General features: G+C 40.8%; 3 protein-coding genes across 3 annotated transcripts in view; 2 read left to right on the forward strand and 1 right to left on the reverse strand.

Annotated features, from left to right (window-relative positions):
- LOC126235055 (uncharacterized) overlaps positions 1–15,847 on the forward strand; it is a 671,255-nt gene extending 655,408 nt beyond the window's left edge. Inside the window, exon 16 of the mRNA XM_049943791.1 lies at positions 13,661–15,847. Coding sequence (XP_049799748.1) covers positions 13,661–14,376 — 716 coding nt within the window. The 3' untranslated portion in view covers positions 14,377–15,847. The remainder of the gene's footprint in view (positions 1–13,660) is intronic.
- Positions 15,848–51,607: 35,760 nt separating this feature from the next.
- Positions 51,608–128,128, reverse strand: LOC126236263 (WD repeat-containing protein 13-like). The gene is made up of 10 exons (XM_049945415.1): positions 128,033–128,128; positions 127,768–127,823; positions 114,521–114,637; positions 114,252–114,416; positions 114,016–114,169; positions 113,756–113,922; positions 86,918–87,061; positions 85,124–85,302; positions 54,163–54,281; positions 51,608–52,097 (listed from the first exon to the last, which is right to left on the reverse strand). The coding sequence occupies exons 1-10, from the start codon at positions 128,112–128,114 to the stop codon at positions 51,880–51,882; spliced, it is 1,401 nt and encodes a 466-aa protein (XP_049801372.1). The 5' UTR covers positions 128,115–128,128; the 3' UTR covers positions 51,608–51,879.
- A 181-nt stretch (positions 128,129–128,309) lies between these two features.
- On the forward strand, positions 128,310–234,353 carry LOC126236264 (ras-related protein Rac1). Its single transcript, XM_049945416.1, has 6 exons — positions 128,310–128,427; positions 215,392–215,463; positions 215,547–215,664; positions 228,585–228,647; positions 229,614–229,748; positions 231,810–234,353. The coding sequence occupies exons 1-6, from the start codon at positions 128,393–128,395 to the stop codon at positions 231,963–231,965; spliced, it is 579 nt and encodes a 192-aa protein (XP_049801373.1). The 5' UTR covers positions 128,310–128,392; the 3' UTR covers positions 231,966–234,353.
- The last annotated feature ends 48,052 nt before the right edge of the window (positions 234,354–282,405 follow it).

Below are 282,405 nucleotides of genomic sequence, written 5' to 3' on the forward strand. Positions count from 1 at the left end.
AAGTCACAGGTGGTCTTGCCTATGCAGCTTTCAGCATAGTGTTGGGTTCGTTCTCTTGCCGCGTTCCCTCATTTTGTTTTTTTTACCAATGACAACGTGACTGCCCTTTTACGTTTTTCCCTTTTTCCGTTTTATTGTTCTGACTTTTCTGAGATGTCCCATTAGCAGAATGGAGTATATTTGAAACAAGGGACTGATGACCTTGCTGTTTGGTCCCTTAAACCTCAAACAAACAACCAACCAACCAACCAACCAACCAACCGTTTCTCAATGGCTTTTGGCTCATTGTCATTGATGCCTATTCCCGATTCCCATATGTGGTTCGCTGCTCCTCAACCACTTCAGAAGTTGCAATCCAGGCAATAGCAAAAATCTTTTCTGTGGAAGGTCTGCCAATCACCCTGGTCTCGGACAATGGACTGCAGTTTATTTCGCAGACCTTCCAGGATTATTGTAGGCGCTTCGGTATTCGGCACGTTTGCTCTCCCCCCTTCCATCCCCAATCAAATGGGGAAGCCGAGCACATGGTGCGCACAATTAAGACGCAGATGAAAAAGTATGTGCACAAATTTCCTGCGGAGGAGGCATTGACGTTTTTCCTGACGGCATACCGGACCACACCAATGGGCGAAGGCAGCCCCGCAGAGCTCCTCCATGGGCGCCAACCTAGGACTCTGCTGCACCTCCTCCGGCCTGGTCCTTGCCAGTCTTCGCAAAACGGAGTACCTGGCTTTCCACTGGGTATGTCGATCTGGGCACGTGGGTTTGGTCGCAATCCACGTTGGATACCGGCGGTGGCCCTGCGCCGAAATGGCCGCCGGCTCTATACCTTGCAGGCAGGGGACCGGGTGGTACGTCATCACCAAAATCAGCTATGTCCACGTTTGGGCACCCACCATCCGACCTCTCGGACACCGGCTTCCCATTGCCGGCACCCATGGTGCTTTCTCCGGGGACGTTACCGCCTCTCCCTGCTGTGACTCTGCTGCACTGCGATGGTTCTCAGCCTTGGCAGCCTCCAGTACCTTCAGCACCGGCATCGCCATCGTTCGAGATGCCCCAGCGAGAGCCGGCCCCCCTTGCAGGCCCGGTTTCTCAGGAGGCTGGTTCACCTGTGGTCGTCCCTTCCCCATTGTCCCTGCCACTGGGTCTTGCCCCTCCCGAGGTGGCATAGGATCCGGAGTTCGACAGCTTGTCGCCCGTTCTGTCCCGAGCTCCGGTGGTGGGACGACGGGGGCCTCTTCGTGTGGGTCACTTCCAGCCGTATTCGAAGGTTCCAGCTCGAGGATTGGCAGATCCCCTCGACTCCGGCCTTCCAATGGATGTGGAGGTCATCGCTCCTGCCCGACGCTCCACCTTCCGATGCAGTGGATCACAGTGGCTTCGCCCCCCGAAGGAGGAGGAGTGCAGTAGCCACCAGAAAGATCGCGGGAGGCGCACATCAGCACGGCGCATCACGGACGGTAGTTGCCGCAAATAGAGTCCCGTCCACCAGAGGGCACGCGAGAATTCGGACGCGACCTCTGCCGGCGTAACAACAACAACAACAACAACTCAGGCAGCACGGGCCGTGCCCAGTCAGTTAACATCGAGCATGCCTAGGGCACAGTCCCGGTCTACGCCAAGTGAAGTGCGACGTAAACGTGAACAGTGTTAGTACAAATAGCATCGTGAATAAATATTGATTTAAAATTTAGAACCACATAGGCTCACTTGCAAAACTGGAAAGTTGATAAAAGATTGTAAACTACAAGAGGTAGAAGATTTGGCATATCTGATCTAAGCAATGAGTGCTGATCTATGTGATCAGGGAATAGGTACACTACAATCAGCCTGACAGTTAAGAAATATTATGCCAGTGAAATGATTTTTATTGGTTCAAAACAGTATTTAAATTGAGGATTGGCATCAATTCACTGGCTAAATTTTAGATATTGGACAACATCTCTACATGTATAGTGAGCAAAGTTGCTGTGGAAAAAAGATACAGCTGTATTGTGAAGAAGAGCGATTCTAGTAACTGCGACAGAGAAATACCAAAGCTTTCTGTGTGTATATTAAGCTTGCAGCAATTGGTGAATGTTCCACCAAATGATTTCATTGTTTGTACTATGGGTACAAATGATAGGAGTCAGAAGCTTGTCTGGGATCTCGACAGAATTTTTTAAAGAATTAATGAATCTAAAAACACTATAATCACATAGTTTTAATCAAACGAAACTATGTGGCTCCAGAGACCTTTTCAAGTCTCAAACACCTATACTGTACACCAAATTTTATGGAGTATACAGTGTTAAGGACTTTAAGATGCACCTTAATTTTTTAGCAATTTTTTAAAAAAATAACATTTTTACCAGTTTTATTAGATTGGAAAGCCAGACTAAAAAAAATTTCTTAGTCTATAAAACTGAACTGACCTTTAAAATCCCTGAAAATCATCTGAACTTCCTCCTCCTCCTCCTCCTCCTCCTCCTCTTCATCATTGTTGTCCTCTTCATATATAAGATGGTCTTTACTGCCATTGAGACCATTACTTATGCCACATATCTTGAAAGATTTAACAATAATGTGTTCTTTCACTCTAGACTGTGACTGTTTTATCCACTGACACACTTTTTTGATTATAGATCATTTTAAAGTTTCCTTCAGTGTGAATACATGTTGGGTCTCATCCATCAACCATTTGTTCCATTCCTCTCTCATGTACACTTTAGATGGTTTATTTGTCGAGACTTCAAGAGGTTGCAGTTGTGAAGCAAGCCTTCCCATAGAAACAGCAAGCACTGTATTTCCCAGTCTCAATTTCTCTTTCACAGATGTTTTCAAATGACTGCCTAACTGATCTATCACAAGAAGAGAACTCTTTCTTCAATAAAGCACTTTTCTTCGTCTTCGACACAGTGTTAACCCATAATTTCATACCAATCTTGTCCATCCAATCCTTGTCATGTATGTAAACAACACCACCCAGTGGTATTTCAGAAGGTTTTGGCATTGTTTTACAGTTGAAAATAATCCTTGGATTAAGTTTAGTACAGTCAGCACAATGTGAAAGAACAACAGTGTAGTGCATTTTTTCGTATCCACTTCTTTTTATAGTTATAGTTTTAGGACCTTTCATGGCAATAGTTCTGTTACTTGGCATATCAGATGTCAGAGAAGTTTTGTCCATATTCACCATTTGGCTTAGATCCACACTGGTTTTCTTTCGATGTTGAATAATAAAGCAATGGAAAGATAATATTTTCTGTTTATACTCTTGTGGAATTTTCTGAGATATTCTGGTTTTGGTTCACATGTGAAGCCCATGATGCTTCATAAGCCTGTAGCACCAACCAAGTCCAGCCTTAAAGTCTGTTAATTCCATTAAAGTGCTATATTACGAACATATATTTGCATAATTTGTGTATTAATTCCAGTGTCATTTTGGTGGTGTCCTTGAATCCATTTCAGTACATCATCTAGTTTTGGCCATTTTGCATTTGATCCTGTGTTTTCGCATTTAGTCACCCTCATTTTTTTTCAGTTCTTCTTTCCCAGCCTGCCAACTGTGAATGGTTTTTTCTGTTAGTGGAGGTCCAACATGCTGTTGCCCAGCTGCCCTGTTTCCATGCTCCATATGCTATTACTTTCAATGTATAGCCTGCATCATATGAATACCTTTTATTTTTTTCCATTATGAAACTAGCTACTAACAGAAATATTCTAATGTTACCAAAAACACAAATCACATTTAGTTCAAGTTCACTGGCACCGTAGACTGCAATGACGTATCATAACCTAGGCAGTGTTCTGAGTTCGTGCTGGTAGGGAGGGAGGGAGACAGTATCAGCCAGCTTGTGAAGCCCTGCAACTTTTGTTCATCACTTTGGTGCACTGCTGCTGCCAGGTAAATCCAGTGTTGCCAGATAGAGGTTTCCTGCAGCATCGAGTATATGGCGATTTTTAAGACTGGTGGGAATTTTAGATCAAACACTGGACATTTTTTTATTAATTTTGAGTGTAAGATGCACCTAAATGTTTGAGGAAATTTTTTGAAGAAAAAAGTCCACAAAATATGGTATACGCAGACTGAAGTGATGAATGAAAATATGTACAAAGGCCGGGATTTGAACCCAGGTCACCTGCTCCTGGGTAGATGGCTAACCACCATGCCACTCTGGCACAGTGGCTTTGCACAACTGCACAGTCTACCCTAGCATGCTACCCTCCCCAGTGCTGTTCGAGCTTAGGGGAAATACCAATGGGCTGAGGTGTGAATGGGAATTTAGATTGAGGAGGAGGTGTGCCATGGTAGTCCATGCAGTTATTCAAAGCCTCTGTGTGAGGATGGTGTAGTGGTTAGCGCATCTCCCTAGTGAGCTGGAGACCTAGGTTCGAATCTCAGCTTTTGTACAAATTTTCATTCACAGCTTCAGTCTGCATGTATAAATCTCTCAGTTTTAACATTTCAGGAAGTTGCACATCAGTGCACACTCTGCTGTTGCGTGGATATTTCATTCTGGAATACTATACTCATTACAATATCCTTTAGACATAATTTAATTCACATCTCTTGCATAAATAAAGATATTGGAAATACAGACATTAAATCTAGGAAGCTGTTTTCACAGTATGCAAATTGCAATGTATTAAATGTAAGTGATTTCAGCAGAAAACACACTAGCCATGGAATGCACCTCAATAATGAAGAGTAGTAGTATGTATGTAACACAATCAATGAGATAATTAAATACAGACTCTAACTGACTAAAACGTTTGATGTTAACTATTGCATTTTCAACAATGAAAATACAGTTCCTGTTTTTGGGAAAACTATAAAGGATAAATGTATCTTTGTGACTGATGTCCCTCCACAGGGAAAATAGTAAAGAGGACCAGCTTCCATGGAATTTTTTCTACAAGTAGTGAATCTTTGAAAGACTGTATACCATATTGAATTTCGGATCCCTGCAAATACCATAGCCCAACTAAATGTTTTTACACATTTCAGTTTATAAAAATAACTCTTTTGGATCATTATGTGCACAAAATCAATGTAAAGAGTTTTTATCTGTTCTCAATTATTATAACAACCCTGCAAAATGTGCAAATAACATCTGTATTTATTATCAGATTATTCAGTATGTAAGAGAGAAATTCCTGAATTAGAAGTGTTTTGCTCAACTGTTATTGATGGTGTAGACCTGATGAATTTCACAGAGCACTGCCTGAAGGATGAAGGACTGTTAATTTTACAGTTGACAGTAGCTATTGTCAGTTATGTATTGGTGGCTATGGCTGCCTGATTCTTGTGAGAAAAGGGTTGATTTTTGTAAACAAAACCAATCATTTTAATGATGATAAACATTTTGAACACTTTGTTCTTGAAGTTCTTCCTAATAAAGTAACCATTATTTGTGCATGCATATTGCCTACCAGCATTTTTAAAAGTTTTTTAGAAAACCTGGAATGTGTGATCGATGTGTATAGTTCAAAAGGAAAGAAAATTATCTTATATGGTGACTTAAATGTTAATTTCTCCAGTCTATCACTAAATTCACTCAAAGAAAGCAACCTTATGACTATATTTAATATGGCAAATATGTTCAGTAATTCCACTAGAATAACTGCTATTTCTAGCAGCACTATTGATGCAATTTTGGTAAGTAGTCTTACACTCCATTATTAAATGTTGAAAGTATATCAAATGGCTTCTCTGATAACCAGGGGATCTTGATGAAATTGGAGCTGTCATGCTGTATTACCTCTTATAAGCCAGTATTTACCTACAGGTGTTTAAATAAAGATCCCCAAAATTAAGATTTATGCTGTATCATGAAGTCTGGAAGGTTGTGTTCAGTGAGGATGATACAGATAATAAGCAAAAATATTTCTTGACCTTGTGGCCCATTATTTTAATATTGTCTTTCCTGTTGAAAGTCTAGCAACTCATAGCACAAATAATACATTTTTAAGGGGTGGATTGCAAAGAAAATAATCGCCTCCTGTGTTACAAAGAGAGAAGTATATGCAGAAAGTAAAGCAAGAAATGATCAGTTTTCATATATTTTTTAAAAAGTACGAAGATACTTAGACGGGTCATAAGTATGGCTAAGAAAATCACCAACAATAATTATAAAAAACCTCTAACAACATAAGTAAGGCAATTTGGGATGTCATCAGAGCCACCCTTGGAACTAGAGATTTTGAAGATTGTGTTCATCTAATACATAATGGAACTAAAATATCAAATGCAAAGGAGATAAGTGAAGCTTTTAACAAGCATTTTTCAAGTATTGCTTCTGCTCTTTCATCAGAGATTACTTCACCTACATTGTCTTTTTCTCATTAGGTTTATAAAATCAGGCAAACCACAATTTCTAACACTAGTAATTCAAGGGGAGATGTTAAAAACTACAAGCAGAAGTAGCAGTTCATATTCATTTAGTATTGCTGTCCGTTTTCTTTTATTAAAAATATTGCTCTAGAAATTATATTCCACATTGTGATGTAATTAACAGTTCCCTAATTGCAGGCTGTTTTCTACATGTTTTAAGAATTGCTAAAGTTATTCATCTGTTTGGAAAAGGAGACGTAAATGATACCAAAAATTTCTGTGTAATTTCATTCCTTGATAGATGTTCCATGCTTGCAAAATATCAGTTTCATTCTCTCAGAAATGGATCCATAAATGAAGCTTTTCTTTTACTGATCAAGTTCTGAGTGATTTCAGTCTTTTCATAGACCTGACTAAAGCTTTTGACTTAGTCAGTCACTCTCTGCTATGTGAAAAACTAGTTACTTCATACTAGAGACACTTGCAAAATTTGGTTTCAGTGTTTGTCACACCTTACTAACAGGAGACAGGTAGTAAAGTTCTCAAAGAACAAAGGAAAATCCAGGATGGAATGTAACAGTATTATGAAATATGTACTGTATTTACTCGAATCTAAGCCGCACCTGAAACATGGGACTCGAAATCAAGGAAAAAAAAATTCCTGAATCTAAGCCACACCTGAAATTAGAGACTCAAAATTCAAGGGGAGAGAAAAGTTTTAGACCGCGCCCCCAATTCGAAACAAAGTTGGTCCATTGTAACATGAGACACAATGTAGGTAGAATGGGCGAATATACAGCTACAGTAGTTTGGTTCGAGTTGTAAACTTAGCAGTTAAGCATTACCAGGTAGCCATTGCTATGCGTCAGGTGCTCCGTTCGTATTTATACGGGTACCATTCCTTTTTCACATGCTTCGTCTGGTTTGAATAGATTGCTTATTTTGCTATGATCTGATAAGTGCCGTTCTCTTTGTTATAGGTGTTTACGTCGCTCTAAGCGGAAAATGTATTATTGTACTGTCATGCATTGTTTGTCACATTCTGATAATGAGTGTTTACGACCTGTTGCAGCTCTAGGCATGGCTTGATTTTGTGCCCGCTACCGCCGCTTACAATAAAAATAAAAAAAATAAAAAATAAAAAAAGAATTGTCTCAATAGCGAAACAACGGGAAGAGACTGCTATTTGCTGTTACTTACACTGCTGCTTTCTTTGATAATGATCAACAAGAACCAAATAATAAATTGCATATGATATTTGATATTCTGAATGAGAGCTTAGCGAAAATGCGTATGATAAATGATGTTCTGAATGAGAGTTTAGCGAAAATTTTTCTCCGTTTGAAAATCTTTGCAGACGCCTCTTTAGTACATTACATTCTGCGCAGAAATTAGTCAACTTAGATTTAAAAATCTAGTCAGTTGCCTTGCTTCATTTCTGACTGTATCACTATTCAGTATAAGAATAACATGAATATAAACATGACATGATATGTATATTCTTCTGCGTTTGCTGTTGCCTCACTGTAGTTTCGTAATTTATTAGGCAGACAGGGTTTAAATGAGATAGCAGCTAACATGAAAGAGTACATGGCATAGTGTTTACATTCATATTATTCTTATGGTGAAGAGAATACTGCATGTCATTCACAATTCATAAAAGTTCCTATTAGCAACCATCTCTTGTCACAGGTAGGAAAAAATTCAGAACATTGAGTTGGCCATATTGACATACATCCCAAACAGTCTTGCTAGTTGTATTTTCGTAGTAGATTTTTAGTGATGACTTCAAATGCAGAGTGTGTTGTTGTTGTTGTTCTTGTTGTCTCCAGTCTGTAGACTGGTTTGATGCAGCTCTGCTTTTCTATCCTGTGCAATGCAGAGTAGCAACACTTATAAAATAAGAATGAAAATAACTTAAAAATTAAATGCTGAAATTTTATTAGGTTTGTAATACATCTTATATGAAATGTTTACAATATCAGTCATGATTCTGGATCACTATCACTCGATTCTTTGTTTCTCATTTCTTCATACAGAACATCGTCCTCCATACCATCTAGTGCATTGGATATCAAGCATTTTTTAAATGCTTGTTGCACAGTCTGATTTGGAACACACTTCCATGCATCATAAATCCATTGGCACACTTGCGACAAATTTGCGCGTTTTACACATCCTGTTGGTGTCAGTTGTCTGTCGCTTTTTGAAAGTCAGTCTTTGTACATGCGTTTAAGCTTGTCCTTAAATAGTTTATTCAAACAGATGTCAAGTGGTTGCAGAATTGATGTCATCCTGCCTGGAATTACTGCCAAGTCTGTTTTGCTTTCCTCTAATTTTCATTTTACTGCAGGTGTTGTATGGCCTGCGTAGGCATCCAATACCAACTAACAGCAGAAACCGAGCATTGCGCCAGGATGAAGATTCCACACACGCCTAATCCATTCCAGCACCATGTCCTCCGAAAACTACCCAGTTTTATTTGCTCATACAATTACAGTTTTTGGAAACACTTCCAATTTCGGTAAAGTCTTTCGCTTGAACACTATGAATGGGGGTAATTTATGTCCACCGGCTGTGCAAGCAAGCATGACGGACATCTGCTATTTTTCACCGCCTGATGTAAGAACACTTATGTCTTTCTTTCCTTTGGTGTCAATCATATAATTTGATCACATGTCAGAATATATGGGAGTTTGGTCAGCATTTCCTCTATGACCAAGAAGGTATTATTGCTTTTCTGTGCGCCGCCTAATTATGAGGCGCTGAAATTCCACAAGTTTTTCTTCATAATTTTTCAGCAGCTTCTGTGCAACTGAAGTTTGCCGCTGAAGTGAAAAACCCCAGTGCTTCATAAACAGATCAATCCAGTTGCAACCAGCCTTAATATTTTCGATTTTTTGCTCTCTAGCAGTTTCATGTGCAGGAATTTCTGACACCGCTCCTTATCAAATTTATTTAAAGTCACATCTAGTGCACAATATCGGTCACACTTTGGCTCATTTAAATGCTTTCCTGCTACTTGAACATTCAAATAATTTGTCTCTCTGCAGTTGCCATTGCCGGATGTTGCTCTCATCAATCCTGTATTGCAGACCTGCAGCACGATTATAACTTTGTTCCACAAAAGAAATAACTCCCTTCTTGAATTGGGAACTATAATGAAAGTGCTTCATTATGGTTCACTAACACCAACAAGCACTTCACAAAATTCCACGAAGCAATAGGTGCTGCTACGTGAAATCTTATTGAGCCCAGCGTATCAACTCATGCAACAATCCTAAAGCCTTGTGAATTGTTGGTATTTTTGTGTAAAGAAATTTATTTTTGTTGCTATGAATAATTGAAATGCTGCTACATTTGAAGATGAACAGTACGGAGTTTCTATTTACTTCTTTGGATAATGTATGAAAATGCAGTGGTTGACACTTGGGGCAGAGAAAAAAAGCTCATCTTCTACCCTTTTTTTTTTTTTAATTTATTTACTGACGCAGAGGCTTTGGCGCTATTATTTATCTTTGTGCCTGCAAAGCATGCCTGTGTAGCGCTACATATATTCGATGGGAGAAGTTAGTTGTGGCGCCACCTACCAACATTTTTCAGAACTTCCGCTTACTTTGCTCTCGGTTATAAGCTGCAGGCTGTTTTTTGAATTACAAAAACTGGAAAAAAAGTGTGGCTTAGATTCGAGTAAATACAGTAGTTGCTACTCACCATATAGCAGAGATGCTGAGTTGCACAACAGAAGGACTGTCAGAAAGTGAGGTTTCAGCCAACAAGGTCATCATTGGAAATAGACAACATACACACATACATTCACAAAAACTCAACTCTTGCACACATGACTACAGTTTTTAGCTGCTGAGGCCAGACTATGAGCAGCAGCGCATGAAGGGAGAGGCAACTGGGTGTTGGGGGTATGGAAGACGCTGGGATGGTGAGGGGGAGGGATAGTGGGGTACGGGTGGGGAACTGTAAAGTACTGCTTGTGAGAACATCAGGAATGAAGTGGAGAGAGGGTAGGGCAGCTAGGTGCAGATGGGAGGTTAGACGAAGGGCAGGATGGATAGCAGAAGAGGACGGAGAAGCTGTCATTGAAATGAAGAACGTTATGTTGGGTGGTGCGCTCAGCAACAGGATGGTCCAGCTGTTTCTTGGCCACAGTTTGTTTGTGGTAATTCATGTGGACAGACAGCTAGTTGGTTGTCGTACCCATGTAGAATGCAGCACAATGGTTGCAGCTTAGCTTGTAGATCACATGACTGGTTTCGCAGGTAGCCCTGCCTTTGATGGGATAGTTGATTCTAGTGACTAGACTGGAGTAGGTAGTGGTGGTGGTGGTGGTGGTGGTGGTGGGAGGATGTATGTGACAGGTTTTGCATCTAGATACATTACAGGAATATGAGCCATGAGGCAAGGGGTTGGGAGCAGGGGTTGTTTAGGGATGGATGAGGCCATTGCGTAGGTTTGTTGGGCAGTGGAAAACCACTATGGGAAGGGTAGGAAGGATAGTGGGTAGGACATTCCTTATTTCAGGGCACGACGAGAGGTACTTGAAACCCTGGTGAAGAATTGATTCAGTTGCTCCAGTCCTAGGTGGTACTGAATCACGGGGGTAATGCTCCTCTATGGTCGAATGGTGGGACTTTGGGAGGTAGTGGGTGAGTGGAAAGATAAGGCATCAGAGATTCAATTTTGTACAGGGTTGGGAGGATATTTACAGTCTGGGAAGGCCTCAGTAAGACCTTTGTTGAGTATGACTGGTAGGGTTGGTGGTGAAGCAGTGTTTCCACTTTATGGACTGGGAGAAGGAGAGAAGGTCTTTAACAAGTCCTGCATGATTGAATTTAGAAGTGGGACATATGGTGAGGCCTATGGAAAGGACGGATGCTTCTGTGGGTATAAGGCTTTTGGATTGAAGGTTCATGACTGTGTTTCGGGTCTGTTTAGGTTCTGAATTCTGTACGGTGGTGGGAGGGAGTGTTTTAGGGTGGGGTAAATGTAGTAGGTCTGTGAGACGGGGTTTGTGAGCTGTGAGGGAATGTGGGGGAGGTTTGGAGGTTGTTGTAAAGGTGGTTGATAGTGGTAGTCCAAGGCAGGAGGGGGAAGAGAACAGGGTAGAGAGTTTTTGAGGTGGCGTTGTGCACATTGCTCTAGTTTCTGAAGGGCAAGAGTTTCATTTTGTGATATGGGATCCAGGAATTTGAGATTGCATAACAGTAGAATTTTGAGGGTGGAGAGGAGGTATTGAAAATGTTTGGGGCTGACTGACATAGTTTTGCTGGAGACTGCAGCTAGAGACTGTGGTCGTGGCTGTGTGAGTTGCATTTGTGTGTGTGTGTGTGTGTGTGTGTGTGTGTGTGTGTGTTGCCTTTTGCCTGTTTCCAACAAAGGCCTTGTTGGCCAAAAGCTAACTTTCTGACCATCTTTTTGTTGTGCCTTTCTGTGTCTCAGCATCTCCACTATTTGGTGAGTAGAACTATCATTTCCATTATGTTGTTACATTCCTTCCTGGATTTCCCATTGGCTGACAACACTTTACGTCTATTGTTGCAGATGACAGAAATCTCCTTTTTTTAAAATCCATCTCTTCACGTTGTTGAGGATGTAGTAACAGATTCTATAAACAGGCTAATTATCTGTACACACAGAAACAAACTATTATCAAACAAAATCAAAATTGCCTGCATTCTTTTCTCAGTACCTCCAAGAATCATCCTACCTTCATGGAGCCCATGCAAATTAATGATGAAACAGTAGATCAAGTCAGTGGGATTCAGTAGAGTGTGAGCAGGAAGTAACGTAATATGGAGAATTCATAGAGAAAAAACTGCTAAAGACATTTGAGCAGTCTGTGCTATGTTTTTCAGATTCTTAGTAAGTCCTATGATATATAAGAACTAGAAACAGTTTATTTTGCTTTAGTACACTTGATTCTCACTTATGAAATCCCACTTTGGGGGTCAGTGTTTGGTAAATTTTTTGTGATTCAGAATAGGGTCTTAAAGATAATGAAGCAAGTTCTCTCCATACTTCCACTAAGCGTATTTTCCAGTTATTGAAAATATTGCCTTTTCCCTGCATTTATAACTGAAAACTGTGACCTTTCTTAATAAGAACCAATAAATCTATTCATGATCATAATACTCATTCTAGTGCAGACATTTGCCTTATCATTCAAAGACTGACCAAAATTTTGCTTCATGTTAGAAATGTGGGCATTGTGCTGTACAATTAATTACCTGTATCAGTAGAGAAAATAGAAACGCATTTGGGAATAAAGTGAAAAATATATTTCTTAGACATTCTTTTTATTCTATTGTTGACTGCTTAAAATCAAATTTGTTCTAACAATTCTTGTAATCTTAGTGAACCGAGTTTATGGAATAGTATATAACTGGCCTGAGTTTCTTATTATGAATTTATTTTTGTTTTAATTTTTAATGTCGCTAATTTGCAGTTAATTAAGTTTTAAATGTAAATCTAGTCTGATGAAGTGTGTTGTTCTCAGTTATGAGTGTATCATCTCACATAATCTTATCTGTTTAGCAATGCCATATAATTTATAGTTTAAAATTTGTATCACATACTGAAAAGTGAATTTTGTTCAAAAACTTCAAGTTTGTCCAGAATCTTTGTATGTCTTTGTACATGTAGGATCTAGTGGAACAAATTATAGTAATAATAATAATAATAATAATAATAATAAAGATGCATATTTCACAAATTGAACTCATACAGCCTGTCATGCATTTAGCAATCACCAGTCATGCTTCAGAGTTACAGATATTCTCTGCCATTTATAGTATAAATTGTGCTTTTCTGCAGCAGATATGGAACTTAAGATGGCTATATACTCAACTGTTATGTAAATATGTGACATGTTATCCAAAATGTTATTAAACACAGCTAGTCCTTCAGTTCATTACTCCAGTCAATTCACAACTGAGAAGAAGCAGTCATCTGTGTTAATGTATGCTTTTGCCACCAGTGGTAAAGACTGAAGAACAGGTTATTTCTATCACTTGAATATGAACAACAAATAGAAACTACATCCCCAGCAGTTTCATTCAAACATTTGAAGCTCGTTAGCTATTCAAAATAAACCACCTGTTGATTAAACTTTTTTCTTCACACATTGACTATATATCCCAAAGCGTTGCGCATTATATCTAAGACATCTACTTTTACTTAATCACAATAAAAATATGCAGCAATTTAAATATTAGTTTTCACATAGTCTAACTTAAAAACATGTTGTTTGTGCTTTAAGCTTTGTGCTTATATTAATGAACATTGAAATCCATAACAGTAAAAAGAATTTTTTTTTTTTTTTTCTAGGTGCTGTTCCCGAAGACAGAGAATTTTTTATCAGTAGTACAGCACGTCCATTCCAGTTCAATCCATCAAGTACAGACTCACTTGTTGGAAGCAATGTTAGTCAGTTCTTCCCTGGTAAAGAGTCCATGTTAAGCAGTGTAAAAAGTTCGGATTGTACAAATTTGGAGATACTGCCAGTTCCAAGTGTTTGTGATAGTGAGGCTGACCACACAGATACAGTGAATAATGGTACCTGTGTGGCAGAGACTAGTCCCCAAAAGATTCAGACACAAGGTGTTACAGGTAGCCCAACAAAGTTGGAATTCAAGGACAAGAAATTTCCATGGAATGCATCAAGAATTGAGTCGAAAGATAGACTGGCTACCGACTCTCCTACATTAAGGCCCAAACAGGGGACACCTTTGACAGTTGATAGGGTAGCAAGGCCTGATGATAGGGACTCTCCCCCTGAACTGCTATCGCCGTCATCTCCTTTATCCCCTTCAGGCCTTGGTGAACTGAGACATACTCGTGATCGCCTGAAGCTTGACTTACCGCCTAGTGGATCTCCCTTCCTCCTTGACCCTCCAAGTGGTGCTAAACGCAGATCTCTGGTGGAAGCTGTTAAAGGAGAAGCGTCGCTGCTTGACAGTGGAGAAGAGACTGAAGACAGTGGGATTGAGTCCAGCAATGGCCATCGCGGTGGAGATGTGATTGAGGGATCTGGTCACATATAAACTGTAGTGACACTTCCTGAGAACGTTGAGTGGAAGAAAATTTTATATCAGTTGCTGGGAAGCTGGCATTCCCAAGGAGATATAAATTTTTGAAGGCTGTGACCATTGTTAGTTAACAACAGAGCACCTTACAAGAAAAGGTGCAGTCATGAGACTGTAGTTTGTTAACAGAATTTTCATTTTAAAATTTAATCAGGTTGAAGGTGATTGGTTTGACAAGAGAGACCAGTGCACTGGGGCATGAAGGGCTTACAAAGGCTCTGTTCTCATTGGGGTGTTCCTTCCCCAGGGGTGCTTTTTCAGCACGAGTTTAATAAATGTTATATATGTTTTGGCTCAGGGGTTAATTTTTGTTTAACCCATGTGTAGGGTCATATAAACAGTCTCTGTACACTGTGTGTGCATGTTCGTTACTTTAGATGAAAAATTGTGCAGCAAAGGTGAAGCTGAATTCAAGTGACTCTCCCTTCTAGTTAGGCACGACAACAATTTTCTCTACCACTGATTCAGTCTTCATTGGACTGAGTATTTGTTCTGTTAAAGAACTTAAATTAGAAATGGTATTGTAAAGTAGTGCATCAAAAAATAAAAGAACTTATTGATTAGTTTACTGAAGTTTGCTAACAGAGAAGTTGTGTTAGCAACTTGTTTACCTCTAGAAAGGACAATTCTTACGCAGTGTCTTAGTTAATTTTGTCACTATCATTTCTGGAAAAGCACAGTGAACCTATCTTTAAACATATTCGTGGAATTACAAAGCTGTACCAGCTCTCTATCAGGACATCCTGTAAATTTCAAAATATAAAAATGACAGCTAAACAGTTTGTGATTATGTGACTCTGACTGTACCTGTGTATCTTACACAGTTATATCAGACAGTAGTGAATATGATGTAAATGTTCAGTCTGTTTGTGTTTACCAAGAATTTATGATTTATAGAACACAATGCTGTTTTACTGAAGAAATGTTACACTGAAGGCAAAAAGTAACTTTTGTTATCTAGATATTTTTGGTAAATTAAATGGTGTTCCTAAACAAAGTAGTTTTATAAGATATACAGTTCACTTGTTAGAGAATAAATCTTTTTTATTTATAATCTGCATATTGTTTTTCCTGTTCTTTCAGTTTAGAGTTTCTCTTTATTGAAGCATATGCACTACCACTGCTGCTGCTGCTCCTTGAACAAGCTTAAGTTTAAAGAACAGCTTGTATGTACTCCAAGCTGAGATTCATTTTATTATAATGCTCATGTTAGCTAAAACTGAAGCCGTCCAATTAGTAGGTGCTGGATGAAATATTGACATGAACAGTCGAATTTTAAAGGCAACACTGTAAAACTGTAATTATGGGGAAGATTTTCACATTTTAGGCTATGGTGTAATCTTTTCCGTGCATCATCAGATATAAAGATATTACAAATTGGTGATCATGATTAAAGCTGAGTGAAGTGAATAAATATTGTTTTAATGTATTTAGTTTTTCATATTCACAGAACCTGCAGAACATTACCCTCTAAGGAGCAATAATTGGTATACTGAGAACAGTGCACTCATATTCAGATAACACTTCAGTATTGTTAATTTAATTCACTGAATAGTCTTTGCACAGATATCAGTGAACATATTTTTTATACCATGTAATGTGTGTTTTTCAGTTTAAACTGTCTCTGTCATTTAACAATGCTGTAATAAAAACACAAGACTTTGGACTTATATGGATAAACAGTTAGTGTTGCAGAATTTCTCCTTTTACTATTAGACTACTAGAAAAAAATATTTGCACTTTATCTTTGGTTAATTAAAATAAAAGGCATGTCATATGAAGTATGATACTCAAGTGAAATTGTGTGTATTGAATCTCTGGAAATGGGAGCTGGAAATGTGTATAAATTATGTCCAGATATGATATTCAGCTATCAGTGTATGACACACTTCTTACCATATTTTTAGACAGTACATTTACTGAGTGTAGTGTAAAGTAATTTTCACTTTTTTTAAGACTGAAACTAAGCATGGCCTTGAGTCATTGCAGCTCCCTTTGCAGTTATAATAACCATTGTTTTTCTTCCGAAGTGATGATATCGGTATTGAATTAAAGCTCATGTGTTTGACTGACCTTCTATTCTAATACATTGCCATAGAATTTGCTCACATCTTTTAGTTCTAATACAGTTTATTCCCAGGAACCATTTAGGGCATAAGCTGTTGACTCCTCATGGATACTGGCTGTTGAGTTTTCCTTTGTTCCTTAACTTGCAGTATAGTGGGTCACATATACATGTAACTCTCTCTCTCTCTCTGTCTCTCTCTCTGTCTCTCTCTCTCTCTCTCTCTCTCTCTGTGTGTGTGTGTGTGTGTGTGTGTGTGTGTGTGTGTGTGTGTGTGTGTGTGAAGTGGTTTGTTCATTCATTCTCTATACAGCATGACCAAACTGAATTGTCAACTCGTTGATGGTACTTCACCATTCCTTATGTTTGTGTGGTTTGTAACTAGGCCTATTTAAATAACAAGAATTCGGCACCACATGCTGTCATTTGCATGATGTACCTAGCTGTAACTTCCAAAATACTTCTTAAAGTATCAGACTTTTGTAACAGTTTCTTGAAGGATGTGAAAGGTACCCCACAATACTAGGATAATAACTGTACTTTAATTCCTTTTTATTATCTAATAGAATATGTGAAGCAGCAATGTTGCCGATCTTGTTCTTTCAGTGGGAACTATTAATCTAAAGAGAATATATTTATTTAACACTGCAATTAAAATAATAGAAGTTTCAGTGTTAGGCCCAAAGTATCTGGTAATTGCCTTTGCCACAAATGTTTTTTTTCTTTTTTTTTTTTTTTTAATAAGTAAAAATTTAGCCTTTTACTAAGTTGTGTCTTAAGTAGCACACACATCTCATATGAAGATGGATATACATCCATAATGTTTTGCAATGAATATCAGGAATGTGCCAAACATAGCAGATTTGTTATGTTTTCAAAAGCAACACAGAAGATTTGTGGCAATTGTATTGTAAATATCTACCACAAAAAACTTGCTGCATTGCATTGATACGTTGCTAATTTTCATACTTTATACTTCAGGGATAATTTAAAATGAAGATAACAAAGTCATAACTCTTCAACACAATGTGAGGAATTCTCAACTGTTATATTCATTTTTAACACTTTATAAATAACATACAAATATTACTTAATTAAATAACAGTATTTTTGTAAAATTTTATTTTTAGAAACTGAGTAGATAGATTCATAACAGGAACAATGTAGGTTACAGCTAGGAAAAAGTTTACATAGCTGCTAAACATATTTAATACCAAGAGCAATAATTATAGCATGACCGTCGAGTTCTCTCAAAATACACAATTGCAATGTCAGTAGAAGCTCTGACATATTATTGAAAGCTCTAAAAAAGCTAAATGAATGGTTTGTATCCGTATCTCGTTCTCAGAAAAAAGTGAGAGAAATGTATATCTCCAGAGTGTTACAATCACCACCTGCAATGCCTCACCCATTCTTGTAGAATGAATGACACATCCTTTTCTGTTGGTATCATATCCTATCTATTGCTATGCTAAAAGTTGACTGTAACTTGGGGTGTCCATTCCTCCCATTGTTCTTTGAGTAATCTCATTTTTTCCCCAGAATGTTCCGCTTTTTTTGTGATTCTGCTTTCTTTGTGATTCCATGTGGCTAAAGTATTTTACTGTGTAAGTATATATGTTAGAAAGCACCGTTCGTACATCTTGCTCAAAAATCTTAGTTTATTTATAGTTAGTATTTTGCACTATTTGTTGTACTGATTCATATTAAGTTTTATTCTTGATTGGTTTACATAGCACAAATTGTGGTAAGCAATGTTAAGATGTGATAGTGGCTACCTGACAATTTTAAATCAATGCAATCACTGTTTCATGATGCCAAAACGAAAGTGTAATTTTACCAGCAACCAGAATCTAAAAACATAAGTTTCTTTTTATCACCGGTAGTGGAGAAACTGTGAAATGTACATGTGTTTTCCTTAGTGAACTCTTCATCATCAGATGAAAAAGAAAAATAAATAAATAAATAAATAAAATAAAATTGAAACAGTGAAGACCCCACTCATCATCAAAACACGTTTGAGTTGTGGTATCGTGTGCTTACTTTTATGACAAAATGCCAAAAGAAAATGCTACTTTTGGTAAAATACAAAAAAAAAGTGAAAAGTATAATGACACCGCAGGAAAGTAATTGAAAAATTGATTTGATATCAACTGAGTGTGTGATGTGAAGGCTGACTTCTATGTCTATTAAATTTTGTGAATACATTTTGTGTCCTGTTTTTTTCCTTAAAATTGGCCCAGTTTCTTTTCTAAACTTTTTAAATGTCCCACTTTTTAATAGGAATGAACACCCTACTGTGGCTGGTAGTACTTGCCTTGCCATAATTTATGCATTTGTCTAGAAATGGTAAGCATTGCAGATTTCATATATGAATACTCAGAAAAAAGCCTGCACATCATAAGTCAAGGTAAAAAAAAAAACGGGCATTTAGACTACGGATCAATTGTATAAAACAGCTGATCTTAGATTAGCACAAAAAATGAACTTGGATCAAGCAGAACTCTGAAATCATGTTGTATAAATGTTTGCCTGAGACACTTTCATCATGAACTAGGATCAACTCTGAGTAGCAAAATTTCATAGATCAAGTCAAATGCAATCATCTGTTCAGAACATAGTGACACTAAAAAAGAATGGATTTTTTTATGTGCAAATAAAAGTTGAAAAGTAGTTGTTATCAACATCTGCACACTGCTGAATTTTTAATAACTTTTTCAATGTGTAAGGCTAGATTGAGGATAATACTGGTGACATACATAACAAGTGCAGATAATAATTACTCCCATAAGGATAATTGGAAACAACTTATAATTAATGAAAAAAGTTTGAAAGCAATCCATAGACACTTAGCAGTACAGTAAGAAAGAGAAATTCGAACTAATTGCTGTAAAGTTCAATATGGAGTTCAATAACAACAAATAATGATTTAACATCTCTTACAAAAATACTCTCTAGGCTTGAAAAGTAGTAAATATACAATTCACATTAAATTTTTAGCTGGCAAATAGGTGCTTAAACTGCTATGAGAACTGAGAACTGTCCATGCATTTATCAATAGAAATAGTCAGAACAATTGATAGTAATTAGCCAACCAGTTGCCAGAAGTTTATTTCTTTAAACTTGACCTACGTTTTGATACTACTATGAGTATCTTCTTCAGGAGAGATCAATTGAAGGTACTCACGGTTGCTATTAACAGACATGTTAAAGATTGTGAATATGAAGAATATGTAAGTCAATTAGCAAAGTCATATTGATCAACTAATAACAAATTGAAACTATATCTCAGGGGCTCAATGATTGCAGGCACTCACTCCCCTGGCTAAGTCCACATTCAGCCATAGGCCTCCATATATCTGGAAGAGCAAGTCTGTTCAAAAGTCTGAGGAAGGAGAGATTGGTGGTTAAACCAAGCTTCGGGTTAATGACAGCCCTGCATATACAGACAATGCAAATGCACATTTCTGTTCCTCTCCACATCAATAGCTTCTTAGCGTTGCATAACAATAGTTTAGAACCTGTGAACTATTGGAACTTTGTCCACATAGAAAGCTGTCTAAATCCACGGTCAACGATCTTTTGTATTTGTTTTCTTCATGTTCACTGAACTTTGGAAGTCTGTCATGGTGCCATGGTTGTCTACAGCATGTATTCAAAGCCAAATATGCTGCGCCAATTAATAGCCAACAACAGGTGGCGATGAATCTTGGCTGCATAATAATGTATTCTGGATGATATTAATTATGAACATATATGACAACACTGTTTTGAAACCACACCTACTGGATACTAGCTGCTGTGGTGGGCAGCAGACTGTGTTCCTGAGGCTTAAGAGCTGGGGAATTATACTTCAGTGTTTTTCAGCAATGGAGAAGTTTTTGAAGAAGAATGAGAAGTTTCTATTGGATATTTTGCTCCATGTTTACAATATGTATCCTTCAATAATAAATACTGTGTACCTCCTATGTGCAATTATTATCTGTGGTGAAAGTGTGATAATTGTGTTGGATGGCAGTGTTGCCAAGTCTATCTCATGGTAATTCAGATCAATGTTGAATTCTGTTGAGTAGATCCGAGTTTAGGTCATACAACATCACGAACTTGTGAACTGGGTTCATTTTATGAACTAAGATCAAAATTGAACTCTAGTCAGAGACTTTTATACAACCAGGCCTATGTCTGACACAAGGAGCAGTGAGATTCGACAGTTTGCATTTTTTACAAATACTATTAATAATCTGGGTTTTATACCAATTCCAGGAATTCAATAAAATATAGAATCTCCATTTGTGGTGGAAACTAGTGATAGGTGATTACCAAATATTTATACGTGATTGAAAACCACATTAATTGCACAAATATCTGAAAATGTCCATCAGATAGCAGCAGAATTACTTAATACATCATCAGTACCCATGAAAATCCTTCACCTGTTGCATTAGGTCCTCCCCCTGCTCTCTCTCTCTCTCTCTCTCTCTCTCTCTCTCTCTCTCTCTCTCTCTCTCTGCACTACAAGGTAGTTTAATAATACCTAAATAAAAGAAAAACTTAGACCGTTTGGGGAGGACAGCTATGTTACATCCTGCTTAGTAAGTAATACTGTTTGCTACTGTTGCTACTCCTTTTTAAGTGATTTGATGGAGCCTCAGTATAGGTAAATATAATATCCCTACATAAATACAGTGATCAAATAAACGGGATGGGCTATACATATCTAGAAGAGGTATTGAACTAACAGAGTTGTATATACAAATGGTTGATTAGATGCTGAGCTTTGACACAAAATCCTGTTTTGGATCTAAGAATCATACAAAGTTCTGTTACATGACACCCATTTGTTCTCATGGTGCTATTAGCTAAAAGTGTGTTAGAAAAAGAAAAAAAAAATGTAGTGATGATGAGAGTGAGTGTTGATCTGTTTTGTGGACAACAGTTTCACTTTGGGAATGGAATATAGAAATTTGGCATCGAGAAGTAAGAGTATCTTTGGAGGGATTGTATGTTGTTGGTTGATGCTTATGCATGGGAGACATGCTTTTGCAGATTTGGTCGGTGTGGGTTACAGAGTGGGATTACAGCCAAACATGTGTGTTTCAATGGTCAAGCCATAACTTTGGGAGGGGTGGGGTTGGGCTGGAAAGAGCTGTAAATAGGTAGGATTTAATTTTGATTAGGGAGGTAGAACATGTGAGCTACAGGAATGGAGCAAAGGGTGAAAAGTGAAACAGGGACTTGCAAAGCAATGGAGTTACACGATATTTGATGATTGGCTTAAACAACAAAAACAAAAGTAAAGTCAAGAAAAGAGTGAAGAGGACAGAATTAAAATGAAAGTGGTGAAGATAATGAATAAATGAACTATGAAATAAGGATAACAACAAAATTAAAAATAATAAATATAGATAGAATAGAACAGAAATTGAAGTAAGAAAATATCTTGTGAAACAGGTTAAGAAATGACATTCATAAACAATAAGACAGCCACCAAAGAAAGAGACAGGTTGTTAGTCATAAGTGTACTGGGCATCTGGTAACCAAAGGTTAGCTACAAATATCAGATCACCACTCATTCTCATCAGCAGTCATGGTCAAGCTGTGAAAATGCAGCAAGAAGTGGTACTAGGGACAAAAGTTATGACATCTCAGGGATTTTAAAGGGGGGATTAGGACATGATACTGCTAAACCCTAAAGTCCAATGTTTCTACAGATGACCTAGAATGAATCACATGGATCACCCAAGGACTACTGCCACAGACTGCCCCAGGATACATGTGCAAGAGATGGGAGACAAGAAAATAATTCAGAAAAAGAGAATGGGCAGAAAATGATAAAGGTAACTGTAATAGAGGCTCAGTAGCTTAAATTGTTTTTTCCTTCTAGTATTATATTTGTGGCTGTTACTGTTGTTTCCAAACTGTGCTTGATCACTGACAACAAAGTTCATAAGCATATGGAGACTCCTTCCATTCACCGCTACCTGTAGCAGCAGACGATGAGTTGCACTAACCGAAAACCAGTGGTCAGCGAAGCGCCTGCTGGCCGAATACCATCGCAGCTCCCCAGCACTCTTTCTAGTCACTTCTGCCCCAGGTAGAGCTTAGACTGCCATGCTTTCTGGGGGCAATGCACACTGAACCATCAATTGACCAGCCTCTGCTCCCGCTTCCATGAGGCAACATCTCCCAGCCATTCTCTTGGCAGCTCATCCCTTGCAACGCCATGCGGCTCATGTCGTCAGCTGTCACGTCTCACCAGAGTTTGCACTAACAGCAGGATTTCATACCCACGTCCAGTTTCCGTGTTTTTCCGTACTATGGTTAATGTGGGAAGTGCTATTGTGTCTTCTGCACCACATTGCCGAGCTTTGTTTCCTTGAGGGGCCTTCCTTGACTGCAGTTATACAAAGTCTGATGCTAGATGCCCGGTTCGTCCCACCTGGTATCAGCACATGGATTACTGTGTGTAGCATCATGTACTTTAGTGCAGTGAAAACAAGAGTTAACAAGACCTGTGCTTCAGTATACAAAGAAGCAGGTTGTATGCTACTACAGTATGCCAGTGACAGACTGCTTCCGAACGAATCTCCACGCAGAAGAGAATCAATGATAACTGGTGAGGTTGTACATTGTGACTGACTAATATAAATACTTTGAAAAAAAAAAAAGCATTCAAGCTTATTTATTTAAGCTAAATCTTCCATTATGTAGTAACATTACATGTTTTCAGTTTTCTTTTGGTAAAACACACCAATTACAAATTAAATACAAAGTTTATTAACTCAGTCGCAGCATGTTACAGTACCCATAAACGAATGTTAATGAATACAGAAACAATGTGCATTATAATAGTGTGCACACATTGTTGTAAATGCTGACCAGGTAATGTTATAGTTTGCTTTGTACACAATTCTCTGCATTACCAGTTGTTAAATTGTTAGTATGACAGTATTGGGAAAACCAGTGTTATTGAAGCTAGTATAGTGAAATCTCCATTTTGAGACATAAGACAATGTATTCCAAAACAAAAAGTGGAAACATTTTGAACAACTTCTCCAAACCACCATGACTAAAAGAAACTCTGTCCTCTTATTCTGGGAAAATGGATGATCCACCAGTTGCCACTGCTGCTGTTTTCAAACAATAGTAGCATTATTGCTAATTCATAATCACCTTTGTTGGGTCCTGTAGCAAAATCGACATCTTTCATTGACACATCAAGCTCTGACAATCCACCACCAGGCTGTAAGTATGACATAAAGTGATTGTTTGCTATTAAACAACGAAAAATTGATGACCACCTGAAGCTACAACATTTTCAAACCTTCTTATGTCTAAAACCACTTACAAATTTCCCCTCACTTTGCAAAGTGGCCAATATTTTAAGTTCAACCTAAGTTGGATGAATATTTTTGGTTAGTATACTCACCCAAAGAGGAAGGTGCCTTCTGTAAGTACTGTGCGTTTTTCACTAAGGCGAGTTCAGGTAAAGGTAGTCATCAAAATGTTGGAGTTCTGGTAACCTCAAAGTTTTCGTGGAAGTATGCTCTTGAATATTTCAACATCCACACGAGCAGTGCTTACGATAAGGCTGCTGTTATCGATGGTGGCAATTTTGTCCACTTGATGGCAATTTTGTCCACTTGATGACGAACAAGACAATAGGTATAAAACGTTGCCTGGACCAAGACTTGGTAGAGCAGGTGAGAAAAAATTGAAAATGCGCAGTTCCTATCATTGAGGCAATGATTCTCAATGGATGTTGGGAAATTGCGTTAAGGGTACAAAGAGGCTTTAGACCTGTTGAAATTGAGAAGAACGTGGATAACTTTTGTGCCATTCTAAAATACAGTGTGAAAGGTGACAAAAACTTACGAGCAAGTTTAGAAGGAACTGGTAAATGTGACAAGTGCATTAGTGGCCTAGTCCAAAATCAGATCATCAGTTGCATCAATAACCAACTCCTGGGAAGGAGTGTTCAGTGTGTTAATGATATTTTCCACAGTTCTTGCAAATGAAACTGCTGATGTTGCTGGAATAGAGCAACTCTCTCTGTGCCCATTATATTTCCCCAGATCTCAAGATTCATGAAGATTTCCTGCAATTTGTTCCAGTGTTTGATGTGACTGGCAAAGAATTAACTGGATATGTAACAGAAAACTTTGTAAAATTTAGTATTGATGCATTATTTTTACGAGGACAGGGCTATGACAGTGTTGCATCCATGTCAGGAAAAGCCCATGCATTCATACAAAAGGACTACCCTTTAGCTGTCTGTATATTTTCATTGTGCAGCTCATAATTTCAATTTGGGAGTCACCAACACTAGCAGCATTCCACTTATCAGGACTTCTCTAGAAACACTGGAAATGATACATAATTTCTTTGGGCCACCCAACATGTAGGCAAATTTTAAATGATGCCCAGACCGATGTTTGAATCATGAGTTTGAAATGTACCATACTCGCTAGATGGATTGAGTGTCTTTGCAGTGCACAAGACTTCGTGGAAATGTATGGTTGTATGAATGCATGGTGTCTGTTCTTCCAGACATGTCCAAAAGAACAGACTCTATGGTTTCATATAATCTGATGGGCCTACTTGGGGAACGGACCCACCTTCTTCAGTGCGGATTCACAAATACATCTAACTTCCTGTGGGAATCTCAGAGAGTGAACATGGAGAAAATGGACAGGGACTGTGGATAAGTGGTGCTCAATGGGAGTGTGAATTGGCCGTGAGGCATGCCGAGATAGTCCGCGCAGTTGCGATAATGCTGTGTCCCCGATGGTGCTGTGGTTAAAGCACCTGCCTAGTGCGCAGAAGATCCTGGGTTCCAGTCCCAGTCTAGTACACATTTTCACTCGTCCTCACCTGATGCCATGTAATATCCAATTGTAGCTGACAGCAGTGATCGCCTCCCTTTCCTTTCCTTTCCTTCCCCCCCCCCCCCCCTCCACCCTCAACTTACATATAATATACAGTTGTGATGTTTCACTTCTGAGGAAGATTCAAAAATTTGACAATAAGACCACATTCTACAGTGTCATAATTCTGTTAGTGACCATCATCCAGAGAGATTCTGTTGTCTGATCAAGATATAGATTTGCAGATTTAGTCAACATTGTGAGGGATCTGAAAAGGGAACTGCTGGCAGTGAGAGAAAATGTTAATGATACTTTCAGGAGGCTTTTCTTTGAAGCCAAGGAATTAGCTTCATCCAATGGAGTTGAAATCGAGCAACCACGCACTTCCACCAAGCAAGTACATCATGCAAATCAGGATATCAGTGTTAATTTACAAGATTACTACAAAGTGTCATTGTTCATACCCTTACTGGATGTCTTCATTAGTTCACAGCAGGGTCAGTTATTGACACATTCTGATCTTTTTAACAGCTTTAATTGTCTTCTACCTTGATAAACTGAAGACATAGATATCATTGCTGGAGTTTCAAAACTCCATTTCGATTTAATAATGACAAAGGCTGAGCTGAAACTCTTTCATCAGTGTTTGAGTCAACTGGAGCAGTTGCCTCAAAATGCAATGAAAGCTTTGTCTGTCAGATCTGTTCTAATGTGTTTCGGTTTCTGCAACTCTTGGCAACTTGACCAGTGACAACAACCATGAATACGTGCAGTTTCTCCAACCTTAAGAGAATCAAAACGTATTTACAGAATACTACTAGTGAGGCATGTCCAAATGTGTTTGCCATGATGACATTTTATCGAGAAGAAAGGACTGATGTCGAAATCATGATAAGTGATGTGGCAAAACAGAGAGGCTTCAGTCTTCCTTTTGTACTTTAAATTTCTAGTAAATGGTTTAATCATTTGTTCTATTTATCTGTATTAAAGTATCAGACAATGCATATTTTAAATAGTTAAAAGTAAATTAACATGCGGCTAGACTGTAAAAAATAGATAATTAACAAAATCAGCACAGAAAAGTCTCTTAGCAATTAGATTATGTTTTATTAAAATTATTCAAACTTCATACTCGTATAAAACTGATTTCATGATGTACCGTAATTAATAACTCAATAAATTCTTCTGATAATGTCATTAGTGTTCTAAATAAACAAATGATACACTTTATTTGTATAATTTTGGAAATTTTTATGGATCAATAAAGTTAAATTTCAATTTGAGTTGTTGTAAAATGAAAGGCATAGTCCCCTCCTCGAACAAAATTGTAAATACGCCATTGCTTTTGTGCAACACACACTTTTTTTCCTCAATGACTAATTACCACAGGATCTGATACCATAGGATATTAGGGAATGAAAATGAAAAAAAATAGTCAACTTTTTGACACATTCCTCTCCAAAATCTATATTATCTGACACAGTCAACATGAGTTCAGAAAACATCACTCTTGTGAAACACAACACGAAGTGTTGAGTGCTATTAACAAGGGATTTCAAATTAATTCTGTATTTCTAGATTTCCGGAAGGCTTTTGACACAGTACCACAAAAGTGTCTTGTAGTGAAATTGCATGCTTAGTATGGTGAGATAATTGGTAATTAACTCTAAATATCGAAAAGTGTGAGGTCATCCACGAGTGCTAAAAGGAATCTTTTTAACTTTGGTTACACAATAAATCAGTCAAATCTAAAGGCTATAAATACCTAGGAATTACAATTATGAATAACTTAAATTGAAAAGAACACACAGAAAATGTTGTGGGGAAGGCTAATCAAAGACTGTGTTTGATTGGCAGGACACTTAGAAAATGTAACAGATCTACTAAAGAGATTGTCTACACTACACTTTTCTGTCCTCTTTTAGTATACTGCTGCACGGTGTGGAATCCTTACCAGATAGAATTGACGGAGTACATCAAAAGAGTTCAAAGAAGGGCAGCACGTTTTATATTATCCGGAAATAGGGGAGTGAGTGTCACTGAAATGATACAGGGTTTGGGGTGGATATCATTAAGACAAAGGTATTTTTTGTTGTGACAGAATCTTCTCATGAAATTCCAACCACCAACTTTCTCTCTGAATGTGAAAATATTTTGTTGACACTGTGACCTACATAGGGAGAAACAATCACCATAATAAAATAAGGGAAATCAGAGCTTGCACAGAAAGATATAGGCATTCATTTTTTCTGCGCACTATACGAGATTGGAATAATAGAGAATTGTGAAGGTGGTTCAATGAGCCCTCTGTCAGGCACTTAAATGTGATTTGCAGAGTATCCATGTAGATGTAGATGTAGAACACAGAAGTTCAGTGATTAAGACCCTATTTAACCGTATACCTAAGATGTACACTTTTTCAGCAATGCCCAAGCATACAGGTTTGGAACTGCAGACTGCTTCACTTCACTCGACTACACAAACCTATATTCATAGTGTGAACCCATGCATGCTCACTGGACAGTAATAACTCATGAAACTGGAAGAGGAATGCCTAATTTCTTGCAAAGTTGTCAGTCAAATTAATAATTTTGAGAACTCCGGGTTCCTATTGGTGAAATAAATGTTGTTCTCTGTGACAGCTACCACAGAATTATGTTATTACTGTTCCTAAACCAGTTGCATGAAATGACAAGCTGTAATCGCATGAAATTGCTATGGCATTTAGACCATATGATGAGCTCAATTCACAAATGCATGCTTCACTATATCAATGCATGGACTTCAATTCCTAGCTAATAGATAGCTCTGAAATGTGTTCTGAAACACAGCACAGTTCACATGTGCCATTTGGTAACTGGAAGACAGATATCTGCTACTCCAACTTCAGAACCAACACTGCACAGCTACTGCTAGAGAGTGTGCAGCTACTGAGTACTCTGATTACAGGTGACTATCAGTGAGGGCCATCACTGATGACTTTAGAGTAAATCATTTCTTGGTGCAAGTGGCGCTAAAAGGAAAAAAAAACTGTCAAAAAGGTTTGTTAAGTGCTACTCGTATCTGAGTTAGAACTTTCCATTGTTCATTTTTCTAATTGAGTGGTTATTTTAAACGATTTCCTACCCAGTATTTTCACTTGACTTATGTGTTTTTCCCCTGTTTGGTGTATATCCACATTAATTATATGCACCTATCGGAATTTTAATGACACATTGTCATCCACGTGATAATGAAATGTTTGTATGTCTGGTACTTTTTTAATCCATACCTCTTTCTACTTATTTATGATTGTAATTTTACTGTTATTTTAAATACCTTTTATATATCCAGAGTGAAGTTTTTCACTTGAACCCTACATAGGTCCTTTACACAGTGTTTCTTAATTCTGAGTTCACTCTCATACGACATACCATCACATTCGTTATCATTTTGATACAGAATCTTCTTGGGTTGCACACATAAACACATCACTACATGCAACTTTCCGGCAGATTAAAACTGTGTTGCAGACCAAGACTTGAACTCAGGACCTTTGCCTTTCGAGGGCAAGTGCTCTACCTCTTGCCCGTGAAAGGCAAAGGTCCCGATTTCGAGTCTCAGTCCGGCACACAGTTTTAATCTGCCAGGAAGTTTCATATCAGCGCACACTCTGCTGCAGAGTGAAAAGTGACTTTCATAGGATTCATCAATTTAGAAAAAGTGTTCGCAATGTACAATGGTGCAAGGTGTTTGAGATTCTCAGGAAGATGGGTGTAAGATATATGGATAGATGAGTTATATACAATACGTAAATGAACCAAGGGGGAAAAATAAGAATGGAAGACCATGAATGAAGTGATCAGACTACAATGGGAGAAAATAGGGATTCAGTGCGTCATCTCTATTAATCAATCTATATATAGAAGAAACAATAACAGCAATTTAAAAGTAAGGTTCATGGGTGAGATTAAAATTCAGGGTGAAAGGCTATCAATGACAAGTTTCACTGGCGACATTGATACTTTCAGGAAAAGTTAAAGATAATTACAGGACCTGTTGAAAGGAATGAACAGTTTATTTAGCACAGGATATGAATTGAGAGTACATCAAAGAATGACAAAAGTGTTGAGGAGTAGCAGAAATGAGATTAGTGATAAAATTAACATCTAAATAGGGACAAACAAAGTAAACAAGAAATTTAGCTATTTTGGAAGGAAAATGACACTTCACGGATAAAGCAAGGAGGATATATGAAGCAGACTAGCACAGACAAAGAGAGCACTCCTCATCAGAAGTACCATACATTGGTGTGAATCTGGAAGAAAAAATCTGAGAATGTACATCTAGTACACAGTACTGTATCATAGTCAATTTTGGACTGTGGGAAAATCAGAAAAGAAGGGAACTGAAGTGTTTTGCCATGTCATCTACAAAAGAATTCTGAAAATTATATGGACTGATAACAAATGAGGAGGTTCTTCACAGAATCAACATCAAAAAGAAAATGTATGGCACACTGATTAGAAGCAGGGACAGGATGATACGATATGTGTTAATACATCAGAGAAAACATTTGAAGCTATTTGAGGAGGGGGGGGGGGAGGTGTTGTGCAGTGGCCAAGAATTGTCAGGAAGGACAGAGACTGGAATATATCTATCAAATAATTGAGGACATGAGGACACTGGGTGTAACTGTGGATACTCTGAAATAGGAGAGATCGTGAGCACCATCAAACCAGTCAGAAGATTGGGAGGCACTAACTTTTTGGCTTTTATGCTATACTGCTTCTTCTTTCAATACTTCAAACAAAAATGCCGTTATTTTCTGACTCAGCTATACCTCTGTCTATAATCGGGCTAAGACCATTATGTTAAATGAAATCCTTTTGAGTCACTGTCATTTAATAACTGTTCTGTGTAAAGCAACTCTTGATCCACTGATTGAAAGCAACAGCTGTAATGATAGAAGGAACATGGCCTCAGCTGCTACTGACAGCCTTCTCGGCAAATCCAACCTATTCAACCTTATCTAGCAGATGATACTGTGCTCACAGTGCATTTAGGTATTTTTAAACAAAAGCAGATGTAACACATGAAATTAAATACCTCAGAAATGTTACTTCCATCCTGGACTCCCACTATCCACCACTTCTACAACAGTCTCCAAACCTTCCCTATATCTCCTCATAACTAAACCCTGCCTCACAGACCTTACTACATTTACTACACCCTCATCACCATACAGAATCCAGAACCTAAACAGATCCAAAACACAGTCACGAACCTTTCCTCCAAATGCCTTAGTCCCACAAAAGTATCAGTCCTTTCCAGAGGCCATACCTTTTACTCCACTACCAGATTCATCATCCTTCTCCCGGTCCCTACAATGGATACACTTTTTCACCACCAACTCTACTAATTGGACTCAACCCAAAACTAATGTTGAATTCTGTCTGAGTCAATTCACTCCTCCATCCAACTGTGATCCCTTCCTCATTGTTGACCTCCACCTCAAAGATGGCTACATCAGTAGTTTCATCCATATCAAATGTACCAACCACCAGCAATACCTCCACTTTGACAGCTGCTACCCATTCCATACCACTACACCCCTTCCAAACAGTCTAATCGCCTATGGCCATCATGTCTGTAGTGACGAGTAGTCCCTCTCAAAATATCCAGGTGTCTCACTACATCTACATCTACATCTACATCCACACACCGCAAGCCACCTGACGGTGTGTGGTGGAGGGTACCCTGAGTACCTCTATCGGTTCTCCCTTCTATTCCAGTCTCGTATTGTTCGTGGAAAGAAGGATTGTCTGTATGCTTCTTTGTGGGCTCTAATCTCTCTGATTTTATCCTCATGGTCTCTTCGCGAGATATACGTAGGAGGGAGCAATATACTGCTGGACTCTTTGGTGAAGGTATGTTCTCGAAACTTTAACAAAAGCCCGTACCGAGCTACTGAGCGTCTCTCCTGCAGAGTCTTCCACTGGAGTTTATCTGTCATCTCCGTAACGCTTTCGCGATTACTAAATGATCCTGTAACGAAGCGCGCTGCTCTCCGTTGGATCTTCTCTATCTCTTCTATCAATCCTATCTGGTACGGATACCACACCACTGAGCAGTATTCAAGCAGTGGGTGAACAAGCATACTGTAACCTACTTCCTTTGTTTTCGGATTCCATTTCCTTAGGATTCTTCCAATGAATCTCAGTCTGGCATCTGCTTTACCGACGATCAACTTTATATGATCATTTCATTTTAAATCACTCCTAATGCGTACTCCCAGATAATTTATGAAATTAACTGCTTCCAGTTGCTGACCTGCTATTTTGTAGCTAAATGATAAGGGATCTATCTTTCTATGTATTCGCAGCACATTACACTTGTCTACATTGAGATTCAATTGCCATTCCCTGCACCATGCGTCAATTCGCTGCAGATCCTCCTGCATTTCAGTACAATTTTCCATTGTTACAACCTCTCGATACACCACAGCATCATCTGAAAAAAGCCTCAGTGAACTTCCGATGTCATCCACCAGGTCATTTATGTATATTGTGAACAGCAACAGTCCCATGACACTCCCCTGTGGCACACCTGAAATCACTCTTACTTCGGAAGACTTCTCTCCATTGAGAAAGACATGCTGCATTCTGTTATCTAGGAACTCCTCAATCCAATCACACAATTGGTCTGATAGTCCATATGCTCATTAAACGACTGTGGGGAACTGTATCGAACGCCTTGCAGAAGTCAAGAAACACGGCGTCTACCTGTGTACCCGTGTCTATGGCCCTCTGAGTCTCGTGGACGAATAGCACGAGCTGGGTTTCACATGACCGTCTTTTTCGAAACCCATGCTGATTCCTACAGAGTAGATTTCTAGTCTCCAGGAAAGTCATTATACTCGAACATAATATGTGTTCCAAAATTCTACAACTGATCGACGTTAGAGATATAGGTCTATAGTTCTGCACATCTGTTTAATGTCCCTTCTTGAAAACGGGGATAACCTGTGCCCTTTTCCAATCCTTTGGAACACTACGCTCTTCTAGAGACCTACGGTACACCGCTGCAAGAAGGGGGGCAAGTTCCTTCGCGTACCCTGTGTAAAATAGAACTGGTATCCCATCAGGTCTAGCGGCCTTTCCTCTTTTGAGCGATTTGAATTGTTTCTGTATCCCTCTGTCGTCTATTTTGATATCTACCATTTTTTCATCTGTGCGACAATCTAGAGAAGGAACTACAGTGCAGTCTTCCTCTGTGAAACAGCTTTGGAAAAAGACATTTAGTATTTCAGCCTTTAGTCTGTCATCCTCTGTTTCAGTACCATTTTGGTCACAGAGTGTCTGGACATTTTGTTTTGATCCACCCACCGCTTTGACATAAGACCAGAATTTCTTAGAATTTTCTGCCAAGTCAGTACATAGAACTTTACTTTCGAATTCATTGAACGCCTCTCGCATAGCCCTCCTCACACTACATTTCGCTTCGCGTAATTTTTGTTTGTCTGCAAGGCTTTGGCTACGTTTATGTTTGCTGTGAAGTTCCCTTTGCTTCCGCAGCAGTTTTCTAACTCGGTTGGTGTACCACGGTGGCTCTTTTCCATCTCTTACGATCTTGCTTGGCACATACTCATCTAACGCATATTGTATGATGGTTTTAAACTTTGTCCACTGATCCTCAACACTATCTGTACTTGAGACAAAACTTTTGTGTTGAGCCGTCAGGTACTCTGTAATCTGCTTTTTGTCACTTTTGCTAAACAGAAAAATCTTCCTACCTTTTTTAATATTTCTATTTACGGCTGAAATCATCGATGCCGTAACCGCTTTATGATCGCTGATTCCCTGTTCTGTGTTAACTGTTTCAAATAGTTCGGGCCTGTTTGTCACCAGAAGGTCTAATATGTTATCGCCACGAGTCGGTTCTCTGTTTAACTGCTCAAGGTAGTTTTCAGATAAAGCACTTAAAAAAGTTTTACTGGATTATTTGTCCCTGCCACCCGTTATGAACGTTTGAGTCTCCCAGTCTATATCTGGCAAATTAAAATCTCCACCCAGAACTCCACAGACTGAAATTATCCTTCCGCCAGCAATACCTCCACTTTGACAGCTGCTACCCATTCCATACCAATACGTCCCTTCCATACAGTCTAATCCCCTATGGCCATCATGTCTGTAGTGACGAGTAGTCCCTCTCCAAATATCTAGGTGTCTCACTAAGGCCCTCACAGACTGAAATTATCCTTCCAACCTTGTACAGAAACAGATCTTCCCTGCTTTATCCCTCTAATCTCTCACCATTCCCTGGAGTCCCGCCATCTCCTAGCTACAAAGGAGCATTCCCTCGTGACTCAGTACCACCCATGACTGGAGCAACTGAATCACATTCTCCGCCAGGGTTTCAGCTACATCTTGTTGTGTCCTGAAATGAGGCATACCCTACCCACTATCCTTCCCACCCTTCCGGCACCCACCGAACCTACACAATATCCTAATCCATCCCTCCTCCACACCTGCTCCTAACCCCTTGCCTCATGGCTTGTATCCCTAAAATAGACCTAGATGCAAGATTTATCTCATACATCCTCTCACCACCAACTAATCCAGTCTGGTTATAAGCATCACGCATCCTGTCAGAGGCACGGATACTTGAGAAACCAGCCATGTGATCTACAAACTAAACAGCAACCACAGTGCTGTGTTCTACATGGGTATGACAGCCTACAAACTGTCTGTCCGCATGAATGGCCACCTACAAACTGTGGCCAAAAGACAGCTGGACCACACAGTTGCTGAGCATGCTGCCCAACACAATGTTCTTTGCTTCAATGACTGCTTCACAACCTGTGCCATATGGATCCTTCCTACCAACAGCAACTTTTCTGAATTGTGCAGATGGGAACTCTCCTGAAATATACCCCCGTCCCTGTACGTCCATCCGTGTGGTTAATGGTCTGTAGGACAGCTGTTCACTTAAGTAATTGATTTTTGACTCATTTCTTTGGACGTTCTATTTTGAATGTTTCTCCAGACAGCTGGTAGTTGTTTGTTGCAGCCACAACATTGTTTTTACCACATTCTCCGGAAGCCAGTTCATAGATGTAGGCCACTGATAGGATCATTCATATGATTGGAGTTCACTCCTGCAGTATCAGTTAAAGCCTGAAGATGGTGAACTGAGTCACCGAAACTGGTTGCTATACAATAAAATAACTGCAAAATGATGGCTGTAAATATCTCATTTGATTATGTTCATTATTCCCTGTTATTCACCAGCCTATCCCCTTCCCTGCAACCACTCCAGCGCTGCACAACCTTCTGCTCCACCAATGCAATCACAGTCTTTTTTCCCTCTCCTCTGCTTCTGTCCTCTTGTACTCCCCCTCCCATGTCTGAAGGTGGTTCGATGAACCCTCTGCCAGGCACTTAAATCTACAACTACATCTACATCCATACTCTGCAAGCAACCTGACGGTGTGTGGCAGAGGGTATCTTGAATACCTCTATCGGTTCTCCCTTCTATTCCAGTCTCGTATTGTTCGCGGAAAGAAAGATTGTCGGTATGCCTCTGTGTGGGCTCTAATCTCTCTGATTTTATCCTCATGGTCTCTTCGCGAGATGTACATAGGAGGGAGCAATATACTGCTTGACTCCTCAGTGAAGGTATGTTCTTGAAACTTCAACAAAAGCCCATACCGAGCTACTGAGCGTCTCTCCTGCAGAGTCTTCCACTGGAGTTTATCCGTCATCTCCGTAACACTTTTGTGATTACTAGATGATCCCGTAACGAAGCGCGCTGCTCTCTGTTGGATATTCTCTCTCTCTTCTATCAACCCTATCTGGTACGGATCCCACACTGGTGAGCAATACTCAAGCAGTGGGTGAACAAGTGTACTGTAACCTACTTTCTTTGTTTTCGGACTGCATTTCCTTAGGATTCTTTAAATGAATCTCAGTCTGGCATCTGCTTTACTGACGATCAACTTTATATAATCATTCCATTTTAAATCACTCCTAATGCCTACTCCCAGATAATTTATGGAATTAACTGCTTCCAGTTGCTGACCTGCTATATTGTAGCTAAATGATAAGGGATCTTTCTTTCTATGTGTTCGCACCACATTACACTTGTCTACATTGACATTCAATTGCCATTCCCTGCACCATGCGTTAATTCGCTGCAGATCCTCCTGCATTTCAGTACAATTTTCCATTGTTACAAACTCTCGATATACCACAGCATCATCCGCAAAAAGCCTCAGTGAACTTCCGATGTTATCCACAAGGTCATTTAACCAACGGTCCTACGACACTCCCCTGCGGCACACCTGAAATCACTCTTACTTCGGAAGACTTCTCTCCATTGAGAATGACATGCTGTGTTCTGTTATCTAGGAACTCTTCAATCCAATCACACAATTGGTCTGATAGTCCATATGCTCTTACTTTGTTCATTAAACGACTGTGGGGAACTGTATCGAACACTTTGCGGAAGTCAAGGAACATGGCATGTACCTGGGTACACGTGTCTATGGCCCTCTGAGTCTCGTGGACGAATAGCACGAGCTGGGTTTCACACGATCGTCTTTTTTGAAACCCATGCTGATTCCTACAGAGTAGATTTCTAGTCTCCAGGAAAGTCATTATACTCGAACATAATATGTGTTCCAAAATTCTACAACTGATCGACGTTAGAGATATAGGTCTATAGTTCTGCACATCTGTTCGACGTCCCTTCTTGAAAACGGGGATGACCTGTGCCCTTTTCCAATACTTTGGAACGCTACGCTCTTCTAGAGACCTACGGTACACCGCTGCAAGAAGGGGGCCAAGTTCCGTTGCGTACTCTGTGTAAAATAGAACTGGTATCCCATCAGGTCCAGCGGCCATTCCTCTTTTGCGTGATTTTAATTGTTTCTCTATCCCGCTTTCGTCTATTTCAATATCTACCATTATGTTATCTGTGCGACAAACTAGAGGAGGAACTACAGTGCAGTCTTCCTCTGTGAAACAGCTTTAGAAAAAGTCTGTCATCCTCTGTTTCAGTACCATTTTGGCCACAGAGTGTCTGGACATTTTGTTTTGATCCACCTACTGCTTTGACATAAGACCAAAATTTCTTAGGATTTTCTGCCAAGTCAGTACATAGAACTTTACTTTCGAATTCATTGAACGCCTCTCGCATAGCCCTCCTCACACTACATTTTGCTTCGCATAAGTTTTGTTTGTCTGCAAGTCTTTGGCTATGTTTATATTTGCTGTGAAGTTCCCTTTGCTTCTGCAGCAGTTTTCTAACTCGGTTGTTGTACTGCGGTGGCTCTTTTCCATCTCTTACGATCTTGCTTGGCACATACTCATCTAATGCATATTGTATGATGGTTTTGAACTTTGTCCACTGGTCCTCAACACTATCTGTACTCGAGACAAAACTTTCATGTTGAGCCGTCAAGTACTCTGAAATCTGCTTTTTGTCACTTCTGCTAAACAGAAAAATCTTCCTACCTTTTTTAATATTTCTATTTACGGCTGAAATTATCGAAGCAGTAACCGCTTTATGATCACTGATTCCCTGTTCTGTGTTAACTGTTTCAAATAGTTCAGGTCTGTTTGTCACCAGAAGGTCTAATATGTTATCGCCACGAGTCGGTTCTTGGTTTAACTGCTCAAGGTAGTTTTCAGATAATGCACTTAAAAAAATTTCACTGGATTCTTTGTCCCTGCCACCTGTTATAAGCATTTGAGTCTCCCAGTCTATATCCGGCAAATTAAAATCTCCACCCAGAACTTTAACATGGTGGGGAAATCTACTTGAAATATTTTCCAAATTTTCCTTCACGTGCTCTGCCACAACAAAAATGGCTCTGAGCACTATGGGACTCAACTGCTTTGGTCATAAGTCCCCTAGAACTTAGAACTACTTAAACCTAACTAACCTAAGGACAGCACACAACACCCAGCCATCACGAGGCAGAGAAAATCCCTGACCCCGCCGGGAATCGAACCCGGGAACCCGGGCGTGGGAAGCGAGAACGCTACCGCACGACCACGAGATGCGGGCTCTGCCACAACAGCTGCTGAGTCAGGGGGCCTATAGAGACATCCAATTACCATGTTTGAGCCTGCTTTAACCGTGACCTTCACCCAAATTATTTCACATTTTGGATCTCCATCAATTTCCTTCGATACTATTGCACTTTTTATCGCTATAAACACACCTCCCCCCTCACTGTCCAGTCTGTCTCTGCGGTATATATTCCAATCTGAGTTTAGAATTTCATTACTGTTTACATCTGGTTTCAGCCAACTTTCTGTCCCTAGTACTATGTGGGCATTGTGACAGTTTATTAATGAGAGCAGTTCTGGGACCTTCCTATAGACGCTCCTACAGTTAACTATTACCACATTAATATTGTTATTCCCTGTTGCGTTTTGCCTATTGCTACCGTGTCGCGTCTCGGGCCTAGGGAGGGAATTCTCTAACCTAAAAAACCCACATGTGCACTCCACATGTACTCCGCTACCCTTGTACACTGTGTAAACTTTTAGATGGCAGACCTCTCCCTAGTCCTGAAACGGTAGAAGTCGGTAAACGTCGGGAGGCTTCGATAGGCACGCAGTTTCGACTGCTGCCAACATTACGTAGCTGACTGTGCTGTACAAGGTAGCCATTGTCGTCTGCTTCGTTATTGTTTTGTGCTGTACTGTTCTGCATGTTTTTATTGTGCAGTTGTGCTAAACATTATCAAAATGAGTGAAGAGGCAGTTGCTGGCCCATCTCGGAAGTCGCCAACAATCCGTACCGGTAGGCCTACGGTTATGAAGGAAACTAGTATTACGTAGCGATGCTCGCAAAATTATATTGCGTGTGATTGAATGCTGCGAAAGGGAAAGGGAGTAGAAAAAATTGCTTCACCCCATTTACAAATCTTCAGTGAGAGCTGTTACATATACAGGACAAAGCATGTGTAGCATGTACATGACGATTTCAGTTTCGTTTACGATCAACATTTAAAGCAAGTTTTACTTCCAAGCCTTTCGTCTGCTTTCGTAAGCATGACGCGCAATTTGTAGTGCCAGCACTGCAACTGGTAGGCGGTGCCTCCCCCCGCCCCCCCCCCCTCCCCAACGGCTTCTCTCCCCTCGCCAGCCAGCCAATGCTTGCTTCCTCCTCTCCCTGCACTCCCCACACAACTCTGCCGTCTTATAGTTAACACACTGTAGCCACTTCCTGTGTGTAGTGCACGCCTGACCTATTCAGGGGGACCCTACATTTCTCCACCCAATAGCGGAGGTCGAGAAATTTGCACCCCAGATCTCCGCAGAATTGTCTGAGCCTCTGGTTTAAGCCTTCCACTTGGCTCCAAACCAGAGGACCGCGATCGGTTCTGGGAATGATACTACAAATAGTTAGCTCAGATTCCACCCCACGCGAGGCTTTCCGCCTTCACCAACTCTGCCAATCGCCTGCATGAAATGAGGATGACCTCTGAACCCAGACGGCAGGAGTCATTGGTGCCAACATGAGCAACAATTTGCAGCCGGGTGCAACCAGTGCTCTCTATCGCCACTGGCAGGGCCTCCCCCACATCTCGGGTGAGACCCCCCGGCAAGCAGACAGAGTGAACACTGGCCTTCTTCCCCGACCTTTCCGCTGTTTCCCTAAGGAGCTCCATCACCCGCCTACCATTACCGTTGGAGCTCCCAATCACTAATAAGCCCCTACCCCCGTGTGCCTGCTCGGACCTTGCTGAAGGAGCGGCCACATGTCCACTCACAGGCAGAGCGGGCGACGCCACATGGCCAGCCTCCACATTGACCTTCCGCCTCATGCGCCACGAATGCCACTGAACCCACCACTCCCCTTGGGGAGAGGGTGGCCCAGCCACGCCTGGTACCCGCGAAGATGTCTTGACAGCAGGGACCGTGGGTGAAGCATGTAACACCTGAGGTGTACCATGCGACGCACCAGACTCCCCACTGCTGCTGCACTCCAAGGAAGCAGCCTGAAGACGGCTGACCGTGGCCATCAACACGTTCAGCTGTTGGCGAACAGTGGCCAGCTCCTCCTGCATCTGTACACAGCAGTCACACATCGTATCCATCCTAAGAAATCAATTTACTGTAGAGAGTTAATCAACTTTTAACTAGACTGCTAATTCACTAAAGGCAGCTGATAGCTGACTAAACTGTGGTTACTAGACACTTCTTGTTGAAAACAATGAAAATAAGCACTACCTGTCTCTGGACAGTTAAACAGAGAACCGACTCGTGGAGATAACATCTTGGACCTACTGATAACAAACAGACCCGAACTTTTCGACTCTGTAAGTGCAGAACAGGGAATCAGTGATCATAAGGCTGTTGTAGCATCCCTGAATATGGAAGTTAATAGGAATATAAAAAAAGGGAGGAAGGTTTATCTGTTTAGCAAGAGTAATAGAAGGCAGATTTCAGACTACCTAACAGATCAAAACGAAAATTTCTGTTCCGGCACTGACAATGTTGAGTGTTTATGGAAAAAGTTCAAGGCAAACGTAAAATGCGTTTTAGACAGGTACGTGCCGAGTAAAACTGTGAGGGACGGGAAAAACACACCGTGGTACAACAACAAAGTTAGGAAACTACTGCGAAAGCAAAGAGAGCTTCACTCCAAGTTTAAATGCAGCCAAAACCTCTCAGACAAACAGAAGCTAAGCGATGTCAAAGTTAGCGTAAGGAGGGCTATGCGAGAAGCGTTCAGTGAATTCGAAAGTAAAATTCTATGTACAGACTTGACAGAAAATCCTAGGAAGTTCTGGTCTTACGTTAAATCAGTAAGTGGCTCGAAACAGCATATCCAGACACTCCGGGATGATGATGGCATTGAAACAGAGGATGACACGCGTAAAGCTGAAATACTAAACACCTTTTTCCAAAGCTGTTTCACAGAGGAAGACCGCACTGCAGTTCCTTCTCTAAATCCTCGCACAAACGAAAAAATGGCTGACATCGAAATAAGTGTCCAAGGAATAGAAAAGCAACTGGAATCACTCAACAGAGGAAAGTCCACTGGACCTGACGGGATACCAATTCGATTCTACACAGAGTACGCGAAAGAACTTGCCCCCCTTCTAACAGCCGTGTACCGCAAGTCTCTAGAGGAATGGAGGGTTCCAAATGATTGGAAAAGAGCACAGGTAGTCCCAGTCTTCAAGAAGGGTCGTCGAGCAGATGCGCAAAACTATAGACCTATATCTCTGACGTCGATCTGTTGTAGAATTTTAGAACATGTTTTTTGCTCGAGTATCATGTCGTTTTTGGAAACCCAGAATCTACTATGTAGGAATCAACATGGATTCCGGAAACAGCGATCGTGTGAGACCCAACTCGCGTTATTTGTTCATGAGACCCAGAAAATATTAGATACAGGCTCCCAGGTAGATGCTATTTTTCTTGACTTCCGGAAGGCGTTCGATACAGTTCCGCACTGTCGCCTGATAAACAAAGTAAGAGCCTATGGAATATCAGACCAGCTGTGTGGCTGGATTGAAGATTTTTTAGCAAACAGAACACAGCATGTTGTTATCAATGGAGAGACGTCTACAGACGTTAAGGTAACCTCTGGCGTGCCACAGGGGAGTGTTATGGGACCATTGCTTTTCACAATATATATAAATGACCTAGTAGATAGTGTCGGAAGTTCCATGCGGCTTTTCGCGGATGATGCTGTAGTATACAGAGAAGTTGCAGCATTAGAAAATTGTAGCGAAATGCAGGAAGATCTGCAGCGGATAGGCACTTGGTGCAGGGAGTGGCAACTGTCCCTTAACATAGACAAATGTAATGTATTGCGAATACATAGAAAGAAGGATCCTTTATTGTATGATTATATGATAGCGGAACAAACACTGGTAGCAGTTACTTCTGTAAAATATCTGGGAGTATGCGTGCGGAACGATTTGAAGTGGAATGATCATATAAAATTAATTGTTGGTAAGGCGGGTACCGGGTTGAGATTCATTGGGAGAGTGCTTAGAAAATGTAGTCCAGCAACAAAGGAGGTGGCTTACAAAACACTCGTTCGACCTATACTTGAGTATTGCTCATCAGTGTGGGATCCGTACCAGATCGGGTTGACGGAGGAGATAGAGAAGATCCAAAGAAGAGCGGCGCGTTTCATCACAGGGTTATTTGGTAACCGTGATAGCGTTACGGAGATGGTTAATAAACTCAAGTGGCAGACTCTGCAAGAGAGGCGCTCTGCATCGCGGTGTAGCTTGCTCGCCAGGTTTCGAGAGGGTGCGTTTCTGGATGAGGTATCGAGTATATTGTTTCCCCCTACTTATACCTCCCGAGGAGATCACGAATGTAAAATTAGAGAGATTAGAGCGCGCACGGAGGCTTTCAGACAGTCGTTCTTCCCGCGAACCATACGCGACTGGAACAGGAAAGGGAGGTAATGACAGTGGCACGTAAAGTGCCCTCCGCCACACACCGTTGGGTGGCTTGCGGAGTATGAATGTAGATGTAGATGTAGATGTAGATGTAGATGTATTCAGAAGAAACACTAGCACTACCAGCACTACAATCGACTAAAGGGACTCTCTCTGACTATTCAAAACAAACACGAAATCTATGGAACACTATTACTAGCACTCGAAAATTAAAGCTTCCTAAAAGCAAAAACACATGGAACAAGAAGTGACAAGTAAGAAAAACACAGTTAATACTTAAATTGACGCAGCTCGCTGCACAGCAGATGTGATGCAGATGGCAGTTACTTAACTGTGTCACTTAAATGTGATCTGCAGAGTATCCATGTAGGTGTAGATTACTTCCCGACTGTATCTAGCTGCCCTACTCTGTCCCCAACATGTCCCTGCAAGCTTCCAACCCTACCCTGTTTCCCTTCCCCGCCCTACCCCAGCCTCCACCCTCCTCTCACCACGCACATTGCTTTTCCATTGTGCGCAATGGCTCTCAGTTCGGCCTCAGTGGCCAGACATGGTGTTTGCGGGCGCGCGCGCGCGCGCGTGTGTGTGTGTGTGTGTGTGTGTGTGTGTGTGTGTGTGTCTAGTTTAAAGAGAAGACATTTTGCCAAAAGCTCACATTTAGCGGTCTTTTCATTGTGCCTGTCTGCGACTAAACTTATCCTTTTCATAATATTGTAATTATATGTAACTGAGTATCACATAAATTTAAATTTACTGAGTCAAACATTGGAACGTTCAGAATGGAATAACAATGAACAATTATAACCTTCTTTTTCATTGTGCCAGTCTGCAACTCATTGCCTCCTCTATTGGTGAATAACAATCTATCCCTTCCTTATTGGTTAAATAATGACGATTCTCTTGGACCTTGGATTATAGTACCGAAGTGAAGTTTGGTAGCGGCCAGAAACAACTATGCCAAGAGTCTTCTTACAGTGAATATTTGACATATGTCAGCAACATACTAATTTATTTCAGCAGCATATAAACTTGGTTCTTGAGAAAGAACAGACTCCATATCTGACTCAAAGTCATGTATGCTATACAGGGTAGTCAAAAACAGTCTGAAACGCTTATGGGGATGTTGCAGGGGAGTTTATGTTAAGAAAAAAATTCAATATGTTGCACCATTTCTGAGTTATTTAGCATTGAAGTTAACCAATCAGATCACTGTGTGCAAATGCAAGCAGCCTGCCAGAGGCAGAGCTGTCAAACATGTTCTTCAGTTGGTTTCCTCAAACTGAACAAACATGTCTTCTGCTCACATAGCTTAAATTTATCGCTTCCGATAAAGAGACATTTTAACTGGTAATGAGCATTTCAACAAGTGGTAACTCATGGACTCACAGACGTCTGAATTACTGCATTTTAGTGTGTGCAAGTGCTTGAATTTTCGAGAGAAAAAAACAGATTGGCTAACTTCAGTGCTAAATAAGTAGGAAAAGATGCAAACCAATCGAATTTTTTCCTAACAATTATTTCTCAGCACAACCTCTCCTTCAGATATTTTTGAAATACTCTTACAGGCATTAAGCCAAAGTGTAGAACAAAAAATAAACAAGGACAGAAATAAAAATTTATGTTGCTGGGGCTGTGCCATCATAAATATGTTGGTTGGTTGGTTGATTTGGGGGAGGGGACCAAACAGTGAGGTCATCGGATTAGGGAAGGATGGTGAAGGAAGTCAGCTGTGCCTTTTCAAAGGAACCATCCTGGTATTTACCTGAAGTGATTTAGTGAAATTGTGGAAAACCTTGGGATGGCCAAATGCGGGTTTGAACTGTCATCCTTGTATGTGCTAACCATTGCGCCACCTTGCTCAGTCATAAATGTGTAATTATTATGCTTCCATGGAAAGCAAGAGCAGGTAGGTATGAAAATTACTGCAAAATAAGTGTAGTATAACATGCACCAAACATATTCACTTGAATACTTTATCAAAAAATGAAAGGGAAAACTGAAAGTAAATTAAGAGCAAACCAACTTGGTTGTAGGAGGAGTAGTGTCACAAAAGAAACAATTTGGTTCTGCTGTCAACAAGAGGGGCAGATTTAGGAAAAATATGGAAGTGTACATTGTATTTGGAGAACGCTTTTGATAATATAGAATGGAATATGATGTTCTCTATTCTTATGCAGCTTGTTACCAATTACACAGATATGAAAGTACTCAGTTCTCTTTATGCCAAGCAGACTTGAATGTACAGAACAATTTCAATGTAGGCATTGTTTGTTATGGACAGAAAATCAATGTGATAAGTTTCGCTGATGTTGATGACTTGTAAGTAGTAACTGACAGTGAATGGAAATAGATTTGGGTGCTTAGTGAAATGGAATGAGTGCAAATGATGGCTATGATATGCACATAAACAAAAATAAAACTAAGGTGATGGTATACACATCAGGTGGACATGCTAAATGTTAAAGTCAGACAAAATACTTTTGAAGAGGTGGATAAATTTTGCTATCTCAGAAAGTAAAGCAGATAAAGAAGAAAACTTACAAAAAAATACAGTAACAAGAAATGCACAAGACAAAAGGACTTTCTATAAAAAGAAACAGCTTGAAACAACAAAACAATTAATGAAAAGTTGGTTTACAGCACAGCTTTGTATGAGTGTGAAATTTGGGGAATACTAAAATAAAACTTTTTTATGTGGTGTTACAGGGGATTGTTGGAAGATCAGATGAATAGATTGAGTAGAGAATGAAGATTTCCTGCAACTAGCCAATGAGACAAAAATGTGAAATAACATAAAGAACTTCGGGAAATAGAATGTTTGGGTGTATATTAAATGAGTTTTTATTGAAAACTGTAACTGAAGGGAAGTGGAAGGGCAGACATGCTGGGAGAATCCTAGTTAAGAGAATATAATGCAGATTGTTGACAATGTAGAAGGCCATAGTTATGCTCAAATGAAGAGAAGACTTTGCAATGGACAAGAATGAAGTACTGTGTCAGGCCAATCTTAGTTTTGATGATCGAAATGTGTTGTGTAAAGCTTAACTCTTGGCTGCCTACCCATGGGTGCACATAAATTCTGCTATAACAGAAAACAAAATTTTGTGATAGGCTTTCTCTGTAGGAATCAACATTGATTCTGCAAACAATGATTCTATGAAATCAAGCTCCGTCTCCTCGTTCAAAAGACCCACAATCAGTAGGTTCTGGCATGCCGGTTGATGCAGTGAAATCCACAAAGCAGTAGGTACTGGCACCCAGGTTAATGCCTATTTCCTTGACTTTCAGAAAACGTTAAATATAGTTCCACACTGCTACTAATTGAACAAAAGAAAAGCATAAGGAATATCAAAACAGCTGTGTGATTGGATTGAAGAGTTCCTAGTGTACTGATTGGATTGAAGAGTTCCTAGTGCACCAGCTGTAACCCACAGAAAACTTTAGATGTGAAAGTAATTTAAAGCATACCTAAGGGAGTTTTATAGGATCACAACATATATACATGAGCTACTGGATAACACTGGAAATTCCCTGAGGCTTTTCGCAGTTGATGCTGTTGCATACAGAGAGATTGCAACATTAGAAAGTTGGTGTGGAAAGCAGGAAGACCTGCAAAGGATCGACACTTGCTGCAGGGATTGCAGTTGACTCAACAAAAATGAAGGTAACATATTGTATGTAAACAGAGAGAAATACACATTATTGTATGATTAGATGATTACAGAACAATCATTGAAACAGTCATATCCATTAAATATCTGGGAGTATGCGTACAGAGTGATTTAAATGGAACAGGCACATAAAACTCATCACAATAAAGACAGATGCCAGACTGAGATTCATTGGAAGAATACTCAGGGTGTGTAGTCCACCTATTAATGACGTAGCTTACAAAACTCGTTTGACCTGAACTTAAATACTGCTTGTCAGCCTGATATCTGTTTCAGATAGGACTGATGTGGTAAATGGACAAGGTTCAAATAAAAGTAGCACATTTTGGTACATGCTCATTTAGTATATGTGGGAGTATCATGAAGATGCTCAGTCAATTCCAGTTGCAGACACCGCAAGAGAGGTATTCTGCAGCACAGTGTGGCTTACTATTAAAATTACGAAGCCTATGTTCTTAGAAGATCCAACCAAATATAATACTTCCTCCTACGTACATCTTTCAAAAAGACCATGAAGGTAAAATTAGAGAGATTAGAGCTCATAAGGAGGCACATCAACAATCATTCTTAATCCAGATCATTCCCAACTGGAACAGGAAGAAAAAGGGAGGGGAGGGGGAATGATAGTGATATACAAAGTACCTTCTACCACATACCATAAGTTGGCTTGAGGAGTATACACATAGAAGTAGAAACAATACTGAGTCAGCATCACCATTATTTACTACACGCTGTATCTCAGCTGTAGCCGACATCTGTCGATGTTTATTTCCGATGTACTCATTATATTCCTTAATATTCTTTTCTTATAACAGGTCTGTTCAATGTCATTTCTTCTTATAACTTGTTGTACCAGATGATCAAGGGTGAAAAGCTCAAAGCTTCTATTTTGTAAAGTGGGCAATAACTGTGCAATTATGTCAACTACCATATTGACCCACATATAAGATGACCCTTATCATAAGACGATTTCCTTTTTTCAAGAGGCTTTTTGAAAAAATATTATTTTTAACATATTTCGACTAATCATCCTGACAAAGTATCTGCCTAAAAAGTTAATTTACACCTATTCTAAATTTATGCCATTTATTGTTTTTCTACATTTTGATAATACAAGCAGAACTAAAATAAACAAAAATAAATGGTTGACATTAATTTGAGGAACATTTTCTTTTCCACATTTTCACTTGCTGGCCCTGTCATCATCCTAATAGTACAGCTGTGAAATTTATTCCTTTGTTGTCACAAATATTTGACTGTTTCTTCTGAACATGTGATTTCTGAGGTTGTGGGACCTGAGAACACAGTTGTTTTTATCTGAATACATATCAGATTTCACTTCTATTCTGTTGTGAGAATTTTACAATGTCTCTTGCTTCCAAACATGTTGTCTACCCACCACACTTTCACTGACTGTTTAGAAGCAGCAGCTGACTCACCCCCTTTCGTTCCCATCATGTGTCACGGTAAGTGTCAACAACATTGCAGCACCAAACACATGAGCATGCAACTGGTGACTATCTAGACTATTGTTGATTATTTGCCCAATTTTAAAGTCAGTTCAATTTTAACTATGAAAGTATTAAGGCAAACTGCAGTTTAAACATGGTAGATGTCCCAAAGAAACCAAAGTATCTGGTATAGATTCCCATAGTTCACAATATGATGTAATTCATGCCCAATCACTACTCCTCTGTCTGCACTTGTCTAGTTCTCAGCAAAGCTGGTATAACTGTTCCCCCTCCAGAGTGCTGTGCTTGAGAAACAGTGAAACACAGATAACAAATATCTCCCTTGTGCAAGCCATATGCAACTAATACATAAATTAAAGATAACAATCACGGTTCAGTCTAATTCTCAAACTTTCATTCCTCCTGCAATCTACTGAAATCTTTTGGTACTATCTCCATAATGGATCTTTTAGTTTATTCTTGTGACAATAGTTAGTTTAATTTGATTTATGGATTAATTTTTCTTCTTGTTTCATCTGAATGTCGCCATCGAGTTCTAAAGCTGATTAAAGCCGGTACTGTAACATTTTTACCTGGTATTCTAATATATGAACAGTGACTGAATTTCTCATTTGGAACCCACATAGTAAATCATTACATTATCCCAAAATCAAATACAATACAGACCTGGGTTCTGAAACAAGTAATGTTTTTTGAAGGTCAATATTTCTGCTTTTGGATGTTACCTTTACTTAAAAAACCTGTTCAAGTACAACAAGTGTTTGTAAGATGACAGAATTTAGTGTTGTTTCCTCCTGCATTTCACAAAATTTTCGGATTTTAAGCACAACAATAGACTGTTGTAGTGGCTAGTTCATAGTTTCTCGCATATCCCTTGCACTAGTTCCATGCGTATCGAGCGCTTCAGCATATCCGGAAATCTTGAGCCTCTTGGAATATATTGTTTGCCATTCCCAGCCCTTTTAAATTCTTCACATTAAATCTGCATGTGACGTCAATAGCCATGGCTTTATCGGTAAATGTAAGATAACCCCTATATAGTCTATTAAACAATGTCAAAATGTTAACCTCAGCCGCAATAGTTTAATTCATGAATGTAAGATGACACTGTATTTTTCTAATGACAAGTTTGGGGTAAAAACCTCGCCTTATCATCGGGTAAATATAGTCTCAGATGGTCTATGATTCATCTGCCTTTTCTACATAAAAGGTGACATAATCAAGCTGACAGCGTGTACACCTCCAGGCCTCCTGTCTTATAGTGCTAATGTTAGAGGCATTTACTGAATTACAAATCACATCAAGCTTCATTATTATATGTCTTTTCTTAAAATAAATTACATTGGGGACATACATATTTTTTACAAAGGATGTCGTTTCTCTTTTGCTTTATAGATTATTATATTTTAATGAACCATGGACCTTGCCGTTGGTGGGGAGGCTTGCATACCTCAGTGATACAGATAGCTGTACTGTAGGTGCAACCACAACAGAGGGGTATCTGTTGAGAGGCCAGACAAATGTGTGGTTCCTGAAGAGGGGCAGCAGCCTTTTTGTACTTGCAGGGGCAACAGTCTGGATGATTGACTGATCTGGCCTTGTAACACTAACCAAAACGGCCTTGCTGTGCTGGTACTGCAAACGGCTGAAAGCAAGGGGAAACTACAGCCGTAATTTTTACCCGAGGGCAAGCAGCTTTACTGTATGGTTAAATGGTGATGGCATCCTCTTGGGTAAAATATTCCGGAGGTAAAATAGCCCCCCATTCGGATCTCTGGGCAGGGACTACTCAGGAGGACGTTGTTATCAGGAGAAAGAAAACTGGCGCTCTAAGGATCGGAGTGGGGAATGTCAGATCCCTTAATCGGGCAGGTAGGTTGGAAAATTTAAAAATGGAAATGGATAGGTTAAAGTTAGATATAGTGGGAATTAGCGATGTTCGGTGGCAGGAGGAACAAGACTTTTGGTCAGGTGAATACAGGGTTATAAATACAAAATCAAATAGGGGCAATGCAGGTGTACGTTTAATAATGAATAAAAAAATAGGAGTGCGGGTAAGCTACTACAAACAGCATAGTGAACGCAATATTGTGGCGAAGATAGATACGAAGCCCACGCCTACCATAATAGTACAAATTTATATGCCAACTAGCTCAGCAGATGACGAAGAGATTGATGAAATGTATGATGAGATAAAAGAAATTATTCAGGTAGTGAAGGGAGACGAAAATTTAGTAGTCATGGGTGACTGGAACTTGATAGCAGGAAAAGGAAGAGAAGGAAACATAGTAGGTGAATATGGAATGGGAGGAAGGAATGAAAGAGGAAGCCGCCTGGTAGAATTTTGCACAGAGCGTAACTTAATCATAGTTAACACTTGGTTCAAGAATCATAAAAGGATGTTGTGTACATGGAAGAAGCCTGGCGATACTGGAAGGTCTCAGATAGATTATATAATGGTAAGACAGAGATTCAGGAACCAGGTTTTAAATCGTAAGAAATTCACAGGGGCAGATGTGGACTCTGACCACAATCTATTGGTTATGAACTGTAGATTAAAACTGAAGAAACTCCAAAAATATAGGAATTTGAGGAGATGCGACCTGGATAAACTGAAAGAACCAGAGGTTGTAGAGAGCTTCAGGGAGAGCATTAGGGAACAATTGACAAGAATGGGGGAAAGAAATACAGTAGAAGAAGAATGGGTAGCTTTTTGAGAGATGAAATAATGAAGGTAGCAGAGGATCAAATAGGTAAAAAGATGAGGGCTAATAGAAATCATTGGGTAACAGAAGAGATGTTGAATTAAATTTATGAAAGGAGAAACTATAAAAATGAAGCAGGCAAAAAGGGATACAAATGTCTCAAAAATGAGATCGACAGGAAGTGCAAAATGGCTATGCAGGGATGGCTAGAGGACAAATGTAAGGATGTAGAGGCGCATATCACTAGGGGTAAGATAGATACTGACTACAGGAAAATTAAAGAGACCTTTGGAGAAAAGAGAACCACTTGCATGAATATCAAGAGCTCAGATGTAAACCCAGTTCCAAGCAAAGAAGGGAAAGCAGAAAGGTGGAAGGAATATATAGAGGGTCTATACAAGGGCGATTTTCTTGAGGACAATATTATAGAAATGGAGGAGAATGTAGATGAAGATGAAATAGGAGATATGATACTGCGTGAAGAGTTTGACAGAGCACTGAAAGACCTAAGTCGAAACAAGGCCCCGGGAGTAGACAACATTCCCTTAGAACTACTGACAGCCTTGGGAGAGCCAGGCCTAACAAAACTCTACCATCTGGTGAGGAAGATGTATGAGACAGGCGAAATACCCTCAGACTTCAAGAAGAATATAATAATTCCAATCCCAAAGAAAGCAGGTGTTGACAGATGTGAAAATTACTGAACTATCAGTTTAATAAGCCACGGCTGCAAAATACTAACGTGAATTCTTTACAGACGAATGGAAAAACTGGTAGAAGCCGACCTCGGGGAAGATCAGTTTGGATTCTGTAGAAATGTTGGAACACGTGAGGCAATACTGACCCTATGACTTATCTTAGAAAATAGATTAAGGAAAGGCAAACCTACGTTTCTAGAATTCTAGACTTAGAGAAAGTTTTTGACAATGTTGACTGGAATACTCTCTTTCAAATTCTGGAGGTGGCAGGGGTAAAATACAGGGAGCGAAAGGCTATTTACAATTTGTATAGAAAGCAGATGGCAGTTATAAGAGTTGAGGGACATGAAAGGGAAGCAGTGGTTGGGAAGGGAGTGAGACAGGGTTGTAGCCTCTCCCCGATGCTATTCAATCTGTATATTGAGTAAACACTAAAGAAAACAAAATAAAAATTCGGAGTAGGAATTAAAATCCATGGATAAGAAATAAAAACTTTGAGGTTCGCCGATGACATTGTAATTCTGTCAGAGACAGCAAAGGACTTGGAAGAGCAGCTGAACGTAATGGACAGTGTCTTGAAAGGAGGGTATAAGATGAACATCAACAAAAACAAAATGAGGAGAGTGTACTGTTGCCGAATTAAATCGGCTGATGCTGCGGGAATTAGATTAGGAAATGAGACACTTAAAGTAGTAAATGAGTTTTGCTCTTTGGGGAGCAAAATAACTGATGATGGTCGAATAGAGAGGATATAAAATGTAGACTGGCAATGGCAAGGAAAGCATTTCTGAAGAAGAGAAATTTGTTAACATTGAGTATAGATTTAAGTGGCAGGAAGTCGTCTCTGAAAGTATTTGTATGGAGTGTAGCCATGTATGGAAATGAAACGTGGATGATAAATAGTTTAGACAAGAAGAGAATAGAAGCTTTTGAAATGTGGTGCTACAGAAGAATGCTGAAGATTAGATGGGTAGATCACATAACTAATGAGGAGGTATTGAATGGAATTGGAGGGAAGAGAAATTTGTGGTGCATCTTGACTAGAAGAAGGGATTGGTTGGTAGGGCATATTCTGAGGCATCAAGGGATCACCAATTTAATATTGGAGGGCAGCGTGGAGGGTAAAAATCGTAGAGGAAGACCAAGAGATGAATACACCAAACATATTCAGAAGGATGTAGGTTGCAGTAAGTACAGGGAGATGAAGAAGCTTGCACAGGATAGAGTAGCATGGAGAGCTGCATCAAAAAAGTCTCCGGATTGAAGATCACAACAACAACAATTCAGAGAATACAATGTGTTTTATTGTCCTCATGTAACAAACATGTAATTACAGTGTGCCCACCAAAGTTCTTAAGAACATTAACATCAAAAACTCCACTAGGAGTCTCATAATAAATAGTAACAATCAACATTTTTTCCAAATAAATTAGTAAATAAAGTAGTAACAATACACAACAAAAAATGATAAGACACTGCAGAATCTGAACATAGATGCTGTAAATAAAATATTGCATTTCATAAATTATTTGTTAAATAGTGAGCTATAGTATATCAGCTAGGATTTCCCCGACATTTCTCACTTCCGGGTCGTTTTTCTCTCTCCCATATTATAACAAGACCTTGATAATCACTTGTTGCTAATAGGGACTCATCATAGTTGAAGCTAACACCCAGTACAGGAGAAGCATGTCCTTGCAACTTGTTGACACAAGCCTTCCCATCGCGTTCAATGTCAAAGAAGTACACACAGGAGTCTTCACTTCCAGTAACTGTGAAGAAAGGAAAAGAAAAAAATATTATTTAACTCTTCATGTTGAAATTGATATCTAAATTGAAAATTACTAGAATTGTCAATTATGAAAGGAAAGCTATAAGTTAATATAAACATATTTTTAACTTCATGAAATAGAGAGATCTTATTTTCAAAAGTTCATCTACGTCTCCAATTGCGCCTGTTACATAATGATAAGTTTGCCATGTAAGCACTAAGGAAAAGGGTCTCAGAAACTGATAACAATTTTAATAGACCATTTCAGAACTTTGATGGAATTTTCATCTGTGGGAGGAATGGCATCTTGCTCTAAATGTGAATAGGTGTAAGGTAAGTGGATGGATAGGAAAGACATTCCTGTAATATTTGATTACAGTGTTAATGGTACACTTCTCAACTCAGTTATGGCAATTACACACATCTAGGTATAACACTGAGAAATAATGTGATACAGAAAAAGGACGTAAAGCCAGTTATAGAGAAGGCAAATGGTTGACTATGGTTTACGGGGAGAGTTATGGGAAAGTGTAGCAAACTACGTACAGAAGACTTGTGTAACCCATTCTTGAGTACTGTTCAAATGTTTAGGATCCTCACCAGTCTAGATTAAAGGAAGAAATGTAAGTAAATCAGAGGAATTCTGCTACATTTGTTACTGGTTAAATCAGTATGAAATGCTACATGAGCTTAAATGGGAATCCCTGGAGAGCAGGCAAATGCCAATGAGCATGTTTAGAGAATCAGCATTTGCAACAAACTGCAGAACAATTCTACTGCCTCCAGTATTCATATCACATAAGTTCTAAATAAGGGAGATTAGGGCTCATATGGAGCCACAAGGCAAACATTTTCCCCTCATTCCATTATGAGCAGAAAGGGAATGGTAAGCAATGGTAGCAATTACCCTCCACCATGAACTGTACAGTGGCTTGCAAAGTGTGTATATTACTATATGTAGGTGTTGAAGGTTGCTTTTTAAAAATGGTTCAAATGGCTCTAAGCACTATGGGACTTAACATCTATGGTCATCAGTCCCCTAGAACTTAGAACTACTTAAACCTAACTAACCTAAGGACAGCACACAACACCCAGCCATCACGAGGCAGAGAAAATCCCTGACCCCGCCGGGAATCGAACCCGGGAACCCAGGCGTGGGAAGCGAGAACGCTACCGCACGACCACGAGATGCGGGCAGTTGCTTTTTAAAGTTCACAATATTAAATACAAATAATTGTCCCCTAAAGTGTTGTTAAACATAGTAAACATTAAGATAGTCTGCACGAAGTACTGCTGAGAACTGTAACAGTAAACTACTTACAGGTTACATTACAAAATCCTGAAATAAAAAATAGCATAAAATTTTTTGTAAGGCTATGCGACCTCCTTTTTTTCCTTGTTTTTGTCCTTACAAATACATAGTTTCTAGAAGGTCATGGACAATACACAGCACTAAAGGCATTTATAGTGCACAATATGTATTAAGGACATCATATCAATCATGTTTACAAAACTAACAATTACAAAGCTTGAATGAAAAACAAAAGGTTAAACTAGAATTAAATGTTATGGTACACTGAGGTTGTTACACAATTTAAAATCTTACTCTGTAGATTTCATCTGAAAATTATTGCCTACAGTTCAATATGAGTCTGCTATATTGTACTCAGATAAAATGAGAGGGAACTGAGCAGCAAGGATCTGTGTTGTCACCATCAGCATAAATAAATTTACAATTTTTGACAGCAGTTAACATATTTCACATGCACTCTATAGCATTTCATGGTCCATTACCAACAAAATTTTCACATGTTCTTGCTGCAAAGGGATAGAAGAAGAAAATATAGCACACTTACTCACAAAATTAAACTTCTGAAAAACTGTGTTTGTTAATCACCAAATATTCAAGTGCTACTACTTCATAATAGATACTTACTAGCCACAATTGCTTGGCTAAGAGAGTGTAGGACAAATAAATATACAAATAAGTTTGACAATCTCATTGCCATCAACACTGAATCATACATTTATGAGAGAGAGAGAGAGAGAGAGAGAGGAAAACTCACCAACACATGCTCCCTGCCGGAAGGACATGATAGGGCAGAAAGTGGATCGCACTAAGTAATTCTTGTGCCTGATAGAGAACTTGCGCCTCAGCTGCAGACTTCCTTCCTTATCTACAACCCTAAAATTTAATGAAAATTAACATTGTGGGTCACATATAATTTTATCAATAATTAATAATAGTCAATAACTAAAACAGCAAGCTATTAATGTATAATTGCAAGAAAACAGAGATCCAAAAATATTTTTGTCACAGAATATGTCAATGCAAAAAAGGGGAAAACCAAATACTAGCTTTTAGAACCACGAGTTTCTTCGTCTAGTAAAGGGTTGGTGGGAATAGGACTCTATTCAGGAATTCATTATGAAAATAAATTAGGACTTCAGGTTACGAAAAATGGCCAGGCACAAATAGAAGGCCTACACCTGCTGCTGCAGATGACCTTACTTGATTGTACTCTTTTTATACAGTTCTTTTGTCTTACAGATGTAAACATTTAATATGTTTAAAATCGCTTCCCTTGGGCAGAAGTTCAAAAAGTTATAATGTGGCAGATATTTACTAAATTAGTTTTGGCAACACTGATGAAAACAAAATTACATTTGAGTTACTTTGTTTGTTTCTACAGATAATATTATCATTTTATGAATGAAGGTAATTACAACAGGATCAAACATAACAATATGTGTTCTAAAAGGAAACTTGTTTTATGCAGCTCTCCATGCCAGTCTCTTCATCTCTGCAGAACTACTGCAACCTGCATCTATTTGAACCTGCTTACTATAGAGGAGTCTCAACCTCCCTCTACCATTCTACCCGACCACCATTATCATTACCAAATTAACAATACCTTGATGCCTCAGGTTGTGTCATATCCCTTTCCTTAGTCAAGCTGTGCCAGAAAGACCTGACTTGATTTAGTACCTCTTCAACAGTAATTCCATCTACTCACCTAATCTTCAGAATTCTTCTGCAAGGCCAAGTTTCAGAAGCTTCTACATTCTTCTTGCCTCTAATGTTTATCATCCACGTTTCACTTCCATATATGGCTAATCCCAGACATTTAGTTTCAGAAAAGCCTTCCTGCGATTTAGATTTATGTTTTATATTAACGCATTTCTCTCTTTCAGAAAATCTTTCCTTGTTATTGGAAAAGGTTAATTACATGAATGTTGCAAAAAGAAGATAGCATATGGGAGAGGAGAAAGAATGTAGCAGAACGCCAGACAACATGCACATGAGAAGAAGTCTGGAATTCACATAGATCATCATAGAAATGTAGACAAGAGCCTATATAGCAGTGTTATGTAATATTGCCCTTTACTGTGGAGAAACCATTTTGACACTTTCCTGAAGAGATTTACGAAACCAGCAGAGAACATAAATGATTATCGCAGGGCTGGAATTCGAGCCTACATTGCAGACTATGGGCTAAGTACTTTCTTCTTGTACTTTACTCCTCAATCAGACTTAGTATACATTGCCACAAACTGTGGTGCATGCTGTAAGGTGCAGCAGTTAGTGTCACTGGCTGATGTGCTGCATGTCACCATTTCAAACCTTACCACCAGAAATTATTTGTTGTTTAGTATTTATCACTTCTGGAAGGTTCTCAAAAGTCTTACGTATGTATCATTTGTATATTCTGGAATATTCAATGTTTGTATAAATAGCAGCACTCTCTGTACAGGAGTTCAGCACTATTGTGGTTATATGTTTGTGCTCGTAACAAACGTGCTCTCAGTGCTAGTTAGTTAGTTACTTTCATGTTCCATGGATCATTTTGCATGAAAAATCGTCATGATGTGGAACGAGTCATTTTACATTCATATTGAAAATTAATTTGTACATCTATCTGTACTCTAAACATCACCATATAATTTTTTTCCCTCCGAAATGAAAACAAGATACACAGATTGAGTTAGCAATTCCTACCCAACACCTTTTACGCATTACAAACATAGCAATTCTTCTACGAAATACGAGGAGTTGTCAAGGAGAAACTTTTTCAATTTATTTTCAAATTTTACCTTGCTGTCTGTTAGACATTTTATATCACTGGGTAAGTGTTCAAAAAATTTTGTTGCAGCATTGTGCACCCATTTCTGTGCTAAAGACAACCTTAATGTTGAGTAAAGAATGTCATTTTTTCTTTTAGTACTGTAATTATGTACCTCATTGTTCCTATTGAATTGTAGTGGATTATTTACAACTAACTTCATACGGGAATAAATATACTGTGAAGCAGCAGTCAGAATGTCCAATTCCTTAAACAGGATCTACAAGATGATCGCGAGTGAGCACCACATATTATTCTTACAGAAAGTTTTTGGGCAAAGAAGACCTTCTTTCTTAGAGATGAGTTACCCCAGAATATTATTCCATATGACATTACCGAATGAAAGTAAGCAAAATATGTCAACTTACTGATTTCAGCATTAATTCACAAGCAAACACTTTATGTGCTGATCACTACAAAATCTACTTGTGTCAATGCTTTTGAACTTGTTTTCTGCCTTAATATATGCAACAATACCTCCTTTTCCCATATTAGTTCTGCATGAGTAAGCTGTTTAGAATTATGTATCACCGATGAGCCTATTTTTGGATTTGAGGTTGTTCAAATGGCTCTAAGCACTATGGGACTTAACATCTGAGGTCATCAGTCCCCTTGACTTAGAACTACTTAAACCTAAGTAACCTTAGGAAATCACACACATCCACGCCCAAGGCAGGATTCGAACCTATGACCGTAGCAGCAGAGCAGTTCCTGACTGAAGCGCCTAGAACTGTTCGGCCACAGCGACCGGCTTTTAAGGTTGTTAAGATGTGCAACTGTTTGGAGGAGATCCCACATACTTCAAAACATATATTTCACTGTGGCTCCTAGTATGCAACAAAAAAGTTGTCACCTACAGTGACGGTACCAGAATACAAGTAGTACATTGTTCCTAACATTTGTATATTCAGAAAACAAAAGGACTTCAAAATAGCAACCAGTCACCTGCAGATCAGGCATCCATCAGTGTTTTCTGGAGACACTGGTCAGGATCCGATGAAATGGCTGAAATGATTTGACCAAGTCACCATATACAGCAGGTGGCAAAGTTTCGTGACGTAGTGGTAAATACGTAATTTTACTTCTACATCTACATGGATACTCTGCAAATCACATTTAAGTGCCTGGCAGAGGGTTCATCGAACCACATTCACAATTCTCTATTACTCCAATTTCGTATAGCGCGCGGAAAGAATGAACACCTATATCTTTCTGTATGAGCTCTAATTTCCCTTATTTTATTGTGGTGATCATTTCTCCCTAAGTAGGTCAGCGCCAACAAAATATTTTCGCATTCGGAGGAGAAAGTTGGTGATTGGAATTTCGTGAGAAGATTCCGTCGCAACGAAATACGCCTTTCTTTTAATGATTTCCAGCCCAAATCCTGTTTCATTTCAGTGATACTCTCTCTCATATTTCACAATAATATAAAACATGCTGCCCTTATTCAAACTTCTTCAATGTACTCAGTCAGTCCTGGTACGGATCCCACACTGCACAGCAGTATTCTAAAAGATTACTGACAAGCATAATGCAGGCAGTGTCCTTAGTAGATCTGTTACATTTTCTAAGTGTCCTGCCAATAAAACGCAGTCTTTGGGTAGGCTTTGTTCTTCTGATGACTTTATTAGTCGATAAATGACAGCGTCATCTGCAAACAACCTAAGACGGCTGCTCAGATTGTCTCCCAAATCATTTATATATAGAAGGAAAAGCAAAGGGCCTATAACGCTACCTTGGGGAATGTCAGAAATAACTTCTGTTTTACTCTATGACTTTCTGTCACTTACTACGAATTGTGACCTCTCTGACAGGAAGTCACAAATCCAGTCACACAATTAAGACGATATTCCATAAGCACGCAACTTCATTGTAAGCTGCTTGTGTGGTACAGTGTCACAAGCCTTCTGGAAATCCAGAAATACGGAATCTATTTGAAACCCCCTTTTCAATAGCACTCAACACTTCATGTAAATAAAGAGCTAGTTGTGTTTCACAAGAACGATGTTTTCTAAACCCATGTTGACTTTGTGTCAATAGACCATTTTCTTCAAGGTAATTCATAATGTTTGAACACAATATATATTCTAAAATCCTGCAGCATATCGATGTTAACGATATGGGCCTGTAACTTAGTGGATTACTCCTACTACCTTTCTTGAATGTTGGTGTGACCTGTGCAACTTTCCAGTGTTTGGGTACGGATCTTTCATTGAGCGAACAGTTGTATATGATTGTCAAGTATAGAGCTAATGCATCAGCATACTCTGAAAGGAACCTAATTGGTATACAGTCTGGACCAGAAGTCTTGCTTTTATTAAGTGATTTAAGTTGCTTCACTACTCTGAGGATGTTTACTTCTACATTACTCATGTTGGCAGCTGTTCTTGATTCGAATTCTGGAATATTTACTTTGTCTTCTTTTATGAAGGCATTTTGGAAGGCTGTGTTTAGTAACTCTGCTTTGGTAGCACTGTCTTCAATGGTATCTCCATTGCTATTGCACAGAGAAGGCATAGATTGTTTCTTGCTGCTAACAAACTTCACATATGACCAGAATCTCTTCGGATTTTCTGCCAGGTTTCGAGATAGCACAGTCCTGGAACAATGAAGAGAAGCTCTGGGGTGAATTCCATGTTGAATTGAAGGAAACGTTTGGTAACAATCGGCAGTAAGTCTACTTAGCAGAAGAGAAGGGGGCCCATCATGGGAAATGACACAGTCCCACATACAGAATGTTTTGGCCCTATGACAGAAGCCGACAAAATCTCACACTTGATGAAAGGGGTCCCAAAAGACACGTACCAAGCTCTTCTGGCGAACAATGTCACAACAACCAATGAATTCATTAAGAGGTGCCAGTGTATCAAGGAAATGCAACACAAAAGAGTGGATGAAAGAAGTATAACCAACTCCTGAATGTGGTCACAATGACAGCTGCTGAAGACCACCATGCCTTTCTCTCTCACACATTTCTATTAGTGAGAGAAGAGATACAGCAATCTATAGTAACCAGAACTATTGGACCAAGTAAGCAGGAGATGCCTGCCATAAATATCAACCCGATACATCGGGAGGTACTAAACAATGTTGAAAAAGAGGTGTTTCAATCTTTTAGCATCAATCTCCACCACCAGTTCAATGTGCCAGGAAAAATGGACTCCGCCAACTCTGGCGCCAAGTATAATACCTGCAGAAGAACAGAAACTTGGTGGACAGAGGATAACATTCCTGTGTGTTTCCACTGTGGATGCCTTGCACATATATGCTGCTGCAAAGAAAGAAGGTGAGTTTTTAACGACTACCTTGCTACCAGTTGATAGCTATCACTACAGTTCTATTGATGCCAATCAAGTGCAGACAATTATAGCTGAGCTGCAGGATGACGCCCTTTGCCAATTGTTGGATGAGGTCACTGTCCATCTCACCCTAGCCGTTCCCTATTGCCATATGGAAGTATCAATTACTGCCTTGCCATCAAATTTACGAAAACTAAGTGAGGAAACCACCTATGGACATGAGGCTGTCAGATATGAAAATCCTTCATGGACGACAATCTCCAAGATGTCAGGAAATCTCATCGCCAGCTGACTTATTGGGGCAGTAGTCAATTCAGGGGCTTCCTTTTCTGTAATGTTGAGTAGTTATAGTCATCAGCTAAAGATGGCTATGTTCTGTGATGCAAAATCAATTGTACTGAAAGTAACAAATGGGAAATATGTTCAGCTGACAGCAACATGTATTGCAAGAATAACTACCAATGTTAGAACACAGCCCTTCTAGTTTGTTGTTGTAATGTTATTCTCAGAACGAACTTTTTGCAGGCATCACAAGCAGATCAAGATCAAAGCTCCAGATTCATGAAGCTGTTTCAAAAAGTGCACGTAACAAAGATTGCTTTGGACAGGTGTTTGCTCCTGAAGACATTATTATCCTGCCATCATCAACAAGCAAGTTCTAGTCATAAATGAAGATGCTCAGTTGAACTGTGAAGCTTTTGTCAGTTCCAAAAGACCATTCAGGTTCAAAAAGGTATCTAAAAGCCATTGAGGATCATAAGCATTGCAGGTGGTCATGGAAAACTTTGGATCACTTAACTGTTACTGACAGCTACAACTCATCCATAAAGGTATCTGCATAGGCACAGCTGAATTGGTCCAGGAAGGGAAGCTTAGTGCCATCAATGAAGAATTGTGCTCCCTTACCGCTATTAACAAAACAGAGCAGCAAGCTACTATCAAACTGCCAATAGGATACGATTGACAAAGGAACAAAGTTAGTGAGTGCCAGCCATTCTGCACCAATTTTTGGATGTTTTAAAATCCAGAGTCGAGAAAAGACAGACCAGACCAACATTGTATCGCCACTGAGGATTATCCACCAATTAGTCAGCACTTGTACAGGGTGTCACTGGCTGAATGACGGATAATCCAGGTGGAAGTGGAGAAGAAGCTGCAAGATGACACCACTGAACTTTCAGATAGCCTTTGGTTCTCTCCTGTGGTCTTCCCCTGTGGTTCTTGTGAAACAGGATGATGGCATTTTTATGTTGACTACCAATGACTGAATAAAGTTACAAAGAAAGATTCCTATCCATTGCGGTGCACTGATGACCCCCTAAAATAGACTGACTGAAAGAAGCAAAGTATTTCTCAACAATGGACATGCAGACAGGCTACTAGTAAACTGAGGTTGACAAGATTGACCACGAAAAGACTGTCTTCATAACCCCTGATGGCCTCTATGAATTCAAAGTTAAGTCATATGGACTATGTAACACTCCAGCCATCTTTGAGCATATGATGAGCAACCTGCTTTGATAACTTAAATGGACATTGTGTCTTTGTCATCCAGATGACAGTCTATTTTTTAAGGACAAGTACGGCACCTGAAAAATGTGTTGAAGTGTGTTCAGACTGCAGGTACCAATCAGAATGTGAAAAAGTGCCTTTTTGTCAGCAAAGAAATGATGATCTTGGGGCACATAGGGTGAAGGAGTGCATCTCTATCAACAGAAAAGAAGAGCATCTGCAGATTTGCCAACTCCTCAGCCCATTCGTGAAGTGAAATGTTTTCTCAGAATGCGCTCATGCTACTGGAAATTCATTTGGGATTTTTATACCACAGCATGTCCTGCATGGAGACACCAAATTTTCCTGGAATAAGGTGCAAGAAAGATCTTTCATTGTCTTTAAGAAGATGATAACATCTTCTAGAGTCCTAGTTGTTGTATGATGAGAATTCCCAGAGATAGCTTCACACCAACATTAGGAGTTGTGGGATAGGTGCAGTTACAGTGAAAATTCAGGAAGGTGCTGAAAATGTGATAGCATATGATTCCAGAACACTCTCCAAGTCAAAGACGAACTACTCTACAACTGAGAAAGAATGCCTTGCAGTCATTTGGGCCATCAACATGTTCTGGCTGTAAGTATTTGGCAAACCATTCACTGCTGTGATGGACCAACATTCTCTGTGCTGGTTGACTAACCAGAAGGATCCACCAGATTGAATGGTAAGATAGACACTGAGGATTCAGGAGTACATCACAGCAGTACACAAAAGGACGTAAACACAAGGATGCCAACTGCCTTTCGAGGAACCCTTTGGCAGAACACAGCAGCATGGATGAATCTCAATCAGTCCTGCATTAAATTACAATTAATAAACAGAGTATCATATAAGAGGAACTATGATCCAACAGGGTGGAAATACTTGCTCATCATTCCAGATTATCTGTGGCCAGGTGCCTGAAGTAGTTCCCCAATACACAAACATCTGTTTACCTCAGATTCGTGAAGACTCTAGGTAGAATCAGACACAGGTATCATTGTACAGGTCTCTATTGACCCATTAAGACAGTATGTGTGAGCCACATCAAGGAATCAAACAATGGAAAATCCAGGATAGAATGTAACAATATTATGAAAAGGAAAGTTGCTACAGTTGCTACTCACCATATAACAGAGATACTGAATTGCAGATAGGCACAACAAACAGACTGTCACAAATAAAGCTTTCGGCCAGTAATGCCTTCGTCAGCTATAGACAATGACACACACACACGCACGCACGCACGCACGCAAACACAACTTACACACACGACTGAAGTCTCAGGCAACTGAAACCATATTGCGAGTGTCACCACCAGTGTATGATGGGAGAGGAGACAGGGTGGGGATAAGGAGGAAGCTGGGGTGGAGAGGGTGGGGGGGATGGTATGATAGGGGTGGCAGACAGTGAAGTGCTGCAGGTTAGATGGAGGGCAAGGTGGAGATGGTGATGGGGAGGGGAGGGGGGAGGGGAGGGGGAGGGGAATAGTGTAAAAGGAGAGAAGTAAAAAGACAGGGTGTGGTGCTGGAATGTCCTGCCCACTATCCTTCCCACCCCTCCCATAGTGGTATTCCACTGTCCACTGAACCTACACAATATACTCAACCAACCCTAAAAAGCCCCTGCTCCCAACCCCTTACCTCATGGTTCATATCCCTGCAATAGATCTAGATGCAAGACCTGTCCTATACATCCTCCCACCACCACCACCACCACCACCACCACCACCCACTCCAGTCCAGTCACAAAAATCACCTACCCCTTTAAAGGCATGGTTACATGTGAAACCAGTCATGTGATCTACAAGTTAAGCTGCAACAACTGTGCTGCATTCTAAGTGGGCATGACAACCGAGAAGCTATCTGTCCACATGAATGGCCCCTGACAAACTGTGGACCACCCTGTTGCTGAACACGCTGCCAAACATGACATCCTTCATTTCAATGACTGCTTCACAGCCTGTGGCATATGGGTCCTTCCCACGAACACCAGCTTTTATGAATTGCGCAGGTGGGAACTTTCTCTGCAATACATCCTACATTCCCTTAATCCTCCTGGCCTCAATCTTCATTAGCCACTGTCCTCACCCATCCAGCCCTTTCCCTGTTCCCATTCCAGCACTACACAGCCATCATTCCACCATCACACCTGGTCTTTTTACTACTCTCCCCCTGCCCTCCTCCTAAACTGCAGCACTTCACTGTCCGCCACCCCTACCATACTATCCCTCCCTCTCTGCCTCCCCAACCCAGCCTCCTTCTTACCCCCACCCAGTCGCCTCTCCCACCATGCACAGGTGCTGCTGTTTGCAGTGTGGTTTCAGTTGCCTGAGACTGCAGTTGTGTGTGTGTGTGTGTGTGTGTGTGTGTGTGAGAGAGAGAGAGAGAGAGAGAGAGAGAGAGAGAGAGAGAGAGAGATCGTCTATAGTTGACGAAGGCCTTACTGGCCGAAAGCTTTATTTGTGACAGTCTTTTTGTTGTGCCTATCTGCGACTGAGCATCTCCACAGCAAGGAATGTCACAGTTACCTCCAGGGCATCTGGTATCATTTCCACCTGCAGCAGCACCATTTCACGAAACTGGAATTGGTCTCTTGATGAGATTCTTAGAGTGAACAAATGTGAATCTATTAATAAGAATGTGGACTGAGTACTTCACTCCCTACACTGCTACCAAAGCTGTGCCAACTGCTGAAGCTCCAGAAATTGTGAAGCTCATTGTGGAAAACATCATTTTGAAGCACAATGCACTCTGTGTGATGATATCTGAGTAAGTTTTCCAGTCAACGCTAGTATCGTAGGTAAATTAAGGTGACCAAACATCCCATTACTTTGGGTGACGTGATGTACCATTTTTAATGGAACTCTCCTTTTTTTCATTCTGTGCCCTGTTGTTCCACAAAATTTTCAACAGGATGCCCAACGTCCCATTTTAATAAGCAGTAACCTCATTTATTTGCTTCATTTTGTGTTTTTTTATTTGCTTCATTTTGTGTTTTTATTTATTTTTACATCAAAGTAGTGTCACATAGTTTTTTGACATTTTCTTGAGTCTTGCTTTGTCTTCAGTGCAAAGACAAAATAAAAGAAGCATTATTTTTGTCACGAGATGAGGTGAGGTGTGAACAGAAGATTTTCCGCCATCATGCTCAGTGCCAGTGACTTATGCATGATCTTTGCGATTCGTATCCATTATTTGCTATTGCAGAAATGACAGACAGATGTAATGAGTTTTTGTTAAAGAATGTCATATGGCTATCAATATTCAATTTATTTGTAGTTACAAATTATCTGTTCACTGTTAGATGACATAAATATGCAGTGGATGCAACTGACATGATGTCTTCGGACTGTTACAGGCAACAATGAGAATTAAGCAACTGTTTCAACACTGGGTTCAGCAAGCTTGCTTTAGTGTGCTCCAATGTCTGTCATTTGCTGTGTGTAGAACTAACTCGTGCCCGTTAATATGGGGAAAAGAAAGAGTTCTTTTATGAAAACCATTAAAGATGAGTTCCCTTTCTTAATGGAAACTATGAGAACGAAGGTAGAATATACATTGTGCCACTAATTTTCCTCCACTGAACATGGAGGATGTACTGATATAATGCAGCACACGAAGATAAAGAAGCACCTGTTGCCAGTTTCTGTGAAAATTTCTAGCAGCATAACTTCCTTTGTAAGTACGAATAAACTGCAAACAGAGGAAGATGAACATATCGCTGCAGAAGGTTTGCGTTCCATACCGCAAAACCTAATCATTCTTTCCCTTCAACGTACCTCATGGTTCTTCTCATCAGACCTGTTTGGGAAGAAATTCACATGTTATAGGACAAAATGTGAGTTGATTTTAGTGAATGTATTTATCACCATACGCAATGCATGAAGTTCAGTCAGAACTTAAAGATGCTAAGTATATGTCTTTGATGGTGGAGGCATCAAATCACAAAAGCTTAAAGCTAGTGCTGATTCTAGCTGGCTATTTCATTCCTACCAAAGGTGTTGAGTGCAAAGTAACTGCCTTCAGAACACTGGTGGAGAAATGGAAGAATTATTAGCTAGTCATATTCTGGATATATTACAAAATCAAAATATAGTTGACAAGAGTGTCGTGTTTTATACAGATAATTGTAATACCAATTTTGGTGGGTACAAGAGGGTAGGAACAAACAATGTTTATTCCAAACTGAACAGCATTCTCAAGATGAACATTCATGGCATCAGTTTTGCATCCCATGTGGTACACAATGGACTTCACACAAGTGCAGACACTCCTCTCATTAACATAAAAACCTTAGTGAATAAAATTTTTCAATATTTTCACATTTACACTGTGCATGCGGAGGAATTGAAATCATTAAGTGATTTCATTGATACTGAATACAAGCAAGTTCTAAGTAGTATTAAAACTAGATGGTTGTCATTGTTGCCAGAAGTTACAAGAGTTACTGATATGTACGAACCTTTGAAATCTTATTTTCTGTCTCAGGATAGGCATCCTACATTGATGAAACAGTTTTTTGAGAACCCACAGTCACTGAAGCCAATGTGCACTTGGTATGTTTGTCAGGTGCCTGACCTGAAATGTGGAGGTGGCCTTGCCTGTGGCTGTCAATCGTACAGGGTGCAGTCATCTGCAACTTGTGGCTCACGTCGGCACCAATGACGCCTGTCGCATGGGTTCTGAGGCCATCCTCAGTTCTTACAGGCGGCTGATGGAGGTAGTGAAGACTGCTGGCCTCGCACGGGAGATGCAAGCAGAGCTCGCAATTTGCAACTTTGTTCCCAGAGCTGATCGAGGTTCTAAGTGGAGGGTCTCAACCAAAGGCTTTGTTGTCTCTGTGTTGGTCTTGTCTGCAGATTTCTGGACCTGCATTATGAGGTGGGGATTTGTAGGACTCCCCTTGACAGGTCAGGGGTGTACTACACAAAGGAAGCAGCTACGCAGGTAGCAGTGTACTTGTGGAGTGCTTATGGGAGTTTTCAGGCTAGGCTGTAGTTTGAAGTACTCTCATGAACACTCGCCAGTGGATACGCATGTAGGGAAAACAGACTGCGTTCAGAGTAAAGACAGTTCTACTGGACAAAATTTATCAGTAAATTGTCGAAGTATTCAGAACAAATTCCCGAACTTACTGCCCTCCAGGAAAGTCCTGAACTTCAAATTATTCTTGGGACTGAGAGCTGGCTACAACCCAAAGTAAAAAGCTCTGAGAGATTTAGATAATCTTGGAATGTTTATCAAAGGAGACAGATTAGATGCCTTAGGAGGAGGAGTGTTCACTGCAGTCAACAAAAATATTGTCTCTACTAAGAATGAAACTGAGTGAAGTTATCTGGTCACACATAACAGGTCTAGGTAAAACCAAGTTCATTGTTGGATGTTTTTACCAACCACCTGACTCCACTGTGACAGTTCTAGAGTCATTCAAAGAAAGTCTATGGTCAGTTGTGCATAAATACCCGGATTATGCAATACTAGTTGGTGGTGACTTTAACCTACCAAGTACCGTATTTACTCGAATCTAAGCCGCACTTTTTTTCTGGTTTTTGTAATCCAAAAAACCGCCTGCGGCTTAGAATCGAGTGCAAAGCAAGCGGAAGTTCTGAAAAATGTTAGTGGGTGCCGCCACAACTAACTCCTGCCGTCGAATATATGTAGCGCTACACAGGCATGCTTTGTAGGCACAAAGATAAATACTGGCACCAAATCCTCTGCGTCAGTAAATAAATTAAAAAAAAAAGTTGGAAGACGAGCTCTTGTTCTCCGCCCTGAGTTTCGACACTGTATTTTCATACATTATCCAACGAAGTAAATACAAATTCCGTATTGTTAATCTTCGAATGTAGCAGCATTTCAATGTACTACGAAAATCCGACTGGCAAGACTGACTGGGATGTTTGTCCATATGGCCAACTCTATGTTCTAAAATAAAATAAATAAATAGGAACTTCTATGAATTGTGAATCACATGCAGTATTCTCTTCACCATACGAATAATACGAATATAAACATTTTGCCATGTATTGTTTCATGTTTGCCGCTATCTCATTTAAATCGTGTCTGCCTAATAAACTACGAAACTAGAGTGAGACAACAGCAAATGTGGAAGAATATACATATCATGTCATGTTTATATTCGTATTATTCTTATGCCTAATAGTGATACAGTCATAAATGAAGCACAGCAATTGACTAGATTTTTAAATCTAAGATGACTCTAATTTCTGTGCAGAATGGAATGTACTGAAGAGGCGCCTGCAAAGATTTTCAAACGGAGAAAAATTTTCGCTAAACTGTCGTTCAGAACATCTTCTATCATACGCAGTGTATTATTTGGTTCTTGTTGACCGTTATCAAAGAAAGCAGCAGTGTAAGTAACAACAAATAGCAGTCTCTTGCCATTGTTTCGCTAATGAGACGATTCCTCTCTCCCTCTCTCTCTCTTTTTTTTAAAAAGCCTCAGTAGTGGGCACAAAAGCAAGCCATGCCGCGAGCGATGACAGGCGATAAACACGTACAATCAGAATGCGACAAACAATGCATGACACAGTACAGTATGCATTTTAAGCTTAGACTGTCGTAAACACCTATAACAAAGAAAACGGCGCGTATCAGATCAAAGAAAAATAAGCAATCAATTCAAACCAGACGAAGCATGTGAAAAAGTAAGGGTACCCGTATAAATACGGATGAAGCACCTGACGCATAGCAATGGCTACTTGGTAAAGCTTAACTGCTAAGGTTACGACTTGAACCAAACTACTGTAACTGTATCGTCATTCATTCGACCTAAATTGTGTCTCATATTACAATGGACCAACTTTGTTTCGATTTGGAGATGCGGCCTAAAACTTTTCTCTCCCCTTGAATTTTGAGTCTCAAATTTCAGGTGCGGCTTAGATTCGGGAAAATTTTTTTTCCTTGATTTTGAGTCTCATTTTTCAGGTGCGGCTTAGATTCGAGTGCGGCTTAGATTCGAGTAAATACGGTATACACTGGGATGCATATAAATTCATTGCAGGGGGTGCAGACAGTCTTGTGAAGTACTTTTGAACACATTTTCTGAATACTATCTTGAGCAGCTAGTTCAGCAGCCAACACACAATGGAAGTATCTTGGACCTTGTAGCTACAAACAGGCTAGACCTCATCAATGGCATCAGTACAGAGACGATTAATGACCATGATCTTATCATAGTGACTATGGTTATGTAACTTAATAAAACAGTCAAGAGGGCTAAGAGAGTGTATCTGCTAGAAAGAACACATAAGCAGTTGTTAGCATCTTACTTAGACAATGAACTGCAATCACACAGTTCCAAAATGATGGCCACAGAGGAATTATGGGCAAGTTTAAAGAGATTTAAATCGAACTTGGGACAAGTATGTACCTAGTAAGTGGATTAAGGACGGTTGGTTGGTTTAAAAGAGGGGGGGGGGGGGGGTTCCAAACTGCTAGGTCCAACTGATTCCCTGCAAGAGGACTGCATGGAAGATTTCCACACATTTGTAGTGTCCTTAATGACATGAAGTTTGTTGTGCATACTGTTACACCATTCCGTCTCCCAAAGCCAAAAAACTGCAGCGTAAGACAGAATTCAGGTCAATTTCAGAGATGCCCATCTCCAGAAGCAGTTTCCGCTTAGCCTGTTTGGCCAGCCTATCGGCAAGTTCGTTGCCTGGGGTTCCGACGTTTCCTGGGGTCCACAAAAACACCACTGAATGACGGGACTGTTACAGGGCATAGATGGACTCCTGAATGGATGCTACCAAAGGATGGTGGGGTAGCACTGGTCGATAGCTTGTAGGCTGCTCAAGGTGTCAGTACACAGGAGAAATGACTCACCAGTGCATGAGTGGATGTGCTCAAGAGCACAAGATATGGCCGCCAGCTCTGCATTGAAAACACTGCAGCTATCTGCCAAGGAGTGCTGTTCAATATGTCCTCCATGAACATACGCAAAGTCTATATGACTATCAGCCATCGAGCCGTCAGTGTAAACCATTTCATAGCCCTGGTATATGTCGAGAATCGAGAGGAAGTGGTATAGGAGAGCTGCAGGATTAATGGAGTCCTTAGGCCATGCAAAAGGTCCAGAAGAATCTGTGGCCTAGGTGTACACCATGGAGGTGTAAGTGAATGGACCTCGAGGAGAGGTGGTAATGGGAAGGACTCCAGTTCAGACAGAAGGGACTGGACGCGAACTGCAATTCTAAGCCTGACCTGGGCCGCCAATGCAGGAGATTAACCAACGTGGTTGGGAAAAGGAGACGGTAATTCAGATGTGCAGGAGAACTATGAATGTGTGCAACGTAACTGGCGAGCCGTTGTGCACACCTAACCTTCACTGGAGAGACTCTGGCCTCCACCAAGACACTGGTCACCGGTCTCATTCTAAATGCTCCCATCACTAGGCGAACGCCACAGTGGCGCACACTGCGTTGAGTAAACACAAAGCTGAGGGTGATGCCGAATCGTAAACCTGACTCCCATAGTCAAGGTGGGATTGAACAAGGGCTCTGTAGAGCTGCAGCAGTGTAGAGCGATCTGCACCACAGTTGGTGTTGCTCTGGCAGTGGAGGACACTGTGGTGCTGCCAGCACTTCTGCTTAAGCTGACGAAGGTGAGGTAGCCAAGTCAATCAGGCATTGAAATCCGGTCCTAAGAATGGATATGTCTCCACTACAGTTAGTGGATCATCATTAAGGTAAAGTTCTGGTTCTGGATGAATGGTGCGACGCCGCCAGAAATGCATGACAAACGAATTTGTGGCTGAAAATTGGAATACATGGGCTAGACCCCATGACTATGTCTTCTGAATGGCTCCCTGTAGGCGCCGCTCAGCAACACCAGTACTGGAGGAGCAGTATGAAATTCAGAAGTCATCCGCATACAGAGAAGGTGAGACCGATGGCCCAACAGCTGCTGCTAGACTGTTAATGGTCACTAAAAATGAAGAGACACTCAATACAGAGCCCTACAGGACCTCTTTTTCTCCTGGATATGGATGAAACTAACGGAGGCACCAACTTGGACAAGGAAAGTACGGAGCGACAGGAAGTTTTGGATAAAAATCAGGAGCGAGCCCCAGAGACCCCACTCATACAATGTGGCAAGGATGTGATGTCACCAGGTTGTGTTGTATGCTTTACATAAATCAAAAAAGATGGCAATCAGATGTTGGCATCTGGAAAAGGCTGTTCGGATGGCAGACTCAAATTCTCAGTGGTAGAGCAACCCTAGTGGAAGCCGCCGACATGGAGCCAGTAGGCCAAGTTACTCCAGGACCCAACCCAACCACAGACACACCATACGTTCCAGCAGCTTACAAAGCCAAGTTGGTGAGGCTGATGCGCCAGTAGCTATCCACATGAAGCGGGTTCTGACTGGGTTTGAGCACCTGAATGATGGTGCTCCCCCGCCATTGCAATGGAAAGATGCCACCGTGCCAGATCCGGTTGAAAATGACGGTGAGATGTCGCTCGCAGTCATCTGACTGTGGATCTGATCCAGCCCAGGACCTGTGTTGGGGCAATGTGCAAGGGTGCTGAGAAGCTCCCACTCTGTAAATGGGGCGTTATAGGGTTCACTGTGGCATGTAGTGAATGAGAGGACTTTCCTTTCCATCCACCATTTGAGGGTGCGACAGGCTGGGGGGTAGAGGCTCGAGCATAGTGCTCAGCAATCTCATTTGCATCGGTAGATAACACCTCCTTGATGTTAATGCCAGGGACACCTGTTGGGCTCTGGTACCCAAAAAGATGTCTGATCTTTGTCCAGACTTGGGAAGGTGACGTATGGCACCCAATGGTCGACACGTACGTCTCCCAACACTCCTGTTTCCATCGTTTTATAAGCTGGCAAACGCAGGCATGGAACTCCTTAAAGGCAATTAGGTGCTCTGGGAAAGGGTGCCACTTGTCACTGTAGTGCTTGCCAATGCTCTTAATTGCCTCAGTGACTTCCAGCAACCATCAAGGGACTGTCTTTCACTAGGGGCACACTAAAGAACGAGGGATAGTGTTTTCCGCTGCAGAAATGATTGTTGTAGTGACCTGCTTAACGACAACATCGATGGCACCGTGTGGGGGAGATTCAGCTGTGACAGCAGAGGTGAAGGCTTCCCAGTCTGCCTAGTTTAAAGCCCATCTAGGGAGGCATTCGTGGGTATGACACCAGGGGAGTGAAAGGGAGATGGGGAAGTGGTCACTACCACACAGATCATCATGTTCTCTCCAGTGGATAGATGGGAGAAGGCCAGGGCCGAAAACTGAGAGATCAATGGCTGAATATGTGCCATGTGCCACACTGGAATGTGTGGGGACACCCGTATTTAAGAGGCAGAGGTCGACCTCCCTACCTTGGCCAGTAAGCAGTGCATTAAAATCTCCCAAAAGTAGGAAAGGTTTAGCGAGTTGATCAATCAGTGCAGCCAATACTTTCAGGGGTACTGCACCATCTGGAGGAAGATATTAATTGCAGACAGTTATTTTCTGTGTCATCCTTATCCTGACAGCCATAGCTTCAAGAGGGGTTTGAAGGGGCACAGGTTCACTACATACTGAGTTCAGGACATAGATGCAAACTCCACCTGACACACTATTATAGTCGCTATGGTTCTTCGGAGTATTTTTCTTTTTAGGTTTCTCTCACTGCTCCTTAGGTTTGTCCAGCTGGGAGGGTTTCACTGATTCACTCTCAGGGACTGAGGAGGACTGTGAAGCCCTATGACCAGCTACCTGTGGTTGCTTCAGCCACTGGCGGGTGTCAGCTTTGCCACTAGTAGGAACCTGGGAAGGGAGAAGGGAGTGACCTAGGGGATCCCTTCCTGACGAGAGGAGCCGAAGAAGACTGACGCTTCTCGGCTGAGACGTGGGGACTGATGTCCCTGATGGTTGGGGGGGGGGGGGGGGGCGTTGCTCCTGAAGTATGTGGAACAAGAGCAACAGGGAGGGAAGTGCCCCCACCATTAAGGAGGCAGGTGGAGTGTGAGGGCTCTGTGAGCCAACTGTACAAGGTGAAACAGAAGATGATAGAAGTGTTGTTGTAGCGACAGCAGAGGTTGATGTCATATGCACAGTGTAGGTCAGACAGTCCTGGGTTTTGTATTCCATTATTTTTCTTTCTTTCTGGAGAATCCTGCAGTCTGGAGAGCAAGGCGAATGGTGCTCTCCACAGTTGACACAGATGGGAGACGGTGCATGGGGAGTACTGAGATGTGAAGGACGTCCACAACCCCGACACATGCCGGTGGAAATAAAGCGGGAAGACATATGGCTGAACTTCCAGCACTTAAAGCACCACATTAGGGGAGGGATATATGGCTTTACATCACAGCAGTAGACCATCACCTTCACCTTCTTGGGTAATGTCTCACCCTCGAAGGCCAAGATGAAGGCACCGGTGGCAACCTGATTACCCCTTGGACCCCCGTGGACTCGTCGGACAAAATGGACACATCACCGCTCTAAATTACCGCGCAGCTCATCGTCAGACTGCAAAAGAAGGTCCCTGTGAAATATGATACGCTGGAACATATTGAAGCTCTTATGGGGTGTGATGGCTACAGAAACATCCCACAGCTTGTCACAGGTAAGTAGTGCCTGTGACTGGGCAGAGGATGCTGTTTTTATCAAGCCCTCCACTTCCCCAAACTTGTCCTCCAAATGCTCCACAAAAACTGAGGCTTCTTGGACACGAAAAATTCCCCATCAACTCTCGTACATACGAGGTACTGGGTTGAACAAGCTTCGCTGCCATCCTTAGCCTAGCATTCCTCCCATTGTGTGACCGGACAGGGGAGGGGAGGGTGGGGGTGGGGGGTGTAGGACAATTTGGGGGCATATTTCTTAGCATTGAAGTTAGACTTCGACCACGGTGTTTGACCACCAGCAAGAGATGACAAACTACGCTTCCTGGCATGTCATCCATCCTGATGCCACACACACTGACCAGGGGCCCTACCCATGGGTGCCACCCAGCCGCAGCAAAGGTCACCTAGCAGGATGGCCACTGCTGGGAGTCCCAATGCCCCAGGGCGATGGGCATCTACTCCTTGGGGGAGTTAATGGCACAGGCATCAGCAGAGTGATCCCTGTGTTGCCTGGGGGCTATAACCAACAGGGTACATGGCAGCCCGACCACAACGGACTGGCTACCATGCTGGGTATCAGGTGCAAACGAGCTAAGAAGTCCATTAATCGTCGACAGCATGGAAAGCAATACTGCACAGAGGATGGAGGAAAATGCACCCAGGAGGGTGACCTCGCCCAACAGCTGGAGAATCACCAGAAGTGCAGATCTAAGTCGACGAAGGATGCAAGAGGTCTCAGCACATGGACACTAAGCAACCTTGTAAGGCACCCTTTCCCAATTGGCTCACTCTTTGGGAAAATTTTGAAAAACAGAGGTCAAACCCAACAGGGGACCATCACATAAAGGACAAAACATGAGAGACTCCTTTTAGTCACCTCTTACGACAGGCAGGAATACCTCGAGCCTATTCTAACCCTCGGACCTGCAGGGGGAGATTCAGGACGGAAAATACCCACCATAGTTTAATAACAAAATCCGGAAAATTCTGAGGAAGCAAAGACTGTTGCACACTCAGTCCAAAAGAGGGCATGCAAATGACGACAGGCAAAGATTAGTAGAGTTTTGAGCACCTGTGAAAAGCTACCACCATCTTGGCTGAAGATCTGGTGGAGAACCTGAAAGAAATTCTGGTCCTATGTAAAATCACTAAGCAGGTCTAAGGCTTCAATTCAGTCACTCGTTGACCAGTCTGCTTTGGCAGTAGAATATAGCAAAAGGGATGCCACAGTTTTAAATTCCACATTTAAGAAATTGTTCACACTGAAGAATCATACAAATGTACCATTGTTTGACCATCACACAGGTCCTGTATGAAAGACATAGTAATAAGCATCCTTGGCATAGAGAAACAACTGAAAGAGTTGAAAACAAGTAAGTCGCCAGGTCCAGATGGAATCCCAATTCGGTTTTACAAAGAGTACTCTGTGTCATTGACCCCTTACTTTGTTTGCATTTATTGTGAATCTCTTGACAAGCACAAAGTGTCAAGCGACTGGAAAAAGGTGCAGATGACTCCTGTATATAAGACGGATAAAAGAATGGACCTGCAAAATTACAGACTAATATCCTTAACATCTGTTTGCTGCATATTCTGAGTTTGAATATAATAAATTTCCTAGAGGTCAAAAAGCTCATGTCCACGAATCAGCATGGCTCAAGAACATCGCTTGAGCGAAACCCAACTTGCTCTTTTCTCAGATGATAATCTGCAAACTATGGATGACGGCAACAGACTGATTCCATACTTCTAGATTTCCAAAAAGCAATTCGACACGGTACCCCACTGCAGATTGTTAAGAAAGGTATATGCATACGGAATGAACTCCCAGATATGAGACTGTTTGAAGACTTCATAAGTAATAAAACCGAGTATGTTGTCCTCGACGGCAAGTGTTCACTGGAGGTGGGGGTAACATCATGAGTGCCCCAGGAAAATGTGATAGGACTGTTGCTATTTTATTCATACATAAATGGTCTCACAGACAGGATGGGCAGCAATCTGCAGTTGTTCACGATAATCTGATAAGTGGCAGCTTGCTCTTAATGTAGAAAACTGCAATTTAAGGAGATGAATAGGAAAAACAAATCCATAATGTTCGGATACAGCATTACTAGTGTTCTGCTTGACACAGTCATGTCATTTAAATATCTGGGTGTAATGTTGTGAAGTGATATGAAATGGAAAGAGCATGTGAGGATTGTGGTAGGGAAGGTGAATGGTCGACTTCGGTTTATTGAGAGAATTTTAGGAAAGTGTGGTACATCTGTAAAGGAGACTGCATAAAGGATACTAGTGTGTCTTATTCTTAAGTACTGCTCGAGTGTTTGGGGTATGGACCAGGTCAGATTGAAAGAAGACATCAAAACAATTCAGGGGTGAGCTGCTAGATTTGTTACCAGTAGGTTCGATCAGCATGCAAGTGTTATGGATATGCTTTGGGAGCTCAAGTGGGAATCCCTGGAGGGAAGAAGACATTATTTCGAAGAACACTACTGAGAAAGTTTAGAGAAACAGCATTTGAAGCTAACTGCAGACAATTCTACTGCCACCAAAATACATTTCACATAGGAACCACAAAGATAAGATAGGAGAAATTAAACAATGAAAAATCCAGGATGGAATGTAACAATATTATGAGAAGGAAAGCCGCAGGTAGGAACAACAAAAAGACTCTCACAATTATAGCTTTCGGCAATTAAGGCCTTCATCAACAACAGACACACATACATGTGCGCGCACGCCCGTGCACACACAGACACAGACACACACACACACACAAACGACTGCATTCTCAGGCAACTCAAACCACACTGCCAAGTGTGTGTGAATGTGTGTGTGTATGTGCATGTATTATTGATGAAGGCCTTAATGGCCGAAAGCTATAACTGAGAGAGTCTTTTTGTTGTGCCTACCTGCAACTTAGCATCTCCACTATATAATGAGTAGCAACTTTCCTTCTCATATGAGAAATTAGGACTCATAGGGAGGCATATAGACAGTCGTTTTTCCCTAACTCTACCTGTGAGTGGAACAGGAAAGGAAACGATTAGTTGTAGTACATGGTACCCTCCACAACACATTGTGTGGTAGCTTGCAGGGTATTGATGTAAATGTAGACTTCTTTGGCATTGTTTCACACAAAGACAATTGAAAATGTTTTCAAATTCAATCCAAAAGTTGGAAAGACCATGATATCAGCTACAGAATCAGCTGAAGAGTTAGAGCTACTTAAAGAAAAAATCAGTATCAGGAAATTTACTAAATTTTAAAATGTTAGTTATTTCTCCAATTTTAATTAATTTGGAAAAGGATGGTGTTTTCACTCAGTCAAAATACAAGATGATTACCAATTTATTTTATGACACTTCTGCAACTTATTTAGAAACGTGGACTTCTCCATTTCAACCTCTGAAATCATTTCATTGGATAACACTGTTTCTTGGGCTGAACTTTTAAACTGTCTGAAAATTCTTAAGACAGTAGATTCAGGTGCAACATTACAAACAGATGAAGATGTATTGTTTGGTGATGTAGGATGCATGAACAACATTATAAACAAGAAACTTGAGAAATGGGAAAAAGCTAATTTGGAAACAAATAAGAGATAGTGTGATGTATTCCATACACTTAAAAGCGCACGTACTTCATATAAAAGTATATGAGATGCTCGTGAGTTTTACACAAGCCTTGTGGAAAGGGTATTTTCAACTGTTAATTCCCTTTGGATTGATGAGAAAAACTGTTTTACCACAAAAACTATTGAAGCAATTGTAATAGTTAAGACTCATTATCAAGAAATTATCTGCAAGGAGTTCTACAACCTGCTGTTAACCAATTCAAAGTTTTTGAAAGATTTTAGGTCTTCTGATAAATACAAAGTTAATGGCAGTGTTCCTGATAGAGTAGTTAAATGGCCTATGGATTTTTGATACCTACATTGGTGTTCATTTGTTAGAAATCATTCTATTAATTTCTCAACACTTTGAATTATAATCAGTTCTTGGAAAAACGATGAATTATCATATGATACAGTGCCATTACAAGCATGTTTTGAAGTGTCTTGTTAAAATATATGCCTTTTTATGAGTATAAACTGAAGTTTTCATTTATTTTAGTAAAGCAATGTAGCCATATATGTACAATATTTTCTTTCTGTCAAGTGCCTGTTTTTTCCGCATGCCCCGTTTTTCACAAGAAAAATCTGGTCATCCTCAGGTAATTTCATGTTCTGGCATCACCCACAGGATGTCAGCCACCTATCACCCACAGTCAAATGACATCACAGAATGCTTTAATAAGATGTTGACAGATATGCTCTTGATGTATGTTGCTGAACAGAGATTGGGATACAATATTGCCCACCACGACATTTGTATACAATCTAATGAAGTGGGACACTAAAGGCTTCACATCATTCTCTTTGTTCTATGGTCACGAGAATTAAAGGGCAATGTATACATTGTTCCTGTTTCAACCAGATGATACTCGGGATGACTACATGAAACGACTCATCATCAGGATTGAAAGAGGATGACAGTTGCTTATGAAACCTGGACACCCAGGAGAAAGACTGAGAGCACTGTCACACCAAGCACCAATCAGTTAGATACAGCTTGGGAGACACGGTATGGATTACTACAGCTGAGCACAAAGTGGGACAATCAGAAAAGTTACTAAAGTGATACTCTGGGCTATTCACATCCTATGTTGCCTGTTGAAAGTAGAGGATTACGACCCTTCACGAATAAGTGTAGAGATGTCATACATGTCATCCTTATGCAGCCCTACTATAGCTCTGAAGCACAGACAGATAGTGGGAGCTTTTCATTCAAGCCATCTGAAGACCTGGTCAATGACAGGGAAGCTTCGATGGGAAGGGCTACCTTTGGTAATCATCACTGGGGAAAGGATATAATAACATGATCAGAAAGTGAGGATCCAATAACACTGCCATGCAGAGGACCACTGACAAGCTTTAGATCCATGGTGCTCTAGTAAGCTCCAATGAGAACTTAGGAAACAACAAGTCACTGTTTCTCCACAAAATGGAGCAATACTTCAAGCTGTAGTGCATGCAGTGGTTAGGCCCACTGGCTGATATACTGTGGGTCACCAGTTCAAGTCTGACCATTCGTAATTATCTGTTATTAGTTTTTATGATTCCTAGAAGGTTCTCGAAATTTCTTATCTTTGTGTTGTTTGTACATTCTGGAATATTCAATGTCTGTGTAAATGGCAGCATTTCCCATCAAGGAGCTCATTTCTGTCCTGACCGTACATTGGTGCTCGTAATAAATGTACTTTCAGTGCTTACTTCAGTTTTGCATGTCTCTCATGACCTTGCTTTCGGATTTGGGCTTGATTGTGGTTACAATGTGACAATATAACTAATGTGCTCATACTTTTCACATGAGTTTAATTAACTTATTGAACACTTCCAGTGGACAGAAAACATATATACATCTATAGTTTGTTCATTCACAGTGGATATTTGTGTCTGTAGCATTCTTCAACTTCTAGCTACTGGGAGCAATAAATTACAGGCCTGATGATCTTACATTACTGTCAGTTAATACTTACTTCACTAGGCTGTAGTGATCATCAGTTAGCACAATGTATTCAAAACAGCCAGAGTCCTTGGAAGACGTGGTATAAGACCTATTTTCCAACCTCTTAAGAAGATAAAGCAGACACTGCATCTTGTATCCTTTAGATTTATAACAACTCTTGTGGGTGCAGAAGCAATTACATTGGTCAGTCCCTCATACCATTTCTGACTGCTGTGCAGAACATCAATGGCATATTAAAAAATCGATAACTGGAGAAATCTGCAGTTGTTGAGCACAATTGCACAAACAAACAAAAGATATTGTTTGACAAAATGAAAGCTGTTTCCCAGGCTCCTATATACCTGGATTCTGTAATTAAAGAGGCTATAGAAATAATGTGAATGTGTGAGAAGAACTTCAACCATGACAGCGAACTCTCCATGTGACACCATCTGTGACAGAGCAGTATATAATTACTGACCAGTCACAATCTATTTATGGATTACATATGACCAACACAGCAACAGTTAGTCGTTCTTGACAAAGACAATGGAGATAATCATTGAAAGCTTGAGGTTTTTATCCTGTATTTATGTGGAAAGTAGTCTGAGAATGTTTTATATAACAGTGGTGTTATGAAAGAAGATATTCCTCTGGCAGCAAGAGCAAACATGTGGCTACAGCAGGATGGAGCTCCACCACATTACGCCACCACAACAGGAAGTTACTTAAAGCAGGTGTATCCAGATACGTGCATTGGGTGACATGGACCAATTTGCTGGCCAGCAAGATCCCTATACTTAAACCCACTAGATTTTGTCACATGGAGGAGCTAAGTTTACAGCTCACCTCCCAAATGGAACTTATAGCCCACATAGCTGTTGCCACTGCAGACATCCAAAACATGGAGAGTATTTTTTGAGAATAAGCTTGAAGAGATGATTGAGAAATGCAATACTTGCATTCAAGCAAACAGTACAAATTTCAAACACCTTTTTTAAATGTGATTGTTGTCAACATAAGAGTTACAAAATTATTGTCCTCCCTATAACCAAGCAAAAGCTTTTCTTATTTTGTGTTTCTTCCCATTTGTTCCTTCTTTTTTTGTTTACAATATTATTTAGTACAGAAATCTTAAGTTACTTACTAGTAATGACGCAATTTAGAAGCTTATACTCATTTATTTGTAACGTGATATGGTAGGGTTTGTTGTACTGTACTTGCAATAAACCACCGTAGACTACACAACCAGTAAATAATATAGTAAAATTTTACCTCAATGTAAACACCCAATTGTCTAAACACAATGATAAAATACTACCAGCCAGATGTAAGACTCAAACCCTGAGCCCCAAACACTAAAGTAGCGCGCATAGCCCCAGAGTCTTGTCAACCAGAACATTTGACTTCGGTTGGGATGATCAGGTGTGACAGACCAATAGGCTCAACCACCGCACGTGTGGCAAGGTATGTCATCCGATGACGTCACATGCTCAACATTTGTCATGCACGCCTGGAGTATTTCCCGACATTTACGAACCCATGTGTCATATTAAATTACTTGCCTCAGCATCATCTATGTCACTCTGTTTTTTTTTTAATGTTAATAAAAATCACCCTGTATATTGTTGATAAAATACAATTGCAATAAAGATGTCAAAATCATCAGCACACTCCATGACAATTTATTTGTTTAAATCGATTATAAGAATGGCGCCATGCAAAAGACAAGTCATCATAGGTACGCCATACAGGAAGATGGACTAAAATATCCTACAAGAGCTTTTTCCGCCTTTTCTTGGATGTTGCATGTTTCAATGCATATGTTCTCTGTAAAAAATTTGGTGATGGAAAAAACAAAATGGAATTCACGATTAGTCTCCGTGAAAAATAAACTCTCTCTTTGCATTGCAAGATCATTTGTTGGGCGTCCATCTTAAATACCATCAGTGACTTGTGTTATAATATTCTACCAGATATTTCACCAAGCACAACAAAGGTTTCCTGTTAGCCATTTCTGACAGATCCAACTACTGCAGAGTCAGCTTCATAGCTCCCAGTTGGTTGCATAACTCAAAATGATTTGTGGATATAGAATTAAAAATAAACTTCACATGGACATCTTAATGTTTTTAAAGAAAAGTAAACCCATCCACAGACCCCGGCAGATGTATCAGTACCAACTGATCACCTTATCACACACTGCCAGTGAAATCACTGGATACAGTACAGAGTGATGTAAGGTTCAGAACACTGCTCTTCTGGCAGTTGTCAGTTTTAGTGACCTGGAGTCATTACTACTCAGTCAAGAAGCTCCTCAACTGGCATCACAAGGTGAAGTGCACACAATCCCAGCCCTCCCACCAAAGAAAAATCCCTGGCAGTAGTGCAAATAAAATCCAGGTCCTTTGAATGGCAGTCAGTGCTCTCACACCTAAGCTATCAAAGTTGACATCTTAATTATGTAAGACACATACCGTATTTACTCGAATCTAAGCCGCACTTTTTTTCCTCTTTGTAATCCAAAAAACCGCCTGCAGCTTAGAATCGAGGGCAAACTAAGTGGAAGTTCTGAAAAATGTTGGTAGGTGCTGCCACAACTAACTTCTGCCGTCGAATATATGTAGCGCTACATAGGCATGCTTTGCAGGAACAAAGATAAATACTGGCGCCAAAACCTCTGCGTCAGTAAATACATTAATAAAAGGTGGAAGACGAGATTTTTTTCTCCGCCCCGAGTTTCGACCACTGCATTTTCATACATTATCCAACGAAGTAAATACAAATTCCGTATTGTTCACCTTCGAATGTAGCAGCATTTCAATGTACTACGAAAATCCGACTGGCAAGGCTGTTTGGGATGTTTGTCAATATGGCCAACTCTACGTTCTGAATTTTTTCCTATCTATGAGAAGAGATGGTTGCTATTAGGAACTTTTATGAATTGTGAATCACATGCACTATTCTCTTCATCATAAGAATAATACGAATATAAACAGTTTACCATGTATTCTTTCGTGTTTGCTGATATCTCATTTAAATCCTGTCTGCCTAATAAACTACGAAACTAGAGTGAGACAACAGTAAACGCAGAAGAATATACATATCATGTCAATTTCATATTCGTATTATTCTTATGCCTAATAGTGATACAGTCAGAAATGAAGCACGGCAATTGACTAGATTTTTAAATCTAAGATGACTAATTTCTGTGCAGAATGTAATGTACTAAAGAGGCGTCTGCAATAATTTTCAAACGGAGAAAAATTTTCACTAAACTCTCGTTCAGAACATCTTCTATCATACGCAGTGTATTATTTGGTTCTTGTTGATCATTATCAAAGAAAGCAGCAGTGTACGTAACAACAAATAGCAGTCTCTTGCCATTGTTTTGCTAATGAGTCAATTCCTCTCTTTTTTTTAACTGTTAGCTGCGGTAGCGTGCACAAAAGCAAGTCATGGCGCCGGCGACAGGTCGTAAACACTCATTATCAGAATGTGACAAACAATGCATGATACAGTACAGTATGCATTTTCAGCTTAGAGTGACATAAACACCTATAACAAAGAAAACGGCACTTATCAAATCAAAGAAAAATAAGCAATCAATTCAAACCAGACGAAGCACGTGAAAAAGCAAGGGTACCCGTATAAATACGGACGAAGTGCCTGACGCATTACAATGGATGGCTACCTGGTAAAGCTTAAGGGGCTCCGGAAAGGCTCAAAGTCATGAAAAGTTCAATTTTTACTTTTTTGCGTTTTCTGAATCTGCGGACTATTACCTTTTAATAGATATATAATTTATTCAATTCCGAAGACTACAACTATTTTTAATTTTTTTTTGAAATGTGTTCTACATGGGCGTGATCCACTGTGGCGCTGTTAAACTGCTGTCAAATGGTGTTATTATTAACGTCCGTGTTCATCAGGTACATTTTAGTGATGTGAGATAAAGTATGTGTTGTGGCTAACCTGTGATGGTTCAATATATATCGCTGGTGTGATTGTCGATTGTTTCATGTTTATTTACTCTGTCGTTATCTCGAAAATATTCGTAATTAATTCTGTTTCTTGAGTCTCTGTTTTGTTGAAGTATAATAATGAGTAAAAGTAAAGTTATTAGAAATCCTCTGAAGGCTTTTAAGAAAAGGAGAAATGTTGGAAAGCCAAAGGTATATGTTATTACTGTAAACAATAAAGACGATGAAAATCCCCAACATAGCTTGTGTCCCAAAGAAGAAGACAGTTGGTGTAAATATAACAAAGGATTGCTAACTGGTGAAGTGTACACTCATAAGCATAGTCTGCCTCATGCAATAATGGAGGTGATAAAACCTATTTTCAGAGACTTAGCAGCACCTGAACTGTTGAAAAAATGTATTCACGGAAAAACTGAAAACCCCAATGAAAGTGTAAATAGTGTTATATGGTCGAGAATCCCCAAGACTGTATTTGTTGGAATAGAAACACTTCACTTTGGTGTGTATGATGATGTTGCGACTTTCAATGATGGCAACATTGTAAGGTGCAAGGTATTTAGAAATATGGGAATGAAGATAGGTTCTAACATGGTACGAGCGATGCTTGCTTTAGACAAGGAACGCCTTCGGGCTGCAGACAGGGCTGTAAAGAGTCTAGAAATACAAGCAAGAGTAAACAGGAGGAGGAACAAGAGGAAGCTGGAGGAGGAGTTTGCAGAGGATGAAGATAATCTATCCTATCGACCTGGAATGCACTAAAAAGTTAATCCAATCTTTGTCACTCGATTCCAAAACTTTTATTTTCTCATACTAATTACATGTTTTCTAAGGATCTTCCAAACATATTTGTTTCAAACTTTCAGTAAATGTTACACAGTACCTTCTGCATAATTTAACACAGCCTTTTTCCAAAAAACTGTATATTTTTGAATATATAAATAAAAAATTGCAAAAAAATGTTGTGAATTTTCATTACAATTGAAAAAAAAATCATCTTTCATAACTGAACTAAAATTTTGTAAAATCCCTGTGTTAAGTTGTAGCCGATATTCCAATAAATAATCTGTAAAAAGTTCAACTTCCTACCTCAAATACTTTGTGAGGAAAGATGTAATTTATAAGCGTTATTTTAACATTGCAAGTATAGGGCGTTCCGGAGCCCCTTAACTGCTAAGCTTACGACTCGAACCAAACTACTGTAGCTGTATCATCATTCAATTGACCTAAATTGTGTCTCATATTACAATGGACCAACTTTGTTTCGATTCGGATGTGCGGCCTAAAACTTTTCTTTCTCCTTGAATTTCGAGTCTCAAATTTCAGGTGTGGCTTAGATTCAGGAAAAAATTTTTTCCTTTATTTCGAGTCTCATTTTTCAGGTGCGGCTTAGCTTTGAGTGCGGCTTACATTCGAGTAAATACGGTAGTTCTTTTATGTGCTGTACCATCTTTTAAAATATTCACAAAGAAAATGGTCTGCAAGTATGTGAAAATACAATACAATCTGCTGCATTAGTACATTTTATTCATTCCTAATATGTTTTAATTTCAATTTATAGATAAAAATCTACACATAACTGCTTTTGTGAAAGAACAAGGCATGTGGTGCAAGGGTGCCAGCCTCTACAGGGGAAAACTACCTAGTCAGGCTTAGGCACTCACACGTAAAATGTCTACTTGAGAGTTTAGGTGAAACCAACAGGCAATGAAATAATTCTTCCGGTTTTGAGGTAAACAATCTAGCTTACTTCCCAACAAAACCCTTTTGGATAAATGAGAGAACTCAGAGGAATATCAATTAACAGTTCTGCTGATTCTATTGCGTACCTACCATAGAAACTATGACAGTGAGGTGAAAGATTAGTGTATATAATATAGGAACAGAACAAAAAGTCACTAATATTAATGTGAAGTACCTGTCCCTCCTTCATGTGATGAACAATGTCTAGATTGTCAGAGACTGCCTGAAGACACTAAGAAGAGCCCAGATCCAAATATCACCAGCCAGAGTTTACACCAATAACCACCTTCAGTTATTGGATGCTGTACTGCTTGAAACTTCAACTTTTTTTTTTATTAGGTATTTTCAAACACTGGAAAATCCAGGATGGAATAATGATTATATTATAGATTCCTGCTAACCATATAGCACATTTGTGGAGTCACAGATAGGCACAAGAGAAAGACTATTAGAGATGTTTGCTTTTTGCCAGAAGGATTTCTTCTGAAAAACACACACACACACACACACACACACACACACACACACACAGAGAGAGAGAGAGAGAGAGAGAGAGAGAGAGAGAGACATATTCACACAAATGCAGCTCACACACACTAGATCACTGTCTCTGGCTGCTGAGGTCAGAATTTTTTGTGATGTTTATAAGCAATTCTAGTAAGTGTGTCACTGCACATTGATAAAACACTGTTCCATACATTTTAGTAACAACAAACAATGTACTTAACCTGGCAGCAATTGCAAGTGATAGAAAGCATTTACTGGGCTCAAGTAGACTAGATCATACTAGTTTCTAGACATCTTTGATGTTTGAGAATCATTATTTGTTCAAACCAAAACTGCAATTAATGATTTTTGCAAAAAAGTTATTTTTTTTCATTTTTAACTAACTGTTAGCTTACTGAGTTCATTATGGTGCTCTGAGTGCTCATAACTATTAGCATGGTAGGTTTTATTTACTTTTATCCATTATGGCACTGTAAAATGAACAATAGTGACTGTAAAAACAACTATGAAATAAATAGAATTTTAATAAAAATGGCTTCGTTATTTTATCAGTGAAATGAGAACGTTTCTCTGAGAAGGATATGTACATAAGTGCTAGTGACAATCAATTTTTAAGTGTATATTCTGATTGTATGCAGAAGAGAAGCTATTCAAGAAGTTATCAATCTCATAATTAAAACTGTATGCAAATACCTGAAAAGGCAAACAACATTTGCAGCACAGTTGACAAGAAGTGTTGGATCTCTCGCTTCCCGACTGATCCATGCTCGCCATGAAATGCAAGTTATAGGGCAATTCTCTGCTACTACAATACGACGACATTTACTCAAACGACCAGTAGCCAGTTCAAACAAGAAAGATACTATCACACCCTGTGAAAGCACACACCAACATAAATTTGCAATACAATGTTACATAAAGCTATAATACACGTAATAAATGGTTTAATAAAGTTACACTCACAAGACAGAAGCAAAACTATAATATGATTACAATTACACTTGAAAATAAATAATAATGCTCATTATGTAGAGGTTAAGAAATGGTTAATTATTAGACACTCACTGTAGAAAGGGGGAAACGAAAGACATTATGAGAGGAGGATGGAACACTCAGATATGAGACTGGAAAGGGGGGGGGGAGAAAGAGGGGGGGGGGGTGTCGCTCACCAACAAACAAGGGAATATAAATAAAGGGAATGGCAATATTTGAATTTCTGAAATGAGAATGCTTAATGCTAGTTAACAGATTTCTAAACAACACCAAATAAGAGATATCTGACCACAGAGGCACAGAGGAGACAAGGAATATGGGCATTAAAAAATTATTCTCATCATTGTATTACAGACTTCTCTAGTTAGAATACAAAGCAATGAACACAATAAAACTTACGTTATGATACAAAGCCAATCCAAAAACAAAGGCCAAAACAAAGAATAGTATAGGTGGGCAGAAAATACAGAAAAGCCTTGTTAGAGTAGGGAAGGACATCTTGTACAGTTGATGTTTGTCAGCTTTTGCATACTGCAAATTATATTACAGCATTATCGCCATCTACAGAACACAGATTTGTACAACTGTGGACTGTTTATGTTATCCACAGTACAAGATGACAAACCTTCAATAACATATAAATCTTTACTTATCCTTTCCACCTGACATAGGAACTAGTTTTGAAGTTCTGAAAGTTAGAGGTTTTTTGTCTGTTCCCCCCACACTACTGATTACATTTGTGTCTATTGGCCAAGCTGTAATTGCTCCATTTTGGCAGTTGGTATGTATGTGTTCCTCTTGAAATTTTAGATTCTGAAACAACAGGTACAGAAAACAACAAATGATAACGTAAGGTGGTTGATAGAAAAGATTAGGACTCTAGGATCAAACACACAATTTATGTAAAAGTGGCCTAACAGTTTAGGAATATTTTTGCTAGTAATATGCTGTCTTTAGTCAAAATATAGTTTCCTGTTTAAGTCTAATGCATTTTGGAGCTACCACTCCATTGTCAGGGACTACATCAACGTTTTTGGACATTATGACTGCTCCATCTTATCACAAGCACTAAACCGAAACAGATGTAATGCAAAAAAATTCCTTTAATAAAACTGCGTTGTCGTTCCAAAACTCATTGAACTTATATAGGAGAATAAAATATTGTGACTGAAGCTGATATATTAGTGGGAAAAAAATCTGCAACTATAACCTACATTCACAGACAGCCCTTGAAGAAACGTCTTTACAAAATGTTGCCTTATAACTGTAACAGAGATTGCTAACAGAACACAAGTGGCACAGAATCCACTGCTCAACAGGGCAAGCAAACTACATCGCATAATATGCTGAATGTACTTAGATTGTGAATGGCATGGGTAAGGATTGCATACTGAAATTACATGAGGAGAGTGAAGCTCATGGAAGGTAATAAAGCAGGTAAGGATCAAAGGATATACTTTGTAAATTGAACATTAAGAGCATTTATTAGTATACCTTATCATTTCCTGCCCAAAGCATCTGTCCACTGGAATCAAATGCCAATCCTAAGACTTTGCCTCCTAGCTTGCTGCTACCACCTCTTGGATAGATGCCTGTTGATACATTCAGTACCTCCATCATACCTCGTGAATTACCAGCCTAAAGATTTTATTAAGAAAAATTTCTGTATGTCACTGCTTGAATGAATGCTCCAGCACGCACTCACACACACACACACACACACACACACACACACACACACACAATATAATGATGAGCAATCCACAGCCATGAAATAATGGACAAATATATATAAGAAATTGCTGGATTTGCAAATTTTTAAATCTAATTAAAGATATCATGTCTTTGTCTGAATCAGAATACAGCTTCTCTTCCAACTTTCTGATGATTCACTTTTAATCACAGTAAACAGTGTTCAGAAATGAAAAACTGCAGTATCCCTAGAACCAATTCTATCAATTTTCAATCATCAGTAACTGAAAATCCTCCCAAGAATTTCAAAATTATTTTGATTCCTTTGATCGTACTAATTCCCTAAGCCCTAATACAGTATATGGTACATTGGGAAGTGCTACCTGCCAAGCACTTCACACTGCTTGTAGAGTATGGCTGCAGATGTAGCTGAAATCCAATTGGTAAATGTCCTAGAGTGATGAAAATGCTTGAGAACTGGTCAAACAAGGATCTTTGTCCTCTTCTGTATGTGAATTACATATCTGTAGGATGCCTCCAATAAATATGAGTCTAGCAATGGCCTTCCCATGGCGAGATTTAAGAGGTTGTTCCACCTTAAATTGCTTGGACACTTTGACATTTTAAGGTTGTGACTGATACTTCTGAAACTAACCATGATGTTAAATGATATAAGATTGTTTTGTCTATGTACACACATATTACCAATAAAGGAAAATACAAATTGCTGCTTACCATAAAGAAGACATGTCAAGTTGAAGACAGGCACAATTAACAGACACTTACATACAGCTTTCAGCCACAGTCTTCATCAGTAAAAGAGAGACACACACCATTCACACACACAAGCAAGCACACCTCAAGCACATATGACAGCCAACTGCAGCATCTCGGGCCAGAATGCAGCATCATGTGGGATGCAAACAGCAATCTAGAGGATCTGGGGAAGAGGAAGGGTAATGGGAGGGAGAGGGGGAAGGGGAAGGGATGATCTACGGGTGGGGAGAGAGACGAATGCTGTCTGGTGGAGTGTACAGGGCCTGGAATGTCAACAGACACAGCATCGAGAGGTTTTGGGCGGGTGGTGGTGGTTAGTGTTTAACGTCCCGTCGACAACGAGGTCATTAGAGACGGAGCGCAAGCTCGGGTTAGGGAAGGATTGGGAAGAAAATCGGCCATGCCCTTTCAAAGGAACCATCCCGGCATTTGCCTTAAATGATTTAGGGAAATCACGGAAAACCTAAATCAGGATGGCTGGAGACAGGATTGAACCGTCGTCCTCCCGAATGCGAGTCCAGTGTGCTAACCACTGCGCCACCTCGCTCAGTGGTTGTGGGGCATGGAGGTGGGGAGAAAAAGGGCAAAAAAAGGAGAGGAGCAGGAATAGATGAGCAGATGCATTGGCAGAGGGCTGCAAATTAACAGGGTGGATGAGAAAGGGGGTAGAGGGGGGGGGGGTGGGGGGTGGACACTATTCGGTAAAGGGTGTGAGGACAGTAAGTTACAATAAGTTAAGGCTGCTGCTGCTTTGTTTTAGGCACTTGAGTAGGGTTGTTTTGAGGGAGGAGACCAAACAGCGAGGTCATCGGTCTCACGGGATTAGGGAAGGACGGGGAAGGAAGTCGGCCGTGCCCTTTCAAAGGAACCATCACAGCATTTGCCTGCAGCGATTTAGCGAAATCACGGGAAACCTAAATCAGGATGGCCGGACGCGGTATTGAACCGTCGTCCTCCCGAATGCGAGTCCAGTGTGCTAACCACTGCGCCACCTCGCTTGGTGTAAGTTAAGGCCGGGATAATTACGGGAGGGGAGAATGTGTTGTAAGGATAACTCCCATCTGTGTAGATCAGAAAAGTTGGTGACGGAGGGAAGGATCAAGATGGCTTGGGTAGTGAAGCAGTCATTGAAATCAAGTGTGTTGTGTTCAGCTGTATGTTGTGCCATAGGGTGGTCTACTTTGCTCTTGGCCACAGTTTGGCGGTGGCAGTTCATCCTGGTGGACAGTTGGTCAGTAGTCATACCGATATAAAGAGCTGTGAAGTGATTGCAGCAGAGCTGATAAATGATGTGGCTTCTTTCACAGGTAGCCTGGGCCCTGATGAAGTAGGAAAACCTGTGACAGGGCTGGAGTAGGAACTGCTAGGTGGGTGCCTTGGGCACATTTTGCACCTGGGTCTTCCACAAGGATATGATCCTTGTGGCAAGGGTCTGGATTGAGAATGGCATAGGGGTCGACTAAGATGTTGTGGAGGTTAGGTGGGTGATGGAACAGCACTTTAGGAGGGACAGGAAGTATCTTAGATAGGATGTCCCTCATTTCAGGACATCATGATAGGTAATCAAAGCCCTGGAAAGGATGTGGTTCAGTTGTTCCAGACCACACTCTCTTGCGGCTGGTTCTTGGAGATCTCACCAAGGCCTTTACAGACAGGCACTATGCCCCAGACTTCCTCTGCAAACAGATCTTATGTGCCATTTCCCCTTTCGCCCCAAATCCTCCCACCACCTCAAGAACCAGACACAGGAATGTCCCCAGTACCACCCTGGACTGGAACAATTGAACTACAGCCTTCGCCATGGCTTTAATTACCTATGATGATGCCCTGAAATGAGGGACACCCTACCCGAGATATTTCCATCTCTCCTAAAGTGCTGTTCCATTACCCGTGTGGTGGCAGACAAGTGTGGTGTCTCTTTAGTAGACCTGTTGCACCTTTTAAGTGTTCTGCCAGTGAATCACAGTCTTTGGTTTGAACTACCCACAACACTATCTACGTGATCGTTCAGATTTAGGTTATTCGTAATTGTAATCCCTAAATATTTAGTTCAATTTACAGCCTTCACGTTTGTGTGGCTTATGACGTAATCAACATTTAGCAGATTTCTTTTAATACTCACATGAATAACTTCGCACTTTTCTTTATTCAGAGTCAATTGCCACTTTTCACACCATACAGATATTGTATCTAAATCATTTTAAAATTCATTTTGGTCATCTGATGACTTTACAAGATGGTAAATGACAGCATCATCTGCAAACAGTCTAAGACAGCTACTCAGAATGTCTCCTATGTTGTTAATATACATCAGGAACAATAGAGGCCCTGTAACTTCCTTGGCGAACGCCAGATATTACTTCTGTTTTACTTGATGACTTTCTGACAGGAAATCATGAATCTAGTCATGCGGCTGAGGCGATATTCCATAGGCACGCAGTTTGGTTAGAAGACGCTTGTGACGAACAGTGTCAAATGCCTTCTGGAAACTTAAAAATATCGAATCAATTTAACATCTCCTGCCGATAGCACTCACTACTTCATGAGTATAAAGAGGGTTGGGTTGTATGGGGAAGGAGACCAGACAGCGAGGTCATCGGTCTCATCGGATTAGGGAAGGAAAGGGAAGGATGTCGGCCGTGCCCTTTCAAAGGAATCATCCTGGTATTTGCCTGGAGCGATTTAGGGAAATCACGGAAAACCTAAATCAGGATGGCCAGACACGGGATTGAACCGTCATCCTCCCAAATGCGAGTCCAGTGTGCTAACCACTGCGCCACCTCGCTCGGTGAGTATAAAGAGCTAGTTGTGTTTCACAAGAATGATATTTTCTGTATCCATGCTGACTGTGTGTCAACAAATCATTTTCTTCGAGATAATTCATAATGTTCGAACACAGTATATGTTCCAAAACCCTACTGCAAATTGATGTTAGTGATATGGACCTGTAATTCAGCAGATTACTCCTATTTACCTTTTTGGGTATTGGTGTGACTTGAGCAATTTTCCAGCCTTTCGGTGCGGATCTTTCTGTGAGCGAGCAGTTGCATATAATTGCTAAATATGGAGCTATTGTATCAGCATACACTGAAAGGAACTTGACTGGTATACAATCTGGACTGGAGGTCTTGCCTTTATTAAGTGATTTAAGCTGCTTTGCTACACCGAGGATACCTATTTCTGTTTCTCGTCTTGGCAGTTGTTGTTGATTGGAATTCAAGAATATTTACTTCATATTCTTTGATGAAGGAGTTTTGGAAAACCACATTTAATAATTCTGCTTTTGTGACACTGTCATCAGTGACTTCACCGATATTATCGCGCAGTGAAGGTATTGTTTGTGTCTTGCCAATGGTGTGGTTTATGAATGACCACAATCTCTTTGGGTTTTTGGCCAGATTATGTGACCGAGTTTCATTGTGGAAATTATTATAAGCATCTCACACTGAAGTATGTGCTATCTTTCGAACTGCTGCAAAACTCTGCCAATCCTGGGGATTTGCATTCTTTTAAATCTGGCATGCTTTTTTTGTTTCTTCTACAACAGCGATCTGACATGTTTTGTGTACCATGGGGGATCAGTACCATCACTTATTAATTTATGTGGTATATATATCTCAGTTGCTGTTGATACTATCTCTCTGAAATCATTCCACATCTTTTCTACTTTTACATGATCAGAACAGAAGGAGTGGAGACTGTCTCTTAAAAATGTGTTAAGACATTTTTATCAGCTTTTTTAAAAAGATGTACCTTGTGTTTCTTTTTGATGGTTGAGGGTGTTACGGTATTGAGCCTAGCAGCAATTACCTTGTGGTCGCTAACCCCTGTAACCATCATGGTACTCCCTATTTGTACCGAGCGAGGTAGCGCAGTGGTTAGACACTGGACTTGCATTCGGGAGGACGACGGTTCAATCCCGCGTCCAACCATACTGATTTAGGTTTTTCGTGATTTCCCTAAATCTCTCCAGGCAAATGCCAGGATGGTTCCTTTCAAAGGGCACGGCCGACTTCCTTCCCAGTCCTTCCCTAATCCGATGAGACCGATGACCTCGCTGTCTGGTCTCCTTCCCCAAAACAACCCAACCCCAACTCCCTATTTGTCCAGGTTTATTTGTTGTCAAGAAGTCAAGTATGCTTTCACAACCATTTACGCTTCGAGTGGGGTCATATACTAATTGTTCAAAATAATTTTCTGAGAAAGCATTCAGTATAATTTTGGATGACGATTTATGCCTGTCGCCGGCTTTAAATGTATAATTTTTCCAGTATAGTGAGAGTAGATTGAAGTCACCACCAACTACAATTGTATGACTGGGGTACCTATTTGAAACGAGATTCAAGTTTTCTTTGAACTGTTCAGCAACTATATCTTCTGAGTTGGGGGATCAGTAAAATGATCAAATTAATAGTTTAGTCTGATTGTCAAGTATAACCTCTATCCATACTATTTCGCAGGAACTATCTACTTCAATTTTGCTGCAAGGTAAACAACTTCTGACAGCAATAAATACTCCTCCACCAACTGTATTCAATCTATCCTTTCTGAACACTGTTACGTCATCTGAAAAAATTTCGGCTGAACTCATTTCAAGCTTTAGCCAGCTTTCTGTACCTGTAACTATTTGAGCTTCAGTGCTTTCTATTATGGTTGGAGCTTTGGTTCTTTCCCAACACAGCTATGACAATTTGCAACTACAATACCAATCATTTCTGCAGCTACCTTACGGTGTTTTACCTGCCCCCTTTTAGACAAACACCCTTTCCATGATTTCCTGAGACCCTCTAACCTAAAAAAAAACTGCCCAGTCCCTTCCACACAGCCTCCGCCACCCGTGTAGCCACTTCCTGTGTGTAGTGGGCAGGTTTATCCTACCTCATCAGGGGGCGGGCCTCCTGTAAAGCAGCCACGTCATTTACCAGCTCTCCTGTAATCATTACACAGATTTTTATATTAGTATGACCACCAACCAACTGTCCACCATGATGAACAGCCACTGCCAAACTGTGGCCAAGAGCAAAGTAGATTACCTTGTGGCACAACATACAACTCAACACAACACACTTGATATCAGTGGCTGCTTCACTACCCGAGCCATCTTGATCCTTCCCTCCACAACCAGCTTTTCTGAACTGCACAGATGGAAGTTTTCCTTACAACACATTCTCCGTTCCAGTAATTATCCCAGCCTCAAACTACAGTAACATACTGCCCCCACACCCTCCACCCAACAGTTTCCACCCCACTCTATTCCTATTCTCATCTCCCACCCTGTTTATTTGCAACCCTCTGCCAATGCATCCGCCCATCTTTCCCCACTCCTCTCCTTTTTTGCCTCTTTTTTCCTCACCTCCCTTCCCCACAACCTTCTGACGCTGCACCTGCTGACGTTCTAGTCCCTGTACACTACACCAGAGAGCATCCATCTCTCTCCCCACCTGTACACCATCCCTTCCCCTTCCCCAGCCCCTCCAAATTGCTGCTTGGATCCCACACAATGCTGCACTCCAGCCTGATATTCTGGAGTTGGCAATCGTGTGTGTGTGTGTGTGTGTGTGTGTGTGTGTGTGTGTGTGTGTGTGTGTGTGCGCATGCGTGCGTGTGTGAGTTGTGCTTCCTTGTGTGTGAGAATGGTGTACGTATCTCTTTCATTGATGAAGGCTGTTGCTGAAAGCTATATATGTAAGTGTCTTTTAATTGTGCTTGTCTGCAACTTGATGTATCTTCTTTACAGTAAATAGCAATCTGTCTTTTCCTACATTGTTGATATTCCTACCTGGAGTTTCCATTGTTTGATTTTTACACACCTATTACATTACACTTACTTACACTTACACCCACCCTCTGCAAACCACTGTGAAGTGCTTGGTAGAGGATACTTCATTTTCTACAGATTACTAGGGCTTCTGTCCATTCTATTCACGTATCAGTTGTGTTTAAATGACTGTGACTGGTTAAGGGGAGTTGAATGCTCTATCCCGACACTGTTAAATTTAGTGACTACGCTTCCCTGTATTTCAGGAACCACTGTAGCCATTGACATGAAACTTTTACAGGACATTAAACTGTATGTTTTGAGTCTACTGAACTACAATAATTGCATTCAGCCACTGCTTTCAGAAATAGAATTTTTCAATTACACGGTTAAAATTATGTGTACTTTTCTTGTACATTATCCTAATTTTAATTATACATAACATCATGTTCTTCTTTTAGTGCAGTTGACTCAGGATATGTATGTTATTACCCCCTGAAAATTTGAATACCCTACTCAAAGTGGTTTCTGAGATTTAGGGAAAAATGCAACAGAAAATGTAAATTTTCAGGAACGGCTTCTAAAGTTTCAAAAGACTGTAACTCACTTAAAATATGCTTCAATTTTATTTTTAGTCACTCAGTAGCATCCTGCACCATACTGTATGTCATCCTCTTGATCTTTTCCAAGTTATTTCCTCTTTTCTTCTTTCTGGACTCCTTAGTGGCCAACTGTGCTTTATCAATGCGAACCTTGTCCATCCATTCAAGTTCTCTGATACAGTTTACTCCAGGACTAATTCCCATATGCTGTAGCACTTTCACCCTATCAAAGTTGTCATCATTAAAAGCAATAACAGTATTGCTGACTCCCCCCCCCCCCCCTCCCCACTTTAGTGTCTTCATACCAACAAAAACAATTTTTTGGTAAGCGAGTCCATATAAGATTACTGAATGACTCATTGGGATTCTGAGTCTGACCATGCAGACACTTCTTCAGTAATTCAGGATTTGGCAGGTCTCTGTAAAAAAGTTTTATGATATCCTTGACTGCTGCTGGGATTGGATGTTTATGGCTGTATGAACTGTTTGAGTACTGTGAATTGTGGTAATTGCACCATGAATCAGGTCCAGGAGGGCAAAGGTGGTGTGATGGTTTTTCATCAGTTGACACTCTGAGGAACAAGGTAGCCCATACTGCCTGCTTCATTTTCAATAAATCCTCCATATTATTTCTAATGTCCATCCCACAATACTGCTGTAGTTCATCAGTCATTTTATCTCTCAGTCTGCCTCTTATGGCTTTACAATCGAAAAGTTTCTTGTCTCTCAAACTTTGTTTCAACTTCCTCAACCTGGTGCCCATCCTCTTCTGGACATGACCAACACATTCCAGTTTAAAACACAGCAATCCACAGCCTTCTATACAAAAAATTACTGATTTTATTAGATTTCTAAGTAATGCACATAAAAATTTTAACATTTCCAACTGGTGTAGATTATATTTAAAAAAATAAAATACTTCCAATGTGAGTTTATAAGTGATATATATATATATATACACTCCTGGAAATGGAAAAAAGAACACATTGACACCGGTGTGTCAGACCCACCATACTTGCTCCGGACACTGCGAGAGGGCTGTACAAGCAATGATCACACGCACGGCACAGCGGACACACCAGGAACCGCGGTGTTGACCGTCGAATGGCGCTAGCTGCGCAGCATTTGTGCACCGCTGCCGTCAGTGTCAGCCAGTTTGCCGTGGCATACGGAGCTCCATCGCAGTCTTTAACACTGGTAGCATGCCGCGACAGCGTGGACGTGAACCGTATGTGCAGTTGACGGACTTTGAGCGAGGGCGTATAGTGGGCATGCGGGAGGCCGGATGGACGTACCGCCGAATTGCTCAACACGTGGGGCGTGAGGTCTCCACAGTACATCGATGTTGTCGCCAGTGATCGGCGGAAGGTGCACGTGCCCGTCGACCTGGGACCGGACCGCAGCGACGCACGGATGCACGCCAAGACCGTAGTATCCTACGCAGTGCCGTAGGGGACCGCACCGCCACTTCCCAGCAAATTAGGGACACTGTTGCTCCTGGGGTATCGGCGAGGACCATTCGCAACCATCTCCATGAAGCTGGGCTACGGTCCCGCACACCGTTAGGCCGTCTTCCGCTCACGCCCCAACATCGTGCAGCCCGCCTCCAGTGGTGTCGCGACAGGCGTGAATGGAGGGACGAATGGAGACGTGTCGTCTTCAGCGATGAGAGTCGCTTCTGCCTTGATGCCAATGATGGTCGTATGCGTGTTTGGCGCCGTGCAGGTGAGCGCCACAATCAGGACTGCATACGACCGAGGCACACAGGGCCAACACCCGGCATCATGGTGTGGGGAGCGATCTCCTACACTGGCCGTACACCACTGGTGATCGTCGAGGGGACACTGAATAGTGCACGGTACATCCAAACTGTCATCGAACCCATCGTTCTACCATTCCTAGACCGGCAAGGGAACTTGCTGTTCCAACAGGACAATGCACGTCCGCATGTATCCCGTGCCACCCAACGTGCTCTAGAAGGTGTAAGTCAACTACCCTGGCCAGCAAGATCTCCGGATCTGTCCCCCATTGAGCATGTTTGGGACTGGATGAAGCGTCGTCTCACGCGGTCTGCACGTCCAGCACGAACGCTGGTCCAACTGAGGCGCCAGGTGGAAATGGCATAGCAAGCCGTTCCACAGGACTACATCCAGCATGTCTACGATCGTCTCCATGGGAGAATAGCAGCCTGCATTGCTGCAAAAGGTGGATATACACTGTACTAGTGCCGACATTGTGCATGCTCTGTTGCCTGTGTCTATGTGCCTGTGGTTCTGTCAGTGTGATCATGTGATGTATCTGACCCCAGGAATGTGTCAATAAAGTTTCCCCTTCCTGGGACAATGAATTCACGGTGTTCTTATTTCAATTTCCAGGAGTGTATATATAACAGAGGGAAACATTCCACGTGGAAAAAATATATCTAAAAAGAAAGATGATGAGACTTACCAAACAAAAGCGCTGGCAGGTCGATAGACACACAAACAAACACAAATATACACACAAAATTCAAGCTTTCGCAACAAACTGTTGCCTCATCAGGAAAGAGGGAAGGAGAGGGAAAGACGAAAGGATGTGGGTTTTAAGGGAGAGGGTAAGGAGTCATTCCAATCCCGGGAGCGGAAAGACTTACCTTAGGGGGAAAAAAGGACAGGTATACACTCGCACACACACACATATCCATCCACACATACAGACACAAGCAGACATATGGTCTTTAAATATGTCTGCTTGTGTCTGTATGTGTGGATGGATATGTGTGTGTGTGCGAGTGTATACCTGTCCTTTTTTCCCCCTAAGGTAAGTCTTTCCGCTCCCGGGATTGGAATGACTCCTTACCCTCTCCCTTAAAACCCACATCCTTTCGTTTTTCCCTCTCCTTCCCTCTTTCCTGATGAGGCAACAGTTTGTTGCGAAAGCTTGAATTTTGTGTGTATATTTGTGTTTGTTTGTGTGTCTATCAACCTGCCAGCGCTTTTGTTTGGTAAGTCTCATCATCTTTCTTTATATATATATATATATATATATATATATATATATATATATATATATATATATATATATATATTATTCAGAAAATTGAAAATTTTATGAGAGAAAAAATCCAAAAATGTGAAAAACCATTTTTTTTCTGTTCTAACTCCCCTTAAATGCCTCTGTGAGCACTGTAAAAGAAAAAATTTCCTAACAATCCCTAAAGAAGTGATACATATATTGTTGTTGTATATTTCTAGCATCATCATTTAATACCAGTTCTTAAAACTTTGTAAGTGGGCTATCTCAAGAAAGTTTGCATCTATCTGTAGTTTTTTCCACATGTCTGTGACACTCTCCCACGAGTCAAACAAACCTGAGACCCTTCATGCTGCCCTTCTCTGTATACATTCTGTATTTTCCATTAGTCCTAGTTGGTATGGGTCACACATACTTCAGCAATATTCTAGGATGGGTTGCATGAGTAATTTGTAAGCAATCTCCTTTGTAGACTGATAGAGTTTCCCTAGCATTCAGCCAATGAGCCAAGTCTGCCACCTGCTGTATGTACAACTGAGTCTAAGTGGGTGTTCCATTTCATATTCATAGGTTACCTAGGTTACACCTAAGTATTTGTATGACGTGACCAATTCCAAACATGATTTGTTGCTACTGTATTCATAGGACACTAAGTTTTTTGTTGTCTAAATTGCACAATTACATATTTTTGAGCATTTAAAGCAAGCTGTCATGCTTTGCACCACTTTGAAATCTTATCAAGGTCTGGCTGCGTATTTATGCAGCTTTTTCGGACTTCATGATAGATAACTGCATCATATGCGAAAAGTCTGAGGTTATTAGTAATACTATGTGCAAAGTCATTAATATACAATATGAATGACAGAGGTCCAACACACATCCCTGGGGCATGCTCAAAATTACTTCTAATCTGTCAATGACCCTTCACCCAAAATAACATGCTGTGTCCTCTTTCCCAGAAAATCCTCAACCCAGACACTAATTTTGATTGATTCCCAATACGACTGCATTTTTTCTAATAAGCATAGATGTGGCACTGAGTCAATGGCTTTTTGGAAATGAAGAAATACTGCATGTACTTGATTACCTTGATCAATGTTTTCAGGATGTCATGAGAAAAGTGCAAGTTGGATTTCACATGATCGATGTTTTCAGAATCCATGCTGGGTGGCATGGATGATCTCATTCTGTTCGAGATACCTCATTTTGTCTGAGCCGAAAATACATTCTGAGATTTTACAAGAAATTGATATCAAGGACATTAAATGATAGTTCCGTGGATCACTTCTGCTACCCTTCTTGTACGCAGGTGTGACCCATGCTTCCTTCCAAATACTGGACACATTTCTTTATTCAATGTGACTGACATTAATAACTATTTCACTTATCTTTTTGATGGTATGTGAATTAAACTGGAGCAATAATCCTGCTTTTTCCTTTGTAAAAAACATTTGAAATTGGAATTAAGCATTTCTGATTTGGCTTTGCTACTATCCTCAGTTTTAGTTCCTGCTGTCCATAAGTGGTTGGGTCCTAACTTTAGTGCCATCAATTGCATTTACATACAATCAGAATTTCTTTGGGTTTTGTGAAAGATATTTCAATAACATTCTCCTATAGTAGTCACTGAAGGCTTCACACATTTAATTCAGCATTCAGTATCTCATTATCTCTAGCCCAATACTTTGTTTTACACCTATTATGCGCCAGTCTCTGTCTCTTTAGAAGTTTTTTCACAGTGATGTACCACAGAGTGTTCTTCTCATTATCACCTGTTCTATTAGGTACATATCTAGCAAATGCATGGTCAACTACTCTTCTTAACACCCGAACCACAATTATTCTGGTGGCCACGGTGGCCGAGCGGTTCTAGGCGTTTCAGTACCGTATCGCGCTGCTGCTACGGTCGCAGGTTCGAATCCTGCCCCGGGCATGGATGTGTGTGATGTCCATAGTTTAGTTAGGTTTAAGTAGTTCTAAGTCTAGGGGACTGATGACCTCAGATGTTAAGTCCCATAGTGCTTAAAGCCATTTGAACAATTATTCTACACTACTGGCCATTAAAATTGCTACACCAAGAAGAAATGCAGGTGATAAATGGGTATTCATTGGACAAATATATTATACTAGAACTGAGATGTGATTACATTTTCACGCAATTTGGGTGCATAGATCCTGAGAAAATAGTACCCAGAACAACCACCTCTGGCCATAATAACGGCATTGATACGCCTGGGCATTGAGTCAAACGGAGCTTGGATGGCATGTACAGTTACAACTGGCCATGCAGCTTCAACACGATACCACAGTTCATCAAGAGTAGTGACTGGCGTATTGTGACGAGCCAGTTGCTCAGCCACCATTGACCAGATGTTTTCAATTGGTGAGAGATCTGGAGAATGTGCTGGCCAGGACAGCAGTCGAACATTTTCTGTATCCAGAAAGGCCCGTACAGGACCTGCAACATGCGGTCGTGCATTACCCTGCTGAAATGTAGGGTTTCGCAGGGATCGAATGAAGGGTAGAACCACGAGTCGTAACACACCTGAAATGTAACATCCACTGCTCAAAGTGCCGTCAATGCAAACAAGAGGTGACCGAGATGTGTAACCAATGGTACTCCATACCATCACGCTGGGTGATACACCAGTATGGCGATGACGAATACACGTTTTCAGTGTGCATTCACCGTGATGTCGCCAAATATGCATGTGACCATCATGATGCTGTAAACAGAACCTGGATTCACATAAAAAAAAAAAAAAAAAAATAAAAAAATAAAAAAAAAAAAAAAAAAATTTGCCATTCGTGCACCCAGGTTCGTTGTTGAGTACACCATTGCAGGCGCTCCTGTCTGAGATGCAGCGTCAAGGGTAACCGCAGCCATGGTCCCCGAGCTGATAGTCCATGCTGCTGCAAATGTCATCGAACTGTTCGTGCAGATGGTTGTTGTCTTGCAAACGTCCCCATCTGTTGACTCAGGGATCAAGACATGGCTGCACGATCTGTTACAGCCATGCGGATAAGATGCCTGTCATCTCAACTGCTAGTGATACGAGGCCATTGGGATGCAGCACAGCGTTCTGTATTACCCTCCTGAACCCACCGATTCCATATTCTGCTAACAGTCATTGGATCTCGACTAACACGAGCAACAATGTCATGATATGATAAACCACAATCGCAATAGACTACAATCCGACCTTTATCAAAGTCAGAAATGTGATAGTAGCATTTCTCCTCCTTACACGAGGCATCACAAAAACGTTTCACCAGGCAACGCCAGTCAACTGCTGTATGTGTATGAGAAATTGGTTGGAAACTTTCCTCATGTCAGCACGTTGTAGGTGTTGCCACCGGTGCCAACTTTGTGTGAATGCTCTGAAAAGCTTGTCATTTGCATATCACAGCATCTTCTTCCTGTCGGTTAAATTTCGCATCTGTAGCACGTCATCTTCAAGGTGTAGCAATTTTAATGGCCAGTAGTGTATACAGTCCTGTTCAGAGACAAATTGAGATACAACAGCATTGTCTCCTCCTCTGGTTTGCAAAAATATAAATGTTTCTAACTGTTTTAGATGCCCTTTGTATTTTAGCAATCACTGTAGCTACAACTGCCTTATGGTCACTGATACCAGTTTCCGTGTGGACAACCTCAAATAAATCAGGTTTGTTTGATGTGTTTCCATCATGAGAGTGCTTCCTATCAATCTGGTCTTGCCTAGTTCTTGCAGAGTGCACTCAGTAATGTTTCGCAGGATGTCTAGTAACATTTACCACTTAAAAATTGTGATTTTCCCAATTGACAATACCATACAAAGGTTAGATCGCTACTCACCACTACTCACCATATAGTGCAAATGTTGAGCCACAGACAGGAGCAACAAAAAGCCTGCTAAACATGTAAGCTTTGGGCCAGAAAATCTTCTGAATTAGACAAAACACACACACACACACACACACACACACACACACACACTATATTCACCAGCCAGGGATAGTGGACGTGTGTGTGTGTGTTGCCTAATTCAGAATAAGGCTTTCTGGCTGAAAGCTTACTTGCTGAACAGTCTTTTTGTTGTGCCTGTCTGTGACTCAACATTTCCACTAAATGGTGAGTAGCAATCTATCCTTTTCATAACACTGTCAGTATTCCATCCTGGATTTTCCATTGCTTAATTTTCTCTGTTGATTGTTGTGTAATTAAAGTTTCCTCCAATGATGAAAATATGATTTGGAAACTTCTGTACTAGTGAACTTAGTTTTTCTCTAGAGGTTTCAGCTACATATGGAGGTGGAGGTGAGTCTGATGGCTGATAGAAAGATCCCATTATAAGATTATGCCCATCCTTGGTACTGAGTCTTGCCTAGCGAATCTGGCATGCAGTTTCAATTTCTATTCCAGTGGATTTGTTTTTCCTGTCTACTGTATCAAATATAACACCTCAATTTACTGTTAGCCTATCTTTTCAATATACTATTAAATTTTCCCCAAATATTTCACTGCTATCAATTTTGGGTTTTAACCAGTCATCTCTACCATGTATAATGGGAGATCCACAGCTTTTTTAATGAGAATTTCAAATTCTGACACTTTTTCCTGAATGGTTCAAAAGATAACCAATAGGATTTTAACTCTCTTGCTTGTGGGGGGCAATTATTTGGATTTCATTGTGATTCTTCTGTGGGCCCTTCATCTATTTTTATCTAGACTGAAAAGAGACTTGCCCAGTCTATAAAATAAAATTAAAAAAAGGAAACATCTTGTGCTCACTCCACATACAGTCTGCTACCTTGGTAGTGATCTCTGATGTTCAGTGTACACCTGACTCATTTAGGGGGATCCTAAAGTTCTCAAGCATATAGCACAAGTCCAGGAGCGTACAGTCTAGTTGTCACCGAACTTTCAAAGTTCCTGGCTCAGTTCTTCCACTCAACTCAGAATCACAGGCCACACTCAGTTCTGGGCACAATGCCATAAGTTGTGAGCTTCATTGAAACTTCATGTGTAAGGCTGGTCTTCTCAAACTTCTCTCCCAGTCATTGGGATGACCCAGGTATGCCCACAGAGCCTACACAATAGGCATCATTTCAAATGTGTGCCACAATCTGCTGTTGGTTACCAGGTCCCTCAATGGCTGCTGGAATACCCTCTTCAAACATGTTGAATTGGGCCCCCAGTGAATGCACCTGGTGTTTCTTCCCACTGCTTGCACCATGTTTGCCAGCAGGTGAAGTGAGTCTCACTGGGTCAGTTTCAGAGAAAGAAAGCACCTCAAACTTGTATGTTAGAAAGATTAGTTTAAAATCTTGAGTTCTCCCTGGTCCCTGTCTACCCCCTCCAGGGAAACATACTCTACCACTGACATGCAGCTCCCAGTCAAGAGAATGGATAGTAATGGATTCTTGTAGAGGACATAGGATCCACAGTAGAGAACAGTACTTGAGTTATATTTGGTGTATATGGTTTACGACTCTTGAGCTCTCGCAACATACACATTTGCAGCCACTTCCAATCATTTGACAATAGTCAGTGTGATTCCCAGGTGCTTACGACTTTCAACTACGTCACCTCATGATAGAGAACTGCATTCACAGTGGGGCTGCATTGTGGTAATGTTTTACAGACTGGTAAACAGCTTCAAAATAGGCTGCTAGTTCTCTTTGAATTTCTGTATCTGTTAAGTTTAAAGTATTACTAATTCCCTTTAAGAACTGGAGCAGTTAGTACACAATACAAGAGTTCTAATATGGCAACAGAAAAACCTGAGATTTATGTTTAGGGTGAGCTACCAATTTTAGCTCCAGGTTCTGATCATCAGCAAGTCCCCCTCATTCTGTAACAAATTTCTAAAGATTGTTGTCAACCTGTAAAGAGCATTGTCATCTGTGATATATGTGGTCATTGTACTTTATTTGCTTCTGGCAATGCTGTCTCATTAAGGATAACATACTGATTTCTGTCAACTGGGAAGTCTTCGGTTAAAGTGTATGTTCTGCATACATGTTTTGTGTTTACCAAGCAATTCTCTGGAACTATGTCAAATGTTTTCTGAACGCCAAGAAATACAGTATTAATGTGAGCTCCACTTTCTATTATCTTCCGAATCTCATGAATGAACAGAATAAACTGGGTGCTGTGGAAACCATATTGTTCATTTGATGATAAAATCTTCTCAGGTTGACACCTGAGTCAATGCATCGTTCTCTGGCAATGTTCCAGCAAGTTTCTTACTTGCCATTTTCAGGCAAAGCTGAGGTTTTCTCAATGCGATTTGCCGAGAAAGCCTGCATTCTCATACATGTTGTTTCCTATGTAGCAGATGTTCAGTATCCAGAAAAGTAAGGAAGGAAGATTAGTGTTTGTGTGTCCCATCCATGACAAGCTCATCAGAGATGGAGAAGTTTCAATTGGGAAGGATACCAGCTGTACCCTATCAAAGGAATCATCCCAGCATTTGCCTTAAGTGACAGAGATTGCAGAAAATCTAAATCTGTATGTCAGGACATGGATTTTGATAGTTTACAATATGGACACCTGCATTTTGTTTGAGCGGACCTATAATTTCAGTGTGTAAATGAAGGTTCTGAGTTACGTGGACAGGTATCCCAAGCGATGCAAATGGCCACCAGGGAACTCCTGAGTGTGGGTTTTACTGTGTTACTGAATTATGATGAGGAATGCTGAACATGGAGCACTTAACATAATGAATTTTAAGTCATGAACTGACAGCACAACTTATAAAACTTCAGTGGCAATTGTTTTGTTTCTTTAGAAATATTGCAGGACAGGATGTGTGCGTATGTGGCAGGGGGGAGGGGGGGGGGAGCAAATGGGTGCACTCTGGTATTACATTTGGATTGGTCAACATATTTAGGGGCTGGAGCAGGTACATTACATGTTAGCCAGTGGGTGCCGATGTGTCTTCACTGGTGTACGGGCAGAACTATGCATGTTGACTCCTACAGAGAAGACAACAGCAACAAGCCACTTTTTACAATGCTATTTATTTATTTAAGTAGCACTGTTACCAGTTTCAAACAGAAAGGTTCATCTCCATATGGCTAGTTCATGTTAAGATATATTTTACACTAGTTTTCACTATAAAAAAAAGGAAAAAAATGTAATGTCCACTGCTGTAATCTATGTCCATCCATTCTGAATCATATACTTTGCTTCTGATGTATGCCATAATATTTACATAATATGTCCGCAGTTGTAATGTTTATTTACATACATCTACCACTTATCAGTTACTTTGGTTCTAATGTATACCATAATATGTCACTGCTGTATTACTTTATAAGAAATCGGCTTCCTTATTTCTTTATCTTAATTTTAATCAGTCTCTTTTAATATAAATAGTAAGTAATGGAACATCAGTAATTTGTAAATTCCTACTGTCACATACATATGTATACATCTAAATATCTCTGTACATCACCATCCCAAGGAAATTTCATCATTTGGGAAAACAAGAGTGAAAGCTAATGTAAAATGTATCTTAACGTGAACTAGCCATCTGAAGATGAACTTTTCGTTTCAAAACCAGTTACGGCGCTATTTAAATAAATAGCATTGTAAAAGGTGTCTGGTTGCTATTGTCTTCTCTGTAAGAGTCAACCTATATTTTGTACACAGTCACGGGCTCAGAATGTCAGTTTTCGACAAAATAGCAGAACTTCATTATTTTGCAAGTCCAGTTCACTTCGTGACAGAATTTTTCTGTGATTGAGACCAGAGACAAACTTCAGGTTTTTCATAAGTTTGTGTGCTGAAACACATTTTGGAATTAACAATTTGATCAATTACTTGTGACCTGCGAGGGACATCTTGAGTATAACAGAATTATATTTTAATGAATAAACTACTGAATTTCAAGGTATTCCTTGTGTCTCCAAGCTCATCTGATATAATCAGTTCCAGCTACATTCATTTTACTTATATTGTAACTAACAAGTCTGCAAATAATTCACAAACTAGCATTTTTTTTTAAAGAAAATGTTTTGCGGCAGTCTATAAGCCTTTAGACTACAACTGATGGCCCAAAATAATTCAGGTGAATCAAACTGTGCATTTATGTTCTCTCTCAAAATACGTTTATCAAAACAGTGGCAGCTATCAATTTGAACTACCGTTTTCCCAAACATGAGTTCAGTCTCCAGAAAAGTCATCACATATGAGCACAATACACATTCCATAATTCTACAAGAAATTGACACCAAATTTATAAGTCTACAGTTTTGGCTTTCATCTTGCAACCCTTCTTATAGATTGGAACAACCTGTGGCAATTTCCTGTCACATGGCCTGCTATTTTGTTCCAGTTATTTACTCTGAACTATAACAGGTGAGGGGGCAGTTCCTTTCGATATTCAATATAGAACCTCACAGGTGCCTCATCAGTTCCTGTGGTCTTTTTTCTATCAAGTGATTTTAACTGTTTTTAAATTCTGCACCTACTTTTTCCTGTATCTGCCATTTTTGCATCTGTGGGTCAGTCAAACATGGAAAGTGCTTTCTAATCTTCTTTGGTGAAAGACAGAGTTTCGTATCTTGGGAAATTCTTTGATCATCTTCCATTCCAGTGTTGTCATGATATACGAGTATCTGGGAAAAAAGATTTGTTCTATGAACTGATGTTCTGAAGGACCAAAAAGGGTTCTTTGATGACTCAGCAGGTAAGATTTTGCTTCCAATATCACTGAATACTTCAAGCACAGCTGTACTTATGCTTCTTTGGACTTTGCCGGCAAAGGTTATGCTTTGTTTGAACTTCTATACAGTTCTCTTTGCTTTCATATTTGCTTCCTAATATTGATAGTGAACCATGGTGGGTCCTTCCCATCCGCCACTGTCTTCCATGGGACCAACTTATCTAGTACGTGGCCTACAACAAGCCTGAATTTCTGCCACAGATCTTCTTCATTCTCCTTTCCAGAGCTAAACATTTGCTGCTGACTGCTCGAGTAATTTCTAATCATTTCACTTCTATACTTTTTAAGCAGCAATATCTTTCCACCTTCCTCAAATTTTTGTTTGACTAATCAAGGATGCAACAATAACTGATTCCTGTCTCTATAGCCACTGAATTGAAAAGTTTGGGCCTGTTCATTGCCAGAAGAGCCAGTACATTTTCCTTAGACATGGAGTGTCTCGCCAGTTGCTCTAAATAATTTCCAGAAAATATGTTTAGTATAGTGTCACAAGATTTTTTGTCCCTGAATCCCATTCTAAATGTATAGAAAACAGATTGAAATCTTTTCCTATCGCAACAGCATGATTGTGGAATTTACACACAGTATCTACACTCCTGGAAATGGAAAAAAGAACACATTGACACCAGTGTGTCAGACCCACCATACTTGCTCCGGACACTGCAAGAGGGCTGTACAAGCAATGATCACACGCACGGCACAGCGGACACACCAGGAACCGCGGTGTTGGCCGTCGAATGGCGCTAGCTGCGCAGCATTTGTCCACCGCCGCCGTCAGTGTCAGCCAGTTTGCCGTGGCATACGGAGCTCCATCGCAGTCTTTAACACTGGTAGCATGCCGCGACAGCGTGGACGTGAACCGTATGTGCAGTTGACGGACTTTGAGCGAGGGCATATAGTGGGCATGCGGGAGGCCGGGTGGACGTACCGCCGAATTGCTCAACACGTGGGGCGTGAGGTCTCCACAGTACATCGATGTTGTCGCCAGTGGTCGGCGGAAGGTGCACGTGCCCGTCGACCTGGGACCGGATCGCAGCGACGCACGGATGCACGCCAAGACCGTAGGATCCTACGCAGTGCCGTAGGGGACCGCACCGCCACTTCCCAGCAAATTAGGGACACTGTTGCTCCTGGGGTATCGGCGAGGACCATTCGCAACCGTCCCGCACACCGTTAGGCCGTCTTCCGCTCACGCCCCAACATCGTGCAGCCCGCCTCCAGTGGTGTCGCGACAGGCGTGAATGGAGGGACGAATGGAGACGTGTCGTCTTCAGCGATGAGAGTCGCTTCTGCCTTGGTGCCAATGATGGTCGTATGCATGTTTGGCGCCGTGCAGGTGAGCGCCACAATCAGGACTGCATACGACCGAGGCACACAGGGCCAACACCCGGCATCATGGTGTGGGGAGCGATCTCCTACACTGGCCGTACACCACTGGTGATCGTCGAGGGGACACTGAATAGTGCACGGTACATCCAAACTGTCATCGAACCCATCGTTCTACCATTCCTAGACTGGCAAGGGAACTTGCTGTTCCAAGAGGACAATGCACGTCCGCATGTATCCCGTGCCACCCAACGTGCTCTAGAAGGTGTAAGTCAACTACCCTGGCAGGCAAGATCTCCGGATCTGTCCCCCATTGAGCATGTTTGGGACTGGATGAAGCGTCGTCTCACGCGGTCTGCACGTCCAGCACGAACGCTGGTCCAACTGAGGCGCCAGGTGGAAATGGCATGGCAAGCCGTTCCACAGGACTACATCCAGCATCTCTACGATTGTCTCCATGGGAGAATAGCAGCCTGCATTGCTGCGAAAGGTGGATATACACTGTACTAGTGCCGACATTGTGCATGCTCTGTTGCCTGTGTCTATGTGCCTGTGGTTCTGTCAGTGTGATCATGTGATGTATCTGACCCCAGGAATGTGTCAATAAAGTTTCCCCTTCCTGGGACAATGAATTCACGGTGTTCTTATTTCAATTTCCAGGAGTGTATTTTCCATGCTTCCTCTGAGGTGATACACACTATGTTACTGGATATGAGAGGCCAGTAGAAACATCAGATTATTACTTCACATCCAAGTTCACTCCTTATCTCCACCCAGATTACCTGGCACGTTAAAAGTGCATATCTCAGTATATATTATGAATATAACAGAGGGAAACATTCCACGTGGGAAAAATATATCTAAAAACAAAGATGATGTGACTTACCAAACGAAAGCGCTGGCATGTCGATAGACACACAAACAAACACAAACATACACACAAAATTCAAGCTTTCGCAACCGGTTGCTTCATCAGGAAAGAGGGAAGGAGAGGGAAAGACGAAAGGATGTGGGTTTTAAGGGAGAGGGTAAGGAGTCATTCCAATCCCGGGAGTGGAAAGACTTACCTTAGAGGGGAAAAAGGACAGGTACACACACACACACACACACACACACACACACACACACACACACAAGTAGACATTTGTACAGGCAAAGAGTTTGGGCAGAGATGTCACTCGAGGCGGAAGTACAGAGGCAAAGATGTTGTTGAATGACAGGTGAGGTATGAGCGGCGGCAACTTGAAATTAGCGGAGGTTGAGGCCTGGTGGGTAATGAGAAGAGAGGATATACTGAAGGGCAAGTTCCCATCTCCGGAGTTCTGACAGGTTGGTGTTAGTGGGAAGTATCCAGATAACCCGGACAGTGTAACATTGTGCCAAGATGTGCTGGCCATGCACCAAGGCATGTTTAGCCACAGGGTGATCCTTATTACCAACAAACACTGTCTGCCTGTGTCCATTCATGCGAATGGACAGTTTGTTGCTGGTCATTCCCATATAGAAAGCTTCACAGTGTAGGCAGGTCAGTTGGTAAATCACGTGGGTGCTTTCACACGTGGCTCTGCCTTTGATCGTGTACACCTTCCGGGTTACAGGACTGGAGTAGGTGGTGGTGGGAGGGTGCATGAGACAGGTTTTACACCGGGGGCGGTTACAAGGGTAGGAGCCAGAGGGTAGGGAAGGTGGTTTGGGGATTTCATAGGGATGAACCAAGAGGTTACGAAGGTTAGGTGGACGGCAGAAAGACACTCTTGGTGGAGTGGGGAGGATTTCATGAAGGATGGATCTCATTTCAGGGCAGGATTTGAGGAAGATGTATCCCTGCTGGAGAACCACATTCAGAGTCTGATCCAGTCCCGGAAAGTATCCTGTCACAAGTGGGGCACTTTTGGGGTTCTTCTGTGGGAGGTTCTGGGTTTGAGGGGATGAGGAAGTGGCTCTGGTAATTTGCTTCTGTACCAGGTCGGGAGGGTAGTTGCGGGATGCGAAAGCTGCTTTCAGGTTGTTGGTGTAATGGTTCAGGGATTCCGGAGTGGAGCAGATTCGTTTGCCACGAAGACCTAGGCTGTAGGGAAGGGACCGTTTGATGTGGAATGGGCGGCAGCTGTCATAATGGAGGTACTGTTGCTTGTTGGTGGGTTTGACGTGGACGGACGTGTGAAGCTGGCCATTGGACAGATGGAGGTCAATGTCAAGGAAAGTGGCATGGGTGTATGTATATATATAATGAAGTTTTTTTACAGTGATAAATACACTGCCATCAATAGTGTCAAACCTATCCCCTCTGCACATATTCCATTGTTAGTTTCACTGCTACTTATTTTTGGTTTCAACCAACTTTTGGTTCCAAGAGTATGCCAGGAGCTGAAACATGTAACATGAAATAATATGAATGTATCAAGAGCTGACACATATAATATGATAGAAAAGTCTTATATGACACAATCATAATTATTAATTAAGTTCATTATGATTACAAACTCATATCAAGAATTTATTTTCTTTATATTTGGATGCATTATTAACTGCCCTTTCCCATGGCCTTCTGAGGGTCCAATCCTGCAATATGTATGAACTTAAGTCTCTATGCTCTCATAACATATGTAAACTAAATTAATGCAGTAATACAAAACGTAAGCACAAAATGGATTTGAATTTAATGCTACTGTCCTTCAGCTAAGTTTCCAACTGTCAACTAGCTCAGTGAGCTATCAAGACATTATGCTAATCAACACAAGACTCCTGTATTTGATGCTACTGTTGTCTTCTTGGCTGCACGTCCCCACTGCAAGTGCCTTTTTCAGGTCTGCAGTGCTAAGAATCTATTGGCGAAGAACTTTATGTGAAGTGTCACAAATAATTCCTTCAAATCACTAATACAATTACAAACACTCTATGCTATTATAAGCAGTTCTGATGATATGACTGGCTCCTGATTAACATGCCTGGAAGTTTAGATATCAGCTCCAGATAATGCTACTGTCTGGTGTACATTCTACTATCATAACTGTCACAATTACAAATGGGACAAGACAAAATATAACAGTCCGGTCTAGCAGTACCTAGAGAAACAAAAAATTTAAAGACCAAAAACTTCAATACTTTCATAAGTGCAAAGTAATAAATTTGCTTGATAAGTTCATTATTTCTTCTTCTTCTTCTTCTTCTTATGGTGTTATAACCTTGCATGTATCTTAATCTCTTCAACACATTTCCTCCATTCTACCCTCTCAGGACAGTTCTCAGCCATCTTCTGACGCAGAGATTTTATATCTTCTTCCACATCAACTATTCACTACTTTATGGCCTTCCTCTCTGCCTTCTTTCAGCGGGTTTCCATTCAAAAACATTTTTAGTTGTTCGTCCAGTACCCATCCTAAGGACATTTCCAAGCCAGGATATTCTCCTACTTTTTACTGTTCTCACAATGTCAACTCTTTGTGTGAGGCAATCCAGCTCAGTGTTTGTTCTAGATCTCTTATGACCATTGTTATCCTAAACTGCCCCATAGATCTTGAGCAGAACCTTTCTTTCATATATCCTGAGCTGCTGCTCATCAGTACTTGTTAGTGTCCATGTTTCACAACTGTAGGTTACAACTGGCCTGATCATGACCTTATAAATTTCAAATTTCAGCTGGCTATTTAATTACCTAGAGGCCAATAATTTCTTAAATATGTGGAAGCATCTATTTGCCATTTAAGATGTGCTGTTTTATTTCAGTTGACATGGAATTTGTCCTTTTAGGTCATAAACAAAGTTCTGCACATGTTGAAAATTGAAACCAGCTGCAGATATAACTCTTCAGGCTTCTCCGGTAATCTAATGACATCTTGGATTGTCAGGTGTTCTGCTGAATACCAGTGTCGTATTTGCACGATATTTTGGTAACGTAGCTCGTAACCTTCATCGGGTGCAACCTGAGACTGTTCCTCAAGTGGATCTGATCCAGTATTTGTGTCTGTGGCCTTCCTCCTCCACTGGCGGTTGCAGGCATTCCCTCTGCAGTCCGTGCCCACTCGCTGTGATCTTCTGGGATGTTGTCATTCTGTTTTCCATATGCTTTCATTCTGAGTGTTCCCTCTGTGGTCTGCAGCCACCAGACCTGCTCCTGGGTGTTCCATCTTTGGTCTGCTGTGTTTGGAATTCTGTCTGAGGTGCCAGGCATTCCCCCTGTGGTTCACTCCTGCTCACTGCAATCTACCGAAGCGTTGGCATTCCGTTTTTGGTCCGCTGCATTCCATTTGTTGTTCTTGTGTATTTTAGGCAGATCGTATAGTCCAGGTGGCACTGGTGCTTGTGCTTGTAGTTGTCTGTTGATCGTATCAGGCATCTCTGTTTTCTCCCGGGGAGCCCTGGTCTTCTCGTCCACTATGTTAGTGGGATCACTCTCCACTGATAATACTTTATCCGCTGATGGTTTATCAAAGTTATTATTTTCCTTCCTCCTGAAATTCATGTACTTAGTCTTAATTTCATTAATAGCAAAACCTCTAGGAAGTGTGGCCTCTGTCCAGTCACTTATTGTTGTCTCTAGTGACTCTCTTCTTCTGCTAATATTTGCTATATCATTAGCACACGGACATATCTGGGTTGACTTTCTGCCTTTGTAACCAGACATTTGAAGCTTTTTCAAGACTCAGATTAGAAAGCACTGTACAGATGGGTCCCTTGTCCAACTCTTTTACTAATGCTAAACCAGTTTCCCCTTCTACAAGTTCTCCTTAACAAGTTCTTTACAACACAAAAAGTCATGAAAATTCTACCTTTATATTTAGTGTCTACTCCAGCCTTGTCCTAAAGTCTGTCAATATACTGTTTTTACAGTATACTGAATGTGACTCTATGACTAAGTGAATAACTGCCCGACTACAAATCCAGCGGACTCGAGTTCAATGCTCTGTTGAGCCTATGTCTTTTTGACACTTACTTTTTCATCAATTCTGGCAATGATTTATTAATCTGAAAATTGTCAAGTTGAATCATGTTCTGGAGTCAACATTAAACTGTAGCTCTCCCTATAATTAGGCCTACCTTTCGCTCAGTATTAGCTTGGACAGTTCTGGTTTTTAGTGCTCTCCGGGCTTACAAAAATGTCTGTTGTTTGAAAATTTTACCACTGGCAAGAAGTTTTTCTAATTTTATTAATTTTTTTAAAACTTTAGTCCTATATGTTTGAGTTCACATTTTTAAACATTCTCTTACACTGTGCCTCTCTGAGCCGACCTTGGAGCAAGCATTGATGGCAATGGGAAGGGTGGCAAACTGTTCTACCAGTTTTCACTTAGTCATTTGGCAATACTGCAGGGGCGCTGTATTTATGTTGTTTTTATGTGTGAAGCAACTTGTCTACATGTTTTTGATAATTTATCTCTATTCATTTTTTTGTCTTATCATTTAGCAATGGGTAAAAAGAAAGTGTGTATTTAATGTAAACATGCAACACAAATATGAATTTTTGAAATTGTACACTATGAACTGGGGAATTTTCTGTTGCACATAAAGAAAAGGGTGATACTAAAGACTATGTGAACAGCTAAATATACGAGTGCTATTGATACTACTGCTTCACCAAATATAAGAGATTTTCTTAATGCCAAAAATGGGAATAACAGTGATCTGGAGGGTGCTGCTAAAGAGGCTACTCTTTCATACCACAGTGCTAGACATGAATTAAGTTGTTAGAACTAAAACTGAGGCAGTTATTGTTATATCTAGTGGAGTGTACAACTGAATAAATGAAGTTAATGTTTCAGGACCCAAAAAAGATAGTAAGCCTACTTACAACTGGCTGGATAAGTCAGTTCAAAAGTCAGAGGAAGGCAACGGTATACCAACAGGACTGTGCACTGTAAAGAACTTTAGTGTTCAAACCTACCTTTAGTGTGAGGACAGCTTTACTTACTTAAATATATATTATTAGCTCTTCTAATAATATCAGTTCATTAGTCAGAATCCATTATGAGCTGAATATTTTGTTTATCCATCACCAATAGAATTGAAATCTAGTCAAAACACACACATTTTTCAAGAATTTACTTAACAATTTCAGAGTGATTTCTCAAGTGGCAGTCAGTTATATAACATTCATTAGTTCAGATTTAGTAACAAGGGAAACATAAGTGATCTTAAGTTTCTGGTATCACCTAAAAGAAAAGGTACAAGCACAAATAGTTTGAAGAAAATACACATTAATTCTGTAAGGGAAGATAAGGAGTGCCAACTTATTAACTGCTGAAACTATTATTACATCAGCTGGTAAATAGACTCACGTATTCTGCTACTAATAAGAAATACTTCGAAACACCAAGTTCACGTAAACGTACATACAGGAGAGAGGAGGGTGACAGGGAGGGATGGAACAGAATAAAAATCTATAGTCCAAAATAATACTAAATGCTATTAAGTCTGATATCCTTTTACAATGAATGTGTCAAAAGGATACAACAACCATATTATTATTTGCTGGCTGAAAGAGGCAGGAAAGCATTTCTGAACCCATCTGGTCTTTAACAACTCTTAAACATTTCTGTGTTGCCACATGCCACAAGCACAGTGTCCCATCCAGTGAACAGCTTACCATTAGATCATTTGAAACAGACCAATCACAATCTGCAAATTAATTGTTCTTATTTTAATTTTCATGTCACAATTATAAACAGTAGTGGAAAAAGTATAGCTCAATATTTTATGTAACTGACACACCTGTAACAGCTTTCTTATGACCTCTCAAAATAACTTCAACACATGGAGGAGTTGCTGTCACATTGCATATGGAAACAGTTCCATCAAAAGATGCACAACATAAATGAGAACGATCATTATTTGCAAATTTCAATACTGTGACAGCAGCTGTGTGCTGAAAATGCAAGAGAACACTATTGCAAGAAACACATCATAGGATAAAGATTTATTCCTCCAAATATCACATTAATGAATACCTGATCAAATATATGATGCACTCCAACAAAAGCATAGTTCTCAGCGATTGTTGTGCCACCCACAATAGCTCGTGATGCCTCTGCCTGTTTTGTAGGTACCACTATTCCTTGCTCACTCATAATACTTTCCTGTTGTAGTCTTGAGCTCTCAGGAGATTCACTGATCTACCCTGGCATAAATTACATCAACTGAAACAATTCTCCATTTTTATGGATAGCGCAATAATTTACATAAGGCTTGACATTCTTTGGAACAGTTTCTTTCTTACCCGACTGCTACTCCTCGCACTCCTGCTACGGAGACTGCTCTGATCAAATGATAGGCCATACCTCTGTTGCAGGAGTTGGCTTCTTATTTTGATATACTGCTTTCGCAACACTGTATCCTGTAAGCAAATAACAACCTCACATAATTTGACCCACATGTACAATACTTCTTATAGTCAGTACTTTTGTACTGCTCTACACCTAAATAAACCAAAGGGGGGAAAGACAACATTGCCTACAGCTGCTTTGTGCATGGTGCATAGTCACATGTGACAGTACAGAGAGTTTACTAGAGTTTCAATTAGTGTTCATTTGAGTGTCTCTGTAGTTGTGTGTGTACTTAAACTAGAAAAAGGTGAGGTGTCTCAAAAGCTAGTAAAGTTTCTGTACTATTACATGTGTCTGTATACCATACACAATCTAAACTAATTTATCAATTAGCTACATGTGAGTCATTGCCATTCCTCATTTTTTTTTAATTATTGGTTGGTTGATTTGGGGGAGGTGATTAAACATCAAAGTCATTGGTCCCATCAGATTAGGAAATGATGGGGGGAGGAAATCGGCAACGCCCTTTCAAAGGAACCATCCTGGCATTTGCCTAAAGTGATTTAGGCAAATCACAGAAAATCTAAATCACGATGGCCGGACATGGGTTTGAACCACTGTCCTCGTGAATGCCTGCCCAGTGTGCTAACCACTGCACTACCTCACTCGGTTTTTAATTATTATTTCTGTCATTATTGTGAGATGCATACAAATAATTTATTGAACAGATAAACTATAAAAATTCAAAACTATTCTTCATGACAAGTAGACTTAGTTTGGTAATGTCAATTAAAAAAAAAAAAAAAGAAAATTTTCAGCTAGATGAAGTTAATAGAAATGAAAGAAGGCAAAACTGACACAGGTTTATGAATGATGATGATAGCAACACGCAGAAAATAGTAAAAACAATGTACATTTCATATTAAGCAGTTCTTGTCGAAATAAGTTCATTTTGAAAGTCAAAATGACTGCATATTTGACAAGGGTACTCTATTAGCTCCTAGACCTTTATCTCAATATAATAGCATTGATCTGTCTTACCAATTTATTTATCTAACAGGCTCTGTGGGACCATGTGAAACTAGCTACTTGGTCACAAAATAAAGTCAGCACATAGTTTACAGAAAGTTGGTTACAAAACTCATAAACAAAGGAATTAATGAAACACAGCAAAATTACAAGGGAGTATTTGAATAAATAACACATTACAGAGAAAAGTTCTCAACGTCTGTGAGGAACTACTGTACAGAACAGTAATAGTGTGCCACAAGGAAACCTTTCAACTTGGATTTGAATATTTGGAATTTGACACTCAATTTTTTTTAGTTATGTTGAAAGCCAACTGTAAACAAAACCTACCGAATAGTGCACATCTCAATGTACAATGCTCAAGGAACAAAAGAAGACTAGGGTTTAACGTTCCATTGAGTCATTAGAGACAGAGCACAAGCTCACACTGTTTCAAGGCTGGGAAAGAAATTGGCCGTGTCCTTTAAAAAGAATCACTCCCAGAATTTGCCTGAAGCAATTTAGGGAAATCATGGTAACCTAAATCTGGATGACCAGAGGGGGATTTGAACTGTCATCATCCTGAATGCAAGTCCAGTGTGCTAACCACTGCACCATATTACTCAGTTAATGCCTAAGGAAGTGTTATCCAAGTTTATATTGTTTATCTTTCTAGTGTACACTGAATGAATGTTGCAGTTTCTTTTGAATGACTCAACATGGACAACCAAAAATCCCATTAAATACACAGATAGAAAAAAAAAATCCCAAAACCAAAAAATAATTAATGTAGAGTGATGAGATAAGGGGATTACATTTGTCTAGGTAAAATATTTAAGTGATTAATATTGGAGGATTACAAGTTAATGCTGTTACATTAATAAATAATGTAACTCATAGAATGTTGAATGCAAGCATTCAAATATGCATGCAATGTGTTGTACAGGTGCCAGATGTCAGTTTGTGGGATGGACTTCTATCCTGTTGCACTTGGTCCATCAATACAAGGACGGATGGTTAATGCTGGTTGTAGATGATGCTGGAGTTGCCATCTGATGATGTCCCCTACATGCTTCACTGGAGAGAGGTCTGGTGACCAAGCAGGCCAAGGCAACATGTTGACACTCTACAGAGCATCTTAGGTTACAACAATGGTATGTGAGCAAGCCTTGTCCAGCTAGAAAACACCCTGTGAAATGCTTTTTATGAATGGCAGCACTACAGGTTGAATCACCAGACTGATGTACAAATTCGCAGTCAGGGTGTGTGGGACAACCAAGAGAGTGCTCCTGCTGTCATACGAAACTGCACCCCAGACCATAACTCCAGGCATTGATACAGTATGCGTAACACACAGAAAGGTTGGTTGCAGGCTCTCAACTGGCCTCCTCCTAACATATATATGGTCATCACTGGCACTGAGGCAGATAATACAACAGACCTCCACCCTGCCCTCCAGTGAACTCTCGCCTGTCACTACTGAACTCGCAAATGACAGTTTTGGGGTCAATGGAATGCATGCTACAGGGTGCTGGGCTCAGAGCTGTCCATGAAGTTTCTGATTTGTAGCAATTTGTTGGGTCACTGTGGTGTGAACTGCTGCTCAAATTACTGATGTGACACAGTCATACACTGTCGGTAGTGTCGTGTGGTCATCCAGAGACCTGACTTCTTGTGACTTTACATTATGGTGACCACTGTTGCCAGCCATCAAGTACAGTGGCTGCACCCTGTCTAGTTTTTCTGCAGTAGCACAGAGGGAACATCCAGCTTCTTGTAGCTCTGTTACACGACCTTGTTCAAACATGGTGTTGTGCTGATACTGGCATCTTTGTCACCTTAATGGCATTCTTGATAACCTCAACTCGCCACATCCAATCTCAAAGATAACTAACTCACGACTGTTACAGCGTATATTCAAAGGAAACCTGTTTTTCATCCTCACAGTGGCACTACTAGCGCCACTCTTATGCGAATGGCATGAAATTTGTATAGAAATCATATTCCAGATGTAGAATCATGCCTACTAACTTTCATTTGTGCTGCCCCACTCCTTCTTGATGCTGCATTTTTTTTTGTGTGTGTGTGTGTGTGTGTGTGTGTGTGTGTGTGTGTGTGTGTGTGTGTGTGTGTGTATACAAGGATGGCAAAGTTAGAATTCTGTAATAACTGAACAATAGGCTACATGAAGTTTGCAAACGACACTGCCCTTTTCTAAGCTAAGAATATTCTTGCCAAGTGCACAGAATTGCCCCAAAATGTAATACCACAAAAGACAGTAGAGTGAAAGTAAGCAAAATAAACAAACCTCTGGATTTCAATGTCAGAGATGGTGGACATCATTTCTATAGTAAAGACAGCAGCATTCAGTTTCTACAGATCTTGAACGTGATACTTTGAAGTTAGTCTTCCATTCACCCTCAGTCCTAAGAATTTAAAATGATCAATTCCACTAACCCTTTAATCAGACTGGGACAATAAAATTTTGCTTTTACAAGAGTTCCATGTCAGAAACTGTATGCATTATATTCCATGCCTTTCACAATAACACTTGTGTTATCTGTAAAGAGAATAGAAGAAAAGCAATGGACACAGAACGGAACTCTGTGACACCCCTCACTTTGTATGACTCCAGTCAGATTCAGACCTTTCCTCTATTTATCGATGCTGGAGGATAATCTGCTTCGTACTCTTCAAATATGAAGTGACCATTGTTGAGCATTTTCCATAATGCCATAATATGCCAACATATGCAGAAGTATTGCATGATCCACACTCAAATGCTTTCGTTAAATCAAAGAAAATACTTACTGTTCTCAACCTATTGTTTAGTTCTGATAGTGCAATAACTTTGAGCAATGATCATAAATTTTGTAAACAAGCAAACACAAGTAATACACATAGGTATACCATGTCATCTGCACAGATGATAAACAAAATAGTGTTCTGAATGGTTTGACTGTGGGTTTTTGCCTGTTTGTCTATATGATAATGATTTACCATTTAATTTGAAATGAGAAACAAGTTCTTTTTGCAGACAATAGAACTGTTCATTCAGGAATATCGTGGTTCAAATCCCCAACCAGTAATATAGATCTAGGATTTTCATGCTTGCCCTAGACTGCATAAAACAAATGCCAGGATAATTACTTTGAATAGGACATTGCCAATTTTCTCCTTATCCTTTCCTAATCTGAGTATGTGCTGTCTCTATAAAGTGCCTGTTGTCAGTGAGGCATGTCATCCTCATCTTCTTCCTTCTTCTCTTCACTTCAAGCATAACTATTAATACCTATTATTGGGGCCAGGCCATAGTTACTTCTCCATGATTAAGAGTGAAACATTCCCGAGAATGAATTACAAATCTGTTCAGGTATTATCTTAAGTGTGTCAGATGTGGTTGACATTGTGTTTTTGGTCAATATGCCCCCGCAAGCATTAGAGGGTTGCTATAGTAGGAAAAGTGAGTTTTTTTCTTTTTGCAGTACTGTTGAGTAATGTCTGTTTTTTTTCCGTTACGAATGTAAACTCCTGTCATTTAATGAGCCAATAATTAGTACAATGAAGCTATGATTTCCATAATTAAAATTTTGTGATCCATAGTACCAAACACATTCAACAGGCCACTGAAGGTATTATGTATTTTCCTTGTTTGGATTCGTCATAACTACATTAGTGATATCAAATCATATTTTCAAAAGTATACTATTACCTCAATGGTTTTGGAGAAGACTGAAAGACATAGATGCATTCACATTAAGAATTTTTTTCAAAATGTGTTGCTACTCTATACTTCAGTACTTCATAAAGTACACCAAGTCAATGACTGACTGTAAAATGCTCAACGAAGGTCATATCAAGTCAGTGCAACAGTGCAGTACACCATTAAGCACACTTACTACAAATTAATGATTTCTGCTGGTGAATAATGCAACCAGCTGCCACAAATACTTTTGTTTTTAAATCATGTTATTTAAATGCCATAACTGGTTTTACACTATCATGTGCCTCTTCATATGGCTAATGTTTCCAATTAAATTAATGCCTTCATCAGCAGTATGTTGTCTGCTCCTGCACTACACAAAAATATTTAACATAGCATCAGACAACATGCTTATGTTGAAAATCAGAAACATTAGCCATCTGTAGATAGACATGATAGACAGAAAATGGTTACGAGATTGAAATATAGTACTTTTAAAAGTAATTGTGGCTATTTGCACTATTCACCAACAATCCTTAAAGGCCGCCAAATTCACAAGATTCAGCAGGGAAAAAATAAAATTGATTATTTCTGTAATCATTTTAGTGAGTTTTCCATTGAAGCTGATATCCCTTAGTAATATACTAGATGTTTTCCACAGTAAATCTACCATTTACACACTTGATATAATGCTGGATAGCTCTGGGTGGCAAACAAACAAGCTATGACACACACACACACACACACACACACACACACACAGAGAGAGAGAGAGAGAGAGAGAGAGAGAGAGAGAGAGAGAACTCTCCATTTCTCTCCTGTATCCATAATTGCACTGAAAATATTAATTCACTGGATATGGTGGTCACTAATTTTAAATTATTTTTTATTTCTCATGACTGCAAATAGGTAACAGTATCTTAGTTTTCTTACTTTCTTTTTTCCATTTCAATAATGTATCAAACAATTTCTTTTACTTTTGCAAATTTTTGTCATGCCAGGATCTGCTTTTCAGTTTCTTTTATGACATGGAGGATGTCACAGTACCGACTGTAGTGCAGCCTCAATTACTAATTCTTAGTACTCTGAATTTGGTACCATCACCCACCTGACAAACAGTACTTTGATCCAAGACGTGGAAATCCTTCTTTCTCAGTTACCCCTTTATGGTCTGCGAGGAAAACAATACTGAAAGTGCTGATGAAATACATTTAAGAAGGAATTACATTTCCTGTTTACATTTTTCACTTCTTGTTACTGCTCTCTCTTTATGGTGTGTCTAAATATTATGATACATTATTATGAGAAGGGGAAGTTGCTAGCGTATAGCGGAGATGCTGAGTAGCAGGTAGGCACAACAAAAGGACTCTCGCAATGCCTATCTGCGACTCAGCATCTCTGCTATATAGTGAGTAGCAACTTTCCTCCACATAATACTGTTACATTCCATCCTGGATTTTCCATTATTATGATACATTTATTGTTTACGATTCTGTTATACAGTATGCAACCTTTAGTGGCTCATTCCAACTTGATGGAACGCATCATTGTAACTACTTGAACATAATAATCAGACAAATCATTTATCATCATGTTAATATATGTGACTATACAGTTGTACCTAAGGAACAGTTGTTGATGGCTTGGATTATCCCACTATATGTTATTAGTGTGAATGAACTAAAGCTACATATAAATGATTACATATGTTCATAATGATTAGTTAATTACAAAGCCTCATTCCATATTTGTTCGAATAATTAATTAATAAGAAAACTTTATTCTATAGCTCTTCAAATAAACAAGGTAATGACAGTCCAAACTACACTTTTGTTATCCAACAGATACAACAGAAAAAGGATGCTCTCAACACATGAATTGTTTATGACACTACTGCCTTGTCCCGAAACTTCTTCTTCTCCTTAATTTCCATTTACAACATAGATAAGATAAGAATGTAACTTCCAGAGTTATGGTTAAACTGCATGGTCTTTTTTTTTTAAATTCTTGCAACTTTTTCTTACTATACATTACATCGATTAGATAAAAACAGCCTAAAGACAACTGTAAGGTAGGCCTACTGGCTAGGTGGGTCAGTATTTAACTACAGATGTGTTCTTGTACTCTTCTGACAGACAAAAACAGCATGATAGAAGTATCATAATAATTAAAAAATATGTAAACACATCTGCTTAGTGGGCACAAAGAACTGTTAGAAGGAATCCAATGAGGTACTTCACTAACAACAGTAGTTTTATTCTACTGGCAAATTAAGTGGAAGTTACTGCCCAGATATAGCCTCACTTCCACATTTACCAATGGTGACCGAAGCAACGCAGGACATACTTCACATCAACTTTTCACACCAATACCTGACGGCACCTACAGTACCCATAAACGACATTGTCTGGGTTCCATCCACTGATGTTACAAGCTAACGAGGGTAACACTGTCCCAATAAATTTGTATGTCAATACCCAGGGCTCTGTATCACTGCCACAGATGTCAGACTTTCAGAGAGCACTGTGGAAATCAATAGTGTGGACTAAAAGCAAATCACACCAGGATCCAGATACAAGCATGTCTAAACAAATGACAATCTACTGCCTAACATTACAAACATACAAAATGCGCATCAAATGTCAAAAATCCAATATGCTGACTACTTGGGTGTCACAGGAATAATATTAACCACATAATGGGTGACAACTTGTGGAATCACTCAACGATCATTAAGGAGCTTATTCTTGTCCTCGATATACACAAATGATCTTCCAATTACTTTAAAGGATAGAATTGGAAGGAGAGTCAGCATTGGCCGTATTTTGTTGTTTTATTGTCAGCAAAATCGATCTTCAGTCACTTAGTGACCATCCTCAGTGCTATAATATACAACTAAAATTGGATGGTCACTAAGTGACTGAAAATTGATTTTGCTGACAATAAAACAACAAAATACGGCCAATGCTGATTCTCCTTCCAATTCTATCCACTATTTGGTCCTGGTGCACACAACACTCCATGGAGTCGCCAATCACTTTAAAGGATGGTTCAAAAACTGTAATTTTCATTGATGGCACAATAATATTAATCAAGTGTACAAACTCAGCCTTACCAGACTTGAGTCAAATGATAAGTAAACAGACCTACAACTGATTCACAGTACAGAGTTTAAGAACTAATCTCACAAAGACCAGTATTACACAATTTCAAACAAGCAAAAGTGACCAGTTAGCATCAGAAACTGACATTAGTTGTCATGCACTAAACAAAACTCTCTGTGTAAGCTCCCTAGGAGTTCAGTTAGACAACAAGTTAAAGAGGAATACCACATGAATAAAATAATCAAGAACCTTCATTCACAATATTTTGTCCTTAGAAATGTCTCTCTATCTGTGTCGCCCAAATGGCAGGAGTGTTGGCTTCTTTTGCATTTTTTTGACTCCTTGTTGTCTCACGAACTTTTTTACACTCCTGGAAATTGAAATAAGAACACCGTGAATTCATTGTCCCAGGAAGGGGAAACTTTATTGACACATTCCTGGGGTCAGACACATCACATGATCACACTAACAGAACCACAGGCACATAGACACAGGCAACAGAGCATGCACAATGTCGGCACTAGTACAGTGTATATCCACCTTTCGCAGCAATGCAGGCTGCTATTCTCCCATGGAGACGATCGTACAGATGCTGGATGTAGTCCTGTGGAATGGCTTGCCATGCCATTTCCACCTGGCGCCTCAGTTGGACCAGCGTTCGTGCTGGACGTGCAGACCGCGTGAGACGACGCTTCATCCAGTCCCAAACATGCTCAATGGGGGACAGATCCGGAGATCTTGCTGGCCAGGGTAGTTGACTTACACCTTCTAGAGCACGTTGGGTGCCACGGGATACATGCGGACGTGCATTGTCCTGTTGGAACAGCAAGTTCCCTTGCCGGTCTAGGAATGGTAGAACGATGGGTTCGATGACGGTTTGGGTGTACCGTGCACTATTCAGTGTCCCCTCGACGATCACCAGTGGTGTACGGCCAGTGTAGGAGATCGCTCCCCACACCATGATGCCGGGTGTTGGCCCTGTGTGCCTCGGTCGTATGCAGTCCTGATTGTGGCGCTCACCTGCACGGCGCCAAACACGCATACGACCATCATTGGCACCAAGGCAGAAGTGACTCTCATCGCTGAAGACGACACGTCTCCATTCGTCCCTCCATTCACGCCTGTCGCGACACCACTGGAGGCGGGCTGCACGATGTTGGGGCGTGAGCGGAAGACGGCCTAACGGTGTGCGGGACCGTAGCCCAGCTTCATGGAGACGGTTGCGAATGGTCCTCGCCAATACCCCAGGAGCAACAGTGTCCCTAATTTGCTGGGAAGTGGCGGTGCGGTCCCCTACGGCACTGCGTAGGATCCTACGGTCTTGGCGTGCATCCGTGCGTCGCTGCGGTCCGGTCCCAGGTCGACGGGCACGTGCACCTTCCGCCGACCACTGGCGACAACATCGATGTACTGTGGAGACCTCACGCCCCACGTGTTGAGCAATTCGGCGGTACGTCCACCCGGCCTCCCGCATGCCCACTATACGCCCTCGCTCAAAGTCCGTCAACTGCACATACGGTTCACGTCCACGCTGTCGCGGCATGCTACCAGTGTTAAAGACTGCGATGGAGCTCCGTATGCCACGGCAAACTGGCTGACACTGACGGCGGCGGTGCACAAATGCTGCGCAGCTAGCGCCATTCGACGGCCAACACCGCGGTTCCTGGTGTGTCCGCTGTGCCGTGCGTGTGATCATTGCTTGTACAGCCCTCTCGCAGTGTCCGGAGCAAGTATGGTGGGTCTGACACACCGGTGTCAATGTGTTCTTTTTTCCATTTCCAGGAGTGTATTTATTCAGTGGAAGTGAGAAGCAAGAATATTGATCCAAATAGATAACCTTGGAGAGGCCTTTTTTTAAAGCACTACACTACTCTTACTTCCAGGTACAGTTACTCCTTAATGACTTTTTTTTTCTGGCAACAGAAATCAGTTTAAGCTGCATTAAAATGTCAGCAGTTGCAACCAAAGAAAATAAATTTTCATGTAGACTTTATATCCTTGTCGATGTTTAGATCAAATTGACTTTGGCATAAAGGTATTTCAGAAGCCTCCAACTGAACATAAATTAAAAAATCCGGACTCCTAATTAATTCTAAAGAAAAGTAAAAATACACCTCATTACCCACTTCCACCCAACATCAACACTCGAAGATTGAAAAATTCTTTTAGCTGTATGGCAATTAGCAGTGTACACTGTAATGCTTTATGACAAGTAGTAATGTGTGAATACTGTAAACAAGACACCGTGTTTACAGATGCACATAACTATTTCCTTTGAAAAATATCACTGTAAGCAACTACATATTAAGCTACCACTAGCAGGTAATATAAATAAGAAAGCATCAATTTTTTTTTAAGGTATGAACTTTGTTCTTAATTTACTTGTTTCAATTTAGCTGGCACAAGCATAATTGGCACTACACAGTATAGTGATAGTTTATTGTTAATACAGTGTTGAGACAAAGTTTGTATGATTTGCATGTCTTTTGTTAAAATGTACTCCGACTCATTCCACTTCCCTGGAGGTTCTACTTCATGCAATCTTAGAATCTGCAGCATATGATTACGGACTGAATGGAAGTTGAGGAGAGGTGGAGGAGGGGGAATGAAACAATTGGGATTCAAAAGTTTAAAGAACATGAGAGAAGAAACAAGTTAAACAACTTGGCAGTAAGAGCCCACTTATCTGCATCACGCTGCACCCCGTATGGTCTGGATGGAAAGATATCATACAGCAACTGTATCTGCTACTGAGGTAAAATGGCCCACAACTGTTGCAATGGGTCCTTGATATCCTAACTACTGGCACTGGGACAATGTTGACGCCCAAGTTGGTTACACACACATGTTCTATTGGGAACAGATCTGGAGGTCCTGCCGGCCACAGGAATACCACATCATCACACAAACAGTTCATACAGACATGTGTCACATGTAAAGGAGCATTGTCCTGTTGAAAACTGACACCACAATACTGGCGTATGAAAGGCAACATATGAGGTCGCAAGATAACTATAATGTACTATTGTGCTGTCAATATTTCCTTCAAACACTGCCAGCCATGACCTGAGGTCATACTTGGTGGCTCCTCACACCACGACATGAGGGTAACACCATGTGCTTCTCCACACCATTCGAACAATGGGGCCCTCCTCAGGCTGACACCATACTTGCAGGTGATGGTCATCCAGGGTCATGCAGAACTGTGATCCACTGCTGAACACAATGTGATGTCATTCATCAGTAGTCTATGCTTCCTAGTCATAGTACCATTCCAGACAGAGTTGATTGTGTTGTGGTGTTAACGGCAGCCTACACACGGGATGCTAATTCTCTAATCCAGATGCTGCTAGTCTCCAACCAACGGTGCAGGATGTCACAGAATGTTGCTGTGAGTACGTGTTCTCTGATGGCAGGTGCAGATGTGAAGCAGTTATGATGCACTTGATGAACAATATGGTGATCCCTCTTGTGGTGGTCAGACGTGGTCAACCAGAACCTTGACAATGAGCATGCCTGTGCTCATGTTCCCATGCAGTTGAACATCAGCCCATTGTCACCTCAGATCTTCACAAATCTGGATACCGCAAAGTTCGTCTAGCCAGCCACAACTAGATCTCTTTTAAACTATATTAGGAACTGATAATGCTGTCTCATATGAGTACACAACACGTCCTTGTCCTTGGAAGTGAGCGCTCAACAACTAATGCTGCTCACATCCCTTACATACCCTACCAGGCCAGACAAAAATACTAAGAACAACACTAATGCACTATGGCAGCCATGTTACCTGTCACAAAGAATCACAACTCTAATCATTTACATACCTGGCAATGGTATATACATGCACAAAGTTATACTGACATCCAACCATGTCTTCTGGATGCTTCACTTATTTGTCAGGTGGTGTATTTCTGGTCTTTAAGTATGGATCTGTGGTTCCAAAATACAGAGATTCATTACTGATAAATTTATGCAGCTGTTGTGTCAATCAAAATTTGTATATAGCCTATAATGTGTGTGGTCTTTATCTCTTCAGTAACCTTAATTTACTTCAACTATTTAAATACACATAAGTTTATGCTAGCATTTAATTATGTATCAAAGCAAGATTGATAGATATAGAACCCAGATTAATTCTGGAAAACAAACGTCAAGGTAGTGCCAATGATTTTCTGGAACAACTAAATTAGTATTTCACTGATGATTCAGAATCACTAAGTTATAATGGAATCACTAAATTATGAATGACAGATAGCTCATATTGAATCAAAATCAAACAATTAAAAATGGAGCATATTAACATGAAAGTTTTAGTTACAATTCAAAAAACATACTTGAATAGTGTTTTAGGTAACTGCCAACTTCTCATAAAAATAATTTCTTTCTCCAGTAGGTAATTCGTCTGCAAAATACCTTTGATGGTTGTGTATCAAGTATGCTGAGGGCAGATAGGTTTGTACAGAACGTACGTTGGTATATGGGAGACACTTGTACCACGTTCACAATAAAATGATATTCTGTCTACGACAAAATTTACAAATCACAAAGCACAAGATCCACACCTGTTGCATATGGTATTATTAGAAACGCCAGTGGAACACTGCTACAGAAACATGCAGAATAGAAGATGTTAAAACATAGGCACACAAGGCTAATGGCATTTTCATCAAATTATTCACATTACGGAGAAGCAATAGTACCTTCAGTACCATTGTGAAACCTGTGATCGTCTATGAATGTGAAATATGGAGCATCAACAAATATATCATACACAAATTACAAGTGTTTATAGTTGGTTATCTTTGGCAGTATTGGTACATTAGTTTCAAATAATTTAGCTGGGTCAGATTCAAGTGAAGACTGATGAGAAAGAGTATTAAGCAAATACTAACCAGTTTAGAAATAAGAGAAAATGGGCCGCAAGAAAATACTGTTAAGATCAAACTATGGTGTTACAAAAATTGAGGAACACTCCTGAACATCGCAAAACGCAGCACCATAATGTCAAATTACCAGTAGTGTGGTAAAACTTACTGATATTAAGAATTTAGCTAAGAACTGAGCCCTCTAGAGATCTTCTATCAGAAACGTCTATAATTAATAACATTCTCATCTGGAATGATTCGTTTGCTACCTAGATCTTAGGGAGTAAGCAATGCTTATACTGCAGTAACTGGCATTTCTGTCATATTGTTATCTACTAAACTATCCATTTCTCATCGTAATCAATGACAGCAACTACAGAGGGCTTGTAACTTGAAGTAATAAATTCAAGACCACATTATTTAATAGTCGGAGTGCAGAAAATATGCAAACTATTATGGTGTTTTTATTTCAGGAGTAAAAATGAGCGTACATTTGTTAGTTTATAAAATAGTTTTACCTCTCCTTTGGCATACTCTCTCAGAAGCTGGCTTCGTCTGCGAATGTACAAAGTTCCTGTAAAAATCAAAACATTATATCAGTCCTAGATCGTTAGCAGTCTTTTGTGTAAACTCCAAAAACATTTGATATGTTTGTGTTTCTACTGATTCACGAATTGACAGCTCTGCTGGTGCCGTCCCCCCAACAGTGAAACTTTTCATAACCAAGGCTAGAATTTCAGGGATTGTCTACAGCAATTAAATTTGGAGTGTTAAGACACATACTAAAGTTTGGATGATTAGGCGCTCGATGAGCATTATACTTCGCATCCAAAGCAAACACCTGCTGTTGCCACACGCCAGCCATTATTTTGATGTTGTAGAATGTCAACTTTTCGGTTATACGAGTGTCAAATGAGAGTGGAAAATTAAAAACATTTTCAATAATATTATTCTATACATACGCAACAAAATGTGAGTGTTATAATATAGTTATTATATGTAAAGAAACTGAAGGAATATTGTTTTCGAAAATAAGTATAGAACTTGAGTTTGGTAGCTATCTCCACCATATTTCTCCCCGCCCATGGATGCTTATTTCCGTTGATTCTGTCAAGGAGAGGAGATACGTGCAGTGCAGTGAAAATGCAAGCTATTAAATGTGTTGTTGTTGGTGATGGGTAAGTTGTTGTGGTACTATTACTTAAAATAGAAGTGTAAGACTTCTGTTGATTCATTGCAGCTTATTTATGGTACTAATGTACCACTCGTCGACTAGACATCGCCGATGTTGGTGTTAAAGCAGTTGCTATGGTCGTGTTATATTTTGTGTGCTTTTGGTATTAATCATACTGTGGAGACTATCGGTTTATTTGAGAATAAGTATATTTTCATTATCAGGAAGAGTATTTTGCTATCAGTTGCCCATTATTTTGACCTGTATTGTAAAAATCAACACAAAATTGGCCTGTATAAAAACTATTGTAATACAGACTAACATCAGGAACTGAACTCTTCAGGCAACTGTCTTAACACCTAGTTGATGCATACTGTTAACCATCTGATCATTATCCTACAAGTAGTGACTTAGCGACTGGACGGTTTCAGGAAAATTTTTCTTCGTGCAACATGGATGTTTTACAACATAATAGTAAAAAAAAAATGTATTTGAGGAATTTATGATGTGACGTCATGTCTCGAGAAGCTATTAGCAGATTTTTGCATAGAATCTGTGCATGTTACAGCTAGAACAGATATTTATGCCGCTGATTTCAATATGGAATAAGTTTTTGCCCTGACCAGTAGTTCTCGTTTCTTTTCTTTTGGGAAGTGGTTACAGAGTGACATTACATTCTGCTATTTAAGGATATCACAGCGAATGGCTTTAAGCAATGACAAGTTCCTAGTTGCATAATATGTTATAGTCCCATAATTGGTTCTAGTCCATTGGCTTATAATTTTATAGTATAGATCAATTTGCTAGTTTACTACTTTGCCGACTAAATGTATTAAGAGAGGTTCAGGAAGCTACAGGTTGTTGGAAGTGTGGCAATTTCTTTAGTTTTTTAAATGGCTTTCTCTCACTTCTAGAAGGGAAAATCGTCCCATTCTTGATTAATTTACGTACAGATGCAATCCAGTTTCATACTAAATGGGAAATACCAAACAAAATTACATTTACCTCATGAAGTGGTGTAGTTACAGTGACCTGACAGTTCTCTTCAGCACTGGAATTCTTTACCTGTTAGATTTGATTTTTGTGTTTTTACCGTAGCTTGTTTGTAAACCGTTCACCACCGCGTTGCCAAATAGAATGGTGCTACTTCAGACAAGTACAGCGATGCTGAAATATCTCATTTTAGTGCCATATGTTGACTTTATCATACAGTAGGCTTTACCTCAGTTGGTTTCATTCGGTTTACTTTATATTAAAAGTGCTTTCTAAATTGTTATACAAAGGAATATTTAAAAACTGGTAATAATCTCGCAGCCGTGGCGCCGTTCTAACTGAACATGAAGTGTGTACCGGTAGTATGAAACAGTAGATTTTCAACTGCTGTAATTACATAATGTTATCCCGAAATATTGTCAGAGCATAGCAGCTAACAAAATCGTTTAATTCACAGAAAGACATTTAGTAACACCGTGAACAAAGCGTCATCACAAAGACGCTTACTATTATCTGTATTGGATGTCAGTTACAGGAGCCAGAAAACACTGAATGTAGATCTTGGTCTCGTAATTACAGTTTCCTACATTAACCAAACGGGTAAGATGAGTATTAATCGCCTTCCCAGGATATGATATAAGATCTCGACAATTTAAGTTCAAACCTTGGTTTCGACGTATCAGTGAACACTTAGTCGAACTGGAACCTAGTCTTAGGGATGAGGAAGCGGAGTTGAGATTTCTGTGCTGATGTTGGAGTGACAGGTATCGCAGCTTCTGCTTGTACGCCCAGCCTTGGACTGCGGCTGCACACCTGTAAGAGCCGGCTGCGGCCGTCGCCAGGAATTGGGTCAGTCCGAGGGATGCTCATTTTTCCCTTCCGCCAAATCGATTGTGCCAGAAGCGGCCAGATCCACGTGCTACCGCCCCTCATCTCATTGTACACCCCCCTCCCACCATCGGCCCGATGTGGTACGCTTCCCCGGATTTAAAGCCAATCGTTTCTTACTGCCAGCCCAAAATTTCAAAGTAGTCGTTTTCGTGATAGCGAATATTTCGTAAACTTTTCATTTGTTTTGGTTTTTAAAATTCGGTATTTAGGACTGATTTAATTGTACTAAATTTCTTCCGTTATCGTTCCCGATTCTAGGCTGCAGTCGACATCGTTGCTGTGGAACGGTGGTATATCTAACAAGGAAAATTCCCCATCGCACTCCCCGTCCCTTCCTCTGATATAGTGGTAAGATGGCCCAGTGGATAGCCCGTCAAAAACTGAACACAGATCAAGCATGAAAACGGGAAGAAGGTGCAATGAACTGTGGGGAAAAAGCAAAATAGAAAAAGTGAATGGCCCAAGCACAAGATGTGCAACATCGAGCAAATGAAAGTCGCCATGGCGTCACGCTGTTGGACTGCGAAGTGGGAGATCTGTGTTCTTTACAAAATTACGAACATTCCGTCCTTTCATTGGCGTGTCTGCTCACTGTATTAAAATTTGTCTGTGTCGTGGTGTAACGTCTGTTTGCAACAGCGAGTTGTAAGGAAGGGACCTCCAGGCGTATGTACATCCTGTTTTTTCTACACGAGTACCCCATGTTATGAATCTTGCGCTCCGTTTTTTTAGTTTTGACTCTTGAATTCCTTTTATTCATCACATTAACTTGCGACGATAATATATCCTTACACATGACTCATTTTCTGTAACCAGTGTATAGTATGACAATTGCCAAGAATACAGAACGAGAACAGACACGTCAGTGACGGGACGGAAAGTTAATAATTTTGTGAGAAACATGGGGCACGAGGGAGATTTGAACATGCATATCTCCCCTTTGCAGTCCAACACCATGACCACACAACCACGACGCCGTTCTTGAAGTTTGCTCCATGTTGCAGATATTGAGCTTGGACCGTTCACTTTCCTATTTTGCTTGAGGGTGGGGGGGGGGGGGGGGTCTGCGATGGGGAGTTTCTCTTCTAGGGCTTAGGACTGACTCCGTGCCTGTCTTGTGCAATGACAGTCGGGTAGGGGGAAAAAAATTCCCAAAAAACAAGGCATGATTTTTACATTCAGATAGTTTGTGATTAGCTTAATGCATTTAACAAGCTGAAGGTTTGTTTGAACACTACTAAAATGGCTCGGTGAAATGTTCTCTCTCCATTTTGTCAAACACTAATAAAAATCCTCCGATACGTCTTCACTAACATATACGAAGTACCGTGTACGACCGAAAATACGTAAATATTTCTGGGAACAGTTTTTTCATTTGTGTAGTACATCCGCACAAACTTCCGCATCTGAAGTCTTACATTTACTGCATAAATAAAATTGCGTAAATTAAACAAGGAACAGAAGGTAATTGGAGTGTACACACTATGTGGTAAACATGCTTCATTGGCTTGACATGAGAACATTTTCGACGGAAAAATGATTTAGAAGTGTGACCGTTGACTGACCTCCAGTAAGGTTAGCACGAAAATAAAAAGCTTTCAGTTAAGTTTTGATTACTAAGTGTAATGTGAACACCATCAGACCGAGGTTAGTGCCGCAGCAATATGAGATGAGTTTGTGCTTTGTCTCTAATGACGTTGTCTTCGATTGGTTTCCTTTGGACGCATACATTGATGTTAATTTCTGTGGGTTTTTTCTAGGAATGAAAAACAGTGCGTAGCTAAAAATGTGCCCCATCCGGGCACCAGTCTAGATATAGAAAAATATTTGATGTTGAGCCTTAAAAGGCGCCGTGTAACTGAAATCAACTGCATTATGACTCATTACAACATTCCGTGTTGCTTTTATAATCGATGCTGCCTAGAATAATCTACCACTAAAGTGCAGGGAAGGGGGTTCTCGCATGGTAACACATCGCGGATGGAGCAGGGGTGGAATGACTGCTTAAATGCCTAAGCACGTGCTGTATACAGTGTACTTTTATCCGCGCGATCCGCACGAGAGCGATACGTAGGAGATTGAAGAATATTCACGTAATACTTTCTCTTGAGACTTGCTTACGTGGGGTAGTTGGCGCTAACTCCTGATTTTTTCCTATTTAGGTTTTTAGTTTCTGTGACGCTCTCCCATAAATCACGAAAAATTGATGACCATTTGTGCCCGCCCTTCTTTGTATGCGTTCATTGTTTCCTGTTACTCCTATCTGGTATGGGTCGCACACACTGAGCAGTATTCTAATAAAGTATTAGTAACAAGTGGCTGATAAAAATTCCAATATGGGCTGCACACAGGATTTGTATGCAGTCTCCTTTGTGGATTGTATTTTTTTAGTGTTCCGCCAATGAACCGAAGTCTGCCACCTGACACAATAACGAGAAGTTTTGATCTTCCATTTCATATCACTACAGATTTACCCCCCGGTATTTGTATTCCGTTGTCTGATTCTAATTTTATAGCAAGTTTCCAGTCTTTACTACACTTTGATAGCTTATCAGTGTCTGATTGAATATTTGTGCAGTTTTTTTCAGTTATTTGGTACAGGTTACTGCATCATTTGTGAACAGCCAGAGGTTACTATTAATATTGTGTGCCAGGTCGTAACTGTGCAACATGAACGAAAAGAGCCAATGCTCGTCCCTGGGACATCCTTAAGTTACTTCTATGGCTCTCCATCCACTGGATACTCCTTCCTAAGAAGTACTCATTCTAGTCACAGATTTTGTTTATCATGCCATGTAGTCGTGCTTTTGTTTATAAACATTGGTATGGTGCTAGTCAAATGGTTGTCAGAAGTAAAGAAATGTTTCATTTATCTGATTAGTTTGATCAGTGGCTTTTAAAGGTGTTCTGTGTGAAAAGCTCTGATCTGTTGCTTTTAAAGACGTCCCGTGAGAAAAGCGCTGGTTGAGTTACGCATGACAGTGTTAATGCTAACTGCACCACGACGCTGGGTGCCTTTGCTTTGCCTTTGAACCAGTCCGATCACTAGTTTCCGCCGCTTCGTAACAGGCCGACGTCTCGTATTCTGTTCGGGGAGTGGGTAGCGGCTGGCCAGTAAAATGTTGCTTCGATCATCTTGTATCCCGAGAGGGAGTGAGGAAGCTGTTGATTGACAACCGTTGCACTCGCAGAGCGGCTGTTCGCGTTGACAGCTTGCAGGTCTCCAACTGCAAGAAAGCTTACTAGCTAACTAGGGTGATCAGGAATGCGGAGTAAATCTCAAGGAATTCATATCCTATGAAACTGTGGGTAAAAAGGCTTAAAAAGGACTATTACCCTTGGCACTACTGAATGGCGTTTAACTAACTTAAGGTTTGATGCTAATGTACTCGGAGGCTCTCCCGCAAATTCCAGTATATCTTCTGCTTGATGCTTTTATCTGACATGCTTTGATGGTTCAAAGTTCGTAGCCCGGCGCCGACCGTCACAGAGGTAGCGTCCCCTGATGATTACCCGACTGTGTTCGTTGCTCTGGGCGGCCCCTTTTTTTTTTCTAAAGTTTGCTATCCTTCTGGACGCTTTCATATGACATACGTCCCTCGCATGTGTGTGATATTACCGTATTGGGAACGGATCAAGAGGCAAAGGTCACGATCACGCGCTGATTGCGGAATTCTCGAGTCATGAGTTGCCTGTCCTCTGACCGCTCCGAGTGTACATAAACTGTGTCCCACCGGGCGCTAGTTTGTCTCGCTCTGAGCAAACGATTGCACAAACGCGTCCGTTGCCTGTTCCCTACCTCTCTAAGCTGCTACATGAGTACAATGCCCTGTTCCAACATGAATACTGCTATTTGCATCTGGTCCCTAAGTTCGGAATATACAAACATTTTTCACTTCCGTTCAAATTCATAACGCTCAGTCTTGTTTAACTGTGATGAAAATTGTATTTGTTTACTGCCCATGGCATACTCGCGATCGTGCCGTTGGTAAGATATCAAAGGCGCAGAGAAAAAGAACAGCCCGCAGGCCAAAATTTCCATAAAAATCTATGAATATGCAGGTCACCAAAGACAGCTTGCCGTCGTTGATCTGTACGCCAATGGTAACAAAGTAGCAATTGGCCGACTGTTACAGCATTCCTGTTTGTGTGGGCTTCAACAGTAGCCTGGGCTTTTATTGAATCATACACACTGCTTTATTTCATCTGATAAACGTTTCCTCTACGGGTCCGATGCCGTGATAGTGTATTTCCATTTAATGCTTTTGGTCAATGAGTTACCATGCGTTCGTTTCATCTTGGGGTGAGTGTGACCCGCTGAAATTGGTCTCTCATGCCACTACAGTTTGGAACGCGTTGGACGCTGCTGCAGTCAGGTCTTAACTTTACAAGGTATCGGATCTCAACACCACTTTCGTGCTTCTTGTACGTCCTTCACTTGCAACATGTGTTAATGGTTTGTTTCTGTTGTTCATGTCTTCCCCATATTTTACTTCGCGTCTACATTTATTCCTCATTTGCTCTTATATGTGCTGTCGTGCTTGTGTAGAATTAAAAATTATTTACGTGAATTCACGTCGATCTGCTTCTCATGTGGGTTTATATTGTTTTGAGTTCTTGTCGTGTTTTTAAAAGGGAGTCGTTAGTCAGATTTCCTTCTACCATTTTAGTAACAGCACAAGAAAATCATAAGTGGATGTACCAGGAAAAAGTGAATGGGGGAGGGGGAGGAGGTAGGGTTACGTTGAAGTCTCAACGTAGCACAGAATCATTCAAACGAAGGCTATAGTCAGGCCAAATTATCTAATCTTTCAGATAGACAGAAACTGTTTCGAACACCACGGATTAGATGTCTGATGACAGTACACGGGTACTCATTCATTTCCGAAAGAAATAAAGTAATTGCTAAACAGCTGCGGTCTCGTGTCATAGGAGCGTCGCTTCTGAGATCTGTTGAGACAAGTACTTGTTTAGTGTAAATAAAATATCTGAATTTCCAATAAATATGTTTTCTCGAATAAATGTGTTGGCACTACGGTGGAGAATGAATTTCCTTTTTGTCCCCGTTCGTAGCAACACGGTATTGCGTCAGAAAAAGGAAAATGTGGAAAAGTGTGTAATCATGCTTGCAGGTGTCTCAACTATTTGACATTCACTGCTGTTAGAAGGCCCCCCTCAAGACTTTTCCACAAGGTCTCCAGCTCTACGAGCCCACGTTGCTACTACAGGTATTTGATGCCACCTGACCGCTTTCCATTACTTATTTCGATTTTTTTTTATCTCTTGGATTCCACCTAAGAACATCGTTGATCCATCTACTATTCACTCACCTGGCTGTAGGTGCAGCCCGCCTTTATCTTCCTTGGAGTCTAATTGTCTTCTGCTCCGGGCTCGTCTCTGAGCCGTTTGTTTGTTTCCTGTCTCTCCCTGAAATTTTCAATACTCCTCTCCCCATTACTCTCTGAGCAACCCTCAGTTCTGGATGGTTTTGTCATTTCTAGTCCATGTCTCACAGTCACAGTATACCCGGATTGTAAAGTTCTCGTTTCAGACGCATCAAAATCTACGTTTTTAAAAGTCTGTTTTGTTTGCCAAAAGCGCACTAGGCCGTTTCTATTTTGCTCTTGCTGTCAATCCAGTCGTCTTCGACTGTGCTAAGCACAATAACTCGACTACCTTTTACTTCTGTTACTTTGTACAGTTTTGTTTTATATATTTTGGTCATAATTGTCTTAATGATTTTGAATACTCCTAGCTATTAAGATCTTTCATTAGTAGTTGAGGTCTACCTGCAAAAGAGTGCAATCAGTACAATGTTATCAGCAAAACGAAGATGGTTGAGGTATGTCCCGTGGGCATGTATTCCTTCATTTTCCCATTTTAATGATCTTAAAACTTCGGCTAGGACTGGTAAAAAGTTTTGATACGGAATCCCCTAGCCTAAAACCAAGCGAGGTGCTGCAGTGTTCTACTGGTCTGATATTCGAAAGGACGATAGTTTCATTCGATGACTATTCATCCAAGTTGTGGATTTTCATGGTTTCCCTAAATCGGTTAAGAAAAGTCCTAAGACGGTCCCTGAGAAAAGGACAGGTTTGGTTTCCTTCCCTGTCTTCCCCCAAACAGAGCTTTTACTGTCTAATGCCCTCGTCGTACACTAATCTTTTCTCCGCACTCTCCTAACTTACCTTTCAATTCTAAAGTTCTGATTATCCTCATGTCGAGTGATGGAAACTGAAGCATTGGCGTATATAATTTTCAGTAGGCTAATTTAGGATGAATCACTGCCATGTTTCTCATGGGCTGTCAGCACAGATTTCTTGAAACTGAGTCAGAAGCTTTCGGAAAGTCCGTGAATCTGTCAACGCAGTAACGATACCGAGTGTTCCGTTCTAAAATTTGGTTCGTTACTTGCAAGTGACCCTGTGTGCTGTATCCGCTTCTAAAGTAATCTTGTTACTTTGCGTGATTAAAATAGAACGTTTTTCTATGTTTCAGCTCGTAGCTAAAACCATTACTGGTTGGAAAGCAGAGAGACCATTTAAACATCAGAATTGGCGCACTGGTTGCGACTATAATACTCCCTGCGAAGTGGGTGCAAAGTATTTTTTGTTGTTTTTTTTTGTTTTCATTTGTGTTACGGATATACCAGAAAAAAAAAGAAACCGCAGAATACTTTCTCTGGACACACTAATCATTACATAGAAAGCATTGTTAATGGTGAAGTTTGCGCGCACTTATAGTCTTAGTCTATTGATAACACGCAGATAGCATAAGGAGTAAAATAAATCTTTCTGTTTAAAGATAGAAAACGCATTTCTCGAGATGACAAAGAAATACCTATTCGTAAATTACTGGTTTCCTTCGCTTTCAAATCATGGTTTTTCTCTGGCGGCCGTAAACTACATGGCCGATTATGAATGCAATTCCCAGCCCCCCCCCCCGAATAGTGACATGCCTCTTTTACAAGATACCTTTTAGAATTTACCCAGCACACTCTTCTTAGCGATACGAGACTTTTGACGGAAATTCACTCAGGGATACAGGAACTTGAAGATGTCTTCATTGTATTGCAGAGCTTTTTTCTTTTTGCTCTGCCGGCTGTTGGGATTAGCCTATGTACTTATAACTTTTATTTATGATTTAAGCTGTGAAACCTTCTGCATTAAGTGAATCGGGTATATCTTTGTTGATTTGTACTTAAAAGACGTTCAAAGTATGTACCTGGTAACTAGAGCAGAGCGCGTTTGGTGCTGCAAGATAAGATATCAGAGGCATTTTGCGTAGACAGGCGTTATCACGAGATAAGAGATGACTCACAGGCACCAGTGTGTCAGGTACTGTAGCAAATGATATATTACAACTCGTTCGGGAATTGTGTATCTGTTTTTACGGAATCCGTAAAAGAAAATTGAAACTTCCTGCCATCGTCGTGTAGATGGTGGAAATGTCCGTAGATAGGAGTATCGCATAGGCATATAATCCAATGCTAATGTCAGGTTGAAAAAAGTGTTTCAAAGCATTCAAAGTTGATGTGAAGTTGCGGAAGGTAAATTTATGTAGTGAGATCTGGATTGTGTGAAGCTCCCATTCAACTGTCCAAAAGTAGTTCGTTTATATTGCTGTCGCTGTGCTGTATTATTTCATTGGCAGACTCCATTAATAATTTTTACATCATCGCAAAAGGCATTTGTCACGCCACTAGCTGTTGCGGGAAAAAAAGAGATAAGAGCCGAATTCCCACAAAGATAGGTTTGCCTATACACTCTTTCGCACTGATAATTAAGTTGCCGTTAGTACCTTCCATGATCGCAGAACAAAACTTAAGTAATGTTTCTTCTTTTTTAGCAGCCCATTGATCTTGTGCAGCCAGAGGAACTCCGGAGACTTGTGGTTTAGTCAAATGACCAAGCGGCACGCGCGCGCGCGTGCGCCCCTACCCAATACCACACACACACACACACACACACACACACACAGTGTTCTAGTTAAAATGGCTGTTGAGGTACGTCTATTATGAACTGATTCTGTAGAGTACTTCAGTTTTGGAGTACAGTTAATTGTAGGCGAATTATGTTAACTTTACAGGGACTGTTAGAGATTGATATTCCTGATACGTTCCAGTACAAGGGAAGTGTGCCAGGAAAGTTGCTTTAGCCGACCCTATGGTGATATACCCTCCACTGCCTCGCTTTATAACTGATCAGTTCATCTCCAAGGGTGGCTATTGTGTAGGAGCGCTTACCTATTATGCCGATGGACAAGGCATCAGAATGTGAGGTAGAGGATTATGTGGCTTCGGAGAGCAGGGCTACGAAATTGGTGCAGCCTGTCTAGACTTCTGCAATTCCTCCTCCTCCTCCTCCTCCTCCTCCTCCTCCTCCTGCCTCTCGTTCTCAGTGTTGTTTCTTTGCATGAAAAAACTTGGAACAATCCGCTTGGATGACGGTGAACCAAAAAGCAAAAACCGAAAGGTGTACAAAATGGTAGAGAGATTTGCAAAACTCGTTGCGGCTACCAGTAACACAGAGGGGCATTATGGAGGTCACACGGATATTTGTGTCAAAGGAATGTTATTTTCAATTTTTCGTAAACCCAAGTTCACATCCCTATTTAAGAAATACTCAATTTGCGTCTAAAAGTGCCTCTTGCCAAACAACGTAAGACTCAACGAAACGCCTTTCTCCTCCGTCATATAGAAACACGTCGTTGGCGCACAAAACCATTTCGAGTGGTTTAAATCGGTTCGCACGAGCGCTTCAACATTTGAGGCGGAGAAAGTAGAGCAACTGGGAAGGTGGCAAACTCAAGAAACACACATTTGCCGCTTGTCGAGAACGTTTTTTCTCTAAACGTGATGAGGCCTATTTCGAAAAAGTTAGGACTGTACGTACACTGAGGTAAGTTACGGGATACCTCCTAACGTCGTGTTTGACATCTTTTTGCCCGGCGTAGTGCAGGAACTTGACGTGGCATGGGCTCAAAGGTCGTTGGCAGTCGCCTGCAGAAATACTGAGCCATGCTGCCTCTATAGCCGACCATAATTGCGAAAATACTGCCTGTGCAGGACGTTGTGCACGAACCGACCTCTCTATTATGCCCATAAATGTTCCATGGGACAAAACGTTTTTCAAACCGGTCGCAAATAATTTTGGCGCGGTGGCATGGCGCATCGTTGTGTGGAAACATATCCGTGAGTGGTTGCAAATGGTCTCCACGTAGCCGAACATAACCATTTCCAGTCAATAATCGGGTCAGTTGGACCAGAGGACCCAGATCATTCAATGTGAACACAGCCCACATCATTATGGAGCCACCATCAGCCTGCACGGCCACGGTTTTTCAGTCGTCTAGGTCCAACCGATATGGTCACGAGCCCTGGAGAGACGCTGCACACGATATCGTGCTGTAAGCAGAGGCCCTTACGCTGGTCGTCTACTTTCATACCCCATTAACGCCACATTTCGCCGCACTGTCCTAACGGATACGTTCGTCATACGTCTCACATTCATTTCTGCAGTTATTTCATGCAGTGTTGTTTGTGTGTTAGCACTGATAACTCTACGCAAACGCCGTTGTTCTCTGTCGTTGAGTGAAGGCCGTGGGCCACTGCGTTTTCAGTGGTGAGAGATAATGCCTGAAATTTGGTATCCGCGGCAGACACTTGACACTGCGGCTCTCGTAATATTTAATCCCTAAAAATTTCCGAAACTGAATGTCCATTGCGCCTAGCTCCAGCTACCATTCCATGTTCAAAGTCTGTTAATTCCCGTCTTGCGTCCATAATCACGTGGTGAACCTTTTCACATGAATAATGTTAGTACAAATGAGAGCTCCGCCCAAGGAACTGCTCTTTCATACCTTGGGTACACGATACTGCCGCCATCTGCATATCTGCAGATGTGAATATCGCTGTCCCACGACTTTTGTCACCTCAATGTACAGTATATCTCAGTTTACACCCGTGTACACAATTCTTTTACCACATTCGTTGCTCTCAGTTCTGAAGCCAATGTTCTGCGTACTGGGTAAGAGACGGCTCATCTAGAGCGAAAGAAAATATTGCTGCGCACACTGAAGTCATTTTAAAATTTCTCATTCTGAAAAGTTATTAAACCTGCTAACAGAGCGTACGTGGGAATTACACCCTCCCACCACTTTCTACGACTTCAAAAAGATTAATCAGAATCATCCTCACCTCTCTCCAGCCCCGGCACAAGGTCTTAACATACTAAGAAGTTGAAATCAGCGCACACTACGCTGCAGAGTGAAAAAACATTGTGTTAACAATCAGTATTAAAAATAGTGTCCTGCTGAAGATGGCTCGACTATTCTCAGCCGAAATACTGCTGCATTTCCAGAACTTCATGGATCAATAAATGAAAATTGTACACAAATTACATTTTAAGAAGAACGTATTCGCATGAACTCAAACAGGTGTAGCGTCTACCATGAACATCATTACATGCTCAGCGACTGTTTTGAGTCGAGCATGGAAAAGTGTATTTCATGCGGTGAAACGAATCTATAATTCGCGCAAGCACCCCAGCTATGTTGGCCTCTGGAGTAATGTGAGCTGAGCTGCAATAAGTGTAACAATGAAAAAGAAAATATAATTGCAGTTAGGCTGCAACGAACAGTGTAGTGAACGTATTTCGTAGCCAAAATACACGAATCCAACATTCGCCGCAATTTCAAGAACCGATATGTTTTACCGCCAAGAGCTACTGATAAATATTCTTTATTGAAGTCTAAGAACCATGATCACATCATACACTACACTCTTGTCAGATAGTAACATAAATTTCATCGTCAAACATAAAAATGTGGCAAACAGAGCATTCATTCATGTTAGTCAGCACTAACGTTACGAAGGGTGGCATTCTACACACTGCAGTATTGACAGATTGGTGGATTATTATTATTATTGTTTGACAAACTGGTCGTCAGCATGTACAGATTTAAAGAGCTATACAAAGCTTCCAACACGAAGTTGTATCTGCGAATAGACCATTGAGGGGTCTGGTCGTGGTAAAAGAAAGTAATTAATATAATTAAAAAACTGCGAACTCAGTAAATACAGTCGGTTTTGATGTTCGTTTAAAATGACCGTTCATTATCTCTGGCAACTTTCCGCTCTGATGGTTTCGGTCACCACGTAATGAAATACAGATTCATATCGGACCGTTTGTCAGTTTTTAGTCTATAGTTGTGCCGCCCCTAATGTGATTCTCCGAGAACGGTAAATGAGATTGAGCGGCAGGTCGTCCAGCCTCAGTTGCCTCTCAAATGTGCTGCCAGGAAAACGCTAACGTGTAATGAATTACTTAGCAGCCAGGCGCAATGAACAGCTTTGAATATGGTTATTTTGTGTGACCCTTTAGCGGAGAGAGCTTTCTGAACAAATGAGATCACATACTTACAAATGAGATCACATACGTAGTGGTTAATTCAGTAAAGGTCAGTGTGCTGAAATACTAGCCTCGGGCGTTTGAATACTACCACCGCAGCTCGACGAGAAACATGAAAAGCAGCGCCACCAAATGAAGTATGAATACGCGCGCCGCTACAAAGCCAGAAAAACATTTATCATCGCCGGCGTGAATGTGTTAAATGTAGGTACAATTGTAGTTACTAATCAGTTAATCATTAATTCCCACAGATGACAGAACACTTCGTCAGGCAATTACGTTGCCAAAACTTTGGGTTGCTGTGTGTGGTAGCAATCCGCAACAGAGAACACTTAACACTTGACACGAATGGTGCCGACTTTTAACTACATATACATCCATACTTCGCAAGCCACCTGACGGTGTGTGGCGGAGGGTACCTTGAGTACCTCTATCGGTTCTCCCTTCTATTCCAGTCTCGTATTGTTCGTGGAAAGAAGGATTGTCAGTATGCTTCTGTGTGGGCTCTAATCTCTCTGATTTTATCCTCATGGTCTCTTCGCGAGATATACGTAGGAGGGAGGAATATACTGCTAGACTCTTCGGTGAAGGTATGTTCTCGAAACTTTAACAAAAGCCAGTACCGAGCTACTTAGCGTCTCTCCTGCAGAGTCTTCCACTGGAGTTTATCTATCATCTCCGTAACGCTTTCGCGATTACTAAATGATCCTGTAACGAAGCGCGCTGCTCTCCGTTGGATCTTCTCTATCTCTTCTATCAACCCTATCTGGTACGGATCCCACACCGCTGAGCAGTATTCAAGCAGTGGGCGAACAAGTGTACTGTAACCTACTTCCTTTGTTTTCGGATTGCATTTCCTTAGGATTCCTCTAATGAATCTGTCTGGCATCTGCTTTACCAACGATCAACTTTATATGATCATTCCATTTTAAATCACTCCTAATGCGTACTCCCAGATAATTTATGGAATTAACTGCTTCCAGTTGCTGACCTGCTATTTTGTAGCTAACGATCAGTCCTTTGGGGCCGCCGGTTACCATATTGCACCCTTACTATAGCTAGTGTACTGGGGCTCGTAACATATTAATTTATGTCGGTTACCAATTAATAAGAAGTCGCTACATACATTATGCGGCCCGAGTTGCCTCCCCCAGTTTCAGTATTGGTTATTCAGCAAAAAATTCTACTACTACTGCTGCTGCTGCTGCTGCTGCTGCTGCTGTAGCTGGTGTTTAGCGTATGGGGTGCAGCTCTCATTGGCTGGCAGGTCACGGCGTTGGCATCCGCCCGTCACCGCCCCCGCAGCATAGTAAATTCTGCCGGGACGTTTACAACGCGCTGGACTGCGCGTCGCGTTATAATGCCCCAGCACCCGACGCCGATAAAATTCACCCTGCACAACTTCGCAAGACGTAGCTAAAGCGAGCTCTACGGTACACGGGGTAAAAGAGCCTCGCACCACGCCGTACATCAAACGCTGTGAAGAGCGCTCAGTTGCTGCCGGTGTCTTTTACATTTTAGTTCGTGGCGAGGCAGCCACCGCATCTGAAACTGTTCGCCTAAAAAGCATTCACTCTTTACCGCGTTGTCAGACTGCGCGTGACGGGCGTTGTGTCGCAGTACTGGAGGATTAGAGTTCATGTTGAGGAGCAGCCGCGTTTACTCCTGGTGTGTTTTTTTCCTGTGGTGCTCCAGATGCTGGAAAAATGCCTGTACAGTTCCATAAACAAGACCTTGTGCTCCACCCATATCAAACTCCAACTGACAGGAAGGTAACGTTTAAGAGAACTAAACACAATCAAAATGTACTGAAGAGAGAAAAGATAGTTTCTCAGTCTATACAAAACTGAGCACAGAAAGAATAAGGTGTCCAACAAAGCTGTCCTGCTTCTCTAATTTATTTACAGGAAGTGCAATACAAACGATGAAAAGCTGTTCCAAGAGGATCAAAATTAATGGTAAAAAAGAAATTAGATTTGTTGGAGAGCCTTAGCAGATTCTGAAGAGGACATGATCTATGTTTAAAATTTTATTTGCTGCCTTGGGCAACACCACCTGAAAATAATTGCAAAACAGGCTAAAATGGTGATAGGTAAATCGATCAGACAAGTAAGGGCACATATTAAGATATGAAGTACATTAATAATGGAAGCAAGTGAATTTTGTTGCTTGTGAAGTACAATAGTAGATAACAGAAGTATAATGAATATAAAAAAAATACAATGACTCAATTAGCCTTCAGAAATATTAGTGTATTAACACTTTTATACAGAAACGAGAAAAAGCTTCATTCACATTGTATTTGGAGCATCTTAAGTTATAATTTTAGTAGAGAAATGTGTACGGAAAAGACAAAAAAGCATCCTGGACTGAAAAAAATTACTGAACAAATAGTAAAAGATATCAAAGAGAAAATATTACCGTGACGCAGAGAAGACTAACTAAATTAATTGGACACCTTATTTGACGTTACAGCCGTTTAAAAAGCATTCTAGGAGACAAACTGGAGCAGACCATCAGACCTAACCAGTGAATTAAAAGTACTGAATGATACCATTATGAAACAGCAAAATAATAGCAATTCTGATAACATTTACACTATCCATTTCGTTACCTCTTATTTAGTCATTCATAAGATGATTTCAGAGTGCCTGAAACGGAATTTTGTACTATTTGTGAGTTAGTGTACTTGCAGAACCGAGGAGACATTAAGAAATTTGTCGCTGTGTCTGGACGATTCTTGAAGACACCACTTACCATATAGCTTGCTTTTGACGTGTTCACTTGATTTGTGAAGGTTGTCACTTCCTTACAGACCCTGGCCTTTTATAAAGCGAATAACGTAAGAGAAACGCCTTAGTAATCTACCCCCATAAATACTCCAGTCTCATTTTGCGCGTCCTTAAGTCCGCGCGAGATTATTCGAAATGCGCTGCGAAGGACAGTTCAAAGTGCGGTTTATGTAAACAAGTGGAAAAAGTCTGTCACGACAAATCGTCGCCCAGAACCGACGATAAAACTCTCTCTCCGTATTATAACCAGACGTAGCTGCAGCTGTATGAGAAAGCAAGGACACACAATAGATTCGAGGCGCAGAGAGCCATAAGGACCTAAAGCACGTCATCGGAGATTGCGAAAGTGTAGCATTTATTCGTGCTTCTGACATCTGTTGATGTTATGGTGAGTGCTGTAGGCCCACATTGTGTGTATGAACATTCACGAAAAGCTGTCTCAGTGGTTCTCTGAAAGTAATTTAAATGTGTGCTCGATGTCGGCGTGCTTTAGGCCCTTACGGTTGTAATCAGTAGAACTGTGTGCGCTCGAGACACACTGTCACCCCGGGGCTTGCCACAAAATGGCAAGGAAGGCTGCAGTTAAAATTTGTGCTTCAGCTGAGTCCTAAGGTAATAATTCGGCCTTTAATATGTGCTGGCTTCGCTGTTAAATTTGTTCAATGAAAATGTTTGTTTCAACTTTCGTACCAACACAAATAACTGGACATTTTCGGATGTATGGTACGTCGGAAGCCAGCTTAGTTTTTTAGTAATACTCTCACACAAAACAAAACACACAAACGCAAATCAGCCCTGGTTCGTAAAAAAGTTAAAACACTAAACAAATTAATATCTCGACTCTTGAAATGTTATATTTTGCTTTGTAATGGGCAGTTTTTGGAATTCCGAGAAAGCTGCATATATTGCTGACAGTGCATGCCATATTTTCTGTTGTAGTTTAACGTGCAGTCCACAGTTGTTAAATGTGGCTGTTACAGGCTGTTTGTAGATTCCTAGCATTCAGAGGTATCATGCTGGCACACCCCAGTTAGATCAAGAACAAGGAATTCTCCTCTCTTCCATATGAAAAATGATAACGAGGATTACCCTCTATTGGTGTACCATAGTCTACTTGACTTACTGAAAGGCTGATTCTCGTTAGCTGTTCCTTTTCAGTGCAAGATCCCGGGCTCTCAGTAAGCATCCGGATTATGGTTAAAAACATAAAAAAAATAGTAGAGACAATTGATCACAAACTTAAGATTTTTTGGGCCCTTAAAGACTGCAAGGAAAGTATCCCTCTTATCACACACCTTACTGTTATCTTTTCATATTAACTATGCAGTGATTTCTATTTTCATTTTTGTAACGAACGTACCACATTTACACATTTCAATCAGCACACTGCTACGCCAACTCTCATAACTTGGTCGCAGAAACACACAGTCGGGTAGTGTTGACGTAACAGACATGAAATAAATTACTGTATCTGTTGGTTAGCTTCGCTGGTGGTGATAATGGGAATGAAATCAAATGAAGATGCATTGACAAGATGTATCAACGAAAAGCGGCTAGAAATACAGAAACCCCAGTGTAATTCGTAGGCGTAATAACCTCTGGGAAAATGGGGGAGATATTCTGGTAGTAATGTTTGAAAATCGGAAATGGGAACAGTAGAGACAATGAAAGTTTGAACAGGGCCTGGAGGCGTGCTCTGTTCGCCTAATGGTTAAGGCAGCCGTTGGCGAAAAACAGGAACTGCTGTTTACAGTCCCGGTCTTGCACAAATATTCATTCTTCACGAAATATTCATAGATCACTACGATCTGGACTCGTTCCTTTTGAAGATTCCGTGTGACAAAGTGTTAAGTTTTCCCGTGTATCTTCAGCGATGGAAGTCTTTAAAGCATTGCTGCTTTAAATGCTTGTGCTTCTAGCTGTCATATACATATTCCTTCCATTTAATGGCTTCTTGACGAGTTCCTCTGCAGGTAGTAGAAAAATTTCCAGTCTTACACACTTAGTCATCATCTGGTTAGTTAAATACAGGCTGGTTTGGAAAACGCAAATTAATGTTAAGTACTTTTTGTTTAAGATTCGGAGCAACGCGTTAAAAATCGCTAGAGATAAAATAATAAATAAGATGAGACATACAGTCACTACTCTTGTTTGAAGAATTTCTTCCTTTGTGTGGAACTCATTTTTATTATTATACGCAGACGATATATACGTTGTCATGCAAGTGCATCAGAAAACTGTTGATAGGGATAAGATTTGGTTCAGTGACTCGTCTATCTTACTCAGCGAATCGTTTGTAATTCCAACCTGTCTGCTCGGTGAGTAACATGCTGCTGGAGGTGTTGACGTTTACGCAGATATTTCAGTGTAATAATGCCGAGAAAAAACGAAAAGTGTAGTTATTCTAAAATGTGAAGTTCTCGAAGCTGCATGAAATTAATTGGCCTACAAAAAAGCCAGTGGAGTCAGTTTGATTTTACCAGCCTTATCGTAGCGGAAAGGGCTACCGATAAAAAGACGATAAGGCACAGAAGGAAGATGTGATCGCGTCGGCAGTCAGTGCACGCTCGGAGTCTTGTTGCTGGCTGCTTCCGGGAGCATCAGCCAAGCCCGCGACTTGATTGCAACGCTACGCTGCACGTGGTAACGGAATGCCCGCCCGTCCGGTCGCTTTCTCGACGAGGGCGTTGGCGTCACTACACGAACACAAGCCGTGAACAAAAGCCAAACCTCGCTGCCGTCTCATGTTACTGGCCGCGTCGCAGTAGTGATAGGAACAGCTCCTGACGTGACAACTTTTAAAGACTGCTACCGATCCGGTACAAGGGCGCATTCAGTTCGCTGTTAACGAACGTCTTCACTCACAATCAGTCTGTGAGAAATGAACTCGTTCTGTTCGGTGGGAGGTGCAATTGTTAGGCGGCTTGACATCTGCCTTTGTACTTCCCAAACCAACGTACGCTATGTGCAGAGGGTAGTTCGTACAAGATTCATTTATCCTCGTCCTTTTCCTTTCATGGATGGTACCAGCGAAGAAAACTTGGTCATACTCCTGTACTAATGAGCCCGAATTTACCTAATTGCACCGTCGTGGCCGTGATGCTAGACGTATCTGAGAGAAAGTAATGTATTTCTTGATTCGTTTGGGAAAGTGGCTTCTCGAATTTTGTGAAAAGGACGTTCCTTCACATACAGCTTCTTTCTTGGTGCGTCTGTCACTGCACTTAGCCTATGACACTCGCAGGCTGATTCAAAGCACAGTGATTATATATAAAAAATGGAGATAATTGTTCAATGCCAAAACATCACGCAAGGGATACATTAACGTTAAAAGGCTAATTTTAAACATATGTACTAAGCATAACAGAAGAAGTTGTCTTATCAAAAATTCCCTTGTCCTATTACATGAGCGACTGGTTGTCGCTCTGAGCATGAAATGTAAATCGTTTCATTGTTCCCAATGGCTGGCGTAGTCGACTTTTGCAGCATTAAAGGCCCCTGTAAACTATCTGACTTGTTCGTGAAATTAGCTGTTAGCAATCGGCGAGCTTGTGAAACAAAAGCGCAGCCGTATGAACCAAGTTTGTCAAATTTAACGTCACTTTTGAAACAGCTATCACGCGTTGCGTATCGTGTCGCGAAGTGTTTTGACAATATTTAGTTGTTAGTAAATCTTCGAAATCTGCTCCAGTTGCCAGATCCCAATGTTGTAGGTGCTACTTCACCAACCACCTGGCTATTATTTGACAAATGCATGCGTAAACCGTCAAATTTATTAGTCATACCGGCCGCCTATCGAAATTTCACACAAACTCGTCAAACACTGGCAAACTTGTCGATCTTAGAAGCACACGGCCATATAATTTGACAAACGTATGGAATTTCACATAATGTGTCGCCGGGGGCCTGTGATTAGTATGAGATTGACTACATTTCTTGCAAAGTATGCAGTGCAAATAGCTCATCCACTCTCAAAACCTCCTTCCTCACCGTAAGTCCACCGACTAAGACGTCTTGCGTTTTCATTTTATTTTATCGTTCTGGATGTACTGCAACAAGCTGGCAAGACACATTTGTAGTTCAAGCAGGAATAATTACTTAATAATTTTGATAAATAGATATTATAGTGGTAACTATGCCGTAATAGTTCAAAACCAGTTGACATAATGCAAAAAAAGACAAGCTGCCAGTAGTGGTTTTGAAAATCAATGACGAAATGGGTAGGCGTAAATATTTTTGCAGTTGTATGAAATTCGATTACAAACAAAATGAGATTAATATATTAATCCGCTGAAGAGTTGGGGAGTCACCTTTGACTTGTCATTTTTGGGAAAGAGCGGTTTGTCAGAACGGGAAGTTCCTCACAGAATCGGAGTACACCATAGCGATATCATTCAAACGCATAATGATCTCTCCCAGTCAGCAGCAGCTGATTACAGCTACCGGCCTATTATTGCTCCTAGGTACCGCGAAGAGAACATAACAGAAAAAATATCTGCAGGCAGCTGGGAGGGTTGTTTAGACCCGGACATTATAAACATTTCTACGTAATCGTTTAGACCTCCAGTCATCCATTACGAACAGCAGTACAAACCCATAGTATCATGGAGCGTGTAGGTACGTCGAACCATATTAACAATGCACGGGGTGGCGAACACTGTATTTGAATGTTTCTCAGCAGCGATTTTGATGTGAACTCTCTAATATACTGCATTTATAGTGGTACGTGATTTTTATTTTGCAGTAAAGTTACTTTTTTGGTTTAGTAATAGTAACTGTTACATTGTGTTCCCCTTGAATCTAGGACCACTAACGGTCGCAGATACGCAGGTAGTGCAAAGCTTGTAGCAGCTTCTGTAATAGAGTTCCAAAATGTGTACACGCTATTCGCAATCTAAACCATGTCGACAGAGCATTAAAGCTCCATCTTCCTTTGGTATAAACAGGTACACTGATTCACAGCTCGTCAGCCAGTCCTGAGTCACACGAAACAAATTTCTTCCTGTGAAGTGACAATGCACTAAGCCTAAGCTTGAAATGAACGTTCGAGGCCTGTTGACGGGTTGAACAATTCATACAAATCGCGTTGCACCATTCATGAAGAAGTCGCAGCACTATCTACCGAAATGCGCTGACAGCACTTTGTTTATTTACGTTCATTACAAAGGTGAATGTTTACGGGCGACTTCGTGCGATCAAAAGCGTGCTTAAAAATACTTAAAATTAAAAAAGAACACGCAAACTATACACCTCACCAAGTTGTTGCAGAACTTTTTCGGGCGGTTTATCATAATGATTTATTTGTATTTCGTTAAACAGCAATTATTATATACGCCGGACTTGATTTTTCAGAACCACAACAAATGCAATTTTCTGAAAACATTTACATTTGCACAACTGGCAGCTTGTGTTATCTTGAAATACAGCAACTGATCTAGAAAATGCACAAGGGGTTTCATGACAGTAGAGCTGGAAAGAGCAAATATAGGGATTTGTTGATAAAGTGTATAGAAAGAATTAGCGAATTTTATATGGCGTAATGTACATCGAAAACTTTAGCGCAATACGTAACACAAATCTAGCGAACTAATCATTGGTAAGTATTAAGTGTGTACAGCATGCATATATTATCTTCACTGTATTGTTATTAATAGAATGTGTTTTATTAGAATGCAGAATTTTCTCAGTATATAATTCCACATGACACCACCGGATGGAAATAACCAGTAAAGCTTTGACAGTTCAAATTTGTAGTTCGCTACTGTCATACAAAGAAGTTTCAGAATTTGATTCTAACGAGGTGATTTCTTGTGGAAAAGTAATCATGGCTTCTGTGATTTTGTTACTGTTAAATGCGTGACATATGACGCACCATGTGCTATCTTCTTAGGAACGAAATCAGGTGCAGTAGTGTCTGACACTTTCAAAAGCGAATAGACACTCCGCAAAACACTTACCGGAGTATGGCGGATGATAGGCCCTACTTGTGGTACAACTGTCATTGCCGCCATTTCTCTTTGCATTCACTAATTTTGCACGTTTTATCATCCTGGAAGTAGTGACACTCATTATATCCGGGAGTCTCCGTGCGTAGCGATTTAAAATGGAACGACCCTGTAAAACAAAGCGCATTGTGTCAAACTGAAATTCGTTGGAAGAATATCCAATAAGCTTAAACAACGAAGTAAGTAGCTTGCAAATACTGTACTTTGAACACTGCTCATCGGTCTGGGAACCATAGCAGATTGGATTGATAGTGTGTACAGAGGACATACAAAGAAGAGCAGTGCATGTCCTAACAGGTTTAGATAGTAAGCGTGAATGCGTTCGGAGATGTTATTTCAACTCCAGTGACAAACGCTACAAGAGAGGCATTGTTCACCACGACGTGGCTGACTTAAATTTCCGAAAGCGTACGTTCGTAGAAGAGTTAACCATACGTTGCTTCCTCCTACGTCTATCTCGCGAAAAGACTATGAAGGTAAAATTAGGCATATTCGAGCTCACACGGTAACTTATTACAATCTTCCGGCACACCATTCGAGACAGGAATGGCTAAGGGCGAAGTCATACTGGTACACTAAGTACACTCCACCACACACAGTAACGTGGCTTGCGGGGTAAAATTAGAGATAAGAGTTTGAATTACCCTTTGTTTCTTTCCTCCGCCGGTATGGAATGTTTATGGAGTGTGGTAATGCTAATACGATAACAGCCTTAGGTAGATTGTATGCAATACTGAAGAAGAAGAAGAATAATATGAACGATTAAGAATAAGAAGTAGGAGAGAGGAGCTAGAAGTGATGGAGGAATTTACGTATGTGGGAAGCAGGATCACAGGGTATGATATTAGCTGGAAAGAAATTCTGAGCAGAATACAGCAGGCCAAATTACATTTAATTTGAAAAATAACTTGCTCAACAGAAACATCAGTCTGGAAGTAAGGAAATATATCATGAAAGCATTTGTTTGGGGTGTAGTCCTGTACTGTTGTAATCCTGATACAATAGGAAAACAAAAGAGAAATCGGCTACATGCCCTGGAGATTCGGTGCTACAGGGTGGTGGTGGTGGTGGTGATCAGATGCGGAGATAGTTACGAATAAAGAGATTCACAGAAGGGGCAGGGAACCAGATATCTGTGGAAGCACTCCAAGAAAGAGGAAACAGACTCAAAGGACACATTTTAAGACACAATAACATTATTGGCACAATAGCAGAAGAAACTATAAGGGGGAGGAATCGCCGATGTTGATATAGGATATCTCACATGCAGTAGATCATTAATGATGTGGGATACATTGATAGAAACCAGGTCTAGTGTTGAACGTTGAAGAGAGGTTTACGGAGCCACTGGTATTATCCACCAAGGTTTTGTGTGTGTGTGTGTGTGTGTGTGTGTGTGTGTGTGTGTGTGTGTGTGTGTGTGTGTGTGTGCGCGCGCGCGCGCGCGCCACATTAGTACTCTGAAGGAGATGCAACCATTTAAAGTAAGGGATGCTATTGGATATCCTTTAAAACCCTTCTTCGTCAAAGCAAAACAAACTCTGCCTATTATTTATTTTAATTATCCCCATTCATTAACCACATAGGTTTGCCTTTCCAGCGAGAAGAAAGTAGTATAGGCCGCTGTTAACATCAATTAACAAAACCAGTTTCCCCCAGCTCTCGCTACGCCGATAATACGTCAGTAACAGAGCTGACTCAGCCGAAATTCCAGCAAGCGTCCGTTCGGTTACCTGCGCAGCGACGTTCTGTTTCACTTCCCCGAAACGTTATCGTAATCTTAAGACTCTCAGCATCTCGTTACTTATACAGGAATGCAGGTTGCCGTTAAACAACATAATGCGCAATTCATTAAACGTCAGGACATACGTGCGTCCAATTTGCTTCATATCCCAAGAATCAGAAATTAGGGCGCGATTGAAACGTACTAAATACTCAATAGGATGATTTTCATTTTTTTATGTCATTCATCTGCACTATAGGTTTCATCTGCAGTTCTTCCCGTTTGAATATGAAGGAAATAGATTGTTACTGGCATTTTGATAGCTCATAGGTGTTTACATAGAAAATTTAGCGTATAAAAAAGTAATTGACATTCTATTTCGAGGTGCTTAGTTCTGGTCAGCGTTTGTGGTATATCTCCCCGACTGTGCGCGGTATGTATCTTGTCGACGTAGCTGGTTTTGCGTATTTGCGCAGAGTTCGCAGAATTCCGCTTGTAAACGTCCTCGCCAGATGGCTTACACAACCGAAGGTATATCCAGTCGCAGCGCTCGAAGGGCGCAACAGTTTACGTGTGGGTGTGAGGCAAAGGTTTGTTGTTTGAAAACCAGTCGCGTTTTTTTTTCCAGAAGCTGCGCGCGTTTTGCACGTACAGCTGCCGCCTGGAAAACTGCAACACGGCGAACCGCAGCGCCGGCAAGATGCTTTCACAACCTACCTCCTTTCGACTGAGCACAATCAGTAAATCGTCTAGGAAAATTTGGCAATGAAAATAATAACAAATGACGCCAGATCGACATAGTACAAAGCGACAAACCGAGCTTTACTCTGTCCAGTTAAAACCGTCAGCCGCAAGTAGAAAGTTTAATTCAGAGGCTGCATAGTTTTGTGCGCCCAAAATTTGTCACGATATGGTACACAGAAAGGGACATGATTCAACTGATTAATAGAACGAACATACCGCAATATAAAGATTTCTAATGACATCGTACCCGTGTGGAAACGAGTTCCCAAAGCAAAGAGACACGTAAAAACATGATCATGGCGCGCACAATTCATACAAATTTTGTAATTAAATTAACGGACAACTTGCAGTACCTGGCGTACTTATGGGGTGAACACGAGACAATAACAGAAGAAATAGCAATGGAACTGTTCTCAGAATTTCAACTGAAAAACAATATTCATGACAAACACAAAAATGTACAAAAATTCATAGACAAACAAATAGGTAAAATAGAGCGAGCAAGTAAATTCAAATATCTTGGAGAAACTACAAAGGAAAGTCGCGTAATTTGGGGAGGTTTTTTAAGTTGTAGAAGAAAATGAAACCATTTATGTTAGCACAAACACTAAACATAGCTCATTTAACACGTTAGAATGATGTATATTCAGTTTCTGCCGTTATACATTCACATTAGACATGCTGCAAAATAAATGTTACACAGTTCTCTCTTGAAAAAGAGTTCCTAATTTGGGGAGGCGTTATGACCATTCTATGTAAACCAAGTAATCAAATGTTTGGCACCTGTAGCACCTTTAAAAGTCACTTTTTCAACTGTAGCACATTGAGTCCGAAATTACATGGGAACAAATGTGTCTTCCGGAAACCGTTAGCTGCTGTTCCTGCTTCCGCTACCTTTACGTAAGCTTTTCGAAAAATGTCGCTTACTTGGTACACAGTTACAACACGACCAACGTGGCAGTTGAGCCAGCTCTGTCTCCTGGGCATAAAATGTCTTCAGTAGCCCCATAAAAAGAAACGTCCAATGGCTGCGTTTTATGGCTGCTATGAGGCGGCAGACAGACAGTGGAGGTATGGTTACCCTGGCCAAATTAATCAAGTCGTTATTTCTAACATGGGTGAAGTGTCCATCAACGACGAGAACCGCAGGTTTTCTGGTTGCCATCTATGACAAAAACATAGTTCTGTTAGGAACTGTTGCTCTGTTTCACTTGGAGCAAGAAGCGGCGAAACCATTATTTAAAAATGTCTAGATCCCCCCTGAAGGATGGCGTGCATAAATGGAACACAAAGGAGCATCATCCATACTTCTATCTTCATATGCTTCCATAGGAGAATCATCAGAGCTGGCATGAAGTATCCAGGCCTCATGCCTGTCGCTCCAGTAATTAGTGCACCCCTTCCACCAGCGTGCAGAGAAGCGATTTCCTTTCTCCCGTCAGTGCAACAGTTTCACTGTGCTTATGCTGCACAAGTGTGATAAGAGTTTCGTCTTAGTTACAGTCTGGCTGGAGAGCTCTTGGTTGAAGCTAAGGTCGGATCATAAACGTCAAAGAACTTTGACAGTTTCGGCTGTGAAACCCTTAGCTCTAGCGAATGTAAGTCCTTGGGGAAACCTAACAGGGAGTTCAGGATTTCTTTTTGGGAAGTCGCATAACTACTTTTAGCAGTTTCCAGTTTTTCTTCCGGAGATGGGGTTTGAATATTATTTTTGTAGCAAGCCTACGTGCACATTTTCTGGAGATGCCATAGAATCGCTGTTCCATTTGGATGCAGTAATTCTTAAAGTCCTCTTAAAGTTCTCCAGGAAAAATAGGTTTCCTTCCTATTTTCGTCTCCATAGATTCATCTGGACATTTGTAGTCTTCAACAAAGCGTTCCAATTTTGTTTGAGGAACACTGAAGACTGGAGATGCTTTATAGCTCGCCATTTCTTTATTGCGCATAGGTAAAATGGCAGACTTCATTTGTTTGGGGTCCCAACGTTTTCTGGTTGCCATCTACGAAAGGAACATAGTTCTGTTAGGAACTGTCGCTCTGTTTATATTAATATAGTTTTTTGGTATGTCATTATATAGAAGTAGGATTTATCTCGAGTTAATTTAATAGAAAGCAAATGTGACTAAACATACATATAGACGAACTTAAAGTTACAACAAATAATTTGGGATCACAGTTTGGGGAGCCCCATTTTAGGAATCCCAGACTTCCCGATATTGAGGCACCTGCACGTGCTAGTAAAACGTGTTTCATTACACTATGCAGTTTGTTAGTAACGAAACTATTTCTCATTGCAGTCCTAAAGCAGCATAGATTTAATGTATGTATAATTATGTAATCATTTACTCACCTCTAACAACGAAAAAAAATTCAGGAACATGAAGAATGCTTTTCTGCTTGTAGCAACACAATACAGTGGCGCCCTATTGAACATGGGCGTCCAAGGTCAGTCACATGGCATTCCTCTAGTTCCAATGTTCATCGTTTGATAGCACCACCTACTTGACAGAAATACATGACTACTACAGATTGAGGACCCCCCCCCCCCCCCCCCAATTAGGCAACTTTCTCCTAAAGTAGAATGGACTAGAAAAATTTGCGGCAGGTGTAAAGGTTAACGAAATGGAGATAGCGTTGCGGTTTGACAAAGAATATTTACAAGAAGAAATGCAAGTCGAGAAAAAGAAAACAAAAACACTACACCATAGTGAGACGACCAGAATGTTTATATGGATGTGTGTACCTAACAATGAACTATGAGCTGGACAGAATAGAGGGGTACCTGAAAGACTTCTTAAGTAATAGAACCCAGTACGTTGTCCTCGATGGTGAGTTTTCATCGGAGGTGAGGGTATCATCTGGAGTGACCCAGGGAAGTGTGGTAGGTCCCCTTTGCTGATGATGCTGTGGTGTACAGGAAGGTGTCGTCGTTGAGTGACTGTAGGAGGATACAAGATGACTTGGACAGGATTTGTGATTGGTGTAAAGAATGGCAGCTAACTCTAAATATAGATAAATGTAAATTAATGCATATGAATAGGAAAAAGAATCTCGTAATGTTTGACTACTCCGTTAGTAGTGTAGCGCTTGACACATTCACGTCGATTCAATATTTGGGCGTAACATTGCAGAGCGATATGAAGTGGGACAAGCATGTAATGGCAGTTGTGGGGAAGGCGGAGAGTCGTATTCGGTTCATTGGTAGAATGTTGGGTAGATGTGGTTCATCTGTAAAGGAGACCGCTTATAAAACACTAATACGGATTATTCTTGAGTACTGCTCGAGCGTTTGGGATCCCTATCAGGTCGGATTGAGGGAGGACATAGAAGCAATTCAGAGGCGGGCTGCTACATTTGTTACTGGTAGGTTTGATCATCACGCGAGTGTTACGGAAATTCTTCAGGAACTCGGGTGGGAGTCTCTGGAGGAAAGGAGGCGTTCTTTCCGTGAATCGCTACTGAGGAAATTTAGAGAACCAGCATTTGAGGCTGACTGCAGTACAGTTTTACTGCCGCCAACTTATATTTCGCGGAAAGACCACAAAGATAAGAGAGTCTAGGGCTCGTACAGAGGCATATAGGCAGTCATTTTTCTCTCGTTCTGTTTGGGAGTGGAACAGGTAGAGAGGATGCTAGTTGTGGTACGAGGTACCCTCCGCCACGCACCGTATGGTGGATTGCGGAGTATGTATGTAGATGTAGAAAAATAATGGATGTATTACACTACAAATGGCTGGAAAATGAGTAGTAATGAGGAGATACAAAAATATAGAGAAAATATCAGAAGTAGTAGCTAAGGGAAAGGTTATCTCTTTTGGATAATGAGGACAGGATCACGAAAAAAAAAAATACTCCTGTATTCCTGAAGAAGAAATCGACAGTAGCATGGATTATAGAAATAAGGAAAACTCAAGATAAAAAACATCAAAGAATCGGATATAACAGACAAATCTTTTCAGTAATAAAATATTAAATTTCGAGGGCTTTCAATGGAGGGAAAATAAGAAATCGGGGACAACATGGACAGAAGGAAGTGGAAAACAACGTAGTGAGAAGATGGACTACTGGAAAAATAGAAAACACGGAAGGAACTTGAATTTGTTGCGTGATGCTAGTTTCTCAATAACGGAAATAAAGATACGCAGTCACGATTACATTTTTTAATATTGCTTCATTTTGTTATCCCTAGAGACAACGGAAACGCTTCCGTACTTATGCTATCCTGATCGTGTATCGTTACTTTTAGTTTCTACGGCATTTACTAGGCTTTTCAGTCGCGTAGTGGTTCACGACTGATTTCATAACCTCGTACGTCGGACCTGTGGCAGCATTAGTTGTAGACGTACGTAAGTGAGCTGAGGCGTGGAGAGAGGAAAAGCGCGGAAGCCTCTGCTGGGCCACGCATCCGCCCGCGGCCGGTTGACTCAGGCATAGCGCGATAAAGCGCGGGACAGAGAGCAGCGCGATAGCGCCTGGTAAACAGGCATTTAAAGCCGGCCGCTGCGCCGGGTCCCGCTCCCAGTGCTGCCGGAGGTAGCGTGGGCCACAGCCCTGCCTTGCGCCTGGCCGGCGGCCTTGGGCGATGCGCCACGGCGCTCCGTAATAGGAGCCCTCTGGGAGCGCGGACGCTCTGAAGGAACTCTGCAGACTGGCGGGATGCGTGCGGACTGCGCTTCCGTTAACCGCAAACCGACATCCTTACGGCGCGTTTTCCCTCATACGTAACGCCTAACGCGGTTTTCGCACTCGTTTCTGGCTGCAAATCATGGGCCACAACAGTAACTACGTTAGTTACTACACTGAGGTAACGAAAGTCATGAGATAGCGGTATGCACATATACAGATGGCGGTAGCATCGCGTACACAATGTGTAAAAGGGCATTGGCGGAGCTGTCATTTGAACCCAGGTGATTCATGTGAAAAGTTTCCAGACGTGATTATGGCCGCACGACGGGAATTAAGACTTCGAAAGTGGAATGGTAGTTCGAACTAGACACATGAGACATTTACATTCCGTTTTGGAAATCATTTGGGAGTTCAGTGTTCAGAGTTTGACAGTGTCAAGAGCGTGCCGAAAATACCAAATTTCAGGCATTACGTCTCACCACGGGCAACGTGTTGGCCGCCGACGTTTGGTTAACGACCGATAACAGCGGTGTTTGCATAAGTTGTCAGTGCTAACGGACAAACAACATTGCGTCTAATAATTGCAGAAATCAATGTCGGGTGTACAACGAACATATCCGTTAGGATAGTGCGCGAAATTCAGCGTTAATGGTCTATGGCAGCAGACAACTGATATGAGTGCCTTTGCTAACAGTAAGACATCGGCTGCAGCACCTCTCCTGGGGTCGTGACCATATCTGTAGACCCCTACACTACTGGAAAACCGTGGCCTTGTCAGATGAGTTCAGTTGGTAAGAGCTGGTGGTAGGGTTAGAGTGCGGCGCAGACAGTACGAAGTCGCGGACCGAAGTTGTTGTCAAGCCACTGTTAAAGTTGGTGGTATCTCCGTAATGGTGTGGGCTGTATTTACATGGATTGGATGGTCCTCTGGTCCAACCTGAACCGATCATTGACTAGAAACGGTTATTTTCGGTTACTTGGAAACCATTTGCAGGCCTTTCAGGGACTTCATGTTCCCAAACAACTACGGAGTTTTTATGAATGACAAAGAGCCATATCACTGGGCCACAATTTTTTGCACCTGGTTTGAAGAACATTGTGGACAATTAGAGTGAATGATTTGGCCACCCAGATCATCCGATATGAATCCCATCGAACATTAATGGAACATAATCGAGAGGTCAGTTTGTGCGCAAAATCATGCACCGGCAACACTTTCGCAGATGTGGACGGCCGTAGAGGTAGCATGGCTCAGGATTTCTGCAAGGGCCTCCAGCGACTTAAGTCCATGCTAGGTCGAGTTGCTGCTCTTCGCCGGCCAAAAAGAGGTTCGACGTAATATTTGGTGGTGTCCCATGATTTTCGTCACCTCAGTGTACAGTGTGCACTATCTGCGTCCTTTTCTGATAAGAGACGAAATGATAGATCAGAACTTACGGCACGAAGGTATGTCACAATATCATTCTTTTATGTTGTTACATAGTCGGTATCATGATTTTTAGTACCTTCTTACTCTACAAGGGGCAGTCAAATGAAACAAGACACAGATGGAAAAGGTAAGTGAAACAGTTTATTATTCCAAAAGTAATCGTTATAACTTTTGATACTTATCCCACTGTGAGATACGACGTCTCTGCTTCCGTGGGAAAATTTTTGCTATTGCCTACAGAACTGTAACTATACGAAGGCGTGCGCCTCTTCATCAGAATCAAATCGACGGCCACGAATGTTTGTCTTCAGGGCTCCAAAAATATGGAAACCGCATACTTCTGCAACGTACTCAAAACAACCTTGGAAACATGTTGTAACTGCACTTCCATGCGATCTGAGTAGTAAAAGAATTGCAAAGAATCTTAACGTTTAACCCATTATGCCCAGAATCTTTGTCACTGAGTTGTGTGATTTTCATATGTATCATTTATTAATGACTACAGATGACAACTGTAACAGTAATTTGTAGTTGTCAGTTCTAAAAGGAAGTTTCTACAGCTGACCAATAATGACCCCATGGGCAAGGTAAGGTCGTACACTACTGTGGTACAGGAATAATCAAAATAAAACACATTTTACTCTAATCAGTATTTATTAATAGAAATTTGATAATTACTGTATTGTGAAAAGTTATGAACTATTCAATAATCATAAAGCATAATAAATTGTGCTTGAAAGTCTGCAAATCCTTAGTCATGGTAATATATGTAACATTTGCGGTACAATTTGACAGTTTTATTTTTACAGTGCTCACATTTTGTGACTGATCTGGCCAGTGAGAATAGTATTTTGAGCTAAATGTTTTCTTACAGAAACGTGTGCAGTTTTCATCATTTGCCGTTGTGGCGCAAGCTGAGTTTTAGCGTTTGGAAACCTACCGAATGCTTGATGCTACCCGACTGGTACAACTTGAGCGGGTCGGCGCCTTGTCAGGTCGCAGCAGGGTCGTTTTCGACTCCTTGGACATATATCGGTTAAACAGTGCCCAAAGTCGGACTGGTTTAATAGTGAACCGGGCTTTCTGATCACGTAAAACTGCTTTTGCATCAGAAAGAAGAAAGTGTTAAACCTTTTAACAATAATAATAATGCCATTATTAAATACTTCTCCCTCTCAAATTTATTAAAGAACGAAACACGAAATATTTTTATAGTACTAACTGGGATTGTTTAAAAGAATTTTATGAACGCGAAATTTAAAGTTATACGAGGTGTGGCTAGAAAAAACCGGACTAGTACTGGTGAAACAATAAAACGAATGCAATAAGGCTGAAAGTCGCGTGGCCTGTCACGTGACTCTCGCTCCGCCTACTGCTCGAGTTTCATCTGCCTCCTGCACTCAGTCTGCCCGTGGCGTCTGTTTTAAGTAGTTGACGTTTTGTCGGTGCGTCGGAAAATGTTGAGTGTACAGAAAGAACAGCGTGTTAACATCAAATTTTGTTTCAAACTAGGAAAATCTGCAAGTGAAACGTTTGTAATGTTACAACAAGTGTACGGCGATGATTGTTTATCGCGAACACAAGTGTTTGAGTGGTTTAAACGATTTAAAGATGGCCGCGAAGACACCAGTGATGACACTCGCACTGGCAGACCATTGTCAGCAAAAACTGATGCAAACATTGAAAAAATCGGTAAACTTGTTCGACAAGATCGCCGTTTAACAATCAGAGCAGTGTCTGAGTTAACAGGAGTTGACAAGGAAAGTGTCGAACAAGTTTACCGATTTTTTCAATGTTTGCATCAGTTTTTGCTGACAATGGTCTGCCAGTGCGAGTGTCATCACTGCTGTCTTCGCGGCCATCTTTAAATCGTTTAAACCACTCAAACACTTGTGTTCGCGATAAACAATCATCGCCGTACACTTGTTGTAACATTACAAACGTTTCACTTGCAGATTTTCCTAGTTTGAAACAAAATTTGATGTTAACACGCTGTTCTTTCTGTACACTCAACATTTTCCGACGCACAGACAAAACGTCAACTACTTAAAACAGACGCCACGGGCAGACTGAGTGCAGGAGGCAGATGAAACTCGAGCAGTAGGCGGAGCGAGAGTCACGTGACAGGCCACGCGACTTTCAGCCTTATTGCATTCGTTTTATTGTTTCACCAGTTCTAGTCCGGTTTTTTTCTAGCCACACCTCGTACGTGCGCCAATTTCCGTTCGTACTTAAAATTGACGTATTCTCTTATTCATGTTAACAAAAGTAATTAATCGGCGTTATTGTAAGTCCAGATGGTATGCGAGAAACTCTTCTGGTAATAAAGGCATTATTGCCCATTCAGTAAAACATTACTATCCTTTCGAAATGATCTATTGCAGACTAAGGAAGGAAAGGAAAATATCATTGAGTCCTTACTGTGTGGGCCGTGTGAATTAGACAGGGCGTTAATAAGCACGACATATTTCATTCTTTCGTTACAGTCAGAAATATCATATACTATCCAGATAACAAACATCCAATAAACTCTAGCGATTGAGATACAGGTGACATCAGAATGAAATGTTTGCTTTTGAAAAGTAGACTCGGCCAGAGTAAGACATGAGAGACAAATGACTAATGATAATGTGTTGGCACCTTTCTGTCAGGGATGTTGACGAATATGATCGTATAACGGGATCGGAAAGCTTTCAGATTCCGCGCTGCTAGAGTCGAGATTGCGACATTAAAGATACAGGTATGAAATAATAACTGGCAGAAACGGAACCAGTGGGGTCTGAAACAAATGTCGTAAGCGATAACGTGTCATATCTAATCTTAACTATCGACCGTGTACGATTTCACAATCACAGTTTCGCCGTACCTTTGTAAGTCGCTTGGGCTTTGTAGTTAGCTTGAATATCTGGGTTGTCAGTCACTGACTTTGTCTGTTGTATATCCATTGGGGGATAAATTTCCTGGTGAGAAGCAGCGTTAGTAACGTCAGATAATTCACTACACCACCCCTCCTTGTTATCTAATATCTTTCGCGACAAAACCAGTTATTAAGTTGGGGATAAAAAGGGAAATGTGAAAAGGATCTCCACTGGAAGGAACCATAGCCAAAACATGTTAAACAAATCGGAACGTTTGCGTCTATATTTGCACACAGCTCCTCGCGATGACGAATCCACAGTTTTGACACTGCTCTTCTTTCTCCAGGAAAAAATGGAAATTTAAAAAAACGTATGAAAATAGTTGTCCCTTTTCATTATTGCTATATACGTTGGTATCTTTACGCCTAAAATGTAAATCTTTTGTTTCGCACACGCCACCAACCTTCAACCCTAAAATGGTATCCACTTTCGAAAGAACCTGAGCATTGTTTGTTCACAGCATCCAGTTTGTGCTTATACTGTGTATTCTATCTAGAAAGATAACACCAGTAGCATGGACACTGGACGAAGTGCAGTATTTTGATGTGAGGTCGATGTGCTGTCTATTTGGGTTAATTGGAACTCGTCCTACTGATTGCCGTCGTTTCACGTGATGATTGGGGTCAACCGCTCAAGTTTGGGGCGGCAGCAGCGAGGGCTTAGTGTTTCACAAGAGGGGGTCAGGGATCAGCAGTGCTTGAACTTCACTTGATGCTGCTAATTGGAGTAGGCTCTCCCACGCGAAGTGGCCCTTCTGTCTTCAGAGCGTTCTGCAAGGTATGTGTGTGCTGTAACATGGGCACTACATTTTATCGGTTATCATCATGGTGATTTATAGCTGAGCAAAAACAGATAAATACTAACTGGACATTGTCACAAATTACGTACAGTACGATCGATATTAGCTAAAATGTATAAACATGAGTAAAAAGTAATTAACGCTTGGAACGAACAATCGGTTAACATGGAACAATACTACAGTTTCTGAGCAACTGTTAACGTAATACCGAACATTTTCTTTCTGTTGCCAGGAAAAGATTTCGCTTCGCGGGTAAACGTGTCTCTTGCAATTGCGACGTCAGATTTTTTCCTTTTTTTCCTAACGAAGTAAATAATGAAACTTCCTGGCAGATTAAAACTGTCCCAGACCGAGATTCGAACTCGGGACACGGGCAAGTGCTCCACTGACTGAGCTACCCAAGCACGACTCACTATCCGTCCTCACATCTTTACTTCCACCAATACCTCATCTCCATATGAGCGCACACTCTATTGCAAAGTGAAAGTTTCATTCAAGTAAATAATGGTTGCTACTTTACCGCTTGTATTTGGATACTGCATGGTCAAAACTTTTCAGTTTTCGAAACTGGTGATGGATGTTGAAGACGATAAATTGAGTATCGAGATCAGTGAATTTCGTCCCATTCTTTCCGTCTTTATTGTTGTGAAATAGAGGTACTGTGTTTTTTCTGAGACAGTGGTATACAATTTGGTATAAAAAAAATCGCTGTTCCACTTTAATTCAACAAGGTATTTGATGGCCGGAAACTAAAATCTGAATGTAGTTGTGCTATGCTAACTCTACCACTGTCTACGATAATTAAAGGTAGAGATCAAATTACGGCAATGTTACAGCGCGGTATGCCCGAGCCAGAGAGTAAACGTAAGCGAAACACGCCGTGTCTCAGATGCTTCCATTTCAGGACCTTCAATATATTGATTATAGACTTACAATGTATTCTATGTACCTACGAGAGGAGTTTTTAACAGGATATAGATTTGAAGTACTGTAATAAAATCTGACGAGATCGAAAATATTGTATTTTTTTACCTGCATCATTTTACTCTAAATTATTTTAAACTGGAAGAATACTTCAATCCGCCAGTCTAGAGCTAAATTTTTGAATGCATAAATTTGTAGAATTGCAGTCAGTAAATTTGTAAACGTGACGGATAGTGGAAAGTTTCAGGTACTTTACATTTATAGTTTACTGCATGTACTTCACCTTTTTAAAGTTCATTAGTTTAATATCTGTCATTAGTGTTGTTTATAGTAAGTGAACAGGTTCGCCTAAGAAGAATCAAGATCTGGAAATAAGGATGACGAATTACTCAGGAAAACTAATTGGTTAATCGGCCAGGTTGGCATTGCTGTGGTTAGGGGCACCCATTGGGAGGGCTCCAATTTGGGTTTGTTTGCACCAAGGCAGATGGCTCATAAATGAAGTGGATCAAACTTTCTTCCGCTGGTGGCTGCAAGGCTCCAGCAGTCTCTTGTAAAGGAAAGAACTACTGCAATACAGATAGATATGACCCCACAACGTTCCCTTCCCTGGCTGTGCTGTGGGAGGAACATATAGCTAAGAGACAAAGGGAGAAATACTCCCCACAGTGCGTAGTTTGTTCTAGGACCGAAGGAGATTCCTTTTCGACCACTAACCCATTATTCTTTTATTTTGAACACCTTGAGAACAGGTTTGGGGAAGTATCAGCGATTTCGTAAATGAAAAGTGGTTCCACTCTGTAAATGTCGTCCCCATCATTTGAGGGTGCTGCTCGCCTGTGACAAGCTCGGTGATATTCCTGTAACTCTCAACACCCCCCCCCCCCATAACAGTGTTAATATGGTACAAGGTATCGTCTTCCACTGTGACAACCTCTGCTGACGGATGGAGAGTTTCTTGCCAGTTTCGAGTGACATGGTGGGCGTTTTGTCCATAATGTCCAGCAGCGGGCGAAGAACAGTAGGGTTGATGCTGGAGCCTTGGCTTACTCATTGTCTGAAAAGGTCAAACCGATGCTGTATCAAAGCGTGATATAACCGTATGTCTCCTCCCCCCCTCCCACCCCCTTGCAGACCTTCAAACGTATGAGATCCGGGGCACATGTCTTAGCATTGTAACGCAGCCCCGTCTGTAAGGATTGTGGCTGTCAATTGCACGCGGACATTCCTTGTGGCTCCCGCCATCCCCCCCCCGGTCTGTATCAACTGCCGAGAGCACCATTCACACTGCCCACGTGACTCCTCCAACTTCTAAAGAGAAAAGAAAATCCTAGAATAAGACTGTTGACCTACTCAGGCACCAGATATTGAAAATGCAGCTACTCAGAGAGATTCAATGTGAGAAGTAATTATCGTATGGCAGCGAAACTTGGTAGATATTCTTATGTGTTAATGGGGAACGGATTTACACAGGGAAAAAATTAGTTTGTCTTGGCCACCAGGTGCAAATCTGGCGCCATGAATGCAAGAAAGATGTATTGAAATGTTACCATGTGCAATAGAGTTGGAATGGGGCATTGGCAAAAAAGTCAAACAAGTGAGAAAGACATGATGAAGATTTCTTATTAACTGCCACTTACACAATTTGTTCAATATGAGCACTGGATAGGTTGACAAGATGCTGTAGTTTCCAGATATGCGCCAGGTGGCCAGAATTAGAACTAACTTTTTTCCCAGCATAAATCTGTTCTGCGTTAACACATTAGAATATCTACCAAGTTTTACTGCCATACGATAATTACAGTGGACACTGGATGTCCATGAGTAGCTGCACCTTAATTATAAATACTTGTTATCAGAAGGCCAAGAAGTAATATGACCATCTGCGTGGGTGGGGGTGGTGGTGGTGGTGGTGGTGGTGGTGGTGGTGGTGGTGGTGGTGGTGGTGGTGGTGGTTTGCTACAGCTATGACGACTTCATGCTCTTTGGCGACAGTATCCATGCCCTTAGTGCCTTCCATGTTGGACCGTCAGGATAGCCTTTCTAAACCTGCTCTCCTGGTGGTTGGGGGCCCGCCCCCTACCGCTTCCCCCACACCCAGTTTGGGAATGTCGACTCCCAACCCACTGGAGATGTCGATCCCCAACCCCCAGAGGGAGAATTAACACCCTTTTCGGGCATCTCTCACCATGATAGGGTCACATCCCAGGATTCTGCTGATCTGCAATCGGATACCAGACAATGACTGAAGGAGCCACAAGAGCTTTGCATTAATCCTCTGTTCCTGAAACTAAGACAGACAAGCCCTTGCAGACATCTAAATCATCCAAGGAGAAGAGTGACAAACAGATCATCTCCAACACAGAAGAGGTTCTGGTGGTCCCCATGCCGCCAGACCTCATATGTACCATCTCTGTACCCAAGGCAGAGTTCCCGGTGACACCAGATCTTCTCCCCCCACCCCCTCCTGTGGCTGCCCTTGCTGGGTGGTCCACCCTTGCTCCTGACCGTTCACCTTTTTAATTCTTCGTATTCTTCTATGCCTGTAGTTAATTTGTCTCGTCGTCATTCTTCTCTTTCCTGAAATTTTATCAACTTGCGTGCGTTTCAAGACTTTTTTTTGTGTCAGTGGAGGGTGAGAAAACGCGGGTTCGATGCAGAGGGTGTCTCTCCCATTGCATAACATGTGCAGAGGGCTCCAGCCGCTTTCTGGGCGGAGCCGCTCTCCCACCTTCACCCACTTATCCATCTCTCACTTCTGCTTGCTTCTCTCTTGGTTTCATTGATTGACGTTTACAGTTGCGTTCATCGTATTGTATCTTCCGTGTCGTTTCTCTCTGATAACTCTTCCCAGCTTGACACATATAGGACGGGGAGGGACTGATGACATCGTAGTTGGGTTCCTTTAACCCCATCAATCCAATCCAGTCCGCCGACCTCTTCAATTGGTGGTCGGTCGCCAATTGAGGAAGGATGACGGCACAAAGTACCGCTGAACGAAAATCCTTTTAGTTATGTATTTGACCATTTGTATTATAACAAATATCGGTACAGAAGTATTTGCGAAACTATTTTGATAACATTCTGACATTAAATTTTTTCAAACATGTGAAATGCCGAGCATCAGACTTTCAAAACTTGACCAAGAGAAGGGAAGGAGAATCTTATCAACTTTGGATGACCGCAAGACGAGCTTATTTTTAACATGCACGGTAGAATAATGTAAATTTCGACCACTACGAAATTCTGAAATGTGGGTCAGACATTATACGTGCTCCGCGTTAGCGACAGGGTACAGAGTAACTGAAGGAACGAGCGTAGGTTCAGCTACAGCGGCGGAGGGACGCCAGGCGCCTCCATCTTGCGTTGCCGCGGCAGTCATGTAGCCAATTTCCCCGTCGAAATTCGCAATTTCCTGCCGGCGGTGGTTTTTAGCCGGCGCTACGAGCCAAGAGCACAAAGTGAATCAGTCGCGCTGCCAGGACCTTAGCTGCTGCATGGCGTGCTTCTGCCGCTCGTTACGACAGCAGTAATTAAATTTCACCGCTGCACTTTCTGCTCACGCTTGTTCTTGCTGATTGACAGCCAAGTCGTCACTGGCCCCATTAACGGCTCATTTCGTCTCGCACACGAAGTGACCGAAGTGGTTACAGATGCTAATGTGTACTACAATCCTGGAAATGGAGAACTCGGGCCAAAGTTTTCCCCTCAGTACACGAAATGTACAGTTGGTAACAAGGCTCTTCCTACATTGACATGGCGAGAGGCTAATGTGTTTCAATGTGACGTACTCATACTGTATTCTGCGTCTGTCTAGTACTGTGAATGACAAAATAGCATGCTGCTTGTTGGAAGATTTGTTAGTCTCTCATGAGCATGGGATTTTTCAGTGCAGTATTACGTCTACCTCGTCCCACTAAGAATTTTCGTATATGGCTGTTTAAACCGACAGTGTAGAAGACACCGTCCTAATGTTTGCTTCCTCGAACGCAGGTGAAGCAGTATGTTTCGCGCAAACTGTTTAGCGGGTAAAGTTTTTAGCTACTGACCTACAGCTCTGGGAGGGATTGTATCTCACAAGATTGTGTATTTTAATACGCACGTCACCATCTCAAACGTGCGTGTATAAGGAGACAGTCTTATTCTGCAATGGCCTTCACAAAAGGAGACAGAAATTAATACAGAGAAATTGAATAAATTAATGACGATTAACGAAGCAATCTGGCAAGTGAAGGGAAACAGTACAGGAAATCTGTTGTTCAACATGTACTGGCATGCATGCAGCAGTCTGAGAGAAATATAGCGTGCAACATGTATTTCAATTTTCTCATTGTCTTTCAGGTTCTCCACGGTTTACGTCTTCCTCCCAAATGAGTGAGTGTGCTAACCTATAAGAGTTAATAAAATGGAAAGAGCATATGGTTTGACAAATAATATTTACATACATTGCGTGCGTAGAAAAACAAAACTGAAACGCAATACGAAAATTGTAAGACCAGAATCTTTATATGCCTGTGGATTCTTAACAATAAACTGTAAGCTGGATGGAATAGAGATGCTTGGAAAACGGATTATTAGAAAAATGATGGCTGCAATTCAAACTACACGTGGTTGGAAAAAGGTAACGAGGATTTCTACAAAATATAGAGAAAATATCAGAATTAGTGGCAAAGCTAATATTAATCTTTTTGGACGCACTTCTGAATGAATGGATGAGAACCGACGACGACAACAGCATGGATCACAGGAACAAGAAAGAAGAGGAAAGAAACATCATCAATGAGTCGGGAATAACGGAAAGAAACTTCCTAAATAATATATTAAATTTAGGCTTTAGAGCCACAAGAAATCAGAAATCGGGCACAAATTGACGTAAGGGAAAGACAGCATGAGGAGAACACGGAGTACTGGCAAAAAAGGAAACCGCAAAGAAAGAGTTACGTGATCCTAATTAGTCAGTACGAAGGTACAAAAAGGTAGCTATTTGTACATGCGATTTATCATACTTAAGCAGTACAAACACTTGGATTGACTTATAAATAGAACGTGTGACAAACGTAGGTGTATTTTCTGTACGAATTTATATGCAGACTTGAAACTGTGAACCGAGCATTGAAGAGAACGCTTAATTCAGACAGTATTCAGTTAAAGAAGGGGTGAAGTTTATATAGTCATGTGTACCGGCTCGTGCTATTTCCGTCTCCTTTGCGACTGGACCCCGCTTTGTCGGTAAAGGCGATGGCGCTCCAGTGAGGCGAGCTGCCAGTGCGCCAGCCTGTCAGCAACAGCCGCCAGTGACGTCAGGACACCTGTTGGTCCAACGCCGCGCTCTACTGCACCGCCGCGTGCCGCCGCCGTCGGTGGGGTTAGGGGTACGGCCAAGGGCCGAGCTCACTGTGGCCTACCCGTCCCTCGTACAAAAAATGCAAAATACGTTAGAAATGATTTCATATGCTAATTTAAGAGACAGTCACCTAAAAGCGGATAATACGTTGCACTTTTGGCGCAATTCAGATTTTTATCCCGATTATAACCAGGACAAATCCAACGCACATACTATATAATTTATGGGAACGTCATTTGCCAACCAGAATAGATGCTTTTGGTTGATGTAAAGGTACTTTTTGGCGGTCTGCTTGTTTTTTGCTGCGATAAGAAAACTGCTGTAACGGTCACTCTCCTTGCAGTTTCAGATTACGTATCTAGCGGCTTCCAGGACCAACAAAAATTCGATTTGCGGTATTTCACATAATTATTGTCCGAATTTGAAAATTTAAAATGGTCTTATCTAGCAGTTAAGAGGTATAATCTTACACGGAAGACTTAACACAAGCATTAAAATGAAAAACTGTTAGAAACTGTGAATATGTCTCGAGGCATAGTAACTCTCAGCTCAAAAAATATCTAAACTATATTCTAGAGAGCACTTAGCGACTTCTAACAAACTAAACATAATTTGAAACCTCTTCTGAACTTTTTCGCGCCAACATGCTTACCGTCAAATGTTAATTCATTAACTCATTTGTAAAGCAGACAGACATTTGACTCATATATGGGAGTTCGATTCCTTAAAGAATGTGGGTGGCCGACTTACCGATTTATTTAAAAAAAAATAGCGTTTGTTTAATCTGCGCATGTGCGTTATCGTAGAAAATACCGACCCTGTATTCTTGTGTTGTAGTGTACCAAGTACACTGGTGTGCGAGAACATTATGACCACCTGTTTCACAGCTTGTGAGTCAGTCCTTGGAACGAAAATACACTGTACATTCTGCGTATCAGAGATCCAACAGTGGTTGGTACGTTTGTGGAGGTATGTGAGTTCGATGTCGACACACAGGTTATGTAATACGCGTAAATGACTGGCCTCTGATTTGCCTACCCGGTGATGGCGCTCGATAGCGACCCAGATGGGTTCCGTAAGATATCGACATGTTGCGTTGGCCTGTCAGATCACCAGATCTGTCTCCAACCAAGCAAATTTGGGACATCGTCGGACGACCACTCCAGAGTCATTCACAACCAGCATTAACCAACCGTCCCTGTATTGAACCAGCCATTTCAATAGGCATCGAACTCCATCCTATGAACTGACATCCGGCACCTTAAAACATAATGCGACCACGGTTACATGCTTGCATTAAGTATTCTGGCGGTTACACCGGTTATCAATTTACTAGTATTTCACATTTGCAATGGCTTATCTCGCGCCTACATTAATCTGTGATCTTGTAATGTAAATCAAATATGTTACCTAGTCAAATGTATTCCCAAAATTTCATTAATCTACATTAATGATTTTTTGATATTATTTCCGTCAGTGTATATGCAAGTCACAGCTCGACTGCTGTGGCAGCAAACCGCACCTGGGCACGCAACACTTGGCTGCTCTGGCGGTCCACCGTAGTAAGTGTTGAGTGGCTTCAAGGATGTTAGAATAAAGATGGCATTGCCTATGCTGAGCACAGGCACTGGCTGAAGCAAGGATCATTCCTTCATCACAAACCCACTTGATACTTGCCGTCTCTACCTGTTGTTGTTTTTCAGTCCAAGGACTAGTTTGATGCAGCTCTCCATGCTAACCTGTGCTGTGCAAGCCTCTTCATCTCAGAGTAACTACTGCAACCTACATCCTTAGGAATCTGCTTAGTTTATCTATTGGTCTCCCTCTACGATTTTTACCCTCCACGCTTCCCTCTAATACTAATTTGGTAATCCCTTGATGCCGCAGAACGTGTTTTACCAACCGATCCTTTCTAGTCGTGCCACAAAGTACTCATCTCCCCAATTCTAATCAATACACCCTCATTATTTACGTGATCTACCCATCTAATCTTCAGAAGTCTTCTGTAGCACCACGTTTCAAAAGCTTCTATTCTGTGCTTGTCTATACTGTTTATCGTCCATGTTTCACTTCCATACATGGCCATACTCCATACAAATACTTTCAGAAAAGACTTCCAGACAAATCTGTACTCTATGCCAACAAATTTCTCTTCTTCAGAAACACTTTCCTTGCCATCCCCAGTCTACATTTTACATCCCCTCTACTTCGACCGACCAGAATTACAATGTTATCGGCAAAACCTCTAGAATTTTTTTCGTCTCCGTGGATTTTAATTCCTACTCCAAATATTTCTTTTGTTTCCTTCACTGTTTGCTCAATATGCAGATTGAGTAACATCGTGGATAGGTTACAACCGTGTCTCACTCCCTTCTCAACCACTGCTTCACCTTCGTGGCCCTCGACTCATAACTGCCATCTGGTTTCTGTATAAACTGAAATAGCCTTTACTCCTGCCGCCTTTAGAATTTGAAAGAGAACATTCCAGTCAACATCGTCAAAAGCTTTCTCTAAGTCTACAAATGCTACAATGTAGGTTTGCCTTTCTGGCAAGATAAGTCATAAGGTCAGTATTGCATCACGTGTTCCAGTGTTTCTACGGAATCCAAACTGATCGCCCCGGAAGTCGGCTTCTACCAATTTTTCCATGTGTCTGTAAAGAATTCGTGTTAGTATTTTGCAACCGTGACTTATTAAACTGCTAGTTCGGTAATTTTCACACCGGTCAACACCTGCTGTCTTTGGGATTGGAACTATGATGAACTTCTTGAAGTCTGAGGGTATTTCGCATGTCTCATACATCTTGCTCATCAAAGGAAAGGATTTTGACACGGCTGGCTCACCCAGGGCTGTCAGTAGTTCTAATGAAATGTCGTCTACTCCCGGGGCAACTTACGGATTTCAGTGTTCTGTCAAATTCTTCACACAGTATCATATCTCCCATTTGATCTTCATCTACATCCTGTTCCATTTCCATAATATTTCCATCAAGTACATCGCCATTGCATAGGCTCTCCATATACTCCTTCCGCCTTTCTGCTTTCCCTTCTTTGCTTAGGACTGATTTTCTATCTGAGCTCTTGATATTAGTACCGGTGGTTCTCTTTTATCCAAAGGTCTCTTTAATTTTCCTGTTGGCGGCATCTATCTTACTCCTTTCATTTTTCTTTTAGCCATTCCCGCTTGGCATTTTGCACTTCCTGTCACTCAGTTTTGAGGCGTTTTTACTCCTTTTAGCCTGCTTCATTTATTGCATTATTATGTTTTCTCCTTTCATCAGATAAATTAAATATCGCTTGGATTGCCCAAGAATTTGTCCAAGGTCACGTCTTTTTACCTACTTGATCCTCTGCTGCCTTCACTATTTTTGGTCTCTCAAAGCAGCTACCCGTTCTTCTTCCATTGTATTGCTTTCCTCTGTTCTTGTCAATCGTTCCGTAATGCTACCTCTGAAAATCTCTAAAACATCTGGTTCTTTCACTTTATCCAGGTCCCATTTCCTTAAATCCCTACCTTTTTGCAGTTTCTTCAGTTTTAATCTACAGTTGATAACCAATAAATTGTGGCCAGATTCCACATTTATCTCTTGAAACTATTATACAATCAATCGGAAACCGTTCGGTGACTCCAGGTCTCTTCCACGTATACAATCTTCTTTGATGATTCTTAAACCAAGTGTTAGCAGTGATTAAGTTATTTTCTGTGCAAAATGCTGCCAGGCGGCTTCCTCTTTCGGTCCTTACCCCCGTTCCATATTCACCTTCAAAGTTTCCTTCTCTTCCTTTTCCTACTTTCGAATTCCGGTCCCCCCATGACGATTAAATTTCCCCTCTCTTAACTATCTGAATAACATATTTTATCATACATTTCTTCAATCTCTTCATCAGCGGTGCTAGTTGGCATATAAACTTGTACTACTGCGGTAGTTGTGGGCTTCATGTCTGTCTTGGCTACAATAATGCGTTCACTATGCTGATCGTGGTAGCGTATCCGCGTTCCTAGTTTTTATTCATTATTAAACCTACTCCTGCATTACCCCTACTTCATTTTGTTTTTATAGCCCTGTATTCATCTGACCAGAAGTCCTATTCCTCCTGCCACCGAGCTTCACTAATTTCCACTATATATAACTTTAACCTATCCATTTCCATTTCGGTTCTAGGCGCTTCAGTGTGGAACCGCGCGACCGCTGCGGTCGCAGGTTCGAATCCTGCCTCGGGCATGGATGTGTGTGATGTCCTTAGGTTAGTTAGGTTTGTTGTTGTTGCCTTCAGTCCTGAGACTGGTTTGATGCAGCTCTCCATGCTACTCTATCCTGTGCAAGCTTCATCTCCCAGTACTTACTGCAACCTACATCCTTCCGAATCTGCTTAGTGTATTCATCTCTTGGTCTCCCTCTACGATTTTTACCCTCCACGCTGCCCTCCAACGCTAAATTTGTGATCCCGTGATGCCTCAGATGATGTCCTACCAACCGGTCCCTTCTTCTTGTCAAGTTGTGCCACAAACTCCTCTTCTCCCCAATTCTATTCAATACCTCCTCATTGTTATGTGATCTCCCCATCTAATCTTCAGCATTCTTTTGTAGCACCACATTTCGAAAGCTTCTATTCTCTTCTTGTCCAAACTATTTATCGTCCATGTTTCACTTCCATACAAATGGCTACACTCCATACAAATACTTTCAGAAATGACTTCCTGACACTTAAATCTATACTCGATGTTAACAAATTTCTCTTCTTCAGAAACGCTTTCCTTGCCATTGCCAGTCTACATTTTATATCCTCTCTACTTCGACCATCAGTTATTTTGCTCCCCAAGTAGCAAAACTCCTTTACTGCTTTAAGTGTCTCATTTCCTAATCTAATTCCCTCAGCATCACCCGACTTTTACACTGTCCATTCCGTTCAACTGCTCTTGCAAGTCCTTTGCTGTCTCTGACAGAATTACAATATCATCGGCGAACCTCACAGTTTTTATTTTTTCTCCATGAATTTTAATACCTACTCTGAATTTTTCTTTTGTTTCCTATACTGCTTGCTCAGTATACAGATTGAACAACATCGGGGAGAGGCTACAACACTGTCTTACTCCCTTCCCAACCACTGCTTCCCTTTCATGTCCCTCGACTCTTATAACTGCCATCTGGTTTCTGTACAAATTGTAAATAGCATTTCGCTCCCTGTATTTTACCCCTGCCACCTTTAGAATTTGAAAGAGAGTATTCCAGTCAACATTGTCAAAAGCTTTCTCTAAGTCTACAAATGCTAGAAACGTAGGTTTGCCTTTCATTAATCTTTCTTCTAAGATAAGTCGTAAGGTCAGTATTGCCTCACGTGTTCCAGTGTTTCTACGGAATCCAAACTGATCTTCCCCGAGGTTGGCTTCTACTAGTTTTTCCATTTGTCTGTAAAGAATTCGTGTTAATATTTTGCAGCTGTGACTTATTAAACTGATAGTTCGGTAATTTTCACACCTGTCAACACCTACTTTCTTTGGGATTGGAATTATTATATTCTTCTTGAAGTCTGAGGGTATTTCACCCGTCTAATACATCTTGCTCACCAGATGGTAGAGTTTTGTCAGGACTGGCAATCCCAACGCCGTCAGTAGTTCCAATGGAATGTTGTCTACTCCCGCGGCCTTGTTTCGACTCAGGTCTTTCAGTGCTCTGTCAAACTCTTCACGCAGTATCATATCTCCCATTTCATCTTCATCTACATTCTCTTCCATTTCCATAATATTGTCCTCAAGTACATCATCCTTGTATAGACCCTCTATATACTCCTTCCACCTTTCTGCTTTCCCTTCTTTGCTTAGTACTGGGTTTCCATCTGAGCTCTTGATATTCATACAAGTGGTTCTCTTCTCTCCAAAGGTCTCTTTAATTTTCCTGTAGGCGGTATCTATCTTACCCCTAGTGAGACAAGCCTCTACATCCTTACATTTGTCCTCTAGCCATCCCTGCTTAGCCATTTTGCACTTCTTGTCGATCTCATTTTTGAGACGTTTGTATTCCTTTTTGCATGCTTCATTTACTGCATTTTTATATTTTCTCCTTTCATCAATTAAATTCAATATTTCTTCTGTTACCCAAGGTTTTCTACTAGCCCTCGTCTTTTTACCTATTTGATCCTCTGCTGCCTTCACTACTTCATCCCTCAGAGCTACCCATTCTTCTTCTACTGTATTTCTTTCCCCCATTCCTGTCAATTGTTCCCTTATGCTCTCCCTGAAACTCTCTACAACCTCTGGTTCTTTCAGTTTATCCAGGTCCCATCTCCTTAAATTCCCACCTTTTTGCAGTTTCTTCAATTTTAATCTGCAGTTCATAACCAATAGATTGTGGTCAGAGTCCACATCTGCCCCTGGAAATGTCTTACAATTTAATACCTGGTTCCTAAATCACTGTCTTACCATTATATAATCTATCTGATACCTTCTAGTATCTCCAGGATTCTTCCATCTATACAGCCTTCTTTTATGATTCTTGAACCAAGTGTTAGCTATGATTAAGTTATGCTCTGTGCAAAATTCTACAAGACGGCTTCCTCTTTCATTTCTCTCCCCCAATCCATATTCACCCACTGTTTCCTTCTCTCCCTTTTCCTGCTTTCGAATTCCAGTCACCCATGACTATTAAATTTTCGTTTCCTTTCTCTACCTGAATAATTTCGTTTATCTCATCATACATTTCATCAATTTCTTCATCATCTGCAGAGCTAGTTGGCATATAAACTTGTACTACTGTAGTAGGCATGGGCTTCGTGTCTATCTTGACCACAATAATGCGTTTACTATGCTGTTTGTAGTAGCTTACCTGCACTCCTATTTTTTTATTCGTTATTAAACCTACTCCTGCATTACCCCTATTTGACTTTGTGTTTATAACCCTGTAATCACCTGACCAAAAGTCTTGTTCCTCCTGCCACCGAACTTCACTAATTCCCACTATATCTAACTTCAACCTATCCATTTCCCTTTTTAAATTTTCTAACCTACCTGCCCGATTAAGGGATCTGACATTCCACGCTCCGATCCGTAGGACGCCACTTTTCTTTCTCCTGATAGATTAGATTAGTTTTTCGTTCCATAGATCCGTGCTGAGAAGATCCTCGTGGATGTGGAACATGTCAATTTTTTTAAGCTGAAATAACAATACTAATAGTATGAATATATACAATACATCATTTGTTTCTATTAAAAAATTCGTCAATGGAGTAGGAGTTGGCCACTAGTAAGTCTTTCAGGCTCCTTTTAAACTGATTTTTATTTGTAATTAAATTTTTTTATATTTACTGGCAAATTATTGAAGATGTGTGTTCCTGAGTAGTGGACCCCTTTTTGAACTAAAGTAAGATAACGACGTCCTCCTGAGTAGTCCTCGCTCGGAGATCCGAATGGGGGAATATTTTACCTCCGGAATATTTTACCCAAGAGGACGCCATCATTTAACCATACAGTAAAGCTGCATGCCCTCGGGATAAATTACGGCTGTAGTTTCCCCTTGTTATGTTTAAGTAGTTCTAAGTTCTAGGGGACTGATGACCTCAGATGTTAAGTCCCATAGCGCCCAGAGCCATTTCCATTTTAGAATTTTCTAACCTACCTGCCCGTTTTAAGGGATCTGACATTCCACGCTCCATAATCCATAGGTAGCGATCATCCACTGCAATAGTAGCCATTAGGCGGCCTGAGTGAGGCAGGTCATCGATAGTTCCTGTCTCCCTGTATCTCCTCCGTGTCCGAACAAGATCGTTTTGGTTTACACAGAGACGCCTGGACACTTGCCTTGTTGAGAGCCCTTCCTGGCAGAAAGTAACAATGCGGACGCGATGTAACCGCGGTATATTGATCGTCTAGGCATGGTTGAACTACAGACAACACGAGCCATGTATCTCCTTCCTGGTGGAATGACTGGAATTGATCGGCAGACGGACCCCCTCTGTCTAATAGGCGCTGCTCATGCATGGTTGTTTACATCTTTGGGCGGATTTAGTGATATCTCTAAAACAGTCAATGTCTATCTCAAGTAGTTCTGGGAACCGGGATGATGCAAAACTTTTTTGATGTGTGCATTTTAGCTTAAGCATTTACCTACAGGAAGTAACAGCAAACTTTCCGCCTATGGTTGTGCACCCGTAGGTTGCACGAGTAACCAGTTTTAGACAATTTACATTTGCATTTCATTGAATAACACTTCAGTAAACACACGCAACTTACAGTGTTTTAGTTCCAACATATGGCGGAGTGAAGTCGTTGGCTTCGCGTCCAGTGTTACGGTATCGTCATGGAGTCTAACCTGCTTGTGTGGCATCCCACCTTGATGCAAGCATTTGGATCTGACGACACTTTGGGATCTTGGGTGTTATTTTCTACCAGCTCATGAGTTAGCGAACCCTATTCCATACGTTTACACTACAGAAAATTTTGCAATGTATACGAGGAAACGAAACAGATCTCTACGCGTTTGAGGGTGGTAAATCAAAGGGTTAAGTCAACGATCGCATCGATACCATTTTAATTTGTCACAGTTTTCAGCCGTTTATAATCTCAGGTTACGTGTTCTGGCATGGACGTTGATACGTCTCAGCACATGATAATTATGGTTTACATCATATTCTCTCATTTCTGTTTCTACCAAGACCTGAAGATAACATACACTGGTGAGTTGACAAAAGTCGTAGGACAGCGATATGCACATTCATAGATGGCGGCAATGTCGCGTACACAAGGTAAAAAGGGCAGTACATTAGTATTTGCACTCAGATGATTCATGTGAAAAGGTTTCCGAGGTGATTATGGCCGCAAGAGGAATTAACAGACTTTGACACAGAATTATTGTTACAGCTAAATGCATAGGACATTCAAATATTCCGAGATCCACAGTGTCAAGTGTGTGCCGAGAATACCGAATTTCAGGCATTCTCTCTCCCCACGGACAAAGCATTGGCCGACGGCCTTCACTTAACGACCGAGAGCAGTGGTTTTTGCATAGCGCTGCCAGTGCTAACACACAACCAACACTGCGTGAAATAATGGCAGAAATTAGTGTGGGGCATACGACGAACGTATCCATTTGGACAGTGTGGCGAAATTTGGCGCTAATGGGCCATGACAGCAGACTACCAATGTGAGTGCCTTTGCTAACAGCACAACGTCGCATGCCTCTCCTGGTTTCATGACCATATCTGTTGGATCCTAGACGACTGGAAGACCGTGGCCTGGTCATATGGGTCTCGATTTCAGCTGATAAGAGCTGATGGTGGGTTCGAATGTAGCGCAGATCACACGATGCCATGGACCCAAGTTGTCAACAGGGCAATATGCATGGGGGTGGGGTGGTGGCTCCATAATTGTGTGGGCCGTGTTTACGTAGAATGGACCGGGTCTCCTAGTCCAGCTGAACCGATCATTGAATGGAATTGACTATGTTAGGCTGCTTGGAGACCATTTGCGACCATTCATGGACTTCATGTACCCAAAAAACTATGGAATTTTTATGGATGAGACTTCAGAATGTCACAAGTTTTAAGAACATTCTGGACAATTCAAGCGAAAGATTTGGCCACCCAAATCGTTCGACATTTTATGTGACAAAATTGAGAGGTCAGCTCGTGTACAGAATTCTACTAGGCAACATTTTCGCAATTATATACGGTTGTAGAGGCAGCATGGCTCAATATTTCCACAGGGGACACCAGGCGACTTGTTGAGTACATCAGTTGGTGCACTATGATGGCTAAAAGACGTCCGACACGATATTAGGAGGTATCCCATGACTTTTGTCCACATCGATGTACAGTGTGCGACGTAAACAAGTAAACGTAACGGAAATACTATGGTCTCTGACTGCCCAAGTAAGTTGTCAAATTATTTCCATATGTTACAGTCTGCATTGAAATTAACAGTTGATGAAGCATCAATTATACAGCCTTTATGGTTCTATTACAAGGGTAGATGCCAGTTTGTAATGGAGGGAGGATCAAATGTTCCCTTGTGCGTGTGCGCTTAACCCTTGCGGCAAGGCGTGTTGCGTCGTCGCTGTAGCAGAGCAGATTGAGCCGTGTGACACTAGAGAACTGGCTTCGGGTCTGTGATTGGCTGCAGCCATAAAAAACCAGGAGCAGCGTGCCCTGTCGCCTGGCGACGGCGCGGAAGCAGGGAGGCCCGCCGCGTCGCCTGGGTCGGCCAGCTGAGCGCGTGGGCGGCGGCCGGCGGGCCGCGTTTGGCAGTGACGTGCAGGCAGGCAGGGAGGGGCCAAGTGGGCCGGCGGCCGCCCATCCTTGACACACATGCCGTCCGGGGCTGGACGCGGGCCACGCGATTCACTCTCTAGACTGTCGTCACATTCTCGTGTAGGCTGGTCACTGCCTCTCAGAGTTGTCCATATTCAGATTTAAATCACTCGATAGTTGACACTTCATTTGTTGGAGCTGGTTTCCTCCTATCAGGGCGCTCAACGTCACGCCCGAGCCGTTCCCCGTTGCCAGACTTTCACAAAAGTTGGTGAGAGCACTTCCAATTCCTCGTGCGGCATTCTTTCTTGATGTCTTTGGATCCCGAATCATGATCTGGCACTTTTGTTTCATATTTCATCACACAAGATAAAACAAACACACACACACACACACACACACGTGTGTGAGTGTGTGTGTGTGTGTGTGTGTGTGTGTTTGTTTTATCTTGTGTGATGAAATATGAAATAAAAGTGCGCGCGCGCTTCACGCAGTGATGTGGCATAACGCAAAGGTTAGCGTACTGATTTGACGAGTAGAAGGTCGTAGCTTTAGATCTCATTAAATGTAGCGAAATATTTTTCATTTCTAAATATAACCAAAAGAAATCATTACCTTTATGTAGTTACTTGGTTTAAATGCAATTTTTTTGTTTCTGGTTATTTGCCTCATCATTTTTCTTCATCGTATTGATTTTATTTTTTTATATGTTTCCGGCTATCATTCGTTTTTCGTTTGAAATCTGCCGTCACCTGTAATCTGCAACCAAGTGCCAACTAGGACTGCTTATTGGCTGGTAAAGAGGCAGCTGTTGCATCCAGTGTGATAATAGTTTCAGGTAACGAATTACAATTCGGATTTAGGACTAAAAATGATTTTTTTCTGTCGTGTGTTTGCTCGTAGACCGTAACTTCAATCGCCGTGAACAAACTATCGTGGTTTTAGTTCTGACGAAGATTAGCCGCTGTTTCCTCGGGTACATTGCACATCACGAGGTTGTGGTTAGCGAAGTTCATGACTTTGGATTCAGGTCTACAAAACGCGTCGTCTGCCGTAGTTAAGTCATTGCTCACTTCAAATCAGCAGTCGACAGAGCGTCTCGCATTTTCGACAACCCTCGCGGCTGTCACAACAACATTGCTCCGCGTTACACATAATAGCATTTGCGATGTGACCTGCCGTGTTTGTGTGTTACCTATAACAAGCCATAGCCGGCAGCCGATGTGACAACACTCTAGCACCAAGTGACAGACGTAAATTATCAAGTAATTGTAACCGAACTATAGTCGAGTAGGCACGTCACGATAATTTTGGAGCCCTGTTTCATTCACTGATGGGTAACTTTGTGTAAAATACACATTACTACTACTACTACTACTACTGATTTCATTCCTTCCCATCGCGCTTTGCTTCTTTCGCACCACTAATAACACGACTTTCACTTATTGCCGATTGAAATGTTCTTTGTTTTGCTAGGAGAATTCAGATTTTCGTGCAGCGGCTCCTCTCGTGAACATATTGTATCTAGTTCGCCGTCTACGAAATAGTGGGTTTTCTATTGTCATGCAGATGCTGGAAGTAGATCCCCTTTAACCACGGATACTATTACTGGCTTAAATGTTTCTCGAATTGCTTCAAACTGTTAAATTCTCACCTGATAGGCTGTAAACCTGGCCTAAGATCGGATTGCTGGAAAGTAACCTTCGCCATCACTGTACATTTGAGTTGTGCTAACTACATTTGACAGTGCTTTAAGTACGACGCAAAGGGTCTGCCCGGGCGTTGCTAGAGAATCAGTGCCGCAAAGGCAGGCCCTTATCGCCGCGTACGCTTCGGTCCGTTCCTTGGACTCTGACAGGAAGCGTATTACTCGAATTAAACTGGTTCCGAGCGCTTTGGAAAGAAATCTGAGAAAAATGAGAAGAATTTGATTGTAGTAGTACTGGCATAAAGACCTTGGTCGTAGGTGTTCTAGTGTTCTGCATAAACCAACCGTTGCTCTTTTCGTTACGAGTTATGTTCCGAAAAAAGGCTGCAGTACGTCGATCGCATAGCACACAATGGTTTGGTTGTGACACATGGGCCCAATAACTCGTAGTACACCACACTCCTGTTTTCTCATCATGAAGAGGCTCTTGATCCAAATAGTTGAGTTTTAAAAATCCAAGTCAATTTGCTTACAGTTGACGTACCCGATAAATGAAGCCACGTTTCATTAAAAAAAAAAGTTACAGAATCAATCTCGCTATCAAGCAAAGACTGCAATAGGCACAGGCATCCGCAAGAGTGGCACTCACCTTCCCATCCCTCCATGCCTCTCCGTCCCTCTTGGACTCAAGATTAGAGATTTTTATTTCAGTATTCTTATACACTTTTAGAAGTGAGTGGATAACCAACAGTTCTCTCGGATATAATAAGATTTTTGTGTAACGTATAAAATTTAGCTGTTGTGGCATGACACGTCTCGAGACTGACCAACTCATTTATATCAAAGTGGCGATTTTAGTCACACTCCACCCCCACCAACAAAAAACCTTGCGTAAATTTGTGGGTACGCACGACAATGGGCTACTTCCAGTAGTGACGAGCAACTGCGAATAAATAGGTCCGTCGATGTACTACCGCTACGTTTTAACATTTCAGTTTGAGGTGAGGGCGCAGTTCTGTGACAAGGTGCTCACACATCAGAATGAAGCGCTAAATGACTTAACTGTTTTCTTTGACTTCTGTCAAAGATTGCTTCTAATTAACTAGTTCAGCTAAAACCGATACGCCACCTGTCATAAATCAGACCTGCTCATTAATGTACACTCAGGCAGACATAAAAAGTGAACAAGAAATGAAGTATGCTAACGTGTTCAGAGCGTTAGGTACGGGTTGGAGAGCGAAAGTGTTGAACTGTGATTTCACTGAAATAAAAACCAAGTTAAAAGTATAACACAGTTGACTAAAAACACGCTCATTTTTCACCCTTCTACAGCTGAGGGAAGAACTGTAGAATGTGTTTGGTTACTGTGAATGTCATTAGTAAATATTTAGCAACTTGTGGTACATTTTGCGTACAGCACGTAATGTTCGAGAACGATTGAACACATGTCTTCAGACATCGAATTCCTGTTTTGTGTGCACTTGCTATGTTCTTGATGTGACTACAGTAACGGATTATCTGATGAAAAGTATCTGGACTTACATTAGCGGATATTAATAGGGTAAGTGTCCACCTTTCATCTATATGACGGTTTGAACTCTACTGGGGCCACTTACAGTGAGGTGTCTGAATCTTTGGGGAGGAATTCTTCCTTAAGAGCCGAAACTACAGAGGGTAGAGATGTTGGACGCTGAGGTCGGTAGCAAAGTCGACGTTCGAACATACACCAAAAGTGTTCCATTTTATTCAGGCTAGGACTCTGAGCAGGCTAGTGCATTTCAGGGACGTTATTGTCTCAGATCATTGCCTCTCAGATGCTGCTTTATGACAGAGTGAATTGTCATGCTAATAAAATCGATCATCGTCACCGAACTGTTCCTCTACTGTACGCAGTATATAATACTATAAAATGTGTTGCTATCTTCCGTATTTAGCGTTTTCTGAAGCTCAATCACGAGACGAGACCGTAACCACGAGAAACATCGCCACGCCGTAACACCTCATCCTTACTACACAGATGGCACTAAGAGTACGAGTGATGGCAGGTAATGTTCTCTAAACCCAAACCCTTGCATTGGATTTCCACAGGGTATAGCGTGATTCATCAGTCACTCACTCCCCCCCCCCCCCCTCCCCGGCATCGACTGCCCAGTGGCGTCGTTACTTACACCACCTCAAGCTTCACTTAGCTTTGGCCACAGAAGAAATGTGTGGTATGTGAGGAGCTGCTCAACTATTGTACACCCTTCTTTCTAACTCCGCACCCATAGTCATTGTGCTAGGTGGAGTGCTGGTCGCACTTTGGAACTCGAGTGATTCCTTCCTTTGATTTAATGTTGTTTTTTTGTTTTTTTACAAGCATCCCCCGCAGTACTTGATGCTTCCTGTTCGTCAGTACTTGAGGTCTGCCTTGTCTTGTTTTAACTGTGGTTGTTCGTTCGCTTTTCCACTTCAGTCACACACCAACAGTCGACTTGTGCAGCATTATGTGGTTTGAAATGACTGGTTGGTTTATTACTGTGGCGACATCCAGTGAGCTCTCCTCACCGACCAGTTCCGCTACTACTGCTTGTGTGCTGACAACGCAATGCTCCCCGCCTCCTCTTATATTGCCGACTCCGACGCTCGTGACATTTTCTGGTCAATTCCGCCTTACATAGAGGTGTGTGTATACTCTTGATCAAAGTAGTGTACATGAATGATGGTAAGTTCATAAGAAGGCGACTGCAAGTAACAGGATGTAGCAACTGGGCTTATACATTGTTCTTCCGCCTCTTCTGTTCGTTCCTGGATTTTTTTCTCTCAATAGAACGTATTGGCATAGCAATGGTAGGCAATGAAAACTTTCTAACTCCATTTGTCTGCGAAAACTTCGTAATCCCAGTAACCAGTAACTCCGTTATCAAAGAAAGATTTCAAAGTGCATGGATTTCCCTAATCTGTCATTAACTAGGCTTCTAGTCTATAGTTACACATGTAGCAACTTTATCTGTATCACTTTACATTATTTTTAAGAAACAGTTTTTGCTTCTGTAAAGTTTAACAAAATGGAGTTACGAGGTTTTCATTGCCTCCCATCGATAGAATACTTGCTTCGTCTTTGTGAACGGATCTCGTAGAATAAGGTTGTCTCCATATTTCTGTTATTTGAGGTTCTTGTGTTGTGAGACAGATGTAAATTGACGTAATAAAGTATTGTAGGTTGGACGGAGAAATGTTCATAGTACACAATTCGACGACAATATTTTCGCCAATCGGATTCTGTGGTTTCATCGTCGAATGCAAGTCAAATAACTCGTCATTGAAGTTACTACTCGGTTACATTGCACACAGTGGCTAGCATACTGGACTCGCATTCGGGAGGACGACGACTGTCGAAATCCCCATAGAACCACACAAATCAAGCGTTTCCATAGTTTCCATAAGTCAATCAAAGGTATATGCAAGGACTTCTTCTATTGAAAAAAAGACAGGCCAGTTTCCCATCACAACCGATATGAAGCTTGTGCTCAGTCTCTGACATCATCAACGGGACGTAAAAACCCAGTGTTCTTCCTTTTCTTTTGGAACTGTATTACCTCATTGCAGCGGCATGTGAAAAGTTCGTTCAGCAACAGCGTTATAACAGAAAAAGACATCTTAGCATTGCTATCGCCATGCGCTGTTGATTACCCTAAGGAAATAATTGTCGCATTGCCGTTTCGCTTACGATCCTAAGTCTTTCTGACGCTCTCTGTCTTTCACAACCACGTCTAGTTGCAACATCATTCTGTGTTTTCTCAGAGCATATCCGTCAACGGAACTCATGACCGGCATTGTTATTCGTTAGAATGAATCCTACCCATAGTCTGCGTATCGTAAGTAAATTTGGGAATTTGTGGTAAGATCTTATGGGACCAAGGTCATCGGTCCATAAACTGACACTCTACTTAATCTAAATTAAACTAACTTACACACACACACACACACACACACACACACACACACACACACACACCCGCCCGATGGAGGACTCGAACCTCCGACGGAGGGAGCCGCGCGGACCGTGACAAGACGCCTGAGACCACGCAGCTCGTAAGTAAAGAGTCAGGTGTAATTGGTTATCAAGAGTAGGCAGGGGGAATTTACCACGTCTTTGTGTACATGAATGGTAGTCAAACATGTGCTACACGAAATATAGTGATGGTACACCGAATATTTGTTGTTCACATTCGTCTCTTTCGCTTATGGTTCCCAGTAAATCAGTGTCTATATTTGCGCAGATACCACAGTGTTTATTAAAGCCTGTCACTCACGAAAAACGCATGTCATAAACAACAATAAAATGTTTGGTTATTAAGTGCTGTATCGGTTTTTAGTTACCGCAAATTGCGGTATGAAATGGGAAAATACAAATTACAAGCAATTTTTAAATAATTTGTAAAAATATTGCAGTGAAGTAGCTTTTATTGAAATGGGAAACGCTGTGGCAAGGAAAGCACATTAGTTTGCAGCTGTCCTCCAAACTCTAAAGCTGCATGTGCGTATCATCAGACAGTGGCGAGAAGTTGTGCCGCATGTTCGTAAAGTTATTTTAGGCAATAGAAATTGGAAGACCATCATAACAACCCACAGTGCGAACAAATGATGTTCACGAAAATAGCTTGTGTGGTTGCATTTTAGTAGCATATACTTTCCCATCCACAACAATCAAATCAAACTTAGCTCCATCGATGTCAAAATACTACTTGCATATTACGGGTGCATACTAACTCCCTATTTTGAGGAAGCATAAACCGGTCTTCGGACTGAAGAAGACCACGACGGCGAAAATAATTTCCCATTTTGATTATGCTAAGGCAGTTCCGTTAGTAGAGGAAATTAAGGTTTCGGCTCACTAGAATGTGAGAAAACAAGCAACTAAAATAACGTAAGAGAGAACCCTCCACCAGAGGAATGCTGAGTTCATGTGTAGTACTGAACAGTAAACGCGACGTTTCACTCAAAATAGAGGAATGGAGATCTTAGACTTCCAGCCTATAGTTCTGCGTTATTCAATTGTAATCGGGAGAAATGTATATCGAGTGTCTTAGAAATGTGTATTTTTCGCAAATATAGTGTTCGAAATTAACGCTGAGGAAACTTAGTTCCGAAGACAAGAAGGAAATTCATACATGTCAAGAGTGATGTGATACTTCCTCGCGTATAAAAAGTATATAGCTTCTCACAGGTTTGTCACATACCGGGTGATCAAAAAGTCAGTATAAATTTGAAAACTTAATAAACCACGGAATAATGTAGAGAGGTAAAAATTGACACACATGCTTGGAATGACATGGGGTATTATTAGAACAAAAAAAAAAAAAAATATTGCTAGACGCGTGAAAGATCTCTTGCGCGCGTCGTTTGGTGATGATCGTGTGCTCAGCCGCCACTTTAGTCATGCTTGGCCTCCCAGGTCCCCAGTCCGTGCGATTATTGGCTTAGGGGTTACCTGAAGTCGCAAGTGTATCGTGATCGACAGACATCTCTACGGATGCTGAAAGACAACATCCGGCGTCAAAGCCTCACCATAACTCCGGACATGCTCTACAGTGCTGTCCACAACATTATTCCTAGACTACAGCTATTGTTGAGGAATGATGGTGGACATATTGAGCACTTCCTGTAAAGAACATCATCTCTGCTAATTATTGCTATTCTGATCAGATGGAGCGCCATCTGTCGGACATTTTTTAACTTTTGTATTTTTTTGGTTCTAATAAAACCCCATGTCATTCCAAACATGTGTGTCAATTTGTACCTCTCTCCGTGATTTTTTCAGTTTTCAAATTTATACTGACATTTTGATCACCCAGTACATACTCGGCAGACGTACCATTGTGTATGCAATGCATGCCTAGCCAAAGGCAGGGAAACGTAACATCAGACACAGACATTTCCATCACTATGACATCTCAGGGGAGTTTTCCCAGCAGTAAGGTGAAGCCTACTTGACGGATGCGGTTTACTCCTTACTGTAACGTGGGAGGATGATAGACATTTTTAAGACTCTGTGGAACTTAAAACTGCCGTCACCAAATTTTTCAGGTTATTAATAAAGATCGGTGTGGCTACCGTAAAAGAAATTCTGTTGCTTGCTCTGCTTTGTATTTCTTTACGTTGACAGTGATAAACTTTTTTTAACGGGACGTATTGATAAGCTCGAAGTTTGGTCTCAACAAGTCATTTTTAACTGAATAACTGCACATAAAAAGCTATAATGTCGCTAGTAGCCGTAGTAGTAGTTCTCTGAATTTTAGGCCTACCCTATAATTTACAATTCTGATATAGCAGGAGTCAGTGGGAGTGACGGTTTGTTTGGTATATGTGAAAATCCGAAAACTTTCAATAAGAAATTATTTTCTTCACGGAATCTTGAGACAATTCCTGAGTTTAACTTTTGCCTCTTGCAAAGACTGTGTGCCTTTCTTTTGTGGTAATCGTAATTGTGGAAAACAACTCGTCCCTTTCTTATCTGCCTTTTCTTATCTGCCTTTTCTTATCTGCCTTTTCTTATCTGCCTTTTCTGAGCTGTTGATCAGTTACTGTTCGTTCACAACATAACTGCCTCTTTTGTAGTTGTCTCTTTCACTTCTCTAGGTTTTCACGCTATATTACACTTTGTCAGAAAAGTTTCGAAACTCATTGTATTCCTGGCGTATAAGCTATGTCAGCGCAGTAACTGCGGTGGCAGCTTGAACTCTAATGATAACAACAAATGTGCTTCGAAAAGTCGGTTCTGATAAAGTAGTGTTAACTAGTGAACGTGCAGTGAACATGTCATTGTTGTTGCCAGAAATCGGAATGGAGCAATATCTCTGACTCATGTGTTACAGTCTCCAGAATGTTTTGATGAAGAGAAAAGTGCGTGCAAAGTTTGTCCCGCACGCTGTGACTCACGAACAGTACCTTTTTCAGAAGTGGTCATCACGTGTGACGAGAAGTGATATTATTAATACGAATGTACCACAAAACTGCAAAATGAAGAAAATAGCATGAAGGGTCAATGCTTTGAACATACATTCGAGCCAGTGTGACGCGCGGTTTAAACATCTCAAAGGAGGCCTTCTCTGACAGTTTCACTTTCTTAGGTGAAGGGTCTGTCCTTCACGCATGTGAGGAAGAGTGTGTTGAACGTCTGAAGCATTAAACCCACCATCTTAAGTTTTCTGTACTTTTAATTAACCCAGTCTCGAAACTTTTTGGACGGGCTAATATAGTAGTTCAACGAAGGGCTTAACTGTGGTCCTGTAGCAGCGATTTCTCTCTCTCTCTCTCTCTCTCTCTCTCTCTCTCTCTCTCTCTCTCTGTGTGTGTGTGTGTGTGTGTGTGTGTGTGTGTGTGTGTGTGTGTGTGTGTTAAGGGGGAGGAGGCACTCCCAGCAAGTGCAGCTGAGATAGCACTTCACAGCATTCCCGGCTGTATAAATAGGGACTCGAACGTGATACCAGAGCACCACGGTCTATTTCAGACCGACGCCTCCGCAACCCACGTGGCAACACGCACGCTTAAGTGCTGTCAGCTGTGCTCGGGTGGGGGATTGGGAACTTTAAAACATTTCATTTATTGAACACAGCAAAATACACACATCACAAAAAGTTTTGCATCCACTCGGTTCCGAGAGTTCCGGAACCCGTACAGAAAATTGGAATAGAGATCAACATAAACATCATTTCCGCCCTTTTTATTACTCATAAAAACCACACATTGCATGTTGTACCACCATACAGCGAGACCTTCAGAGGTGGTGGTCCAGATTGCTGTTCACACCACTACCTCTAATACCCAGTAACTCCTCGTCCTGCAATGATGCATGCCTGTATTCGTCTTGGCATACTATCCACAAGTTCATCAAGGCATTCTTACCGAGTGTGTCCCACTCCTCAACAGCGATTCGGCGTTGGTCCGTCAGAGTGGTTGGTGGGTCACGTCGTCCATAAACAGCCCTTTTTAATCTATCCCAGGCACGTTCGATAGGGTTCATGTGTGGAGAACATGCTGGCCACTATAGTCAAGCGATGTCGTTATCCTGAAGGAAGTCGTTCAAAAGATGTGCACGATGGGGGCGCAAGTTGTCCATGAAGAAGAATCCCTCACCAATATGATGCCGACATGGTTGCGCTATCGGTCAGAAGATGGCATTCACGTATCATACAGCCGTTACGGCACCTTCCACGACCTACGTCGGCCCCACATAATGCCACCCCAAAACATCAGCAGCTGGACAGTGTGTCAAAGGCGTTCAGCCTGACCGGGTTGGCTCCAAACATGTCTCCGACGATTGTCTGGTTGAAGACATATACGACACTCATCGGTGAAGAGAACGTGGAAAATTTGTGGCAAGGTCTTATGGGACCCAACTGCTGAGGTCATCGGTCCCTAAGCTTACACACTACTTAATCTAACTTACAGTAACGACAACACACACCTATGCCCGAGGAAGGACTCGAACCTCCGACGGAGGAAGCTGCACGGATCTGGACAAGGCGCCTCAGACCGCGCGGCAAGAGAACGAGATTCTAATCCTGAGCGGTCAATTCGGCATATTGTTGGGCCCATCTGTACCGCGCTGCATGGTGTCGTGGTTGCAAAGATGGACCTCGCCATGGACGTCCGGGAGTGAAGTTGCGCATCAGCAGCCTATTGCGCACAGTTAGAATCATAACACGACGTACTTGGGGCTGCACGAAAAGTATTATTCAACATCGTGGCGGTGCTGTCAGGGTTCCTCCGAGCCATAGTCCGTAGGTAGCGGTCATCCACTGCAGTAGTAGCCCGTGGGCGGCCTGAACGAGGCATGTTATCGACAATTCCTGTCACTCTTTATCTCCTCCATGTCCGAACAACATCGCTCTGGTTCAGTCCGAGACACCTGTACACTTCCCTCGAGCCCTTCCTGGCACAAAGTAACAATGCGGACCGTCTAGGCATGGTTGATCTACAGACAATACGAGACACGTACCTCCTTCCTGGTGGAATGACTGGAACTGATCGGCTGTTGGCCCCCCTCCGTCTAATAGGCGCTGCTTCCGCACCGTTGTTTACATCTTTGGGCGGGTTTAGTGACATCTGCCGGCCGGCGTGGCCCTGCGGTTCTAGGCACTTCAGTCCGGAACCGCGTGACTGCTACGGTCGCAGGTTCGAATCTTGCCTCGGGCATGGATGTGTGTAACGTCTTTAGGTTAGTTAGGTTTAAGTAGTTCTAAGTTCTAGGGGACTGATGACCTCAGATGTTGAGTCCCATGGTGCTCAGAGCCATTTGAACCATTTAGTGACATCTCTGAACAGTCAAAGGGAATGTGTCTGTGATACAATATCCACAGTCAACGTCTATCTTCAGGAGTTCAGGGAATCGGGGTGATGCAGAACTTTTTTTTATGTGTGTATTTAGTATTCACTCTTAAAATTCGGAGTACTGAACGACATCCGATCTGAGTTAAACGATTGTTCCTGGTTTATCAGTCTGCAACATGAAAGTTCGCTAATTTGTTTATCCGCGATGCGTGACTATTACTTGCTCTCGAAAATTGCATCTGTCATATTCAGTAATGTCAAAAAAGAATAATTCATGTTGATTTATTCGTCAGTGTGTTCTAATAGCGATGATTCCACCATAATACGATGGTTTTTGTTACGATGGACCATATCTAAAACTTTCCATCCTCGCAATTAATGATGTACAACAATGCCAACAACATGCGCAAACAAAATGGAATATGTTGTACGCGGCAGCGTCGCTCTCTCTAGTTTATGTGCTCGGTAAGGCATGCGAAACTGGCGACCAACACCGTTAACGTGCACTCTACGAAGACGCGAAAGGTCAAGGTCTTGCAGAATGGCAGGAAGTAATGTAATGTCTTTGAAGATAGGCGAGCCAAAACCGTACGTGTTTTCTTGTCCTCTGGGGTCCAGTTCGGCAACGACAGCGATGCTAAACAAATATTTCATTCGTACTGTAAGCATGTGGGAACATTTGTAAATAAACCGGTAGCGGCCACATATCTTAGCAAGTAAACGGACTGCAACTGGTAATACGTTGTACCACAAAACACCTAATCTTTCTATATGTGGAGAATCATTAATATAACTTTCACGAGCTACTTCCCATGCACAAGTTAAAAGAAGAATCGCCATTGGTAAAACGCAGAACACGATTGCGCCAGATGAGGTACTAGATACAATAGTGAATTAGGCACTGGTTGGTGAACATAACCAGTAAATGGGTACTTACCAAGTTACCTACTTCTGCAGTCGCATGTGCGTAAAATCTAATGGAGTAGAGTGGAACTACAGGAAAGTAGATTTTTGTGAGTTATTCAGATGTCTGAGATCATAGATCTGAAGATGAGTTCTAACTATCCCGTTGGAGTGTATTCCACATGTTATATTCAACCAAATAACCACGCCACCTGATAGGGAATTGAGTATTCTCTAACTCGTGGATTCTTCCAAAAAACGGGGAAAGCTGGTTAAATGTTATAGGCTCTTAAATGATTCTGCACTATGTCCACTTGCAGCGAAAAAAGTGCTTACAGTTTTGCCATTCTTCTTTTCTGTGTGGTTGGTGTAGCGTTATCGGGGAAGATCCCAGATGTAGTGAGCCTCCTCGTTTTCAAGATCATTGGATTTTAAATAATGCCGCTCAATCAATAAAAGATTTAATAATTTATTTCGTGCCAAATTCGAAACACTGCCTATATTCACTACTTCTATTTATTCCATAACGCATGTAGACGTTTTTACTTCACGTTTATGTGGATATTGTTGTTACGTTACTAAGGCATTGACAGCACTGTTTTAATTTAATAACGAAAGACAGTAACAGTGGAAGGAAAAGAATCGCGAACATCAGATGCAATTGCTTAAGACGGTGATCAGCAAAGCCTTGTAAAATGGAACTCTACATCTCTGTTACATAACAGCCTAGAGTAAGATGGTGGTAGGCATTTTACCGCTGCTACTCGTTATACGTTATTAAGTTACGACGGCAGATTATTTGCCTCTGTGACACTTCGCTGTTGGAAGTGCTTCCGTGGACCAAAGGGCACAATCTTAGACACGTGTAGTATGTGTTAGTTTTATATGGGCTGTAACTGCTGCACATTGGTTTTCAATGTTAGCACTTCTTTTTCGCTGTTACAATTATTCCATCGAGGCCTGTATTCAGTGCTTGGTGGAATAAAAATGTAGGATTGTGCAAGGTGTAAAATTCCGACAGCACTTTGCATCCCCTCCCCCCCCCCCCCCTTCTTCCCCCCCGCCCTCAGGTCATAGAAAATGTTGCTGCAGCTATAAAAAAAGTCTCACTTTTATGTAGTTTGAAAGCGGAATGTGTTGTAATGGGTTTTGTCGAGCACTAGACTAACCAGCGAAATGAGCGTCAGCGTACTGTTCGGCCAAATTATACCGTTGACCTGTATATGGTTGGTTAACGCGTGAGCTGCGCGAGCCAGGGAAGCAGAACGGCGTGCGGACGCGCTCGTGGCGGGATGGGGTATATTTATCGCCAGCACTCACCTCCCGTGTGCTCGGCTGCACGTGGGGGACAGCGGTAGCCACACAGCGTCGGCCGTGGGCCGCCGAGATCATTAGGTCTGCTTGCATCACTGGCGTATGAAGGGATATCGGCAGGTTGTAATTATCAACCTTAAAAATGTGATAGTTGTTTGTTGTTGTTGTTGTTGTTGTTGCTGTTGTTAATTCTTCTCTACAGTCACCATATATTTACCCCAAAGTTCTTCACCTACCGAATGCCTTGATTGTAGAAGTCTACAGATTTTATCTTAAGCCATTCGTCCAATTCATTAATGACGTCGTATATGTTGTCACATCGGCGACTACGCAACGACTCTTGATTTTCTTGAACGAGAAGTCATTTGATCAGAGGTCTGATGAATAAGGCGGAAGCTGCGAGATTCGAAGCTACTTGCCCCCGTTTTGTCAACTGCAACTTGAGATGTGTGAGCTGGTGCAGTGTCAGCCAGAAGACGAACACCTGTGGAAAGTATACCGCGGCGTTTCTTAATCAGAGCTTCGCGTAACTTGTTCAAAAGATTGCTGTAGTTTCTACCAGTGATGGTTGGACAGGCTCGTCTGTCAGACACACGTGGCCAGTTTGTAAATTCCTGTTCCATCTTTTAATAGTGTCATAAGCTGGGCAATAATTTCCATAAACAGTCATCTCATCATTGATTTCCAAATCACCTTTACCCTTCAAACGCAGCAGCTTCATCACACTACGAGCCTCGTTTTTTTTTTTTTCCTCACCTTAATCTTTTCTGGCCCTCTCCGTAAAAAAAGAGGGGGGGGGGGGCATAGTTAACTGAAACTTTCAACATCGTGCGCTGAGGGACTACTGATAACACTGACAAAATTTCCTCAGTACCTCAGTATAGCGTCATAATTACCGGATGATAATTAAAATTTTGCGATATCTCCTCATAAATGCGTTTCACAGTTACGTATTTACGTACAATTTTCCAAAACTAAAAAAATTCGTTCATTCTAATCGTCATTGAGGCGGCTGTTCACGTTGATGTTGTTTCTACACTTTTGGAGAGTTTTTAATAAGTTTTCTCATCGCTGCCTTATTTTTCGCAGTGTCAGACCGCGCATGAGATTATTTTGAAGACTACTTAGGTAACAGAACTCCTTACGATTTTCTCAGAAGCTTCAATAAAATGTGCTAGAAAAGTTGCTGGTGCTAGAAAAGTTGCTGTTGACGACGTGGACAAATGAACTGGGAAATTAATTCTGTTCAAGGAAATCGCATCATTAGAAAACATTTGCGAAATGCGGAAGACCTACATATTGGCAGCATTTGGTGAAAGGACTAGCAGCTTTCTCAAAACTGCCAGTCCAAAGTCAAGGGTTGCCCATCTGGAGCGATTTAATGTGGAAAGACCACATCGATTTAGTTGTAAATCGACAGATCAACATGCAATCTAAAGGAGATTTAATTCATCCATAAGTGGGAAAAGCCTTACTATATTGTCGTCCAATCGAATGTTGAGTATGGTTCGTTATTGTGGAACCCCTTATCAAGTAGTACGAACGAGAGAGAGAGAGAGAGAGAAATTTTGAAGACCAACACTTTATTCCCATAACAAAATGAAATGTTTTCATGTTGAAAGTGTGTGAAAACTGCTCGGCCAATGGTATCACAAGTTAAGTGAAAGATAACGAAGAAACACTTTTGTTCGTTTTTAATGGAATCAACATTGAGCATTCATCTTCTGACCATTGACGTTATACGTTGCGGATGTCTGTCGAAATCTACCGTGAAGAGTTACACACGGCGACCTTGGTCGTTGCGTACCCTACACCAGATTGAACTGGTAGCATCAAGTCCTATAGTTTGTGAGGTTTGCAGGAAGGATGAATCTGCCACATGTCAGTGAAACCTTCATTCACTTGTGCCTTCTGCTTATAGATCATTTTGCATGGCACTATCAATAACAGATCCATCGTTTAATCAAATGGTTTGTCAATAATTGCGTTAATACAGTCATTCCTCTTCTCAGATATCAGAAACAGTAGCTGACTTTTGTAATCTGTCGCATATGCTTGTATTGTCTCTTTATACTCGTAGTTTTAACAGTCGAGTCAAATTTAACACATCATTGACTTTTCTTTTCGTCGCGAAAGCATTTGAACCGTTGTTACACGTTTCCGCACCTAGATTTTGTTTCGTATGCTTGCACCACCACCACCACCACCACTTGAGTCTTTATTTTTCCTTTTGAATTTATAGCAGAATTTGAAGTGTGTTTGTAACTGCGAATTCCGCCGTCTTAATATCGAAAGGAAACTTAAGGCGGATCTTACCTTTACGTACAAATTGCCTTAAACACTGCTTTTAGGAAAGAATGAATCAAAACTATTGTTTATTTTACGCAAGAACTTCGCCAAGTACACAGATGCTGAATGTAATATCGTAAAGTCAACGATGATTTTAGTGCTTCATGCGGTAAAGGATCATTTACCTAAGTGATCTTGACCACGATTCATGCATTAATTTTGTGAACATAGTATGTAGCCCTCTTGACAGAAAGAAAGTGAAGTCATAGAAAAGATTTGAATGCTGTATTTTAAAATTGCTGGCAGACTTTTTCCGGGTAACATAATGGAGGTAAATTTATCTTAATGTGCAGGCAACCTACCACAGGTTGCCGTATTATTTACTCGACTAGCTTCATACACTCACTCATTGCCGTGGCGGCAACACATTAGAGGTTTAAAGCTCCGGTCGGCACCACAGTCAACACGAAGTGGAGGATGCGTGCGTTCGATGAGCGAAACTAGTCAAGTAAATAATACGCGACCTACGGCGATGTTTCTGTACCTCAGTTAAAACTGTCGCTACACCCCTCGCAGGCGATGCGAGCGTTTGCAAAATCGATGTGTTTTTTGTCGATCGATACCCGGCAACCGCGAAAGAACATGCATTTGAGAAGTGGCTGTATGCGAACTGGCAAGACGGGCGTGTGGAGTGTGCGGTGGGAGGCTGGCTGCAGCCAGAGGCTCAAGGTCGGGGCGAGCAGCAGTCAGCCGGCAGCACGAAGGTGAAACTCGGTTTTTATGCCGGCGCGACACCACATTGCGACACGCGCTCCGCCGTAGCCTGCGTGAAGGTCTCTGCTCTGCACAGGCCGCTGCACCCATTTGGATACATACCGCCATACTAGACACTTCTCTACCGGAAAAACATGGCTCTTGAACCCTGTAGTAACAGGGTTGGCAATACGCGACAACTTGTTTTAACTTGTTCGAGCTGGGAAATTAGTTGTGATCATAGCAAGCACCTCATGAACTAATGCAGGAGGTGGTTGAACTGCAGCAGAACGCGAGAGGTGAGCTTCGTATGGATACAGGTCACCGAGGTATACGCCATAATTCACACGTAAATTTTCTAGCATAAAATAGCCGTTCACTATGCAGATCGGGGGGAGGGGGGTGGGCGTTAGAGGGTGGGGTAATCTCTCTCTCTCTCTCTCTCTCTCTCTCTCGCACACGCACACGCACACACACGCACGCGCGCGCGCGATAGCGTTTGTTTTTACGTTTATGAGTTTCCAAATTTCTCAGCTAACTTTGGGAGAATAAAGTAGCATAAAAAAGAAGTCTCAAAATTGGCCATAAATACTAGAAATCACAAGCTACGTTTAACACAGTATACTTCTCCGTAGCTGTTGTGAGAGCTTGCTGCCCTTGTGAATGGGCATGCAGATCCTGCCAACAGTATTCCAGCTTGGTGACAGTGCACATTATCAGACTGACCTGCTGTCAGCAATAAACCGCAAACGGGTCATGAGTCCACTAGTGGAACCGGTAAACCACAGGAAGCTGACTAAACGAAGACAAAGGAAAAAGACCGTCCACCGAGGAACGTAGGAGGAGGCGATTAAAACAAACACCATTCGTCTCATTTACACGCTTCACATGGCCAAGCTACAGACATTTGATCACAATTGTGATTAGTGTACACTTTGATTTTATACTGTGTAAATTATGATTTTGTTAACGTTGTAAAAATGTATTGCTATTATAGCTCTTAAATGAACCATATGATGTACGTACTTATCGAACTCTCGGTCGAATGGTTTCAGATGCTGTATATATATATATGAAATGCAATTTCTTGGGCGTTAAGCTATAGCGATATACTGAAGTGTCATGTAAACAACTTATTGTTGTTTTAAACTTCTTATATTTTGTTATTGAAATCGTGAACACTTCGGACAGTGGGCAGTGGTGGACGGAAAGCTGTATATGTCGAGGGCGAATCTACACACTCCCCCACCGAACAGAACACCAGAACACTCGATTCGTACCTCTGTACAGTATGGAACAAATAGTCGAAAATAACGAATTAGAGTAAACTGCCATCTTTCCCTCTTAGAAAATAATGACTATTACATTGAAATGCAGTTAGGCAAATAGTATTCATTTTAAGGACATTTATAATAACGCAACTTTTTTAACTACTTCCGCCGGAAGGGATTCAGAGACTTTCCGAATTGCACATCGTCACCCGTTTATCACGCACAGCATGATAAAGGTCATTTTTCCATGCGTAACGATCTTCAGCCTCACATCCAAACTATCCTGCTGATAGCTTTGTCGGCAATCCGTCTTCCATTAGGTCTCTGAGTTTTTTCTTATCACAGACTCTCCTTAGTGCATTTCAAACAGTGTCGTTTCGCTACGCGCAGCCCCTCCACCTCAGTACCGTAACGGTCACTGTCACCCACGTAACCCATTTTTGATCAAACGTTTGAGTGGGGCGAAAGCAAGGCACCCATAATTTATCCGATGGGTTTTGTCCGAATAAAAAAAACTTGAAAGTAATCAGGGTAATTAAGAAAAATATTGATTTGAGGGGAAAATTCTTGGCCGAAAGCTGTAAGCTACACCAGTCCTGTCGATATCTTTACTTATTTTAGACATACATTTTAAACTTGAAAATAACATTGAGACAAACGTTGTGTGTGTTGTTGACGAAGCTTACCTGTTTGTAGCGTATGTAATAGACGCAGAAATATTTTAAGTCACACTAGTTACAAAAAGGGGTCGAATGTTTTGTGAAATGATTTGCTTAAAAGTAATAAATAAAGTAACTTAGAGAATCGTTTGTTGCTCATGATTTCGAGCAACATTCAGAGGCGCGTCGAATGTTTCTCTATTGAATGTCTTACTTTTCCACATATCAGTCCAAGAAACATTTGACCGTTTTATATTTTATCAAAATTTTTTGCTTTTCTGTTCCTGTGCCCAAATGCATCTTTCCATTGCTCGTTGGGAAGTCCTCAATCTTTGAATCGTTTGCGCAGTTAACGTCTATGTTTCACTTCCGTAAATCAATGTTGACTGACACACACAGGATAGAGACTTCCAGTTCAAAGAACATTGGGAATTTACTTGCGAACACAGAGTTCAGTTTCTGAAACTAGCTGCAAACCATTTTTATCATCTTGTTCATTACTTTAATTGTCCACCTATTTGCTGTTGTCCTAATAAGTGTTCAAATTCATCAGTTGTTTCTGTATCATCATCATTAACCTGTACGATCGTGCTATTGTCTTAAAGATTGTACGTCATTTTAGTATTACCGCAATTAAGCTTCAGGCCTTACTGTCTTAGTTACCCAGTTCGGTTTCTCCATTTTTTCTGTAGTTCTTATGTATTCGAAGGAAGCAAAGTAATAGTCATGCATCACAATATCAGAAATTTGGTTAAATGACATACTGTTCTTGTTTATTCACTACTGCGGCCACTAAATGCGTTTTTATAAGAAATTCAGTATGCTGAAGCATGATGTTCCCGCTAGTAGTCACTGCCCTCGAGTAACAAAATATGCCAATTTATAAAGCCTTAATGGAATATTTGAGTGTACCTTGTATAACTGAACACTCGCTTCCATTGAGAGACGGTTTGCGTGTTAACACTTATCAGATATGGTACCATATACACTGAATCAAAACGATATGACCACTGTGCAGCGCGAGGTTGAATGCCTCCTGATGGTGTTGCGGGCACGTGACACAGTAAGGAAAGGCTGTACGCGGAACAGAGACGAATGGGTAGTCCTTAAAGCGAAGACATGGACCGCAAATGCGGAAATTCTCGTGTATATGCGGTTTTGACGAAGGGTACAGTGTTGTGGCGCTGCTGCCGGAAACGAGAATATTTGAAAGGGCGAAGCTGGTCCCCTGTTAGCATATTACAGTGTTTGAGCACTTATGGAAAGTTGTTGGAGGATGGTGAAATAAAGAGTAGGCCTTATGGTTCTGGACGACCATGTCTCATCACAAAACGTAGAGACCGGAGGATCCTCCACTATGTAATCCAGGGTAGGCAGCGAGCTCTGACAAGTCAGACGACAGAGTACAATGCCGGAGAAGGCCCAAGTGTTTCGAAGTACACCGTTCAAAGGACATTGTTGAACATGGAGCTCCACGTCATGCGACCCCTACGTGTTCCTGTGTTAACCCAACGACACTGTTAGTTACGATTGCAGTGGGCACAGCATCTGAGTTTCCACCATGGTTCAATAGAAACGTGTCGCCTGTGGGTTTAATCGCATTTCTTGCTACACCAGGTCGATGGTTGGTTCTTGTACTCGCCGTCATCCAGGCGAATGGCTGCACGAACCATGCCCCGCACCACAGATGCATGCTCATGAGAACAGAATTATGCTATGGGGTATATGGAGTTGGGCTTCCATGGAATCTGTGATGATGGTAAACGAAGGCATCGTGACAGCAGTGAATTACGTGAACATTATTGCGAACCACCTGCATCGCTTCATGCTTGACGTTTCCCCAACGGCGATGAAATATTCAAGCGGTATAACTGCCCGTGTTGCAAGATTAGAATCTTGCTGCAGTGGTTTGAGGAGCATTATAGTGAACTCATATTGATGTCTTGGCCCACAAATGTGCCTGATCTGTACCCATTGGCTGCGTGCCCGTAAACCACCATCCCGTAATTTGCGGGAATTGCTTGACCTGTGCGTAGAAAACTGGTGCCACATACTTCTCGAACCCTGCGAGGATTTGTAGAATCTCTGTTGTACTGTGTTTGAAAAGTGGAACAGCACGCTATCAAGCAGGTGGTCACAATATTTTAGCTCATCGGTGTATGTCTTATTTAATCATCTTCTGCGTGATGGAAGCCATGTTATGTCCAGAAAATTTATTTAGTAGTTCCATATCGGAAAAAATAGCTTATTGCTCTCTTTCTGCTTGCCGTTTTACTTTAGATAATCCAAAAGACATAAATCATCGTCGGTTATTAAGACATGTTGGGCTGAAATGGTTACCACGTACTCAGCAGATTCTTACACTAAGGTTATTTAGAGCATCAGATGTGTCAAGGTAAAGCTGTGTTAATTCAAATGCCAAGTTATAGTTAGTTAACAATATGTCAACTTTATGGTGTATTTGAATAAAAAACCAACCAATAATAGGCGAGAACATGTCGAAAGTTGAAAAATTAGTCCACGAAAAACTTGGGTAGTCATCAACATACATAACGTTATTGCTGCAATTACGTATCTCTCAAAGCACAATAAACATAACCGCTTTTCTTCCGTAAGACAAAGTTTGGATTATTATTGAACAAGCGCCTGACTTCTAACGGTACTTACGGTAACTCGAATGTGACTGACTGCCGCGCGGGGTAGCCGGGTGGTCTAGGCGCCTTGCCACGGTTCGCGCGGCTCCTGGGTGTATGTTGTCCTTAGCGTAAGTTACTTTGTTAGATTAAGTAGCGTGTCAGCCTAGGGACTGATGACCTCGGCAGTTTGGTCCCATAGGAACTTACCACAAATTTCGAAATTTGTGACGGACTCAGTGTGGCGGTTCCCTTTCACAAAAAATTGAAGATTGAATCCGCAGCGCTTAATGTTAGTTACTGTAGTCCTTCTCGAATGAACCACTGCTACAAGTTGCTTAAAATAAAAATCTTCTGGAACAATTAATTTATCAATATTAAAATCAAGCACAGGGCCTTAGAACACGCATCTCACTGCTTTGAATACTAGCCCGTCACTCGGGACGTCGATAACCACCATAGAGTAAACATCTCTGCATTGCGTTCTGCGCATGTTGTCAACGTTAAACCAGGATTGTCACGTGATCTCGGGACTTCGCTATGCCTGTGTGCTTTCTGCAGCGTTTGAAGTTTATAATACCAAGATTTTTTGTTGTGTTTCACCGTTTGTTGATAGTGTAATAGCGATGGTGAATTACGTTGTTGCTACGGATGGAAAGAAAAATATGTGAAAGGAGGGATAGTAACTTTTCATGGGTACATTCCATATAGCTCTAATTATAGTTTTCATTTTAGTAAGAGACACTGTATACGTTTAAAAATTTCGAGACGCATTATAATTAAGACTTGATTCTGTAGACCTATTTTTCTACGATTATGTGACTATATAATAGATATTACGGCTCGTACAAAAGCTTACAAACAATCGCTTCCTCTCGTAAATTTGCTAGTAGAACAGGAAAGGGAAAGGTTAGTTGTTTCAGTAAATACTATCCTCCATGCATTTATCAGTGACTTGTCAATTATGTATATAGATTACTCCGTCTACTATTTATTTAATGAACTGGGAGCAAGTACTTAAAATGCGTTAAATAAATACCTCAAAGTGCCACCAGTAAGAAAAATTGTGCTTTAAGTCGCTAAAACGAGAAAACAAATACGCAGAAATACAAGAAAAAGGACGAATTAGCAGGGATATAATCGCTAATGTGTGGTAAATTCGATGTTTTTCGGACACTTGCGAAAGTACTAACGTACTGTAAAGTCGTTTTGCAGGACTATCACTGCAAAAATGTACTTCAGGCTCTGTAATACTATAAAGTGGGGTATCATACCAAAAACTACCAAAAATCGAGTGCATCTGAACTATGACACCTATCGCAAAGAAGCTGAATGTAATATCACTTGCCCTTAAAAGTTACGTAGCTGGTTTATTCCTGGTATCAAATGGATACTGTTAAAATGTCCTCGTAACATATATAAATAATTCACGACACGTACGAAAAGAATCCGTCTGTACTAGGGATGTAGTGACATTCTAAATATACAGGGCGCTATACGAACAAACACACGACGTCCCGAGATCACGTGACCAGGCCGGCAATGTATGTTGACAACACAAAATCTGTTCTGAGCATGTGAGTGCTCACTCCAGAGATATTTACTCTATGATAACCACCAAAGATTACTAATATAGTAGAATCTCGCTAATCCAACCTCAGATGGTCCTACTCCCCGCTTAGTCCGTCCATCCCGTTGCCGGTGTTTGTTTGACCTTCGATAACTCATCGTCTTCGATATTAATCAGTAGGCAATTGAGATATTAATCGGTAGCCAATTGACCATTGATAGGCGCGGTAGTTACGTCACTTTTAGTATGAAATAACTTCTTTCTAACTCGATCAGCAGGTTTATTGTGCACACATTTGTTTTGTAAATTGACATTGGTCTTCTTACATATGAAAATATGTAAAACTAATTTATGCCATAAACTAAACGTAAGCATTTGACGATGTCTTAAGTGTAGAATCTGGCAGGGCTTGAAAAGTTTGATAGGGCGTGTCTTTTCTAAACATTGCAAGTGGGGTAGGGGTTGGCATAACAGTTGTTAGCCTGGATAAAAAAAATACAAAAATTCTTTGTCATACTAAGATGATGAGTGGTTTGAAAGAACTGAAAATGCGCAAGACTTTGAAGAAGCCTAAAAGTGAAATTCTAGACAATACTTCGTGGATGTGATTTGAGCAGCGGCGGAGATACGGGACTCAGTTGTCTGGACCAGTCATAAAAGAAACGGCACTGACATCGTGTGAAAATTACATTAAAAGTTTACAGCAATAGAGACTTGTCACATTGACGGAAAACGTCATGACATTCAAAATGTGATTATTTCGGCCGAGAAGCTGTCTACTGATGGTCGCCAGAGAATTTGGCCCAAAATTTGAAAACTTGAAGCTTAACCTGACCCCCGATCAAGCGTATAACATTTTTGAGTCTGGCGTATAACATTGATTAGTCTAGATTCAACAACAACATGCTTCATACAAGAATTCTTGCTACACAAAATTAGTCTGGAACAGGTAGAAAACTTGCCAAAAATAGAATTACTGTTGCTCTCTGTAGTACTGCTAGCGGCAGCCATAAGATGCCATTGTTTGTGATGGAAAAGACAAAAAACTAAAGGTGTTCAGATATGAAATTTGAAACATTTGATTGGCTGTGATCCAGCAACCGTACGCTGTTTAATTACAGGACATGTATAAAGCCACTTCGGTTGTACAAAATTTCGTCAATTGACCACGGTTTCGCTTGCGCACTAGGGCAATCTTCATCAGAATAAAAAGTTACATGGAATACCTGTATCAGAATTTTCATTTTCAAGTCTTTGTGTTTCGAGGTTCCTACCTGCCCACGTTTCTAAGGTTGTTGTTGTTGTTGTTGTGGTCTTCAGTCCTGAGACTGGTTTGATGCAGCTCTCCATGCTACTCTATCCTGTGCAAGCTTCTTCATCTCCCAGTACCTACTGCAACCTACATCCTTCTGAATCTGCTTAGTGTATTGATCTCTTGGTCTCCCTCTACGATTTTTACCCTCCACGCTGCCCTCCAATGCTAAATTTGTGATCCCTTGATGCCTCAAAACATGTCCTACCAACCGGTCCCTTCTTCTTGTCAAGTTATGCCACAAACTTCTCTTCTCCCCAATCCTATTCAATACCTCCTCATTAGTTACGTGATCTACCCACCTTATCTTGAGCATTCTTCTGTAACACCACATTTCGAAAGCTTCTATTCTCTTCTTGTCCAAACTGGTTATCGTCCATGTTTCACTTCCATACATGGCTACACTCCATACAAATACTTTCAGAAACGACTTCCTGACACTTAAATCTATACTCGATGTTAACAAATTTCTCTTCTTCAGAAACGCTTTCCTTGCCATTGCCAGTCTACATTTTATATCCTCTCTACTTCGTCCATCATCAGTTATTTTGCTCCCCAAATAGCAAAACTCCTTTACTACTTTAAGTGTCTCATTTCCTAATCTAATACCTTCAACATCACCCGACTTAATTCGACTACATTCCATTATCCTCGTTTTGCTTTTGTTGATGTTCATCTTATATCCTCCTTTCAAGACACTGTCCATTCCGTTCAACTGCTCTTCCAAGTCCTTTGCTGTCTCTGACAGAATTACAATGTCATCGGCGAACCTCAAAGTTTTTACTTCTTCTCCATGAATTTTAATACCTACTCCGAATTTTTCTTTTGTTTCCTTTACTGCTTGCTCAATATACAGATTGAATAACATCGGGGAGAGGCTACAACCCTGTCTCACTCCTTTCCCAACCACGGCTTCCCTTTCATGCCCCTCGACTCTTATAACTGCCATCTGGTTTCTGTACAAATTGTAAATAGCCTTTCGCTCCCTGTATTTTACCCCTGCTACCTTCAGAATTTGAAAGAGAGTATTCCAGTTAACGTTGTCAAAAGCTTTCTCTAAGTCTACAAATGCTAGAAACGTAGGTTTGCCTTTTCTTAATCTTTCTTCTAAGATAAGTCGTGAGGTTAGTATTGCCTCACGTGTTCCAACATTTCTACGGAATCCAAACTGATCTTCTCCGAGGTCCGCTTCTACCAGTTTTTCCATTCGTCTGTAAAGAATTCGCGTTAGTATTTTGCAGCTGTGACTTATTAAACTGATAGTTCGGTAATTTTCACATCTGTCAGCACCTGCTTTCTTTGGTATTGGAATTATTATATTCTTCTTGAAGTCTGAGGGTATTTCGCCAGTCTCATACATCTTGCTCACCAGATGGTAGAGTTTTGTCATGACTGGCTCTCCCAAGGCCATCAGTAGTTCTAATGGAATGTTGTCTACTCCCGGGGCCTTGTTTCGACTCAGGTCTTTCAGTGCTCTGTCAAACTCTTCACGCAGTATCTTATCTCCCATTTCATCTTCATCTACATCCTCTTCCACTTCCATAATACTGTCCTCAAGTACATCGCCCTTGTATAAACCCTCTATATACTCCTTCCACCTTTCTGCCTTCCCTTCTTTGCTTAGAACTGGGTTGCCATCTGAGCTCTTGATATTCATACAAGTGGTTCTCTTCTCTCCAAAGGTCTCTTTAATTTTCCTGTAGGCAGTATCTATCTTACCCCTAGTGAGACAAGCCTCTACATCCTTACATTTGTCCTCTAGCCATCCCTGCTTAGCCATTTTGCACTTTCTGTCGATCTCATTTTTGAGACGTTTGTATTCCCTTTGGACTGCTTCATTTACTGCATTTTTATATTTTCTCCTTTCATCAATTAAATTCAATATTTCTTCTGTTACCCAAGGATTTCTATTAGCCCTCGTCTTTTTACCTACTTGATCCTCTGCTGCCTTCACTACTTCATCCCTCAGAGCTACCCATTCTTCTTCTACTGTATTTCTTTCCCCCATTCCTGTCAATTGTTCCCTTATGCTCTCCCTGAAACTCTCTACAACCTCTGGTTCTTTCAGTTTATCCAGGTCCCATCTCCTTAAATTCCCACCTTGGGAATGCAAAGACTTGAAAATGAAAATTCTGATTACAGGTATTCCATGTAACTTTTTATTCTGGTGAAGATTCCCCTAGTGCAATCGAAACTGTGGTCAATTGACAAAATTTTAGTCAACCGAAGTGGCTGTGCATACGTCCTGTGTTCCAAAATATTAATATCGCGCTACCTGTATGTTATTGTAGCCAAAAGTCAACATGGAAGAAATTCAGCTTCTTTAAGGAAAGGTTAGTCCCAGGCGTTACAAAAGACCTAAAAGGAAAAAAAAGCGTCCCTAAACGATCCATATTGATACTCGACAATGCGACATTTCATCCCTCTGATGATGAACTTTAAAAGGCGAAGTAAAAGCTTTAGCTCTCCCTGTCCACGTAACATACCTAATCCAACCCATGGTCACGTGAAGGCAGCTGCTTGTTTCAAGCGATGAAATCAATAAATATGAAAGATATGATGCACGCAATTGCCGAAGTTTGGGAGTGAAAAAGAAAGAGTGAAGAGAATCAAGATAAAACAGACCATGCAACAAGTGATGAATCAAGACGTAGACACTACAGCGATTTTTGAGGTATTTGCAAACCTTACAACCGGCCGTGGAGCCAGTGACGTGAGTTAAGTGGATTAGTACAACTGACTTTGATTGCACAACGGAAGAAGAATCAGTTGACTATCAAATGATTGACGCTGTAAATCGAAGAACCGACGAGAACGAGAAAAATGACTACGCCAACGAGGACAATAAACCTACGGCTAGAGTATCACGTACAGGGTAAAAATGCATTTGACGTAGGCTTTCAGTACATCCACTTTTGTGGATAGCTAATGGCGGAACATCGCGGTAAAATAAAGGTTGTTGGTTGCACAGCAAAAGCTCATTACAGATTTTTCTCGTCCTGCTTAAGAACAGAACATTTTTTATCGTGTGATCTCATGTTTTCAACAGTTAATTGCGAATCAGTTTTGTCACTGCAGCATTGTAATAAGGCATGTACAGCTGTTAAAATTTTGCCCACAATAGTAATGCCTTACCGTACGATACAGACGTATTTTGGAGTACAGACGCTACTTTACATTACTCTTTCGTATAAGACTTTTTAGTGTATCAATTTTTTTACATGGAACAGTTGAAAATTACTGTACTGTATTGTGATGTTACGGATCAATAAAATTGTTCCTCTGGAAATCCAACCTTTTTTGCGCTCCGACCATGATGTCGTTCCCGTAGGGGACGGTTTACCGATGTTCTACTGTAGAAGTCTCCTTCATTTCCGTGGTTCCAGCCGCAGTTAAAAGAAAATCATACTCTACATATAGATTGAAAATAAAATACTCACTTTTGCTTTAGTTCACGTTGCAGAGAAAACTATTGATCACGGTATTAACAACAAATTATATATTCTTGAAATAAAAAATACAAGCACTGTGCCTGTTTATAACAACTTGAAATTAGTGTTAATGGTAGCTGGAATTGCCGTAGCAAGGCACAAATACAAACACATGAGTCTAGACTAGAGTGGATACGAAGCATTGACTGGCTGGTACAGTCAGTTTCTGCACAGCAGCAGCGGGTTGTCTGAGTCTCTCTGCGCCTTTTGGGCCTTTGTTCCGCGCCGCCACAGCATGCACAAGTCTTCCGGGCACAGCTTTCCCCGAAACTCAAAGCTGCCTTGCGGCTCGCAAGTTCTCCGTCGATTACATGGTAACAGTTTTTTCTAAAGATCGTTAGTAAAAAGATTTTCCTCACTTTTCCCCTTCTCTCATCCGTTAGCAAAAATTAATATCTTCCCAGCTTACATTTGATGTATTTTAGTAAGGAATAAAGAACCTTACGTAACTGGACCGTTACAAAAGTGCGACACGTTTTGTCGAATTTTATGCAGACTTTATAGAAAATATGGGAAAATAGTAAATCGGCCAGTTCTATGCTTTCACTACGCAAGTAATACTGTCTTCACTCAGAACTGAGGGTACAAGTGGTAAAAGTACTTACTGAAGCTACCTGACTGCCAAAGTTAAATGGCTGTTTATAAATTACATGAATTACTGTCGAAACATCAGATATTTTTTCCCTAACTGTCAGTTAGTTCAGTATACACTGATTAGCCAAAACATTATGACCACTGACCACGAACGACCATCTCGAAAACGGCAAAGCATGTCGAATGTTTACATGCTACTGTCGCGAGCATCTACGGAAAGAGTAGGAGGACAGTGAAGCTACCACCAGGTGCTAAATGGTAGGACATCCACGACTCTTCACAGATCGTGGGGTTCGGAGGCTTGTCTGCTGTGTAAAATAGAATAATTATCAGTGGCATCTGTACGGAAAGAGCGCAGTGCTGGTGCACGCACCGGTGTTCCAGTGCACATTGTTCATCGTACAGTGTTGAATAAGGAGCTCTGCGGCATACCACCTCTGCGTGTTCACATGGTTGACCCAACAACATGGTCAGTTACGATATCAGTGAGCACGGGACCATAGGGACTCGGCCTTCCTTCAGTGGAAATGTGTCGGCTCTTACAGTGAATGTTTTTGCTACACTAGGTCGATGGTCGTTTCTACAAACGCCGTCATCGAGATGAACAGCGGCTCGAAACGTGCAGCACGCCACGGACGCAGGCGTGCGGGAGCAATATGATTCTACGGGAGACATTTTCCTGCGCTTACATGGGACCTGTAGTAGTAATCAAAGACTCGCTGACATCTACGAATCACCTGCATCCCTTCATGCTTGATGACTTCCCCGACGTTGACGTCATCATTCAGCATTATAATTGTCCGCGTCTCTGAGCCAGAACCGTGCTGCTGTAGTTTGAGGCGCATTATAGTGAACTCAAGTTGATGCCTCGGCGACCAGATTCGCCTAATATGAACCTATGGGACCCACTTGGGTCGCTATCGGGCGCCATCGCCACGTAGACAAATCAGCGGCTCGTTATTTAAATTACATTACCAGTGCGTGGACATCTAATGCCACATACCACCACAAACCTACCAACAAACTATCGGATGCCTGACACGCAGAGTCAGTGATGTATTTCGTTCCAAGGATGGACAAAGAAGCTATTAAGCAGGTGGTCATTATGTTTTGGCTCATCTGTGTATAGTTCCAGTTATGGGTAGAGACTGTAGTGCTCCAGCGTTATTCTTTTAAATACATTAAAAACGCTTATATTCTTCGGGTTTTGATACTTTTAGAGTGAAACAGTTAAAAGTGCAAAAGCATTTTATTTATTGTGCTATATTTTGAAAATTTTCCTTGGTAGCACCCAGATGATACCTATGTAGTAAAATACATGTCCATCATAAAACAAGTATATGTAATTAAAGCGAAATTTATATAACAAGATGAATAATAATAGGTGAATAACAAAATTAAAACACCAAAACTAAAATATATTGGAGTGGTGCCAACATATACGAGAGATCATTCATAGTCACTATAATGCCCTCAAAGACAGTGTCTATAGAGTCATAATCATTTCCTTATGTGATGTGTATTGAAGAATCTCTCTCCTGGGCAACACTCGTGATGCTGTACCATTGTGTGGTGCATTTTTTCAGTCTTTCTCGCCCCCCTTCTACGACCATGTCCTTATCTTTCTCTACGGTCTTTCATTACACTCATGGTAACTGCTGTTTGGGCATGAGATTTATTGTTATGGAACTCGTGATAATGTGGAGGGAAGTAGTTCTTAATCATATGAAAATTTTTCCATTCCTCATTTTATTTCAAACTCATCTTGATGCAAACGCAGCAGAAGAGGTATTGATGGGGGACCAGTATTGGGGCCTCCAAAAATCCGCTTCTGTAAACTCAGGCTGACGGTTTAGTGAATATTTGATCTCTATTCTTAGAGGGTTTGCTTTGCCGATTTAGATCCATCTCGTATTCCTCCATAGTATTTTGTTCCCTTCTGTGTTTTGCAACTTGTCCTTCGCTATGGTATTAATGACTTCCTTTCAGTTAAAGTTTTCTGTCATTTCCGTTACGAAAACTTTTTGCTGATTGCTTCCAGCCTGTCTTAGGGAACCAATACATGTTTGGCGTTGTTATTTGCTTTTCCAGAAAAACCAAAATCTTTATAACATTGCATATGTGTATGGCCAGGTTAAAGTGCCTTATGATCTGTTGTCAGTATGTTGACTTTGCATCAGTATACAAACATCATTTCAAAATACTGCCTATTTAAACAGGCATTAAATAATTCTATGAGTACTCTTAAAAGCAAAAACATAAAGCTACTACAGTACTTTCAAAAAATTACGTACCTGAACATTCATTACAGATTGCAGCAGTTCCCCTTCTGTCCGCCATTTCACTTGTACTAGTTGTAGTCTAAATACATAGTGCGCCACTATGCGGGAAATCGCTTGTACTTCTTTTTCTCGGAAGAGATATTCACACTTTCAATTACGAAATGTGCGTATAGATCATTTTCTTGTGAAATTTCACTTATAGCACTTGCAATCTCAGCCCCACAATTATTCACCTATACAATGTTGATCTTTCCGTCGTCACAGCATCCGTTCTAGTTCGAACAGAGGAGGTCGATAGTGTTCTTTTTTCGTCTCTCAATATTATGTTTAACTTCGAGGAAATATGCGTCCGTCTGAAGCTATATTCTGATGCGTGATGATTCGTGTTTCTTAGATACACACTGAGCTTTTTGTCCAGGATTACAGCCTTGTGCCGTTTTCGTGTGCCTCGTTCCATCCGTTGGTCGGCTACAATTTGGTTACATTATTACAAAAAACTCGTTGTGGCGGCTGAAGGAACGAGGTGAAAAGACCAGATTCGTTGGAAGCGCAATTTTGATTTCGTTTCTAGGATTATAACTGAAATATCGCGTAAGGGAAAGTCGTAGCAGCGGGTGCTCGACGTTTCGCGTTGTGGAAAGACACCAGGCTTTCGCTATTGCATCCGTAATAGCAGGAAGTCTAGTTACCGGTTCCTTTGACGCTCGTTGCCTAATGACAGACGGAAGTTTCGAAGTATAGATGAAGCAACAAAGTGATAGTCCTACTACTACTACTACTACTACTACTACTACTGCTAACGGTTGTTACCGAGCGAGGTGGCGCAGTGGTTAGACACTGGACTCGCATTCGGGAGGACGACGGTTCAATCCCGCGTCCGGCCATCCTGATTTAGGTTTTCCGTGATTTCCCTAAATCACTCCAGGCAAATGCCGGGATGGTTCTTCTGAAAGGGCACGGCCGAATTCCTTCCCCATCCTTCCCTAATCCGATGAGACCGATGACCTCGCTGTCTGGTCTCCTTCCCCGAAACCAACCAACCAACCTAACGGTTGTTACACACCTTAGACTGCGGAAATGTTAACTGTGCTGGTTTGCCAGAGATTTCACATCGATCTCGATTGACGGGTGCGTTTCCATTGTTTTGTACTTTTGCACACTGGTGGTCTTTCTAAACTGGAGTACCTAAGGTTCATTCCACGAATATCGTAACCACGGCTAAACGTTGTCTTTTTGTGGTTGCGCCAACCAGGTGTTCCATCGTGGATTGGGATACTGCTGTGCTACATACCTCTGTATTATAGTTAAAATAATATAATTTTCATTTGATAAGGAGCAGACGTTAATATTGTTTACAAATATTAATGTGAAGAACGCAAGTTCTGATCACATTTTTAACACTGTAAGTGTTTTCTTGAGAAACAGGAACTGAAGCCACGTCTGGCGTGACAGATGAATGACGGTGCTCACCAGTTTCCCAATCCCTACTTCCAGTGCATTATTCGCAACCGGCTTTAAGTGCGGAAGCACTCACTGTGATTTAGTAAACTCAAAAATAAGATCAGTCACAATGAAACGTTGAAATACTATCATAAAGCGTTTAACGGTAGTAAGAAGAGGAGTCATGCAGGATCTATTACAGTAGATTGAATTCCCCTCATATCCACCTGTGTGTATAAACAAAGGACAACGAGCCGCGGCATTGCAGAATACGGTAGTAAAAAAAGAACCTAAATTTAAATAACGATAGCTTAATTACTAAGTTCTGGAACAACTGTTCCTACGAAATAACTGTACTCTGATTTAAATTAATTAGCACCTGAGGTTTAAGGTCCCAAGTTGCGATGTTGTCCCGTTAAATACTACCTGCAGGCAGTCGCCATAGCTATCTGCGGCAATAAAAAAAAATCACTGAAAACCCTCTTACCTCCATAAAACCAGCGTAAAAATAATCGCAATTCACTTATTGTATAGATCTCTATTCTTAGTTAATAATTTAAAAATGAACCCTTAATATTAATTAATGACAGAGTTAACGTTTTTTTGATATAGGCGATATAGTCGGGTCTGGAAAACTTTAGCACTTGGCAAGCCTAATGCTTTCCGCGCAGGGGAAGAAGCAATTACTGGCAGCCGACAGCGACAGGTTCGCATTGGCGGGAGCACTCCTTCCCGTTACCTGTCAAGAGATCACTACTATTAATCGGGCTGTAGTCAGACATTAAAAGTTAATGCACAGACCACAAAATTCTGCAGGTCCGTTGTGTGTTGCAATCTGAGTTCGAGGACCTAGACAGATTTCAGAGAAGAGTGAGACACCGAGGAGAGATCTGGCGTAGCAGCTGGACGCGGAAGAATGATTCTCCCAGTGACCCCCGTTGACGCTGGGTAGTTGACTCAGGCGCCTGCGGGAAGGACACCCGACGCTTGATTCACGCCAGTGATTCAGAACTCGCTCACTGGTCGCGCGGCACTTCGTAGGGCAGGTCCGCTATACTGGTTACTCCTCCCGTGCTGGGTGCAGTAGAACTCGAGCAAGGCTGCCTTGTAGTTGAATTCTAGCCTGCTGCTACCAGGCCGTTAACTCCTCCTGTGTACACGATACTGATTAGACATTAGTTATTTTCAAAAACTGAATCATATTGTCACAGCTGTTCACTGTTCGTACTGCCCGTTCAGATTATGAGACGGAATTGGAAGAGGCAAATTCTCGAATCCATCAGAGGTCATTCATAAATAAAATCCAGTCCAAAGGATGGCTTTACAAAAATCAGAGTTATTGAGACCAGGTGCTGTGACAAGATGCGTTGAATCTGGATTTCAGAGATGTCTCAAATCGACTGAGGCTTTTGTCAGTCTGACATTAGCTTTACAATACAGTATGGAGAGAGCCTGAGATCAGGTTTCTTCAAGTTGCTGTAGGTCACAAGCTAGCAAGTTCATTCAGCAACATGTTCTCTGATGAGTGGTTTTCAGTTGTTCTGAATGGAACAGCTAATAGGTAAAGTACTTTAAACCAACTATCTGCTGCAAGCATCAGTCCTGGTTCCCATTGTGTTTAATTTGTCTGTCCACGACATTTTAATTCCAAGAAAATTCAGCATGCAGATTACTTGTCATTAACATGTCAGAACAAAGATATTGAGCATTATGAAAGTTGTGTACACTGTCAAGTGACCTCACCATTTTGATAGAGTACATTTGCAACTGGAGAATCCAGCCAAAGCCAAGCAAAAGAGAGGTCACAATGATACATCTCCATAATAAAGCAGAACACAGGAAGTATCTTATGCTATTTAATGGGGTCAAAGTTTCCCCATAATTGCTTCCCTAAACAGCTACATGTCACTTAGGAGCACTGCATGAGCCGTTCAAAGAAGCTTGGCTGAAAGTTAAATGTACACCACAAAATAGCTAGAAGCAGCTGGGGAGCAAATCCATATAAACTATGCAACATTGCAGTTTCACTTGGGTACTTTACTGTTGTATATTGTGCTCCTCTATGGGAAAATAGTGCACCTACCGCTGAGAAAGCTGCACACCTGAATAAGGCCATGGGAGACCATTACTAGCATTGTCAGACCTATTTCCATTCAGTGGTTGCATGTTCCGTCCAGTATTACTCGTTCAGATCTAGGAAGAAAAGTTGCCAAAGAGCAAGTTCTTAAAAAGGCAGTCCCATAAGAACTCAGCCAGATGATACAGACTAAGGAATAATTCAAATAAAGAAACTGTGCCATTGGTTTACATGTACAAAGAATTTGAGAGACAATAATATTGTAGCTCCTGTGGATTGTCAGCTAGCTTGTTGCCAAATACCCACTGTTATATTATCTTGTCACAACATAATTACAGTAACCAGTAATTAGATAATGATTTGCTGTGATGGGGCTACAAGTAATATACACATGTTAAATTATTTTATTAGTATGTACCAGAGATACAGTCAGAAGCACTTAACATCCATGGCTCTGTTGTTTATTTTGTACACTATACACTTTGCTTCAGAATTTTTTGGTTAAGTGGCAAAAATTCAATCATGTATTTAATGTATGTCATCATTCAGATTCCTATTGAGAATGAGAAAAGTATAGGGCTTTCTCTTTCTGTCTTGAAAAAATTAACATCGTTGACTCAATTTGGTGTGCCTTTTTCATGAAGTAGTTTGATGATGGCTTTCCACTATTGTGGATCCATATATATGCTACTGTAAAAGTCCTAAGCTGCTCTAAGTGACACTGTAATTTGCACGGATAAGTTCCGGCAGGGTTCACTGTGGAGGCTGACGTGTAGCTGTTTCTAGCAAGGTGCAAATTGCCAGGATGTTAGCAATGAGATGAGAGGCTCTGATGATGAAAAGTGTTACTGTCCACTAGGTGGCACTTCTCTCACACAGACTTTTCTGAGCTAGGTCTCCATGATTTTAATTTTAAAGTTTTGGTAAATTTAGAGTCGTAGATTTAGATGTTTATAAGGAAGCATTTTTCAAAAAATAACCAAATAATAGAAACTTCTGAAATGTACTGTGCGTTTTTCCCCAACATAACACTTTACTGGTACTTTGATGTTGGTGGTGAACTCATCTGTACAGTTGTATAGGTTAATTTTATGGTAGTCATTTTCATTGTTGCGGAAATATAGATCTTGCACAGCTTTACAAGTTGTATGTGAAGTGACATGATGTAGTGGTTAAAGAACCAAATCATTATTTCGGAGAGGTGGTTAAAGTCTCATCCAGCCATCTACATTTAATCCATATCCTTTGCAAAGAAATCATCCACAAGTATTTTTTCAGTGATTTTGGTACGTCACTTAATGTGCAAGCCAGGACGATTACTTCAAAAAATTTAAGGCAGATTTTCATCCACATACTTGTCCAGTCAGTGATTGTCCTCCATCCACCTTCTGATCATCAGTGGAACTTTAAGAACTAACAATCCTTCTTTTTTTTTTTTTTTTTTTGTGTGTGTGTGTGTGTGTGTGTGTGTGTGTGTGTGTGTGTGTGTGGCCTGCTTTTACACAGACAGAACTCTGAAAACATTTCATTAATGCATAGACTCTGTAATCTGTTAAAATATATGAACACTTCAGTTTTTGTTTATCAGTTCAGAAGAAACACTTCCACCAAATATGTTACTATTCTTCATAAATTTGACTCTGTTCAAACAAATTTTATGGTTTACATATTAATCCTAGCAATACCAACAGAGGAGGGGAAGGTGTTAACTTCATATTTTAAAATTTTGAGAAAGTTTTTAATGAGTTCTGACTGATTCGATAATTGTTATAAATTTTTCAGGTAAACTTAAGCCAAAAATTTGCCATAATGACAGACGTGACTTTTCACAGCGTAAGCTATATTCAGTGTCTTCAGTGTCTGGATCCTACTTATACATCACTATCGCTTGAAAAAGTATGTTGTTAATAAAAGCCAACAACAATGAACAAAATTTATATTTTTAATAAAGGTAACCCCCCTTCCTCTTGGTAGTACGCGTTATTGAAAATGCATTGGTATTGCAAGGATTAAACAAAATACTGTTATTCCATACAAAATTCACCACAAAGTTCAGCAGTCTGATTATGTGCCTCAGTTTTAATCCAATACACTAACAAAAATTATCCTTTCCATTATCTCCCATTTCGGTTCTTTCCTGCTTGCCTGCTTTGTTTCCCTTGGTTGCAGGGTTTAGAATCCCTGTTTTGCTATGAAGGTTTAAATCTTCATTGTGTTTTCTATTCTAATTGTAAATACTACAGTTGTAGTAGGAAAAGATCCATCTCATTATGCATCTCTGATGTCAAATGAAGGTTGAGGTTTAAGGCAGTTTTCTACGGTTTATATTTAGCATTATTTGACTTGTATGCAATCTGCTTCCTGAATGTCTTAATTTATTATATTCAGAGCCAAAGGAAACAATATTTGCTTATTACTCTGACAAGAAATTGATGATGACGTCTGAGTGTTCAGCTGATTCTGTTATTTAGCATCATTTTGATCCAGTTAAAATCGTAACTTTGTCCCATAGTATTATAATGTAACCAATTTCTTGCACTCTTGAGTTACCAGTTGTTAATTGATTGCATTGTTTTTCAGTGCCGTGGGTAAAACATGTCTTCTCATCAGTTATACAACCAATGCCTTCCCAGGAGAATATATTCCCACTGTGTAAGTAACATTGCTGTAGTTATTAGCTTTTAATTTGGATGTGTGTGTTAATAATTTTGTATATTTTGACATTATTTTTCCAGGTTTGACAACTATTCTGCCAATGTGATGGTGGATGGGAAGCCCATCAATTTGGGTCTATGGGATACAGCAGGACAAGAAGATTACGATAGGCTGCGGCCATTGTCTTATCCACAAACGGTAATGCTAAAAAGCCTATATTTTTTTTTTTATCAGTACTACAGAAAGTTAATAGGCAGGTATTTGTTGTGGCCAGTTGGAAGTATGAACTCAGGAAAATGTGTTACAAACAAAAAGTAAATGAAATTAGTGATTGTAAGTAGAGAGAATTTGAGTAAAATTCACACTATGAAGACAAGTGGCAGTAATATTAGAATTGTATTCAGTTTACAAAATTATTGAAACAAAAATCCATATGCATTTTATCCATGTAATATCTGTAAAACTGCTTAACTTAAGAAATATGTATTTCATTACTGTTAGATCAGATTGGTAGCGAACTATTTTAAAGCCATTTTGTGATGTTGATGTGCAGAACTATATTTTTATTTATCTTTAGCTAGTTACATGTTCCATATCTACTGCATGATTTTTATTGATACGATGTAGCAAGTTAGCTTACAGATGGCTATATGGCTACATGCAGACAGTTTGATTGTTTAAATTCAACAAGATTGAACATATTATTCTTTACTACTCAGTTACTAGTACAATATTTCTTCCCTGTAGTCATGCTACCAGTTTATTATAAACATCTCTCTGTGAAGTATTAATAGTCCAGAAGAAATTGTAGCCAGGATACCCAAATTTATTGAAATGGTACATCAGTCTTTTTAGAAGATGGTAAATTTTGCCACAAAACAGTTCACAAGCACTGAACTTTGATGTATTAATCTTGTATCAAATTCAGGTGCTTTGACTTGGAAATAGATGTATGACGTTCAAAACTAGAAATGTCAGTTGAACCATAATTCATTTTACATGCTTTTAAAGTGTGTAGGTGGATTGTTTTTAAAGGGGGACACAGATTGTAATCCTTGTGCAGTGTTAAGTTTAAAGATTTAGAGTAAATATGTCTAATATTTGTGAACACTGAGCTTAAACACTGTAGTCTAACCCACAAATGATGGCAGTTTGTGCATGTAAATACACGGGCGGTAAAGGCATTGTTGACATTCCAAGCGACGGTAGCGGCACGCACCTGCTTTCCGCTTGAAGGAAGCGTACAACCTGCAAATTGTCTTTCACTTGCTCCACAACCAGCAACGACAACTCTCAACAAATGAAATAGAAATTCACTAAACAACTTGCTACGTTCACATTTAACGGTTGCATTAGCTACCGCACTCGGAGCAGAGTGCTCAGAACACTATTGAACGCTCATTGGCTGTCGGGGTGTCTGTGACATAGGCGTGCAGAACAAGCCTAAACTCGACTGCCATCGTTCGTGCCTCCAGCTATAATTCAGTGAAAGTTTTTCAAACATTTTAGACATACTTTGTTTCATGATTTTCATCAAGGCAAATCACCACCTCTGCCAAACTTAGCATAGATTTCAATAACAGCAAAAATAGGCAATCTAGTTTTCTTGAAGCTCGAAAGATTTATTGAGATGGTCAATAAATGTTATGGTCCTTCACTTCTGGAAGGCTTCTGAAAAAACTCTATGGTGCCATCTTAAATACTTCAGATTATATTGATGGACTAACTGAAACATTTGATACCACTTCAACTCACTGACTGTCACCTTTTGAACTAATGTACACCTTGGGCTACACTACAGATTAGTATGTTCCCACAGCTTAAAAAAACTCGTATAGATGTAAAAGAAATATCGTCAGTGTTAACTTCTCTTTCTGTTAGCATACCCATGTCACGTGCGACATCAAGTTACAAGATGAAGCAAACATGTGGTATCAGTAGGTTCAGTTGATCCTTATTGATTTTATGAAATGTGTGATGAGTTTGAGGTTTTATGGAGAAATAAAACACAAATAGTGTAGCAGTTAATGTAAGAAACACTTTAATATACTCAAATATAATTGAGTGTTACATTGGAATTTTTATCAAGAAAGATTGAAAAGGTGTGGAGAAGAATTGGATGATCACCAACAGATTTGTGTTGTTATTGAGAATACAGGGAAGGTTAACAATTAAGAAATGAGCTCTGAATATGCATGACTAGACAGGCCATCCAAGACGTACTTCAGAGCATATTTTTTTATGCACTGCAATAGATTTTGTCAGAAAAATATAGGATTATTGTGGCTGGGTTTGTGCTATAGTTGTGAACAGTGAACAAGAGACACTCCAAAGTAAACCAACAATTTTTCATGAAAGGTTGCTCATGATGAAAGTAGTCTCTTTTAAATTCCAGTCCTGAAAGTAAGGAGATTCTTTTTGGAAGACACTAGAATTATATTTTCAGGTCACTCAAATGAAATGTTCTGTTATGGTTTCCATAAGGGGCAGTAGCCAGTGATATGCATTTGTGGTTACTAAAATTAGAAATTTTATTAAGCTGCTGCTGTTAGGCATCTGCCAACCAAGTGACTTAAGAAAAGTATTAGCAACACATTACCTAAGGAGGTGCAATTAGATAAATGCCCAGCTGTCGGTAAAGATGGCATTGTGTTTATGATTTACAAATGTGATCAACATATAAAGGAATTGAAAGAAAAACAGCATAGAAGTGTTACTGGAGGTAAATCAGTTTGGGTTAAGGAAAAGAAAATAGATTGGAAAATAAATCCCTACAAAAATAGAGTGGGTGTATTAAAAGGGAAGATCAAGCAAGAAATAAATTAGTGTAAGCAGAGGTGTGGTGCAGGGATGTGATTCGTCACCACTGAATATATTGCATGTTGAAGAAGCAATGAAGGCTGTTAAGGAAATCTTTAGAGGAGAAATAAAATTGTGGTGACAGCAATACTAAGATTTGTAGATGGCATTGCCCTCAGAGTTGAAAGTAAGAAAGACTTAGGTGAACATGAGATATAAACTGAAACTATACAAAAATAATAGAATAGTATGTTGGATAGCAATATGCTTAATATAAAAGTTCGCAACAGCATAGAAGTAGAAAAACTAAAAGTAGTTTCTTATACAGGAAGTATGAGGTATGGTTAATGAAGAATGCAACACTTTTTTATGAAAGCGGGTTGCTTTGTGAGGATTCTAATACATCATATTATTCCCCATTCTTTCATCTACAAATCCCTATTTTTAACTTAATCTCTGTTCAGTGCAATAGCCTTACACCACCTTTCCGGGAGAGCCTTCAAACCATCATGGTACCATTCTATTGGTCAGTGTCAGAGCCATTGTCTTGCTGCACCAATAACCTCCCCCATCACCCATGTACTGCTTCCTGCAGAGTGCATCCTTCATTGGGCCAAACAGATAGAAGATGGAAGGTGTGAAATCCGGGTTGTAGAGTGGAAGAGGAAGAATAGTCCAATGAAGCATTGTGAGCTCTTCTCGGTTGGTGTGAAGTCTTGCATTGTCGTTGATAAGGAGAAGTTAGTTTGCATTTTTGTGTTGACAAAAATGCTTAAGTTGTTTCTTCAGTTTCCTGAGGCTAGAACAAAGCTCTTCAGAGTTGATTATTACACCACAATAGAGGACATCAAAAAGAACCATCCCTTCAGAGTCCCAGAAGAATCACCAAGACTTTTCCAGCTGGGGATGCATTTTGAATGTTTTCTCCAGGGCAGAAATGGTATGGCGCCACTCTATGGAGTGCCATTTTATTTCCACTTCGAAGTGTGACCCAATATGTCATTGCCTGTGATGATGTTCAATAAAAAATGATCATGATCAGCCTTGTAATGCACAAACAATTTCACACACATGGTCCTTCATTGCTCTTTATGGTCTTCTGTTTGGAGGTGAGGAACCCAGCAGGCACATACCTTTAACTGCCCCGTCTGGTGGATGAGTGTGTCAGTCCTATCAACAGAGACATCTGGCTGAGCATTGAGGTATTTGATTGTGATCTATTGATCACCTCTAATGAGTGTGCCCCCACATCCAAAACTTGTAGGAGTCACAGATGTGTGCAGCTGGCTCGCACAGGAGATTGGACAGGTTTGCCTGACCTTGTTGCAGTGATGACAAATACGTCACCCAACAAGCCATTGTGCTTTTGGTCACAGCCAGATCTCTGTAGACATTCTGCAAGTGCCTCTTAATAACTATAATGCTCCGGTTTTCCGCCAAAATAAACTCGATGACAACTCTCGATTTGGAAAGAATCTCTGTTACAGACGTCATTGTGAAGGCTACATATAATGCCACCACCTATCAGAACTTCAAGAAACTATAGGGGCTTGAAGTGGAAATATTCAATAATGTTCCACAACAAATTCTGCATTTTTCAACTGAAATTGGCCAAGAAAGAAAATGTGTTGCATTACTAATTGAATGCCCCTTGAAAGATTACACATGGCAGCCAAAGTAGACAAGATACCAAAATTAAATCTACATCCAGGTTATTACTCTGCTATTCACGATAAAGTGCCTGGCAGAGGGTTCAGTGATCTCTCTACCGCTCCACTCTTAAAAGACGCGAGGGAAAAATGAGTACTTAAATTTTTCTGTGTGAGCCCTGATTTCTCTTATTTTATCGTGATGATCATTTCTGCCTATGTAGGTGGGTGCCAACAGAATGTCTTCGCAATTGGAGGAGAAAACTGGAGATTGAAATTTCACGAGAAGATCCCGTCACAACGAAATACGCCTTTGTTTTAGTGGTTGCCACTCCCATTCACATATCATGTCTGTGACACTGTCTCCCCTATTTTGCGATAATACAAAATGGGCTGCCCTTCTTTGAATTTTTTCGATGGCATCTGTCAGTTCCACCTTATGCGGATCCCACACCACACAGCAGTACTCCAGAATAGGGCGAACATTGGTAAAGATGAAAAAAGCGTTTAAGATAGAGCTCTACTGCTGTCAAATATGGGTGTGGAATTGAAGTATTAGTTCTTGAAAATGTTCATCTGGAGTGCATAAGTGAGAAATGGAACACAGGAAATGCTCAAGAGGGGAACATGGAAGTATTCGAAAGATCGCGTTATTGAAAAACATTTAAAGCTACGTGACTGGATGAGGCACATAATGAAGATAGATTAAAAATATATATGTGGAAAAGTCTGTCATAATCACAAGAAAAGGGAAAGGGTTACTGGGATATTTGCAGTGAGTTCAGAAATTCTTAATTTGGCGCTGAAAGGAAAAACTGAAGGGGATAAATTGTAGGAACATACAGGTTACAGTAAGGGAAACAGTGTAGTGTTGATTACCATAATTGAGTAAAGATGAAAATATTAGCTCAAGTCGGAAAGTAATTAGGGGCAGCACTAAAGGAGTTGGCTAATTTTTCCTTACGAAAAACTGTCCATGAAGATATACTGTTACGTTAGAACTGCAAATTAGTAACTAATCTATAGCACCTAGCTACATATAAACTGTAGCATATTACAGAATGAAATTTTCACTCTGCAGCGGAATATACACTGATAGGAAACTTTCTGGCAGATTAAAACTGTGTTCCAGACCGAGACTCGAACTGGGGACCTTTGCGTTTTGCGGGCAAGTGCTCTACCAACTGAGCTACCCAAGCATGACTCATGACCTATCCTCACAGCTCTAATTCCACCAGTATCTCATCTCCTTCCTTGGTAGGAGAGCGCTTGCCCGCGAAAGGATAGGTCCCGAGTTCGAGTCTCGGTCCAGTGCACAGTTCTAATCTGCCAGGAAGTTTCAATAGCTTATTAACCTGCAGAAGATAGTCAGACGATTTTTATATGGATTACAGTGCTGGTAAAATAGTAATTAGAGTGGTATGTTTAGTTAAACCAATTTGATGTAGCTTCTCATAATACTACATGACCATATCACATATACAGTAGTTGCTATGGTAGGATTTCATTCGACTGGTTAGCCGAAGTGGAGATTTTGAATTTTGAGTCGGCAGGATATTAGGTGAATTAGTATTAGAAAGCATCAAGGCTCTTGCTACAGAGATTTAGTGTGTTACAGGTACAGTAGCCTCTCCTAACCATATTACTCCTTCTGCCATTCTCTGTAGTAACAGCTGCACAACCTGCATTTACAAAAACACTCCGTAAACCACCGTGAGGTGCATGGCAGTGGGTACATAACATTGTACCTGCTATTAGGGTTTTCTTCCTGCTCCATTCACTTATGGAGTGTGGGAAGAATTATTGTTTGAATGCTTCTGTATGTACAGTAATTATTCTAATCCTATCTCCATGATCCCTATGTGAGTGATACATAGGGGGGGTTGTAGCATATTTCTGCAGTAATCATTTAAAGTTGTTTCTTGAAACTTTGTTAATAGACTTGCTTGGAATAATTTATGTTTATCTTGGAGTCTTCCAGTTCAGTTCCTTCAGTATCTCTGTGACTCCCACAGATGAAACAAACCTGTGAACTTTCATACTACTTTTCTCAGTGTATGTTCAATATCCCCTGTTAATCCTATCTTGTACGGGCCCCATACACTTAAGCAATATTGTACATCGAGCTGCACAAGTGATTTGTAAGCAGTCTACTTTGTAGATTGATTACGCTTTCCCAGTATTCTACCAATAAACCTAAGTCTACTACCTGCTTTACCCATTACTGAACCTATGTGATCATTCCATTTCATATCCCTACAAAGTGTTACATCCAGGATTTTGTATGAGTTGGCCGATTCCAACAGGATTGATATTACAGTCATGGCTTTTTTGTGAAGTGAAGTGCAGACATTTAAAGCAAGTTGCCAATCTCTGCACCACTTTAAAAGATCTGATTGAATATTTGTGCAGCTCCTTTCTGCAAGGTTCGCAGGAGAGCTGCTGCAAAGTTTGGAAGGTAGGAGACGAGGTACTGGCAGAAGTAAAGCTGTGAGGACGGGGCGTGAGTCGTGCTCGGGTAGCTCAGTTGGTAGAGCACTTGCCCGCGAAAGGCAAAGGTCCCGAGTTCGATTCTCGGTCCAGCACACAGTTTTAATCTGCCAGGAAGTTTCACTATTAATATTGTCTGCAAGGTCATTAATATATAACATGAACAGCAAATGGTCCCAACACACTTCCCTGGGGCACACTAGAAGTTACTTCTTGATCTGACGACGAGTCTCCATCCAGGATATGATGATGTGCCCTCCCTACCAGAAAGTCCTCAATTCCAGTCACAAATTTCATTGATATCCAGTATGATATTTTTGACAATAAGCATAGGTGCAGTACTGAGCCAAATTCTTTTTGGAAATCAAGAAATACATAATCTACCTGATTGCCTAGATCCAAAGTGCTCAGTATGCCATGTGTGAGAAGTGTGAATTGGGTTTCACATGAGCAATGTTTTCGAAATCCACGCTGCTTGGCTTTGAAGTGGTCACTCTGTTCAAGATATCTCATTATGTTTGAGCTCAGAATATGTTCTAAGGTTCAGCAACAAATCAGTGTCGAGGATATTGGATGGTAGTTTTGTGGATCACTTCTACTATCCTTCTTGTGGACAGGTGTCACCTCCACCTCTTTCTGAGAACTCGACATGATTTTTTTGTTAGTGGGATCTACAGTAGATTATAGTTAGAGGAGGGGCTAACACAGCCGCAAATTCAGTACAGAATCTGACAGGGATTCCATCGGGCCCTGGAGCTGTGTTCAGTTTTAACAATTTCAGCTGTTTGTCAACACCACTGACACTAATACTTATTTCATTCATCTTTCTGTTGGTATGAGGATTAAATTAGGGCAATTCTTCTCGGTTTTTCTTTGTAAAGGAATGTTTGAAAATGGAGTTCATCATTTCAGCTTATGTTTTGCTAACCTCAATTTCTGTTCCTGTCTCATTTGTTAGTGACTGGACACTAACTTCGGTGCTATTAAAAACATTACATACAACCAGAATTTCTTTGGATTTTGTGAAACATCATTTAACAATATTCTGCTGTGGCAGTCATTGATGGCATCAAGTGTGCCTCTCATGACAGTCAAAAGCATTTCATTCAGTGTCTGTCTATAGTCCTAAACTTTGTTTTACACCTATTATGCAGTAACCTGTCTTCCTTTAGAAGTTTCTTTACAGTGACTATATACCACGGAAGTTTCCTCCCATTAAGAACTGTTCTACAGGGTACATACCTATCCAATCCATGGTTGATTATTCTTTAAACTTGATCCAGATTTACTCTACATGCTCCTGACTTGTGTTGAAAGTTTGTTCCTCATTGAGATATGACACTAGTTTTTTGATCTAGTTTACTGTACATAATATCTTTGTTTTAGTTGTCCTTTGTACTTGGGTAATCATTGTTACCATAGTGACATCATGGTCACTGGTACCAGTTTCAGTGAGGACATCCTCAAAGAGGTCAGATTTATTTGTTTCCATTAGATCTAATATATTTCCATCATGAGGGGTTCCTAACTATCTGTTCTAGGTAGATTTCAGCGAAGGCATTTAGTCAAGTTTCACAGGTTGTCTTGTCACACCCGACATTAACAAAACTATAATTTTCCCAATTAATTTTTGGGTGATCAAAGTCGCCAAAGGGTTTACAAAATGAGTGGGGAAGTTGGATACAAGTGAACTGAAGTTTTCTCTGAAGCTTTTGGTTACATCAGGAGGTGAATCTGATGGACGCAAGAAGTATCCAGTTATCAATTTATGCCTACCCCTGAAACTGAGTCTTACCCAGACATTCTCACATACAGCTTCAGTTTCTACCTCATGTGATTTGAGTTTCTTGTCTGCTGCGACAAATACACCACCTCCATTTACCTATCCTTTTGATATACTCTTAAATTTTCCCCAAAAATCTCACTGCTATCAGTTTTAGGTTTCAAATGGCTTTCTATAACTAGTATTATGTGAGCTTCACTGCTTTTGATGAGAGCTTCAAACTCCAGAATTTTGTTGCAACTGCTTCGGCTGTTTACCATTAGAATTTTAATATCCTCAACTGTGGGATACATTTCTTTCGGTCTTACAATGACACTTCTGGGTTTCCTACAGCTGCCATTATCTGGATTGGATGGAGAGTCGCTTAATATAAAAAAAAAAAAAATCTTGTGTGCACCCCACACAGAATCGGCTACCTGAGTAGCAGCCTTTGATGTGTAGCGCACACCTTGTGATGAAGCAAGCTGGGATATTTTTACTTCCCCTCTTGTTTTGCCATCTGCCTCCTTAAATTTGTTTTTTCAGTTTTATCTAATTATTATTAACATATGTGAGTATAATCTGCATTTTCATAAAAGAAAAAGGTTGGCTCTGAGTCTTAAAGAATGTAACACCAGATCTAATTTTGTGCTTAGTTTTATGCAAGTAATTGATTTTCTAGTTTATTTAGACTATTCCTAGTTAGCACCTTATGTCATAGGGTGAAATCAGTAATTGTTTCGTAACTTAAATTCTATTGTTGATGTATAAACAAATGTAAATTCTATACTAATTATAAACATTTGGGAGACAAAACAATAGCATTCTTAAAGGATATATTTGGCTCTATTCCAATACATGTTAGAAACCAGCCCTTCATTAATTCCAAAGTAATTAACAGTTTTGTCAAAAGTATTGTTTACATATCTATATATGTTAATTTCATCATTTAAACAAATAATTCGGCCTAAACCTTGTGGTAGAAGAAACTGTTAAAAGGAAAAATGTTTTTTTATGTATGCAGTTAATTTAATGAGTGAAGTTTTAATTATAATATCTGTAAGTTTTCTTCAAACAGTGTGTGGTTTCAGTACCTACTATTGTGAGGATATATAAGGGCCCAATTTTTGGTCCCGAGGCAGTCAGTCCACGGCTGAGTTTCAGACGAGGAACCTGTGTTGGTTAGAATGACAACAATGCATCAACTTAATAGTGAAATAAATGTTACACCAACAGGACATATGTTAAACCAATGGCAGTGTCTGCTCCATATGTACCTGATTATTCCGAAAGAACTGTGGACTATGTGATAATGTTTTTTACTGCTTGTGGATGTTCATCAGTAAACTATTGTAGCTGTATGTGGATGTTCGCCTGCAACTTATTAATGAGGCTTATCGAAAGTTAAACAGTAGTGCACTGGGCATATATAATTGTGTATTATTGGGGGGTTGTAAACAGTGAACGTAAACTACTGTGAAATGCAATTGTGCACCTGTTGGCTACATTATTTAAAGTAGTCAGTTGTGGTTTCTTCCACACTCCAGTTTTTATCCAGTATTACAATGCAGTATGTTGACACCGAGGCAACAAATGAAGAAACAAGGCAGTTGAGCGTAGTCACAACTAGACCCATTTAGGGCGACACTAATTTCTCAACCCTATGGCAAAAGTCCTGGGAGTTACAGCCTTCCTTGTCACAGAACCTTGAAGGCTCTGGTTCAGTCTGTCCATTCGACTCAGAAGGGCTACGATCAGTTCTGGCGACAATGCTGCAAATTGTGAGCTTTGTTGAAACTCCATGGGCAAGGCTGGTCCTCTAAATCTTGTTTGCTAGTCACTGGAACGACCGAAGAATGACCTTGGAACTCAGACGACAGGCATTATTTGTTCCAACGTGTGCCACAATCTGCAGTTGGTTGCACCGTGTTACTTCAATGGCTGCTGGAATAGCCTCATCCACAAGTTGAGTGAGGCCCCCAGGCATACATACTGAGTGAGTGCAGCTGGTCCTTTCCTGTCCCTTGCTGCCATTTCTGTAAGGGGTACTATCTCATTCGTCACATGTTTGAACTGCTGACAATTAATATTCCCTATATGAAGTGAAACACACACAGTGAGATTTCTATTAAAGCAACACGTAAACCTTTGGCAATAACTACTAGTTTTCTAAAATGTTTTGAGGTTACGTATTTACTCAAATGTAAGCTGCACTCGAATCTAAGCCGCACCTGAAATTTGAGACTCGAAATTCAAGGGGAGGGAAAAGTTTTAGGCCGCACCTCCAAATCAAAACAAAGTTGGTCCATTGTAATATGAGACACACTTTAGGTCGAATGAATGATGATACAGCTACAGTGGTTTGGTTCCAGTCGTAAGCTTAGCAGTTAAGCTTTACCAGGTAGCCATTGCTATTCGTCAGGCGCTCCGTCCGTATTTATACGGGTACCCTTCCTTTTTCATGTGCTTCGTCTGGTTTGAATTGATTGCTTATTTTTCTTTGATTTGATAAGTGCCGTTTTCTTTGTTATAGGTGTTTACGTCACCCTAAGCTGAAAATGCATTATTGTACTGTCGTGCATTGTTTGTCGCATTCTGATAATGAGTGTTTACAACCTGTCGCCGCTCACGGCATGACTTGCTTTTGTGCACGTTACCGCAGGTAACAATTAAAAAAAAGAGAGGAATTGACTCATTAGCGAAACAACGGCAAGAGACTGCTATTTGTTGTTATTACACTGCTGCTTTCTTTGATATTGATCAACAAGAACCAAATAATAGACTGCGTATGATAGATGATGTTCTGAAAGAGAGTTTAGCGAAAATTTTTCTCCATTTGAAAATCTTTGCAGACGCCTCTTTAGTACATCACATTCTGCACAGAAAGTAGAGTCATCTTGGATTTAAAAATCTAGTCAATTGCCGTGCTTCATTTCTGACTATCACTATTAGGCTTAAGAATAATAAGAATATAACATTGACATGATATGTATATTCTTCCACGTTTGGTGTCGTCTCACTCTAGTTTCGTAGTTTATTAGGCAGACAGGATTTAAATGAGATAGCAGCAAACACAAAAGAATACATGGTAAAATGTTTATAGTCATATTATTCTCATGGTGAAGAGAATACTGCATGTGATTAACAATTCATAAAAGTTCCTAATAGCAACCATCTCTTCTCACAGGTAGGAAAAAATTCAGAACGTAGAGTTGGCCATATTGACAAACATCCGAAACAGTCTTGCCAGTCGGATTTTCGTAGTACATTGAAATGCTGCTACATTCGCCGATGAACAATATGGAATTTGTATTTACTTCGTTGGATAATGTATGAAAATGCTGGTCGAAACTCGGGGCGGAGAAAAAAGCTCTGACGCAGAGGTTTTGGCGCCAATATTTATCTTTGTGCCTGCAAAGCATGCCTGTGTAGCGCTACATATATTAGACGGCAGAAGTTAGTTGTGGCGGCACCTACCAACATTTTTCAGAACTTCCGCTTACTTTGCACTCGATTCTAAGCCGCATGCGGTTTTTTGGATTACAAAAACCGGAAAAAAAGTGCGGCTTAGATTCGAGTAAATACGGTAATTATAGTTGTTAGCGAACTCAAAAACAGATTTAATTTGTGATAAATGCATATAATGTATTGGGCTACTTTTCTTAAAGGGAAAACTAGTTGTAGCACAATATGTTAGTGAAAATCAGCTATAGTAACTAAATCAGAAATGCCGATTTGCTACAGATTGCTCATAAATTATGCAAAGGGCAATGGTAGCTTCCAAAAATTTGCAAAAAACACATTTATTTGTGTTCATATACAATGAAGTTCTAGGGTGATATATTCTTTGGCAGAACTAATCACTAATGCTGATTTGCTATGAAATAAATGAAGTATCCAAAACATTTGTACTGATAACTTACGAAAATACAGTTTTGTAAGTGTCCGAAAATTCTCACAAAAAAACCTATTTCTTATGTCTTTGTACAATGAAATTAGAGAATGATTGTTTTGAATGTGGATAGGCCCACTGTTCTCAAATATCTTAAAAAGCACACTTAAGTTTAAACCTGTTACTGACTACAACAGTTAGTCCTTAATTCAATAGTCACGGATGTTCTAAAATTCACAATATCACAACCCAAATTGGTATTGATACAATCAATGAGAGATTATGCAAAAATAGTAAAATATGTGAATCTAGAACTTTAAATTGGAACGTGGTCTGTCACAAAGGAAAATTGCTGCTCACGAAAATGTAACTAGAGTGTAAACAGTAATCACTTCAGATGAGAATGTATTTAAAACAATTACAAATGTGTTACTGATTAGGGTCAGAGACTAGATGAATTAAAAGTTTAGTATTTTTTAGACTCTAGTTATTTATCATATACTGATTCATGATTTCATTTTTTCAGGATGTCTTCCTAATCTGCTTTTCACTAGTCAATCCAGCATCTTTCGAGAACGTTAGAGCGAAGGTAAAGTATCCCATTTAATGAGGATTATTAAACTTGTTTCCACATTAACAGCTGTTGGTGCTGCAAGTACGTTCTGCAGTTGTTGAAATACACCCATTGTTAACATTGAGAAAAATGCTCCATATAAAGACAGTAGCATCATTCTTGTAGTAATCCAGTATTTTCGGGGCTTTTTCACAGGATTTTATAAATGCATGCTATGGCTAAAATGTTCACTTGCGAGCAAACTTGTGATACAGTGTGAATTTTAAATAAAATGATACAGATTCATCCATAGTCTTATTAAAAGCCTGTCATTTGATTGTTGTAGTTTGAAAGACAGTACACATTAGATGGTTGATTAAACACTTAAACTATGAGCACAGGTTGGATTCAGTTTGTTGGTTTCTGCTGCTGGTATGTCATGGCCAGTATTATCAGATAAAACTTTTTTTCAAAGTTCCATCAGTTTGGCATAAAGTGACCTAATTCATTCAGTATATGACTCAGATAGTTTTTTTTCATATGACAGCAGCTACATTGGAAACATAATATCTACAGAATAACATTTCCATCTGCCGAATTTTAGTGAAGGTTAAATGAATTTTTATTCAGCATCCTTTATTTATAATATGAACATGTTGCTACGATAATTGGCTTACATGGGCAGATAATTCTTTCACTTGCTTTATAAGCTCCATAAGACTTCACTGAAGTTTTAGAGGGTAGTAATGGGATATGTGTGATGATAACACTTTTCTTCAGTCCAGCAGGAATTAGGATTTTTGAACCTAACAGTCAAAAAAGCAAACAAAGGGGTAAATAGTAATAGGTTTTGCCAACAAATGTTTTCTTTTATTTCATATGGTTCACTCTGGTATTCAAATATATACAACACCAGTATTAAATTTTTCTAAAGAGTAGATTGATTGATAAATTGTTTTCATTTATTTTGAGCTTACTAACCAGAGGAACATCTCTTTGCAGTGGTATCCAGAAGTAAGACATCACTGTCCAACCACCCCCATTATTCTTGTGGGAACAAAACTGGATCTTAGGGAAGACAAAGACACAATTGAAAAACTAAAAGACAAGAAGTTAGCACCAATTACATACCCACAGGTGAGAACTGTTCATTGTATTAATGTGACTGTTATGGTGGCTGGAAGTACCAGTCACCTAAAAATTATAGGGATCATTTATGATCAAAGCTGTGTTTTGCATACCTGGTGACCTTTGTTTTGTACTCATTTGGCTTTGGTCCAAGGCATGTTTCTGTCCCTAACATTTTGTATTTCAGTGCTGCAGGCTTAATCGGAGGCTATAAAGACTCGGAGAGCAGTTTCAAACTTAAACAAGCTCAGCAAGCTGAACTGCCTATACATATCCATGCAACATTTGGTTTGCAAGCAACAGTTGGTTCGAGACATCCTCAGACTGCTACTTAAGGTCACGTAGTTGCGCTTGTTATTAATCTGGGGAAGAGTTGGTGCGGTTCGCTTTGTTTGGAACTAATCCTCACAACTTGGGTAATTTCACTCCTCCTCCTCCTCCTCCTCTTCTTCTTCTTCTTCTTCTTCTTCTTCTTCTTCTTCTTCTTCTTCTATTGAAATTGTTGCTGAGCTTTTGAGTTTCTATGGCCTGTCTGTACCTCCTAACATAATAGTGACTCAGTCTTGATAAAAACTTTGTATCAGAGAAACTAATTTGGCAGTTCCCTGGTCCCAATTCATGATCTGCTATCACTAATTTATCCACGTTTCTCAGATGACAATTGCTCTTGTGTTCCTTAAATTGGATGTTAATGGGCCTTGTTGTCATTCTTGTGAACATTTGATAGTATATGCAAGGGATTTCATGTACTCCTGCTGTGACAAGTTGCGGGCAAATGTCCTTAAGTGTTCAGATATTCACACAACTTTCTTTTAATTTAAACACTGTGTCAGTCGCATCTTAGTACTATGGTGATGCTGTCTCTGGCTGTTTTTATGAATGGGAGGAAACTTTACCTTAGGTTGGTTCTTTCTCACTAGAAGCTTCAGATCTTTCAGGGTGTAATGCCTTATTTCACTTCATCAGAGTAACTGTTCCTTGACAGTATTTCTCAAATGATGCTCATTGTCCAAGTTCTGTGGTTCCCAGATTCTTGTAGCGTGGTACATAAATATATTGATCACTCTTCCCTCTTTTCTGCTTGGGATGGTGATTGGAATTTCTGTGAAGGTATCTTTCCACATGAGTGGATTTTTATAGACTTCATGCCCTAAAGTTCTGTTAGGTTTTCTATGTACCTTAATATGAAAAAGAGAAAGTTGATCTCCTTTCTCCTTTGTGATAGTGAACTTCATCTTAGCACTCTTATCATTAAGAAAATTGAGAAATTTTGAGAGATTTTTCCCTAAAAAAATTCACTACAGTTGTTATGAATAGCTTCTCCAGTTTGTTCAAAAAATCTGTTGTCCTTTTGAAAGTAAGTTGATGCGAGGCATTGTTAGAGATGTGCCATATGCCGTATGAAAACACTTTCCAACTGTGACATTAGCTTATTAACAGAAATCATAATAAAGAGTGATAAAACACCAAAACTGACCATAATAAGTCTTGGAACAGACTTTTTCGTGGACATCTGTAAGCAGTTTGGCTTGCTGATCTTGTCTAACTTCAAAACTGATATGAGTCTGAGTCTTTGTAGCCTTTGATGGCACTTCCATTGTTGGAAGACAAAATGCGAGGCAGATAAATATGCCTTGGAGAACAGCTTAATGCCCATAAAAGAAAAAAAATCAGCTGGCATTGGTAATCTTGGAAATAATTGCTTTGCATGATTATTTTAACATTTTTTTATTTTGTAACAGCATTCTCTCACATTGCACTTTCTGATATTAACTGGTTTTCTGAAGATTGAATATAAACAAACAGATCACCACCATTCCACGATGATGATACTTTTCATATATCTTGAGTTAACAGTTTGGTGACTAAACTTATTCATTATTAATTTGTAATTTTATTTATTATTGATTTATAATAAATGAACTTGTGTGTCATTGGTCATTTTATTTGACAAGAGTTAAAATATTATTTGTCAACAACTTGAAGAAATAAATTCAATGTTGATATTACTGTATCTAAAGTATTTTCACTCCTTAATCTTAACATAACATTTTCTGCTCTTGTTAAAAGGGACTAGCTATGGCAAAGGAGATTGGTGCAGTGAAGTACCTTGAGTGCAGTGCTCTCACTCAGAAGGGACTCAAAACAGTTTTTGATGAGGCAATCCGAGCCGTATTATGCCCAGTGCTGCAAGTTAAACCGAAAAGGAAGTGTGTGCTTATATAAAGAGGATGATCAGCTGTAGAAACTGTAAATGTTACTATTCTTAACTCTTGGATGAAAAGAATGTGAAGGGGTAGATATAAGCAACTAACAGTTGCTGGAAATGTGTAGATTTGTCAGCTCAATGCTGAATTTGTGAAGTGATGCATTTTAACAGTGTGATGCGAACAACTTTGATGCCTCCCTGATGGCTGGTGGTGAGATGTTATGTGGTTTGGCAGTTCAGAATGAGAAGTCTTTCTCATGTCTTTTATATGTGAAGCTGTGTTCTTGTTAGCAAGAGTAAGAAAATTATATTTTTAAACACTCTGACAAATATATTGACAACAGTGTCACAAATAACTGATTATAATATCATTCTTATTTCTCATTTTGTGACTTGTACAAGATCTTTTTTTTTGTCTCCCTTGCTGCTTTGCCACCCACACATTTTAATACTATAAAGCATGTAAGAGTATGGTTAACCCTGTAAGATGCTGACACATAATTATACCACCTTCTGTGTTTTAAAAACTAATACTGTGGAATTTGGACAGATAAATTAACAGAACTGCTCCATATTATGTGTCTGTTTATTGTTGATAAGAATATCTTTTTAATTAACTTTCTTTCAATGCATCCAGACTTAAATTCTTTGTTATGGGAACCCATGATATTCTCATCATGCCATCAACATTCTTTCAAGAAAGCCATACTATAACAAAAATACACAGGTAACATCTATGCACAGAAGTTCAACACTTGACCACAAATTATGAGATTTTTACTAGTGATTGATAATAGCAAGAAATGTTGAGAGCTGAAAATTAGATTTGACACCTGGAAAATGGAGAGATACTTTTTAATACTTCGCTGGTAGCATATGTTTTTAGTGGGAAACAAATACCCACATATGTGAATAAACAGACACCAGAGTTATATCATCAAATCTGTTTTAGAAAATTTTCGGACCCGTGATTCATGTTGTCAGCATTTGTTGATAATAGAGCAAAATTAAATGATGATTAAATTCATAATTTTCTAAAAATTTATTTTTGGGGACAAAAATAAACCTTGTCATTATTAGAAAGTCATTATGCACAACCCATGTTTTGAAGCATGTATCATTTATTTCTGGAAAAGTTGGTAAATGGTAAGAAAACTATTATTTGGAAATAAGCCATATCGTAGTACAGCTGTGGCATGCAGCCTCAAAAACGAAAACGCAAGCCATTCTTGCCCATAAACAAACATTATTGCACAAAATCTCTCTCCTGAAAATATGTTCCCTTTTTTATAATATTTGTGTTATTTTGAAATGCACCGTAGGTGGAGTAAGACTGTAGAAAAAAAATATTTTGGTAAAAGTTGTTACATATTGTTTCTGTTCTTCTATAAGTATTGTACATAATTTTTACTAATTAAAGTATAGCAGTACTGCTTCATTGAAATATATTTGTTTGATTCTAAGATGATTGTTGAATTGTTATTTTCAAGTTAGAATGAAATGTGGATGGAATTATCAGCATTTTCCTTGTAAATTCTTGTGACTGACGTGTTTTATAGGATGTGTCAGATGATTTCACTTGGTTGTTTAACACCCCTGCAAAAGTCTCTGCATTTGGGTCTTTACAGCTTAAATTGATATATTATATATGTATAAAATAAACAGAATATTTGGCTGTGTCAGTTGATAGTTTACCCAGAAAGAAGACTGTATTTTGCAAAATGCTTTGATCCACAGTAAAGTATGCTGTGGTACTCATAAGTTACCTGTCAGTATGAAAAATTACTTTCCTGATAAATAACATATGAAATTTTCACACACATCCTTAATCATATAAGAGAAATGTCTTGATTCTATAATTTATGACCTTCCATGTTTAAGCTTATAAGCTTTAGTGATTGTCAATTGCTAAAATTTGTAACTATGCATTTGAGTGGTACTGACTGCGTGAATGTAATTCCCCTTCATTTAACTAAATTGTAGGGTTTTGTTGGTTGGAGATAATGAACTAGCTTTGACTCATTGCCACTTTTTGAAGTCCTCAGAAGATCATTTTGTGTAACTTTGTGATGGTTTCTGAATAGTTTTGTGTAACTTAACAAAAATCTAAGTGAATTTGAATTTTCTTAACAAGTCTTTCTTATGAGGACGGAAATAAATACAAAATTATTATGTGGCCTGAAATGATATCCAGTATTTTTTCCAGTTATTGTTAATTGTAACCTATTAAATCAAGTGATCCATTGCTGTACATATACAGTCTTAATATTTGTTAAGAGTAATTGAATGTTATAAGTTGTATATTAATGAACATTAACTTGGCAATACGGGACTCTGTTTTGTCAACACTATAAAATTTTTATTTAAAGAGAGAACAATAAAACACATGCTTTGTCTTTGGTTAATTCTTTTCCTTATATTAAAATTTTATTGATAGTGCTTCAGATTTAATTTTGCGTCGTATATCTAAGAAATGCAATAAGCTGTTGTTTAGCACTTGATGAAGACTCCCGTACTTTATAAGAAAGTCTTTGAAACATACTCAATATATGTTGTTGGCTTATTTAATTTATGGGTTTCCTCTGGCACACTGATGCAAACACAGTGTCTTGAATTGTAATGCAGATGACTAGACAGGGTCTCACAAGTATAGAAAAAAAAACATGACAATGAAAGCAAACACGGTTAGAACTTCCGCATATTAATGCATAATAAGATCTGCTCTTGAATAGAATTGCAATAGATATGTCATAACTAAAATTTAAGTAGTCTCAGATTGCTGATACCTCTTCTGGGTGTAGCATTTGTACTGTTGCTGAAACCAGTTTGATCTTTTAGTAGGAATGGGAAATGAGAGCAGTTACATTGAACCTTTCGATGAATTTCTTATAAAGCGTGCCTTGGACTGTAAGCATCTTTTTATGTCACAGTTCTGCAACACTCAGAGAGTAACAGTTGGCTCAGAGTTTTGTGAAATGGGCAATTGGCTGAGTCATAAACATGGATGTGGCTTATCCACAGTGAATTGGAGACTTGGTGTTGGGTAGGACTGAAAACCAAAACAACAAATGAGGAAAATTCAGTCATTTCGATCACTGAGTAGGCAAGAGCAGTACAAAAAAAATATTTGTAGTACATAGTGACAGCTGTGAAGAGAAAATAATGGGTCTGTTGATATTTCATAAATACCACAAAAAATGAAATGCGATATCAGTGGAATACAATAGGCATGATTCACCTATTTGAAGAACCATAAAATATTTCTAGGCTATCCTGCATAAACCAGTAGCTCTTCCTTGCAGGTTGTCAATGCAGGTATAATGATGGCAGTATGTTACTTATTTTCTGGTGATGAAAGATCTGTTTGGATGTACGTTAATGCTAAATCACCAGTGTTGCCTTAAGTATTGTATCAAATAATGGAAAATCGAGGGTGATATGTTACTATATTATGAAAAGGATAGTTGCTACTCACCAAATAGTGGAGATGCTGAGTTGCAGATAGGCACAACAAAAAGACTGCAAGGAAGTGAGCTTTAACAAGGCTTTCATCAGTCTCTCTCTCTCTCTCTCTCTCTCTCTCTCTCTCTCTCTCTCACACACACACACACACACACACACACACACACACACACACACACACACACAGAGAGAGAGAGAGAGAGAGAGAGAGAGAGAGAGAGAGGGTGGGCAGCGAGGTGCAATCAGGAGGTGTGTTTGTGGAATAGAGGGCTGAAGAACGTAGCGTTGGACGGCGTGCTCAGCAAAAGGGTGGTTCGGCTGTTTCTTGGCCACAGTTTGTTGGTGGTCATTCATGTGGACAGACAGATTGCTGGTTCTCATGCCCACATAGCGTGCAGCACAGTGGTTGCAGCTTTGCTAGCAGATCACATGACTCGTTTTGCAGGTGGCCGTGCCTTTGATGGGATCTCTCCACCTTACCTCTGTACACTACCACAAGCACCACCGTGTCTCCACCCCTACCATGCTATCCCTCCCATTTCCTGCCCCAGCCTCCTCCTTAACCCCCACCACCCAGTTGCCTCTCCCATCATGCACTTCTGTTTGCAGTCTGGTCTCAGCACCCAGAGACTGTGGCCATGTGGGTGTGAGATGCATTTTGCGTGAGTGTGTGTACTTACACTGTCTATTTCTGCCATGCTGGCCGAAAGCTCACTTTCCAACAGTCTTTTTGTTGTGCCTATTTGCGACTCAGTATCTCCACTATATGGTGAGAACCAACTATCCTTTCCATAATATTGTTACATTCCATCCTGGATTTTCCATTGCTCAACGAGCATGGAAATTATTCAGGTTTCCGTTTTCTTTCTTTTTAGCAGTTCCTGTGGTCGCATTCTCAAGCTGACATGGAAATTTTGAAAAAAATGTTCTGTAAGAAAGGGAATTTGATGTTGAAAGTTGCATAGGGATTTTAGTGACAGTATCAAAATAAGTCACAGAGACACTTTTACTCACAAAAATACACACAGAAAACATAGATCTTAAGAGTGTCAGACTAATTGTCACAGTAAACAGAGGTCTCATTTCTTCTGCATAAGCACTCGTTGGAACCATTTAGTAACTGATTCTAGCAGTCTTGATGCCTCCACTGGCAATTTTATGCATGCCCCCCAGGTTTTTTTAGAGGCTTCATCAGATGGCTTCCACAAATTTTTGATGTAGTTAAATCAGCAGTGTCTCTTCAGCTATTTTTCATTATTGTACAGAAATAGTATTTGTAATGGTACAGTCGGTACCATTGTGGTGTTGGATTGTGAAATTTTTTATCCATTGTAGTGTTTTGTGGAGGGTACTACATGCACACTATTTCTATCAGATTTTTTTTCCCACATTGACATAAATATATCAAATACATCATGTTTACCATTATTGCTTAACTGGAATGCAGATCTTTCATGCTGACCGAACTTATGCACTTCCAAGCAAACTTTGACTCTCCTGTGCATCGTAGTTGAAATTACTGTAGGTGTTGGGTCTGTGAGTGCATGTGTGCCCTAGATGTAAAGTTGAAGGGAAATCGGTGAACTAAATAACTTTCATGCAGTAAAAAGTCTTGCTCTCATTGCAAGCAAAATAAACTGTTTTTACAGTATTTGTTTTTACTTGGTCTTTCTGATAAGAGTAGCTGAAGCCGTTATTTTGCAATGTAAAAACCATTCTTGGGACTGTGATAATTCGTAGACAGTCTAAACCAGAGATGCAAACATAGGTAGTGGTCATCTCACTAACAGCATGTTGATTTGCCTATGTGGCTTTTTTTTAAAATAAAAAACTTGTTATTTGTGGACTCAAATAAAAAGTTTTGGCTTTAGTATCACTGTGAAGCAGCTAGGCATATCACCCAAGCTGCACATTGACTTTCCTTACAGAGAAAGGAAGTGAGTAAATCAGAGTTTGATTGCAGATGGAATAATAATAAAAAAATATAGTTCCTCAGTAAATGAAGGAAAGAATTTCAGTGTAGTTCATAAGATGGAGATAAGAATGGGAAGATAATTCATTAATGCAGAGAAGGGGAAATAAGTGTCACCAACAATAGTGATGGTGAACAAGAATAAGTTATGGAGGTAAGAGTAAAATAATGAGGAATTAAATGGATGGAAAAAATTTAAAATGTTTGAATAATTTTTTGAACATACAGATTGAGTTTTTGAGAGACGTAATCTGAAGTTTAGTTTGCAGGTTTAAAGTAATTGTTTTATATCACATACTGTGACTTCGCCCAGATCAAGATTTGGGTGTCACATAGGGTGAATAAAATATATTTTCATCTCGTAGTGTAAAGTTTGCAATACTTTCAGTACTGTCTTGAACTACTGTTTGTTTCTTGTGTTCACATTAAAGTGGCGGTGTTATCTTAAAATAAAATTCAATAACAGCGTGAAATTGAGCACCGTGTCAAACACCTTCTGGAAATCTAGAAATGTCATCTGTTTTTTGCCCTTCATCCATGGTTTGCAGTATATCATGCAAGGAAAGGGCAAGCTGAGTTTCACAGGATTGATGCTTTGTAAAACCATGCTGATTCATGGACAGAAGCTTCTCAGTCTCCAGAAAGTTATATTCGAACTGAGAATATGTTCAAGGATTCTGCAGCAAACAGATGTTAGGGATATTGGTTTGTAACTTTGAGGATCCATTATTTTACCCTTCTTATAGACTGGAGTCACATGCAATTTTTTTCCTGTTGCGTGGGACTTTGTGCTGGGCAAGAGATTTGGGATAAATGCAAGCTATGTAATGGGCCATTGCCATAGAGTACTCTTTGTAAAAACGAAGAGTGAAATGTGGTGTCGTCAATAATGTTCTCTACTGGCATATTGTCATTCAAATAATGTTTATTTGGAAGAATACTAGTTTCTCACAGCATGCAAATCCTGACAAACACTAATCAGTTATACAGTCCTGACATTGTGCAGAATGGGGGCAATGTGAAGTGTAATAATAGCAGAAGAAAAACTTTAAAAAATGAAGATTTCTGGCAAAGCATCTATTTTAGTAACAATTTTCAGTAAGATTGCATAACTGTCTCTGGATTGTGTACTTCATAAATTAATATAATCTCCTCCATCTGTGCTATGTATTGCATCAATCATCAATATGCATGTGTAATTTAAAATAAACAGTATGTACAATCATGAGGACAGAGGGCCAAGTACAGGTGGTCATGCTCACACAACTACTGACTATAATCTCTCTAAACATTACAAGCATAAAAAATATTAGCAACAGGAGAACCAATTCAGATGTGTGGACTCAGTTGAGTCCTACCCCCAGGTGGCCATAACTAATGAAAAAGATTTGGTAAGCAAACAAATTTGCATCATCTGTTCAGTTTCTTTTGTGGAGGACTTTGCTCAAACTGTTTTTCCAGTACAATGTATTTACACACTTGTTGTAACCTGCTTTCTCACTGTCAATAAATTGATCTCATTTTTATGAAACTTCTTTCATTATAAGAACTCAGTTCAAGGCTGAGAAACGGGCCCGTACTTAAAACACGATGGCAAATAGTTCCTAAGTAATGCTAACAATGTATAGTTTTTGTCAGGCCCCATTGCTTATTAGATTATGTGCCATAGAAAAGAACGGTCATTTGCTAATATTTACATAAACTCCCTCATAGCACACTTTGTGCCTGTCCCCTCAGGGGCTCAGCATTTGTTTGCTGAGTACAGGATTTGTGACCCTGGGGTTCCTGAGCTGGGGACTGGTAAGCATGCTCTGGGCATGCTTCAGTGATCACCGTGCAGTGCAGTGGTGGAATGTTGTGTGTTTCGGAAAATGGGGGCATTGGATTCACCGCCTGGACCACAAGGAAGGTATACACCTCTATAAGAAAACCTTCAACCTCAGGATGTTCTACATGCTGATGAGATGAAAGGCTGTTGAAGTAAAACAGTCTCTAACGGGCAACCTCTGGGGCACCTGCCACCCTTGTATAAGGATTGCTCAAGCTTACAGGGCTCTGCCTGGGTCGACGGTTGTTTCTCTAGTGTCTTGTGGGATCCCTATGGAATGGTCTCGTCAAATTACTACTCCAGACAGGACGGGTGTACCATCAGGTAATACCTACACCCATTCATCAAAGAAAGCTCGATTGGTCAGTCCTCCTGAAAAGAAGTCTCAGAATCATAGTAACAGGTCATTAGTGTGCCATAACACTTTCATTCTAATGAAGCAAACGGGGCAACCTTTGAGAAGGTCTCCGCTTTTTATATTCGCAAGGCATTGGAAGGTATTGCTGGGTCTCTAAAAAGTGTCAAATGACTTTGTAAGGGAACACTTCTAGTTGAAACTGCTAATTCAAACCAAATATCTAAACTTTTGGGATGTAAGGCCTTAGGTGACTACCCAGTTGAGGATGAGTTGCATAACACCCTTAACTTTAGTAAGGGTGTGATTACCTGTTCCAATATAATGGAGGTGGACCCTGCAGAGTTACGTGACGAATGGTAAAATATGGGTGTCACGGAAGTGCAATATTTGAGGGGAGAGGGTGGCAAATTGCAAAAATCGGCAACATTTATTCTAACATTTAATATTCCGTAATTACCTGAGCATATCCTTGCAGGCTGTATCTGTCTTAAGGTTCACCCATTTATTCCTAACCCAGTGCACTGCTTCAAATGTCAAAGATATGGCCATACCACTATGGGATGTAATGTGAGGGCTGCATGTGGTAATTGTGGAGGCTTAGCTCACAAATCAGGAAATTCTTGTACACTTCCTCTGAAATGTGAAAACTGCTCCAAGGATCACCGAGTGTGGAGCAGAAAGTGTGAGGTTTACTACAAGGAAAGGAAAATTCAAGAGTTGAAAGTCAAGAGACGCATACCCTCTGGTGAAGCTAAAAAAGCTTTGAAAACTATGAAACCACCGGTTTTTGCTACTTCTTTTGCATCCACCCTTAAGGTGCCAATCGCCAAGTGTGATACCTCCACACAAACTCGGACCACAGATTCAAGTACGAGCACATGTACTTATTAGTGTACCTATGAGGGAAACACTCCACGGGAAACAGAAGTCACTCAGAAGCTGTTGGTAATGGGCTTACCACCTAAGTCACACCACCGCCCACCATCACAAGCCAACTAAACCACTCCACAAACAAAGCAACCATTTCCACCAATAAGTAAAGAAAAACGTCCTTCGAAAAGTAGTTCCAAGTCCAAGAAAGTAGTAGTTAAACCTTCAGATCGACGAGCTCTTTCCCTCTCTGATGGAGACTATGCTCTTGAGGATACAGACGTCGAGTCGGAGGAACTGGAGGGCCAGGAACCAGCTAACATTACCCCTGACCTCCCCTGGTAAGTCACCACCTCTGAGGGAGAAAGGAATGAACAACCTTTGCTAAACAATGGCTTCCACAGGGACCTCTGTGTTGCAGTGGAATTTAAATGGATATCGTTCACATTTGGAAAAATTACAGCTCCTGGTCCAGGAGAAACCATTCTGCATCTGCTTACAAGAAATGCATCTTTAAGTCACTGACTCACCTGCATTACGAGGTTATCAACCATACAGAAAGGATATTACTGGAGACAGGGCTAAAGATGGAGTAGCTGTTTTCATTGGTGACAGATGCCACTCCTCTCCTGTCCCTCTTACCATGACCATACAAGCAATTGCCATGAAAGCTCTAGCACCCTTTAATATCACAGTGTGTTCTTTGTATCTTCCACCTAATGATGCCAAAGCAGACACACTGACAGAACTCTTCTGGGCACTCCCACACCCAATCTCTCTGGAGGGGGGAGGGGGGGGGGTATTTCAGTGCACATAATGTGCTATGGGGCTCAGCTATCATTTGCCCCAGGGGTCGGACAATCGAGTGACTCATTCATTCTGAGAATATCTGCCTTCTGAACACAGGTCGAATGGAACACTTTTCCATATCCACAGGGTCTTTTTCAGCGATTGACCATTTTTTTGTGTTCCCCGTCTATTGCAGATTTAGTTCAGTGGGAAGTGGCTACAGATTTACATTCTAATGACCACTTCCCAGTGTGGATCCATCTGCCAACTAGGACGGTGGCGGTCAGGAGACCACACAGATGGATGATACAAAGGGCAAATTGGTTGCAGTACAGTCGACAGGCTACTTTTGAACAAAAGGACTGGGTACAGGAGATGGTGGTCCATATCACTTGTGAGACGCAACGGGCTGCCACAGAGTCCATCCCCCGCTCCAGTAACCACCTCAGATGACAGCCTGTATCTTGGTGGAATGACGACTGTCGACTAGCAATCGGGGCCGGACGAACAGCTGTGTGGAACTTCAAAAACCATCCAACTACAGAAAACCTTCATGCCTTCAGATCTGCGAGAGCACATTTGAGGTGAGTTATAAAAGAATGGAAGAGGGCTTTCTGGAGGGAATTCACAACTTCCATTGAAATGAAATGATCGTATGGCATTGTTGGCCGGGAGGCCCCATGTGGGGAAGTTCGGCCGCCGTATTGCAAGTCCTTTTTAGTTGACGCCACTTCGGCGACTTGCGAGTCAATGAAGATGAAATGATGATGAAAGACACACAACACCCAGTCATCACTTTTTGGTCCACTTCCACTGCACAAGTCTGGGACTCAATAAGATGGATTTCACACAAGGGCAGTACACGTCCCCTTACGGCCCTGTCAAGTAATGGGGTCTTTGTTGACACTCCAGAAGACACGGATCAAGTTTAGGAACTTCTTTACTATCGCTACGTCATCCAGACAAGCTTCTGCTTTTCAGGTGTTCTGTAGGACTGCAAAGATGAGGAAGCTCAATTTCTTCTTGCATAATGAGGAAGTCTACAACCTTCCGTTCTCCTTGTGGGAACTGGAATCAGCTCTGTATGTGGCCAGAGACACTGCTCCAGGCCCTGATGAGATCCACTAGGCTTCGGCATCTGTACCCTGAAGCAAAAGGAAAGCTCCTCTATTGTTTCAATTAGATCTGGTTTGGCGGACAGTAACCCACAACTTGGAAGGAGGCAATATTAATTCCATTCTGGAAACCAGGTAAGGTCTGTAGTGCCCCTAACAGTTAACCAGAGTGTAGCCCTTACCAGTTGTATGGGTAAGATTCATGAACGCATGATCAACCGCCACCTCATCTGGATGGTCAAATCTGGAGGTCACCCGACCTGCTCCCAATGTGGTTACAGGCACCTGTTCCTCCCTTGACAACCTAATTCTATTGGAGATGGCAATACAGGAGTCGTCCTTACACTAAAACCATTTGGTTTGTGTGTTTTGACCTTGAAAAAGCACATGACACTACTTGGAGGTACAACATCCTTCGCCAACTTCATGAGTGGGAACTACGTGGATGCCTGCCAATTCTTATCCAATCCTTTCTCGAGGATGAGCATTTTCAATATCACACCGGCGATGCCTTGTCTGACTGCTATGTTAAAGAGAATGGAGTCCTCCATGGCAGTATCCGCAATGTCACATTGTTTGCTATGACTATCCATGACATCTCCTCCAGTCAAGAGCCCTGTCAAATGCTCTTTGCTTGTGGATGAATTTGCAATCTTGTACTCTTCCTCTGATCTTATAACAATGACAAGGCAGCTACAGCTGACCATTAGGAGGCGGGAAACCTATGCCAGGACAACAAGTGTTTGGTTCTCACCCGAGACTACATGTGTCAATTTTAACCGTGCTCGTCAAAGTTTTAACCAGCCAGTGCTCACAATGGTGAATAATATTTTATGTTTTCAAGAAACGGTGCACATTTTGGGTTTATTATTTGGCTCAAAATTAACTTGGCTCCCACACCTGAAAGACCTACGAACAAAGGGCTTTCAGTCACTAAATATTTTGAAATGCCGTAGTGGAAAAACATGGGGAGCTGACTGGTCCCACCTCCAGTTGTTTAATAGGGCATTTGCCCAGTCACGTTTAGATTATGGCAGCGTGGTCTATGGAATGGCCCGTAATTCCTACCTCAAGATTTTAGATGCTGTCCACCATGAGGGAATTCAGCTATCGACTAGAGCTTTTCGAACCAGTCCAGTTCCGAGGCTGGTGAACCACTACTCTGGATTTGGCGGTGTACCCATTTGGCTTGACAGTCACTGAAATTCTCAGCGACATCTCAGTCATTGGCATTTAGTGCAGTTGACCAACCCACCTTTTAATGGCTGTTCAGGAATCAGTCCCATGCGACCAAGCCATTTGGGATATGTGCTACCGACTGTCTCAGGGATCTGGATCTATCAGGCATCAAAATACACAGCCAGGGATGATACACATTGCTGCCTTGGTGTCTTCAGAGGCCCAAATAATTTGCAAATTATGATACAGAATTATGTGGCATTCTGATGACACTGGAGAGTATTCACAGACATCACCGCACAAGATTTCTTGTCTGTTCCAACTCACTAAGTGCACTGCAAACACTTCACCAAATGTATCCAGTAGACCAGCTGATTCAGCTCATCCACGACTCCTTGCAGCAGTTCTAACACTGTGGCAAGGAGGTGATCTTTTGCTGGGTACCTGGTCACATCGGCATACAGGGAAATGACATGGCTGACAAAGCCACCAAGGAAGCATGTCGGGATGGTGCTGGCCATCAATGTCCCATCCCGCTGCACACCATCATCTCATTTTCTGAGAGACGCACCATGTGTCAGTGGGAGACTGAATGGTTGCAGATGACAGAAAATAAACTATGGTTGCTCAAATTGATCACAAAGGCATGGTGGACTTCATGTCAGCCCCACTGCTGAAAAGAGGTTCTGCTTATCAGACTGCACATCAGACATAGCCCTGTAACACTTGGCTTCCTCCACTGGCAGGAGGATACACCACTCTATGAAGTTTATGGTGTGCCACCTTTAGTTCAGCATATTTTGGCAACGTGTGTCCTATATACTGATATTAGGGCAGCCCTCAGTCTCAATGGAGATCTGGCAACCATCCTCACAGATAGTGACTCCAGTGTTGCAAGAGTGGTGAAATTTTGTAAACTGTCAGGCCTTATCCCTAAATTGGTGGGGAAGGGAAGCAGACTTTAATACATTATAACCTGCTCCACATGTGGGAACAGGCTTCGTCCCCACCCATGAGATTGGCATGCTGACTTTTTGTCAGGGCACCGATGACCATGATGTTGAGTGCCCCTCACCTCAAATCATCATCATCACTTTGTCCCTGTCCACTGCTCATTACCTCCTGCAGAATTAAGTGTTTTTTTAATAGATCACATGTTATTCACATTGTGATTACTACCTAAAAAAATAAGGGAATCTTACTGGATCACTTAGCTAGTTCATTCCTCGTATAGCTTCAGGCACTACTTGAAAATTTCCACATACACAGTAATTCATTCAGAGATTCATCACTTTCAGCATCCTCCCCCCCCTCCCCCCATACACATGCATCACCCTCAATCTGATAATACACGTGGTTCCCTGTAGAAAGTCTTTAAGCTTTCTATTAACCCATCAGAAAAACCTAACCATTCCTTGAACATGTTCTAGAGATGTTATTCCTGTTTGAACAAGAAGGCAAAACTGCACAGTAATAGTTAAAGTGAAATCTACTTTGACTGTTTACGTGTTCATGTTGTTCTCAAGCCAGTACAAGCAATAAATGTTATCCATACTTGACAGGGCAAACATCTTGCCATGTGCCCATTTGTAATAACCACTAATGTGGCTACTATTAGATTACACTGCTATTTTTGACAGCAGTGCCAACAAGTTGCTACTTACAAAATTAGACAAAATAAAGTACCATTGTATTAGAATCTGCATCTGAGAAATGCCTTGAACAGTGATAAATCCACTGCTCTTGGAAGCAGTGACATTTCTCCCATATTTTGCACTATTTCCTGATCAATAAATTTATATTACGAGGAATACACGCTAAAGAGCCCCCAATTGTTTGAAGTTTATCTAATCTGCAGGAACTTTATACTAGTTATTGCTTGATTCTCTATTGAAATAAAAGTGCAATGTCATTTAAACCATATTTCTTCTCATGTTGGGGCAACAAGCTTCAATGTGTAAGAGTCTAAGGAACCTGGAATACCAGTTTCCCACTAATATCACTACAACACTCCAATGAGGCACCTTATACAATTATCACGAACATTTTACAATATTGTAACCTGCGCTTATGACTGACTGACTATTTTCACCGAGAGCCTATGTACTATGTGGCCTATATGTCCTTAAACAGGTTACTTTGATGATCAATAACCCTCTTATATTATATGGTGGTCACTGATTGGTATGCTCACCAAATGCCAATAAAATATTTAGAAAAAAGCTCATTGTCAGATGGAGAAGTAGAGTTTGGTGCACATCAAAGATGTACAACACTTAGTTGGAAAACACTGGCTGTGGTATTAATAGTGAGTCACTCATATGTAAAACTCGGAACTACAGTAACATGTCAACACATAGGCTCTACAAGATACTAGAATTATTCAGGACAGATATTGATCCATCTGTCTTGCAGTGCTTCCCACAGCTGTCCTTATTAATTGGTGCAGGTTTCATCAAACTTACAGGGGTACCAACAGCATCGTACAAATGCTCGGTTGAATTAAGATCGTTTGATCTGGGGAGGCCAATTGGAGGCAATGACTTGTTGGAGTGTTCATCAAGCCACCTACGTGTAACCAAGAAGTCGTGGAATGTCACATTTTTCTGCTTAAATGTGGTATCCCTATCAGGGTACTCTCATACTAGACAGGGATTCTAGAATTTCTGCTTAACATGCAACTGTCAGTAGCCCCTGCAGCAGGGCAGTGGGGCTAATTACAATCAAGCGTATACACCTCATACCATAACTCGGCTACCTCCTACTTGGACACAACCTCATTGACACACAGGATCCATAGTTTCATGAAGCATACACCACTTGTATGAATATCAAGAGCTCAGATGGAAACCCAGTTCTAAGCAAAGAAGGGAAGGTAGAAAGGTGGAAGGAGTATATAGAGGGTTTATACAAGGGAGATGTTCTTGAGGACAATATTATGGAAATGGAAGAGGATGTAGATGAAGACGAAATGGGAGATATGATACTGCGTGAAGAGTTTGACAGAGCACTGAAAGACCTGAGTCGAAACAAGGCCCCGGGAGTAGACAACATTCCACTAGAACTACTGATGGCCTCGGGAGAGCCAGTCATGACAAAACTCTACCATCTGGTGAGCACGATGTATGAGACAGGCGAAATACCCTCAGACTTCAAGAAGAATATAATAATTCCAATCCCAAAGAAAGCAGGTGTTGACAGATGTGAAAATTACCGAACTATCAGTTTAATAAGTCACAGCTGCAAAATACTAACGCGAATTCTTTACAGACGAATGGAAAAACTGGTAGAAGCTGACCTCGGGGAAGATCAGTTTGGATTCCGTAGGAATGTTGGAACACGTGAGGCAATACTGACCTTACGACTTATCTTGGAAGAAAGATTAAGAAAAGGCAAACCTACGTTTCTAGCATTTGTAGACTTAGAGAAAGCTTTTGACAATGTTGACTGGAATACTCTCTTTCAAATTCTGAAGGTGGCAGGGGTAAAATACAGGGAGCGAAAGGCTATTTACAATTTGTACAGAAACCAGATGGCAGTTATAAGAGTCGAGGGGCATGAAAGGGAAGCAGTGGTTGGGAAAGGAGTGAGACAGGGTTGTAGCCTCTCCCCGATGTTATTCAATCTGTATATTGAGCAAGCAGTAAAGGAAACAAAAGAAAAATTCGGAGTAGGTATTAAAATTCATGGAGAAGAAGTAAAAACTTTGAGGTTCGCCGATGACATTGTAATTCTGTCAGAGACAGCAAAGGACTTGGAAGAGCAGTTGAACGCAATGGACAGTGTCTTGAAAGGAGGATATAAGATGAACATCAACAAAAGCAAAACGAGGATAATGGAATGTAGTCAAATTAAGTCGGGTGATGCTGAGGGAATTAGATTAGGAAATGAGACACTTAAAGTAGTAAAGGAGTTTTGCTATTTAGGGAGTAAAATAACCGATGATGGTCGAAGTAGAGAGGATATAAAATGTAGACTGGCAATGGCAAGGAAAGCGTTTCTCAAGAAGAGAAATTTGTTAACATCGAGTATAGATTTAGGTGTCAGGAAGTCGTTTCTGAAAGTATTTGTATGGAGTGTAGCCATGTATGGAAGTGAGACATGGACGATAACTAGTTTGGACAAGAAGAGAATAGAAGCTTTCGAAATGTGGTGCTACAGAAGAATGCTGAAGATAAGGTGGGTAGATCACGTAACTAATGAGGAGGTATTGAATAGGATTGGAGAGAAGAGAAGTTTGTGGCACAACTTGACTAGAAGAAGGCATCGGTTGGTAGGACATATTTTGAGGCATCAAGGGATCACAAATTTAGCATTGGAGGGCAGCGTGGAGGGTAAAAATCGTAGAGGGAGACCAAGAGATGAATACACTAAGCAGATTCAGAAGGATGTAGGTTGCAGTAGGTACTGGGAGATGAAGAAGCTTGCACAGGATAGAGTAGCATGGAGAGCTGCATCAAACCAGTCTCAGGACTGAAGACCACAACAACAACAACACCACACTATCACATGACCATCAGTTCGGTAACAACCGAAAACACATATGAAACATTCTCAGATGTCTTGCTGTCTCAGTTCAGTGTAAAACCTCTAGCTTTCAATGGTTAATGCCATCATCTTTGTGAGGAGCGACTTACCGTCAAAACTGAGAGAGAAGGGCTCCATGCACTAGGGGAAGACGAAGATACCATGGTGCTTGCAGCTGAGAAAGGAAATGCCATGGCAGTTCTTAATACCACTGAATATCACAGCAAAGTGGCATTGTTGTTGGAAGATAGCACATACAGATGCCTAAAATTGGACCCAACTCTGTCATACAGCAGAAAAACAGTGGAGCTTCTGAAGAATTCTGGTCTACCAAAGGATCTTATCAAAACCCTTGGAGCATGAGAGCTCACTCTTCCCAGGCTGTACAGATTACCTAGAATCACAAGAAAACTCCGACAGTTGGCCACTGCAAACATCACATAAAAAAGCTCTCAGATTTCCTTGAGAAAATTAAATAGATTATAGAGTTCTCCCATACAGTATTTTAGTCACCTTGGGTGTGGTCTCACTATTTACAGAAGTTTCTATGGAAGACACATTGAAACTGCTGGCAGAGTATTTTCCTCCTGAAGCAATAAAGTTGTTGTGACATGTTATGATGAACACCTACTTTTCGTATGGCAGTAAATTTCATGAAATGACGGATGGAATTGCTATGAGTTTTCCACTGTCTAGCAATGGCCAACATTTTTATGGAATGTTTTGCTTCCCTGCATCCATCTCCATTTTATCATTATGTTGACATGTTTATGGTCTGACCATATGGTGTAGAAGCTCTTGAGCACTTCATTGAAATATGAACAGTATGCAAACAAACATATAGCTCACTGTTGAGACAGAGAAAGAAGGAAGGCTGCCATTTTTAGATGTGCTAGTACAAAGAAAGTCAGACAGACATCTTGGCCATTCAGTGTAACTCAAGCCGATGCACACTGACTTGTATCTTAGTGCACAGAGTTTTCATCACCAGTCCAGAAGAGAGAAGTTTAAATTCTTTGGTACACAGAGAAAACCCCATTTCTAACAAGGACCACTTGGATTCTGAAATTAATCCTCCGAGGTATGTGTTATGAAAGAATGGCTATGGTTCATGTGATATGAAGTCAGTGTTCTCCAAGAAAAGGAAACATGAAAATGTTGAACACTCACGTAATGATACTGACCGTATTGCTTTCTTTCTGCGGCGTTACATCCAGCAAAGTCCTGGGAAGGTGAGGCACAAGACCTGTTGTCTGACCTCCTAAGAAGATATGGGAGATGCTACATCCTGTTAAGGACAGTCTTGCCCTCAGATTCCACAGGATTTATGACACACCTTGTGAGTGCAGTAGAAATTACATTGGTCAGTCCATACACATTGTTTATGACCACTGTGCAGAACATCAATGGCATATTAAATATCAAGAACTGCAGAAATTTGCAGTTGCTGTGCAAAGCCTCATAAACAAACAAGAAATACTGTTTAATGAAAAAATAGTTTTGTGCCACAGAAAACTTAGGTCAGCTATGCAGGGACTTGGAGAAGGAAGATCAGGTAATTATAGCTCGGGGATCAGGAAACAGCCTGGCTATGAATCCAAGATATAGTATTAGGAGTGACCTGGATAAAATAGGAGCAGAAACTGGGCACACAAATGTGGGGTTTGTGGAGGTCATCACTGCCGTAATCGGCCTTGGGTAAACACTGCTGTAAAACTTGTTAACACTGAGCTGAACAGGATGCTCCAGACACTGGCAAAATCTCACATAAATGTTGTTCCAGTTGATGCTATTGGTAGGTGGGGACACACTATACATGGCCTGCGCCTAAATGGGAAGGGGAAAGATAAGTTAGCTTCTCTGTTAGCAGATACTGTAAGGGGGCCACAGTCACACAAGGGATGATCCCTGTGGTTAATGAGACCAGGCAGAAAGGTTTTTTTAGGTTAAAGCCAAAGTCCAGGCAGACAACAATCAAGAAAACTAGAATAAAAGAAGCTTCATGTACAGTAAATAGGTATAAAGCTGAGAGTAGTATCAGTTTACTTCATTAAAATATTGGGTGAATAAAAAATAAAGTACATTAACTGTTGGTGTGTTTACATGATCTCAAAAATAAGAATGAGATTGATACACTTTGTCTGTCTGAACACCAAGAAACTGTGGGGATGGAAAGTGTCAGTGTAAATGGCTACAGTGTAACAGTTTAGCATCTTACACTTACAGATCTAGCATGGATAAAGGAGGGGTTGCCATTAGAATCAGTGATCAATTTCCCTACACGTATAGTTCAAGACAGTAGCACTCTAATAGATAATGTACTTGTACAGCAAGAGAATTTAAAACTAACACATGTTTTCCCTGTGATAAATGGATTATCAGACCATGATGCACAACTGATTAACTTACAAAACCTAGCAGGGTGTACAGTCCAGAAACAATTAAGTAATATTGTAAGGCTGGTCAACCCGGTATCTACAGAGCACTTCAGAGAAAGTTTAAGAAATGTTAATTGGGGAGATGTGTGTAATGAGCCAAATGCCAATGATAAATGCAACATATTTCTTGATAAATTTGTATCCCTTTTTGAACACTGTTGCCTAAAAAAAATTACTAGATGTAACACCAAACAATTTTCAAAGAAACCTTGGATTACTACAGGTGTTAAAGTGTCTTCAGAAAGTAAAAGAAAGTTGTATGAGGCAGCAAGAATTAGTAAAGACTCAAAAATAATTTTACACTATAAAAATTATTGTAACAAACTGAGAAAATTTTTCAGAAAATCAAAATAATATGTATATTAGAGATGTAATCAACAATTCAGGCAATAAAATCAAATCAGTATGGAATGCTGTTAGAGGAGAGAGAGGAAAAATAACCACTGAGGTAGGTAGTATTACTATTAAAGAGAATGAGACTATCTTAACCAACAGTACACAAGTGGCTAATGTATTTAACAACCATTTCTTAAGTGTAGGTGAAAAAATTGTTGCAAATAGTTCAAAAGAAACAGACAAACAGTACATGGAAGAGTCAGTTTTGAGAAATCCTACTCAGATTAATTTTCATCTAACAACCTGTTGTGAAATAAGTAAAATCATTCAATCTTTGAAAAATAAATGTTCTGTTGGAGTAAATGACATCTCTAACAAGATATTAAAACAATGTAGAGCAGCTACAGCTGATGTTCTGAGTCACATCTGTAATGCATCACTAACTCAAGGTATTTTCCCAGACAGGTTAAAATATGCCATTGTCAAACCTGTCTATAAAAAAGAGGACACCACAGATGTCAGTAATTACCAGCCAGTATACTTGCTTACCGCATTTTCACAAACTGTTGAGCAAGTAATGTACTCGAGAGTGGTTAACCATCTTCACAGTAAATTACAGTTTGCATTTCAAAAATTCTGTTCCACTGAGACAGCAGTATACAGTTTCACTGCCAACATACAGAGTCTTTAAATAGTAAAATGTCACCAATAGGAATTTTCTGTAACTTACTCAAAGCATTTGACTGTGGGAACCACGACATTATGTTACAGAAATTAGAATTCTGTGGTATAAATGGAACTGTATATGAGTGGATTAAGTCTTATCTACAGAACAGGAAGCAAAAAGTTTCTTTATATGGTTTAAGTGATTTGTAGTGGCACCACAGTTTAAGATAGGAAAGTTAGATTTGTTGCAACATTTCTGAGCGCACAAGTTACAGCCAGGCATGGGTCTGTTGACAGTAAGTTATGCTGACCAGTGGTTGTGAAGTAGAATGGAGGCCACAGGGCTGTCGAACCACTGAAAAGAGTAAACGCAGTGGTTTGCATGGTGCAAGTTACAGGCAGAAGGGGCCTACTGGCGCAACATAGATGTTATGAGTACGTGACTCGGAGCGGCGCGTTAGAAAACAGGGGTGCACAGCTGAGTATAAATAGGTGCCGTTTTCTAACAGGAGTCATACAAGTGTGGCAGCTCTCCTGGATGGCGGGGCGTGTCACACCACCAGCTACACGCAGCAGCAGATGGGGCGCCAATGTCCCAGTCCATGGCGGATTGTTGGTTCGACCCTCTAGGGCCGATGCAGGATCCGTAACCAGCCAGCCAGCGGTGGGCCACTCTCTGCTCGCTACCATGGGCAGTTCTCTTTGCTCTCAATGCACGCTGGAGGCATCCCGAGGCAAGGGCCGCAGATTCGGATACCGGATCGCGGGTGCTTGAGGTCGCCGCAATCTCAGCTACGCCAGCGAGGAAGGACGCAGCAGGCCACTCGGCGGCTCCCAGAAGAGCAGCTCTGAGTCAGTGGGGAAGAAGACCGCTGAGTTGGCTGCCAGCACAGCCCTGATAACGCAGCCCTACAAAGGCGACACACAGCAGCGTGTTGCACTGGGTCGCTGGGGTGGTGGCCTCAGCATTGCGGGACCCTGTGACACGGACGGAGGTGAATGGAGCACTGTAGTTGGAAACAATAAATCATTTGGAAAGCTCAGATGAGTTTTAATATGGTGCCTTCTAGCTCTTCCTGCTACATTTGGTCATCCTGATACATTCAGTGCCAGAATAGCAGACGTCGTCTGTACAGTATGATGTTCGAGCCCACCGTCTGCATTACATTCACAAGATATGGTGAGTTTTGACCAGTTTTCGTTTGAGTGTTGGACGTTTTCTTGCCTTTTTGTGTTTTGAGTATGACCTGCGAGGAGCCACATTTTAGATGTTTTGCATAGTTTTTTTTTTTTTTTTTTTTTTTTTTTTTTTTTTTTTTTTTTTGTCAGAATAAGTGTTAGTGTATTTGGCGCAGTAAGATTTTTTTTTCATGGCATTTAATTACTTTTGTATTGGTTTATGATGATACTGAGTGTGATAATACGGAGCTGTAGGAAGTCAGATTGTTCTTGTAATTAAATGTTTTGTTTGGGGACTAACTGGAAATGAAAGCAACACAATGGTAGAGTCAAGGACGCAAGGTGTGTCAGAACCAGAAGCAATGAGGATTTTGATGGAAAAGGTAGAACAATTGACAGCAGACAATACACAGTTGAGAAGTGAATCAACATCTAGAAGGGAAACAACATTGGATCAGTTGTTGTTGTCTAGAATGCCACAGCAGGAGATTGATCCAGCTGCTGCGAGTTTGATTATTCCATTTTCTGGCAAGGCATCTGAGGATGTGCGTTGATTTGTGGAGGACTTGGTAATTTCAGCTGTGATGAATGGTCTGATGAACAGTTGTTACATGTAGCCAAGATGAGATTAACAGGTGAAGCGAAGACATATGTAAGTTGTTCTGAAGCCTTAAGGAAGGCAGGACAGTTTAAGCAGTTGAAGGAGGACTTTTACAAAGGTGCAAGAAACAGAATAGCACTTGGTACTTTAGGGGGAAGTTGAGTACAATGACAAAGAGACATGGGGAGACAATAGAGAAATTTGCGGACAGAATAAGAGAAATTAATGAGTACGCTTACGGGTTGGGTTGGGGTTCTTGGGGAAGAAGACCAGACATCGAGGTCATCAGTCTCATCGGATGAGGGAAGGAGAGGGAAGGAAATCGGCCGTGCCCTTTCAAAGGAACCATCCCAGCATTGCCTAGAGCGATTTAGGGAAATCACGGAAAACCTAAATCAGGATGCCCGGACGCGAGATTGAACTGTCATCCTCCCGAATGCGAGTCCAGTGTATAACCACTGTGCCACCTCACTCGGTTACGGGTTGGGTGAGAGCGATGAAGCGAATGGTGTTCTGTTGCAGGAGGCCAAGCAAAGGGCACTTGATGTATTTTTGAGAGGATTACCGGTGCATATATTGTGGACAGTGCGTGATGGGAATCCAAAAGAGTTGTATTCGGCCATTCAGCTGGCAATTCAATGTGAGGAGATAGATGTGGCCATGGGGGTACATTATAGTCAAACAGTGTTTACAGCAGGTATAAAATGTTATAAGTGTGGTTGTATGGGATATGTGCAGAGGCAATGTACCCAGTCACCGAGGAATAGAGGAAGGGGTAGAAATCAGCAGCATGGAGGATGGAGAAGTGGATATAGGAGGGGTGGACAATTGTTAAACAGCAGAGGGGTCCCAAGACCCACCTAAGGGAGCTCCTGCTCAATTTCAATGCTACGAATACATATGCAGAGGTGGAGTATTCAATGGTAGGATCCATAGGAACTAAAAAGTTTAAGATTTTGTTGGATACAGGGGCGCAAGTGTCAGTGGCTACTAGGAATATAATGGGACGAAGGAAGCTAGACCCACCATGTTATAGGTTGCGTGGAATGGGGGATAAGGAGGTCACACCTTTGGAGTCAGTGACAGTTGACTTTCGAATAGCGAAAGTCTGATTTAATGCATGCATGGAGGTAGTACCAAGGGCTATAACATGATCCTAGGAGTAGGTTTCTTGCATCAACATCTTGCCAAAATTGACCTTGGACAACGAACTGTGGAACTTGGTGGAATGTTATTTCAGCTAGGGGAAACTGTTGTCAATGCAGAGCTGTCGTGAGGGGCATTCAATGTAATGAACAAATCAATTGAACTGCATACGTTAGCATTAAGGCTTAATTCACATGAGTGTGTGTCTAGTGGCACCAGGAAGTTGCTTTGGGTAAGTGTGGAGTCAAATCTACCTGTGTTTACAGTATTTTGGTTGTTTTGTGAAACGTAGTATTGTATGCATACAGGAGGGGAATGATGGGTGAGTAGTTTCCGAGAACGTGGGTAATTTTAGTGCTGTAGATGCGTATTTGAGTAAAGGAGTTTTAGTAGCAAATTTGGATGTGCCAGATGACGAAGACTGGTGTTCGAGAGGTAGGCGAAGTGATGAACCACTAACTGCCGACAGAACTGTACTGCATGACAAAATTAAGCATTTGAAAGGAGGAGAAAGAGAGCTCAAGGAAGAATTATTGTGAGAATTTAAGGATTTGTTTTTTCCACAACGGCCATTACCAGCAACTCGATTAGTTCAACACAGGATACCAACAGGGAATGAAGCACCTGTTTACTGTAAACCATACAGAATACCGAGGTATTTTCAGCTGATTGTGGAGCATTTCATTGATCAGCAGCTTGTGGGAGGTATTACAGAGCATAGTAATAGTTTCTGGGGAGCAGGCATTGTGTTCTGCCTAAAAAATCTATGGATGGAACTAAGAATTACAGGTTCTGTTGGGACTACTGATACCTCAATAATAAGACAGTAACAGATGCATACCCCATTCGAAGATATCTGAGACTTTGGATCACTTAGGACAGTGCCAGTACTTTTCTACGATGTATTTGGCAAGTGGTTATCACCAGCTAGAGGTGGCTCAATAGGATCATCCAAAAACTGCTTTCTCTACACTTGGAGGCCATTACTAGTACATTAGAATGCCATTCGGTTTGAAAAACGCTCCAGCAACGTTTCAGAGGTTGCTAGACAGTGTCTTGAGGGGTTTGAAACCACAGCAGTGTCTTGTCTATTTGGATGACATTATAGTGTTTTCAAGTAGTATGGAGCAAAATAGACAGTGATTAAGGGAAGTCTTTATGAGGTTAAGAGCAGCTCGTTTGACGTCGAGCCTGGAGAAGAGTCATTTTGCATTAGAAGAAGTAAAATATTTGGGTCATATTATCAGTAAGGATGGAGTGCCAATAGATCTGAGGTTGGTACAGGCTGTAAGGGATTTTTGGGAACCGAAAACAGTTAAGGAAGCGCAGTCATTTATTGGAATTTGAAATTTCTATCAAAAGTTTGTGAAGGGTTTTGCAGATTTAGCACAGCCATTGACATGATTGTTAGTGTGGACAGAAGAGTGTCAGGTAGCTTTTGACAAACTGAAAGAAGTGCTAACATCAAGTCCCGTTCTTGTGTTTCCAGATTTTGAAAAGGAGTTTGTACTAGCATGTGATGCATCGAATCAAGCATTAGGCTGTGTTCTTAGTCAGGAAATTGATGAGAAAGAACATCCTGTGGCCTAAGTGTCTAAGCAGTTGAATGCAGCAGCAGAGAGGAATTACTTAACAACTGAGAGGGAGATGCTTAGCATAATTTATGGAATCACACATTTTAAATGTTATTTATATGGGAGAAGATTTTGGGTAGTGACAGATCATGCTGCATTGAAGTGGTTGTTGGGATTGAAGGATCCGTCCACTAGACTCGCTAGATGGGCTGTGAGGCTTAGTGAATTCGACTACGAGGTGGTGTACAAGCCTGGGAAGAAGCATGGTAATGTGGATGCACTAAGTAGGAAGGTGGCAAAAGTAGAAGTCATAAGTTATGACCTAGCGGTATGGCAAGAATTACAGGACATGGACAATGATTGTAAATTGTATTGGACACAATTTAATATGTACAATGGTCTTCTGTGCAGGGGAACGAAGTTAGGGCCAAGGGTAGTAGTGCCAGCGAAATTGAGGGATCACATGTTATCTGGTCATGGCGGGTGTAGAGTGACAAATGGAAGAGTGGTGGAGAGGAATTGGTGGAGAGGTAGGAGAGGAGATGTGGATCAGTGTGTCAAGAATTGTTTACCATGTGCACAGAGAGCAGATTTGAGTCAAAAACAGATACAGCTACAACGATAACCGGAAGTGAGATGTCGATTTTCTTTGTTTGGGATTGATGTCTTAGGAACTTTTAGGTGAACACCAACGGGGAACAGATTTGTTCTTATAATAATAGGCCATTTTTCGAGGTATGTGGAGACGGTGGCTATGCCAAATCAACAGGCAGCAATGGCCGCGCAAGTGTTAGTAAACAACTGGATTTTGAAGTTTGGTGTTGGATTTAATGAAGGGGCTGTTTAAATTGTTGAACATAAAGAAGTTGAGGACGAGCATGTTGCATCCACAGGCTAACGGAAGGACAGAACGGGTACACACAACAATCGGGAAGATGCTGAGTTTTTATGTGGATTCTCATCACCATCAGTGGGACGAGTATTTGGAGCATATTGTGTGCGCATACAATGCAAAAGTCCGTACAAATACCGGTTTGTCTCCATATGAGGTAGTGTACGGGCGAAAAATGCCATCACCATTTGATTTGGTGAGGCTACAGAAAGGAAGGACCGGTGAATCTGTACGTCAATTCACAAGGACAATTCGAGATGTTTTCGAAAAGGGTACAACAGGTGAATATAAAGGCTTTGGAAAGGCAGGAAGATGCAGTAAAGCAGGAAGGAAGTTTACCGCAGTATAGAGTGGGGCAATGGGTAAGGCCGTCCAGCCCCTATACGCAAAAAGGGAAAACAAAGAAGTTCCTCACAAGGTATCAAGGGCCATACCAAGTTGTTGAAACCACATAACCCATTAATGTTAAGCTTCAGCTGCCAGCTAGAACAACGATAGTACACATTGGGTGGTTACGGCCATTTAAGGGTTGCCTGGATGTGATTCCAGCTGTGTCACAAGAAGGAAAGAGGAAGACAGAAAGAGTGAAGAGAGGTGCTAAGCACAGAGAAGACCAGGAAGATAGAGTATGCTTTGCAATCCAGAAAGTAGTAGAGTATTTGTAGTTTTTTTTGTTTTCGTGTCATGTATCATTGGGTTTGTGTAGAGTAATTAGGCATTGTATTTTCATATGTTGTATGTATTTTCGAATATAGCCTGCTGCAGACAGCAGTCCTTTTGAAGAGGGAGGAAGGGTGATGGTGATCCCTGTCCTCAGGTCACTGAAAGGGGGAGCGGTGGCAGTGATTCATCTCTTCACCATCAGGGTGGGCGCCTTACGAGTTCAGCACCTGGACGGGGGTGTACTGTACTCAAAGCAGGAAGATGTGGTGGTGTCGAGTCACCAGTGGGCATTAAGGTTGGTATGGAATGTATGGGAAATGCAGAATGAAGTAAGGAGGCTTGAGGAAGTGTTTGAAGAGCTTAGGCAATGTGCAGACGGCAAGGGAATGCTGAAGGAAGTTGCAGGGGAGTATAAGAAATTGCATGAGGCTTATAAGATGCTACGGAAGCAGGCAGGATGGATGGAGGAAGCGGTGCTACGGGTAAGAAGGAAACGAGGATGACTGAACACAGGGGGAAAAATTTTAAAGACAGTTTTTGTAACCGCAGACAAAAGCGATATAAAAGAACTGAACAGCACCGTGGAAGCGGTGAGGCATCTCGCAGAGGAGAGTAGGGCAATGGAAGCTTGGCATGCAACTCAGATAGGGACATTGGATGGGGAAGTTCTGAATAACACACGTTTGCTCCGTGCATTAGCAGGATAGGTAGTGGAATACACTAAGGCGTCGGAAGACAGAATAAATCATAACCTGGGAACCCTACAGGGGCATCTAGAAGTACTTGATAGCAGGTTGGTGTTAACCAGACCTTTGCAAGGAGTAGCTGACAGTGTGTGGGATGTGCAGGGAGTAATAACGAATCTTGCAAGAAGCGCTGCATCACGCATTGCAAGGCCAGATAAGTACCAATTTGTTACCGCTGGACCAATATGTACGCAGGTTATGCAAGACGCAGAAGGAACTACCGTCAGGGTTATATTTAATAATGGAGCCCAGCGAGCAAAATTTGCCATTTTTCTATCATGGTGCAATGGTAAGCGTAACAAACGACTGCAAACGAGTGTTTATTTTGGTCCAATTCCCAGTTATGGAGAAGAACGTGTGGTTTCAGTGTTACATGGTCCATCCATATCCAGTGAAGTGGGGAGTGTTGAGCAAGTTTGTGGAAGTGAAAACTAAAGAGGTAATGCTGATCTTGGCAACTAGCAACCAGTACACTGAGATGGCAATGGAGGAATTACGAAGCTGCCATGTAGGGAAGGTAACGGTATGTCCTGTGAAGGTGGTATGTACCAATCTGGATACATGCACGCTGCAATTATTTTTAGCTAGGGGGAAAGGAATAGACAATCCATGGGATATCGTGGAGCCAAAATTGAGCTTGCAATGGGTTGGAAAGCATTGGATCCTCTCCACCTACGAGAATTTGGTAGTAGTAGCAAGTTGTTTTGAGCGGGGAGTATTTACAGAAGCGAAACGTATAGAGCTCGAGAGGAGCAGAATTTTAATCAATGGAACTAAGTGTAACATAATAGGACCAACCTCCCACCTGCCAGCATCAATTTCAGGAGTCACACAATTGAATGTTATGCAGCCACAGATGTACTGCCCAGGAGCCACTTTAGAGTTTTTGCCAAGGCAGAATCTGACCTTGTTAAATCAAACTCTGGAGCCAGGTCTGTTGAGATCCTTAAACCAGTCCATTTTAGAGCAAGAGGGGCGGATGTCAGCTGAACAGCTTGTGCAACATGTCGCTCAGTATAGGGAAAGGAAATGGCAAACAACGATCATTTTGAGCACCTCTGTGCCAAGTGTCATCTCAGCCTTAACTTTGTTATGTGTTGTTTTCTTTCTGATCAGGCGGAGAGCTAATTCCAAGAGGGTACCAAGGGTAGTCCAAGTCCCAGCGGATTGGATACAAAGGGCGTGAGACGAGTAGGTAAGGGAATGATTGAGCAGTGGTCATCCCATAAGTAATTTTTACGTTTTGTTTCATGTCTTGGTTTTAAGGGGCACTGCACCACATTTAAGTTTTCTAAAAGTAAAGAAATATGTCATAGGTGCCAACCCAAACAAGTTAAGAGTCAGTTAAAAGGTCAACCTGGGGACCAGGTCTTTCCGAAGAGGGGAATAATGTAGCGGCGCCACAGTTTAAGATAGGAAAGTTAGATTCGGTGCAACATTTCTGAGCGCACAAGTTACAGCCAGGCATGGGCCTGTTGACGGTAAGTTATGCTGACCAGCAGTTGTGAAGTAGAATGGAGGCCACAGGGCCATCGAACCCCTGAAAGGAGTAAATGCAGAAATTTGCATGGCGCAAGTTACAGGCAGAAGGGGCCTACTGGTGCAACATAGATGTTATGAGTATATGACTCGGAGCGGCGCGTTAGCAAAACAGGGGCACACAGCCGAGTATAAATAGGTGCCATTTTCCAACGAGAGTCATTCAAGTACGGCAGCTCCCCTGGATGGCAGGATGTGTCACACCACCAGCTACATGCAGCAGCAGATGGGGCATCAGCGTCCCAGTCCACGGCAAGTTGTTGGTTCGAACCCCTGAGGCTGATGCGGGGTCCGTAGCCAGCCAGCCAGCGGTGGGCCACTCTTCAGCTCGAGACCACAGGCAGTCGTCTTGGCTCCCAGTGCATGCTGGAGGCATTCCAAGGTGAGGGCTGCAGATTCACACGCCGGATCATGGGTGCTTGAGGTCGCCGCGATCTCAGCTACACCAGTGAGGAAGGACGCAGCAGGCCGCTCGGTAGCTCACAGCAGAGCAGCACTGAGTCAATGGGTAGAAGACTGCTGAGTCGGCTGCTGGCGCAGCCCTGATGGCGCAGCCCTACAAGGCCGACACACAGCAGCACGTTGCACTGGGTTGCTGGGGCGGTGGCCTCAGCATTGTGGGACCCTGTGACGCAGACCGAGGTGAATGGGGCACTGTAGTTGGAAACAATAAATTACTTGGAAAGCTCAGATGAGTTTTAATACGGTGCCTTCTACCTTTTCCCAGTACATTTGGTCATCCTGATACATTCGGTGGCAGAAGCCATCACTACAGATCTAAGGAAATTTCCCACGTCATCTAACTGGGGTGAAATTACATTAGGCATTCCACAGGGTTTGATCGTGGGTTCCCTTCTGTTCTTGATATATGTGAATAACCTCCCTTCTTATCTGAAACAAGAAGTGAAACTGACATGTTTGCTGATGATACAAGCATCCTTATTAATCCAGTAAAAGAAACACCAATAGAAAATGATAAAAAGTTTAGAAAAGTTATTGATTTGTTTTCTGCAAATGGGCTTGCTCTGAACTTTGAAAAAACACTGTACATCCAATTTTCTACTGCAAGGAGTACAGTTCCTTCAATAAATATAAGACATCAACAGAAGTCAGTAGGCGGGGTAGAGCATACAAAGTTTTTGGGTGTACATGAAGATGAGAATTTTAATTAGAAAATTCATGTTTTTGATCTCCTAAAGCTACTAGGTTCAGCAACTTTTGCAATCGGAATAATTGCTAATTTTAAGTATGTAGAAGTTAGCAAGCTAATATACTTTGCATACTTTCACTCTCTGACATCATACGGAGTAATATGTATTTTGGGGTAACTCAACAGTCCGACAAAAAGTTCAAAAGAAAGTGGTTAGAATAATGTGTGGGGCTCATAGTTGCTATTCTTGTAGGAATCTGTTTAATAGGTTTGGAATTCTTACAACAGCCCCACATTACATTCACTCAGTAATAAAATTTATTCTCAATGACAGTTTAAAAACAACAGTGACATTCATGATTATAATACCAGAAGAAAGAAAGACCTTCACTATCCTGTACTTAACCTGTCTTTGACACTGATAGAAAGGGGTAAAATATCCTGCTGTAAAACTTTTCGATAAATTACCAGATGAAATAAAATGTGTGACAGACAACAGTAATAGTTTTAAAAATAAACTGAAATCATATCTACTTGACAACTCCTTCTATACCATAGATGAATTCTTGTATAGAAATAAATAAATCTATAGGTATAATATATGCATTTTGTGCCATTTAAGAGGGTGGGGTAGGTAAATTTTAAGTTTTTTTTCTTTTCTTTTCCTTTTTTTTTTTTTAAAAAAAAAGTCCGTGATTCCTGTGTGCATTTCTTATGCACTTGACACATTCCATATCATAATGGTTACCATGAGACTGATCAATAGAACACATAATTACCTAACTAACATACTAGGATTCTGTAATTAAAGAGGCTACAAAGATAAGAATGTTTGAGAAGAACTTCAATCTTGACAATGGATATAATCTTAGTGGTGCATCAAGCAAACTCTCAATGCAGAAAAGAAGTAGAGATGTTCATTGCAATGTTTACGCTACGACATGAGTGATGGTGCCACCAGTGCAGATATTGACACCATCTGTGACATCATTACGTAATTACCACCCAATCGGAAGCAGTCTATGGAGTATGGCTGTTTTGACAGTCACTTGCTCTCCTGATGAAGATGATGCAGGTAGTGGTCAAAAGTTGGAGGTTTTGCCCTGAAATGATGTGACAAGAACTCCAAGAATGTTCTATACAATAGTGCTGCCCCGAAAGACTACATTCTTATACACTGAAACAACAATACATTAGTTTGTGCTATACACCACTAGTGTTCTAAGGTCCAGTGAAGATTTTAGACCTTTACCAATCACTGAGCTCTGTGTTGAGGTATTGGTAAAGGGAAATGAGTCAAGTCGTTGGCTACTGAAGCCATGTACAGTTGTAGAAGGCCTCCTCCCCACAATTAAATTTCTGGTGATATGACATGCGCTAGACAGTAAATTTTCTCATGTGGATCTCTGAAGATGACATGCTGTCCTTTCATCAAACAGGGGGGCGGGGGGTCATACTGTGGGGTTGTTTATGCACATGGAAACTTTCTCTCTGTGATAACTGAAGACCTGCCATAGAAATTGTTGACCTTGGTAACCCATAGTCTTGTGTAATCTCCAATGTGCAATGTACTTTGCATCTTTCAACGGTTATCATCCTGTATTCAGAGTCAGTAAACTCATGACATTCTGCCACTTTTGCTTCACACCTATCTGTAGCAGACTACCAGATACCAAGTCTACACTCACACCATACACTGCAGCTAGCTGCAAAATTCGATTGTTATAAATGGCACACTTTCAAATGCAACAACCCAGACAGTGAAATTTAGCCACTCTGTTTATAAAGTCATTATTGCCCAACATTTTTAGTATATGTATAGTGTACACTGACAAAAAATTGTTATGGAACACAGAACAACTTCTACATGTTCAGTGCTAGAAGTATTTGACAATATAAAATAAATGTAATACATATAAGTAGACAAAACAATATGCTATTGTATAATGACTTGTTCAGTGACTAATCACTGGAATCAGTCATAACCATCAAATAATGAGAAGTACCAGCAACCAGATACAGCATACCATGCACAAACATAGCTTTGCCAATTCTGCATCAACAACTGGAAAATTAATTATAATTTCACTCTGAGCAAGCTGAGTTGTTATAATTCCTCGAAGATGGTTAAATTATATACATTGGCACAATAACATCCCACTTCCAAGATATTTAAACTATACACATTGGCCTAATAACGCCCACCTCCATGTTACAAACTGACCCACGAGTCTGATTTGGAAGTGTTTTACTGCTCTCCTTGCAGCACTGTACAAATGCCTTACAGAACTGCTGCAAAGCACGGGATGGAGATATGATGGATCAGTGTATTTTCTGTTTCACAGTGCAGATTATTAATTTAATGGAATTTATCGCCTTTCACTTTGTAAAGAGAAAAAGATACCTTGTCTTTCATTTCTTCCTACAGCTTGATTGTGGTTAGTCACATGTTCCTTAGATCATATGTGTATATCACATGGCAATAAAATCATGTACCTCTGCCATATCATTTGACTCAAGTCGCATCTTGTGTCTCATGCCTATGGAATTAAGGCAATTTTCCATTGTGGGCTGCATTTTTTGGCTTTCTACATGCTTCAGCCTGTCACCAGTATAGTTAGCATACATTGGTTGCTAGAGGATAGCAGTTGACTATCCCAATATATGTGTGAAGCCCCTTACTGAGGTAACTCATTTCTTTCTTATCCATTGGAGAACTTCTCAAGCTACCCAGGTACATGAACAGCTGTCCCAAAATCCACATTTGTGCAATGGAATGTAGGTGTTATATGCACTATGTGGAAGTTTTCATAATAATGTTATAATATTCCTCATCATGGAAGGAAGAGAGATAAACAAATAGGTTGAAAAGAAAAGTAAATATTAGTGACTTTACCACACCAGACTTTCATGAATAAGCAACAGCTACACACTAGACACAGCATACGACAAATGTGCATGAACATTGTTCAGTGGCTTTTTCCTGGTGTAGCTTTTTCTTTTATGCTTGTTGTGTATTAAAACCATGTCCCTCTCTTCTTTTGCTCTAAAGGCAATGATTATGCCATTGTCTCTTTAGTTTCTTGTTCTGACCTAATGCCATAATATTTAGCTGTCATTGGCAATTGATGCAAAAATCCTTTGTAAGTCAGTTATTTCTAACCAACTTGATGTGATCCTTTTATGAGTCCTTTTGAATTAAATTACAGCAGTCACAGAAAACTATGAAGACAATCTGACCAAAGTAACAAGGTGGTGACTTTCGCTTACCAAACATTCACTGGATAATTAAGCATTCATTACTGGTGGTATGGACCGAAGTCTACTGCACCCATTTTACTAATAACATGTCAAACATAAATTTTAGGCTTTCTGGAAACAAAGAAAAGTGATATTGTAGACAATGTCAGCAAAAAGATACAGATTAGCAATCAGAATGTTATTAGGGTGACAAAGCTTGAATTCAACACATGTAAAGGATATATATGACCCAAAATTTAACATAATCAATTACAGTCTGAACAAATATGTTGGTAAGTACTGGTAAAAGAAAAGCAGTAACTGTTACACTGACATGTCGTAACCACACTCGGTTCTAAATCCAAAAGCGGTTCATCAATGAAATACAGCACTTAGCACATTTATTATGAACACCAATGTTTAGCTAGAGCATTAAATAACAAATAAATGCTGGTGGTCAGGTTTGAACTGAGTCTGCAGCTCATGGTCTAGTAGCTGGCATTGCTGCCTCTGGATCACAAGGTCCCGGGTTCGATTCCCGGCCGGGTTGGGGATTTTCTCCGCCCGGGGACTGGGTGTTTGTGTTGTCCTCATCATTTCATCAACAATCATGAAAGTGGCGAGTTTGGACTGAGTAAAGATTGGGAATATGTACAAGCGCTTATTCCCGCACAGTTTGGTGCCCCACAAAGCAAACATCAGGTTTGAAATGGTGACCTGAAACACGCTACTCAGTATCACTAACCAGTACAACACATTACATGCAGTACAGTTTGCAGCATTGTTCCCTCTCCTGGAGAAACAGTGATCTGCTGTTTCAGTTTTCACTGGAGCCGTCTACAGCACCCTGGGTCTATGTTTGGACTTCAGGAACCTCCCTAAGAGGTAGCAACCATTTCTGTACAATGGTGCGGCTACAGTCGGAATTGATACTAGATGTCCCGGTGGCAAATGCAGCAAATACTTCTGTCACTGTGTGAGGTTCCTCTTTATTTGGACGACCATATATTTTATTTCAACAGTGCAATTGAGTAGTGCAGTTCACGTAAAAAAAGTACTAAGTAGAACTCTTAAGCAGCGATATAGATCACTGCTGTGGCGAGAGACAGTCATCAATCTACTTCCACTTTCTCTTTCGTTTCTTGTCAGTTTGACGGCACCAGTTCTTTCGCCGTGTTTGTGCACAAGCATTGCTTCCCTTGTTTTGCTTATCGATAGTTTTGCTCTGACGGCTTGCTGCGGCATGTGCGGCGTCAAATTGGCCTCTGCGTAGAGTCTTACGCAGCTGCCTTGACTTCTTCTACCGCAGTTACTTTGAAACATTCGTTTCAGATACCGGCTTCGGAATCTGTTTCCAAACGATCTGTTCTACACCGGATACATCTTCGTTCGTACTGCTTTCATCGTTCTTTCGACACCTCTCGTTTTTTAGCTCTGGTACTGAAAGTACCAACAAAATGAAAAAAATATATAATTTTTCACGAAACAAATCATTATTATCATAGTAAGCAACGAAAAAACAAGAAGAAATTGGCAAGAAGTAATCAACTGTTTCAAGGAATTGGTTTTACTTTGGGACCATTTTCAACCACCCATCATTACATGTGATATATTTGAAAGAAAATTCCCATTTTGTTCTAGATACAATCCTACATTCATGAACTTCCATGAACTCATAATGCCTAAAACAAATTATAGTCCTAAACAACAAGCAAAATGGGCCTAAGATCTAAGAAATTTTATTGTGTGTCAGAACTACATACTGCTCCAGTAGTTTCATTTTGAAACCATTTATAAAAGCAGTAGTAAAACCTCAAATTTACGTTACAGTAACTTTAGATACACCTACTTTCACTATCAACGATCTCCTCAGTATACAATAACGTAGGCTAGCACTGTCTGCACTCCGACTGTTGCTTTGAATCCCACCCTGCCACAACGCCCTACATTCGGAGAGGTATGTCAGTGTACCACTAGAGGTAACTGTCTTGCAAACAGCATTGGCGATTTCACGCTAAAGGCATTGGTGCTTCAAAGCAAAATTACTATGCGGTAAAGTTGTAGCAAACTGCTCCATGCAACATTTCAGATTGCAAGTTAACACCTCTCAGCAGACATAAATGTTACATAGCTTTAAGTAGACAACTCTCAAAACTGGCAACTTCAGACATCCACTGCATAAGATCAAGGGCAGATTAGAGGGGCATAAGATCAAGGGTAGTTTAGAGGAGGGAAGGGGGCGATCCGCCGAGAGTTGGTCAGTGGAATTAGTCATTTAATTCAGTATTCACCAAGCCATATTACTTTGTGTGCCCGAGAGAATGTACTACCTGTGCCAGTAACTTGTACTCCCCCTCCTGTTCCAATTTTGGGCATCAACTATTAGCATGGCTTCCCGATCTGCCACACCAGAATGCACTTCGCGTTTCCCTTAGGGCACTACATGTTTTGACCCCATTACTGTCGTTGCTATTATTGTTAGCCTGCTTGTTTAGAATTCAGGTGCATATCGAGGAGCCAACAAGAAGTGCTTCTCTGCAGCGTCCGAGCCTTCACAACACCACGGTGCGGTACGCCGCCAACCAGTTGCCGCTTCACTTCCTTTGTCAACTGCAACAGCAGAAAGATCTTTCTCGACACTCAAACTAATTAAGAACTGGTTGATAAACCATTGTGGGCAAAATCGTTTAACAGGGCTTGCTTCGCTGTAAGTCCATAGAGACATCATTATTAACAAAGGCAAAAATTATGGATAGGTATATTAAGAAGGGCGAAAATAACACGTTTTCCTTAAGTACAGATATATTCAATATAATAACAGTTGTTCTTCTGTAATGTAAAAAGACTGAGTAATTAGCATCCAAACACTTATATTGCAATTTTGTACAAAAACTGAAAAAAGTGCGAATCAGATGCTAATATGCATGAAGCAAGCTGAATATGCACTGCATGTGTAGAGAACTAAAATGAAAAACATAAACACGATCGTTTTTAGTAAAAATATTTTCTTTGCCGGATTTCAACCACTCAGTGTATCAAAGAAACACAATATAACATTCAAAACTACAGCCTTATGTACCTGCAGGTAGACTTTGAGCTACTGTAAAGATGTAATATCATTCTCACTGTTTCCATTGTACTTCTTTGAAGATAGTAGTCTCAACTATATTGTTCTGATTATTCCCATCACGTTTGTTTAAAAACGAGAGTATTTGTGGATTGTATTGAAAATAAAAAAAATTAATATCTGAGTATCTATTTAAGACTTTGCAATTATTATTTTAAAAACATAAATGTATATATGTTTATGAACTAAACTGGCAAAAATATAACTGTTAGCAAATTAAGAACTACGGTTTTAAATGTATTTTATTCTAATTTCAGTTTATTTGCTTTTAATTTTCTTACCAACTCTGTGTTAACAAAAGCCTTATGAGATTGTTGCTGTGTGTTAACAATTATATAAAAGAAGTTACTCAGAAAAAGGTTGTGAATGCCACAGATTTCAAGAAATTTAAACCTCTTTTGTCTAAAATAAAACATTATTGCAATTATTTGATATTTTTAAGTGTCAAAACAGCCTAACACAGTACTTTTTAAAAGATTTTTTTCCTCAAATTTCAAAAGAAGGCTCCCTGGATCTTCTTTCTCTTCTAGGCGACCGCCCCGACCCACAAAACTTTATTAATCCGCCCCTGCATAAGATTATACCTAGACCGGCACTTTACAGACCAAGTTGTTGGTACGTTGATGGTACATAGCTTATCTTACACGAGATGCAACTTAACACTTCAGCTGCTGCAATGTCTGAGAGGGTAATTTAACAGTTCATACATTTTCAGTTAGCAGTTCATGCATTTTCAGCTGTTGTTGGACGTAGCAGTTCATACTAAAACAGACAAAATGTATCTGTGGAATGTGATTTTTCAAAAATTAAAGTATGTGCACGTGACCCACTGTGAGGGGCTGATCACTCGCAACTTGCACCCCGATCTGCGCTGTGCCTGGTATTGCATGTGTGTACAACACCACACATTGTATGGTTCGGATATTCTGCGCCATACTGGTCCATGGCATAGTCCAGATAGTGTATCAGAGAAACGCTGTTCACATCGCATAATCCTGGTAGTGCATTGGGTGCTGAGTCGTACTATCCTGTGAGGCACTGCATCCATCTACATATGTCAGCCAAGTAACAAGTATGTAACAGTGGAACTCATGAGGGGCGTGGCTTCTCTCCCTCCTCAGAAATCTTGCTTGGGTCACCTCTAGACACTTTAATTTTTTGAAACCTACATTCCACTCATACATTTTGCCTCTTCTAGTACGAACTGCTAAATCCAACAACAGCTGAAAATGCATCAGCTGCTAAGTTTCTCTCTAACATAGCGACAACTGTTAAGTATCTCTCCGACATTGCAGCAGTTGAACTGTTAAGTTTCGTTTTGTGTAAAGTACATTACTAAGTCCAATCAACATACCAACAACTTGCAATGTAAAATGCTTTCTGGGTATAGTTTTATGCTTGTACACTTATTGTGCTGTGGATACCTGAAGTTGAAAGTTTTGATAGGTGCTCTCCATAAAGCTGTATAACATTTATATTATATGTACTGAGGGTGTTTACTTAGAATTTGAAATGTGACATGGAGCATCTTGCTACAAATTTCCTGCAATATAAAGTATTTTTTTGCAGCAATTGTTAAGTTTCTCTCTGTAACTCACTGACATTGCAACAGCTGAACTATTAAGTTTGATCTCATATGAAAATGTGCTAAGTATCTTCTCACTGGAAATGTTAGATGACCTATGTAAAACAACTATAATTTATGTGAGGAATCGCTCAAATATGCAGAGCAAGCTCGGAAGTTACATCACGTTCTGTTTATAGGAAGGATGGTTGGAGTTTAATATCATATTTCCATTACATCAAGGCATACGTACAGTGAAAATAGTGTGTCTAAGGAATGCCAGTATGATTCTACACAGAGTATGCGAAAGAATTTGCCCCTCTTCTAGCAGCAATGTGCAAAAGGTCTTTAGACGAGTGAAGCACCCCAAGTGATTGCAAAACACGCAGATAATTGTAGATTAGAAGAAGGATTGGCGAACAGATGCACAAAACCTTAGGCGTATTATTGTATTTTGGAATATGCTTTATGTTTGCATATTATGACATTTCTGGAGACCTTCTCTGTAGGAATCATAAAAGGTTGCAAAAGAGTATGGTAGCAAAAATATACAATTGTTTTGAAAATAAAGATATTATCTGTGCACAATATTCTCATAGAAAAGCTCTACCACTACAGAGTGAGAGAGAATGCTCTATGCCTAATGCTGCCTTACTTGGACAATAGAAAATAGTTAGTCAAGGTAAGTAATCATATGTCAGAATGTCTCTCAGTTGTAAAGGGTGTACCTCAAGGATCTGTTCTTGGATCTTTCCTTTTCATTATTTATATAAATGATTTACCTGCAGTTGTAGCATGTGATGCAGTGCTATATGCTGATGACACAATGCTCATCACATGTGATACCAAACTTGAAAATGTGCAACACAACTTGGCTGTGGCAGTGGAGAGATGAGCTACTTGGTTTGAGGCAAATGTACTGTAGAAGAATGATAGTAAATCTGAAGCTATTGTATTCAATCTAAATGCTGATAGTCATGATAACAAAATGGTAAAATTATTAGGATTCAGATGGTATACCGACACAGGGAAGTTATGTGGCAAATTGGCACTGTGTTATCTATCTGCTGTACAAACTGAGGAGCAGTGTCAGTAAAGAACTCCTATTATATGCATATTTTGCATTCTTTCATTCCTACCTGAGTTATTACTATTATGGGGCAATTCTGTAGGCTCAAAACTAGTGTTTAAATGGCTGGTGCCATGTACCACCAATTATTATCAAATTAACTGGCTCCGGTCTATATTTTAAGTAAGTCTACGGCAACCATTGACAGTACATTGTCAATTAATAAGGTTATTCTAGGTGCATTGACAACATTCCCTTTAGTTATAAGCTTGCATGTTACTTTCGTATCTAGTATGAAGACATTCTATTTTTGCTTAAATATCTAATATACATATAACATCCTTTCATACTATAACATGTTACTTGATTTTTAAAATGTCAGAACGTGTAATTGCGATTTTTGGTTTTGCCCGGATTCCCATTCTGACGAAATAACTGTACCTAATCAGAAACTTCCTGGAAGATTAAAACTGTGTGCCCGACCGAGACTCGAACTCGGGACCTTTGCCTTTCGCGGGCAAGTGCTCTACCATCTGAGCTACCGATGCACGACTCACGCCCGCTCCTCACAGCTTTACTTCTGCCAGTATCTCGTCTCCTACCTTCCAAACTTTACAGAAGCTCTCCTGCGAACCTTGCAGAACTAGCACTCCTGAAAGAAAGGATACTGCGGAGACATGGCTTAGCCACAGCATGGGGGATATTTCCAGAATGAAATTTTCACTCTGCAGCGGAGTGTGCGCTGATGTGAAACTTCCTGGCAGATTAAAACTGTGTGCCCGACCGAGACTCGAACTCGGGATCTTTGCCTTTCGCGGGCAAGTGCTCTACCATCTGAGCTACCGAAGCACGACTCACGCCCGCTCCTCACAGCTTTACTTCTGCCAGTATCTCGTCTCCTACCTTCCAAACTTTACAGAAGTTCTCCTGCGAACCTTGCAGAACTAGCACTCCTGAAAGAAAGGATATTGCGGAGACATGGCTTAGCCACAGCCTGGGGGATGTTTCCAGAATGAGATTTTCACTCTGCAGCGGAGTGTGCGCTGATATGAAACTCCCTAGCAGATTAAAACTGTGTGCCCGACCGAGACTCGAACTCAGGACCTTTGCCTTTCGCGGGCAAGTGCTCTACCATCTGAGCTATCGAAGCACGACTCACGCCCGCTCCTCACAGCTTTACTTCTGCCAGTACCTCGTCTACTACCTTCCAAACTTTATAGAAGCTCTCCTGCGAACCTTGCAGAACTAGCACTCCTGAAAGAAAGGATACTGCGGAGACATGGCTTAGCCACAGCCTGGGGTATATTTGCAGAATGAGATTTTCACTCTGCAGCGGAGTGTGCGCTGACAGATGGTAGAGCACTTGCCCGCAAAAGGCAAAGGTCCCGAGTTCGTGTCTCGGTCGGGCACACAGTTTTAATCTGCCAGGAAGTTTCATATCAGCGCACACTCCGCTGCAGAGTGAAAATCTCATTCTGGAAATATCCCCCAGGCTGTGGCTAAGCCATGTCTCCGCAATATCCTTTCTTTCAGGAGTGCTAGTTCTGCAAGGTTCGCAGGAGAACTTCTGTAAAGTTTGGAAGGTAGGAGACGAGATACTGGCAGAAGTAAAGCTGTGAGGAGCGGGCGTGAGTCGTGCTTCGGTAGCTCAGATGGTAGAGCACTTGCCCGCGAAAGGCAAAGGTCCTGAGTTCGAGTCTCGGTCGGGCACACAGTTTTAATCTGCCAGGAAGTTTCATATCAGCGCACACTCCGCTGCAGAGTGAAAATTTCATTCTGGAAATATCCCCCAGGCTGTGGCTAAGCCATGTCTCCGCAGTATCCTTTCTTTCAGGAGTGCTAGTTCTGCGAGGTTCGCAGGAGAGCTTCTGTAAAGTTTGGAAGGTAGGAGACGAGATACTGGCAGAAGTAAAGCTGTGAGGAGCGGGCGTGAGTCGTGCTTCGGTAGCTCAGATGGTAGAGCACTTGCCCGCGAAAGGCAAAGGTCCCGAGTTCGAGTCTCGGTCGGGCACACAGTTTTAATCTGCCAGGAAGTTTCATATCAGCGCACACTCCGCTGCAGAGTGAAAATTTCATTCTGTATCTAATCAGCTTTATTGAGACAATTGATTAAATTACATCATATTAGCTTGTGTTGGACCATTTTTTCTATGTTGCCATTTTAAGCAGTTGCTTGTTTACCTGCAGTTCACCTACTTAGCATCCGAGTGTTCATAATGAGATTTTCCATGCCTGAAGTCTTGTCATTGAACCTTTCCTTTTAATTAAGTTATGTTGAATACAACCTCAGTTAAGAATCGACACCAGGGAACACTACTCCCAAAAACATCAAACTTTCTTCCATATAACAATGACAATCAAGTTGTAAGATTAGAAGGCGACAACATCCGCGTAGACTCAGGTCAGACTCAGTGTGGTACTGCATGGCTTTGGCATGTCAAGAGACGTGGAAGATGTCTCTAAACAAAACTATGAGAAGCACTTGAATAGCGTCAGGTTTGAAGTACTGTCCGACAGTATCTTCGCAAATCCGTATTAAAGACACTATCACTGCCTTCTCTCGTACAACTATGTCCCGGACGCCAGTGGTCCTCATTATCTTCTGCTCACCTCTTTCATTCCCAGCACGCGCTGACTAACCAAGGACCGCCAGGTACCAATGGGACTTTACTGTTTCCTCTGTTTGAAATATTATTATTATGGAATATTTGCACCCTACATTTTCTGACTCTCTGCTTAAAGGCAAGTAACTAAAATAACTAATTCCACGTCTAAGTAGTTTTCAGAACGGGCTCTTCAGGCATTCCTTATCCTATGAACTAGACTTCGCGCCAACAAAGGCTTTGTAATAACACTGCACCATTATGTTTCTTTACAGCTTATCAGCTAATATCTATTTTCGATTAATGGCTTGCGGATCAGTTTTCCTTTCTTTCATAATTATTATCCATACTTAAACACTACTGAAAATCAATCATTCCTCTCCTCGTGTTAATTGCTTAGTTATTAACAACTTACAACACCTTCCGCAAGGGATATGGTACAAATGGCTCCAAGCACTATGGGACTTAACATCTGAGGTCATCAGTGCCTTAGACTTAGAACTACTTAAACCTAACTAACCTAAGGACATCACACACATCCATGCCCGAGGCAGGATACGAACCTGCGACCACAGCAGGCACGCGGTTACGGATTGAAGCGCCTAGAACTGCTCGGTCACAGCGGCCGGCCCGCAAGGGGGATGCATCGCACCCTTATATGTCTATAAATGGTTTAACTTGGTCTACCCTATATAGGCCTTTAATAAGATCTGACACCGGCTGTTAACACTGACAAGTCTGTTGGATGAGGTATGCTTTCCACTACTAGCGGTCCTTCATATGAATAAAAAGACCTTTTACATTCCTTCTCAGATTTAGAACTTATGAGACGTCATTTAGCAAACAATAAGTCTCCTACTTGCTAGCGTCCTGATTTCTTTTATCCACTCTCCTCTCAGCATTCTGTATTAACTTGTTACGTACCAGTTCAGTCTGTGCCTGCCTATTTGTTGGTTGGTTGGTTGTTTTGGGGGAGGGACCAAACAGCTAGGTCATCGGTCCCGTTGGATTAGGGAAGGAAGTCTGGCGTGCCCTTTCAAAGATACCATCCCGGCATTTGCCTGAAGCGATTTTGGAAAATCATGGAAAATCTGAATCAGGTTTGAACAGTCGTTCCTCCAGCATGCGAGTGCAGTGTGCTAACCACTGCGCCACCTCGCTCGGTGCCTATTTGTTCCTTCCACCGATGGCCATCTAAGTAATGGTTCCCCTATTATATATTTACGTACTATTTTTAAGGGGGATAAACCTGTACCTCAATGTGCGAGTTCATTCAGTATCTTCTCAGATTGAGCTATCAACCGGGCCCACCAAGTGTGTTTATTGGAACAGTATGTTTTACATAACCGCCTGAGTTCTTTCATCACGCACTCAGCCAGATTAGGTTACACGTGATATAAGTATATGTTTTATCTCGTACTGTTGTATCGTTTTCTTGAACTGCTTGCTTAAGAATACACTGCCATTATATGATAACAGACGTTGCGGAATACTCCAATTTTTAAAATAATCTCGTGCCAAACAGCAAATCACACCCTGTGCAGTCGCTGGTTTCAACGTATTTAACTTTATATGTTTTGACCAACACTCCAAGACTAGGAACACGTACGTTAATCCTCCCAAACTACTCGGTACAGGGCCGAGAAAACCCACCTATATTACGTCCCATAGACCCTCTGGAATTACTGGATACAATCTGTACCTTACAGGAGGATACCTATTCTTAACTTTTTGACAAACGTCACACGTCCTTAGATTCGATTTCACTATTCGCGTTATTTTTAAAATTATAGCAAGTCATGAGATGCTTTACACACTTTCCTGCTTCGAAGCATGGGGGGGGGGGGGGGGGGAAGGTTTATAAAAATTACCAGTTCTTTAGTTATGGAGCTGGACAGACAAACTCGTCATAATCCATCGTCATTAGAAACTTTCCAACAGACTACATCGTCATATAATAACCACTGGTATTGTTTATTACCTGTGTCTTTCCCTCCCCTAAGGTTTCGACAATTTCTCCTAGTTGGTCATCGTTCACTTCGTCGAACTTAATAGAGTTAACCAGAAGCTTCACCTTTCTTTTATGATTAACATTGTTTACAAAATACACTTGATATTCAGTTCTGTAACAATAACATTGTTCATTCCCACTGGTAGTAAGGATAACACCTTTCTTTTAATACACCTTGTTTCACAAATAAACTCTTGTAAACAAAGCACCCATCTCAACAACCTATTGTGTAATAATCGGCAATTCGTCAGAAATGTCAGAGCTAGGTGTTCTGTATATACTGTTTTCCTTCCAGCTAGTAGCCCACGAAATCTCTGGAGGCCCCGCACTATCCCGAGTGCTTCCTTCTCTGTAGCATAGTAGTTCCTTTGTCGTTTATTTAGAACAAGATTCGCGAAAGCGATAGGACGGTGTAAACTGCTGTTATTATTTATCTCTCCTTGAAACATGACACATGACAGTCCTTCAAAATTGCGGTGAACAGAGTTGGCACATTAGCTAATTCACATTTATATTGTTAAAAGTGTTCTCCTCCTCCTCACCTCAATGCCACATTGTTTTCTGCTTTATTAGATCTAATAATACAGCTACCAACAGGGTAGGGAAGGCTGTCTATTCCCTTGAATTTGAGTGCAATTTTACCTGCCAGTGAGAACTATGCTGCTGATATATTTTGCTCTAAGAGGATTTCGTCCATTGGAATAGGGTGGTGTTTTAACATCTCAATAATCTGATTTAACGCCTGGCATCCAAATCAGTCACACAGCGCCTCCTGCTTTCTTTACCACTAATGATGGACTATTAAATGCATAACGTGATCTCTCCATAACGTCCTAATTAATAATTCCCTCAATCTTTCTTGCAGCTGCGTTTTTTAGTTCTAACGGTTGTGGGGCACAGTATTTTGAAGAATGGCTCACTATTCCTAATTTTCATCTCGCATTCATATTCCCGCACAACCTCACGTTTATCAGAGGAAACCGCGTGGAATTCTAACAATAAAGATTTTAATTCCACATTCTCTCCCAGAGACAAGGAACTGTTTTCATCACTTTTAGTTTCGATTTCTATATCCACATTATTCATAAGCACTACAGTCATTAATTTCTTGCTTCACTAACAAATTTACAGATGCAGAAAACTTTACTCGTGTATGACTTATAATAGGTTCCTCGACTTCAGATTCTAAAAATCCAAGGGCGATTTTCCCATAAACTTTTTGTATTGTCACAAATAAATTTCAAAAAGCTATTGCTGACATATACTTAGTAAGCCAGTCCAGTAAAAATATATTTAAACTAGGTACTAGGAGAAAAGAATGTGTAAATATTTCTTTGTTCAAAGAAAAAGTGAAGAAAACCTCTTCCTTTACAGTTTGCCTTTTGTGCCTGTAGCTCCGATAATCCTGACTCCTGTAACGTGTAGTATAGGACAACACCACTGCATTCCTTTCAGATGATACAGTTCCTTCGCAAGAGTACTAATATCGTTTTGAGAATCGAGTATAATATCTACGTCAGTACCCCGTATATTTCTTTTGACAACATGCTTTCTAGTTGCAGTCCTTAAAATAGGACTGTTTTCATAAAATAGTCTAAGTCTTCCTACCAATTCCTATCATCATAATACTCCACTAAAACAACGACGACGGGCCCAAATGCACCCTACTTGATCGTTACAAAGGTTGGCCCTCATCCTAGGAGGTCCTCGGTTTCCCGAATTTTGAATAATAATATCCCCTACTGGTTGTCCATTTTCGATTATTATCGAATTTCCTTGCAGTCTGTGCAGTTTTGAACACGTCCCTACACTGTCGTTTGTAGGAACTTCGTAGTCTGCCTTTTTACTCCTATTCTTATCATTTCGCCGCTGATCAGAATTTATATGTCTATTAAATTCGTCTTTATTTGCTCTAAAACGTTCGTCTTCTCTAATCTTGTCCAAAATATCTATTGTTCAAGACAGCTTAAGACACTAGTTTTAGCCCGGGTTCCCGGGTTCGATTCCCGGCGGGGTCAGGGATTTTCTCTGCCTCGTGATGACTGGGTGTTGTGTGATGTCCTTAGGTTAGTTAGGTTTAATTAGTTCTAAGTTCTAGGGGACTGATGACCATAGATGTTAAGTCCCATAGTGCTCAGAGCCATTTGAACCATTTGAACACTAGTTTTAGACGAATTTTTACCGATCATCTTCTCCCTTACGTATAAAGGCATGCGGCTGATCAGCACCCTAATAAGATGACTCTCGCTTATGGGTTCATCCACCAACTTGTTCTTGTTTAATACCACTCGAAGTATTTTCTAAACCCGTCCCATCGTCTATTGTAAGGGCCTGGATCCAGTAACCAGAGAGTAAGCTTCCGCTGCTCGCCTTCTGACTAGTTTTTATCTTTAAATTGTTGCACAAAATCTGACCAATTCTTAAAATCGTGTTTATGAAGTATCGCTCATTCGACGGCTTCGGCCTCCAAATGCCCGATCATAAACTGCATTTCTTTTTTTGTCGTCCCTCAAATGTTCTGAAAAATATTATCAGGTACAGTTCTCCTCCTGGTTTGAATCTCGGAATCGATTAGTAACGTGGGTAGCCTACCGCTAGATAAACTTAAGTTCCTCCCACTATTCAGTTGGCAAATGCAGTTTACCCTCATTAGGTTGGTGCAAACACAGCGACCCGTTTTTGATTGTTCCAGATTCTACTGATTCAGAAGTCCATTTGAACAATCGAAAACGGCATTATCGCCACCCCTCTATACATTTATACAACTATCCTCAGTATAAGGGCTCCTTTTTTATTTTTACTTTTTGAGTCATCAGTCTTCTGACTGGTTTGATGCGACCCACCATAAATTCCTCTACTGTGCCAACCTCTTCATCTCAAAATAGCACTTGCAACAATACGTCCTCCATTATTTGCTGTATGTATTCCAGTCTCTGTCTTCCTGTTCAGGTTTTGCCCTCTACAGCTCCCTCTAATATCGTGGAAGTCATTCCATGATGTCTTAAAAAAGGTCCCATCAGCCTATCCCATCTCCTTGTCACTGTTTTCCATATATTCCTTTCATCTCCAATTCTGCTCCTAGTTTTCAACATTCGTCTATAACACCACATCTCAAATGCTTCGATTCTCTTCCGTTCCTGTTTTCCCACAGTCCATGTTTCACTACGATACAATGCTTTGCTCCAAACGTACATTCTCAGAAATTTCTTCCTCAAATTACGGCCTATGTTTGATACTATATAGTAGACTTCTCTTCGCCAGGAATGCCGTTTTTTCTAATGCTATCTGCTTTTGATGTCCTCCGTGCTTCGTCCGTCATTGGTTGTTTTGCTGCCTATGTAGTAGGATTCTTTAACTTCATCTTCTTCATGACCATCAATCCTGATGTTAAGTTTCTCGCTGTTCTCATTTCTGCTACTTCTCATTACTTTCGTCGTTCTTCGATTTACTCTCAGTCCATATTCTGTAATCATTAGACTGTTCATTACATTCAGCAAATCATACAATTCTTCTTCACAGTCACTCAGGATAGCAATGTCATCAGTGAATCCTATCATTGATATCCTTACATCTTGAATTTTAATACCAGTCCTGAACCTTCCTTTTATTTCCGTCATTATATCTTCGATGTGTAGATTGAACAGTAGGGACGGAAGACTACGTCCCTGTCTTACACCCTTTTTAATCCGAGCATTTCGTTGTTGGTCGTTCACTATTATTATTCCCTCTTAGCTCTTGTACATTACCTGTCTCGCTCTACAGCTTACCGTTATTTTTCTCAGAAGTTCGAACATCTTGCACCATTTTACATTGTCGAATGCTTTTCCAGGTCGACAAATCCAATGAACGTGTCTTGTTTTTTTTTTTAGTCTTTGTAACGCATCCTCTTACATTATTATGTTTTGCTATTGTTATTGTTAGAAAAATCTTTATTCAGTCGGTCGTCGCAATTTTGAAATGAAAGTTATTCTAGATGTCGCGTAATAAATATTTCGCGTGAAGCGCTGTTGCGACACAGGCAAAGATCAATTGTGGAAACTAAGCCACTGAATATTACAAATAATGTTATTAAAGAATACGGCCGAATGACTACATCAAATAAGAGGGCACGTACATTAGCGAATGAGTGGTAAAAAATAGTAATAATAATGAGTCTTAAATATAGTTACGCTTGTACACACTCAAATGTATGCGAACATACGAACGGGATCGAGGCACGTACATTTTGAGTGCAATCATCCCCCGTGGCCTGGATAAAAATAATTACAGTTAAATGCATTTATTCATCTTAGAACGTAAATGCGTGGACTTCGAAATTAAATGAAACGAAAGACTGCAGGTTCTGAATGTCGCGGCAAATATATTGTGAAAAGGTACAGTACCGCCCGACATTGAAAATAGGTACAACATACTTCATTATTCTTCTCTGAACAACATATTTTTTTCTAATAATAACTCAATTTCAATTAATACAGCGAAGCCGGATACCAGTGTGGGAAAGAATGACAGTTTATTTATTTAATTGATCACATGTGCACTCCCACAAAATAAATCCCTACATCCAGTTTGGTGAGATCTGTGAAATGAATGAATGTATGGTCGTCTGCTAACCGCAGATAGTGAATGTGAATATATGATCATCCTTGAGACGATCATTTGGCCACCTTTGGTGGAACCAAAGAGATGAAACTTACCGGAGCTTTGAGCGCCTGAAATGTGGCTGACCGATACGGTAGCATGGTCTTCCCCCACCTCGACAGAGGTGCGAGAGAACCTGAAGAACGGCCATGTTTCAGCACTCTGCCGCTGGATCTTGTGCTGTTAAGACCTGTTTTAGTTGTGCTCTGTAAAGACAAAAGAGTGGAGACATGGTATGCATGTGGAATATTTAAGAGTAGTTTGAAATAATAATTTCTCTATTTCAGGAACTTTTGTGGGGAGAATTAAATGTCACGCAGGTAATATTAATGGGATTGTAGTAATCTTCGGAAGTGACCAACGGTCACAATGAAACCACGTGTAGCAATAAGTTGAAATACTTCCGTGTGCTTAAGTTAAGCTGAATTATTAGCGTGTGTACAATAAGTTGAAATATTTAAGAAATAGCGTGTATACCATAAGTTGAAATATTTAAGAAATGGCATGTGCAGGACTTGAAATTAGAGACGAGTACTTCCACGTGGTGAGTACTGTGTGAGTCTCAATCTGTGTATGAGACAAAGGATAAAGAGAAGTACTCGTCCATGGTATCAGTTGAGGACTCGCGTGTGTGATGAATATGTTCTTAATATTACTTTGTGTGATATGATTCCGTGTGATGCTAGATTCAAACTCTGAGAGAGAAGCAAGGTGAGTCGGCCGTCTATCCAGCAACGCCACTTGGCTTGCATTGCACAGGAAGACGTGCATATATCTCCAGAGTTCATAGTAGGAAAGTAGAATTACAAAGTGGGGCAGTGTCGTGTGAAACTGGGATAAATACTAACTGAAGTGGGAAAGCTGAAAGTGATAGTGTTGTGACTATTTATTGTATTGTATTTCATGTTGTAGTGTGGTGTATGTCATGTAGTTTGGGTATGTGTGGTTTGCATGGGAGAGTAGCAAGGTAGTTTCAAAAGATTAGTGGGTTATGCTTGTTCCTTCTGTACCGCTCGATCTGGAGGAAAGTTTCGTGATGATGATTGTGAGAGTCGAAGTGTGAGATATAATAAAATATCCACCATCCTATCCAGAAAGTGCACTGTAGCGTTAAATAATTATGAGACCATAATATAGAGATTCACCAATGTAAAGCCATGCCCACTGGGCGGAATTTCTCATGTGTTATTGTTGTACATTATAGAATTTGTGTGTTTAGGTTATAGAATTTATCGGAATAAAGAAGATAGTGAAAAGAAAAAGATTGGTGGCCTTTTCCTTCGAAGTGTATGTTGTCATGATATCCAGAATTTATAATGTGTGCACCACTCATATTCAGTGCGATGGCCACGTGTTGACAAAAGCCGTTAAACAAAAAAGAAAGAAAATGTGGTATTGCCAGTGTGTAGTGAACAGTCAGAGTTCTGTAAATTACTGATAGTCAGATGCGTGTTTCCGTTGCGTATTAATTATATAGGAGGATAACTTGTAACTTAATTGTGAGTACTAGAGTTCATGTTACTCGATAAATAAGAATGAATCCACTCGCTTGGCAGACCACTCATCTTGCAGGCCTGACTGCTTGATGCCACAGTATGAGCAAGCCATGTGGGTGCCTCTCATAATTTCGACCCTGCCAGGATATTTTGCCAGGATATTTTGCCAGGATATTTTTTTCTGTTAGGGTTTGCTGTTAAGATTTTTTTTATTTGATGGAATATATTGTGATAGCGCTAAGAAGTAAAATTTTTTTTGTTTGCAATTTCTTTCTGGATTGGTGAGGATCTTTTATTTTTTTTATGTAATTAATTGCTATATCGTCCAAGGCTGGAAGATCGTTGCATAATTTTTTTTGCGTAATGTCCGTTGTAACTAGGTCGCAGTCGAAAAGTGTAGTCACCATGGAGAATAGTGATTCTGGCGTGAACGTAGCAGTGCAGCAGGAAGTAGGTGTCGACCTTGGGTTAATGAGCGAGATCGGCAAACACTCGGAAGGGGCTGAATTGTTCAGCGGACCGCGGCTAGGTGATCCTTTATGCAGCGGGTTTTGTTCCCAATCGGGGGCTTTTCCCGACGACACGGGCGAGCCGGGACTAGGTCAGGTATGCAGTGAAAGTGCAGCTACCCTTAGCGAAGCTACGGTTTCTCAGGCGAACGAGGTGAGCGCGTCGAAAGTAGCAAATGACAATGTGCTACTGCAGTTTTTACAGAGGATGGATAGAGATAATAAGGAAAGATTGGAAGCGATGAATAGAGATACTAAGGAAAGATTGGAAGCAAATAAGGAAAGATTGGAGCCAAATAAGGAAAGATTGGAGGCAATGGATAAGGGAAATAAAGAGGCAATGAGAAAGCTACACACAGTTATCGATGAGCGTCTGTCCGCAGTTAATAATCGGTTAGATGAGGGGGAGAAGAATCTGGATGCGCCGAAGCAAGTATGTGATGCTGTGAAAGAAAAAGCCAATAATTTGGAGGGACGAATAAGTGCAATAGAGAGCGATATTACAGAAAGTAGGGACGTGTTGCCGGATTAGCGAATCAAAGAGATAGTGGAGGACTTACTTGCAGATAAACAAGGGGCATTAGACAGCGTGGAAGCTCAAGTCACACGGCAGGAAGTGGCGCTAAATAAACACAGGGATGAAGTTGCTGAGGTACTGGTCAGAATGAATACGATTAGCGCAGATGTAGAAAAGATCAGTATAAGAGGCAAAACAGGCTCTGACAGTACGCAGCGAGAGGTTTATGCTGACCAGGAGGAGATACAATCACTATTACAGTTTAAAGAGGCACAATTAGAAACAAATAGGAAACATAGGGAAGAAATAGCACAGTTGCAATTAGCGTGCAGAAGTGAAGGTGAAACACCACCAGGTAGACTGCAGAGGGAGAGTGAGATAAATTCAAAAAACGAAAATAGGCAGAAAGAGGAAGACGAACTCAGAGAGTTAGAAGAACGGTTGTGTCGGATAAAACAGGTGGCAAACCCAACTGGGTATAGTCCAAGGTCGGAAAACATAAATGCGGAAGAAGAATGTAGGAGGCACTTGTTTTCCGGATCCTGATAATTACCAGCATCCATGCCTGTGGCTGTCTCAATTTCAAGATTCGTTACCTTCATCGTGGGGACCGTTCCTCAAAATGAAGTTTGTGTGTAACCATTTGAGGGACG

Source organism: Schistocerca nitens, chromosome 2, assembly GCF_023898315.1.
Source record: "Schistocerca nitens isolate TAMUIC-IGC-003100 chromosome 2, iqSchNite1.1, whole genome shotgun sequence".
Lineage (NCBI taxonomy): Eukaryota > Metazoa > Arthropoda > Insecta > Orthoptera > Acrididae > Schistocerca > Schistocerca nitens.

Bases quoted from the DNA above. Each gene is read 5' to 3' on its own strand.
- LOC126236263 (XM_049945415.1), bottom strand. From the start codon at position 128,114: ATGGCTGGCGTGTGGCAACAGCAGGTGTTTGCTTTGGATGCGAAGTAT. The intron at 114,417-114,520 runs GTAAGAAAGAAA...ATGCCAGGGTAG, and splicing joins GTGCGAGGAGTAGCAGTCGG to ATCAGTGAATCTCCTGAGAG. The intron at 87,062-113,755 runs GTATCCTTTTGA...TAAAATCTTTAG, and splicing joins CAAATAATAATATGGTTGTT to GCTGGTAATTCACGAGGTAT.
- LOC126236264 (XM_049945416.1), top strand. From the start codon at position 128,393: ATGCAAGCTATTAAATGTGTTGTTGTTGGTGATGG. The intron at 215,464-215,546 runs GTAAGTAACATT...TTATTTTTCCAG, and splicing joins GGAGAATATATTCCCACTGT to GTTTGACAACTATTCTGCCA. The intron at 229,749-231,809 runs GTGAGAACTGTT...TCTTGTTAAAAG, and splicing joins CACCAATTACATACCCACAG to GGACTAGCTATGGCAAAGGA.